Source organism: Callionymus lyra, chromosome 5, assembly GCF_982586985.1.
Source record: "Callionymus lyra chromosome 5, fCalLyr1.hap1.1, whole genome shotgun sequence".
In the NCBI taxonomy this organism is placed as follows: domain Eukaryota; kingdom Metazoa; phylum Chordata; class Actinopteri; order Syngnathiformes; family Callionymidae; genus Callionymus; species Callionymus lyra.
Window position 1 is genome coordinate 21,622,484 of NC_141822.1, and position 249,123 is coordinate 21,871,606.

The 249,123-nt window shown below is 38.1% G+C and overlaps 12 protein-coding genes across 22 annotated transcripts; 7 read left to right on the forward strand and 5 right to left on the reverse strand.

Annotated features, from left to right (window-relative positions):
• Positions 1 to 400: 400 nt before the first annotated feature.
• igfbp2a (insulin-like growth factor binding protein 2a) lies at positions 401 to 8,012 on the reverse strand. Its single transcript, XM_087792540.1, has 4 exons — positions 7,599 to 8,012; positions 1,854 to 2,038; positions 1,249 to 1,389; positions 401 to 1,094 (listed from the first exon to the last, which is right to left on the reverse strand). The coding sequence occupies exons 1-4, from the start codon at positions 7,960 to 7,962 to the stop codon at positions 942 to 944; spliced, it is 843 nt and encodes a 280-aa protein (XP_087648666.1). The 5' UTR covers positions 7,963 to 8,012; the 3' UTR covers positions 401 to 941.
• A 4,677-nt stretch (positions 8,013 to 12,689) lies between these two features.
• stk11ip (serine/threonine kinase 11 interacting protein) lies at positions 12,690 to 37,274 on the forward strand. The gene is made up of 25 exons (XM_087791400.1): positions 12,690 to 13,050; positions 13,183 to 13,385; positions 13,544 to 13,618; positions 13,692 to 13,787; positions 13,864 to 13,971; positions 14,052 to 14,123; positions 14,279 to 14,408; positions 15,204 to 15,307; positions 15,386 to 15,475; positions 15,823 to 15,864; positions 16,382 to 16,546; positions 16,620 to 16,701; positions 16,766 to 17,230; positions 17,943 to 18,154; positions 18,351 to 18,461; positions 19,780 to 20,008; positions 22,079 to 22,221; positions 22,296 to 22,536; positions 25,058 to 25,170; positions 26,911 to 27,008; positions 27,503 to 27,684; positions 32,276 to 32,360; positions 33,517 to 33,599; positions 36,232 to 36,461; positions 36,668 to 37,274. Exons 1-25 carry the CDS (start codon positions 12,984 to 12,986, stop codon positions 36,806 to 36,808), a joined length of 3,567 nt encoding a protein of 1,188 aa, XP_087647526.1. The 5' UTR covers positions 12,690 to 12,983; the 3' UTR covers positions 36,809 to 37,274.
• Positions 37,275 to 40,477: 3,203 nt separating this feature from the next.
• LOC148079733 (gap junction gamma-1 protein-like) lies at positions 40,478 to 49,063 on the forward strand. Its single transcript, XM_087791401.1, has 5 exons — positions 40,478 to 41,266; positions 46,048 to 46,319; positions 46,385 to 46,601; positions 46,676 to 47,356; positions 47,989 to 49,063. Exons 2-5 carry the CDS (start codon positions 46,080 to 46,082, stop codon positions 48,000 to 48,002), a joined length of 1,152 nt encoding a protein of 383 aa, XP_087647527.1. The 5' UTR covers positions 40,478 to 41,266; positions 46,048 to 46,079; the 3' UTR covers positions 48,003 to 49,063.
• A 3,499-nt stretch (positions 49,064 to 52,562) lies between these two features.
• Positions 52,563 to 69,348, forward strand: LOC148079734 (striated muscle preferentially expressed protein kinase-like). Its single transcript, XM_087791977.1, has 3 exons — positions 52,563 to 52,929; positions 65,368 to 65,457; positions 68,388 to 69,348. Exons 1-3 carry the CDS (start codon positions 52,563 to 52,565, stop codon positions 68,732 to 68,734), a joined length of 804 nt encoding a protein of 267 aa, XP_087648103.1. The 3' UTR covers positions 68,735 to 69,348.
• Positions 69,082 to 94,129, forward strand: LOC148079735 (striated muscle preferentially expressed protein kinase-like). Its single transcript, XM_087792000.1, has 40 exons — positions 69,082 to 69,119; positions 69,272 to 70,078; positions 70,151 to 70,374; positions 70,689 to 70,835; positions 71,931 to 72,113; positions 73,761 to 73,906; positions 75,315 to 75,403; positions 75,505 to 75,680; positions 75,745 to 75,928; positions 76,717 to 76,790; positions 76,868 to 77,026; positions 77,100 to 77,192; positions 78,057 to 78,153; positions 78,312 to 78,541; positions 78,604 to 78,723; positions 78,789 to 78,893; positions 79,518 to 79,724; positions 79,798 to 79,921; positions 80,087 to 80,259; positions 81,238 to 81,350; positions 81,425 to 81,593; positions 81,699 to 81,798; positions 83,430 to 83,630; positions 83,822 to 83,879; positions 83,938 to 84,015; positions 84,092 to 84,264; positions 84,340 to 84,366; positions 84,436 to 84,588; positions 84,671 to 84,713; positions 85,693 to 85,758; positions 85,885 to 88,354; positions 88,435 to 88,602; positions 89,209 to 89,331; positions 89,570 to 89,734; positions 90,056 to 90,569; positions 90,674 to 90,913; positions 91,135 to 91,358; positions 91,433 to 91,508; positions 91,580 to 91,729; positions 93,190 to 94,129. The coding sequence occupies exons 1-40, from the start codon at positions 69,082 to 69,084 to the stop codon at positions 93,416 to 93,418; spliced, it is 8,916 nt and encodes a 2,971-aa protein (XP_087648126.1). The 3' UTR covers positions 93,419 to 94,129.
• Positions 94,130 to 95,538: 1,409 nt separating this feature from the next.
• arl13b (ARF like GTPase 13B) lies at positions 95,539 to 104,016 on the reverse strand. 4 transcript variants are annotated; one of them, XR_015711335.1, is made up of 11 exons: positions 103,589 to 104,016; positions 101,136 to 101,206; positions 100,791 to 101,040; positions 99,975 to 100,080; positions 99,086 to 99,288; positions 98,877 to 98,991; positions 98,677 to 98,809; positions 97,782 to 97,901; positions 97,443 to 97,610; positions 96,938 to 97,106; positions 95,539 to 96,220 (listed from the first exon to the last, which is right to left on the reverse strand). XR_015711335.1 is itself a non-coding variant. In XM_087791402.1 (10 exons), exons 1-10 carry the CDS (start codon positions 103,645 to 103,647, stop codon positions 96,144 to 96,146), a joined length of 1,203 nt encoding a protein of 400 aa, XP_087647528.1. In that variant the 5' UTR covers positions 103,648 to 104,016; the 3' UTR covers positions 95,539 to 96,143. The 4 variants fall into 4 exon arrangements, 1 of the variants encoding a protein (XP_087647528.1); XR_015711336.1 differs by having other exon boundaries at positions 96,938 to 97,115; XM_087791402.1 differs by lacking the exon at positions 96,938 to 97,106 and having other exon boundaries at positions 97,542 to 97,610.
• Positions 104,017 to 111,176: 7,160 nt separating this feature from the next.
• Positions 111,177 to 112,952, forward strand: LOC148079737 (gamma-glutamylaminecyclotransferase B-like). The gene is made up of 2 exons (XM_087791416.1): positions 111,177 to 111,351; positions 112,242 to 112,952. The coding sequence occupies exon 2, from the start codon at positions 112,252 to 112,254 to the stop codon at positions 112,708 to 112,710; it is 459 nt and encodes a 152-aa protein (XP_087647542.1). The 5' UTR covers positions 111,177 to 111,351; positions 112,242 to 112,251; the 3' UTR covers positions 112,711 to 112,952.
• Positions 112,953 to 113,730: 778 nt separating this feature from the next.
• On the reverse strand, positions 113,731 to 147,922 carry LOC148079738 (FERM, ARHGEF and pleckstrin domain-containing protein 1-like). 2 transcript variants are annotated; one of them, XM_087791403.1, is made up of 28 exons: positions 147,719 to 147,922; positions 142,694 to 142,895; positions 135,099 to 135,203; positions 134,858 to 134,900; positions 134,678 to 134,756; positions 133,487 to 133,584; positions 131,895 to 132,009; positions 129,926 to 130,073; positions 129,575 to 129,670; positions 128,951 to 129,117; positions 128,749 to 128,817; positions 127,934 to 128,000; positions 127,645 to 127,807; positions 121,373 to 121,566; positions 121,174 to 121,263; positions 119,780 to 119,913; positions 119,518 to 119,599; positions 119,302 to 119,363; positions 119,062 to 119,237; positions 118,328 to 118,458; positions 117,883 to 117,951; positions 117,702 to 117,791; positions 117,546 to 117,628; positions 116,202 to 116,314; positions 115,732 to 115,892; positions 114,652 to 114,759; positions 114,439 to 114,590; positions 113,731 to 114,284 (listed from the first exon to the last, which is right to left on the reverse strand). In XM_087791403.1, exons 2-28 carry the CDS (start codon positions 142,865 to 142,867, stop codon positions 114,209 to 114,211), a joined length of 3,045 nt encoding a protein of 1,014 aa, XP_087647529.1. In that variant the 5' UTR covers positions 142,868 to 142,895; positions 147,719 to 147,922; the 3' UTR covers positions 113,731 to 114,208. The 2 variants fall into 2 exon arrangements, with proteins under 2 accessions (XP_087647529.1, XP_087647530.1); XM_087791404.1 differs by having other exon boundaries at positions 128,951 to 129,114; positions 147,719 to 147,921.
• Positions 147,923 to 149,554: 1,632 nt separating this feature from the next.
• On the forward strand, positions 149,555 to 158,457 carry LOC148079739 (N-chimaerin-like). Of its 3 annotated transcripts, none has more exons than XM_087791413.1 (15): positions 149,555 to 149,586; positions 149,828 to 149,917; positions 150,737 to 150,775; positions 150,868 to 150,923; positions 151,247 to 151,278; positions 151,943 to 152,056; positions 152,480 to 152,606; positions 152,894 to 153,055; positions 155,068 to 155,145; positions 155,214 to 155,298; positions 155,584 to 155,757; positions 155,945 to 156,025; positions 156,129 to 156,266; positions 156,910 to 157,015; positions 157,097 to 158,457. In XM_087791413.1, exons 2-15 carry the CDS (start codon positions 149,899 to 149,901, stop codon positions 157,266 to 157,268), a joined length of 1,383 nt encoding a protein of 460 aa, XP_087647539.1. In that variant the 5' UTR covers positions 149,555 to 149,586; positions 149,828 to 149,898; the 3' UTR covers positions 157,269 to 158,457. The 3 variants fall into 3 exon arrangements, with proteins under 3 accessions (XP_087647539.1, XP_087647540.1, XP_087647541.1); XM_087791414.1 differs by having other exon boundaries at positions 149,568 to 149,586; positions 149,831 to 149,917; XM_087791415.1 differs by lacking the exon at positions 149,555 to 149,586 and having other exon boundaries at positions 149,644 to 149,917; positions 155,948 to 156,025.
• A 2,045-nt stretch (positions 158,458 to 160,502) lies between these two features.
• On the reverse strand, positions 160,503 to 173,639 carry runx1 (RUNX family transcription factor 1). 4 transcript variants are annotated; one of them, XM_087792542.1, is made up of 8 exons: positions 173,552 to 173,639; positions 168,479 to 168,615; positions 168,268 to 168,378; positions 167,357 to 167,513; positions 166,455 to 166,559; positions 163,644 to 163,850; positions 161,147 to 161,293; positions 160,503 to 161,062 (listed from the first exon to the last, which is right to left on the reverse strand). In XM_087792542.1, exons 1-8 carry the CDS (start codon positions 173,634 to 173,636, stop codon positions 160,503 to 160,505), a joined length of 1,509 nt encoding a protein of 502 aa, XP_087648668.1. In that variant the 5' UTR covers positions 173,637 to 173,639. The 4 variants fall into 4 exon arrangements, with proteins under 4 accessions (XP_087648668.1, XP_087648667.1, XP_087648670.1 ...); XM_087792541.1 differs by having other exon boundaries at positions 168,473 to 168,615; XM_087792544.1 differs by lacking the exon at positions 173,552 to 173,639 and adding an exon at positions 169,623 to 169,684.
• Positions 173,640 to 225,117: 51,478 nt separating this feature from the next.
• On the forward strand, positions 225,118 to 229,056 carry hsf2bp (heat shock transcription factor 2 binding protein). Of its 2 annotated transcripts, XM_087792545.1 has the most exons (10): positions 225,118 to 225,248; positions 225,388 to 225,447; positions 225,658 to 225,793; positions 225,869 to 225,972; positions 226,054 to 226,203; positions 226,285 to 226,423; positions 226,539 to 226,656; positions 226,740 to 226,843; positions 227,828 to 228,027; positions 228,936 to 229,056. In XM_087792545.1, exons 2-10 carry the CDS (start codon positions 225,397 to 225,399, stop codon positions 228,963 to 228,965), a joined length of 1,032 nt encoding a protein of 343 aa, XP_087648671.1. In that variant the 5' UTR covers positions 225,118 to 225,248; positions 225,388 to 225,396; the 3' UTR covers positions 228,966 to 229,056. The 2 variants fall into 2 exon arrangements, with proteins under 2 accessions (XP_087648671.1, XP_087648672.1); XM_087792546.1 differs by lacking the exon at positions 225,388 to 225,447.
• Positions 229,057 to 229,772: 716 nt separating this feature from the next.
• Positions 229,773 to 232,736, reverse strand: cryaa (crystallin, alpha A). The gene is made up of 3 exons (XM_087792548.1): positions 232,542 to 232,736; positions 232,296 to 232,418; positions 229,773 to 229,982 (listed from the first exon to the last, which is right to left on the reverse strand). Exons 1-3 carry the CDS (start codon positions 232,734 to 232,736, stop codon positions 229,773 to 229,775), a joined length of 528 nt encoding a protein of 175 aa, XP_087648674.1.
• Positions 232,737 to 249,123: the final 16,387 nt, after the last annotated feature.

Consider the following 249,123-nt stretch of genomic DNA (forward strand, 5'->3'; position numbering starts at 1 on the left):
GACCATTAACAGCTCTGAAAGTAAGAAACAGAATTTTAAAGTTGATCCAGAACGAAACTGGCAGCCAGTGAAGAGTTTTAAGGATCGGAGAAATGTGAGTTCTTCTACTAGAGCAAGTCTCAGGAGCAATTGAGACAACTGTTTCAATAGTCCAGACAAGAAGACACAAACGCATAGATTACAAGCTCCAGATCATGCTGTGACAACATTTTCCTAAATTTAGAGATTTTTCTCAGTTGAGGGAAAGAGTCTCTGGTCAGTTTTCTGCAGTGTTGAACTAGTACTTCCGGATACTGTGACTGCCCACACCCCAATTTTGAGTACCCTCATGTCGGACTACTCACACCTACTCACCAGTTGAAGTAAAAACATCATGGAAATTATAACTTGATGACCAAAGGAAATTCAGCTTCTCACAATTTGTGGGACGTAATTGACACAAAATATTAAATACGCATTAATATGCGGTTAATAGTAAATAAGAGACATTAAGAATACAAGAATCATGTTTATTGCTGTAATGTGAAACACAACGGATATTGTGAATGATGGTTACTTGATCCACTCCACTAATAGAGAATAGATAACCTTAAGAAATGGTGAAATATTAAAAAATGCTAAAAGGTACATGTGAAATTAAATTTTCTAAAACGTGTTAAGATTGTTAATCATTTTAATGGTTAACTTTATCTTAAATTATGCTAAAAAAAAAACATGTGTTTCTCAACTGGCAATATCCATACACATGGTTCAACTAATGGTCTTAAAGTCACCAAAGTCGTCTGTAAGACAAATAAAACATCTCTAACATAAGCATGTATGAAAGACTAACAGCAACGAACCCTATCAATTATTTTCTTCTTAGTTCTAAAGTCATACAAACACAGACAAATCATGTTTAGCTTAACCCAGTTGTTCATACGCTTCTGCTATTGGATACTCTAAATCTGGGCCATATCGGGGAGCTCCAGCTCACTGAGGTACTGGCTACAGTTGGGGTCACCCCTCACAGTAGGGGATGAAGGGATCTGTCGTCCAGTGTGGGGGTTAACGCACCAACATTCACCCCTTTGACCGTAAAGGGACATCTTGCACTGGAACACAAGAAAAATAAGTATTACAAGATTTTGAAAACATACACTCTACTGGTTTTCAGTTACATCTTAAAATATGAATACATAAATATATCTATAGATCTATCCATACATCCATCTATCTAAAAACAACGTGTTTTATAGTCCATCTCACCTGTTTAAGGTTATACTGCCCCCTCTTGTCACAATTTGGAATGTGCAAAGCGTACAGATCTTCCAGTGGATCTCGATTATCTCTGAAGGGCATCTTAGATATACGCTCCAGGACCTGGTCCAGTTCTTGCTGACACTGAGTCTGTAAACAAACGCACACAAAGAAATGCAGATATATTAACATAACGTATGTTAGCATTATTTTAAATTAAAACCTCAATGACCTCATTTTTCAGTTTCTGTAGAAGCCATTACCTTTTAGTGACCCACACATAATTTGGGTAATACCATGGGGGAAATGAAAGAGTGTTTGTTGAACCCTGCCTTAACCTTTTGTAATTAAAAAGTACAGTTTATATTATGGAAAAAAGGAACATACACGTCATTGGTACGGCATAGAGGGGGTTTTTTTCTGCTCAGTTGGATGAACCCAGAATATCTTAGAGACTCTCTAGGTTTAAAAAGCAAGCACTGTCTGAGGTATTACCAACTGCAGAGCAAACATTGTACTATTAGATTGCATTGAATGTTTCAATTATAAATAAAATACAGATGATACTGAGTGGTCAGAATGTAGCGACTGATCTTTAATCGAAAGTCACTCACTTGTTTGAGTCGCGTTGGTTTCACCTCCTCCACTTTGTTTGTCTTCATTTTCGTCTTCATCTCCTGGCGGTGCTGACGGACAGCACTCTCTTTTGGGCCCAGCCTGGTCAGGTCATCACTTGACTTGTGGATGTTTGGGATGTCGCTGACGCCTTGATCTGGCTGCTGCTGCAGAACTGCCTCGTCTGTCCACAAAGAACCATCGCAGGTGAAGATATTAATAATATTAATTATTATTATTATATTTATATAGCAGGTTTCAGACCAATAATGCCATATGATAATTATATAAAAACAAAAAACAGTCATTTAAAAGTGTCATAATAACAATAGTGACACAATATATATATAGAAAAAATCCAGTTAAAATAAATATATCACTTAAATGAATATTAAGATATAAAATTGAAACAGTAAATGATGGAAAGAAAGTAAAAACCCATTGATGAATCCAGTGAAGAGTTCTAATGGCGACATCACATAAAAGCTGTAAAAATGCGTTTTCAAATTGAAAAGATGCACAGACTCAGCCATTTTCATATCCTTATTTAGTCAGAAATTCAATATGTTTACAAACATCTAACATAAAACATTATTTGATTAGTTTTTTCAATGTTCTCTACGTGGAGCTAGAAATAGTCCACTTTCTACTAAATCTGAGCGCTCTCTGCTGGTGGGTATATGGAGTTGCATACATATTAGTTTCTACATTTCACAAGCTGTGATACATTTTGTGTATCTCACAGACATAAAGCCAAAGACCTTCTTCATTTGTTTTGGGACATGGACCAGGTTTGGCTTGAGGCCCAGGGGTACCACCCAGGATCAAAAAGTAACACCACAGGTGTCTAAACACCAACTCAGCACCAAGGTAAGCTAGTAAGGAAGTAAATTATATTTGTAGAGCGCTTTTATAGACCAGGGTCACAAAGTGCTTTAACAATCAAAAACAATACTCAATAAAATAACAACACAGGAGTCTAGGGAAAAGAAAATCAAGGAAAAGCCTGCACAAATAAAAGTGTCTTCAGTGTTGTCCACCTCAAAGGTCATGACATCGGACGTCAGGGATTTTGACATCATTGTCCTTACTTCTGAAAACTCGGTAAAAACCAATGGATGTTTTTAAGTGTTTCTTTTTAAACAAAGATGAAGATGAAGACTACTAACCATCATTCGTTTCACTAAAATGAAAATGCATTTTCGCCTATAACTATAAAAAGGATGGGATAACTCTGAAAATAATCCCAATCCTTAGTCGACAAGAGGGTGAGTAGAAAATGTGTGTAGTTTGAATTTTTTTGTGAACTATCACTTTAAAGGACAACTAATGTGTTGGTTTAAGTGTGTGATAAATTAATCTTGAACCTTTATTGTACTCAGGAGTATGTGTCTGTTTGTACAAAACAAGACTTTTCATTGAAATATTTACATTACAAAATGTTCTTAAGCCCCGCCCACAGGAGATAAAATCTTGTTTACCATAACCACGCCCACTCTGCTGTGATTGGCTAAGCATTGAGGTTTGTCACCACGTGTCAAAAATTCAAATCCAAAGTGGGCGTGATTACAGCTGGCTGGAGGAGTGAAGACCATTATCGTGTCATAATAGAATCCACTTCCGTAACCTCTTGTTCGCCAAGACAGGCCGAACCAAGATTTTTTATTCAGCAGCAGTCAGACTGATCATCCCTGGTTACCTCAGACTGTATACCATAATTATCCCTCAGGTCAAACACCACAAGAAATTCCCTAAATCCAAAACCCACTTCACATTGATGAACTTCTAGTCACTTTAAAGTGTGTTCATCACTGGGGACTGAAAGGGTTATCAAAGCAAATAACTCTCCTTGGTCCCTCACTCCTTCACATCTAGGTAGTGTATTTGTCTCTTTCTGTTTAAACACACACACATTAATTGAAATTGGAACTGTTTTATTTTTCAAGAGCGTCTCCTGTCCACCACCTTGACATTTACTATAGGATCCAAAATTCTGGAAATATTTTTCATGTAATTTTATCAGAATTGGCCACAATTTGATTTTCAGGGGGTGTCTTCTGCCCCTCTTGTTCCCGCTTTCCTTTGACCTGATCGAGTTGCTCTGTCCCTTAAAACCTTCTCTGAGAGGTCACATGTTATGGCAACATACCCAGATATTGATTTTAAACAAGCAAGAACCACTAATGTGATGTCGTTCTTTAAAAAATCAGCATAAAGTGAATCATACACGTATAGTATAGATAATATTCTAAGGTTATTATTATATTTTCCAACTCTCTCTCTGTCTCTTTAGGGGTGATCTGGGAGCTGGCAGTTCAACAGGCGACACACTTGGCTGCAACCTCCGCAGAGAAAGCAAAAGACCTTTGGCTCCTCGTTGCACAACATGTGTGGTAAACTCTGCTCTGTTCAATGAACTCCACCCTGCTGTTGGTGCGCACTTTTCATCTCTTCATCTCATCAATACATGTGTGTGAACTCTGCTCTTCCTCCAGGTTTCCTGCATTCTGGATCCGAACCACCAGCTCTGGTGTAGAAGAGCTGTTTAATAATCTTTTTTTTTTGGAAATGTGACTTTTTGTTTCGACTCATAGTGAGTGTCAGGGTCGGCTTAAGTTGTTTCTATGACCTAATGAGACAAAGGGAAATGAGGTCAAACATGCGACCGTGATGGGAAAACAAATGTAAAGCTGGGCCTTCATTGAATACACAAACATCAGGAGTAAAATCTGAGTATAGAGAGTCAATATTTCTATACTTGTTTCAATTCATCTCCACTGGCCACTGGCCATGACCACTCAGGCCGCCTGTTGAATCATTCTGCTGTGGAGTCCACGTGATGTCGGTGCCCTGAGGTGAGATGGCACCAAAGCCTGTGTTTTTGGAGGGGCATGGCCCAGGATTATCTCTGAGCTATAACGGTTCTCAGGGCCCAGTCTGGACACCAGGTACAGAGGAATGCCCGGGACTAAATCACAATGTTGTGTCAGACGGCACTAGGCTCTCCCTCCACTGCTTCTTCCCGAGCTATTCAGCCACCATCAGGAGTGTTCATGTAGAAGACTTCAAAAGTTTTCATATGAATCCAAATTCACCCGGAAAGTATTGAAGTTGGAGAAAGAATCAACGGCTCAGCGAATGATTATGGGAACAGACAAGAGATTCATCAAATAAACTAAAAAGAGAGGTAGTTTAAAAACCGAAGGTGAAGTAAGGTAGTTAAAAATAATCCCATTTATTTTGGATGTTTACCAAACAAATCATTTTAAGAAATGGGCAATTGCAAGGTTTTTTTTCAAGATAGAGATTAAATGGCGCAAATATATTTGGTAAAAGTTTTCATTTTGCACACTAAAACATTATTCATAATCTCCCTTTCGAAGTATTTTTTTCTTCAAACAGATTATTGACTTTGTTTTATTCTCTTGAGTTAAAAGATCCCAGGACTAAGGGTTTATACGCACAAAAAACGTGCTGAGCCACCTTTTACATCAAAGTCCATATGTGTCAATACTGAAAAAAGCGGTAAAAAGTTTGTAATTCCCGCAAGTTCTTTGTGTGTGTGCGTGTGTGTGTGTGTGGGTGTGTGTGTGTGTGTGTGTGTGTGTGGGTAGCTGCTCTCATTCTGCAGCTTCACTTTGATCAAATGTTGTTTCACAAAAATCTTCATGACTTTGGTTGACTTGAAGTATCAGAAGCAAATCATTTTCTTTTTTATATTATAAAAACAAGCTCATAATTCCTTTAAATTTTTTATCTGAATAGCATAAAAAGAGCGATGTTGTATAAATAAATACAGATCATCAATTTGGTGAATGAGAATATATTAATAAGTTTGTGACAAATTGAAAATCTACTCGTGTTACTACAACTACGTGTGTTAATTTATGATCAATATTGATCGTAAATGTAACTCTGATGTGAACATCTCAACGTGACTAGTGAGGCCTACAGACCTTACAAAGGAATTACAAACTTTTTACTGCTCTTTTCATTATTTATACAAATGAACTGTAACGTTAAAGGTGGCTCAGCACATTTTTTGTGCGTATAACCCCTTTAGTAGACGAGGCCTCTGGATTTATTTTAAATGATAAAATGATGTACTTCATTTGGCGATTCCTAGTTTTAAAAGAGAAGAACAAGTTTCATGATACATTCATGTAACTTCCAGGGATCAGTAGGTCATATTTAAACAAAGATGTGAAGTTTAATTTATAGAGCAAATAGTGCCATCTAGGGGCTTTTGAAATTGAGGACCTAAAACCTTATAAACCCATCAATGTGAAATTTGATTTTTTATTTAATTTAACAATAGTATTTAAATGACTTAAACACTTTTTCTTGTATAAAAGTCGGTCAACCTTCAACCACAATCCTTTCACAATCGTCCTTGTATAACTTACACAAAGGATTACAGGATTTATAATAAAAACATCTATAAAAGCTTATATGGTGCATTCGTATTTAATCCCGAAAGATAAAGAAGTTTGTTTAAGGCTGTCATGGAGAGAACGTGTTTTTGTTTTTTCAAAAATAAGCACTAGGAACGCTTTTTTAACTTGACCAGTAAAAGCATCCATGTTTAAACTAACTCTACCTATGCAGGGAAATTCACATAGTTTGGAAAAGGGAAGATGGAACAAACTGTTATTATCTTTCATTGCACCAAAATAAACATAATTATGAGTGGTTGAAAAAAACTTCTACATAAGGTTTAGAGATTAAATCAAGGGTTTAGGTCAAAACTTCTTGTAGTGTTTAGGAAAGTCTTTGAGACAGACATACATGTAACTTTAACTAAAAATAGTTTGATAAATCCTATTATTTAAAATGTTATTTTATTTATTATTTAAATATATAATTATTTAAAAGCGACTGTATGTGTGTGTGTGACATTCAACAAAAGAACAAATGACACCATGTTTGCAAGAAACACAGCTTTTTCCTTCAGTGTGTGAACGTGTCCTGGTGGTCAAGTGTGCGGACAGAGAAGAGCATCTCTCTAAATGTCATCTCCGTTAGTTTTGCTACGTTCCTAGAGCCGGGGGTGCCAAAATAAACATGTCAGTCTGGAGGTAAACTCTGACAAAGGCAAGGATTTGGACACAAGTAGAAATCACAACACGGCTTATACACGACCGACACTCGCTGGCCATTTATAGTCACGTAACCATCTGGTAATGGCTCTCCTTGGTCCCAGTGACCCGTCAGCCTCCTGGTCTGGATGAGCTCTGACCCATTGTCATCCTCCATGTAGTGAATCCAACTTAATGTTTTTTAGGATTCGTCTTTATTCTCAATCAATGCAGCATTCCTCCTGCACCTCTTCTATCTACTCCTGCGTGGAATGGTCAGCATCAATACTGTGATGTTTGTGTGAGTCCCTGCTGGTTTCTGGGGAATTTTGCAGACTTTGTTCTTTGTTGAGGCAGTTGTTTTTTTTTTTTTTTGGGAAGCTACTGTTAACAACATGGACAGCACTTTGTTTCCATTCACGGCATGTACACTGGGAGGATCCAAAGAACATGCTTTTTTTCAGACCTTCTTTCCCAAACACACACACACACCCATAAAAATGTTTGAGTATTTATATAGTTTATTTCCTAAATGACAGGGGGTATAAAACTAACTTTATGTTGTTATAATAATGTTAAAAACCTATTTTCAATCCAATTTTTTTCAATCTATTTTTCTGACTGCAGTCTAGACACTTGTTAAAAATTAATGGCAGAGGGACTGACCGCTGTTTGGCTCCACGTTGCTGCTGGTGGTGGTTGCGGATTCCGGGTCCACTTTGCGCCGACACTGGCCCTGACCCTGCACCAGCTGCTCCAGAGGGAGCTCGGAGTCGGGCGTCGGGTAACACCTCAGCCCGGTGGCGCACCTCGGGGTGTACACGCCGCACGTCTCGCCGTCCTGGCGGGCGCACACGGGGCAGCAGCCGCAACCCGGTTCCCTGACGATCTCGGCGCAGGGCTCGCCGGGCTCCGGGCACAACCCCTGGCGCTCCACGGTGCAGACCGGGCACCGGAACACCATCTCGGCCAGGGAGGCGCCGGCGGCGGCGGCGAGGATGAGCAGGCTGCAGGCTTGGGAGCAACGCATTGCTGAAGGGATTTTTTGCTTCTGATCACTGGGGTCCGATGGAAGACATCCCCAAAGTTAAAAAAAAAAAAAAGCAAGAGAAATGTGGAACAGGTGAAGTGGGGGCCGAGAGCGCTCCTGGGTCCTACAAATTCCCAGATTTGATCTGTACAGTGGAGACACTCATGGGGCTCATCAATTAAACGCCACATCTGATGTTAATAAGTGTTTTTTTTAAAACTTCTTCTGGTTGTGAGGCAATGTGAGTTACACAGTTTGGTAAACATTAGCTACATTAATTATAAGTTTGATTAGAAAAATATATACAACTTTTAAAATACATTTGGGAGAAATTCAAAATAAAGAAAAAAAAACATTTTTTCCCTGTTTATATGTCGAAATTTGAAGCATTGACGTTCATAAACGTACCCTAACATTCATTAATGACCCAATTCGAGTGAAATGGAACCTTATGTTGTCGGAACATGATCTGGAGCTTGTAATCCATGTGTTTGTGTCTTCTCGTCTGGACTATTGCAACAGTTTATTTTCATGTCTAAACAAGAAGGAGCTCTCTCGCCTGCAGTTGATTCAGAACTCTGCAGCGAGAATTCTAACCCGCTCATGTAGAAGAACTCACATTTCTCCTTAAAACTCTTCACTGGCTTCCAGTTTTTTTCAGGATCAACTTTAAAATTCTGGTTGTTACTTTCAGCTCTATTCATGGTCAGACTCCTCCTTACATCAGTGATCTGATCCAGCCTTACACCCCAGCTCGGGCTCTGAGGTCTGTGGATCAGAATCTACTGATGGTTCCTGAACATGCTTCCGGACCAGAGGAGAGAAATCCTTCCAGGCTGTTGCTCCTAAGCTTTGGAACGATCTTCCTCTCTCTCTGTGTTTGATGGATCTACTGACTCCTTCAAGAAACATCTTAAGACGCTTTTATTTGTTCAGGCTTTTCCTTGATTTTCTGGAACTCCTGCTGAGTTATCAGTTTTATCTTGATCTTTAAAGTATATACTTTATTGAGTATTGTTTTGATTGATTAAGCGCTTTGTGACCCTGGTCTGGAAAAGGGCTATACAAATAAAAATTACTTACTAACTTACTTACTTACTTTGAATTCAAGTCAAGGGTTAGATGTGAGTCCATGAACCTGTTTTTGACTCCAGACACATGGGTTTGATTTGTCATGCCTCATGATGTTCAGAGGAGCAATGTGACCTCGTTCATCTAATGTTTGAATAAAAATGGTATAAACTATATCAAAGCATGTCTGGGTGAGTGTTATATTAAGTAATGGCTTCTACAGAGTGCACAAATAAATAGACTTAAATGCCCATGAGATGGAAAGAAGTCCCTGCTCTATATGTCAGTGACACTCACGTACAGTAATGTGGTGTTCGTGTGCAGCTCAATTCCCAGTTGATCAGTTATGTCAAGCTAACTCATCCAGGGTGTCTACTTACTCAACATGGAATCATCAGGAATAGATGTGTGACAGAACTCTAAACAAACTCTCTTAAAAAACACTTTCAATAAAGCTCTCGTTTGTAATGCGTTACAAATGCATTAATAAGTGATTCTTATGCATTAATAGCACTTCATAGATGACGTTATGACAGATTATAATCGTGTTTGTAAACTTAAGTTTCATAAAGCAGAACAGTATACATGGTGGATGTTAAGACCTTGAAGTTAAGTGCCTTGTAGTTACTATGTAATTACAAATAACATTGTATTAGGTCGATTTAAATATATTTTATTGCAGTATTTCTAACTATTTTGTGAATATAAGAGTGTTCTCAATTTACTTAAAGCACTTGTAATACTTAATACATTCTAGAGTAACATGACATGGCAGTTTAAAGCCATCATAACTTATTCTATAAAGCTTTACAAACGATTTATAATATCTCAGGAATTTTCTCGTAGTGTTTTATAAAAGAGACCTTCGTAGAAAGTGTTGCCTGGATTTAATGATCAGCCATTGTCTGAATAAATCACTTTCACTAGGTTTACTTTACGAAGGGTATTTAGAAAAGGAAGCGAGATAGAAATGCCACCAAAACAGAATAATAAAAATGAAAATAAAATAATCCAAAAAGAGAATTATAGAATTCATCGTTATTTAAAAGTAATTAGATATTGTTTTAATTTTTTTTTAAATGTAATAATTTGAATTTTCATGGGGGTCTTGTGCCCCTTATCCTGAAATTGCAGGAAATTTTGTTAAGAAGTTTAGAAGTCTATAGGACAGTGAGGTCTGCCAGTTGCAGACAAACAGACAGGAAGACTTTTTTTACCGACTGTATATATAGATTATTTTCCAGTGTCCACACATTTGATAGTATTTTAAGCTATTCATATGGCAGCTGATCCTGAGGGGGCAGCGGGAGAATGGCACATTTAAAGCTGTCTAGCATCCCTTGGAGAGAAGGTTAGGATGATGGCCAGAGGTCCTGTTTGCACGCTGAACCATGTCCACCGATATGTCATTTTTTAAACACTGTGGATGGAAAGCAACAGGAGGGAAAGAAGCTGGATTTTATAAATACAACTTGAAGGTTGAAACGGGAGGTTGCTTAGGGTCTAACACGCCATCCAGGCCACAAAGGTGCCCATGTGTGCAGAGTAATCCCAAACAAGGTCACTCACTTAAATTCCTCCCGGTGGAATTGTTGGGTAAACACAAACTGGGGATAAACTTCACATTGATAGAAGAATCCATCGGAACACTGGGGTACTGAGGATACACATTTTATATATGTCTCACATAGATAGAGACACTTTTATGTGCGTCTCTAAATGGACGCATTGATGAATTGTATATTCATAAATAAAATAAATGTTTAAATGTTTTGATGACAAGCTTATATAGCAATGCAACGTTTGCATCTGCTCAATACGTTCCTACATTTTAACAGAGTTTCACATCTACAAGTACCAACTACAAAGTATATATTTTAGATTTGTCATATTGCTTCTTTTTTTTAATTCAAAAAACAATCTACGCAGTCTAGGTTCTAATTTTCTTGTTGGGTTTTCTTGTCAACATCCAGGTATGCAGGTCTGTTTTAATTGGTCGTTTGCTTATATAACCAAGAAATGTCTAATTGACTTTTATTATTTCACATTTTAAAAATCATGAATCAATCATCAATGATGGTCTCTCACTATGTATCTCTCAACAGTTTAGCCTCAATGGCATTTTTAAATTTGTATTTCTCTCTCACATGAAGAAAGAACTCATTTTGATAATGAAATCCAAACAGATTGTTTTATATCATTTGATATTAATATTTTTTTTAATCAAAGACAACAACACAATCTTTAAGTATCAGAATCCATAAGCAGAACACAACAGGGAAAATGATTGTTTTAATTGTTTGTTATAACCACAATATGACACACTTTAGTTACAATAAATGGTTTATGTCCATGGAAAGAAACAAGGAAACTTTCCATTTTTTTAAAGTCCATGTATCAAAATGTTACAAACTATTTCAGTGTACTGCAACCATTTCCATTATGGCTGTTAGGAAAATGATGGTTTATTTAGGTTGTCAACAGCATTCATGTTTTATGGAAAGTTATGTTTTCTTTTAAGATAAATTAAGGCAAAAATAAGTGTAATTGTAACAACAATATGTACATTGAGGACATTTTTTTGCAATTTACTTGATGGGTATCTTTATGGTGATTCGCTAATGGTTTAAACATAAATTACAATATACTTTCACATATATATTATATAACTTTACTTCTTTTCACAGTGTTCGTTAATTTTAATAATAAATGTGCTGAATGTAATTGTTTTCTCACATAAGGAATTAGATCACATGTTTTAGGTGGCCTCATCCTGTATTTTTAATGTTTACTTATAAATGTTTTTGTATGTATGTGGATTCTTTTGTCCTTGTAACTGAAAGTTGAATTAAAACTACACCTACAGGAGCACGTCATATGACTTAAGAGTGTCAAATTAATATCTAAATGTCTTACTTAACTACATGGATCCTGAAATCAGGAGGATATCCTTCTTCTTTTTTCTTCTTCTTTGTCTTTGGACATTTCCTGTCAGGGGTTGCAACACCAAGTCAGCCTTCTCCTCCTAAAACTCTTTTATATTGGTCCTCGTCTCAAACATTCTTCGTCCAACTTCCCTGTGTCTTTATCTGATGTATGCAGAACTCTGATGTAACCTTCTCATTGTTTACAATACTAAGGGAATGGTATATAAAATAATAATTCATTCATTTTAAAGTGAACAGTGTTCTGTAAATGTTTGTGATTGAATAGTTGATTTTGTTTTAAAAAATTGCTCTTCAGATCATTGTTATTGTTAATCTGCAACTATGTTATACATTGGATTTTGTTGAATACAAGTAAATAGGAAATCAGGAACAGATGCTATCAAAATTTTAGTTCTGATCCTAAAGAAAAGACAACTTAATAACTATTAATTTATAATTATTTGCTGGAGCTGAGCTGAGGTCAAACATCTTTCATCTCTGCTGGACAGGGATCGAAAAAATACAAACAAACGATAATCTTTCGTTTGGGATCTTGGACAAAACCAGAACATAAGTGTGTAAAAAAAAAAAGTCCAGGTCGCTTGTATGTTATTACTGTGGTATTTAATGTAACGGAGGTGTCACCGCCCAACGTATTTATCGTTGTGCCTTTTTATTTTTTACCCAGTAGAGCTCCCGTAGTGACTCTGACAGAGTTCGGGTCATGTGATTGGAAAACCATCAACAACAATGTGAGCCGTCTAATGTAAACCCGCTTTAGCCAAATATTTTTGCGTTTTACGATTATTTACGTTATATTAAGGACTCAGCAAGGTCGATATTAATGTTTGCCTCATTTTTTCTTACTACTATATTGTGAAAGAACGCTGTCGTTTGAGCATAGCAACCAGGAAGTGCCGCTGAAGTACATTTCGAATAACGTAGTTGTTAATAGCAACTATAAATTCGATCACACATGTGTACAAATACACGCATATATTGGACACAGTTCTATCTTCTGCCATGGCTGATTCAAACTGTGGTCAGTCCACACTTGTAAACAGTTTGGCGACACTTCTGCGAAATCATGGTAAGTTTGAACTATATAGTTTATTAAATAAACAATATTACTATTTACTTTATTCCATTAAATAATAATAATTTAAGTATTTACTATTAGTCTCTTTTTTACTAAATGTGAGGTTTGTCTCTGCCTGTGTAGGGGATTTGGTGTTGGATGGCAGGAGCACACTGACTCTACCAGCGAGCAGCTTGCAGCAGCTCGTCCGGCTGTTCGAGCAGTTCCTGCAGTATAGGAACCAGTTGCATGGTTTCCTGGCTCTGCCATCTCATCCCGCAGACACTTCCTATCTTCTACAACTTCAGTTTCTGTTCGACATTTTACAGAGGACGGTGTCGCTTAAGGTATGCTTCTCTTTATTTACTTAAGACCCATGTAGGGTCCTTAGTATGGTCTTAGTAAGAACATATTATACATTTTTAACTTGTGGCGATAAGTGCTAAACCTGTTTATCTTGTTTATGATCTTGTATTTTTATTTAAATGTTTTTCTTCACTTGTAGCTCATCAACCCTCCGGGGGTGAAGCTTCAGTCGGTGGTCAAAATATTTCCCTTTAAATCACTGAAATACTTAGAGGTAGGTTTACATTATACTCGTTTGTTTTTTTGAAAGCAATCTTGAACCTTATCTGTGGTGTTTCCATCCTCAGCTCAAACATATCCCCCCTCATTGTCTCGAGGGTCTTCGTGTCGTTTACACTCAGTTAGAGGTCTTTACTTGCTCAAAGAGCCTCAGCTCGCTGGAGGTATAACCATCAAATTTGACAATTTATAAGAGATCTGTTTTCAAGAACAAGGGGTTTTGTTATCGACCTTCTCCAGGAGCTGCTGTCACTGTGTGGAGGGGACCTCAGCTCTGCTCTGCCTTGGTTGGAACTACATACGCTCAACTTCAGCTACAACTACATTGTCTGCCTTGACCAGTCACTTGTGAGCCCACAACAAAGAATTTCTCTTTTTTAACTTATATAAGGATGATACCATTTTATACCCCTTTGTCTCATTTGTAGAGCTTACTTAATGTCTTGAAACATTTGGACTTGAGCCACAACAAGATTCGAAAATGTGCTGAGTTTCTAAAGGTAATTCAAATAATGTTGAATGTTCAAACACTGTTTTGTTTTTTTTGCTGGGGAAGGATTCCAACTGTGCTTTGAACTGCTGACGTGCACTTGAAGCAGCTATAGTGTCTCACGTGTGCATCTAATTGTATCTGTTTCACTGTGTTCCCTTGCAGCCCCTGAGTGAACTTGAGCGCCTCAATCTTGGCTACAACTGCTTACAAAGGGTGCCAACACTGGGTGCTAGTGCGAGAGCCAAACTAGTCACGCTCATCCTTAGGAACAACGAGTTGGAGACCATTAATGGTAACGGGCAGGGGAGATTTATGTTGTGTTTGTATGTATATATATATATATATATATATATATTATAAGAGAGGGCTTCAGCATAGTGTTTGACTGCTGTTCTACATGAATACACATCATATACTTGGCTATTGTTTGTGTCTAATATATTTTGATGGCCTCAAATGAGAAGGCAAATGTAAATGTAGTCAATAATGTTAAGATCAATGGACCTCTTGTTGATAAAAAGGCCACAGAGTAGAGATCGCTGAATTTTTTTTATACTCTTCCTAACATGGCCCCAAAAGACAGATATCCAATTAGAAGATGATGAATTAATTATTCTTTAGTATTATTCTAGATCAAGTACTATTTTTCGACGATTTTGCACATTGTATAATACAATAATAGTAATTAGATTTATATTATATCTTTCAGACATACTTTAGTCACAATGTATTTGACATAAAAGCAGAAATGAAACAACAGCAACACAATACAGCAAAATAGTAACAAAAATACGATAAAGGACCGTGAGTGTATAAAATGGTGCATTAAAATGCAATTAAACTATTACAAATGAATCGTTACCGTTTAATGTTTTGCACTTGATTTTGGTTCATAATGTATTACAGAAACAGTTTAAAAACATTTCGTTACAGGTTTTCTAAACTGTATAACATGATCTCATCTATGAGACAATCATAAAAGTGAAGTGCTTAGTTGTGTTCCAGTCTTATCTCCACATTTGTGGTACAAGTTTGCAGCCAATCAGTTCATAAATTGTCCAGGTCTAATAACTTCTTTGTGGCACAGGTGTGGAACAATTATCTGCCCTTAAGCACTTGGACTTGGCCTACAATTTACTGGTGGAGCATTCACAGCTCGCCCCTCTGTCCCTACTGCACTGTTTGAACACAGTAAGAGCACATGCTTTTAAATTCATTACAGTTACATTACTGATGTACTGATGTTTGTATATCTTCTTCTGAATGAAGCTCATCCTGGAGGGGAACCCCCTCTTCTTCCAGGCGAGCCATCGCACTTGCACCGTCCAACATCTCTCTCCAAAGATTGTTCATCTCAGAGTGAGTAACTGTCTCCCTAGTAGCATAATGGATTGCTGTAGCACTAGTGATATGTGAAGCTTTATAAGCAGTGTTTTTTAGAGTCCTCTAGGTTTCACTCTTTGCTCTATAATCAAATGCTTTGAACAATAATTCAATGCAAACTTCACACCATTATTATTCTTAGGGCTCCGACTACAAATCTGATATTGCTTCATGAAGCTTAATAAAATAGGTGGGAGTGCATGAGTGAGTGGCTGTCTATCCGTGTGTGATGGACTCAACTGTCCGTGATGCTCCAAAGTAGCATCTATTGTAACAACGTGTTTCTGTTGTCTATTCATATTCTGTCGTCTGTGTCTTCTCAGCCTAAACTTGATGGCCTTCACTTGTCTTCATCTGAGTTGTCGGTAAGTTTTTCAAATTTCAAATTCTTGGAGTAAAATGAATTAATAAAAAAAAGTTTTGTGCATTTAACTATACAGCTAAGGGTTTCACAAGCTGTATAGTGGTTACACAAGCTGTGACTGTTTGTTGAAAGCAGCTCTATGACAGTGTAGAGTAGTATTCAAAGATAGTAAATTCTCCTTTAAGTCATTTTATGAATCCAGCCAGATGTTTTACTAAAAGTAGGTTAGTGTCAATTTCATGATCTATTAAGATATTTAAGTGATTAAGATGAGGAACAGAGATTATGTCGACATAAATACAGAGACTTCCAATGAGAGTAAAATTGTGGTCAAAGGAAATAAATCTGTTCAATAGATGGAGAATCAAGAAATAAGAAGGCTACATCATCAGATGCAATATAGTTTGGCCTGTGACTTACAGCTGACATCTAAGGACATATATGATTTTTATGATTATTGTTGTTTTCATGCCAATAAACAGGATGTTTTCCTAAAGTCTCAAATCTTCTCTTACTAGAGTTTGCCAAAACTTGGGAGCCATAGCTGGGGCCAGTTTTCTTCGTCGGTTGGTCCACCACCTGAGTGGAGTAACCATGACATGTCCAGTGGAGCCGGAGAGCTCAGTGACAGCGTGTCGGTAGGAGAAGTGGCAGTGGCACGCATCAGCAGGAAGAAATCCAAGGTGGTTGTTTTTTTTACTGACTTAAGATTCCCAAATGTTTTCCTTAATTAGCTGTTTTTCTGCTTTGTTGAAGGGGAAAGTGAAAGTCAGGAGAGCCAGCATCAGTGAGCCCATGGACACTGATACTGATCTGAGAGGCTTCTCCTCATCGATGGGTGAGTCAATGCGTTCATAAACCTGGTTCATGGCCAATTCTAACAAAATCTCTTTCTTCATTAGAAATCCTTCTTCCACATAAACAGGAAATTGAGCGCATGTCCAGCTTCAGAGACCAGCTGGGAGAGGACTGGTTGCGATACGAACACCACTTAGATGGAGGCACTCCCTCCATCCTGACGCCTGCCGTCTCCACCAAGCCGGATGGTTCTCCTGCTAAAACATGTGTCAGCGGTTTCCACGTCCCCCCGAGTTCATCAACAATCAGTGGAAAGCAACTGAGTACGTCCTCTGTGGGCATCACAGAAGTACTTCCATCTTTGCCCCCTGAAATTGCCAAGGAAACCCAGGATTTGGATGCAGAGTCGACGTTACAGTGGTCCTCTGGACACACCGAGACGACATTGGAAAACAGTTTGCTGAGCAGTCAAACTGAGACCCAAGTACAAGTCATGTCTCCCGCATCACATTCGCCTAAATCAGAGGGTGGACACAGCAAGGAGGAGGAAGAAGAGGATGATCTTGGTGGTAAGTCTTTTGAAACATGTTTTGCATGTGTGATGACCATTTACACAGCTGGAAAGTAACACAGTACAAACACTGTTACTAATTAATTACAGTGTTTTGGTCATCTGTCATTTTCTAAGTAAGTTTCAATCATAATTTCTCATTTAATTGTAGTTTGTCAGTTTACGGCTTAAACTACACTCAAAATAATGGTGGAAAGGAAAAGGTCCCAATGAATCACAATTAACAATCATTTGGTGACAGTTGAGTGAGGAAAACAATTCCTTTTAACAGGCAGAAACCTCAAGCAGAACTAGACTCGATGTGCAGTGCCTTCTGTGGTGGAACACAAAGGCTATGGGGGAGATTAAGAGTTAAAATTGGACAGATAGACAGAAGCAGCGGTTAATTTGCACCACAGACCGGTGTTATGTTGGCATTATATCCACAGACCGACCTTTTGGATAAAATAAATTGTATATAGAGTTTGTCGTTCAATCATTTGCACTAGTTTATATATTCATTTTTTTTAAAATAAACTTCACTTAAACATGCGTATTGATGTGTCAAGAGCCAAAAGCTATTTTTACTTATGTGACTATTAAATTCCTGCTGATTCTTAAAATTTGTTACATGAGATCTTCTTTAAAATAATAAAAAGTAAACTGTATATTTTGACTTTACTTGTGGTAAAACCATTGTAGAAATATGTTGATTTTTTTCGTCTTTGTAGTTGACCTCTGTCTCCCTCTGCTGGTGAGCGTTTTGCCGCACGTGGAGGACAGAAGCAAACAGGAGAAGGATGAACAAGGGAAAGAGTTGTTTCTGCGCGTGAAACAGCATCTGTTGCTGGAGGTGGACATGCAGCATGGTGAGGAGAGGTGTCGCCTGGAGCTCAACAGTCTTACCGGGATCAAAACCTCTGAGGCTCCCTGGATTCGTGGGGTGAGGATAGAACACTGCTATTAAAAATGAAAATAATTTCAGCTTGAGTTTGATAAATAATTTTATCATTTCAACCAATGAAATTATTCTAAATTCTTGTCACACCTACATTAGTAAATCACTCCTCAACAGATCAGCCAACAAAAATAATTGTATTATTTTTATATTGATTTTTTTATTTAATTTTTGTTTGAAGGACGATAAGGAGATGTTTCCAGTGGTGGAGCTGCAGTTCGACTACATCAGCAAAGACAGACGGAACAGGCGCTACATCCTGCTGGATGATGCCCCACAACAGGCTCTTCAGGTCAGTAAATCATCCGTCAATGTTGAATTGAAATGACATCCAGAACGATCAGAGTTGGTCGATTTTAATGAAGAAACTTTAGCTCAGTCTGTATATGTGTGCACAAGGTTTTATTTTCATTTTTGAATAATATTGCCAACTGACCTCTTTTAATCTGGTGTCTTTATTATGTTTACTTACTTTACTAACTTCTGCAAAGTTTCTGATACAAGCCCAATCCTCTTCTTTTTTTTCAAATAAAAACAAACAGGGACTCTCCAAAGCCTTTAGGTTCCTCCTCGGCCTGTTTGGATATGATTTTCATATCAATGTTGGAATAAATTTTCCCCAGGTCATAAAGAAAGCAAATATAAATTCTTCACATATTTCCTATCATAAAACATTTCAACATTAGATAATCAATATTGAGAGTAACAAAGATATTCTTAGAGCATGTGAACAGATCCTAAAGAAAGCAGATGTGTAGTTACAAGCAGCGTTTTCAGTTCTCAGGTTACCAGACCTGTTAGATAGTGTGTATTTAGTTAAACAATAGATAGATGGCACTTTGTTAATCCTTTGGATAGTTATGCAAGTAATCTTTTTTTATAAATTGTTTTTTTAAATATAAATTACTTCACACGTTTCTCCTTACAAGGTTTTTAAAAACAAGAATTTCATTAATGAGTGGAAAGAAGCTCAATCTCCACGTGCAATATATCAGTGCAGGACCGTGCATCGTTCTTAAAGTCAAAGTGGCCAATAACAAGCAACTTCTTAACTTAACTTGAACTGTTAAGCAGTTAAATTGATGTACTAGAGCTTCACATGCTGCTCAAATAATTGTATTATGTTTTGTTTTTTTGCTAGTTTAATTTAGAAGTTTGTTATAAAAATGATACAGTAATTAAAAACATAAATTCAATGTGATGTATGATGATTTAAAAAGTTTAATAAAAGTGCAGATATAATAACAACTGTTTTAAGAACTATGCCATAGATAATTTGTGTATGATTTAATGTGTACGAACTGTATGATGATTGATTTTTGTTTATTGCCATTCAAATTCATCCATAGTTGATATATCCATAATTCAAATTATACTCAAAATTTGTATATTCAAGTCATTCATTAGTTAAGTAAATAAATAGTGTTTCTTTCTGATAGCAAAATACACAAAATAATTTTGTTGTTTTTATCTTTTGTGACAGTCTTTGTCCTCATGAAAAGTTGAAAATGAATATGAAGAAAATGTAGCTCCAGCCTCGTCACACTAATTTACTCTGACGGGTATAAAGGTAAAAAGTAGAAGTGAAATAGATTTTGTTTGTTTATTAGGCCCTGCAAGAGATTTTAACACGGGTCATTGAGGAAAACCAGCACCGGGAGTCCGAGTTCCTTCCCGGCTGCGTCCGCCTGCAATGCCTCTGCTGCAGACGTGAATTCAGCCTTGATGAAGAACCCGCGGAGCCCGAGGGAAGAGGGATGTTCAAGAGAGAAGCTTCTTCGACCAGAGTGCTGGGACACAGCTCGGATGAGAGGCTGGAGTCTGATGACTTCTACAGAGGTAAGAGTAGTTTTCTCTGTTGATGTCTTCGGGTCCGGGGTGTCAAGCTCAGTCATTTGAGCGGCTGAAATGTTTTAGCAGTGCAAGTCACGGTCGAAACTAAATGTATGTTTACTTGAATGTAGTGAGAGTCTTTAATTTTTCTTTATTATATATGTTTTTATTCTTCTTTACTAAATTAATTCTATTTTCCTTGTATTGTTAAAAACTATCATATCGTATAAACGTGAACATTCATCCATTTGGATTTTTAACCAACCATCCGTCAGGCAACTTAAAATAAATTGTAGGGATTTGGCCCTCGGACATGTGTCTTCATTCTCTCCCATTCAGCTCTATCTTTTCTCACATGGCAAGTGAACAAGAAAAAGATTCTTTTGACACTCTAGTCTGGTCACACCTTGACATTTCCACGTAGATCTCCAATCATATCCATCATCATATTCAACCATGTGTCTCATATTAGATCATTTAAATTATTTTTAACCAACATCGAAGTGAAAAAAGCTTAAGAAAAATGCCATTATATTAAAAATGAAACGTGTAGTTATCACTTATTTAATTTATCACTTATCTCTACGCTTAAAGTTTTTGATTATTATTATTATATATAATCTTCCAAGGAAATTACGTTGTCATTTATTTGATTTATTGGGATCCGGTATTCCACTGAAAACCTTCTTTGCTGACTCATTTCATTCGCTGAGTCATATCTCTGTCAAGTCATGTTCTGTCCTCCGTTAAAACAGAAGCTCAAATCCCTCGACTTACACGCGAGCCCTCCAAGTTGACCTTTACTTGGTTATCAGTTCTCCGGTCAGAGGTCGGTTCTCAGGCCTTGAGTTCGGATTTAGACGAGCTCAGCAAAACATCCCACGAGTTATCTTCCTCAAGCAGTTTGCTCCGCAGATTTCCCACCTCCGTAATCCGTTGAAGACAAATAATCCACCTCCACACGCCGGACTCCTCCCCCTGTCTCCAAACACCTGAAATTAGGCCTGCGCCGACACGCACGGACAAGCTGCTGGTCATGTTCAACAGATGTCGGAGGAGTTGTTGCAACCCTTTTTGTTTTCATAGCAAGTCCTGCTGCTCAACAGGGCTGCGGGCAACTGTTATTTCTTCTTCTCACTAGAGCTCGTTTGTATGTGGCCTTCAGAAGACACTTCTTCTATGAATTATTGTATTCTCTAGCACGTGTTTTCTGTGGTTTACTTCCCTAAAAATGATTAATTATATACGAAACACTGGCTGTCTCTCCCCCTTCTGTGTGATGAATATAGTCTTAGATAATAAGAAATGTTTTACTTTTAGAAAATGACAGCATCAATATTAAATCTACTCTCAACTAGTTTCAGTATTTCAATAATCGAGTAGTCTTCTGAAAATATAATCCATTAATGAGACACATTTTAAATCACAAATACACAAAACAAAATATGACTTTTTAAAAGTCATAATTCATTTTTAAATGGCTCAATAGCTTGATTTCTTATGAAGAATAAACTAAGAAAAAACACATTTTATTTTTTTGTGTATCATAGCACGTGAATGCCAGGATTTTAAGTGGATTATTATTTTTTTTAAACTATTCCTACTAAGGTAACTATTATTAGCGGTAGAAAAGAATGATTGTTTTCTGGTTATAAAATCAAGTCAATCGTACTTTCAAGTATAAACACAGCCTTACTGACGATAAGTGTTTCGCTGCAAATTCGTCTGCAGCCACTGGGGGGAGCACATTCAGCTAAATTTATGTTTTTTTGTTTTGACAAAGTCTTTATCAGTCAACAAGTCAATTCAAATAAAAAATAGTCATATTAACTTGTTTATTCAGATTTGTAGCCTCTGGCTACTACTGTGAGGGTGAAAAGTGCAGCTGTTATTTGGTGTTTCAGGTCTGCTGTTCATTACGAAAAGTGTGTTTTGGTGAGATTTATTTAGTTGACTTTAATAAGTTTGTTATTGTAATGCCACACATTTAAAAATAGAATACAGATGGTCGTAAAAACAATGGGTTTTTTTTACCCTGGATGTTTGTTTTTATTCATTTTCCTTCTATTTAAATAGAAAAGGGCAGTAATTGTCCAGAGTGTGGCAGTGACCATGTCATCCAGGTCGTCACCCATTCAAGCCCTGACAGGAGCAAACCGAACCCACCCTCATCAGAACCAGACGTCGGCCTGGAAGTGAACCAAAGAAATCTTAACAAGGTTTCATTCATATATATTTTGATAACTCTTGCAAAGTCTGTACAATTTTAATATTGTCGTTGATGTCTCGGCAGTTAAACCACACCGGCACAGACATTAGCAGTTCCTATGGGGAAGATGCTAGTGCTGCTGAGACCTCCACGTTTTATAGCGCTCAGGAAAGCTCCTTCTATATCGGCGAGGATCCAGACCCCCCCAGTAATTTCAGCTACAACACAGACTGTCAAAGCAGGGAGGACTTGGCGGGGAGTTACCACTACTCTTACATCAACTCTACCCCACAAGTCTACTACGGGGGACCATCGCCGGCTGAAGGTGTGTTGAAGTACTTTGTCTCTATTACAGTCTAGCAGAGAAGTTAAAGACCTTGTGGGCAACTACAGAATGAGATTTTGTATTCTATATTATAGTATATAAAGTACTTATAAATCTATTTGTACATACCGTACATTAAATCGTAAAATGTAAAAGCTTCCTTTATTATTTAACATTTGATTCTAGGTAAGGAAAAGCTAAAATACCTGTTTGAGTCAGGTAGTAGGTTTGCTTTAGTATGGATCTGACGAAAAGTAAATGAACAAAACATATAAACGATAATAAATTTTAATTATGTATCGAAGAAAATGCCATACCAAACAACCCTATAAAACCTATATTCAGGTGAATAGGCATTACACTTGCCTTTAGAGTCTCCACTATGTATTGAATTGGGTATATATTTGGTTCAAATTAGTGAACTAGTCGTCTACGAATTAGATTTTGATTTTAAGGATTGTAAAACAATGTTTATCTCCAACGAACACTCCCTCTATCAAGCCAAATCTACTGAGTTTTGATTCTTAGGTGGAAACTTGTCTGAAACGCTCCTAAACCCAACTTAATCCCCTCATAGTCGGAACACGTTTGACTTTTTCTCAAAAGGCGTATCACCACACAGACCTGCCAGTCCTAAGTAACAGTAGTTTAAGTTCCCTAGAAGAACAATAGAGGTGCAAGGAAGCAGTTTGTAGTTTTTCCATCAAATGGCCACTAAAGCGCAGGTCCTCTGAACAAGGGTTTGGTGCTTTGGCATTTGAGTCCTGTCTCCCAACGGAAGGTTGAAAAAAGCCAGAACCCAATCCATCAATTACATTTAACCTTGAAGCTCTGAAACCATAATCACTTTTCAACGCATTACATGGAGTGTAAACATACAACATACTATAAAAGTAAGTGAGGAGGTGTCAGTGCCTTGGTAGTGCTTCGATAGATCATCTTTATGTGTTAAAATGATGGTTTACCTCTTTATAAATAGAGTCACGGAAAGATCCTCAGGATTTATTATGATTTCATGACTGTAAAATTGTAATAACATGTGCCTGAAGTGAGTGTTATGAAGTTATAATTTCAATATATAACAATATTTAAATAGAATAAATAAAATAAATGCATTTTTGATACAGAGCTTTTAGGAGTTACGATACAATGTGATCATCAAATTATGTCAATAGCAACAAGATAAGTAGCTTAAAAAATGTATAGACGTAAAGATTTCTCGGTGACTTCAGAGCTCAGAAGAAATATTTCAACTGCAGTTTTTCAACTGCCTAACAATTTGAAAAGTATTTAGAATGTGTTCACTGGTGATGGACGTCAACCCTGTACATGAATGAACTATATTCACAAACATGGTTTTTACTGTAGATATGATTTGTCTTAAAAGTACAAAATTATTAATTTCAATCAAAAAGTGTTAATATTGCCTCCATACCGACGAATCATATGCATGGGCTGGGGGCCCAATCCGGCCTGGCAGGTCATTTTATGTGGCCCACCAGTTAGTTGACTCAAAATTCTACTTAAATGATTATGTTGATAATAAAAATGCATTGCAAGGGTCTCAACGATTATTTAGAGAGTAAAACCGATGTAAATATAAAAGACAATATACATTTTAAGATATGTACTTTCTGTTACATGTTGTCTCTTGTGATTGACACCCCTGCTGTATATGGTATCACTGAAGAGGAGTCTGAATCCCAGTTGTGCTACTATGTTACCCATATCTTCTCCTCTGCAGCTTAGTGAGCGTCTGGTTCTGTCATGTGGTCGAGACTCTTTGCATCCGCCGTGTTACTCCTCTTTCAGGACGGATTGAAGAGCTAATGGGAAGCGAATCCTACATTCAAAGTGTTTGGATCTTGAGCAATCTTTCAAAGTGTTGTATATCTCAGCGACTGTTTGATTTCAGCCCTCAACATCTGTCTGCCATTTTTACTTTCTGCATTTGTGCAACAAGACAGATTGGAATCATTACTGAAAGTGATGGTGGAGGCACACTTGAGAGAGCGCAGTCAGAGACGTAATAACAGCCTTCTTTTATACACATATTGCACTTCTGCCAGACTCCAGTTGTCCTCCAAACCCTGCCGACACCAAATAAAGTCATCCTGGTGATACGCCGTCCCTTTTGTTGGGAGGCAGCACGCAACTTCTCCCGGCGTCGGCTGAGCCTTTTGTGTGAAACCCATTTCTGTTTTTGCACCCTTGAAAATGAGAGATGTCTGGACTGTTTTAGCGTCAGCAGGTCACTCCTCTGTCATTTTTCATGAGCCATAACCCGTCATTATTGTTATCCTAAGCTCCGTGTGCGTACGCTGCAAGATTTATTGCTATTAAATGTCGTGTCGCACGAGGCCTGCTGCAGAAGATGGCAGTAAAATCTAAACATACCATTTCATAAAAGGCCAATAAAAAGCTCTCCATGCTGCTACCAGAAAACTTGGAAGTTATCATTAAAGGAAATCAAATGGAATCCAAAGTAATGCCTGGAAGCTAACTGCTGGTGTGTCTGCAGATGAACTGGATTTTATTTCTGACGTCTACAAAGCAGTGGACCATCGGCTGAAGCTTTTTCTGGACATGGAAGTCTTTGAAGAGGAAGAGGAGGAGCTCATTTCTTTCATTAAGGTAGGTTGTGTGAACATGTAAAATATGCTTTTCTTTGTCTTCTTAAGTCACTTTTAATAAAAACAAAGCTTGTGGGGAAAAACAACTCTTACCTTTTTGTTATAATTATTCTGTATACCGGTAGTAGATTAAAAGGGTAAACAAGAAAAGTTTCGGAAGTTAAAATCGACATAAAATGGAATTACAATAAACATGAATCAGTTTAACATGACCCACTATGTTAAAACAACATAATATACAAATAGTATAATAAAAAAGATAGTGGTTGAAAAGTTCAGATATAGTTCTCTTACTCGGACAGTTATTATTTTCATTAGTTTCTTTCTCAGAAAATGAAGTATTTACTGTGTTCCTACTTGCTAGTAGATTAGTTGTTTAATGATGATAATAAAAAAAATGTACAGGAAAAATAAATGTTTTGTTGTTTTGTTGATGCAGTTGTTTTTCCTTTCTGTTCAAAACTTGCCAGGGATTTAAGACTATTCTATAATAACAAACATTGATATGTAAGTGTTAATTCCAGAAAAGAAATCCCACAATTTAACCCAAATTGATATGGATGCTATTTAATAGCAAATATCTTTATTTGCTATGAAATGTAAGTTAGTAATTAAGAAATCATTATTTTCAAAGAGCCTTTCACAGACCAGAGTCACAAAGTGCTAAAACAACAAAACAATAAACGGTTAGAAATACATCCTAATCTAAAATCTTTAAAACAAGACAACAAAGTGACAAACAGCCCCAAGAAAGTTAAGAAAAAGCCTGCACAAATAAAAGTGTCTTAACCATGTGCGCGGAACCATCAGCAGATCCTGATCCACAGACCTCAGACTGGGGTGTAAGGCTGGATCAGATCACTGATGTAAGGAGGAGTCTGACCATAAACTGCTCTGAAAGTAAGAAACAGAATTAAAAAAAAAAAGATCCTGAAAGGAACTGGCCAGTGAAGAGTTTTAAGGATGAAAGGGAAATGAAGGGGAAATGTGAGTTCTTCTACTAGAGCAGTATTTTTTATAAATTGCAAACGAGACAGCTCCATCTTGTTTAAACACAATAATAATGTCTTCACGTTTGGACTATTGTGACAAACGCTTGGATTATAAGCTCCAAGTTATGTTTTTTGGTCAGTTTTTTTGTATTGTTGCAAGTTTATTTTCTTAAACTTAGTGCTACTTTTGTCCACAACTGAAGGGGATAGATGTACTCCAGAAGTACTCTTGACTATATTTTAAGATCTAAGGTTAATAAGTAAACTTGGGGACGAATTGTGTGACTTTTGAAAACTGCCAATATTCATCTTGCTTCAAAAAAGAAGAATTCCTTGAATCTGGTAAAAAGTTACGTTTGTACTTCGCAGTTACCACAGTCAAGTATTCCAAGATAACATTCATTTAACAGTGGCATTTGTGAGTACCTGTTTTCTCACTTATCAGAGACATTCAACTCTCTTCTGGTGGAACAGTAGCAGTTTTTCCCTTTGTCACTTGTGCTTTTATCAGGAACAGCAGGATAATGTTTAGTTTTTTGACACCTGGACACGAGGGTCATCACCAAACCTACAGCTGGAAGTGTATTTACTCCTCCATTTATCACTGTCGTGTTTATCAATGCTGCTGGGACTGCTCACTGTGTTACTTTGTGCTTCTGCTGTTGTGTGAGTGAACCAAGGTCAAGCTGTATCACTCCTGAAACTTGTGGAATCAAATCTGTTTTTTGAATCCGTTTTTTTCTCCTTAGATATCTGCTGTCAAATTCGGGGTCCAGGACGAAATTCCATCTGTTTTAGTGGTGTCCAACAAGCGTGTTTATATCTTGGAGATCACCTCAAATGACCAGTAAGTTGAAAAAAACTAGACGTTTTCTCTCCTTGTTTCCTAAAAGTTTAATACACACTTAACCACTGAAGATTAATCCTTTTTAGCAGCTATAACCTATATGACTTGTTGCTCTTGACAAAAGCTACAATTCAATTTAAGAATTAAACGGTAATTTAGTAAAAGGCAGCTGCAAATGTTCGGTCATTCTGCATCAAGTCAATAACAACATATTTTGTCACTAGGCTACCATTAAATTAGTTTATTCTAGTGATTAAATTGATAAAAAATGTTTTATTGTAACAACTTTAATCGTGCATTAATGGTAGTCACGATATAAATGAAAAATAATCATGATTGTAATTAATATTGTAATGTCTTGAACTGGGCTTTGTTATTATAATGATTTTAATGATCAGTTTTTATTGATATGTTTGTCTTTGGTAAATATTTACCTACATTTGAATCAGCTAGAGACGGACATTTCTCTCTGATCCCGGTCTTATTATTTCCAGCAAGGGTCAGCTCTCCGACTGGCTCCAGAAGACCGACAGCATCCCGGTCATTACAATGAGCTACCTGGAGGTTGGCCTCGGCTCTCAGAGCATTCATATGGAGTTCAGAGACGGGGAAGTGGCGTACACGCTGCTCGTGAGAGACAGTTCACGCTGCACGCGCCTCTTTGGCTGCCTGACAGGTAAGAGTTAAACAGTCGGACTAATGATTTTCGGAGAATACTTAAAAAAAATCTGTCTGACTTTGTCAGTGAAGTCAGAAGGAGAAACTCCCTGACCCTGTTTTCAATAGCTTTTTCTTTGCTCCGGGCGTAGGGAGGATGCTACATGATTAATTTAGATTCTTCAGAGAGCATTTAAATCCTCGAGGCAGGTATTGGAACCGTATGTTTCCCCTCATTGGTTGGATGAAGCCGTTCCGCTACTAATGCTCCTCCATATGTGAAGAACGTGACGTAAATACATTAAATACTTCCTCCACTGCATCGCACGACCGACCTGACGCAGATGAAAGCCCTTTATTAGACTTTCTGCGCAGCTCTGGAATGTCTGGAAAAATATGGAAAATAGATGTGACTTCAGCCCGCCAACAGTATTGTGTGGTGCAGTCGCGGTGACTCGATGTTTCCGGTGAATTTATTGTTGTGGTCTCATATTTTTTTTTTCCACCTCAGGTATCAACCTTAAATACGGGTTCGAGTAGCAGTGTCAACGGGTTCACCAATCTGTCTCCTCGCATGTTTATTTGTTCAATCTCTATGAGACACACATGGTTTTAATATTCGATTTCGCTGCCACTGCTGTTACTTCTATTTTACCATAATCAAAAAAAAAGACAACATCAAGGACGTCATGCTCCAAATGTATTATTGTGATCAAATTGTCCTTAAAGCAATTTAATGATTCATAAATATAGTTTGTTTATGTGGCTTTTTGGATCTCTCGCTTCTGTCTCCAATTAAAGCAAAATAAAGAAGTTGAATATAAAAAAAATATTTTCCTTATGATCTTATACGTAATTTGACATTCAATCTTGTTTCTTTCTGTGACTGAGCTCTAACCCCAGAGATCATTCAAGATCGCACTCAGCGACTATTTGATTTTGTAATTCCAGGTGCATCCGAAGACAAAAAGCACCAAAGCACCTTATCAACTTAAAAAAAAACAACAAGGAAATGGTAGTCTCTTTGGCACGTTCAATTTATAACCTCCATGTTAACCTAAAACAGCTGTTTTAATATCTTAAAGAAAAAAAGAAAATCGAGTTCCGAACATGTGGACTCAGATCAAAGTTGCAGTATTAAAAAATGTGCTGGCTGCAAGAAAAGAGGATGTTGTGAGCTGTTTTCTGGCTCTCACAGCAACTTGCATCAACAAAGTGATGCAACTTTATCAAAACAATAGTAATAATTCCGAGATGCAATACGTCTATTCAAATTGATGTTTAATGTTTATAAATTGTTCTTTTAGGGAACAGTTTTGACACATATTATAAGTTATGAAACCGAACATGATTCGTTTTTATTGATTACATTTAGTGCATATACATGTGCAAATCATTGCCTTATCCTATTAATCCATCAAGTCTGATAATGCATTACATGGTTTGTATTTCAGGTTTTTATTTTTGGGGAACAATAATTGAGTTTTTGACGTTTCTAATTATGATCAACTAAAGCCCATTCATTCCCGGGTAATGAAGCATTGACACTGCTTTGTTTTACGGCTGTCTGTTCACACATAAAACGTCTCCAGCTGAGCAAACATGTGGATAACAGAAAGCCAAAAACATGAATACACATGACAGTCATTTCTCTGTGAAATCATGGCAGCTGTGGCTATCATTATTTCTGCTTAGTTTGCGCTTGCACAGCCTGAAAAACTAATAATGTGGATTAACGTTGTTCCTTTCTGTTCTCCCAGCGATACTTCATTTTGTTGTCTAGTGCTTTTCCTGTCTAAGTAATCTTAATTACAATGATGTCCGACCCTATAAAAAGGGGTGTTGAATTAAATCAAACAAAGGGCAGTCGTTTAGCCGTCCAAATCACGGGATCAAGAAAATGTAATGGGACGAGTCTAATTCATCCTTTGCCCTCTGCCATTGTCTTAGCTTATCTTAAACACGGGTGTCTTCACTATAATAGAATGAACATTAATCTTCTTAATTTTGAGCCAACGATAAAGTGGGCTGCGTAAAAGGATTTGGCAGGCCAGAGTTTGACACGCATGCTCTTGATGATTATTTATGATTATTGATTAATGCTGACTTTATCAATATCCTTTGATCATGAATGTGTGTCATGAGAACATTATGTTTGTAATTTAAATATATGTTTGTCACGTGAACATTTTATATGCCATTGGTATATATTATGCTAATTGTACTTATTTTCAGCTAATTTTATTTCCCTTTTGATCAATCCCTGAATGCATATTGTCACTTATGTATGATTCCAAATTCATGATCTTTTAAGTCATTTATAATTTCCTGGAGTGCTCACAGTTTGTGAGTCAAAAACATAATACTGGTTAGGTTTTCTGTGTGGAGTTTTTGGGTTCTACTTCAGGAAATCTGATTTCCTCCCACAGTCTCAAATCTTATAGAGGTGGAATAGTAGTCTGAAGAGTGTGTGTGAATGGTCGTTGGTCTCTGTTTTACCCTGTGACAAAATGGTGACCAGTTTGGGGTGTCTTGTCCTAAGCATCCATCTTCCTCTCCCTCTGTGTTTGATGGATCTACTGACTCCTTCAAGAAACATCTGAAGCCATTCTTAAGGCTTTTCCTTGATTTTCTCGGACTCCTGTGTTTGTCTTGTGTGTCTTGGCCTTTTATAGTGTATATTTTAGCTGTGTATTGTTTTTGATTATTAAAGTGCTTTGTGACTCTGGTCTAGAAAGGAACTTGACAAATAATTTACTTACTTACTTGCTTACTTACTTACTAACTTACAACTTACTTATTTACAAATACTGATTACTGACAAATCCAATCTGAAAAACATGGATATGTTAAATAACAGTTTAGACTGTTCGGTTCCAGCTCTTAAGCAAAGGTACAATTCAGGAAATTTGCTTTTCCTCTATGAGCTTTCCCTCTCGGCAGTCTTTCCTACATTTCAAGGCAAAATCTCATCTTCTCTGCACAAACACGTGGCCATAGCAGCCACCTACTGATACAGCTTCTCATGGTCGAACACACTCTTAACTGATTTCACACTACAGTTCCACTCATGCGGACCCATTTCTTTCAACCCCCCACTCGCCACTTTATAGTTCTTCTGTCTCCTCTCTGGGCATTGTGAGCAGAATTGTTGAATGTTAGAGTGAGAATACGCACTGAAGTGATATAGTATTAAAGGTTGTGATTTAAACTTTTATTTTTGTCAACAAACAGTTCAGACAGAGCTGATTCTAAATGGAAGGCAGAAAAAAAACAGTCCAACAATACTAAGGAAGATTTATTTAAATAAATGGTAACAAAATGTTGATTAATCAATGACAAGCTTACATATTAAATCAAGTTAATGAGTCTATTATACATAATGTTATTATATTATATATCAAAGCTATAACTTAAGACCCGAATGTCAGTAAATTATGAAAGACTTTAAAAGTGTAGTTTTGCTGATCGGTTTAATTTCGTATCTTTCTTATCTTTAAAACATCTGTTTTACGGTTTGCTTTTTCACTGTTGTTAGTATGGTGTCCTTGTGTGTCTGGAAAAGGCACTTTATAAATAAAATGTATTATTATTATTATTATTATAATTATAATGATGGTACTTTGCGACAATTTGCGTCAACAACAAATACTGCTTTTGTTATGGTATGTCGAGGAGCTCTGGATTAGATAATACAACATGGGCGTTTCAAGGCGACGTGAAGCTGACATGGAAACAAGATTTCACAACAAATGGACTGAAAAATATCAACAGAAGGAGAACGCTGGAGGCTTTCCCATGTGACTTCTGTGTCACGTTTCTGTCGATAACGTTGTTCATTTCCTTTTTATCCGTTTGCCTAAAATTCAACAGGAAATAGTATTGTAGAGGTTGACTGGCCCGTAGGCTGGACTCCCTTTACAAAGATTTGGCCCCTCTCTGCTCTATTCCGGGCACAACTTTTCTTCTCCGTACGGGCCCTTTAAATCCTTCTTTTCAGACCTGACCTTGAATATTCTCCGTGTCTTGTATTGTTACTGGGCTCAATGACGCCTTTTTCTTTCTCTGAATACAACCATGTGGCTCATTGTGTCTCTCTCGGGATTCTCTCACGCCCGCTCTCGAAGGCTGAAATTTACACCTGTAACTATAGAACTTTTTGGCTTTCTACGAGCAGATACAGTAACTAGACCAGAGTTTGGATGAGATGGCTTTTGTGTATGTAGACCTCCTTTTGCAGATGTTGATCATTTATCAAACTGTTAGCCAAAACAGTTGTTGTTGTGATTATACCTACATTCAAGTCTTAGATTTACAAACATGGTTTGTGAAATAATAATATGTGCCATTATCTGATCTACCGCGAAGAAAGGAATGTGGGAAATGTGTTTCTATGCCACATTAATAGGAGAAGAAGAAGATAAGTATAATGTTATAATGGATGAATCAAATAGAAAAAAATTAAACTGGTTCCATGTGTTAGTTGCCGGCGGACGATCAATGTCATCAGCTTCTGGCTTAATTCTTGTATATCTGGATTCTGATGACCATAATTCTTGGCAGACCAAAGACATGTAATAAAGATGTTGACGTCCTTTCTCTCTTTTCAGGAATCGTTCGGGAAATGGCGCACAGATCCGACAGCCTGCTGAAGTCCATTTCCACGACCAGACTCAACCCGCAGCATCACCTCTGGTAGCGTCTTTATCTTGCCTTCCGTTACGATCCAAACCTTCGGATGAACAGGAAAAGTGACAAATGTTTGCGAGCAGCGTGTGGTCAGAGAGAGGCTTGTTTATCTGACACAAGTCAATTACAATCAGCTTTTTTTAGACCTCATTTGGTTACAAGTGCCCGACTAAATTAGCTGGTGAACCACATCTTAATGTGTTACATGTGTCACGTTAGGAATCCTGAGGCTTGTAAGACCTGTGGTGTAGTCTCTCTGCCACCATATTTGTTCTTCTACCTCTTTATTTGCATGTGTTTTCTTCCCTCTGAGATACTCATAAATGCATATTGCAATAATTTACAAGTTGATTTTTTTGTAAATACGTTTTACTGAACTCTTAATTGACTAATAAAAGAAACCTTAAAAAAATAAGACACAATAATTTTTGCGTCTTTGGCTGAGTATTGTCCAGCCTATGAATTGGAGATAAAAACAAATCATGTGTGAGCAAGCTGTCGCCCCCCCGCCCATCCCACGGCATCTGCTGTTATTAAGTCATTTCACCTCTGCTTCAAAGCTACTTTGAAATTTACATTGTGATGCTTAAGTGTTTCCAGGTGAACTTATTCTACCTTCAGTCTGTTATAAAAGCTTCAAGAGACGTGTAGCGGGAAAAAGTCTCGTCTTATTGGGGGTTTTTTTAGCCTCTATATCTTATAGACCAGGCTCCAGAAACTTGTTAGATATAAGGAGGCTTATAGGAACACGCTTCCTGTCAAATTAAAAGTCCCCAGAGCCGCAGAATTCCTTTGACTGATGAACTGAAGCTAACATAGTTAAAAGTCCCATAAAATCTGTTGTACAAAATTAGAAAGAAACATTAAAGAGAAAAAGAAACATCTTTAAGCCGTTTGAGTCTTCAAATGTGTTGCCCTGGGGAAAGTTTTATTCTTAAATCTCCAAAAACAAACTAAAATAAAATGAATTTAAGAATTAAAAATGTCAGGATTGAGTGGAGGAACTGACTTGTACTCAATCAACTACCCATACAGAAAGTAAAATCAATAAATATAATTGATATTATTTGCTCACTTTATTATTTTGTATCTCCAAATTCGTCAACTGCTGGAGCCACATCAAGGGTGTTAAGAGAGACTTACGCGCCTGTCTGTCTTTCAGGCCTTTGGTTTGTGGAGACGATCAGGCTGATGCTGAGGAAGGCCAGCTCCAGTTTTTCTACATCCTGGCTTATGTCCTGCAAGGTAAAACATCCGTCTGTCTGTCTGTAAAATTAATACATGTGCTGCTCGTGGTTTTCTGGGGATAAACTCTCTTACTGTGTTAACTGTTATGGTTTGGCTTGTTCTGAAAGTGACCCTAAAAACATTGAAATTAAATATAATCTGAGAATATCTGAGAAAGTGTGGGCGTAGATGCAGAATTACGTCACCTCATTTGAATTCAGCATGAAGTCGTAAAACACATGCATGCAAATGAAGAGGGTAGTGACTGTGTTTAAGAGATATGTATTAAGAGTATGAGGGAAAACATGAAAGAAAATGAAAAAAAAAAGTATGATCTGAACTATAAAACTATAAATGAACTTTCTTGCACGGCACAGTTCAATAAGTTGTGGTTAAAACAAATGGTTTGAGGGTTTAAATCTCCCTCTGTTTTTCAAATATTTATTAGTAATTTCAGATCTTAAGTATTTTAGACTTGGAATAGAATCCTAGACCATTTCAACCACTTGTTTTTAGTCAAATGGTAACATAAGTATTAGACAGAGTAGACAGATGGATGGAGAAAAGAGTGAGGGACGATAGAGTGAGAGAAAAGAGCAGAGTATAGAGTAGAAGAGTTCATGGAGGTGCTGGAGAGAAATCTGGATCTGTTGACATGGTTTTCAAGAAGATCCTGGATCCAGCAGCAGCTCTGGAGGTGAAGCCCTGGAGCTCCGGGAGAGAAGAAAAGTTTGCGTTTAAACTGCACAGGTGATGAATTTAATGCAGAAAAAGAAGGATATACAGAGAGAGAGCTCGGTGTCTAAAACTCCTCCAACAATCTAAGCCTATAGCAGCTGAGAAAAAACAAAAAGGGCTGTTTAAGAGCTTGAGTCGTTCTTTACTATTGGCTTTATCAGAAAGTAAAGTTTTAAGATTGTTTTTAAACATAGAGAGGGTCTGCCCTCCGGACTGAAGCCGGTAGTTGGTTCCACAGCAGAGGGGCTTGAAAACTGATCTGATTAGACAACTCCTCTCAAAAACACGGGATGTTTTATTTTATTTTCTTTGAAAGTGAGGGTGTAGTTCAGCTAAAATGACACTGATATGACTCTAGAAGATTTGTTTATTCAATCCTTCATTTTTGCACTTGTTGACGTGCAAAGTCGGTCATTATCGAGCCAACCTCACTGAAGATTCGGAACAGATTTGCATCTTGATTTAATAAAAAAAATAAAAGAAAATCGAGTCTCGGCAACTACTTATTCAGTGTCGATGTTTCATCTTTCTTGACCAAACATGGGCACATGATGGACACCTTATGTAGAGACGAGATGTCGAACCCCATCCAGCATAGAGACAATATTTTAAAATAAAACAACAGTCAAGAGCAGATGAGTTTAGTAAAGTAACAATCCAAAGTATGTTCAAGTCATTTATTTATATGGATGGATGGATGGATGGAGAGCTAGGTGAGTTGACAGGTGGATCGAGACAGAAAGTACTTTATTAATCCCTAGCGTAAATCTAGAATTCAATAGCTCTAAAGATTTTGTGGACCACATAAAACTTGAAGGGCCAGACCTGGCCCCCGGGGTCCTGAGTCCGACAGCTGTGGTGTAGAGACTAGACTAGTTCCAGACCCTGGTTTGATACCAGCTCCACTTTTAGTGACTCACAAATCCAAGGTTGATGATCAGATATTTTCATTTACTCCATTAATGAGCAGATGTGATTGTATTGTCGATGGTAAAAGTGGTTGTTGTCGTTCACGATGCCAGATATGGTGATTTTAATCGGTTCAAATCCACGTCAGTGCATTGACGTGCAGGATGCTTCTCCAGCTCGGCTCGATCCCTGATATTACGCGTATCTTCCTCCGGGCTACACAAGTGTTCACATCAGTCGAATTCCAACGGTTGTAATTCAGAGCATGTCCAGATCTGCCTTTTGTCTCGCTATGTTGGCTTCTCTGCTGTGTGTTGTCATGAAACTTAACACGCTATACTCTTGTTTGATATGAACATGCTTTGTTCGGAACTGACCTGTGACTCTCCTTCATCTCCATTTATCTCATCAGAGCTGCTTTACTTTCTAAAACGTCTTTGTTTGTGTAAGAGACGAGTCAGCTGGGAATTTAAAGGAGGTTTTCTTTGATAATGAGTTATAGTTTTGACTTTAGTCTCGGGATTATATGTCTGATTATTTGTTTTATTCTAAGTTGATTTACCAAGATGTTTGCTTGTTTTTACACTTTCCATAAGAGTTCACAAAAAGGACACTTTAAATAATCATCGTAAATTGAGGTAGATTTTTTTTAAGATAAGTTTGCCTCACAACTGTTTCTTTCCTTTGCCTAAGAGGACAAACGATTTTTCCGTGTCTGATCTGTCTGTCGGTAACATAACATTCTACACAAGGATTTACCAACCTTTTTTTTTCCACTGGATGATACATCAAGGACTACCAAGATCTGTTTGATAGAAAGGTCCAATATTATTTCATTCTAGCGTCCATGACCCCAGTTCTAAGAAGTTGGCCATTTCTGGGTATTGGCACTTTTGTCCCTCTGGGAAGAGGCTGTGGAGCGTTCAACCATGTGAAGGAACAACTTCTTTTCCAACAAGGCCTCTACGATGTGTTCTTGCTCACGCTTGATCATTTTCCACAGGTCAGTTCTGGGAGTCCCTGACGTTGTTGGCGACCACAGAAACGTTGTACCTTCTGAAAGAGGACCACCACATGAGGAGGAGTCCAAAACATCAGACGGCAGACGACGACGACAAGAAACCCAGCAGTGGAAGTTTCTCTATGAGGGAATCACTGCCCATCAGCTGCGTCAGCTCCATCAACCTCCTGACCTCTGACCCCTGCAGGATGGACATCCTGCTTTACGACGAGGTGAGCATCTGTTCTTGAAGACACTATTATTGAGTTTAGTCCAAGAAGCCTCAGGGTAGTCGCTTTTAGCATTATTACCTCTTAGTAATATCGTGACAAGCAGCTGCAAACTGAGGTTTCTGAGGAACTTGCCGTACTTTGACTCTTGTTTTTCTCTCTTGTTATAACCGAGTTTCCTTCTCTTCACTCCTGGTCCCGTCGGACAGACGGAGAAGCAGGAGAAGAACTGGTGCGTCCGATCCGAGAGCAGCGAGCTCCTCCAGGGACTCCTGGTGTGGATCCGAACTCAGTGGGAGGCCATGTTTGGCGTGAAGCTGGACACGAGCACGCGAGGCAAAGGGAAGTGATGTGGGAAGGCGATAAAAGAAGCCGAGGCACGTGGCGCGTCGTTTTCCCCTGTGTTTAAAAAAGAAAAATCGCTGTTTCATTGAGTTTGGTTTTCATTAGCCGAACTTGGAAATGTTTCATTCTTGTGGCACAGGATTCTGTGAACACACCGCCTGCTTTCCGGGAATTCCTGCTGTTTTGGTCGGAACATTGGTCCTGGTCAAATGGAGTGTGCTTTGTTTTCTTCTGTTGTTGTCCACATGGAAAAGCACCTTAAGTGTTTGATGGCTGCAGGAAAAAAAAAGCAGAATTCTTTCCTCTCGCTGTCATCGTGATTCACTTTCTATTGATGGAGCGTCAGTGGAAATATATTGATTTTGTTTACGTTCAGATATCTTACTTGTTTGAACTGGTGATTCTTCACAGAAACAAATATGTGTTAATTTATTTTTAAAATTGTGTTTTTGCATAAAGTTCTTATTTTTATATGGATGTTTAACTGTGTGTGCGTATATTTATATATATGTGTGTGTGTGTGTGTGTGTGTCAGTGCTATCAATTCTACCAGAACAGCAGCTTAAAATACAATAAATATTCACCAAAACGTAAGGGTTAGAAATGACATTAATCTCTGTTTTTTGACAAAACTTTTCAACAAATCTTAAGGAAAAAGTGGGTCAAAGAAAATGTTCTGCATGATTAGTCATTTAAGTGGATGAACAAACAAAGCTGACATGTCGGGATTCATTAGAACATTTACATTCCACATCGTCTGCTCTATAGAAAGGCTGACGCCGTCTTCCTCCATTAGGAAAAACAAAAATGTCTTCGCTCACCTATAGCTGGGAGACAATCTTTAGGACTATTTCAGGACTTCCAGAGAGAATATTGAGTAGTTTCATGAAGTCATAAATCAAACTTTAGGCTCCAGCTCTCCGCATCTAAATCTCGAGCAAGAGATTGTTTATTTTTCTAAAAAAAAACAAAGGAAATATGATATAACATTGAAAAAAAATGGCCTCTAAGTGACTTGAGTGAAAAGGTGAATTAATTCCTGAGTGTAAACATTTCTGCAGCCACTCGTGTAAGACATGTGCGAGACACATGTCTTGCCGCGACCGGACCGGATCACCTTCTATCAAACCCACATGGCCTCAAAAGCCGTGACCGGACGCTGGTCTCCACCGGCAACCTGTGGCTCCTGCCACCTACTGGTGGCGCTCTCTCTCTCCGTCAGGGTCCCGCAGTAATGGAAAAGGTAGACTGTATTTTCTTCAAAAAAGTAAGAAGTCACGAGATAATTCATGCTTTAACCGACAGCTGGAGTTAATATATTTTTCGTAATTAAGTCGTATTCTCGCCCCTTTTTCTCTCTGCAGCCTTCCCTCCGTGAATAAACTCCTCGTGAGGAAATTCTGAATCCTTTTGTTTTTTGGATGAAAACATGGCAAAATTAACGAGCCCAGAAACCAAGCCTGTGAGTATATGAGTCATAACCACTGCACGCCTTACATTTATGTCACCACGGTTTTATGTTGGGGAGGAAATAAGCAATCTGCCCGGGTATGTTAAAATAGCCACAGCATGCTACTTGCCCAGGAGGTGGTCGCCCCAGCAGGTGAGCGGAATCAAAAGTTCACCTCCAAACTTAATTCCTTGACTAACCAAAGGAGGTTTGGAAGGAATGTTGATCCCTATGCCAACCCTTTCCCGATTTCTGTCTTCAACAGCAAAACTCCTTTTCTTTTTTTTTTTTTCCACCCCAGTAATCCAGCACCTGAGCTCCGGCTTTGATCGCACAAACCTCGACTCTGTAGGTTTTTATGAGTGATAAAAATTTGCAGGTGATTAAGTTCACAGAGAAATGATGTGATGAGAGAAGACTGGGATGCTGCCATGGTTCTGGCCCATGCAGACATCTGGCCCGGTTCGACTTCCCACAGTCTCCTCCAAACATTTTGCATCCTCCAGTAAATCCAAAACGCTACAGCTGTTCTGCGCACGACAGCGAGAAATCTGTTGTTTTGGTTAGTGTTGAAAGCAACTAAATTCTTAGATGATAGGCCTTTTCTTCGCTTCTTTTTCTGCTGCCATACTTCAGTTACTCAGCAATTACTCTAGACTTCCTCGTGGCCGAATGGAAAAAAAAACAAAACTCTCTTGTGAGTTTAGTTGTAGATTTCTCTTGACTAATCCGCCTATGGTTGAACTTGGGCACGGTTCCACCGAGCTGTGCGGTTTGGTTAAGGATCAGGAAATCATGACTCGACTCTTGCCGTCTGCCAACACGATCATCTTGCGATAAGGAAGGGTTTGTTTTTCCACGTTACAATTTCTAGGAGACGAGTTAAAAAAACAAAAAAAAGTACATCCTGGTAGCGCCTTCCTTTGTCATGTTTACTGGAAATGCCAAACACCCACGATGGAGACCTGACCTTGGATTCTGAGACTGTGGTAACTTCACCAACGCGTTGTCTCCTAAAAAAAACAACCGTTTGGGATTCTTTAGCGGTCGGTCAAAATGGCAGCTCCGAAAAGCCAACTTTTCCAATAACATGAGATTTATTATAGCACTTGTTGTCAAAAACAATGTCTATTTTTTTCCCCATAAACTTGATCAACTTGGCCGCCCAGCCAATTATATCTTCGAATGAAAATGGGGGTTTTATACAATTTCACCAGAATCCCAAATATTTGGGAGACGCATCAATGGAAACTGAGGAGGAGGATCATTTCAACAATGACTTAAATCAGAATTAGAATTTGTACACAGAACATTTTAGCTCAAAATAGTGCCCTTTGGGACATTTTACTGCGTATAATTGAAGGAACTAAACTACAAACAATTTCATTCATTCCTTCATTTTCTACCGCTTTATCCCTTATCGGGGTCGTGGGAAGACTGGAGCCTGTCCCAGTATCATTGGGCGAGAGGCAGGGGACACCCTGGAAAGGACGCCAGTGTGTCACAAAGAAAGACAACCGTTCACACACACACACACACTCATACCTACGGACAATTTCCCCAAGTTCTCAATCCACCTCTGTATGTTTTTGGACTGTGGGAGGAAACCAGAGTACCCGGAGTAAACCCACGCAACACAGGGAGAACATAAGAACTCCACACAGAAAGGTCACAAGTTGGCTCGGGCCTGGAAGCGAACCTTCAACCTTCTTGCGTCACTTATTTACAAACGTAACTATGAAGGATAGATGACACAATTGTAAATGTATAAATGATCCTAAAAACACTAAAATCATACAGAGGTTGAGTGAGGCATACAGAGGTATGTCTTGGTGTGTCTTTCAACAGACCGGAGTCCTGTCCAGGGTGTCCCCCCACGAGCCCCACAAGGGATTGAGCGTTACAGAAAATGTATGCATGAATAACCAAATGTATAAATAAACGTGTGATTAAATCTAAAAATGTCCAAATAAATCAAATGTTTTATTTTTGGTTCTACCTTTTTAAGCAAAGCATAAGCTCTAGCACTTTTTGACCAAATGAAAATTATGGATTTTTAATTTATTCAACTGTTTATGGAGCTAGTTTTTTTTATATAAATTTCCTTTCTTTTAAAAATATATCTTTTATTTTAGTTAATTAGACCCCTCCACTTCTTCACCTCTGTGTCAATATAAACAAGTGTATAATTAAAGGGGGGGGGGGGGGGTGACAAGAAGTTAACACCTGCTTGACGTTTTTTCCTGCTTCCCTCCACTTTCCCACTCCTCTGTAGAAGATTCTTTCTTTTCTTTTTTTTTTCATTTTCTACCGGTTAATCCATTGTCATGGTCGCGGGGGTCTGGAGCCCCTTTTCCAGCGGTTTAAGGAAGAGAGGCGGGGGCGAAAAACGACCAAATAAAACAATTTTATATAATTTATTTTCTGGTTTTATTATTAATGAATGATAATGCCAACGCCTGGGATTATTTTTAGATAAATTATGATATATATTGTTAGTGTTTTAAAAATGCTCCTATGCTCCCTCAGGGGCCCTGGACTGGGGCCACCATTGTACCTTCTCACGGTGGTCCGAGTCGCTGTGGAGCTCAGGTTTCATGTTCTAACTGAGGGGTTGTTGAGGAGGGGAAGTAGGAGGGTCGCAGGAGTCGCAGACCCTACTTCTTCTTCTTCTCCTTCTCCTTCTTCTTCCTCCTCCTGTGGACCCCTTGATGGGGTCAGAAAAGAATCCGTCGGGCACGCGGAAGTGGCGAGCGCGCGCACAAATTAGGAAAACCTGGTGCAGCAATTAAGCGGCGCAGAAGTCCATGAAGAAGAAGAAGAAGCAGCGAGAGGCGAGAAGAGAAGGTCTGGAGGAGGAACACAAAAACAAAAGTCTCCAACAAGAGTCTTGTTGACTTTTTTTTCCTGCGTGGTGAACGAATTCAACTTTTTTTTTTTTTGCTTTTTCTGCGTCGGAAAAGTTTAGTTTTTTTTTTGGTTGTGGAGCTTCAGACGCGGATCCTGGTGGACGGTGAGCTGGCAACACTTCATTCTCCTTTAAACTCAACGCGGTTTTCATCGAAAAACTACTTTATATTGTTTTAAACTTGTTTGAAGGAACCACCAGAGAGTTACTGAACACTTGTTTTGTCTTTTTGGAAACTGTTGAAATGCGCTTTTTCTTTTTTTTCTTCTTTTTTTTACCCTTGAGAGTGTTTGTTTCTATTTCTTTTATTCGTCTACTTGAAGTTGACATTAGAACCGAGTCAGCAGTTGACGCGAGGAGTTAAAGCTCACGTTGACATTCTTCACTTTTGACTGACAACACTCGCTCGTGTCTGCTCCCTGAACCTTAAAATCCAGCGTTCTGCTTTTGGTTAAGGCAGGAATGTTGACTCGCTTCTTTAGCTTCGTCCTCCTGATCCTTTGCCCAAAATGCTCTCCAAAAACCTTCCTCCTCCTTCTCCTCCTGCATCTCCTCCGGTGACTGAAGTGAAGAAGCCATTAAATCCGTGGAGCTGGACCTGAGCCCGCGAGAGAAAACGCTACTGTTTCCACTGTTTTGCTCTGGTGTCTATAGTCCTGGTTACAGTCACGTTGTTCTCCTCTCAAATCTTTGCTTCTATGACTTTGATAGAAGTGACAGAAGTGCTGAACAACCTTATGCAGCTCCTCCAAATGTTGCCCTCAATTCCCAAAAAACAACACTTTTTTATTTATTTTTTTATCCTCCAAGTTCACTCACTGACCAGGAGCTTCACAAAGTTTTATCCTCACCTCATATGTTGTACGATTCTCAACATATAATTTAACAATAATGAATTTGTCTTAAAACATTTATTAAACTTTTACCAACTCTCATGGTCCCCCAGGGCATCATGGTGTGTGTGGGCAACATGTTGGATTAAAAATAGCGTCATGTTTTCTATTCACAATTAATTACAGGGTCTGAATGTTAAAATCAAGTGTTCAAATGTACAAAATATTAATTAATTTGTTTTACCAAAATTAATCTTGAATCATTTTACCAAAGGTATTTGGCTTTTGAGATTATAAACAAGAGTTTTATTTAAGTTCCATTTAAAATGTTATATGCATATTATTAATACATGTTGTATTTGCATCTATTGTATAATGGTGTTTATGTAACAGTTGTATTATAATGTATACAATTATTTGTGAAACTAAAAGGTGTTGCGAGTGAGACATTTTAAAAATGATTATTTTTACTATTGATGAATATAAGTGTGTTGATAAGTAAATTCTACTTATTGCAGCTTTTTCTTAATCCTTATCAATGTCATTTTCCTTTTCAAGTTAACTTGGTCATACATTTGTTCTAATACTTTTTTTGTGTGTGTCCGTGTTCACCCATGAAATGAGTTGGTTATGGCTTTACAAGTACTGATCAAGCTGGTTTACCCATGTAGAAATGTAGTCATTTAAGAAACTCATTTAACTTGTTTCATAAACTACTTCAATAATTATCTTTGCTCAAGTATCCACCATTTTCCAACACTTGGTTTAAATTTAGCTTACTTGCATTTGATATCGATGCCGGCATAACTACGCACTACAGGAGTGATCTAGTTAAGGTTACTTTCCTGAATAAAACTAGTTTGTAAATTATCTGGAAATGCAAAATATAGACCGGAAAATTAGTTTACACCTGTGAGTTAATGTATGAAGGATTGTAATTTTCCCGGCTACTGTATCCCATAATAAAACCATAATTTTATTCACACAGAAAAAAAAAAGATTATTTAGAGTTGGAAATAAATGATTACAATCCTGTATTTTCGTCAAATACTGGGATAATTAACTAAATATTGCCATCGTCTTCTAAAATACAGCCTGCTGGTCAAATGCTGGTAAATAATTGGAGAAAAAAAATGATGCAATAGTTTATCTGTTCCAAAAGTAATCTTCTAAAATCACAAAGTCATTTTCATGCCTTATCTTTAAAGAACAGTGGTTTAGTTGATTCAGCGTTTCATGAATAGACATAACCATCACATGCATGGACTTGTAGTGGATTTAGTGTTGTGTGCTTCATCTTTTAAATGTCTTGGTCTTCTTTTTATTCTTCTGGTTGAAAATGGAATGTAATTGGAAAATGCCATTAGAAGTTTTAAAAGGTTCATGTCAGGGTTAAGTTCATCAGAGTATAATGTTGTGTATTTGGACTTCTGAAAAGTTTTGTCAAAGATTTAGGCATGTCAGTTGTGTAGGTGTGAGGGCTGTATACGATCCACCAGCAGATTGACCTCCTTACAGAAACCCCTTCACCCCAGTGTGTGTCAGATTCTTTGTAGACTTGTTGTGAGTGCTGCCAGAGTCTAAAGTTTCCTTGTGTTGGCTCCTTCGCTCAGACAGAGCATGTCTGCCAGGCATATGACTGGACTCTCTGTTCAGTAAAGAAAACTGTGACATGTTGTGTTTTTAACCTCTGACTTACCTGCATCTTGCTCTTGTTGTAATCACCTGACCTTTCAACGACGACTTAAATCCCACCACAAAAAAATTGTGAAACAGGAAAAAGGACTTTGTTTACTTGGACTTCAGATTTTGGAAGAAGCTCAAAATATTTTTTGGAAACTATTTGAATATACGCTTTGAGAGGGAAGCTACACACTGTCATGAATGTAGTTCATAAGCAAACATGGAGTAACTCATGGTTTTTGTCTTTGCTTAAAGATCAAATGTCCATTTACTTATGAAGGTTGCCGTAGATATAATTTTGTCACCTCCTCCAAGAAGGCAAATTGATTTATTTTCAATCCAGTTGTCATCACCAGGCCTGAATAACACATCTGTGGAATGACAAACAGTAACTGGTCTGAGATGTCAGTAAAAGCCTGTTTAAATCTTGATGATGAATGAAGGCATGTTTGGATAAACCGTTCGTTCCGCGTTCCAGTGGTTCAGGGTTTGGAGAAAGGATGCGTAACCTGGAGCCTGTAAGTTCTTGCACTGTGTGGATGTGAGTCATGAAATCATGTCTGGGGCTCCACCCTGTTTGCCAGTGTTTGTTCTTTTTCTTTTGCCATTTAGCATTTTATTGAGCAATTGAATTTTAGATTATGTTGTACGAGCTTTCCGTGGAGTGGGAACAAAGAAGTAAGGCTTGCTGAAATTGATTGAATCCAGATTTTCTTTTTAAAAACCCACAGTTTTGCTGTAAAACACACCTCCGATGCTTGTTGAAGTGGCGTCCATTGTTTGCATGTTAACCTATCTCATTGTGGGCAGAGAAGAATTTATTGGGAGCATTTCTGGCAGCATGGCAGCAAATAAACTGTGTTTAGGCTCTTGGTAGTGCAGTTGTTGCCGTCCAATGGCACACCAGGCCTCCACAGCCAGAACTTTGATGTTTAAGGAGCTTACAACAGCAGCCAACTGTTTTTTTTTTTTTTCTCAAAGCTGCTACTTGCACAACTGTGTCACATCCTGGAAGACCGAGGCCAGTAACGCGTATCCGAGAGATCTGCGGCCCGACTTTGTAAACAAGAGTGGCTGTATACACGTCTTCACCATGCTCTGGAGATTTAGCTTCATCCCTCTGCCACTGGTCCATCATTAAGAAATGTAAACCTGGCACCCACTGCTCCCTGCACCTCTGCTCCTGCTGCCAGTTGCACTTTTAAGCATTCTTCTCGCTGCCAACCTGATGGAAAACTTTAGCATGTTTTATGTGAACTTCCACTCTGGTCACGGGTTTTATTCGTGTTCAGTTTATTCCAACTGAACACGAATGCGTCTCTATAACCAACACTTCAAGTACTCATCGTGCGAATGATTCAGTCTGACTCTTCTATGATGTGTGGAAAAAAACATGTTTAAAAACTCTAGAAACAACAGTTGTTAAACCATTAAACATTTCCGAGTCTGATCCTTGCCTTGACAACTAGATGAGAAGGCACTATATTCAGAAACTGAGATAATGCTAACTACTAGTTCAGGTGGTTTTTGTAGGTTCGTGATGAGTTGATGAAGCTTCATGATGCATTGTCCTTATTTTCAGAGTCCACTACATGTCACTCTCCCTATGATCAATTTACTTTGATCAGCCGTTCTCCTAAAACCTCACGTTATTAAACCGAGGGCACCACCTACTGACCTCTAAAATATAATAACACTACTTTATGAAGCTTCATCACCACTGCAGGTTATAAATGAACGTGTTATTTCTGGTGCTAGAGTGGATGTTTAAATGCTGCGTCACAAATCTAAACTAGTTTATTCGATCATAAATACCAAGCTTCAGAGTGAATATGTATCGAAGCACTCTGCCAGACACAAACACCGCGTGCCATTTTAACCAGCGTGACTTGGATCGGCATCTATTTTCCACTCCATACATGCACACAAGCCAGCAGCGGACGCATCACAAATTGTTTTGAGTCATCTTTGGATCAAATAGTGCAATGTAAACGGACTCTCTCTTGTATAAGGTCAGATCTGTTCTTAATGCCGCAACAGTTCAACAAAGGTCTTTATTGAAAAGGTGGAACGGCCGGTTGTTTGAGAATATATAATTCTGTCAGCGATTTCTTGGTCGATATAGTTCCAACCAAGGAATTTATTGCTTTAATTGACTATAAAAACATTGTTTGGAAGTGGACATAAAACCAGCAAAACACTTTCCCACAAACTATGTCTTAAAAATGTCTGGTCGTGTCTAACCACCAGACCAAAATAATAAAAAATGTATTAAAAAGTCTTTCTCTGAGGGACTGGAACATGTAAGCTGGTATGAAAAATGTTCATTCTATCCCCGCTGGCTAACTCCGACTCTTCTCTTCGCCCCAGAGCCCAGTTAACTTCCTGGTGACCACGGCAAGATGAGTTGGAGCTTTCTCACCCGTCTGCTGGATGAGATCTCAAACCATTCCACTTTCGTGGGGAAGATCTGGCTGACCGCGCTCATCATCTTCCGCATCGTGTTGACGGCCGTAGGCGGCGAGACCATCTACTACGATGAGCAGAGCAAGTTTGTCTGTAACACCAACCAGCCTGGATGTGAGAACGTCTGCTATGATCAGTTTGCACCGCTCTCGCACGTCCGATTCTGGATCTTCCAGGTCAGTTTAGCACCATTTCCCCGAAAAAAGGTTCCACAACTTATCATCTCATCATTTCTCCACAGGTGATCCTAATAACCACACCCACCATCATGTACTTGGGTTTCGCCATGCACAAGATCGCGCGCATGGATGACTCGGACTACCGGCCGGTGAGGCCTCAGAAAAAGAGGATGCCGATCGTCAACCGAGGGGCGGTGCGAGACTACGAGGAGGCGGAGGACAACGGCGAGGAGGACCCCATGATCGCCGAAGAGATTGAACCTGAGAAACCAGAGAAAGGTACAACTTTGGTACAAGTCGCAGTTGGATGTTGGTTCAAATTGCTCATGCTTTGTATTCTCCTCCCTCACAAGGCACCGAAAGAAAACACGATGGTCGTCGGCGTATCATACGTGACGGTCTAATGACGGTGTATGTGTGCCAGCTTCTGTGGCGGGCCGCTTTTGAAGTGGCCTTCCTCTTCGGTCAGTACGTTCTCTACGGCTTTAACGTGATGGCCTTCTACGTCTGCATACGCTCTCCTTGTCCACACACGGTGGACTGCTTTGTGTCCCGCCCCACAGAGAAGACCATCTTTCTCCTCGTGATGTACGTGGTGTCGTTCCTCTGCCTGCTCCTCACCCTCTTCGAGATCCTCCACTTGGGCATCGGTGGGATTCGAGACAGTTTTCGTAGGCGACCCAATGTGAGGTCACGCACTCCCGTCCCCCTTGCCACTCGTACCATTCCTAACGCGCCACCGGGGTATCACGCCACCATGAAGAAGGAGCACCACAAAAGGGATCTGAGGGACTTGCCCATGAGCGACTCCGGACGGGAGAGTTTAGGGGACGAAGGGAGCTCGTCCCGAGAGCTGGAGCGCTTGAGGAGGCACCTGAAGCTTGCACAGCAGCATCTGGACCTCGCATACCAAACTGAGGAAGGAACCCCGTCCCGAAGCAGCAGCCCGGAGGTCAACACGGCAGCACAGATGGCTTCTGAACAGAACCGGCTAAATTTTGCCCAAGAAAAACAGGGCGAGACCAGTGAGAAAGGTACATTGTTCGTTCCCCCCCCCCCAGTCTTGTCAAAACGGCAAAATATAAGATTTAAAGATCCCATTTCTGTGTTTATGGACAGCTTTATGGTTCCTACGTTGCACCGTTGACACATATCCACATGTACATTTGTTTTGTAAACAAGATGAAGGCAAATGATCCGTCAGTTTCATGTTTCATCTTCCTTGTAACTTCAATAGGTTCTCTTAGTACATATGACAACACCATCTCTGACCCAGTGCTGTCAAACAGTTTGGTCATGTCAACACTCACAGACCCTCCAGGCATTGAAAGAATAGCTAGAGAATTCCACAGAATCATGATTGGTTCAAAATGTGTGTGTGTGTGTATGTATGTGTGTACGTATGTATATATAGATATTAGAGAAAATATTAAAAAAAAAGTCCTAATGTTAGGACGTCGATTGTCATTCCTTTCATTTTTTTCATCTTATTTATATAGTTTTTATTCATTGTTTTCTTTTGTATACTGAAATTGGTTCATTACACTAGTCACGACTGTGTATGAGTAATCAAATGAACTGCACTTTCATGTAGAGATTCTGGAAAAATGGCAAAATTCTCATTAACATGTGTTTTTCTTCCATTTTGTCCTCTGTTCTCTCATAGGACTACATGCCTGAGCCTGCGTCCTGCCTCACTCACCAGTCTTCTCATTCCTACTGGCCTTAAACACATGGGGAAGCACATATGGGAATGCAGTCAGACCACTGAGGGAGAGGTGTGTGTGTGATTGGTTTGTATGTGTGTGTGAGTGCGCATGCGGGTGGGTGTACGTACATATGTATGTATGTGTGTGTGTGTGTGTGTTCAGTATTACAGGTTGTTGAAAAGTGAAATTGCTGAGAGAGCCGTTTTTGATTGACGGTTGGTCTCGTTGACTCGAAACTTGAAATGCCTGCAGTCACATCCCACGTTTTTTCCCACTATTTCCATCAATAGTTCAGAGATCATGGTCCATGTGTGGCATGTCGGTCATATTGAATGCACTCTGTCCAAACTTCGAAACAAGCTTGATCCAAGAACTCGTGCGGCAATCGTCTCGTCAGATATCCATTTCTACAGTGAACTGCTGGTCTCTTCACTCCATCACGCAGAAATGTTTACCTGGAAAAACTCTTGAATTCTTCCTGGATGGGAAGTATTTCAAGGGATTTCCGAGACTTTTGCCCGTAATCCTTTATGAACTCATTTTTACCGATTATTTTTATGTTAAGCAAAGCTCTTCATTTTAAGACATCTTTTCGTACTCAATTTGACACTTGACAAAGGGAGAAAGAAATCACAAGTTTGTGCACCGGCTGGACACTGACAATCATCCGCCCTCATCTATTTAAATTCTTAAATCATGAGTTTTGTTTTTTCCAGCCTTTGGCTGTCCGCCTTTCCTTCCCCTCTCTTTTTCCTTCTTGACAACTGACGGTACGAAAACAAGCCTGTCGCTGACTTTTCTGAAACGCTTGCATCATAGCAACATACATTCATGGTTTGATTTTTGTTTTGTTTTTTCATTGGTTTGTCTTTCACACTCTGTCGTTTGACTATGCTGTATTCATATTCATCTCACTTCCTTGTTTTGTACTAATTGTAAGATGCATTCCATTTTTTTTCAATTGCATTTTTGTAGTTTATGTAACTGTAGAAATTATTTTGATCTCAGAGAAATAAATAAAATATATTTGAACAAAAAGTCCGAGGCTTCGATTACTAACTTCCTTTCAGAAATCTCTACTGAAGAACTGATCTGCACTGCCCTCTACAGGTACGAACGAGAACTTAATTTTTCAACCCTATTGGAATTTAATGAAAATGCTTTTTTGTGTTTTTTATGAAGCCAGGCTTTTAAGTTTCTTATTTTATTCATGAGAAAATATTCGGCTCTTCGTTTGTATCAAGTTTTCCAGATATGAAGTGACGGACGTTGAACCTGCAACCCAAGCCTCCCAGGTCAGCCAGTTCTGACTTTGTTTAAAATAAGTCGCCCAGTCACTTGAGCTCAACTCTGGAGTCTGGATCTGCTGCTGAAGAAGGTGAAAGTAAACGAGAGGTGAGAAATAACCACAGTGTGTTCACCTGCATAGAAACAAGATGGGGGGACACAAGAAATGCTCAAGTTCTGGGAACTTTTACAACATGGCCGACAGGATAATTCAAGTTACACAAGGATGGCTGGTGTGGGATTATTGGCAGGAACATGTTGATTTCTGTCTGGGTTCTAACATGCTTTACGAAGCTCCCGGGGGCCATTTCATAAAATGCTTGATCTACTCTCAAAGGGCTTAATCTACACTGTCTTTTCTTTTTTAAACCGGTTCATGGTTTCTTCAATCAACCCTCAATAAAATATGGTTCACACAGTATCTTACTCCACTTCTGTCGTGTGTGTTTGAACGTTCTCATGAGGGATTTGTCAGGAACCAACAATGAAATGTCGTCCTGGAAATAAGGAATTCAATAAAAAGGTCAATATGTAAGTTTATCTTATAGTACGAGTCAAAAGCTGGAAGACGACGGACCAACAAACTGTTTCATCTTGATGAATGGTGTCTAAACTGGTACTCGCCATTACAAAAATGTATTTTAAGAACTTCTGTTTGAAGACGGGTTTAATTCAATGTTTGTTGCCATGGTAACTGACTCTGCATTACACTGACATTTTTTGTTGATTTTTTTTTTTTAAACCAAACAAAACTCTGTCGACTTTTACATTCTGCCGGAACAAAGTGTCATGTTTGATTTAAAACAAAATGAATTATTGAAACATTATCATGTGTCAAAATGTAAGGGTCACCAAGGTCGGGGGTTAAATCGCACACAAGCAGTTTTCTCTGGGCGTCGTTCTGAATTGAGGAAAGACGCCTGAGCTGATGCCGTCCAAAAGGAACTCTTGCTGCACGTTGTTACGAAAACGGATGAAGTTTTTATGACTCTTAAAAAGAAAACGACTAAAGTTAATGACATTAAAAGAATAAAAAAGAAATGACTTTGAAGACGCTATTCAACATATTCAGACTATTATGAAATCTGTGTTTATGTAGAGGATTCTCTGGTTAATGAGCCTTGTGTCTTCAAGTTAGGACCTCAGACACAAAAGACCTTCACTAGATTATCATCTCCACCTCGGCCCTGCTGTGTAGTTCTGTCATAGATTTACACTTTCATGTTTATTTTCTTCTCTCTTCTCTGTTTATTGCATTTAAACCTCAACCTAAGATGACATACCCATAATACAAAACTCATAGATAACGGCATTTTCAAGTACAAAACACAACCATACAAATGCAAATTTAAGAACAAGCTTATACCATTAGACCATTACGTTTTTTTGTGCTGAAATCTTATTTATTTTGCACACACAAAGTATGCTGTGCTGATTCTACCCTTGTGTATGTTAACTATGAGTAGTTGTATAGGATATCATTAATTCTAGAATCTGTTTCTCCACCTTTACCATTTGCTTTTTCTTTTCGTTTTTTTAACAAAATGTAGTCATTTTTTTAGGTTTGGTACACATGATCATTTTTGTATCGGCAGTAGAAAATAAAGGGATAAAATATAACGCATAAAATAAGCAATAAAAAAAAGAACCAAGCATTGTGTAACTAAAATAAAAATAACATAGTTTGCTGTTATTTGAATATAGTTTGTCATTTGTTTTTTGCAAGAGAAACTTAAATATAGTTCAATATCACGTTAAAATGTTTGTGATTATGATACTTTATTAGCTGACAAAGCTTGTACATTATTTTGTGGGCGTGCACGTGTGTTCTGTGCGTGTGTTTGTGCATGTGTGTGGGGGTGTGTGTGTGCGTGTGTGTGTGTGTGTAGGTCATACATGGTCAGCCTGGAAATTCTATCTGTGGTGACGCAGCTGTCGTTCTTGACCAGACTGAAGCTCTGAGCATCAGACGAGACTTGGACAACAGAGAACACGCATATGAAATAAAAATAAATAAAAATATAAGTTATTCTTCTACATGACGGAGAGAAGTCTCGGAGAAAGTGTTTGCTAAGAGCAGCCAGTGCTAGTTCTAATGCTACTGGATCCTCCAGAGGACTGACCGAGTCTGAACCCACGGAAGGACGAAACTATAGGAGATGAAAGATTTGATCCATGGATCTTGTTACTGTGACTTGGAATTTACAGGGACGAGTGTCAGGATCCATGAGACATGAGGTGAGAAGTTTGACTTTTCCTTCTCAACTTAGCGTTAGACGCACTGCAGACTTATGTTATTTATTTTTATTTACCTCTCGACTTATTTCTAAATGCATGAGAAAGTTGCAATAAAAATCGCTATTTATAAACAAAGAAGTTGGATTTTTATTAGTGGAAAAAAAGAAAATTACGTTTTCAATTGTAAAATTAACTTCTGCACGTGTTTGTACAATTTCTACATACAATTAGTTAAATAAAAAGTGACTGAAGCCTGAAGTAGATTATAAAACACATGTCAAGTTGCCTAGGGGCCATTTTATTGAAGTCATTATATGTGGCCCTGATAGTTGGCGCAAATAAAATAAGGTTAATGTTAGTGTTGATATCTTGACCTATAAAGATCTCTTTGTTTTTGGAACCTCTATTCTTTTCATATGTACAGTATTTATGTCGATTTTTATTATAATTGTATTTGTTTTCCTTTTGTGTTACACAAGAAACATCAAACGCATGTATGATGTCCATCGTCTTGTCAATAGAATGTACATATTTAAATCTATATATATTCAGCCTTGAAGACATAAAAATGTCAAAAATTTGATTCAAATGAATATTTGCAAAAATATTTACTAATCGATTCCAGTTGTTTTACACACACTTAATTGAATATAATTAACCAAAAAGATGTGTATATATAACAAAATGTATATTACAAAATATATGTGTGTGTGTATATATATATATATATATATATATATATATAGTTTTAAATGATTTATCAATATATTGAATCTTGACATACGCCCCTACTCTTAACATTCCCCTGCAGGTGCTTATGATACTTAACACTCCTGTAACTGTTGTTCTAATATGACATTGAATCTCACTTCTCTGCTACTGTTTGGTTCCCAGGACAGTCGTTGTGTTACTTCTGAGCCCAGAGTGAGGAGAACAGAGGAGTTTCCTCACACACTAGCAATGATGTCTCCACGTCGTCCGATCTAATCCTAACCAGACATCGAAGATGGCCGAAGGATCTCGTCGTAAGCCTCTCAACTCTCTCGCAAAGACCCGAGATCAGGGGGTGGAGGACACCCCATCACAAGAACGCACCCCCCACCCTCCGTTATTCACAAGAAAACTGCACAAGGCCGCCGTGGGGACCGGGTGTGACATTCGCCTCAGGGTCTCGGTGACGGGATTTCCCAAACCCTCGCTGACATGGTACCACAACGACCGGCCTCTCCCTCCGTCAGAGGCCCAGGACCCCGGCGGACTGTGGATACGAGACTGTCGTCTGAGTGATGCCGGCTTGTACACCTGCGTGGCCACCAATCCTCTAGGAGAGGTGACGTGTTGTGCTGTTCTGGCCGTCATGGATCTCGGAGAAGGTGAGCGGGAAGTTTGTTTTCCTTCTAGAATATGAGTCTTCATCTTGTTTTTGGGGTCTTGAATCCACCAACAACTGTCTGTTTCAAAAGTGCTTTAGCACCACGGACTTGTATCACTCTTGGTCGTAGGCTGAACAAATTTTACATTTACAAAACTTTCTTCAACAGGGAGAATTAAATCCCCATTAACCTCAGTTTAATTGTTATTAAAAGTATCTGTGTAATCGTTGACATCTGTAATCCATGTTCTTTATCGTGTCTTAAACACTCATCTTTATAGGTCACCGTATCAACATTTATCTAGTTTGATATTGAGAAATCCATCTTGTGGGCCAAACACATGAGACTAGAAGGCCAGATTTGGCCCTCGGGCCACAAGCCAAATCTCTAATGAGTCTTGAAATGTCCAGATATACAAGGGAGTTCATACATATTGAGTTTCTCAGTTTTTAAATTGCCATTAGTGATTTCACAGATGATGGATGGACCTGACTGTGATCTTTGAATTTTTAATGTTCCTTCTGTCTGGAGAAGAATAAAATGCTACTCTGTTATTTACTTGCTACTCGGGGGATTAGTAAATTGATCCTGAAAGTGTAATCTAATCCATATAAATGCAGATTAAAATATGTGTAACTTGGCAAGAAATAAGGATGAAGAAACATTGTTTAATTTATGTATAATTCTTACATTATTCATTTTATATTTGTAGTTCAGTCAATGCATACTAATCCAACAATTTCTTATCTCACTATTCAGGTCATTTTTTATTAATTGCATCTATTTATTATAAGGATTTTCATGCAATCTTTTCAGTCTTTTGATAGTTTTTTATATGACAGATTACTAACTAATTTACTAACTTACTTTCCTCTAAACATAATTGCTTTCCCAAAGTTGTTTCTGTATTCTTGCTCTTGCTTTTGAGGTTCTCATTAACTTCTGAGCCCCCCTGACCTCTCACTCCTTCCCCACCGTCCTCCCCTCCTCTCCCGGGGTGTATGAATAGCCCGGTATGTTGCGTGCCAGCCAACGGACTCCAATGACGCTGCCGTCTCCTGTTGCACCAGCAGACATCACAGATCGCCGGTAAAAATAGCCCCAGCGTGGTCAAGATGTGGCAGCGTCACCCTCCATCACTGACAGAGTGATGAGAGACGGAGGGAAGGGGCGGGTGTGTTTGTGTGTTGATGATGTCTATTTTTTACACTATTGTGTAGCTTTATTTTTTGTGCTTTCTATAATGCCCTGGCTGTCATCAGTCTCAGTAGCTTTACAAAGACCAGCAAAAAAAAAAACTGTTATCGTTTTAATTATTATTGCTAACAAGAAACATTATTTAAATTAATTAAATAACACCAAAAACAAGCAAACAGCATTTACTTGTTTAGAAAACATCATAACATTATGCATAACATGGGCAGTTACATATAATACCATTATATACATAACAAATACAAATACAAATTATGTATATATATATATATGCTAGAAACTGTTCTTCTCTCTGATACTTTTCAATCTACAAAACTTCTTTGACCAATTCAAAATAAACAGATGTATACACCTTTATTATCAATCATGCATAAAATACTTTAATATAAAGTGAAGCCGAAATCAATGTATTTAATGTTTTCACATTGTTTTTACATTTTTTAATTGTTGAAAACGGTATTCACCAGAAGGTGGTGCTCATTGTTTTATTTTTATATTTTGGTGAACCACAGAACTATGTCAGTTTGTCTTCTGTAATGTATCTCGACACGTTGGTTTCTTCGGCTAAAGAAGTTGTGTCTGATATGAGTAAATGGTAAATTAATGTTAAATGGTCTCATTCTGTTAACAATTTGCTTATAATTGGACAGGATCATAGTCACCGGCCCAAGACATCATGGGGCCCTGAGCAAAATTTAATTTCGGGGCCCCCTCCAATGCAGCAGCACAGCTGCAGATGTGTCATCATTCCAAAGGCATCACTGTGTTTGTGGTAAAACAAAAAAAAAAGTGTTATACACACGACACAATAAGTTGACCAATGCACCCCAAATAAACTAAATACTTAAATAATAACACAAAAATAACATGGAAACTGACAACAAAAAACTTGTGAACAACACCAAAACAGTATATAAAGTAAAGGAAATATGAGCATCATATTTTCACGCTCATTGCTTTTCTGGAAGTTATTCATTCTTAACATCATAACAACAAATGTCATGTGCAACTTCCTGTTTGACAAATATTGGTTTAATTCACTTGTGTAATTCACAAGTGCCATGGGCCGGCTCTCGTAAGAGTTTCAAACCACTTTTTAGTGACTCTGGCGTATGCGCAACCTTGATACTTTAGACTGAAATTGTGCTCTCGTAACCTCTCATTTGCTGAGACTTCGAAATTTGAAACATGTGAGTGAGTCAGAGTTGGGTTTTCACATGAATTGGTCTTTGATTAAAACTTACAGTCATACCAAACTGTAATATGATTTTGTGTCTCCAATAAATACTAATTCAATTAAATTATACAGTTTTAGTTAAAATAACTCAAAACCTCTGCATCATTTTGTCACTATTCCAAAAGAAATATATGTACTTTTGTTCAGGATGCGACACACACAATTCCAAAACTCATTTGTGACCACAAAGTTTTCAACTATACTGTCTTTCACTTTACAGCAATGAACTGCAGTTTTCTATTTCAGTTTTTGACTATTTGTGTTTTAATGATGATGTTCTGGACAACAAAAGACTTGGTTTCTTCAATGTTGTATACTTTAGAAAACGTTTACGATGTGACTGTATTATATGCACCATTGGATTCCCGAGTGTTCTTGGAAGCAGTCGCTTCACAAATGGTGATATAAAGTCGTTTTACTAGCAGCTATTGTAGCGAAGCATTTACAACATACTTAACATGACAGTCGTTTGTCCAACCGTTGTTTTATTTGATCTCAGATGATCTTTATACAACATATTCTGGGGCTGTCTGAACTATAAGATGTTTTATGGAGCTACCTATACCAGTTTTCTAACAGGTGTTTTCCATGTCTACCATTTGAAGGGAGTCTAAACATACTCGTTTGATTTGACTAATCCGGGAATGGTTTACAGGGACATGTGTGTTCCCCCTCATGACTGAGGGGAGGCAGGCCGATCGGGGGGAAGAAGGTGCGAAAGGACAGTACAGTGCGGCGTTAAGCAGGAGGGGTTGAGCTAAACAAGATGAAAATAGATAAGTGAAGTTGACGGTCCTGAGGGGGACCAGAGGCGGCTTGAGGGTCCGGAAGGGGAGCTGAAGAAGTAAAAAAAAGATGTCTCGGGGTTGTTCGTGGAAACGGTCGGAAGGAGAATGTCCGTGGAGAAACGCCGAAGAAGACCTCCGTATAGAGAAGTGTGAGGGAATGTTGTGACCAGAACCATGTTTCTGAATGATCTGGTGGATGATCGCAAAGCTCTGCGGAGGGTGAGGGAAGGCGTGAGTGGGCCAAAAAGTAAGAAGCAGAGAGGTGAGTGGGAGCTGTCAAAAAATGATTCAGCGAGGTTTGTCTTGTGATCGTGGAGGAGGAGAGGCTGTCAATTTTTTTGAAAGATTGCTTCAAAAACATGGTAACAAAAGCTGAGCTAAGCAACAAACATTCAACTTCTAACAAATATTTGATTATAAATACGTGAATCTATTTCATCAGTTTCATAGAGTTCCTTGAGAAAAACTCTATTTCACGTGCGTGTTCGTGCTAACAAACTGAAGTTCCATCGTCGACTACATTCTCCGTTTGATACAATTGGATTAAAGTTTCAGTGAATTTAATTGGCTCTCGGTGTACGGCATCCGTGGTTGGGTCCGGCTATGTCGGCGTTTGTGATCCATTCTTATGTATGCACTCGTTCACGGGGACTCTGGGGGATCAAGCCCGGATTAGGTGGTACGATCGGGTTTCATCGCGACTGTCAACATTGTCCACTTCCACGCCAAAGTCCACACCGGCTCTGAAGTGTCTTTAAAACACTTGTGTCAGTCCGTCTCTTCATCTGATGGCCAGTTGTGCTGTCGAACACTTGGTAATTACTTCATAGAAACTTTAATTATTAAAGTTTGAATTCAAGCTATTCTCCTTATTAATCTCTTTGAATTCTTATGATTATAGTCGGTGATCTGCACCTTCATTCAGGCTGCCCTAGAGTCAAGATTTTTATAAACTCTTCCTGTTAAAGAGTCCTTTTTTCTCATTCCAGAATAGCCAGACATCACGGCTGCAAAATATAATCGATAAGTAGTGACTGTGCCTCATACACTGATCCCACTGAAGGACAAAAAAACCTAATTTTGAAAGTTTGAAAAAAGTATGTATGTAAAAATATGTCTAGTGTCTTTTCTTCAAGCTGTGGATTGATTTCTTTAACTTCTTTATGAAGCCATTTGACCAAAACTTTCACTCATTTTCTTCTCACCCTCATGTCGAGTTGGGATTATTTTTAAACTTAAAAACATTCAAATACCTCCATGCGGCTCGTCTGTAACGTCCATCTAGTATTGATGCCTCGACATTTTACATGTTTAAGTTTGTTTTGAGTGGAGGCTTCTAGGCCTTCAGCCTAAACCTTGACACGCGACACTTGCAATGTGTTTGAATGAGGAAAGACTTAAGGCCACAGTTGAGAAACTTTAATCTTCTGCTACAAATTAACTTAATATATAAAGTTATTTAAGTTTTTTCAGAAAAATTCCTCATGTTGAGGCTTCAATGAAAGAGCAGTGTTTGGATGATTTTAAGTTCGTCATTTTGGACGAAGATGAAGACAACTGAGCTCTAGTTGCTTTTTGCATTAAAATGAACAAACATTTTGCCTGTAACTCTAGACAAGGAACAGATTAAAAATAATCTCAATCCTTACTCGACATGAGGGTGAGTAGAAAATCAGTGAATTATGGACAACTATTTATTTAAAAACTGTTTAATCGTAACTTGTTGAGTTCTATGTTTATTGTTTATTATTATTATTATTATAATTATTTATTATTAGAGGGTTTTCATCAGGGCCCACGTATACTAAGTATTGACACATATTTAGATATATCTGTTTGTACGCATACATCCAAAGACATTTCCTTTTTAAATCATAATCGTAAAAGAAGCAAACATATAGGTTTATGTTCAAGTTTCCTTCCTTTTACACACCTTCATCTAAATATATGATTCATATTTAATAGACCTGTGACTTGAGATTCTACTCCGCGTGATCATAAAGGAAGAAAAAAAGGAATTTGTTTACAAAATTGACAATCAGGGTCTTGTTCTGAAGCAGGAAACGATGAAAACATTGAACCTATGTTGATGTTTGTGACTTTAATGTTCACCAGACTATTGTACATGTAATAGTTTAGTGAATAACTGGCTGATATTTGGGTATTTTTTGTCCACATTAGTATCATGGCTCAGTTCAGGGATCGATCGGCAAACTCCCGATTGTCGGGTCAGCTCCCTCTGGAATACCCCAGTTGCTAGGAAACCCTTCACCCTTTGGTTAAAATGAATTGTTAACTAGCTTAAGTACTCAATGTTTTCCCCGGTACTTCTTATGATTTGTAAGAAACAGAAACATAATATATTTTGAATTAAAAAATGCAAAGGCCATATCCTTTTTAAAATGTTATCGTCCCTTTTATATGCTTACATGGACGTAAAGGATCCTTAAAGTGTCTTTTTCAGCCGATTCTGAAGATTAATGTGGAAGCTGCTAAGGGCTAAACGAAGGCCACCATCTGTGAAAATGTGTGACTTTTAAAGGCTGTAATTTGCTTAATATTTGAGCTTAAAACCTTCTTGGTCTAAAACCTTTATTGGAATTAGACAAAGAAAATAACCCTCCTGCCACCCCGTAAATATTTTTCTAGATTTTCCCCTGGCTCATAATATGCTGTGCAGTACGTAGATAGTACATGCACATTTAGAATGTTGCACTGTGCTACATATATTTAAAAGATCCACAAAAACAACCTAAAAAACCCACCAAAACTGGATGAAACTTACTTTATCTCACCGTCCCAGTGGAATATTGCAGAAATGGGGTTGAGGGACAGAGTTGTGACAGAAGCAAAGTCTCTCTCATTCTCATGCCGCTGCAGGACAGCCTGTGTAAGCAGGTTTGGAGCCACTTAGTTTCCTGAAAGGTGCCGTACATGGACTCCAAAAACAATGAGGGGAAAAATGCAAAGATCTTTATGATACTCAAAGTTGAGTCATAGATGGTAGTTCCATTGAAGCCAGGCTGGGTAAAGAAGGTGCAATCTGAATGATGACATTTCTTTACTGTTATTATCTTTATACTATTATTATTATTATTATTAATACTTATTATCATTATTTTCATATTGTGACACGTCTGAATCAAGTCCGACTCATGCAAAAGAAGATGGATTTCTCAATGATATTCTTCTTTTAAGAATTATATTTTATTGTATTCATATCAAGACTCGAGAGACTGAATGGAAAAAATGCGAGCACTGATGGCCGGTTCTCTTTTGACCGGTAGACATCTGAGCAGGAGGGATCAGCTTTTTATGAGGACGTTTTCCGAGCTCGAATATCACCAGGGACGGGATGCGGTATAGCTTACTCCGCGCTGGAAGCGGCTAAAATGGTGTGATTACATTTTGATGTCAAAGCAGCAGAATGTGTTTTTCCATTGCTGGCAGTGAGATTACACGAGTCTTGCTGCTGATAAGGCTGAATGCCTGGAGGCCATCCATCACCGCCTCTCATGCGAAATCAATGGACTTCAATGAATCTCTTGGTTTTGGGTTAATTTTGCAACATTCTAATCTTTATTCTTTACCAAGGGTTTCATTTTTTTTTAAATGGTCATGTCTGTTTGATACAGATTTCCTTGCCTTTTATATATACATTTGTATGTATTGAAGTATATGTATATATATAAAATATACATAGAATATACAGAATAATCTTTCATTTTGTGACCAAACATGATGCAGAAAGACGGATAGAAAGTGGCAACATTGATCGTGTGTTGACGTCACCAAAGATACACACTGAAATATATAACATATTTGAATGATGCTGAAGAACTGAAGAGATCAGGCGGTAATTATTTTTAGATTCATAGGTATACAGAGCAAAGATTATTCCTGGTGTGTGAGTCAGCAACGTACTATTTTAGATTAAAGGTATATTGCAAGGATCGTTGTCTGGGGTTTTATTAATACAATATTTCTTTGTGCATCATAGTTCAAAAGACGAAAATGACCGTGAAAGAGTCCGTTGATCACCACGACTCTAGATCATTATTTAAGATTACGTGTTAACTGCAGGGTACGTTTGAAGGGGGAACTAAATACACCTTCCTTGCTGAGCTGTCAAGTCACTACAGAAAAGTAATTACAGATATTAACCTCGTTCATGCTATTAATTCGCAGGATAAATGGTCATTATGCTGATACGATCGCTGCAAACTTCCGTCTGACTGATTCACACATTTAGGCATCAGGAGATGATTCTCAAACAAAGATAAAATATCATATCCTGCACATTAATGGAGCTCTTTTTCGAGAAATTCGACACTTGCTATTAAGAATGAAGGTTTAAGTTGAGTTCAAACTTTAACTATTTTTTTTTAATTGAGCAAAAATGTTGTTTTTTTTATGCTATGTTGAAGCTGCAGATTCTGCATTTTAATAAGAAATTCCTGTTTTATTTATTTAAAAGTGACTGCAACCTATGGCTTGGGATCCACATATGGTTATTTTATAAGTAAGTAATATTTATTTATATAGCGCTTTTCTAGACCAGGGTCACAAAGCGCTTAAACAATCAAAACAATACTCAAAAAAGTATATACTTTAAAGATCAAGATAATACTTAGAACAACACAGGAATTCCAGAAAATCAAGGAAAAGCCTGAACAAATAGAAACGTCTTAAGATGTTTCTTAAAGGAGTCAGTATAGGAACCATAAGTAGATTCTGATCCACAGACCTCAGAGCCCGAGCTGGGATGTAAGGCTGGATCAGATCAGTGATGTAAGGAGGAGCCTGACAATGAATAGCTCTGAAAGTAAGAACCAGAATTTTAAAGTTGATCCTCAAAGAAACTGGAAGCCAGTGAAGAGTTTTAAGGATCGGAGAAATGTGAGTTCTTCTACTAGAGCGGGTTTGAATTCTTGCTGCAGAGTTCTGAATCAACTGCAGGCGAGACAGCTCCTTCCTCTTATCCACTGATATTGGCTCCTGTAGAATAGGGATGTTCAATTTGAAGAAAAGAAAATATTTAGAGAGTAATTTAGCTTTTTCTTTGTGATATAAGCGGCTTCACATAAAAATCTGCTTCTGTTTGCTGATCCAAAAGAATTAAGAAAAGATGGAACGCTAATAAGAATGCATAAGATGTGACTTTTAAAATGTACACAGTGGTTTTAATTTGATTACATTTTTGGTTGAAGACTCAAATAGACCTGTTTTTTATATTTTAACTCAAATTAATTTAATTCTCTGAGTATTATAGTATAAAAAAAAAAGAAATTCTTCTTGATATTATGTTTCATGAAATCGACATTATTGCGTGAAATATTAATGACTGATTATAGTATCATTAGCTAAGCAGTTAAACAGTTATTTTTTAATGTCTATAAACCTAAATGAATGGCTCTTTACACGGCTAAGGTTGGCGACCCCCTGTTCTAGACAATGCTCGACCTTTAACAGGAAGTGGGTGATAAAATCATTCACTCGCACCCTAATTCAATTTTCTTTGGAATTTGACTTTTCTCTTGTTGTTTATTCCACTCCAGGAAATCTCTAATGTGCTTTCACCACCAAACGACCACCGGCAGCGTCACACTTCACCGATCATATTCACAACACCACTCTTATAGGTAACAATGAAAGTGTCAGCGGTTTCTAGATCTGAGAGCTCTGGGGACAACCACATAAAATCCCATGTGAACAACATCAATATCCCCCCCCCCCTCTGTGACAGCCTATTTTGTTGCTCCATTTCCACCTCTTCAATACCTCCAGCCTTTCTCTGTGTCGAAAATGTTGCTGTATTTTCACCAGGATTAAAGCATCAAGCTGTTCTGCGTTGAGTGGTTTTCCTCCCCCTGCTCTTCCTTCACCGTCATGACGGCAATTTAGAAAAACACACCCCCTTTTTTTTTATCTCCCCCCCCCCACACACCTCCTTTTATTCTGCTTTCGAGCAAGGCATGTCTGTGAGCGGAGTGGATCGGGCTTAGCCATTGGAGAATTTTTCTCCTTTGATGGTACCGCCCACGTCAGAGGATGATGCTGTCCTCACCATCGAATGCGCGCTCAGACACAAAGACCCTCTGCTGCTTCTTCTGCTTTGTGTCCTCCTCGTTCCTCTCGTTCCTGCTCCTCACTGCTGGAGTGTCAACAGAACCCACGCTAGGAAGGAGAAGCTGCAGAAAATCCGTGTTTGTGGGATTCTTAATGCCACACCCTCTGATTTTTATTTTTTTGTAAGCTTCTTTCGTGTCGGCTCATGCCACAGGTCATTCCGATAACTGGACTTTGTGTCTGAAATATGAAGAAAATTTGGTCAAAGAAAAGATTTCAGGTAAGTTGACTCTTAATTTCACACACCGTGGTTGGTTTTTTGCCTCTTAATAATAGGCCACACCCATAATAATTAAGAGCTAATGTGGTTTATAGTGATGACCAATTATAAGTGAATTGAATTAACATTTCTGAATGGGTTTCTAGTTAGTGTTTCACTTTTGTTTCTCGTCTCTGCGACCGCTTTATTTATCTTAACTCGGCCATATATAGACATGCTCTGTAGCTGTTCATATTTCAGAAGAATTCAGCCCCGTTAAAAAGTGTGTCAGTGGGCCACACTCATGGACACCAGTGAGTCGGCCGGTTGATAAAAAGTGAGTCAGTAGACAACGTTAATGTATGCAGTTACAATATCTGCCCCTTTAAGAACTACCTTTGCTTCCAAATACATGTTCAACTAAAACCAGTCACTGGCGGGTTTTGTGTTTATCAGCTGGACACAACTGGATGTTGTAAAGAGAGATTATCATTTCTCCTTTTATTGATCTTTTTTTTTCCTTTTATCTTTACCGTCTGCATGAGTCATTCAAATATGATCCACTGTCTCCAGATTGACAGATTTGTCACAAAAGCACTTTTTGAAAACCGCTCCATCAGCAGGTCCACTTATCTTTGCTGTATTTTTGTGCGAATATTCAGATGAATTTTATTTCATTTTTTGTTAATCAAATGTTGTTTCTTAAAGACAACAACCTGCTTTCCTGTCAACCACAGACTATTATCAACAAAGAAAACTGAATATTTTCATTCAATCGTCAAGTTTAAAATGCATAAGTGATGTTTATATCTTATAGTGATAAAAGCATATTTATTTAACACGATACTCTTTGATATAATTGCAAGAACCATCGGTATTTCGTGTAAGACCAGTATGTCTAGAGAAAAATAATGTTTTAAGTAAATTAAAAGAAGATTTGACCCATTTTAAATGACTGAAGATTCTACTCCTTTGCAAAAGTTTGCATTTGATCTCGACAGCTTGGATCAGTTGTTCTTATTAAACCACTCAAAAGTGTTGTGACTCTTAAAACACCCTCTTCACTGTTAAATAATGCTTCACGTTCTGTATTTCCTTTCAGAGAACTGGGCATCCCACACGGACATTTGGCAGATTTACCCATGGTGTGTTGTCAGTATGAGCTTTAAACCTCTTCTATCTTTTCGCCGAATGATCTACTCTGTTATTCTCCAGCCTGCATTAGAGCAACAAGCCACATCCATGTAAACATGCAATATTTGTGCAACATAAAGATCATGTTCCAGCAACACTCTTCGTATATTGTCTAATAAATGTTCCTTCTAGAAGATGTGACTCATTAAGACGTGGTTTTGTTGTTGTATTTTGAGGGATCGTTAAAAAAAAAAAAACAAGCTGCCACTTGAGACCAAACATTTCTCTGGTTCATTTCAAGCTCTCTAACCAGTAAACATATCCGTCAGCCACCCGGCAGTTTGGCTGCTGATTTTTGACTCAAATGGGTACCAAGAAGATTGGTCGTGTGGGTGAGAGAGATGCTGGTTTCCATAGTAACGGTGCTCTCCCGTCTGCCCTCTCTTGCTGCCACTACGGAAGCGAAGTTTTCCGCTCCTGCCGAAAGCAAAGCTATGGTAAATCCTGCCTTAATCTATATTCCTCTCGTATCCTGTTTTCACCCTCATGATGCATCGATCGCTTCATATATTCCTGTTGTGATGTTCTTTCAAGGATTTGCTTTTTCATGGTTTCCTAAAATCATTTATGGCATCCAATGATCATTTATTTTTGGGGGGATGTTATGTCCCCGTAAGTGAGATACCTTGTCGACGTTGGAACAATTCAATCTCAGATGTTGAAACTTGGCTTGAACAGACTTGTGGGAAATCGTATGTTTTTGTTTTTATGAGAAGCTTCTTATCTGTTGACAGAAAAGGCTCTCTCAAAATGTGTTAATTTATTTGTCTCAATCTCATCTCTGTTTCCACCAATTTAAGTTTATCTATAGGTTATTAATACAATTGCACATTTAAAATCATGAACATTTTTCTTCTTCTTTATATGTCAAACTCATAAAATCTGAGACTTTTCAACAACAAAACGAACATTTTTAACTGCAGCCAAACCTTTTCCAGCTTATTCCAACAAGTTAGACCAGATATCAAATAATTTTAAAATGTATTCAAACAATCAACTACTTGGATGGAACAAAGTTCACCTGTATGCAAACAATTTAAAACCTAAATCAACCAATTTTGAGAAACAAGATGTTATTTTAGATTGAAAAGGATCAGAGAGAGAACAGTTCCTAGTATTTCCAGCCATTTAAATTATTTTCTATTTTACTGGACATCATTTTTACTTCGTACTTTGGTTATGTTTTAATGTTTATTTGTTATTATTTGTCCTTGTCCCATCATTTAATGTTTGTCATGTGATCATTATTGTAGCATATGAACATTATTCAAATCTTGTGTTTATGTGAGCATGTGATTCGTAAAGTGTCCATTATTTAAAGTGTTTTTTATTGTGCTAATATTAAATGTAGGACGTGCGCGACCATTAAATCAATCATCATCAATCATTTTCGTATCCTCCGGCTTTTGCTCCTTCATGTTTGTATTTCATGAACCGCAGCTGGCGTCTTGTCACGCTCCCTTTGCAGCCCATTTCTGCCCCTCCTGGGGGGCCAGTGCAGCTCCACTCAGGGCGCCATCACACTTTACCCCGCTAAGCATCTTTGAAATGTCATTCTCACACATATTGTGTTTTCCTCGCCTACGTTTCCCTTCTCTCGCTCTCTTGCGGGAGAGAAGAAGCAATCTCCTCCTCAATATAGCCTCTGATTTGCTCTTCATGTGCTTGCTTGGCAGACTCTGAAAACACAGAAGATGAAACCACAGAACCTCAAATGGAAACCAAGCAAGGGAACCAGGAGAAGGATGGATGGAGACGACCTCCAGGTATCGCAGCCCTGAACACATTTTTATGCAATAAATTAAAAACACCTAAAAAACGTCCAAGCATAACCCGAAGACATAAAAGAAACGAGATGAATTCTTAAATCGATGAGGACGTAAATGATCCGGCTGTCGTTCAGCCAGTAATCTGAACGTCTCATGAAACTCTAGATTTATTGGGGGGCACTTAAAATCGTGGCAGCGTGAGTTGAGTCTGATACGATATGGCAGAAAGAAAAAAAAAAAAACCTGCTACTGTAATGCGATACTGTGACACACTGCCCCAGTTTTCAGCAGGAATCAGTTTGCAGGAGACTTCTGGAAGAAATATGATGCTTTAATTGAGATGATCAGCCTGGATATGAAATAATACTTCGATTTCCAGTAGTATATTATGCTAAAGATTTTTTCATTTAACATGTGTATGTATAATGAATGAGTTTATTCTGCTTTTTATATGAACAACTTATTTTAAATGTTGGGAAAATGATTGTTAAGCAAGAATTACACATACATTACACAGACATAAGAAAATGAAATCTGTCACTCAAACTAAAATATATTGTTTTTAATGGATGATTTATGAACCTTCACATGGATGGATGAGGCCAAAGACAAACTAATATTGGAAGAATATACACGCATGAATAAATGTCTAAAGCAGAAATAATAGCTGTTGTTTACAACATTAGATAAATGTGGCATGTTTGTTTATCTCAGGGTCAAGGTGACCCAAAGGCCCGAGAACAAAAGTGTTTGAGGAATCCCTTGTGTTGTCTCTGGGTAAAGGTGAACAATTTCTGGAAGCCGGGAAAGTTGTTGACCTTGACCCGAAGGCAACACAAGGGTTACCTTTAACACGTTTGTTTTTTCAGGCTTAGCCTCTGTTATTCTGCCATTGGTCATCTGACCCTTATTTTGGTTTATTTAGTTTGTTCTAATCCAAAGTAAATCAATATAGTGCCTCACGTTAATAAATAGTTTTGAAATAACCACTTCTCAAAGTATAATTTAAAGTTCTTCTGGAGGGAGTATCAAACTTGTATTAGCCCTCCGGATCTAAATATTAACTGTTTTTTTTTTACATCCTGGCATCTATGTCCGCCATATTTGATCAGACCAGCTGCTTTTGATTATTGTTTAGCACACAGAGGAGTAACAGTCTCAATATCTGTTTTCATTTTATTAGATTAACTGTCCAGTCTTGGGTGGACACCATGTCACGATATTTCTTTTGTCATTTTTTTTTTTTCCTCGTTGTTGTTGCCGTTTAAAAGTTACATGATGATGCACTTTCGATCCACCATTATTTCTTCACCCATCTTTGCGCCTGTGGTTGCAGGGTGAGTCAGGCCTAATGCTGCCTGCAGTCTGCCCTTTTATACACTTGACTCCCGATTCCCGTCATTAACTGGAGATGCTGACCATCTCCTCTTTTCGCTGACGAAGCACTCCTGTCTCTGTTGCTCATCACTAAAATGTCAATCACAAACTGATTTGCAACTGGCAAGCGCTTTTGCTAAGTAGAGTAGTCCCGTAATCTAATATGCTTTTTCGTTGTTCTTCAATATTGTGGACACAAGATTTAATTTAAAAAACGGCAAATTAAGATGTTTTTTTCAATCTTGATGAATGAATGTACGATGCAGCGACACCACTTCCTGGAGAGTAGCACTATTTGTCGACTAAGCATTTGCAACAAATGTTCTCATTGATGTTGCCTAGTTTTTTACGTCTTTCTTTTCTCAAACAGCTAGCTGCTAACTTGAACACCCACAGTGTATTTAGCGGCAATTCATGCATGATGTGATAAATTGACTGATTGCCAAAAGAATCCATATAATCCAATAATAATGATGACGATGATAACCTTATTTCCAAATCCTCATGACGCCTTTTCCAGAATTAATTATACATATATAAGTTTGATATAAGGGTCACTCATTTATTTGACAATGGTATGTTTAGAGGGAAAATTGTATGTCATCCTGATACAAAAACTTTATTTTGAAGGTTGAAATATAAACAGTATGGTGTGGATTTGGAATAGAAAATATTCAGTGCAAACTCTTAAACATTATTCTTGTTATCACCAGCCTTCAGTTCGATTCTGAGGTCATCACATTTCAACGACTGCATTTCAGAACGATTTTCCTTAAAGACTTAAAGTCCACAGTATCCTCCCCAATGACGAGGCTTAAAGCAGATTTTCTCTACTTTCCCAAAAACATGACAAGAAAATGTAAAGCTCCTTAATCCCAACCCCAAAAAACAGAGTAGATGTTTTTTTACAACACTTCTGCAACGGATAAAGAATCAGAATGCAACAAAAAATGTGTTCATATAGTTTAAGATTTTGGACTGAATTAAACCTTGTATATTATAAACGTTAATCACTGTATCTTAAAGTACCCTGTGTAGTCTACCCCACACATTCGTTTCTTCTGTTTTTCATTACCTTTGCTTTCCTGTTATTTTATATATTTCATATGATATTTTCTTTACTTGTTTGCACTACCGTACTCCACATGGTTTTATAATGACGCATCAAAGAACACATTCAGTGAGAATCCATTGGAGGGAAAAGGCATGTAGACGTGGCGGAGAAGGTGTTTGTGAATTGTCAATCAAAATGTGTTTTTAGCGATTGTATTTTTTAACTTTAATTCCAGTACAAATTATAAAGGGGCTCTTATACTTTGGCAAGAGCAGATTTTTCTGGGTTAATTTTTACTTTTTTAGACCGGTAAGAGTTTACAAGTTGCAACTTTTACTTTTACAAGTCGCACTATATACTGTATACATCACAGTGGAGTGGGTGATGTATCATGCTGTCCCAAAAGAGAGTATTAAAGTGACATCCACTTAAGGGTCCAGAACTTACATCTAAAAACTTTAAACTGTTTTAAAACCGTTTTATTTCTCTTCTGCAGATGATGGGGGTCGGATGATGGACTACAGCCTTGACCCATCGGACCGCCGGGCTACACTACCGGGCTCCTACGATCCGGTTGTCGAGCGGGAGCTCCGTGCGTTGGGCTCACGCCCACCTGGGTCCCACTTGGACCCCACAAATCCACCCAGGCAAGCTTTAAGTGGGGGTCCTTCAGACGGGGGACCCCCCGTCCGTCACCTTGGGGTGGAACCACTGATCCGCGCATCCCACGCTAACCTGGCCCGGCCTGTTCAGGGGTCAGAGGAAAGTGTCTCTGTTGGCAGTGACTACTATGGAAGCATGTTCAGCCTTTACAGAGGGAGAACATTGTCTATGCCATTGTAGAAGACTCTCGGAGGTTTATGGAAGACTCCTGGTTACGAAAACTTTTAAGACTTATGAACCCAGAACAGATTATTCATTTTTTTAACTTTCATTTCTCAAATATCTTGCCATTTCTATTTTGGAGTTGCACATTCCTTTGACTTTCCTTCTGCTGTGCGTTTGATTTCTAACACGTTTGCCCATCACGGAGCGTTTCTTGTGACAGATTTGGTGCACTCCTGAAATATCACTGCTCACCTTTTGCCTGCTTTTATTACAACTGTCTATTTTTTTTTTTTCTGGGACTAGCACCATATACTTTTGGGTTTGCTACAGCATGAGGATGATCTGAGATAATATTAGCATGCATGGCTTTACACACGACTCCTGAGATTTTTGGGACATGGTTTGTATTTGGCAGAGCGAGCCAATAATTTACAAACTACATTTGAAGGAAAAAGACACTTGACAAGGAGAAAACGCCATAGACACACAAACCTACAGTAATGTTTTGATACCAGATTAAAAAGACTCTCACAGGCTTTTTTTTTTTTAAAGCTCCCAAACTCTCCAGCAACTCGATAACAGATCTGACTTCAATCCTAATTCCTCCAGGACTGATGATGACTCACTCTCCAGAACTCCCTTCTCTACACTTCCCAATACAAACATCCTCAGTAGCTCAGATCAGGATCGAACAAGAACTCCTGGCGTCCATCCTCACGCCGACCCATCGTCAAGAGTCTCGAGTGATGTCACGGCCTCGAACCTGAGCCGAACTAGACCCAAAATCTTCGACAGGATCCAATCCTTTGAAGAACGAAAAGCAGGCGTGGATGCGCGAGGCCAGGGGTCGACCTCCAGCGGTAGTAAAACGTCAGGAGGTCTTAAAACGCAGGACGCTCCTCAGAAGCGGTCGGCGTTCAAAAAACGAGCGTCTTCCTTCGAAGACAAGACGAGTTACTCTCAGACCGTCCAGAGCTACCAGAGCAAGTTCGCGGAAGAACTCCAGAGGATCAAGAAACTCGTCGGGAAGCCGAGTTTGAAGAAAGCCTTTTCCACTGAACAGCTCTCGCAGAAAGAAAAGGTAGGAACCGGCAAGCTGGAGCCGATTCCTCTGGAGGTGGTTGAGAAGTTGGAACGGGCCCAGGAAGGATGGAGCGTTGGAAGGAAAGTGGGAAACGTATGGAACCGATCTTCTGAGAAAGATACACTTACAGGGTCATCGGAGTCCAAGGAACGAGCGGCAGCGGATGGCTCATCACAAAAAGGCCCACAGAAAATCTCTGTTACCATGGAGACTCCACAATTTCACCAGTTACCAGGGCAACCATTGCCAACAGTCCCAACGAAACAGCACATCAGGTACTTTTTTCTTAAATGTGATTTCTGCCTCAAAATAACTGCTCACCCATGATGATGTCTCTGATCACACAGTTCACCGGGGACAGATGGGGAGCCTGTGTATCCCCCCAAACCCCCTCGTCTAGCACCATCACCTGGCCCATGTGTCAGCCCCTTGTTGAAGAGCACAAATACAGCCCTAAAGGTGGTGATTCCTACCATCCTGGTGGAGGATGAACCCATGGAGACAGAATGTGCTGCAGACAATGTGGGGAAGCAGAGGATGAAGAGGAGGAGGGAGGGGACTGCAGAAGAAGGTAGGCATGATCAGAATCTGTAATATTTATATAAATATTACTTATTTAGCATGTACTGTAGTCCTGAATATAAAGTCATATTTTACCACTGAATTTATACATTAAAATATTTTATAAATAATGCAGGTTCTGCAGATAGGAATTAAAAAATAAGTCAAGTTATTGGTTATGTATTCATAAACCTGGAGCTAAATTATTAAATATAAATATCAAAGCTACTGTCTATTAACAGGCCTTTGAAAAAAAACGACAACATTTGTATGGTCCAAGAGTTGCTAAACCTTACACACAATAACACGTCTGTGTGTTTCCAGAGGGGCCGTGCGACGACTCCTGCGTGTCTGCTGGTGACAAATCAGCCGAGGCGCCATGGTTCGAGAGGCCCCTGGAGGACCAGACCGCACTCACTGGACATGAAGTCACTCTGACCTGTGTCGTCAGTGGCAGCCCAACACCCAAAGGTAACACATTTCCTGCACTTGTGTTCGTATTTCATGCGAGTCAGTGTATGAGAGGCACCTGATCATGTCTGTTATCATGAAGAATAGAACCTTCTTTGAACATAAGACATATGTAGCTGAAGCTCCAGAGCCACTTCTGTAGATAAGGGAACATTTTGAGAAATTATTTGGAGAAAATAATAATAATAATCTGAAAAAATGTGACCCATATTTTTTTTATTGATTTTGTTTTTTTGGAATAAGTAGTTTATTGCTAATTATTATACTTTAAAAGGGGATAGTAAGATCTTTAAATCAAGTTATATCAAGTTAAGTGGTAAAACTTAAACACATTGTGATTTATATCTTTATTAAATTTAATTCATCATGATGACATGAATACTGAATGTGAGGAAGAAACCTGTAGAGAACCAGACTTGTATCAGGTTGAAGGGTTGAAGAGCACACGTAACAAGAAACAAAGAAAAATCAATCTTCAAAGTTTTAAGATTGGTTATATATATATATTCTATTAAAATAGTAGGAAAACAGCTTTTGTTTTATTTTTAGAGACTTCTGCAGGAGTTGACATATTTTCCTGAATTAGAGTGGAGCTTCGTTTTCATCTTTATTTAGTGTCGAACTATACATTTTAACGAAACAAGTGAAAATGATTAAATCATTTAAAACCACAAAGTAGTGTGGTGTCATGAGGTTCACATTTTGGTCCTGGATCCTTCCTTTCCTCTCCTTTTTTGTCATTGTTTCTGGCCTTGACTATTCTCTTATTATGCAGTGCTCTGCATCATACCTGCTGTTCTGTTTTCCCCTCCTTTATTGATCTTTCATGCCAGTTTGTGTAAGCGGAACCACATTATCTGAATAAAGTAAGTCATTCCAAGGTCCCCCTCATAAATATTCCCTCTAATTACTGAACATTTATTTAGTATACTTGAATAAATAAATCAAATTGTGTTACTTTTAAACATTGAAATACCTGGCCTTATGCACCACGACACATCAAACATGTTGTATGTCAGAGTTCTTCTATAAATATGGAGGTTCTGTGGGATGTTTTTTGGTTTGGTGACGAGTGTTCTTCGGTTGCCTGCGCAGTGACGTGGAGGAAGAACGGCGAGGAGATCTGGAATGATGAGCTCCATGTGCTGAAATGTGAGGGTCGGAGACACACGTTGGTGATAAAGCAAACCACGTGCGACCGAGCCGGCTCCTACTGCGTCACAGCTGTCAACACAGCAGGCCGAGGATCATGCAGCGCCGTTCTCTCCGTCCAATCCGGTGAGAGGAAGTTCTTGCGTATAAACGCACATTTTGACTCATATTCTATATTGTTAAATGCCATAGTATGCTGTAATTATTATATTGTATTATTTTTACAATTCAAATAATTGTTATTTTTATTTATCTGGACTATATGTTTAATATTTTCCTTAAGTGTTCCTTAAGAGAACTTTCATCCACTATGTAACAAATGAAGGAATATCTTGTGTCGCCATGGCAACCTACGTATCCTTAAAGGCCCCTAATGTTCACTGATTGGTGCGGATTTAAATGAAAAGCTGTCCACTCAAGTGAAAAGTCAATCTGTGACGGAAATAATGAACCTTCAATGTTTTTGCTCACAGATTCGACAACTTTTAAATTCACTAGCTAATGCTAAAAAATATACTAGTAGGTTTCTATAATTTTTTTTTTTTTTCTGTCCAAGCACGCCAAGGATTCATGATGACTTCTCTTTTATTTATGCAAAAATATCTAAACAAGTGTTTAATTAATTATTTACCACCAAACCCATCAAGACACAGATGTATTAGCATTGCACTTACAATGTAAAGTCAGATTTCTGAGGTCATAAATAAAAGTTATTACTGTGCATTTGACCCAAAATTGAAATTATATTAGTTTTCTGAAAACATTATATAATATAACTTGCTTTATGTTTGTATAAAACTAACCAGACCACGCGGTCTCGTCACCTTTACAACTCAAACCAGGTGCATGTATAAAACTGAATGATATATATTGTTGAATATGTTTTCTTAGCTTCACAAAAGCATCTTCAGTGTCAGTCGTCGGAGACAAAACGCTCTGTTCTTTCTCATCAGCAGCACCTCAGTTTCCATATAAGGCCAGTAGACTCTTAACTTGCTTCGGGTATTTTTAGCCCCTCTTTGTTCTCCTGGGTAATTTCACGTCCACCAGAGTGAGATTGCTGCAGCAGTCGGGAAGGTTTAATCGCTGAAGACTTTTAAGACTTTTGAGATACAACTTTCATCACGATGTACGAGTTTATCCGAGACGGTTCGATAAAGAACGGTGTCGCCAGCATCATATGAATCACCAGCTGTAGCAGACGGTCGTGAAAGTGCAGAGGCTGTGTAAATATTGGTATCTGTGGTGCTCAGACTTTGTGCAGACACTTCAGGTCGGCCATTGAAACAACAAAACAACTTTCTTATGAACACATCTAAAGTGTCAGTTATTATAAACTCCAGGGTTGATGTTGTGATAAAAACCTCTTTTACGTTTCACCAGTTAAACTTAATTACGTGTCACTTCTGATGAAGCTCTTCCCTTGGATCTTTGAATGGACAGAATCAGACTCTGAGAAGAACGATCAGTGATTTCTATTCCTCTATTTCACTGTGACTACATTCCAACTTCAGTACAGTGTCTCAGCTTGGTGGACGAGTCAGGGATTTATGGATTCCTGGTTCATCTGTCCAGTTATGGTCACTTCAGAGAGGTCCTGTCCACGGCCCACTCGTCTCTCTGCCTCGTGTCCAACTGTGACTCTTGGCGGAGACGGTCGGCTGGAGAAAACCAAAGTCGGAAAACATTGGAGCGCCATGATGTTAAATAATTGACAGTGTTTCTTCAAGTACTTGAGCCTGTGAACGCACTGAATGTTTTTTCTTGTTGCAGGTTCCACTCCGGGGCCACGTGGGAAAAAAGCTACATGTAAGGAAGAGGGTACAATATTAGAAGAGGAGGACCTGGAGGAGGAGGAGATGGACCACTTTTCTGATCCGTCTCACGCCGACCAGTTAGAGGAGCCTCCATCTTTTCAGGTAAAGTTTCATTTTTATGTCTTTTGACCTTCTGCCGTTGATGATGGTGACAATTGTGAGGGCGAAATAGCTCTTTCAAAATACTCAACCTAGGATATATATTCTTAACTTACTTGTTTGATCAATAACTTCCAATATGAAGGACATATGAGTTAAATACACAGTGATCCCCCGCCATATTGAGGTCCACCCTCTGTGGTATCACTGTTTACACTGAATTGTTTTTACACACAGTGCCGCGTATTTAATCAAAACTAAGTGGAATACACTTATAACCACTTTACTTACGGTTCCAACTAAACAGTGAACTCCCATGATGCCTGTCCACAAAATACTCTATCTAGTGACATCTGATTGGTGTATTTAAATGATACTTCTATGTCACTATGTCAAAAGTGATGGACAGCTGTGATTAGTCGGCTGGGCGGCAAAGCATTATGGCAGCTGTTTACATCACTGATAGAGGGAACCTTATATGTGGAGATTGCCTGATCAAATAAAAAAACCTTGTCCACTGACAATTTACTCATAATTATCATATTATTATCATTAATATCAATTATTTCATGTCATTCAAATGTTGTAGGTTTTTGAGAGTGAATAACTGTTAGGATGTGAAAAAATGTAGTTTGGGACATAATGGGTTTGAAAGATGGCTTATAAGGCCTAGAAATGTACTTGGATGGTGAGCGATGAAATTGTCTTTAAATAGAATATGTTTGTTATAATAATATGATATTTATTCAACATGGATTAAGACTTCGCCCAACTTTAAAAAAGTTTTTGTCACCTTCCTTACCTTGACCTCTTAATAGGTCACCATTTCAACATCATTGTACGTGATTTTGAGCCAACAATTCAGCCAGCCGGACTTGAGTTTGAAGCATGTGTTTAATGCTTTTCATGCTTGATATAAGGCGTCATATCTTGCTAAGAAAGAGGAAATATTTTCTGTTGTCAAGATCAGTGCACCGGCAGCTCTGTAACAAGCTCTTATTACAAAGGTATCTACTGAAATGTATGGAAACTTTTTTTTGAGCTGCCAAAGCATTTAATCAAAAAGGACAGACACAGATAATATAAAGATACACATACCTCCTGTAACAGTTTGTTTAATAAACATTATGTTTGTCCGGCGACCTCCACAAGTCAACTATTTTGACCCCTTGTGTGATTGAGTTTAACACCCCTGGCTTACAGGGTTACGAGGGGATTGAGTCGGACTTTCTTTTCATGGAAGAGAATTAAGGAGTCGCGTAAATAACAGGACACATTTAGTTTATATTGAACATTCGAATTATGTAATATTGCTTATCCTCCTGATCTTAAAAGAACCTGGTGTTTTGCTGTGTGTCACTTCCTGCCTTACATTTGTGATTCACATTTATAAATGAAATTTCCTCCGAAGATTCCACCGTGTGATCAGAGGGCGAACGAGGGCGAAGATGTCGTGATCACAGCTAGAGTCAGAGGGCTGCCTAAACCCAGCGTCCACTGGTAAGACAGTAAAAACAAAACTGTGGCCTCTTCTTGTGCCATAAATGTGATCTTTAAAACAGTTGCACGCTAGACTTAACGGCTACTTTGTGCCGACCAAGGTCAAGGGAGAAAGTGGCCGTGAAGACGACAGGACGCCTCTCGGTGCAGCAGAGGCCCGACGGCACCAGTCAACTCACCATTCGCTCCGCCGAGAGATCCGACTCCGGCCGCTACACCTGCAGGATCGTCAACGAGTTCGGGAGCCAGCAGGAGGAATGTCGAGTGGTCGTGAGACGTGCGTGAAGGACGGAATAACTCGTGATATTTTCAGACCGTTGATTTTTGCGTTTTGCCACCAGCTGTGACTCAAACCGTGCTGAAAATCCTGAGAGGCGTGGAGGGGACGGCGGCGAGGGCGGGGGAGTCGGCCGTGTTCGAGTGCCACATCGCCGGACCTCCGGACGTGGACGTGGACTGGCTGTCCAACGGGAAATTGATCCAGCCGGCACTGCTCAACTGCAAGATGCACTTTGATGGAAAAAGGTTTGATGAAACACGTGCATCAAATGTGTTTCCTCATCGCTGATGTGTTCTCTTATAAACGTATAGATCTGCAAATGCATGCACATTTTCTTTGGCTGGAATTCCCAATTATTTATTTTTTAATGAGACATAATGTGCTTGTTAAAAAAACATATATTTAAAATAGTTTAAATGTCCTGATCGTTGGTTGAACTAAATTTTAATATACAAGTAATTACTATAATTATTATTATTAATATTGTTTCTGATTGTGACATAATTTTTGTCCATTCTTTGAGGATCAATTAATCTGTATTTCTATTTGTTCTCCAAAAATCAGAATCAAAAAGTGTTGTAAACAAAATAAGCAATAGAAAATGAGAACCAAGCATCAAGAAGCACCAATATTAGTAATACTCTAGACGTCTCTGTATAATTGTTGACATCTTTATAGGTCAGGATATCAACTTAAACATTAATTTTCTTTGATTTTAAGCCAAATCAGATTAGTTTGACACATGTAAGATATAAGAATATTTGTTAAAAACAAAGGAAAACCCTGCAGAGACCGCCATCTAGTGGGCTCTAAAAATAATGACACTGCTTCATGAAGCTTCATCGAAGCTATGTGTTTTTTTTATTAGTATCGCTCTCTGTCAAACTATCGTTATATAATCGTTTGGGTTTATAACTGTTTTAACCCTTGTGTTAACTCAGGGTCAAGGTGACCCGAAGTCCCAAAAACCTTCATTTTTGTGAATTGTGTTTAACATATTTTGGCTTGATATTTTCCCAAAACATCAACTCAGGTGTCGCCTCCTGCTGAGCTCGGTGCATGAGGACGACAGCGGGACGTACACCTGCAAACTGAGCGGTGCCAAAGGTAAACCACAGACGGAGCTGCTAACAATATTGATAATTCTGTTATAATTACCATTGATTCTGTTGTTTCACCTGCAGAGGAGCTGACGTCCAGTGCCGACCTGAGGGTCACCTCCTCCAGAGAGCCCCTGTTCACCCGCAAGCTGGACATCCTGGAGGTGATCGAGGGCCGAACGGCTCGCTTTGACTGTAAGGTCAGCGGGTCTCCGGCTCCCGGTGTCACCTGGATGCACTTTGGTAGGTAACGCACCCACACTCTTTTGAACGACTCATCCTCGCATGTATTCATGTATCTCTGTTGTGCTCTTAGAGAAACCTGTGACGGAGAACAATAACTTGCACATTATGAAGGAAGGAGGTCGTCATTCCCTGATCATCACTCATGTCAGTAGTGAGACTGAAGGTACGGACGTATATCAGCGACATCAGATGATTGAAGCTTCAATGCTACATTTCAAATGTTGAAACTTTGATTTTTTAAAATTAAAACTTTGTTGTCATTTTTTTAAACAATTGATTTCAATGATTTCGAAATTCAAAGGATGAATTTGGTTTTATTGAATAATTTAATTTTAATCATTTGTAAATTAAAGTTAAATTTGTAGTTTTTTTTAAATCATTTTTAATAATTGAATAAAGCAATTCATGTTTGTTAGTTTTCCAGTAGAATATTCTAATTAATTAATACATTATTAATTAATTCTGTTAACTCTAAAATAATTTTCAGTGTTTTTTTCATTTATTTGCCTTTAAAATTGACTATAAATTTATATAATATAAATGTTTGTTTAATAGTGCCACCGGAAAATATTGACTTGGAAAGGCTACAGATAAGTAAAATATCACATGTTGAAAATGTATTGTGGAATTATTGGAATTTGAATAGCAAACTCTTATGTGTTAAAGATTATTAGTTAAGAAATATAATATATTTTACTATTTCAATTTTAAAAATTAAATAAATTCAACCTTTCAATATATAAGTTATTTAATTCAATTATTCCAAAAATAATTCAACCTTTTCAATATACAAATTATTGGATTTAATATAGTCAACAAAAAAATTCCCTTCAATAAACATAATTATTATTTTTACTTATTCAATAATAAAAAAAACGCATTAAATATTGTTAAAATAAATTTTATAATAATTAAATGCTTGAATACCATTAAATACATTTAAATAGAATAATTCAGTGTTTCAACATTTTCAACAAAAATTCAATAATTCAATATTCTGATGGCACTGATCTCCTCCCATATAAAGGCTTCTACACGGCCATTGCTCAGAACATCTATGGAAAGTCGGAGTGCACCGCGGAGTTGTACATGCAGGAGCACAGACCCGCCATCTCTTCACACATGTAAGAATCATGCAGTTTTGCAATATCAACAATCTTTTTAAGTAATGTTCAAGGTTGTCTTGCCATATTTTATTTATTTTTGTTGGTGTAATCGGATGATGCAGACTTGTTTTTGATCAGCCCACTATGTATTTATCCTATATTAATGTGACCACAAGGGCCAAACTGGAGAAGATGCCGTCAATCCCAGAAGAGCCAGAGGTGCTGGAAGGAGAGTTGGAGAGGAGGACCATGCCGGATTTCGTCAAACCGCTCGGAGACGTGGAGGTCGTTGAAGGCAAAGAGGTCATGTTGAAATGTAAAGTCTCGGGTCTGCCGTACCCGACCATAGCCTGGTACCACGATGGCAAACGCATCGAAAGCAGCGAGGAGCGCAAGATGACCCATAGTAAGCAAAGTTCTTTGAAGAGGTGGCAACAGTGGAGAGAAACGGTTGTGTTTGTCACTCAGAGAAGGATGTTCACCAGCTGCTCATACGAAGTGCTTGTCGTGCTCACGGCGGCGTCTATAAAGCCGTCATCTCCAACAAGGTTGGCAAAGCGGCCTGCTACGCTCACTTATACGTCACAGGTAAAAAATGTAGTAATCATGTTTGCTTGTTTCTATTATCTCTAATACATTTGTCTTTGATTCAGACATAGTCCCTGACCCTCCTGATGGACCCCCCATTATAGAGGCTATAACTGGGAAGACAATTACCCTTAGCTGGAAAAGACCCAAGAGGCTGGACTCCTCTTTTGGTACCTTTATTCCCCTATATTTTAACATTGATGGAAGAGTGGATAAATGGAGGAATGGATGCATGACCTAAAAGATGGATGGAGGCAAGGATGGGATGAATGTAAAGGTGGAAAGGTGGATGGAAGAATAGATAGAGGAAGGGATGGGTAGATGGAGGAATGGGTGGATAAATGAAGGGATGTATAGATTAATGGCTGACAGATGGGTTGATGGAGTAAAAGATTGACAAAAGGATGGAAAAATAGATGAATGAGATCATGGAGAGTCGGGCCCACGGATGGGCGGATGAATGGATGGATCGATTAATGAACGCGCAGGTGGATTGAAGAGTAGATGGATGGATTAATGGATCGACAATTAGTTAGATGAAAGAATAGAAGAAAGAATTGGTTGAAAGGATGGGTGGAGGAATGCATTGATGGATTAATGGATGGGGGAATGAATGAATGGAATAATGGATGAAACAAAGAATAGATGGATTGATGGAAGAATGGATGGGTTAATGGAAAGACAGATAGATGGAAGAATAGATGGTTTGATGAATGGAACGATGGATGGATACATGGCTCAGTTTGAAGCAAGTCACACTAACTTGCTCTCTAATGTCATCTGTTCTTCCCCAGATTCTTCTCCTCTGATGTACGTGGTCCAGCAGCAGCCTCTGGGATCCATCCAGTGGTCCATCGTGGCCTCCAGCCTGAGGGACACCAACTACACTGTATCTGGCCTGTCTAAAGGAGTCCGCTATGCTTTCCGTGTGCTGACGTCTACTGGCAAGATCTTAAGCAAACCTTCTCCGTCCACTGACCTGGTCCAGCTGCTAGACAGAGGTATCAAATCTACTCACAAGTCCACGACTCAAAAACCTCTTGAAATGATTTTACGTTTCTTTTGAAAAAAAAGGTCCATATTTGAGGAAACCTCCTGTCATCCTGGACAAACCTGAGGTCCTGTACGTGGCAGAGAATCAGCCTGCAACTGTCACCATCACTCTCAACCATGTGCATGCAGTCGTCACGTGGAAAAGGTTTGTTTGAAAAGAGAATTAGTCGTAATTGCCTCGTATTTCTACCCGGAAGCAAAGTCTCCCCCTCGTTATCCTGACATGTGGGACGCATCCATCTTAAGTTTCCAATGTGCTTGTATCGGACGGATACGCACTATAAAACAAACTGCTGAATCTTGTTTCCAGGAGGGGCGTCGTGCTGGCCAGCCGGCCGGGGATGTACGAGATGAGCATGCCAGATGATGATCAGCACTCTCTGAAGATTCAACGCTTCAGGAGCACAGAAGTCGGCCAGTTGCTCGTCACTGCCAGCAACCAATTTGGCAGCGACCTCTGCATGTTGCAGCTGATGATGGCAGGTGAGCAGGGATTTATCGATGATAACTTGAACTTTTAATAACATTGATGAGAAGGTCCTCGAACTGCATTTTGTCTCCTGATGTTAAAGCAACATGCTTTACATTTTCTTGCATTGATTAAAACTGTCTGAAAGGTGTTTAGTTTTGAGAAAAGAGCACATTATATCAGATGTAGCATTAGCATTTGACTCCTTACATGTCAAGATGCTTCTATTGATTAAGATAACTCCAGCCATACACCTGTAAACTAGTGAAAAATATATTTCCTTAAACTTTGGGAATGAAGGAAGAATGGTTTGATGGAAGAATGGATGGATAGAAGAACAGTTGGATGGAAGACTGGATGGATGGAAGAATAGTTGAATTGAGGAATGGATGGATAGAAGAAAGGATGGATGTATCAATAGTTGGATGGATCAATGGATGGCTGGAAGAATGGTTGAATGGATGGACAGAAGAACGGTTGGATGGATGGAAGAATAGTTGAATTGACAGATCAATGGATGGATGGCAGAATGGATGGATGTATCAATCGCTGAATGGAAGAATCGATGGACGGATCAATGATTGGATTTGGCAATGGCTAGATGATCAGTGGATGGATGTATCAAAAGTTGGATGGAAGAATGGATGGATGGCTGGATGGATGGAAGAATGTTTGAATGGATGGATAGATCAATGGATGGTTGCTCATTGGTCGGAGAAAGGAATGGATGGATGGATCAATGGATTGAGAAATGGGTGGATGGGAGAATGGATGGATGGATCAATGGTTGGATGGAAGAATGGTTGCCGAAATCATTCTTAGGAGCCCTGATTAATAGAATAGTGTTAACTGTGTTAAAGCAGATACATCATCAAAGCTCAGATTTGCTATAGAATTAAAAACTGCTGATAATGTTACTGGAACAAGTTTGTTCTTTTAATTATATATAATAAAAGATTCAAGTAAGTTCTAATTCAAACTTCCTATCACAGTACCTCCAAAGTTTGAAAGCATCATGGAGGACGTGGACGTCCAAGCAGGGCAGACGTCACGTCTGGTGGTCGTGGTTGAAGGGAAGCCGGACCCAGACATCCTCTGGTACAAGGTAGATCCTGCACTTGTTGAACAGTCAAGGATGAAGAGATGTTGGTCCATCAAACGATTCTTCTCTCCTTTAAGGATGACGGTCTTCTGTCAGAGAGCAGCTTCTTCACGTTCGTGTACGATGACCCGGAGTATTCCCTCGTGGTCCTCAACGCACGACCCGAACACTCGGGTGTCTACACCTGCACGGCCAAGAACCTGGTCGGCTCTAACTCCTGCAAGGCTGAACTCACAGTCCTTACAGGTACTAGATCCATTCAACCCTGTGTTAGAACCTTCAACTTTTACTTTTAGATCAAGAAGATGAAGTTGTTTTCTGATGTGCTGCTGTCTGTTGAAATCATGCCAGAGACAAAAGAGGTGCCTGAGCCGATGGAAGACGAGGGGACGATTCTACGTAAGATGAGACGCTTGACACATTACTATGACGTCCACAAGGAGATCGGGAGGTGCGTGCCATCTTTTCTTCCAACACAGAAGTATATCAGTAACCATGTTGTCAGTCACATCCTCTCCTGCCAAAGAAGGTCATTTTTTGATTCTATGCTGCGTTTAGCTCTTTGGGGGGGGTTGCAAATTCTGTTAACTGAAGACCTCATTGGTCTTGGACCTTGATGGGTCAGGGGTCATCCAGAATTCAGTTGCAAAAACAGGTGTGGAAGGCCAGAGGTATGGGGTGATGGAGATAATAAATGAACGCAGAGACAGAAATTAATCTCATTTACAGCTGGTGTTATGAATTCTAATGGAGAGCCAGAGTCAATGAGCTCCTCTTAAGCACACCTGACCTGGTCGACTGACCTGGCCAGGTGTGTTTAATTGACTCTCTGAAAGTGCCTCTATATTATGACCAAGTACTTTTGGGTGAACATTTTTAAATCTCTCTCAATTTCAGCTGAATTTGTATCGTTCATGCAGCGTCCACTCTATTCATGACACGTATTTAACCAGGTCAAAACAAACACTTTATTTCTTTTAATCCACTTATTGTGCTTTAAAAAATAACCATCTTCCTGATTTTCACTGTCATTAAAAAAACATTTTGTTTAGTTCATCGGAACAATCCATAACAGTTGCATAAGCTTTTTTTTTTTTTCAAATCAACACTACATTTTCTGCTTGAAAGAATACATTATTTGTGTACATCCCAGTCATTTAGGTCGTGATCCTCATGGAGTCACTTCAAATTCAAAGATAATTATTTTTGTTTTGTTTTAGATTCATGTGTTGTATAAACAATATGTACAGTATTGTTATTCATAACCAGTCAAATAAAACAATTTATTATTGTAGCATTTAAATATATTTTTTATTCGTATTAATAAGTAGTGATTTGCTGATGAAGCTTTATGAAACAGTGTCATGTTGTTTAGAGGTCAGTAGGTGTCGCCATCAGTTTAGAAATGATGTGACGTTTCATTAGAACAGTTCTAAAACAAAGGAAAACGGTGCAAGGACCGCCATCTAGTGGACTCTGACAATAATGACACTGCTTCATGAAGCTTCACCAAACCATCACTATTAATAAGCCCAAGCATATTTTCGATAGTATCCATAGTATATCAATGTGTTGACGAAGCTTCATGAAGCAGTGTTATGTTTCTAAATTCCACTGAACGGTATGGCAATGAAACATCTAATCTTGTTATACCCCACGTTTTTTAAACTGAGGCCGCCACCTACTGACTATAAAGAATAGGTCAAGTTTCATCAACCCTTTAACACAAACTATACATGTAGCTCAGCGGTCTTCCTGAGAACAACTGATGCATGATGTCAACCCCGTAATCCTTTGCTTCAGTTTGATGAACTGGTAACATCAATGGATGTTCGATGTTTCTTTAAGATAAAGTTATATTTGAGTATTTTTACAATGTTTCTGCCAACACTGTATGCGTAATTGAGGACATGTGGCTGCAGTTATTGAAGGAAAAATAGGAGATATTGTTGAAGACTTTTTTTTTTAAGCAACAGAAAACTTTACTGATAAAATATATTTCTCCAAGTAGCAAACAGTACTAGTGAGACACTGTCTGAGTAATGTCTAGAAGGATTTACGTTTCTACATTTTACGATGCAGGGGGGCCTACTCGTATGTAAAGAGAGTGACTCAGAAGACGGACAAAGCCAACTTTGCAGCCAAGTTCATTTCCGCCCGAGGGAAGAGGAAAGCTGTGGCACTGAGGGAACTGGACCTGCTGTCGAAGCTCGACGATCCACACATCCTGTATTTCCATGACGCCTTTGAGAAGAAGAACGTCGTCGTTCTCATCACGGAGTTGTATCCTTTTCACACTCTCCTCTGCGCTGCTGCTCATCCTCGATTGTTAAAAAATCCGACAAATCCCGTCCCACTGTTGCTGTGACTCACTGCTCAGAATGAGCAAGAGGATGAGTGGGAGTTCTGCTCATTTATAATTCACCGTTCGTGCTCGTAGCCCTTTTTTCTTTTTCCTCAACTATTGTTTGAAGGTGTCACGAAGAGTTGCTGGAGAGAATCGTTAAAAAGCCAGCCGTGACAGAACTGGAGGTTTGTGTACTGCAACTGTGCAACACACTCTGGAGATTCATCCAAGTTTCCTCTTTAGATCCGTTCCAGCATTCAACAAATCCTGCAGGCTCTGTCTTACCTCCATCAAAAAAACATCGTCCACCTGGACGTCAAGGTGCAGAGAGACTGTTGCTACGTGTGAGCTCCCTTCAGTCCTGACGATGTTTTTGTGTTGCCCTCCTCCCACACAGCCGGAAAACATTTTGATGTGGAAGCTGGAGAGTGATCAGATCCGCATATGTGACTTCGGGAACGCGGTCATGTTGGAGGCGTCTGACCAACATTACAGCAAATATGGCACACCTGAATATGTGGCTCCAGAGATTGTTAACCAAACTCCTGTTTCCACGGCAACGGACATTTGGTACGACATAAAAAAGATAGAAATGTAACTTCAGCTTTTATAACATGCTGTCTCTCTTCTCCTGGTTTCCCAAAGGCCTGTTGGTGTCATTTCTTATCTCTGGTAGGACATTTCTGCCTCTAACGTTGCTAATATTAGTTCGATAATTAATGATTATTTTTCCTGTTATAGCCTGACGGGCGTGTCTCCCTTCGCCGGAGAGAATGACCGAGCGACAACGTTAAACATCCGCAACTACAACGTGGCGTTTGAAGAAAACATGTTTGCTGGACTCAGTAAAGAAGCGAAGGGATTTATCGTGAAGCTGTTGGTGTTGGACAGACTGTAAGGACGTTTGTATTATCATGTTATTAGAAATCAGTGATGAGGAGTTGTGGACAAATATTCCTTTTTCCTTCCCTTTCAGGCGACCGAGTGCAGTCGAGTGTCTTCGTCATCCTTGGTTCAAGGTACTTTTTTAAAAACACCTTAAACTTTTGTTTTCTTTCTCTATTTGTCTTATTTGACTACATTTACCTGAAAAGTCCAGAAAATTGTTTAAGAAGAATTTAAGACACAAAATTAAGCCCAATTTGCTTGTTTGTACCTTAAAAATTCTTCCAACTCTGTCAACTGCTGCACAACTGTTGCCTGTAATGGCTTCTGTTCTTTTGAGAAAAAAATGTCGTTTTACTAAAAAGAAATGTATCGGCAACTGTTGCGTTTCTCTTTCTGTAGTATTATCTGTATGGAGAGTGTTTTGCGTCTGTGGAACAATTTAATGTAAAATACACATTGCCCTGATTAAAAGTTTAAAAATTAGAAAAAAATTAGATAATATAGGGAAATTCCTTTTGTCCCACAGTGTAAAAATCTGAGTTGTCATCAACATGTTTACTATAGAAACACAGATTAAACATTTATAAATACTATAAACACACAGTGCACAGAATCAAATCATAATAATAATAATATAATTTATATATACTATGTCAATATAAAGTAGTAGTGCAAAAACATACAACAATAAACAGTATAAACCCTTGTGTTATCTCTGGGTGAAGGTGACCTGAAGGCCTGAAAACAAATGTGTTTGTGGCATCCCTTGTGTTGTCTCTGGGTCAAGATGAAGCAACAACATTACTGCATATGTACAGTATTTATGGAAACCAGGGAGGTCATTCATCTTGACCCAGAGCCAACGCAAGGGTGTAAGTGAACAGAACATAAGTACAGAATTAAAGGGGAATTTTAAAAAAAATGAGCTAAAATGATGTCTATATTTTCATGAAATAACCTTACCACAGTAGGATAGAATGAGTGGCGGAATCTCTCCTACTTGCAGCGTGGAATAATTAAGAGAAGTTAAAAGTCTGTTTTGTCGCAAAAATGTGTGTGATTTCTGAATTCCTCAATATCATTATTATATTGAAACGTTATCTCCTACAGTCATCAGCAAACACGATGATCAACACTGCGAGGATAAAGCAAGTATTGTCCAGGAGAAAGTGGCAGGTAGGCGGATCATTAATGTCTCAATGGAACTCAACATTGACTATTAAATCTCATATAATGTTTTAAATCATACATGCAAGACATGACAGCATTTGTTGAATCATCTCATTCATCTGATTGTCTTAGCGATCCCTCATCAACTACAAGTCCAAGATGGTGATGCGAACCATCCCAGAGCTCCTCAATGACTCGTCCAACCACGTCTCCATCGCTGTGGCTCGCCACCTGAAAGGAGAATCCCAACCAATATCCTCGTCATCGGACTCCGAGGCTGATGTAGATGAGCTTCCCTTCATCCCGATGCCACTGTCCATGGTCTTTTCCGGGTCCAGGATCTCCCTCAAAGAGATCCCAGCTGATGAAGATGGTTCTGGAGAGCCCGGTGCTGCTGCTGATGGAACAGATGATTCAGGAGTCGAGACAAAAATCACAGATGGTTCAACTCCTGAGAAAGAAAAACAAAGTCTTCTTAAAAACAAATCAAGTGTGGAGGAGCCACAGAAGAAATCAAGAAGAGCTACGATGAGAAGAGGCAGTTCTGCTGATTCTGCCCTGACCCTCCACATTGACCCGGATGGTGCTAAATCTGCAGAGGCAGCAGAATCGGGTAAGAAAAGCTTGAAAAGTGCTATTTCTATGGAGCTGCCCAATCGTAGCCCGAGCCCGGGTGTGGCGAAGATGAGCCAGGAGGACTATGCCTTGAAGCTGGAACTGATGAGACAGAGGCTGCTCAGAGGAGGAACCATGGACAAGAACATGAGTGGACTGCGAGGCCCGCTGTTTGAAACACTTGGAATGGACAATGAGGACCGAAGCGGGTCTCTTAACAAGACTTTGAGGAAGTCTAGAGCGGGAGCATCGACACTCACGAGAGCAGCGTCTTCAGAGAATCCCGCAGAGGATACACCTAAGACTAAAGTCTTTAAGAAAAGCGCCTCCTTCTCGCAAGGCGACTCTGAGCCGATGCCTCTCCATCGCAGGTTTGGAGCTCCACTGGAGATCCCCAGTTCTGGCAACAAGAGCATTGATGGATCTGATCTTCAAGAAGCCACGTCGATGTCTGCCCTCGCCGAGCCAACAGTGCTGGATTCTTCATTAGCTCTGAAAAATGAGGGCTCAACATCCACCCAGATGAGACCATCAGGTTTGGACCAAACGCAGCAAAAGGACGAGGAATTAGGAATGGCCGAAAAAAACAAAAGTGTTCAGGCCAAGACAAGGACCAACCGTAAGTCAGATAAGTCGTCATCTCCAACGATACCTCCTGTTATCGCTCAGAAGGTGGACGAGGAAAAGGCGGATAAGAATGAAGACCCAACAAGTCCTGCAGAGTCGAGTGAACCCAACCACACCGATGTATTACCAGAACATCCAGCAGTGTTTGCCAAAGTAGCAACTGGTGAACAACCCGAGAGTTTGGTCTCGTCTAAAACTGGCGTTTCACACAAGCCCGTGCTCCGATCTGATATCAAAGACATCGACTCTGAGGAAGTCTTCGAAGCCCGGTTCAAGAAACGAGAGTCTTCATTGACACGTGGCCTTCGGAAGCTGACCAGGAACAAATCAGAGGAGAGATCCCCGTCACTTAATCAGAAGGTCAAGGAGGGAGAGGAGGTTTACAGGCCCGGAATGAGAGGGGCCCCTCTGGAGATGGTCCCCAAAAGCCTACAGGAGAAATCCAAGTCAGTCCAAGACTTGAGGGAACAAGATAAAGAGCCTGGCCTTGGTCTGATCGGGAGGTTGTCATTGCGGGCCAAGAGATCGTCTTCTGTCGATAAGAAGGGAGAGGAAAAGCGTCCGGTGGTGAAGGAAACTGCAGGAAGCAAAAGGGTTTCTTGGGCGATGGGTTGGAGCAAGTCTTTGGATGAAAGGGAGATGAATGGTGCCGGCACTCGGAAGCTGTCACACACAAGAGACCAGGGCAAAGCTGAGGAGTCGTCGGTTTCCGCAATGAGACGTAGGTTCGAGTCAAAGGTGGCTGGAATGTCGGCCAAAATAAAAACGAGGTCTGATGAGAAGTTGGATAAGGAAGCCCAGGGAAATCAGAAGATCCAACTACAGAAGGATTTGAAAAGGGTGATGGACTCTCCTGTCGTAGAAATGCGGCAGAGGTTCGAGACCAAAGGTTCAGCGATCTCTTCCAAAACCCGCAGTCAGTCGGAGGAGAGAACAGTGGAAGCGGAAGAAAAGAGGATTTCTCGCCATCGTCATTCCCAGTCAGAGGGACGTGGACTGAAGGGGATGGGCATCCCGGAGAATCAGCTCGGTAAACAGGTCGGCACCAGCACTTCCAAGGACTCAGTTGAGTCCACCTCCAGCATGCACTCTGAAAAGGAGAGTGACCGCCGCTCTCGGTGGGATAGGTGGGGCTTGACAAGGTCCAGGAAAGAGAAGATTCCACCTCAAAGAGGTGCCTCTTTAACTTCAGCCAAAGATGACACCACCGCTAAATCTGATAAATACACCCGCTCTGCCTCTGATTTTGCACCAGTATTCCATATCAAGCTCAAAGACCAAGTCCTGCTAGAGGGCGAGCCTGTAACCCTCACCTGCCTCCCAGCTGGAAGTCCACATCCTAACATCTCCTGGATCAAAGGTTCCTGGCTTCATCCATCAGTTTTTCCTTTACCTTCCGCAGTAACACTTGTCATCTAACCCTATTATTCTGTTTCACAGATCGAAAACCTCTGGAGGTCAACGACAGAATCACCTTGACCTCCCATCCAGACGGTCGACAGATTCTGAGGATCCTCAGAACGATCCAGAAAGATGCAGGAGTTTATGAATGTAACGCTTCCAACCTCATCGCTACAATCACCACCTCCTGCACGCTGTCAGTCGCCAGTGAGTATTCTATGGGTCCTCATACCACAAAAATATGCTCAAAGTGATTGACACACCAGAAACATAAGTCTAAACAATAAGGAGCTGTCTCGCCTGCAGTTGATAGAACTTACATTTCCCCGATCATTAAAACTCACATCGGCTGCCAGTTTCTTTCAGGATCAATTTTAAAATTCTGGTTCTTACTTTCTAAAAATTCATGGTCAAGCTCCTCCTTACGTCAGTGATCTGATCCAGCCTTACACCCGAGCTCGGGCTCTGAGGTCTGTGGATCAGAATCTACTGATGGTTCCGCACACAAGCTTCCGGACCATTTAGTTTTATTTAAAAAATTTAATCATGAATATGTACCTAATTTTGGAGCGAAAATAAATCTAAAATAAGAATCAACACATTTGTTGTTGGATATACACGGTAGTCTAACAAATATTTCATGGTTGAATGAAGAAACAACGACTTTTAATGACTATTAAGTCTTGCACATGAAGTTAATTTGTTGGAAAAATATTAGAATTACATAAGTCACACCTACCGAACTTTTTGGCCCACATATTTTACAAGGATTAATCATAATATCTGACGCTATATTGTTTTGATGGTCTCCAGATATTCCAAAAAGACCTGGGACCCCCGAAGTACCGCAGACATACAATGACACAGCCCTGGTGTTGTGGAAGCCAGCGGACACAAAGTCACCGTGCAGCTACACCCTGGAGAGAAAGACTGAAGGTGAGACTCGAGCAGTCTTTTAATCCGGGTTTTGTCATGTGTCAGCATTCATTTGATAGAACCCCATCAATTAACATGTGTCAAATATGAATAAGATACATGATAAATAAGAATAACTATGATTTCATCTCATTTTAGCAATTGTAAAGATGATAATTCAAATGACTTTACTCTCCTCAGTGTGTCTTTTGGGTTCATTGTTTGTGGGTTTAACAATATTTTCTCATTTGTTCTCCAGGAGGATCTAGTTGGATAACTGTGGCCACAGACGTGCTGGACTGCTACTATAACGTGACGGACCTGCCAACAGAAGGAGTGTTGAGGTTCCGTGTCTGCTGTGTCAACAAGGCGGGTCAGGGCCCGTTTAGTAGCAGCTCTGCTCCGGTCGACCTGGACTTGTCAGGTATTTGACACTCAGATGATTATTACTTAAGATTGAGTCAAACATGAGTCAGGAGTCTTTCAACACAAAGTAATAGTGACTGATGACTAATGATTGATTAATGAAGCTTCATAAACCTTGTTTCTAATAGGTCAGTAGGTGGCGCCCTCAGTTAGGAAATGATGTGTCAATGAAAAGGCATTAGATTGTAGAGCAGAGAGGGACATTTAGTGGGTTCTTAAAACAGTGTTTCATGAAGCTTCATCAACACATAACTTCAGATGAAGAGGCTTCACTTACTTGGACTCATTCTTATCTGCTGAGATGTTATTTCTGTCACAGTGAGAGGAGCTTCAGCCGGTGTCGCGGTGGTCAAAACCTCACCAAACCCTCCTCCTGTCGCCGCCTCTGTCAGCGTCCCTTCGCCGAAACCCGAAATATCCCCTCCCGCCTCCACCGCCGCTGCACAAACCACAGCTGCAGCCTCGACACCTGCGTCCGTTGTCATCGAGGCGCCTCCCAAAACCACCTCTAGATTCTCAACACCCAAAGGGGCGCCACCTTTCGTGTCTCCAAAGGCCCAGAGTCCGGTGAACGTGGTCACGCCAATGACGCAGACAAGTGTATTGACTCCGCCGACCACCCCCACCAAACCTGCAGTGTCCTCGGTTCCTACTTACGCCGCTCTCACTGCTGCCCGGGCGCCCGCGACTCTCACCACCTTCGCCCCTCAAGTCCTCCAGACTTCCAGCCTGAGTCCCATCGGTGATGGAGTAACGTCGCCCACCACTGGAACAACTAGTTTACGTCAAGGAGTACCACAGAAGCCATACACCTTCTTGGATGAGAAGTCCAGGTGAGAACATGTTTTTTTTTGAAGCCAAGACAAGTGACCTGAAAAAAACAGACGAAAATAGATGCAGCGGGTATGATAAAAGTGTTGTCGATGACCTTTTCCAGGGGTCGGTTTGGGGTCGTCCGAGAGTGCCGAGAGAACGCGACGGGAAAGATCTACATGGCGAAGATAGTTCCGTACGGCAAGGAGAACAAAGCCAGCGTCCTGAAGGAGTACGAGATCCTGAAATTGCTCCGCAATGAAAAAGTGTTGGCGCTTCACGAAGCTTACGTGACGCCACGCTACCTAGTGCTGGTGGAGGAGTACTGCACTGGCAAGGAGCTGCTGTACAGCCTTATCGACAGGTAACCTGAGACGTTATCAAATGGATCAACTTTACCACAGAGAAAAAACACATGTTGAAGCTCAGTGTTGAATCAAATTAAATGAAATTAAACTAAGACAACTGTGTTGACAACTGTTGTAAAAAACCTTTTCTTAACTTGATGTCTTCCTTAAATGATGTGCATCAGCTTCCACGATGTCATGACTTCTTCATCTAATCGTCCATGTCTCTGCATCTCAGGTTCCGATACTCTGAGGACGACGTGGTGGGTTACTTGGTCCAGATCGTCCAGGGAGTGGAATATCTCCACAACCGGCGTGTTCTCCACTTAGACCTCAAACCCGACAACATCCTCGTGACCAACCTGAACAGCATCAAGATCGTGGACTTCGGAAGCGCTCAGATCTTCAACCCACTCAGCCTCAAGCAGCAGGAGTCGTGTGCGGGGACGCTGGACTACATGGGTGAGGGTCCGCATGTTCAAACTGTCTATACTGTACCTGCGGTTATTTATTATATTTTCAAAATGTCTTTAAAGCTCCTGAGATGTTGAAAGGGGAAGTAGTTGGACCCCCCGCTGACATCTGGACTGTCGGAGTGGTGACCCACATCATGTATGTCCAACATGGAGTATTAAGAAGTCAAAATAAAATATAATCCATCTGTTTTCATCTATATCTGACAGGCTGAGTGGACGACTGCCGTTTGAGGACAAAGACCGCAAACTCATCGAGTCCAAGATCCTGATGGCGAAGTTTGACCAGACCAAACTTTATTCAAACGTCTCCCAGAGTGCAGCTGTGTTCCTGAAGAAGATGCTGAGTGGATATCCATGGTGAGAGCCGCCTTCTCTTCTCAACCAGATCCTTCAAGATAAGGACCTAACCTGATCACTTGATCAATATATAATAAGAAGATTTGTTGTGTTAGAAAATGACTCCCAGACTGATCAACAAAATGTCTTGAAAAGTAGCCCCTAATGTTTTAGGAAAGAGGCCAATTTGAAAAAATGTTAGTAAAAAAAACATTATTTATCATATATATACTAAGTGAGCGAGGGCTCTTTTGTTAATTGCAAGGGGGCGCAAAAGAGCCAGAAGACCCCAATGGACTCCACTTTGTGGAAGAAGAAAACAGAAGTTCTGGGTCATTCGAGGGGGGGGGATTTATCAGAATCCAGATTGCTTGCTTGTTCAGTAAGTCTCGTCCAGTTTTGATCCCAAATAAAGCGTTGAAGTTAATGAAGAAGATTTTTCATCAAGTCATTAGTCACCTATACGTAGGTCATTGTTTTCAAACTCTCTTCTCCCTGATCTAGGCCTTTATCTGTTTATCCTCATTTTCACTTCTATTTTGGTGGTTTCTTCTCATTATTTTGGAATTCCCACCTTCATTTCTTTGGTTTGGTCCTGCATCAATAGTGGAAGGCAGAGATGTTTCTCTGTGGAACTTTGAGCAGTAATGGTATGATGAAGCTTCATGAAGCAGTGTCATGTTGTTTAGGGGTCAGTAGGTGGCGCCATCAGTTTAATAATGTGTTGTGTGTGAGGTTTCAATAGAACAGTTTTTCAGAACAGACCAATATAGTGCAGAGACCGCCATCTAGTGGGCTCTGAAAATAATGACACCGCTTCACAAAGCTTCATCAGACCTAACTTTGAGGCATTTTCTGCTTTTTTTACAACCTCTCCTTTTTTCTTAATGCTCAAAAATCTGGCGATACGATGGGACATATTTCAGTTGGAATAAGGAAACATTTGTATGAAGCCAAAGTACTTTACAGACCACATGACTGAGGACACTTTCATTAAAACAAAAATATGCCAAATATCAAGTTTAAAAGCTGCTGGAGTCCATTGTATCCTCTCGTCCTCAGTCATCACCGGGATCTCACAGGATTTGATTGTCCTCTGGTTGTGGGGGACATAATGGTCGCTTGCAACAAGATAAATGAATAAACACTGATAAATAATTCTATACAAACTTCAATGAAATAACTGTGATTAAAATATAATATGATTTGAAAACAAAACAATTATAATAATTCAAAAATATATGTATTTATACATTGCTCGTTTTTTTTTTTCTTTTACAGTCCCGTCTTCTCATCTAGTTTGAAGCTTTTTTAATCAGATTTTTAACAAGAAAAAGTTTCTCTGCTGCGTTATGAGTAGGATTGCTGTCGCGTCCTTTGCTCGGCTTGGACATTCATCACTTCCTCTGTCGATCTGACTGTTAGTAGAAAGAGTTCAAAGCCATGTTTACTAACATTTTATTTTTCCGTCCTCCTCTCAGGGCGCGCCCGACCACCCGCGACTGCTTCACGCACACGTGGCTGCAGGACTCGTACCTGATGAAGCTGAGGAGACAGACTCTCACCTTCACCACCGCTCGCCTCAAGGAGTTCCTGGTGGAGCAACAGTACCATCGGACGGAGAGCGCCACCAAGCACAAGGTTCTGCTGCGTAGCTATCCGAGCTCAGAGCAGCCCGGGCCCACCGACCCAAAGTTGAGTGGTCCTTAGAGACGCTGTATCTGCTGCGAGAGGCGAACGAAGAGCGAGACAGGTTCCTACAAGGACACAAGTGTTTTTTTCTGGTTTACACTGGTTTTAACTGATTCATTTTTTTTTCACTGTGAAGTCGTACATCGATCTGTTTGGAATCTGGTCTCTGCAGCGACTGATTTGTCTGAACGGCTCAATAGACGAAACAAATGAAAGGATGGACGCACGTCGGCCATCTTTTATCTCTTGACCAGGAAGTGAAAAAACATCTCTTCGCTCCAGATATCTTGCTCACCAGGAAGCTTCTTGTGTCACATCGTGACCTTATTTTGTTCTTAAAACCAAAAAAATATAATTTATTTTTCAAATATATACTTTTTTATTTTAATTTATTTGCATGTGTGTGTGTGAGCAGGTGAGAGGAGACGATGGATGTGTGATGCTACGGTTAAACTAAACACAAACACACACACATACACAGGTGGTTTACTGAGGTTCAATGATTTGCATATCTTGGACATATCCAATCATGATGTTCCCATGACAACAGAACATGTTCATACTTGAGTGGCTGACACTCAACATGTGACCATAGAATGTGTACTTTTTCTTCTACATTTTGTATCAATTCTGACGGTTGCAGATTTGTAAATGTTGCCAATTTGCTGTGTTTATATGTGACAATGTTTTTATGGGGTGGTCTAGAATAAACTGTTGGTATGATTCTAACGCCATCCTTTTTCTCGCCCTCTTTTCGGTCGACTTCCAACAGAAAATATCGCTGACACTTTTGCAATTATCAGCCGTTAATCTTATATAGCCTCTAGTGGTGGATGTTGGTAGTATTGATGTGTTTATAAGGCTTCATGAAATAGTGTCATTACTATCAGAGACCACTAGATGGAAGTCTTTTTTTACTTTGTTTTGAACAACTGCAACTAATGAAAAATCACTTTGTTTTTAAACTGATGACGCCACCTACTGACCTCTAGACAACATGACTCTGCTTCAGCTCATCACTGTAGATCACTGTTTCATGAAGCTTCATCAGCCCATCACTACTCTGTAGGTCTAAATATGGCCCTCCAGTATCAAAATATCCAGGGGCCTCATGTAAAGTGTGTACGCATAAAAGTGTTTATCAGACACACATTAACGATAAATATTGATCAAAAATTAACAGACACACACGTGTTTATAGTGAGATGAGTGGATATGTTTTAGTTTTTATTTAGACAACATCGATTGTTTTATACTGGATATTTGAATCTGCTAAAAAAAATGTAAAGGAATTATAAGCTTGTTTTATAATATAACGTGATAACGGAGCTTGAAAATCACACTGATATAAATACACCGTCACATGATTGTAAACAAAACACATTTATTCTATAAATGTAATTAGAATTCAGGCATGTGTTGCGCAGCTGTGCCACAAATTCCATTGCAGCTCAGAAGATCGGACCAACTTTATCATCACTACTCAGCGCTTTAAGTTACTGATTTACAGTTTAATTCTTGTTCAATTCAATTTTGATTGTTTCAAATCAGCCCGATCGTCTGCACTGATTTAAATTAAAGAGTGTGTGATCCATGTCAGAAAGAACAAATATAAACTGTTAATCCAGTTAAAATTCATGTTTTAATTTATTTTTCTGATCACGGAGGCGAAAAAAATTGACTCTGGTTCATTTAAATATGATTTACATATGTAAATGCAAATATGTAAATGCAAATGCAAACTTACATGTAAGTAAGTAAGTAACAGCACAATGCCCCCTCAAGATTTGTGGCTGCCCCCTCATACATGCCTGTCTAGACCCGGCCCTGATGAGGTCCCTGGTGTTTCACACTCAGATTGTGATGTCTATGAAAATGTACCTTAACTATCACATCAACAATGGGTTCAATTCATGGTTGACTTTATTACAAAAACTTGAGTCCTTCTACTGACCTTGAATTACTGATGGACAAAGCATTGTCCTGTATTTAGAGGTCAGTAGGTGGCGCCCTAAGTTTAAACATAACATGACGTTTCACAGTATAAATTCAGAGGAGAGAGTGCCATCTAGTGGTCTCCATAAATAGACAGTTTCACCAAAACCATCTTTAGCCAAAACAACAAGACACAGACGCAGTTTCCATTTAAAACATCTTTTATTGTAGTTTTTATAAAATCCAGACCAAGTAGAAAAAATAGCCGAACATCTAAAGCACATGAAAAGACAGTCGAGCAACATTTGACTAAATGCTTTACAGGAAATGTTTATGACATTATATAGTATATGACATTTTTAGTTAGAAAAGACAAACGGATGTAAATATCATATTTGTCTCCATTTTTATTCTCCATCTTTTTTTGTTCAGTAAAAGCTTAAAGTTGATTGTTGACATTAAAAAAACAAACAAACAAACCAACATTAAAAAAAACACTCTTCAACATAACACAGAGAAATGTGACGTTACATTTAAAAGTTTTTGCTACTAAGTACAAATATAATAAATCTGTAGGAGATACAAACCGTTAGTGTCTCTTTTACATTCGTTGATGGTTTGATGGTTAAATGCAGACGAACACTGAGGTAAAAATAAAGAAGCTGTCAGTTCAGCAGTGGATCTGCTTTTATCAGGCAAATATGAAATCAGTCCCAGATTTGACACTGAACTCATCTCTGTTGGTCCCGCGCGTGTGAACTGGCCTGAGTTTCCGGACACGATGGTTGAAGATCTCAGTCGTGTCACGTTAGGAAATTATGTCATGAGAGTCGCCGTTAGGGCGGGGCTTGTTCGCCAAGGGGGGGAGGGGCTTCTTGACAAACTCTGTAAGGGGGGAGGACTGAGTTAGAAAATGAGATCCGACATGAGAAAATAATAATTGCAGAAGACGAGATGGAGAGACGATGAGGTTATGCATGAGAAAAGGCAGAAAGGTTAATGGATGTTGATAGTAAAGCAGGCACAAGCTCTGGAACATCAACCATTGTCTGATCGTCACACGTGGGGCGTTTAATCTAAATTAAAAACATAAACTTGAGAGGTTTAACAATATATAAAAAGATTCATCTCAATTACTAGATGCTACCTTAGTTATTAAGTCAAATTTAATATATATTTAACCCTATGTATGCCCAAATGAAACATGAGCTTTTATTTTAAAAAATAATCCACAATATATAATACAATAGATTTTTATTTTAAATAATAACAATTGAATTCAATATTTTGTATAGTGAAAGGATTCGTTATATTTTTTAAATAATTACAATAATGTATATTATTATACCTTCTCTTTTTTCTTTTACACAGAGTTTGATATTCTTATTTAAATAATTCAAAAACAGACTTTTCAACTTGTTATTTTTTTCATTCTTGGCCTTTTCAATTCACTAACATATTTGGGTAAAGTAGTGCCACTAGACAATACCAAATGAGTACAGAGCTACCTGATCAAACTCTCTGTGATGCTTTCAATATACAGAAAATGAATTAAATTATTCAATAAAAACAATTGAATTAAATTCAAAAAAGAACAACAACCTTCCAGCATCTATCATCTCTCTGTCCTCTTCTACTGCATCCATTCTCTCAGCAGGTATTTCCTTCTCTGACATTTGTCATCCGCCATGTTCACTCTTCCTGCTCTCTTCTTCAACTCCCTCCATCCTCGTCACTTCCTTTACTCTCTCCTGCCTCTCCTTTCGTTCACCTTGAATCACTATATCATCAGCAAACATCAACGTCTACTCTCACCTGGAATCTCCCTGTCACGCCTACAGCATGTGATGTGTCGATGAAGCTTCAGGGTCCACTAGATGTCACTCAAATAATTATTCTACCAATAACCTAAACTCGTTTTTGAATTGAGGGCGCCATCTACTGACCTCTTAAATAAGACTTCATGAAGCTTCATCAGACCATCTCTACCTACAGATGATGCTAAAGACATTTTAGCAGAATTTAAAGAAACTAAATCATTGAGAAGATCAGATAATATTGACATATTTACAAAAACAGCAAATAGAACCTGGCTCATGTCCATTACCTTGCAACAAGGAGTGCAGAGTGTGGCGTTAGAGTTAGTGAGAAGGTTTGGTGAGTGAGAAGATGAGATGACGGACCGTCACAAATCAAACCAGGTTACCAGAGTGCCGGGTGTCCCCGAGAGGCTCTAGTTTAGGCAGCCGTGAAGCTTTAGGCGTGGCCCAGCCCACTGAAAACACAGGCAGACACTGTTTTAAGGAACAATCGACGCTCACGTTCTTAAACTGTATTTGCAGCATCAAAGGGAAGAGACGTCAAGCAGAAGTCGTTCACAACAATCGCAAGTAAACGTCATAAGGTTACTTCAAATATTGTATGAATGATCCAAACACTGTCTCACCTGGAGGTGGAGGGGGGGTCGGACTCTCTGCTGCCTCCTCCTCGGGTGACAGAGGGTCGACTCTGTGCTTCCTCTTCAAGAGCAGCTTTCTGCTCTTCTTCTTGCCTTGCCCGAGGGCACCTATCAGCAGAGAGTAGGAATGGTCATGCTTCGGTGAGAATGGAAAAAAAAAAAACAAGTATTGATCTTTAACAAGATCGTTTTGTGTAAATCAATGCGTTAATATGTCATGATGTGATGCTCAGCAGTCGTCAGAACACTGGCAGACATGGATCATTATGAACATGCTGGGGAAAGAAAACACTAGTAACCTTGTTTGAGAATATATCGTGTTTAGACGCTTGTGTAAAGACAGCATAACATTGGCGGATTCTAAATTTAAGTTTGTAAGTGTAACATAGCAATGTTTATTAAAAACAAATATTAATAATTTTAAGTCAAAAGTATTTGATCTGTCGATTTAAAAGACCTCTACAATGAAGAATGTCCGTCAGGTTGTTGATTTACATGTTTCACAGTAAAGGCAGGTGGTGAGACAGCATTTAAGGGACCGTCCTCAAATTTTTCAGGCGTGAAAAGAGAGTAGAAATAATTTCTTAAATAAACACAACTACAAAACTAATTCTCGTTGAATGAATCAATGATTTTTTTTTTCCAATCATCCTCAGTAATTTGTTAATAATTTTTAAAACGGCTTTGACAAAACAATGATAGACACCAAATCACTTATAATGAACATCTGAACATTGTAGTTGATGTCCCTAAAAGAAGTAAGTTTTTTTAATTTACTGTTACTGATTTCACGATAGTTAAAAACACACTATTGTGTATTATTCTGTTTTTTTTTGCCCTCAACCCTGTCCACTGTATACTGTACACTAGTTGTAATCCCAACCTGAGCTGCCATTTTCACTTGTTTGTCTGTCGTTGTGATCTTCTTCATTCTCCTCCTCCTCCTCGGTCGTCTTCAAACTGCCGGCCTCCTGCAGCTCTACGTCTTTCCTCTTCTCCGCCTCTCCTTGTTTACCCTGGAGGAAAAACACAATTAAGTGAAGTTAATGAAGTGAAGGAAACGGGACTTAAGTAAACCGATACCTCTGAAAGGACATTTCTGATTGGCTGGAACGGGTTGGAAATGATCTGGTTTTCAGATTCTTCCGACTGGATGGTTCTGCCCTCGCGTTCTGCCTCCTCCCGCTCCAGTCGTTCTCTGTGGACACATGAAGTCAGTCACAGCCTCAGACCTCAATGTTGTCGTTGTAGAGATAATACAACATTATGAACGGCAGCATGTACGTCCTCACCTTTCCTCTCGTATTTGTCGCACTCGTTCTGCTCGCTCCTTCTTGTCTTGCTCCTCCTGGGCGCGCTGCTCTGCCGTGTCTTTCTGCACGCGCTCAGTTATCGCCTCGTAGTCTTTGGCTATATTGTTGAGCAGCCAGCTCAGTCCCTTTTTAATGGATTTGTCCAGTTTCTTTCCGTAACCCAGGACAGCAGAACACGGCTCCTGAAAGAAGAGATCAGTTCAGTGGTCACGTTTTTTCTCACACACAATTTAGTGTCCAGAACATCAAGTTAGAAATGTGCAATCCAAATATTGAATTGGTGAATTTAACATTTCAAATGTTCAAACTTTTTTTTAAATTGTAATGTTCTTTAGGCATTAAATTATTTTTTGAATAATTTACTAATTTCTATAACGAACTTTCAGCCAATCATGTGATGCGCAGAAGATCCAGTGACTAAGTAGCTCTGAATTATTGGAATTACAAAATAAAATATTAAAATAAATTACATTTGAAAGTATTCTACTATTTATTCGATTATTTAAATAAAAAAACTGAATTCAATCTTTAAATAAAATCATAAAAAATCAAAATAAGTAAATATAATAATATAAGTAATAATAATAATATAATAATAAGAAAAAAGCTTTAAACTTTTTAACAAGTTTTGAAATATTAAATTCAATATTCTGATGACACTGATATACGTCCATACTAGTGTAAAAGCACATAGAAAATTAATTTATAATGTGAATTTGTGTAAAAATGCAGTAAATGTCAGTATTTCGTTTCTCTAGTTTCTGAGCATTGACATTATTTTGTCATCTGACCAAAAATAAACAAAGCAGAACCACTTTGAAAAGTCTTTCTGACCTCCTTATTGTCAGCATCATATGTGGACACTTACGATCTGACACAAACACTTGTTCTCGTTGACCAGCTTCTCCAACGACAGGTTCTCGATGAGGTCGGCTTCCGCTAGCGCCCCCTCCTGGTCTTGTTTGTTGGCGAGCCTGTGGTTAAGGGAAGGGAAACGTTTTAACAAAACACACAGTTAAGAGAAAACAAGAGAATAATGACCCTGATTGATGACTTCAAGTAAGGTTGGATGAATTAAAACACGCTAACTCACGTCTCAAATGTGGCCAAGGGGACGAATTGGGAGTGATTTTTTTGGGGAAAGCGAATTATGTGTATTGTGTTATAAGAATTAAAAGAGAAGGAATATGATTTGTGTACGGTAAAAAAAAATTACGACTTATACAATAACATTTTAATACACATTATAGCTGAAAATAGCCACTAATATATACTGAAATTGAGATTGAAATTAACTGTTAACATTTATATAGAGTTGGTTCCTTGCATGTTATAGTTCAAGGGCCACATTATATAGTCAAAAGAGCGGAGGAAAGGGTTAAGATATGATGGGGAAAAAAGGGTACAAAAATAAGAGAATAAAAAATATTAATAATATAAACCTAACTATAGTAATAAATTAATTAAACAACTTTTAAATACAATATATATATTTATTATTTGTTTCTAAATATGATATCAATATTCATTCAAATTATTTAAGGGGCAAGACATATTTATTAAAAGGAGAAAGAAAAAAAGTCCTTAACACAAACTGTATTTATAGTTAATAAAATAAAAAATAAAGACTTGGATCAAACTAGCTATGAACAGTAGGTTTAGTTAAGACAGCAACATCACTTACACCAGCACAGGCTTGCCAGCGATACGAGGGTGCTGAAGAACCTCCGTCATCGTCTCCCTGGTCTCCTGGATTCTTTGAACATCGCTGGAGTCCACCACGAACACCACGCCGTGGGACTCGGAATAGTAGTTTTTCCAGATGCCACGGATTCGTTTACCGCCGCCTAAATCGAAGATGGTCACCTCGAACTTCCCTTGCTTCAGGTCAACCTTGGAGAAACCCACAGTTGGAGCCACATCCTGCGGATCATCTAGCAACAACAACACATGTGAGAACAAGAAGACAAAGACGTCTGAGGGAGGAGTTGACAGGTAGAATATAAAAATGCTCAGTCAGCACTCTCACCTCCTTGGATTCCTCGCACTGTGGCAGTTTTCCCAGCATTGTCCAGTCCCACCATCACCAGAGTCACTTTTCTGTAAACCAGGAACACAGAGCCATGAATATAAAACCTGGGTTATGTTTTGTGTTGAGCGACATTCCAGGAAAATCATCTTGTTTGGGTCAAATCATTAACCTGTAAAGTAGAGACTGCTGATTCAGCGTTATAGTGAAATGTATTTTTACGCAGTTAACATTGGTTTTTCGTCTTTATCTGAAGGGAAGGTCGTCCTTGAAAACAATTCTCACATTAAACCAATCAATGCAGTGCAACAAATGTTATTATTAACTGTGACCAAATTGGGAACTTTATTGTCACTTTGTGGTTGTTGTAGGTAGAGTTTTATCTTCAATATTATCATTTAATTGAATTGTTAATTGAGTCATATTTCTCACTTAAGTCAGAACACTAGCATCACATGCTCAAGCCTGATTGTTGCAAGCCTGGTTTCTTGCTTTTGTTGAAACGAGAACACTTATATATTATAAATGATGCCATACATAAACAAACATAAATCATCATTCATTTAGATGCATTCATGTGCACCTGTCATCCAGTTGAACTTATAAACTGACTTAAAATATATAATAACATTAAGAGATTACTTTTGCAAGCAGATGCAAAAGCACAACCTGCAACCTCACGCAACAAATGATCTTTAGCTTTGTTGTGCCTTTCTCTTGCACGCCAGTTGGTTTAACCACAATTAGTTGATGTATACAAGGAATCCAGCTGGTGTCTCGACATGAAGAGTCACAGTACAGCTACTCTTCAAAAAACAATATTATTTACTTTGTTTAAAATGTAATGTAAATTGGAAAACGATATTGCAATATTAATACAAATAAACATTTATTGTTCATTTATATATTGGTCACAAAGTTCTCTAGTCTAAATAATAATATTGAAAGATTAGAAAAGAAACCAACAAAAAAAGGTAAATACTACAAAAACAAAAGCCGAGTAATAATAGAATCATCTTATCTTAATGAAATGATACAAAGCAGTATCTAATGCACAGACACTGTAAATACTGAAGCTCTTAGTCAAGTCAACAAGCAGCTCACTCTACTTAACTTTTAAACTTCCTCCGAAAAGACATCAAACGTACTATCCATCGAATCGTCTTCTAGAGCCAACAACAGGCTTTTGCAGTTCTCCTGTGACGGTCCCGATCAGGGGGACACACAGAGTACCCCCTGTTCAAGACCACACGACCCTCCGTTATGACAGTCACAGGACAGACAGATGAGAGCTCTGAGCAGCACTTGCTGTAGGATTAGTGAAGGATTTCTGGCTAATTCCACAACATAAGATGCCCAGAAGGACCACGTGCTCCCTCTCAGGCGTCTTATCATATTAGGTTAGTGACACCCGACCATTCTTTACTGAAACATTGACATGCTATTTATCGATATATTCAGTTTATTATTGAATAATAATCATTTTATTTAGTGTATTGCCAGTAATTTAAACAGAATACAAGATTTGTTTGTGGTGTTGAGGGTATAGAATATAATAAATACAATTAGGTCAATAAAACACAATACATAACATGAGACTCATACATTAATGTGGGCAAATAAAGTTTAAAATAAATAAATAAATACAATTAAATTGATCAAATAAAGTGGTTGAAACCATATGGCTCCACATCATCTAAATGATCTCAAGAACTGCATGATCTTGCTTAACAATAGCTAAATACAGTTGACAATATTTAGAATATAAAGATTAACGAAGTAACTAAACAACTTTAAATCAAAGCAACCATTACTCAAATTTGCAAATAACTTCAGTATACAAGCAACATTATTAAATCCATTTTAACCTTGTGAAATTGAAAAAAAGAAGATGTCACCCTTTATTATATTTAGACTTAATTGAGTGTTTTTTAGGTTAACATTTTTGGTCTTTTTTGAGTCACCTTGTTAGTTAGTTAATGTTTAAGCCATGAAGTATATTAAGTGCACAAACAAATTAAATATAAAAATCTAAATAGGAGTAGTGTTAAAATGAATTCCATGATAAGAATGGATAAACACACATTATTACATGGACTGACTAGTTACATATAGTTTTTATTTCAACTCAATCTGATTTCTACTTAATTTACAGGCTGGTATTTAAAATAATGGTAGAGAGGGAGAGAGAGAGAGAGAGAGAGAGAACAACCCAAACAACATTCGAAGTGTATATTTCTTTCTGATCATTTTCAATCCTGTACATGACATTTAAATTACTCTGATAATTCAGTGTCAGATTTAACTACTTTACTATATTTTTCTCCATCTATACAGTCATTAATCCATTATTACTGTACAGATCTGTGAGTGAGGTCCATGTCTGTGCTCCACACTTAACCATCAAAGATGGCAGAAATAATAGAAAAGGTGATCCCAGAACGATGTCATACCTCGCAGGCTCTCGCCAGCGCTTCAGCCAGTTGCAACAGTTCGCCATCAGGCTGAACATCTCAGTCCGGGAGTATCGTTCAGCGGACACGAAGATTCCAGCTTCTCTCCGCTACATCCCGTCGAGAAAACGCCAAAAGCGACATGAAAAATAGTCTGCTGTTGATGACGTCAGATACATTTAATTCCTCCAGAAATATCTACACTTATAACACATCCTCCTGCTAACGGTGACCGTGGCCCTTTTGGGCGAGCATGTTGTCGCTTTAAGAAAGTGTTCATCCGCGTTAAATAACTGCGAGCTAACTTAAAAACACGAAAACATGTCGTGGTTTTCTCCAAAGCTTACGAGCAAACTACTTAGCGTTAGCTGATTTGCGCTCGGGTTTGTTTACGCGGTGTTTTCTGCTGCTAGGCTGCAAATGTGATGACGACATTCTCCTGCGACCCGTGTGCGGATCGAGCGCACGATCGGTGGCTGCTTGATGACGTCGTCGGTGCGCGATCCTGAAACGCATGCGCATTACCTGTTCCGTGATTTTACAGTAACAGCATAGAACGGTGGTTCATTTTGGAAGCTCAGTTTAAATTGTCATGTTTTAAATAAAGTAAATGAACATAATTTGAAAACGTCGTTTTCCCATTTAAAAAAAAAAAAAAAAAAAAAAAACCAAAGTAGTCAAAGACGAGTCAGTAAAAGGTTTAAAAGATTTTTATTTTAAGAAGAGAAACTTTAAACAAGGATCAAGAGTTGCTCTAGATGTTCCTGGCAGGAGAAACTTTCAATCCATGAACTGTAAAGGCCTTAGGTTCTGGTCCCATGACGGTCATCTGCTGGCTTTGCCTGTTAGAGCATGAGAGTTATTAGCAGATAAATGTAACATTCAAAATACAAGTTTAAACATGTCATGTAAATACTTTCAGAATATAATTTAACATGTTTCACTCTTCCAAAAACCTTGTACAAGTAAACTTTTGAATAACCATGTTAAACCACTGTGGATCAAGTATTAAAAAAAGAAAATAAAGTCAGCCTTTGTCGATTTATAAATGTTAAACCATTGATATACGAGTGTATAAATAATCAAACCCCTTGTGCATAGAAATGCTTGTATTTTGACAGTTGACATTCAAACATTTGTAGATGAAGTGTCAACACCTGAAATGTTTATGAAACATTGCAAACCTTTTCTGAAAGACAAAAAAAAACCCAATTCCAAACAAAAGATTTGTAACATTGTATTTAAAAACATGTCAAACCATTTCAACCTTTGGTGAAAAAAACCCCAACCTTTTTGTAGAACATTTGAACCTGTCGATTTATAAAAGTCAAACCAAGTATAAATACAACACCTTGTACATACAAATTTAACTTTGAAATAAAAAAAAAACTTCCAAACCCTTTTGTAAAAATAAACATTTAACCCCTCATTTATAAATTTCAAACCATTGATACATGAATGTATAAATGTTTACAAACACCTTGTGCATTGAAATGCTTGTTTTTGACATTAAAACATTTGTCAACACCTGAAATGACTATGAAACATTGCAAATCTTTTCTGAAAGACAAAAACCCAATTCCAAACAGACATTTGAACCTGTCGATTTATGAAAGTCGAACCATTATAAAGTATAAAGATAACACCTTTAACATACAAATTAAACTTTGAAAGAAAAAAAAAAAATCAAACTGTTGTAGATAAAGTGTGAACAAACATTTATGAAACATTGTAAACCTTTGCTGAAAGAAAACATTTCAAACCATTTTGGATGTAGATTTGTACCTTTGTATTTAAAAGAATTCCTTTGTGTATAAAACATGTCAAACCATTAATAAATCTCCAAATAAAAAAAACAAAAACATTTCAGACCATTGCGTGAAGAAACCCTTTTGTGGATGTAAAAAGTAAAGATTTCTTTACCTTTGCATTTTAAAAGAGAACCTTTGTGTAAAAACATTTAAACCTTTGAGGGGAAAAAATAAAAATAAAGTTTGTACTTAAAAAGAAAACCTTCATGTACATAAAAAAAACAACCTTGTGTTGAGGTTCAAACATTGGTTGATCATGCCAACTTTCTTATCCACACAAGTTTATCAACCATCGAAACACCCATAATGTTAATATTCACCCTCATTGTGAGGTACTCCTGGTCACATGACCTACAGCACCGTCAGTCATATGTCAAAGTTACCTACTCACCATCACTCGCTGGAAAAGACATGTTAGCATCAGGATATGCAACCATAACCCACATGTTGGTAATGAGAAAGAACTTGAGCATTAGCGTGTAAATTGGATTTCTCACCTTAATATAGCATTTGTCTGCCAGAGAGAGGGTCAAAGTTAGCATCAGCACCTGCTTAAATAAAAAAGTACATTTTGGCCAATATATACACAAAATTCCTTATTAGCATTACAAGTCAAAGAAATTAGCATAGATCTGCACTAGAGCAGGTCAAATTTAGCATTAGCACCTACTGTAAAAGTACATTACATATATACACAAAGTTACAAGCATTAGCCTTTTAAAGGAAGCCACTGACTTTAGCATAGTAAGTAAGAAATATTTATTTATATAGCGCTTTTCGAGACCAGGGTCACAAAGCGCTTAAACAATCAAAACAATATTCAATAAAGTACATACTTTAAAGATCAAGATAATACTGAGAACACAGGAGTTCGAGAAATTCAAGGAAAAGCCTGAACAAATAGAAACGTCTTAAGACGTTTCTTAAAGGAGTCAGTAGACTCCATCAAGCGCAAAGAGAGAGGAAGATAGTATGTGTCAATCACCAGTAAAGGGTTAGCATTATAACCTACAGAGAGTGTTATAGTACATTATAAACAAAGATAAGTACTGTCAAATTAGCAGGTTAATCATGCAAACACAATCTTGTACAACATTAGCCTTAGCATGTCAATGTATATAGAATCAAGGCATTCAGTACAATATACATTTAAATGCTAAGGATGACATGATGGATTTAATGTCAATGTATATACTGTAGATAAAGTTTATACAAGCAAGTCTAACAATTAGCATTAGCATGTCAACATTACTCATTTTGGCATGGTGGTCACCATCACCTGCTGAGGAAATCAATGTTAGCATTAGTACCCACTGGGAAAAAAAACAAGGTCAAGTTAATATGATCTTTGAGTGTTGGCAGGTAGTAAAACCTTAGCTGCTTCTCTTTAGCACAGCAGTGACCTCACCTGCAGAGAAAGTCTTAGCATTAGCATCAGGTTTGCAGCTCAAACATTTGTGAGCATGTACAACAATAGCCTTAGCGTGTCAGTATATAGACATTTCATTATCAATTAACATTAGCATGTCAACATTAGCTACTCATCCTTGACACAGCAGTCACCATCACCTGCTGAGGAAATCAATGTTAGCATTAGTACCCGCTGGAAAAAAGTATTTAGCATCATGATCTTTGAGTTAATGTTAGAGGGCTCCTTCTTGGAACATTGGTCACCTAACCTGCAGAGAAAGTCTTAGCATCTAATGAATAAAAGTAACGTTAGCATCAGGTCTGCAGCACAAGCATGCCAACATTTGTGATCATGTACAATAGCCTGAACATTGCTGCTCATCTTTAGCACAGCAGTCACCTCACCTGCGGAGAAAGTATTCGCATCTTCTGAATAAAAATTAAGTTAGAATCAGATATGCAGGGCAATTATGCCAACATTAGCCTTAGCATAGGAACATTAGCTACTCATCCTTGGCACAGCAGTCACTTCACACAATAAATCCATGTTAACCCTAGCATCTGCTAGGAGAAAGTCAAATTACCATCACCTGCATAGGAAATCAATGTTAGCATTAGCACCTGCTGAAAGAAAAAAAGAAAAAGTGAGGTTAGCATCATGTTCCAAGTTAATGTTGGCAGGTAGTAAAACTTTAGCTGCTTCTATTTAGCATAGCAGTGACCTCCACTGCAGAGAAAGTCTTAGCATTAGCATCAGGTCTGCAGCTCAAGCATTTGTGAGCATGTACAACAATAGCCTTAGCATGTCAGTATATAGACAATCCATTATCAATTAGCTTTAGCATGTCAGCATTAGCTACTCATCCTTGACACAGCAGTCACCATCACCTGAGGAAATCAATGTTAGCGTTAGCACCCGCTGGAAAAAGAAAAAGTGAGGTTAGCATCATGATCTTTGAGTTAATGTTGGCAGGTAGTAAAACTTTAGCTGCTCCTCCGTAGCACAGCAGTAACCTCACCTGCAGAGAACGTCTTAGCATCTTCTGAATAAAAGTAATGTTAGCATCAGGTCTGCAGCTCAAGCATTTGTGAGCATGTACAACAATAGCCTTAGCATGTCAGTATATAGACAATTCATTAACAATTAGCTTTAGCATGTCAACATTAGCTACTCATTCTTTGCACAGCAGTCATCATCACCTGAGGAAATCAATGTTAGCATTAGCACCCGCTGGAAAAAGAAAAAGTGAGGTTAGCATCATGATCTTTGAGTTAATGTTAGAGGGCTCCTCCTTGGAACATCAGTCACCTCACCTGCAGAGAAAGTCTTCGCATCTAATGAATAAAAGTAACGTTAGCATCAGGTCTGCAGCACAAGCATGCTAACATTTGTGATCATGTACAATAGCCTAAACATTGCTGCTCAGCCTTAGCACAGCAGTCACCTCACCTGCAGAGAAAGTATTAGCATCTTCTGAATAAAAATTAAGTTAGCATCAGATCTGCAGGGCAATTATGCCAACATTAGCCTTAGCATATGAACATTAGCTACTCATCCTTGGCACAGCAGTCACTTCACACAATAAATCCATGTTAACATTAGCATCTGCTTGGAGAAAGTCAAATTACCATCACCTGCATAGGAAATCAATGTTAGCATTAGCACCTGCTGAAAGAAAAAAATAAAATAAAGTGAGGTTAGCATCATGATCTTTGAGTTAATGTTGGCAGGTAGTAAAACTTTAGCTGCTCCTCCTTAGCACAGCAGTAACCTCACCTGCAGAGAAAGTATTAGCATCTTCTGAATAAAAGTAATGTCAGCGTCAGGTCTGCAGCTCAAGCATTTGTGAGCATGTACAACAGCCTTAGCATGTCAGTATATAGACAATTTATTATCAATTAGCTTTAGCTACTCATCCTTGACACAGCAGTCACCGCCACCTGCTGATAAAAATCAATGTTAGCATTAGAACCCGCTGGAAAAAAGTGGTTAACATCATGATCTTTGAGTTAATGTTGGCAGGTAGTAAAACTTTAGCTGCTCCTCCTTGGAACATCAGTCACCTCACCTGCAGAGAAAGTATTAGCATCTTCTGAATAAAAGTAACATTAGTGTCAGATCTGCAGGTCAATTATGCTAACATTAGCCTTAGCATGTGAACATAAGCTACTCATCCTTAGCACAGCAGTCACCATCACCTGCTGAGGAAATTAATGTTAGCATTAGCACCCGCTGGAAAAAGAAAAAGTGAGGTTAGCATCATGATCTTTGAGTTAATATAACTTTAGCTGCTCATCCTTGGTACAGCAGTCACATCACCTGCAGAGAAAGTCTTAGCATTAGCATCTTCTGAAAAAGGAAACATTAGATCTGCAGCTCAAGCGTGCCAACATTTGTGATCATGTACAACATTAGCCTTAGCATGTCTATATATTCATACATAATCCATCTTTAATTAGCTTTAGCTTGTCAACATTAGCTACTCATACATTACATTTCTTACAGAGTTTTACATCATACAGCACCAGTACAGACATTAGTGGTTACAAGGTTTACATTCATGTCATACAACACTTAAACTTCAACGTTGCATCTTCGTCGGAGTCTTCTTAGAACCTGATCCATCTTCAAGAAGTCCAGCAGCTGCAGCTTTAACGTCTTCACCCGAGGAAAAGAACAACGTTGTAAGAGTCTTGGAACTTGATGCAAATTTAAAAATGCACATCTTTGACAAGAATAATGTTTTAGCTGAATTCAAATAGTTTAACTTGCAAAACTGTTAAACACTTAAGTAATATTAATAGAGTGCTTTTCCAGACCAGGGTCACAAAGATCTTAATCAAAATAAAACTGAAAATATTACTTAAAAAGGTCAAGATGACTGATAAAAACACAGGAGTTCCAGAAAAATCAAGGAAAAGTCTGCACAAAAGAGTGTCTTAAGTGTGTTTAATGTGGAGAAGAAAGTCTCACCTGGTGGTCGTAGATCAGGTGGGCCTTCAGATCTTCCTCTTCAAATTGGAAAATAAAACGAGTCCAAAATTACGTAAATATTTAATTTTTTTTTTAGCCCGTTTAATAACTTTTAGTGTATGTGGTGCATGTGCCTGTCACTGCCCTGCACCGCGATAGAAAAAGAAAATGTACTCACGGTTAGACGCTTCAGAGATTGACGACAGGATCAGATACTACTCAGTAGTATTTTACTCACCCACTGCAAACACCTCGAGCTCTTCAGGTCAACGACCTCATCTGAGAAACACAGGAGAGACAAACAAAAATTCAGCTTCAAGAGTTTAATCATTTGCACTGAAAACTACATTTAGAAATCTTAGCATTATGCCTTAAAAATTACCTCAGTTAAACATAATACACTATATATATACACATATATATATATATATATATTTTTCTTCAATGTTGTTTACATTTAACTAAGACAAAGTTTAAACCTCAGAGATGGACTCACCTGTTAGCACGACTGTTCACGAGCTCCTGAACTCACCTGCAGCTTTATACCCACAGGACAGGTGTTACTAATCAAGCGCATCAGACATTTGCGAACAATTAAGGGGAAGTAAACTGGTCCAGAAAAGGGCCGAGACGGTGCAGGTTTTTGTTCCAACCAGTCAAGCACACATGAGTTAACGAATCAGGTGTCGGCTTAAACAAGCAACACCTGACTGACAATCGATTGATTACTGTTAGAAGACACCTGATTGGTTCAACTATATGGTTGGATCTAAAACCTGTACTGGCTCGGCCCTTTTCTGGACCAGTTTGACACCTGTGTGCCAGGAGGAGTCACGTGACTGACGTTTTTAATTCCTGAAGGGTCCGGTCATATTCTTTTGGCAAATTTAACCTCAGATATTTGATAGATACTTCTAGAAATTATACGTCTAGAATGAAGCAAAAGAGTTTAGTTTTTTTTTGTAATTTCAGAACTGTTCCAAGAACAGAAATTAAAAACTTTAATAATAAATAAATACATTTTATTTGATAAACATTATTAAATGACACATATGTATATTTGTGTGTTTCTTTGCTTTCCTAATATTCTTCGCTATATAATAATTTGATTTAAATAGTACATTTACTTCGGTTTGTGAGTCGAAAACGTGTGTAAATAAATAAATAAACAAGTAAAAGTAACAGTAACAAAGTTGAAGTACTGTTTTGTAAAGTGATATTTTTTTATTTATTCGGTTCTCCTAGTGCAATAATAACACAACATTACTCAGATCAAGTAGGCTTAGAAAGAAAAGTCGTAAATGCACATCATTCTCAGTTTCAAGTCATTTCTAGACCAGACTCAGTCCAGTAGGCGGCGGTAGAGCACCGGTACGGTGGTGTGCACGCGAGTAAGAAAAGGCCGGGGAAGGGAAATGCGATCAGATCTGCTGATCACAAGATATTAATTTATTGATGTTCCTGAAGAAATTTATTGATCAAAGTCCACCGTTAAAATACGACCTACGCCTGAGGGAGAACTGATCACACATGATCGACGAACTTTCATTCATCAAGTCTTTTTAACGGTAGGTTAATTCAATACTTCCGGGAATAAACTGTAATTGTGACAGATTTACAACTATGAAAAAAATGCATTCTCGATTAAAACTGTTTATTTGTGTTAACTTAGTTGCACGTATATTATTGTATTTGTTAACACAAGTGACATATTTGAAAGTAAAATCGGACAGTTATTAAAGCTGCACTTTAAAATGAGTTTTTTTTTCTATGTAGATCAGAACTGCGGCCCTTTGACTGTATTTATGCGGCCCTCCTAATGTCAAAGTATGATCATGTAGAAATGGTTCTAATGCATTAGAAAATGTATTTTGTATTAATACTATTTTACATTTTAACATAACACTCATTTACTTTTTCACTCCTTTTTGTGTGTAATTTTTCGAGTTTATATTTATCCCTCAAAACATTTTTTTAAGTTAGTTGTAAGTGTTTTTTTTTCAAAACATTTCTTCAAGAATAAAATTGCAGCTTATTTAGCTTAATAAATGTCACGGCCTATTGACGAATGTCCTTCTTTTTTTTTCTTCTTTCTTTTTGCTTGACGGCCCCTAACAACATTCACAGAATTTAATGTGGCCCTTGAAGAATTATAATTGCCCACCCCTGATGTAGATGGTAGTCATCCCTGATCTGCTTAAGTAATCACTTGTCATCCATTTTTTTTATTGTCATACTATTTCTGATAGTCAAATTAAAATGTAGTTGTGTAACAAGCTATATAGTTCAATAAGGTATGGTTATTTATTATCCCCTACCTTTACACAAGGTTGCATTGATAAAAGATTAACAAGTATTATCTGCTGACTGAGTAACTTATGTTAATGATATACTTGTTAAAACAATGCATCATGTTCTTGGTTAAGAAATAAGCATCAATGCTCGTCTGTGCTTCCAGAAGAAGAATCATGGCTCACATATTTGTGTACGGAACACTGAAGAGAGGGCAACCAAACTACTACCGCATGTTTGAACGCACCAATGGGAAAGCGGAGTTCGTGGCGACGGCACAGACCGTCCAGCAGTACCCTCTGGTGATCGCCACCGTAAACAACATCCCCTTCCTCCTCAACATCCCCGGCCAGGGACGGAGTATCCACGGAGAGATCTACAAAGTGGACGAGCAGATGCTGAGGTACCTGGATGACTTCGAGGGCGTTCCCCACATGTACCAACGGACTCCTATCCAACTGGAGGTGACGGAGTCGGCCGGAAACAAGGAAAAGTCTGCGGAAAGTCTTCCGGAAGTGTTTGTGTACAGCACCACCACGTACCAGCCAGAGTGGAAGCAGTTTCCCACCTATGATGACTACGATACAAACGGTTCTCATGGACTCCCATATGTGTACAGAGAAGCCAGAGACTGATGACCACCTGGGTCAGAACACCTTCTTAATGTGCAGACCGATCTTCTGATTTTAATATTGGGTTTCATAAATTATCTTAAGAAAACATCTCCAAGTGGTTTGAGGTTGGACTTTTTACTCTGGGTCTGCTTTTAGTCGTTCATATCTTTTGTTGTTATATAATCAAAGCAATCTCTGGGAAAATCTTCTGTTAACCTTAACATTGATACGACTGTGGTTGTTAAATAAATCCTTTGAAACTATTTGTTCAAATATATTTGTATATAGATGTTTATGCCTGTTCTTTCTCAGGTTTAGTCAAACAGTTAAATCATAAAGAAGCTCAAGTCCTGTTGACCCATCCAACCCTCAACTTCAAAAGTTGGCATTCATCCATCTATTTTTACACAAAGTCCTTATTTAATTTAAATATTTATAATATAATGTATAACATAATTTAATAATAATTAATTTTAATTTAAATATTTAACTAAATAAAATACATTTGATTGTAATACTTTAATTGGGACAATTTGTCAGGACATTTTCCATTATGTCAAAACAGTGAGAAATCTTTTGTTTTTGTTTGTAGTAACACAAACCTTAGATTGTATTTTTCTTTTAATTATTAATATATATATTTTTGAGTATTCGAGTATGAAACAGTGACATGAATCTGTTATGTGAATGTAAATGTTCTTTTTACGATGATTACAGAGTTTACAAAATGGTGAAAATAGTTGAATTTGTTAGTGTCCATATGATATTGTTCAGTTCAGGAAAAAAAGCTCTTGAAATTAAGGATATACATTTTAAATATTATACATTTAATTAAAAATGTGATCAAAAGCAACATTCAATAAACTGTATTTTTCAGTAATTCATTTCTCTCTTCACATTCATTAATTTCCTTTCATTAAATTAAAACATTTTTTTTAGGTTCACAAAAATGCACTGGATATTGTCTGAATTAAAATAAACAGGGTAGTTAAAATTATAACAATTACAAAAATACACACGACTCATTAAAGAAAATATTGTTTAATTTTTTTTATTTAAAATAGTGAATCCAAACATACCTAGATATTCATAAAACATTTCGACTGAAAGGGTGAAGGAGGAAATAAAGTGTGTTTTCACAGTGTATCAAGGTACAAAAACACCACAAAAAAAAGGAAAATAGATGTTTTTGTAAACGTGGCGTCACACATGGATGAATAGGGACTCTCTTCCGAAAATGGGGAGTAAAATCGTTTGTACATCAACTTTTCAAGTAGTTATTTGGATGATCAAACACAAATATTGCATAGAGTCTGGGCAGTGTGTGAAAATCTGTGAAATCAGTGGCGAGTTATAAACAAAAGGGTGGAAAATACTGAAGTCAAAATAAGAATCGTTTTGGTCGGAGCAGAACTGAGAAAGAAATGTATGTGTTTGTTTTTCTGTGTGAATGCATTAGTGTGACAATTGTCTTGTGCTCATTTCCCGTCCGTCAGCGCTCCACGTGATCGTTGCTTCTTCAGTACACGTCTTTCCGAGTGTCCTGCAGGAGGCGACTCGTGGAGCAGGTGGCGCTGCGGATCACCTCCATCCACCTGCAGACAAAGAAACGTTTATCCATCATAGCTTTTAAAAAGATCTATAATATTCATCATGAGCAAAATATGAAGGAAGGATGCTAGAAAGACCACATATATTCATTTCATTATGTGAGCCTTCCCATGATGCACCAGCTCATCATCCTGTTACCTCTCGAAGTTGTACTCGCTCTCCGATCTGAAGTAGTAGACGTGCGACTTGAAGTGGAGTTTGAAGACGTAGTCCTTGTGGATGTTCTCCGACTCCGACGGAACAGTGACCGAGTATCCCAGTAGAGGGAGGCTGGCCAGTGGGTAGTCGTCCTGAAACCAGCCATGAGGTCAACCACCAGATGTCAATCATCCAGGATCGTTCGTCACTGACCTGGTGTGTCTTGTAGAAGAAGAGGCTGAAGTTGGTGAAGACCACCCAGAGCTTCTGCCAGCCGTTGCTGTTCTTAAATTTCCGCAGCAGATTCCCGGACAATTGATTCTGTTAAGAGAAGAAACAGAAACATTAAGACTCTTCTGTCCTTTACACACCAAATCACATTTGAAATGTCATCCATGAAACACACATTTCGTTTGAATATCTCACCAGCAAAAGGCTAAACAGGCTAAACAGGATGTGTCCAGGATTTGAACCATCAAAAATCACTCCTATTGTAGAACTAAAACAAGTTTATTACAATTTGTTATTTATGTTTGAAACCCTGTAGATATCTTAACTACATTTTTGAAGGTTTTTGCATCATCTATCTTTACATTTTGGTCAATATTTCTCATTAATTGTCTCTCAATATGAAAAAAATGTAATAAAGTTATATTTGTTTTAATTAATAATATCACATTTTAACTTTTTACCTCTCATGTATATTAAGAATCTCCAGACAAATGATATATACATTGAAATCATAGATAACAAAATCTAATTTGATCTTATATTACTAATACAATGGCATGTCAACAATGAAATACATACAGTAACATTGCCGCCGTCATAATAGGGCTTCCTTTGTACTTGTGCATACCTTCGATATTATTTATTTAATCTTTGGCTCAGTGGCCCTTCATATAAATAGGATTAAAGCTTCTCACAGGATTTAATTTCTCATTTAGCTTCGGAGGATGTAATGATTGCTACCACCCAGCAGCATTATATTTTATACACACTTATTCAGACATTTAAACTTATAATAACTATGATAAACATGTAAAATGATTTGAGAACAAAGACTTTTTCTGTTTAATGGATAAAGCTGTTGAATATTGTTGTGGTATTGTGAAAAAATATCACTATATTTAAGTGTATGGGTAAATACACTGATGGGAAATATTCAAAAAGATTTTTCTCTCAGCAGTGAAAATGATCATTAGCTCATATACAGTATTATTGTTGCCGATACTAATCACAAAACCCTTAAACCTATATCAATAACCTGCATCTGTAAAAGCGTCAACACACCTCCACAGCCACACTGAAGTCCACCATGGACACGCTGGTGTTGCGGTGCCAGCAGACGTGGACTGTGGTGTTACCACGGTGACCCTGGCGCTCCAAGGAGGTCCGTGATCCCCGGAGCTCTTCTTCAGACTCTTGCTCAGGTCCGGCATCATCAGCTAGTTCTGCAGCAGAAAAGAATGATCAAATACATTTAAAATACATTTCTCTCACTAAATCACTCGACATCTTTTTAAGTTTTACTCTGCTCGAGTCATTTGATATTTTGGGATTTTTTCAGCAGCTGCTGCTCCTCTTGTGTCCGAGAGTTGACTGATACAAGGAACATAAAAGTGAGCGTAAGCTGATGCTGCAGGACTTTGATGCGACTGGAGTCGCAGAACAAAAGAGACGTCAAACCAGAGGTCAGTTGGAGGTCGTGTGAACCATAACTGAGGAGAGAAGACGATCAAAGGACTTTGTTGAAGACTTACTGTTGTCGGCGGGCGCAGGGGAGAGCAGGTCAGCGGGGGGGTCACTGCTCTGTTCTGATAGGTCGATGGCCATCCTGATGTCCTCCAGCCACCTCTCCATCTCTGCAGCACAGCTACACAAACAACACGGTACTTGTTAAAAGCAGGATCATTTTTTCTTCAATTTACGTTGTGGATCAACATCCGTTAAGTAACTCTTCTAGTGAAAACTCTCAAATTGGATTTAATTGGAATCACATTTCGCTGACAAGTCTAAGATGATTTCAAGATGTGAGACAGAAATGAAACAATAATGGCTTGTAAAAAGCAAATAAAATAAATTAAGAATAATTAGGTAAGGAGTAAAACACGCTGGTTTAGTTGCTTTAGTAGCTTGTATTATTTTAGTAGTTTTAAGAAACTTGGAAAGTATTTTTTTTTTTTTTTAACTTTGGCAAAATTAACTTTCGTTAATATTTTAAGTGAATCTTTAAGTCAAATAATTCAACAAAAACTTAAAACATATGCTTGTGTTTTTGCATCGAATTAAACACACAATGTACCAACATGATGGACATTTTCTGTTATTGTTGTACTCTTGGTGCAAATATACTAGAGAAAAATGTCGAATAAAAGTTGTAAAACAGTGCAGAAAACTAGAAAAAGCCACTTGAGCTTTTACTAACATGTCACTCTGACACAGTGGCGTCTTTTATGTCTTCAAGTCTTCCATAGTTCTCTATAAGAATGACAAACATCTTAAGACGTTTTTATTTGTTCAGGCTTTTCCTTGATTTTCTGGAACTCCTGTTGTGTTATCAGTTCTATCTTGACCTTTAAAATATATACTTTATTGAATATTGTTTTTAATTGTTTAAGCACTTTGTGACCCTGGTCTGGAAAATCGCTATACAAATAAAAATTACTTACTTACTTACTTACAAAAAGTCATTTTTCCTCTAATATAATGTACTCGAAATTTAAAATACTTCAAGAACGGAGAAAAACAAAAAGAAGGCACGGGCTAAGTCTGATCCTCCTTAACTGACGCTTAAACCCTACATGATATACTTAACATAACAACCTTAAACGATGCAATTTTGGCCTCTTGTGTGATTGAGCTTGAAATGTGCTCTATAGGAACATCTTGCATGTGCACTTGATCTAAATTCCATATTGCTTTGGTAAGTTTGGGGATGGATGGTAAAGGAAGTTTCCAGACCCAGGATAAGAGTACCTCTCAGTAAAACTACATTCTTCTTTTTAACTGTTCTTAAACTAAATTGTGTTTTAATAAACAGTCGGTGAGATGGTGAAAAAATGAGGACTGTGGAGAAGAAGTCAAATTTTAACACAGTGCTGTACCTGGCTGCCACCACCACCGACTGCCGCTGACCGTGTAGCGTAAAGGAATGAGGGACGCCCCACTCCTCCTCACTCTCTGTGATCTGAAGCAGAAACACATCATGGTTACAAACATTAAAAAAAGGTGGGCTTGAGAAGAGTGTGAGGAGTGTTTACCGTCATGCCGTACAGAGACAGCTGACCATGGACCTTGAATTGGTTGGACGCCGTCATACCCCGGCTGGTGTACACCAAGGAATCACTGAACTGTGAAAACAACAAACACAAATTCGTTTTGTTCTGCTTCTAATGTCAAACTTCACTTTCCAATATTAAAAAAAATAAATGTTTTAATTACCAGAAAGAACATTCTCTGCTGAAGGCCGTTCCTCGAGAGCTTGCTGAGACACCCGAGCCGGATGAACTCCTGAGAGGAAGAGAAACATTAGCGACAGAACAGGAAGATGTTTACACTGCAAACACTGAAATCACAGCAAGTATTGTTTCAGGTAAAAACCCTCTGATTAGATTAAATTTCCACCTGCTGGGAAAACATCTTATTTCCATATATTACTAGACAAAAAGTAAACATGGATTGCTTGTAGTTAGGTATAATAAGAAGTTTATAGAAAATTATTTTCTTTTACTATAAGTGGAAGATTAATGTGTCATTTCTGTCGTCACATCTTAAAGTAAAATCAATTTCTGGACAAATAAGAAGGATTTTTACTTAGAATAAGTCAAACGTTTGCTTTGACTTCAGTCTTTGCAGTTGTTAGAAAAAGCCTAAAGACTTCATTCACCCTTCCAGGGATGATGAGGTTTTCGATGCCCGTGAGATCTTTCCGGAGCTCCAAAAGCTTCTGAAAGTTTTCCATCTTCATCATGGTTCCCTGCAGCTGCAGCACCATCTCAGAGACCTCAGCCAGCGCCGCTGCAGACGGAGACAGAGAAGGTGATTCCAAAGAGATAAAGATCTCTGTTGCTTGTCTGTTTCAACAGTTGCTTCATCTTTGAGCTACAAAATGATTTTGTGTCTTCTCTTTTTTTAAAACCTCTTCTTCTCACCATGTTTTGCTCAAAGAATTATAGATAAAATTGATTCTAGCAAGGTTTCTAATGATCTTATTATTGCAATTTATATCAGAGACAACTTACTTTAGGATAACTTCATGCACCTTAAGAGAAATTGCTTATGGTAGTAATTTTTTGATGAAGCTTCATGAAACCGTGTCAGATGTTTAAAGGTTAGTAGGTGGTTTATAAAAATAATGTGTGGTTTCAAAATAATAGTTACTCGAAAGCCATCAATTATACAGCAGAGAGTGACCTTTAGTGGACTCTGAAAATAAGGTTTCATGAAGCTTCATGAACACATAACCAACTTATTGTCCGAAGAAGCTTCAAAAGTTACGACTCTTCATTTTATAGGAACATTCTCAACTTCACCGAAAAACAAATAAACATGTGCTTGAGCTCAGACCAAGGTTGGCTCTGGATCAGGGCTGACTCTGGATCAGGTCTGACTCTGGATTACCTCTGCAGTCTCTGAAGTCTTCATGAGTGGGCGGGTAGTGTTTACAGAGCCTCTCCAGCAGCAGCTTGTAGTGCAGCAGGCGGTGCAGCGGCCGTAGAAGGAACACGTTGAAGGGCAGGTAACACACTTTCTGCAGCTCCAGCTCTCGACACACGGCCTCCGCTTTCCGACTAGACCTGAAAGACGAGAAAACGGGTTTCAAGTCGCTGACATTAAACAACTTTTATCAACTTTATTTACCGAGAGGCTCGTTCCAGCTCCACCAGACACTCGGAATGTTTCTGCAGGTGAACCGTTAACTGCTGCAGATGCAAGTGAGAACATTTTTGTCAGTAAAATTTTCCTTTTTTGAGACATATTTAGGTTCAAGTTGGCATCTGTGATAAATATTATTATTTATTTGTATTCAAATGAATTTATATTACACTTTCAGATTAATGTTTAACCTTCAGTTACCTTTAAGCCCTCGATGTTTTTCCGTAGAATGTCGCCAATCCGCTGAAAGTCTCCTTTAATGTGAGCATTTGATCGTCCCTCCCTGGAACAGACACGAGTGCAGACATGCGTTTGTGGTTGCAGGGACCAATTACAGCCAGCAGGTGTCAGGCGAGATCCATACGTTTTAAAAACGCTGGAAACTATGAGTTAACAAGTCTTCCTTGTGATGCGTTCAGGAGTGGGTCCACATATACAAGCAGGTCTTAGGAGTGATACTGACCACTGCGCCAGTCTCTGCTCCACCTCCTTCACCAGTCCTTGGTGGAACTTAAAGACCGGGTCATAGTTGGCCGAGATGATGTTCCGGACCGACTCTGGGAAAGTTTCTTCTTTCGCGGCAGCGCTTTGGAAGGACTGGAAGGCACATAAAAATAATACCTTGAAACTCACTTGAGGCTTGATGTTCTAGTTAAAATAAACAGGAAGAATGAACCACTATGGTTACACAAACACCCAGTAATCTTATATAACCCACCGTGTAAACTTAAAATATGGAGAAATTACAGAGCCGGCTACCTGCTACACCATAACATTGTTTCCAAACCATTTTAAGATGAATAAGGTATAACTTGATTGAAATTGTTTTTGTTCCAATAGCCACAGAAAATACAGCAATTTTTCATAAAAAAAGAATAAATAAAAATAAAATAAAAACAAGAACATAAAGAGAAAATACATTTCTTCTAATCTTTTATTCATATCACCAAGTTCAGGATCTTCTTAACCCTAAGAAAAAACCCTAAAGCATTTAAAAAAAATAAACATTCTACCCGTTTTAATCTAATATAAAACATGAAATACATTATTTCCTCATCTGACTGTCATTAATCCTGACAGATGGTTCTTGATAACATCAGGATGGTGACTAATCAAAATGTTTCGGCTCTATCAAGATCTTCAATCAATCTTGACATCAAAAACATACATGCACAACAAAAACATATATACAAACAGCATAGTTTGGAGAGTCAAATGGTTTGGAGCAAATTGACCAATCTCGGTTTGGTTTTATGTGGACGGGTCAAAACAATAGAAGCCAAAACCGCCTTTCTGAAGTCTGACCAACACCACCTCAGTGGAGTGGTTAGAGGGGGGGGTTTAAATGGCAGAGAACGAAAGCATTGTTGCGGCGAACTTGTTGGCACCGCTGTCTTTTTCGATACAAAAAGTGGGGTAAGATGGACAACTCCAAGATTAGGAGTAAAAAAAAAAAATTAAAATGATCAGCAATATTCATTTTTATGTTCAAGAGTCATTGGTGTTTGTTTTGCCGGTTATGGCTCAGCTGTGGAGCTCACCATTTTCCATTTGATTCACACAATCCATAATACAAATCCCAGAAGGCTTTGCTATTCAATTATTTTCCAAACTAAATATTGAATCAACATTAACAGACTCTTCATAGATAAAGACTATTTTAGCCTTTTATAGCACGTGTTGCCCTATAAAGACAACATTGTTGACAAGTATAAGAAACTTTGCGGGGGGCTCTGAGGGGGACCAAACCCCACACACAGTGTACTGGCCTCAAACGAATGATGGATGGTTGTTTACGCAGCAGGTTAAAAATGTCCATTTTTTTTTTAAAGAAAGACAGGACTCTCGCCTCCTCACCTCGGTAATGACTTGCAGGTCCTTCAGGTAGGTCCGCTCTGTCGTCAACAGCTCCTTGGCGATGAAGTAGGCTTTGTCTGCGGGGAATTTCTGGAAGCAAACAAGGAGTTCTACATGAGCCGACAAGACACTTAAAGATGCATATTTAATGCAAATCAACCACAGCGTTTTTTCAGAAGACAATGACATCATGGCCAACCTTCCTCCTGGCCTCCTCTTCATCATCGTGCCTCGTGTATGCATCAGCGAGCAGGGGGCTAGTGAGGGGGGAGAGCTGCTGTCCCTCAGGAACTGAACCCAGGACACCCATGTCATCCTGCTCATTCACACAGTGGGTCCCATTAACGGCCACATGGGGACTATCCAGGGAGGAGCCCTGTGACCCAGGACTTCCTGAGAGGGGAGAAGGAGAGAAAAAAAAACATGGATGGGGGGTAGGGATGGAACAAAGAGTGTGATATGCTTAGGGAAGGTGATGGATTTGTTTTGTGGAAAAGATATCTGGTGCCTGAAATGTACTTCCAATTAAAGAAAAATGTTTTTTTTGTATTTAAATATATTTGAATTACTAGCAGTACATTCCAGCACAAGGGTTATATAAGAGGTCAGCCGAGTGAATTGTAAGGCCTGATCGCTGCTTATATATGCCGTTTCTGTGTTGGAACAAAGAAAATCTAAAACAAAACCCTAACCATTATAAAATATAAACACTACATTTAAATTAACGAGGGTGCAATGTTTATTTACTAGAAATAATAGTCATCTATAATTAGTTATATATTTAACCTAGGAAATACAAAAATAAATATGATTTAAAAATAATATTATAATTTGCTTAATGTCTCCCTCACTATTTCCTATAGCATTGTGTTTAATTAGAATTGTATACACTTTGATGTTATGTTATCTCAATATAAAAAACCTAATAATAATTAAAATTTAAAACAAGGGCATCTGAAGTTGAATGAGTTCATCAATGGAGTCTGTCCAATCAAATCTTGTTTATATATATATACAATTATATAGAATATCATTTTTTTAGAGCAGATTATTAAATGTAACTTAATTGTCTTGACTTTTTTAAATATGAAATCATCACATTTTCTTTATAATTAATTAATTTGCTTAAAAACAGTTAAAATTATTTTTAAATGGGGAAAAAACTAGTAGCAACTGGCAACTACTCTTTGGTAAGCAAGTCAAGTTGTTGAAACAAATATGGCTGAACATGTACATCATCAACTGCGATGGTGCAGCTACTTTTTAATCTACCGTCTTAACCGCTTTAAGAAAATATACATAGTATGTCCGTTATTCTCTACCTTTTAAAATATACAGTGATCCCTCTTGACATTACGGTTCAACTTTGACGTTATCAATTTTTTTTTAAATACATTAATACACCTTACGAACAAAACAGTGAACTGCATTGAAATTCTACGTCAAAAGTGATTGACAGCTGAGATTGGTTGGCTGGGCGGCAAAGCATTATAGGAGCTGTTCAGGTTACTTTTACGGAGATGCTTGTTGAGCGAGATGGCACGAGATATGCAATGATGAGGCGTAGATCTCTTGCAATTCACTTTAGGCATGACCTTTCATGTCTATGATGGCTTCACATCAGTCGCCCCCTTCGCCCCCCCAGGTCCACTAGAAGATCCAAACTACTGACTACTAACAGCTACATCTACTACAGAGGAGGAACTTGATACTTGCCGTGTGCAAAGCCTCCACTGGATCATGGGTAAAAACCCTGAATGCAGACCTGTGACGAGTGAACCGTCCACCACCACAACAGCTACACAAACAATCTAAACAACACTGGACGAACAAGACCACCAGTCTAACTATCACAGCACATCTACGGGAGGAGCAGGAGATTAGTGTGTGTGTGTGTGTGTGGGGGGGGGACACAAGTGTCTGAGGAGGGGGAGGGGGGGTACTACAGTTTACACTACAGTAAATTCTGGAGTCCGTTTTGTCTTTTGGACATGCAACGTTACATTTTATTAACACTAGTGCAGATAATTACAGTATTTAGAAGATAAAGACGAGCAAGAACCCACAGAAATACATAAAACACACCATTGAAACACAGAGAGGTGCAGAGAGAATACAAACAGAGGTGAGTCAGTGCAGAATTAGTGAGAAAAAGAACTTGGATCTTTAACAAAGTGTGTAAAGAAACAGAGAAGCAGCAACAAAACAAAATAAATTAGAATGCTTGAATGTTTCGTCTCTAATCGTCACCTGAATATAGACATAAATCTCACGAGTGTAACAGTCGGATTAATGTGTTCCACGGGAGTATTGGGGGACAGGCAGTGGAGGACAAAGCAAACTGGACTCAAGTCTGTTTTTTTTTTTCCATCTTTTGACGATTCTCTTACTTTCATACTGACTTTAGAATATAGCTTTTAATTTGGGATATTATCATCCATTTCTCGCAATGTTTAACTTGACTTGTGCCGGTCTATCGACGCCGTCTCTCTCAAACTGAGCACAAGAATTGAGTCCAACTCATTTTGTCCAGCAGTGAAACACATGAAGCACAAATAGTCTTGAGAAATACATTCAAAACAAACAGTCGCACGAGCATCAATCATGTTAAACAGTTCTTCTCTCAACAAAGAGAGTTTTCCACCTCAGAAACACAGGCTGGGTGATCGAAACAGAGCAGATGAGTTACAGGGAGTGCCTTGTTTACATGCATTCAGAAAAAAAGAAAAACAAGCAGTGAAATTTTCTGGAGCACAGACATGCTGGAAGAACAGATGATAGAAAGCCAAACACCAGTGCCATTAAAAAAAAGATGTTTCCATGAAGAACTGTTACATATTTAAGGTTTAGATCGAAGAGGATTCAGTAAAATGCCAGCAAATGACAGTGATGGATACAAAAGCCAAGAGAAATAAAAGCAGCAAATAAAAAGTCATATTCGTAATAATGTACTGATGCTACAGGTGGGAAAAGCTGGTAACTTAATCTAAAGTTTAGATAAATGAGAAAAGGAGGGCTTTATGGAGTTATACAAATATATAAATGATAGTTTTATAGGTAGTTTCTTTAGAGTTAAACAATCTTAACTGGTTTCATCTGCATTATCTATTGAGCAGATTTGGAAGTGTTGAAGTCACTTTTGTTCAGATCTTGTTTTTACTACAGTATTCATGTTCATATATCATGAACATAGAATAGTATGACAGGTATGTAGAAAGTGCAACAACAAAATAAATCGAGAAAGATTTTTTCTATAAGAAGCTAAATCGTACTAGTACTATATAAAGTGTGGTCACGCTGAGTTTGGCTGTGCTCTTCATTCCCAAAATGTGTATTTGATTTTTGTGCTTTTAAAGAGGGAGCACATGTGTTTTATTCGGGACACAGAGTTCTTTAGCACATTCAGGCATTGGTACTCGACCAAGAATTTTGCATCAAGGCTGCCGGTTATTTCTCGATAAAGAATTGTAGTGCGACTGGTTTAAAAATAGTGAATGCGGAACATGTGTGTACACAAGAATAAAAACACTTTTCACAACATAACTTCTCGAAATAAAAGAGTCACGCTTCTGACAAAAAAGGAGAGACAATTTAACTTATTACTTTTTCAGCAGAGGCATCCATTTCAGGCTCAGAACAGTAGTAGAAAAAGTGCCAATCGATCCATATACACGCAGATAATCATCAGACTAAAATAAACTAGACAAGCACTGAGTCGGCGTGAACCTCTGACAACAAACTAATTTCACAAGGAACCAGGATGGGCTTGTCCAGAACCAGTGAGAAACCTTCAACAATTTCCTAAATCCAGTCGGAACTACAGAACACAACTACAGTCTAATCCAGTCTAAGTTGAATAACCAGTCTTTAACTATAACCAATCCTGCTGCCACTCCTTGGCAGAGGTAATCAAGCCCAGGTGCCAAGATTGCCATTAAACAAACAGCAGGTTTTTGTAGTGCACTCCCGAGTCAGGCAGGTCGGTCCTGAAACATTATTGACTCTTACAAGTGCATGAAAAGAAGCCTCTTAGACAGACACTTTCCTAAATTATCAAAAATACAGAATTCATCACGGCTAATAGAAAACGACGGACTACTAAAGTACAAAAAGTTTCTCCCGTATAAGAATCAGAAGGCAGACCGGTCGGCAGTGACACCTCAGTAGCTATTCGACTACTTTTCTACTCAGTTTTGTAACTTCATCTAAAACCCGACACAACAGTCACCAAAAGTTGGCTTTCAAAAACTTGCAAAAATGTACAATTTCTTACAATCACATTTAACTGAAACTAATCTAGTTTGTGAACCATCAGGTCGAGGATCTATCGAAGTAAAGAGATCTCTCTCTTCCCTCGAAGCAACTCTAGCTTTTCCAGCATAAACTAGGTCATAACTGCTTCCTGTCCTGGGTGTGGTCCGGGGGCCTCTTCCCAATTGGACATGCATCACCTGAGCCACTAATAACTCAAAGAGGGAGTCTAACCACCCAGAGACAGGCATGTTTTTCAGTCCCTCGTTTCTTGATGAAAAGTGATTCAAAGGCTTCTCCTGATCCACAAAGGTGAACTGGATGAGCAAAACACCCACTAACATTCTAAGAGACTGATAAGGTGGAAGTGTTGGGACAGAACCTGAACCCCACCTAAAAAAAAAACCTAAGCAGAGGAGAGTCTCACTCCCAAATCTACCTGGTAAAATAACTTCTCAAGGGGAGAACCCCAAATGTCAAAGTAGAAAAGGGGATGTGAATCCTAGTTAGTCTTTCAGGTCCTGCCTCGGAATGAAATGCCCCTTCAGGACACTCACATCTAGGATTTCAAGTCTACTTCAATACAAGAAAATACAACAGTCATTGCATAGGTGATGCTATGAAAAAATAAGAGTTCTACTGTATGTCAAAAGGTTCTAATATTTACATGATGACACTGAATCAGAAAATACAGCGAGGAGTCTTGGCACATGTGAAGGTGTGAGCGGCTGTTAAACAGCATTTGTTCCGTGTAAACAATTGAACTGTGTTTGAAAAATATGTACAATCATTGCATCCTTCGTTAATATTATTAGCAAAGAAGTAACATTTGATTAACTGTTGAGGCGGTTGATCTAATAAGCAACTTTCATGCTTGAGACTGTGTCTAAGATGCTATAGAAAAGTACGTCAAAGCGGGTTTGGACTGAGCCTTTCTTAAGAGTTAAGTGACTCGGACTTCAATAAAAAACTAACCCCCTGAATAGTTGGATTGTATTTAGCTGCTGATAGCACAACCGCTCATGTCTTCCTCATTGAAGAAACGGTAGCAACCCTCCTCCCGCTCCAACTCTCCGTCCTGCCCGTCCTCCAGGTCAAGATTCCCGAACGAGAACTTGTGAGCGACGGGGGACAAGTTGGCTCCGTTGGAGCTGACCGAGTTGAAGGAGCTGACGGCGGCCGGGTTCCCGTACATGAGCGGGTGGCTGTACGCGCTGCTGCCGGTGTCCGACTCCGTGTCACTGGTGTCAGTGCCACTGCTGGTGGAGCCGTCAATCATCTGCACCGACTGGGCCAGGTTGTTGTTCAGAGAGTGACGGTTCCCCGCCTTCGGGTGCTGACCGAAGAGCCTCTGGACGGTGTTGGAGCGAGGCTGACCCGGCACCAGAAGGTGACCGGCCTGATTGCCGTTGGTTATGATCACCCTGCGCTCCGTGGGGGCGGAACTGGGCGTCTTGGCGTGCAGAACCGAGCGGTTGCCGTTGTGGTGAAGGGGCGTGGAGGTGAGCTGGCTCAGGATAAAGGGGTCGGTGTCCGAGCGGTTACGGATGTTGTTGTACTGTTTGGCTAGGTGTTGCGGCGTGCGACCCGACATGATGGGGGAATAGCTGCGGTTGGTGGCGCGCGAGATACGCGGCGTGCCGGGAGATTCTGCCGGCAGAGGACTGGGATGTATATTGAAATATTGTCGGCCGTCGTCGCAGTGCAAGTAAGGCTGCCCGTTCCCCGCCCTGGCCTGACTGAGGGAGTTGGTGCGCTGGTGGAAGCCGCCTATCACCGGACTGGAGCACTGGCTCCGAGTCCCGTTCCCCAACGGACGTCCGGTCGGGACGCCGCGCTTCCCCTGGAATATCTCGTCCAAGATGGTGCTGTGCAAAGGCAAGCGGTTGTTGTAAGAGCTGGTGTTGAACAGCATCTCATCTGTCGCGTTGTAACTACGGCGGGTCATGGAGGGATCCACATTTTGGTTTCCCATCAGACCTTGCTGCGGTTTACTCTCCTGGTGATTAGTGTGGTAGAAACCATTCACAGACCCAAACAGCCTCACAGGTTGCCCCTCATTATGAGCGACCTTCTTATAAACCTCTTCGTCATTGCTGTCATTTGCGTGGCCGTTCGCCCTCCCTGACCTGCCGCCCTTCTCACATTCGCTGTCTATGTCGCTGCAGTCTATGTACGGAATTGACAAGTTGCTGCCTTTATTTGCCCTGCTGGATGGACCTGGGTTGAGGAGCTGCTGGTCCGACACCGGGGCGCCGAGTCTCAGTTCTGAGGCTTGCGGGTCGTGGAAACCGTTCGAGGTTGCCGTCTCCAGGAAACCGTCGGTTTGAGCAGCGAGTCTGGCGGAGTCCAGTTGGTCGCTCGCTTGAACACATCCGGCACTCTGCAGGAAAACATAGGTTTAGATCATCAGTCAAATGATAAACTATTGGAATTATAAAAAAGTAGTTGTTTTTAGAACAATATAAAAACGCATTTTAACATTCAACCACTTATTTTTAATTCTTACATCTGTAGGCACTTTGGATGAGGTGTGAGGTGACATGCCACAACTGGACAGAATCTTACTGTGCTTCCTGAAACAAACAGAGTTAAAAAGTGTTTATTAATGACAATATTTGAGGGAAAAAAATCAAGAGTTAAGTTTAATTAATCAATGAATTTACATCAGAAATTAAGTTTACATTTTGGAATAAATATCAAGGCCACTCACACAGAAGACACATTACTTTTTTAGAAAAGTTGAACACAATAATATATGGAGCCACATTACAAGAGCAACTAAAGGAAATAAGGAATCAACAAATGATTAGTTGAAATACAGAAGATAGAAGATAGAAGGTAAAATATTAAAGAAGAAAAATGTAAATTTATGCTTGAACCTGGAAATGTAACTTTAAATTGAACAACTGCCTTCAAATAAAAAAAAAAAAATCAGAACTAGGAAACTCAAATTCATAATTTTATCTTTAAAAAAAAAAAACACTATTGTTTTTTTTTCGAACATGCAGCTGCAGGCTCACCATATCACATAATTATTTTGTTGTTTTTTCAAAAGGGGAAAACAGCATTTTGTCAAAGACATACATGAGCAATGGAATTAATCAATTCATTAATTAGCATTAATTAATTCATGGCCAGATCGGAAACGAAAAGAAATGATCTGCATTGATTTAATAAGCCAGTGAATACAACAGAACATCCAATGAGGTGTCAATTAAGGACTTAACAATAACAGGTGTTATTAAATAAAGAGGCTCTTACATCAGTAACACAGCAAGAAAGGAGCCAATAAAACATTCAGAAAGAGACAAACAAACATACCGTTCAAATGGCAGCTTCTTCACCTCTGAATCTTTGACATAATCGATAATCTGTTTCTGCGTTCGTCCACTGCAGAGGGACACAGAAGAATGGTGAGCCACAGACTTCCATAATATCCAACAATTCTCTCCCACAACAATCTCGCTGTGAAGACAAGTCACCCCCCCACTGTGCTGCTCTTTCAATAACCGTCTGATTTTACCTAAAACGGAAGGATGACCCTCGTGTGAACAGGATGGGCTTGGGTTTGGGTTTGGGCTCCTCAAAGAGCCTGAAGAAGGCATGATACTCCACGCAGATCTTCCAGAACACCTTACAGCAGTTTCTGCTGGCCATGGAGAACTCCAGCGTATCGTGGTGTGTGTTCTGCTGTGCAGAGACAACAGTCAGCCGCAGAAACAGAAATATAATATATATCAATGGAAGACGAGTTTTAAAGTGGCCTTGAAATTTGCTTCCTAAACATGTCTCATCATGATTGAACTATCTTTGTGTATAAAGATGACCTCAGAGACATGGTTGGGTTTCCAACCACCAGGACAAGCTGTTATTATGAGTCACACTTGACAACAAATCGACCAAATTATACTATTTTTATGTTGTTAAATTATAGTTATTTAAATGTTTTCCATTGTGTGTTCAATCTTATACGTATGTCTCAAATTTGCCCAATGTGGGACGAATAAATGAATCTTTAATATGAACTTATTTACACTTTTAATGATAACAAACCTTCACTTTATAAGTAAAATAGAATATATTTCACTTGGTCTCTCGTCGTTTTTCAATTTCCAATTGATATGAAGAGAAGGTACGTCTGACTCACTGTGGGATCTTCTCTCAGTTTGATCAGAAATCTTCTGCGTTTGAAGCTGAGCTTGCGGATCTTGGACCAGTTGAAGGCATTGATTTTTGTGTAGCCCTGGAAAACAGAAGACTCAACCTGTTAAATATGCATGACAGCAGCAGTGAGGTACATTCCTCCGCTGAGCTGGATGCTCACCACATCAAAGCAGTCCAAACCCAGACTTCAGTCTAAGCTGTTTTAAGTTATTACCCAGTTTTATGAGTAGGAAATTTATGTTTTCCCCAAACACCTTAAATTTATATGTTCATATTAGGTTTGTTTTTATTGGAACAGTAAGATATCATTTCAAATTAAGGCTTGATTTTTCACCTGGAAGACCAGCACCCCCGTGTGTGCTACAGCCAGACTGAGCTTGGTCCCCTCGCGGTCCTTAGCCGGGTGGAGTCGAACACCATACATCTCCAAACGCCGGGCGATTTCCAGCAGTTGGAAGTCTGACTCTGCAGGAGTTTGTCTTCTGTGGAAGAACATGAGAAAATAAAACTTAATTCCAACATCATTTTTACCATAATCAATGAGTTCAGACACCACCACGGCTGCAATCTCCCCCAAAACCACAAAAAACCATCTGTCATGACAGCACAGGCTGCATTGACAGACGTCTTGTTTCCCAACAAATTTGAAAATGACTTCCTGTTTCCGTTATGAGGTCTTTAATGAGCCGTTTCCTTCCTGTGTGGCGGACTCGGGAGAACCAGCCCAGAAATAACAATCTAGAAGTTCTCAAGTTTACTTTTTTTTTTGTGGATTACTGTTTACCCGAGAGCAACACGTGAGTAGCAGGTTACAGGAAAGAATGCATTTGGTTAATTCAATATGTTTTGTGTGTACGCAGGCTTGTGTTGCTCGTCTCTAAATATTGAATTTGTTTGTATTTCTTGGCACACTTGTGTCTGTATATCTGAGTGTCTCATGTTTCTGTGTGGCTGCCTGTTTCTGATGTGTGTGGGTTTGTCAGGATCCTTTCATGTTTGAGCCTCCATCTTTTGTTCTGTTGGTTTACCATGTCTACTTGTACTTTGTGTGCATCTGCGGTTTCTCTCTATAAATGCACTTGTTTGTGGGTATGTATGTTGTCAATCTTAATGTTTTGTACGAACACGCGTGAACTCTCTCAGGAATAAAGGGAGTGCCAAGCGGAATGTTAGCAGACAGCTTTCTCCATAGAATACTAATTAAATGTCGGGAAGGCGTGTGCATGTGTGTGTGGCTCAAGAGATAAACATCTCTGCAGGAGACGGTCTCTGCGAGCGTGTCCGCATGTGTTGACAGGTTGACCGTTAACCACAAAAATCTCATGACCTAATGTCTTTAAAATCTTAAGTCAGTCTGAAACTGAGGCTTGTTTATAGGTACTGAGAATAACTACACCCCATCATAAACAGTAACATGGAAAGAACTAAAAAAAACAACACAATGGCTGAAATACAAACCTTAAAGACTCAAAAAATTCTGATAATAGATTGAGATATATAGAGAGAGATAGTACTATATTAGATGTGGGAGGGAAAAGACAGTAGGTTCAAGATGGATTATGTGCCTTACATATTTAATATTGATAATGTTTACTCCTGCAATTGTATTTAATACTGTATAAATGTGATTGTAATTGGAAAAGTTTGAATTTCAATTAATCTTTTTCCTCCATTCATGCTCTCTTACAATTGGAAAGAAGAAAATTCTGGAAATCTCCCTTTCTTAGTATCAGAATTAAGTTAAGAATCATGTTCATTGTCAGTAGTATAAAACAAAACAGGAGTTTCTTGTGATGTGTGGTGGGAAAAGTGAGCCAATCTCAAGGTAGCCATCTAAAGTTCATCAACATTTGATGTATTTGAATTTTCATTGCCATGGTATTCTGCCGTTTTTGCATTGACCTGATCAAGTTCCCCCTCCCCCTAAAATATTCACTGAAGGGTCATAGAGATTTTTTGACCTTCCTGATGTTATAAGTGACTAAAAGAGCACATTCATATGATCAAATAACATACAGTAACATGCTAAAGCATGTGGGTCCTTTTTTGTCTTTTAGAAGTAGAAAAGCATTGAAACTCTACAGCCATGGGATTATCAGCATATGAAAGCTATCACACATTCTTATACGTTTGTGATCATGACAGATGTTATGAAGAAGACATTTCCTTTATTGCATACTTGTGAACCATCTAAAATGATGCAGTCGGTAATGCTTGTCAACAAGATGAAAACCCCAAAATCTGGCTTACTTTAGTCATAAGAAACAGTTTAAAACATCACATCATTGCCATGTTAAACTTACACGTGCTTGCGATGACAGTCGATGATCTTGTCTCTGATGGCGTCCTGGTCGGGAAGGTACTTATTGTGGAGGAGGTGCTGCCAACTCTGGGTCTCTTCAAAGTCTCCTATCTCCGCTGTTAATGGACACAGGATTAAACTGACTACCAAAGTACTTGAAAACCTTTTACAGAGTTATAATACACTTTGCATGACCACTTCAGGCAAGAGGCTACGAAACTCACAAAGGAAAAATGAAGAATGCGCCATCTCAAGAGAATTTGACCAAGAAAACACTTCGCCTTCAATCATATTTTAACCTTTTTTGTGTTTCTGGTGAGCCTTTTTGACTGAGAATTCTCTCAAACAATCAGAGAAGTAACTTCTGCAAAGGCAAGGAGACAACCCATGTCCCTCGAGACTCCTATGGCATACTTTGACCTGGGACAGTGCCCACTCTGCTCAAACATCTGAGATGAGAACACAAATAAACCAGGCTTCAGCAAGACAGTTTGCTTGAGGCAACCAAGGGCTAGACACACCGGAAATGACGCAGCCAGAGTGACTCAACATTACAAAGGATTGTTTGTGGAGTGCAGTTGACTTTTCTGGTATTTGAGCAGACACTGAAAGACGAAGTAACCAATAATCCTCTGTGGCAGTACCAACAAAGTCTAGCTTCAAGTTGCTTGAAACAAGAAGTAGTTCACTGTTGCAAAGGCACATGAACAGCTTCAGGATCTGCAGATAAGAGAGTGTCCGGGGTAGGGATAGTAGTGAGGACTGGGAGGAAATGGAGGGTGGCTAGTGGAGGCAGGCGAAGTAGAACAAAGTCAGCTGGTTCCTCAACCGTGACCCTTGAACACATCCCGAGCAGCTGCTCTAAAGCATTAAATTAAAGGCATTGATTAAGGCACAGCTGGGTCCTGAAATCTATTGCAGCTGAAATCGGTCAAAGAAGGGTGAGTAAGTAAGATAACGGGAGGTCAATAACGTCAAGCTGCATCAATCCATCATCCACTTTGTCAAGAAAGCACAGAGGCCACAGCGAACATCAAAGAGTTGCTTTGGGTTTTCTCTCCACAGCCCAGGACTTGGGTGATGACAGTCGACCTGGAGCTGCAGCTGAAAATGCAACCACTCGGCTCACGGACCTAAACCCAAAATATTTTGGGTTATGGAGGCCACAAATGGTGGGACTTGTTGAAACTGTTGGCCTTGAACAGGCTCCCAAACAAGAAGAGAGAGAAGTGTCAAGCACCTGTGAAGGTTCCCCTGGAATACCCTGTACATGAGATCTCCCCTGATAGTAGCCAGAGCTTTATTCCACTATCTGGTATCTGTCAGCTGCCTCGGAATTCCTTTCCCTGAAGGCGCAATTTCCTGCTCTTTTCATGGGCTTTTCAAAAGAAAATGGAACCCAGTAGAAAAACTAATTTAGAATGTCCCCCAAAAAAAGCAGGATCATCTCACAGACGATCAGAAATCAGACCAACTCTTTCCTATAAATCTCAATATTGCAGTTAGAATGAGCAGTACCAGTGAAAAGTATACATTTCATTGAAATTACACATTTGTGGAGGGAATATTTAACCTCCCTTATGCTTAACTTACACTGTATGATGTGGGAGACCATCAGAGCGGCACTGGTGTCGTTGCAAATGAGTCGTCCACAGGCCAGGTCCTGCTTAATCTGCAGGGCAAACAAATACCTGGACGAAATAAAAAAGGGGTGGGGGTCGGGGTTGTGACAAAGATGGAGATAATTAGTTTCCATTGATCCAGTAAGCATCGACCTTCAGATGCAATTATTTATATGAGATCATTTATCAGCACCTCTGAATGTGGTGTCTCGGACAAATCTTCTTTTCATCTATCATTAATGAGTTATATTCTGTTATTATTTATGTTGTTTGATTATGTTTTTGCTTCAGCCATGCACCAGAGACCCCCAGGTCTGAACATTAGACATTCCTGCTGCTCCAGGACTTTCATCTACATCTGAGATACGAGTTGATAACTGCTTCAAGGACAACTCAGAAGTGCATCCAAAAAGAGGTCCTGTTGTGTCTGCAGGAAACATGTGCGTTCATGTGATAGTTCGGAATTGAACTCCAAGTTGCATACTATGGATTTTGCTTTAAGAAGAAAGATGTGTCTAGAACGAAAAACCAAAGTAGACAGAAAGATGATGCTGTCATGTTATATAAATAATTGTGTAAAATCGTAACATATACTGCCAACGTGTAAGGAAGCTTATCAAGAAGTCAATGGCAGGAAAGTTTTTAAATAAATTCTGTTGGGGTAGTGTATCGACTAAATCTTAAATAGGGGACATCCCTGTTTTATGCAGCAAGATCACAGTGAGTAAACAATGCGAAACTGCAATGACCATCTATGAAACGTCGGCGTGTGAATCTTGGTGATCGCTGGCAAACTCAATTTAGTGGAAAGCACAAATGTCAGACTGAAAAAGGAGAATGGTAGCCATAACTGTATCTATACATAAGTAGAATATAAGTAAGAAGAACAGTAAAATATTGTCCCTGATTTCTTACAACTCCTGCTCTTTTATTGTAAAAGGATGGTGTCAACAGATACATCATGTTAGTGTAAACGCACCTTTAAACAGAGTTTAACTTGACATTAAACTGGCTTCCATTCTTTTAAAAACATCCAAAGACCCTAGAGCCAAAGTTACACTTGAAGCCCAGCACACAATATCCCCCCAAGAAAAACAATGTGACTTTTGAATACGAAAGTTTATCCCCGCTGGGATGTGGTCTGTGTGTGGAGAAGACCTACTGAGTCAGCTCCTCCAGAAGCTGTGTGTGGTCAGGAGGGAAGAACTTTACAACAAAACGAAGGATTGTGTTCTTGGGCCCTGGAGGGAGAAGGTAGAACAGAAGAAGATCATTATACAGAATTTGTCAAGAGCGAATACTTGAGCATTTTGATGATCGACAGAACACATGGGTCACTTACGTCTAATCTGTTTTAGTGCCGGCTTCAGCAGGTCTAACCATACCTGAAAGTCCGAAAACACAGGGTAAAATCATGAGTGCAGTTTAGGACACATTTGAGAAGCACAGGGTTTTGATGACAAAATAAACATTTCGGGTTAAACCTTGTTTAGGACAAGCAATGAACATAGAATGGAACAATTGATATCAATAGGAATGTTTGGAAAATAATGTTTATTCAAATGAAAACTAAAATTTCTTACCGTCATCTTGCGATTGTCCTGATACTCTAGTCCAAAATAATCTCCTTCCACAAGGTTAAGGTGAACACAGATCAGGTCGAACAGCACTTTGCCCGAAGATCTTTGCTAAAGGAGAACAAACAGGGAGGTCAGTGTCAAAGACAAGTGCTTTGTTATGCTCACTGGCTACAAGTCTAACCAGCAAAGGTGAGATGACAGAAAAAAAATCTACTTTAAAACTTTGTTTTGGTCTTTCAAGATGGTTTACAGCTTGGATTACCATCGGCCAGATGTGACTATGTTCAGAAATATCCTCAAAAAACAGTAGGGAGATGTCTGTGGCTGATTCCGGGACTGACCTACGTATTTAAGTGACAACTACAATTTTAAAAACTCTGGATTCCATTGACCTTGGCAAGGCAGCAAGTGTGCATCTACTGCAGACTTCTAACCTTAAATTAGCCCTGGATCATTTTTCCTTGCCACCAAGTCAGCCCTTTTATTTTTTGATGTGGAATGACACAATTATTATACTTTCAGCACAAGTGAGGACTATCAGGCTCACAATAACAAAATTGTCTTAGACAGGCACACACAAGTGCAGACAACACAGGGATAAAGAGAGATGTGGCTTCGATAATAACCGTGCATTTGCAAGTGCTTTCAACTTATCTTGTTAGACTGATTTCAAGAGAAAAAAGCACCTCTTGGCACAGAGCACGCTTGAGTCACATGGTAAACTGCCTTCAGTAAATCTTGAGTTACGAAAGAAAAGAAATGTGACGATAGCGATTTTATAGTGCAATTAAAGGCCAAGCTGTTTTATTCGTTTCTACTCTTACCAAGATGTGTTTTTTTCATATATATAATCTGTGTGTGTTTGTGTGCGTTTGCTTGTGTGTGTGTCTGATCTAAATGTCTTAGAGACTCCAAAACTACTTGAAATTAGAGGGAAGAAGACTTCAAATATGTCAATTTTAACGAAATGTGAAACATTTTTAATACATGTTAAATAAGGGTTATATCAATCATTTCAGCTCTATTCTGCTGTTATAAAGCCCTCTCCCTAGAGTGGTTTTAGGGTGATTTTCATATACAATTTTATACATCATTTATATACATTTTTAATTTCCTGTAGGTAGTTTCTATTTTTTACCTTTAGACCCTTAATAAAGCACAACTCCGAATATGACTTACGTAGGTATTTCAGTTAGTGATACAAGACTGTGTCAGAAGAAGTTAAACATTATAAGAACATCTAAATCAAAATCTGCTTAAAAAAGGGTTTTAAAATAAAAAATAATAACCACATAAAGTACAAGAATGTATTATGTAAATCAGTGATTGAATAAATATTGACAGTTTGGTGATACTTTGAAATTAAGCTTTTCATCTTAGAACAATAAATTCAATACTAGTGTTTTCAATCAGCCGCTTTTTACATATAACAATTTTAAGCAACCACAGGACTTTGGAATCTTAAAAATGTTAAATATAAGAATTATATAAAGCTGACAGTGTGTCTGTTAAACATGTAGATATCAGATAAAAACGCTGTCTTCATACATTGTGTTTGGGTATATGGTGTGAAGTGGATTGAAGTACTGATTACGGTTACTGTGTATGAGGCAGATAGGATTCAGATCAGTGAAGGTGTAAGCCAAATCTGTCTCCATCTGGCCGCCATGTGTCCAGCTCCTCCCCATGTGGTCAATTAGTCTGGCAGCAAATATATCGACATTTACCGACAAGTCGCACGGTACTGACTGACCAATACTGGATTCTGCTTACAAACACTGGATTAAGCTCATTTAAAAAAAACGTGCTTCCTTTTAGTATTTGAAAGAGTTTGAAAAAGAAAATAATCAAAGATGGAAGCAGGATTAGCTGACAGGGGACCATAAATGTCGGTTGGTTTGACTGGAATTGTCATAGTGGATGGATGGGAAAGATGGATGCCATGTGGAGCGACTGACTGACAGATGTCAGCGTAGTGAAAACCAACCAGGATTTGAGCCAGATCAGGATTTTGTATAATCTTGGCTCGGGGGAGATTGAGAGGATGCAAGATGAGGAAAACATTAGAGTGTGAGACTTTAAATGGACAGGAAAAGAAGATAACACTGGCCTCTCCTTGACTCATAAGTCACGACAGCCTTTATACTACATTTTCAAGCTCATCTATATTCTCTATTCTTGTGCAAGATGATATACAAGATTATTGCTTTGCATGTTTTGCAGTTGTAGACCTTTTTGCATAGAGGAAGAAGAATTCTCCTCCATGTTAACCTCACAGTCGGGTCACCTGGATGCGTTTCCCTCTTCTATCCACTCCACTCGGAAGTTTGCAATAATGAAAGTAAACCAGCCATTTAGTTCAGATCCTAGTTTAATTTGCTAGAACTTTGTCTGGAACAACAGTGATAGGACCCAGATGGGGATGGCTGACGATAGCAGCTGCAACCTGCTCAGATTCGGCCTTTATTGTTCAACTCTTACTCCCAGTGGAATTATTTTTCTGCACTACCAAATGGAACAGGAACCTGTTCTGTAATATTATATAGGTTATTTTTTTGTGAAAGGACAGGGTCACAGTATTCATTATTTGAAATGTCAATAACATCTGTAAAAAAAAAGTTGGATTATTTTCCAACTTTGTATATACAACAAGCCCCTTAAAATGAATGAATGAATATAAAAACTATAACTTAAATCACTTTGAAAAGTAGATAATTCTCATAGGAAATAGTATAAGGACTACAAAAACATTGACCCATTTAATTTTTGACATTTCCGTTTATGTCTTTCTTGCTACAGTTGTTCCAAGCTGAAGCATATAAATGGTGAATCTCTCGGAGACAAGTCTGTTACTTTAGCCGTAGTAATGATGGTTAGTCATCATGGTAATTATTGTCACTATGGCAACATCTTCTTGATATATAACACTCCAAAATGTTATGAAAGGGTTTGGGGAAAATGACCAAGTCAAGACAGAGCTGCAAACATCTTGTGCAGCCGTGAGACTCCGGGACTCACTTTTGTTTAGTCTCGTTCAACCGATACGGCTCTGCATTGGCAAGCACCTGGAACGTGTCCCCGTCAACAATATTCTCACAACACATACCATACACCAACATTTTATTTGCCTGTGTGAACCAAGGTTAGCCCTGAGGCTGTGTATCCAGTTCTGAAGAGGTTATATTCTACACTCGCAGGTTGATGGCGTTGACGGTGAACCCTAATAATTACTTATTTTTATAACGTGCAAAAACGTTCTGCTCAAATAAAGTAAACAAGCGTCAACATCAGACCCTTCAAATGAGTTATAATGTTTACTAGCCTGGGTCAACTGGCTTCAACTTTAAACTTTTATAATATAAAAGCTACATAGATGATCCAAATTCATACATTGCCAAATACTTAATAATGGAAATTTGGTGTAAATAGGCAGCACCAGAGGCATGTGAACTGAAAAATGACAAGATTTGAGATTAAACAGCAAAGCAGCTGGGCCGGGCCTCCTCCCACTACAACCATCCACCAATCAGAATCCCTGCCCTAGATTGGGTTAAACGGCTTAATCCACTAGCAAGATGTCAAAGTCATTTCCTCTAGTTACCAGCGGGTGGAAGGACTTAACGTTCAAAGATGCCGACTTCATTTAAGAGAAGCGCGGCGGGATCTAGTAAATCATGTGTATAAATGTGATCAATAAGAAATTGGTCCCAAATCATTATGATTGACCAACTAGTTTATAGATAAAAGGTCTTAGTTCACAGCACAAAAAGAAGAAAAATAAATAAAATATAAATAATGAATAGCCTTTAGGAATTCATGAGCATGGAATATAAATGAGGAAAGAGGGAAAACGTGGCCTTAAACTCAACTTTGCTTGATGTTTGCGTAAAAGCATTTAAATACTACCTTTAATAATGAGCAAACTTTGACAACCCTGATTAAACATTTAGTTCGCTCGAGACAGAAAAAAAATATTCCATTGCGTTTTTGTTCACAAGTATTCTATTATAGTGAGTATTTGTTTCCCTTTTAGTAGCTAAACGGGTGTGTCGCTAAACTGTGAAAAGAAGGTTGAAGTAGCGGTTGTGTCATAATACTAAGCTTGTAAAGCAATATCTGGTACTGAACACATTAGTATTCTTAGCTAGCGTACAGAATGTGAATTCATTGGTTTTTGCCTCAGGCAAGGAGAAGCATAGAAATGAATGAACTGAAACCATTTTACTGCAAAGATCAACCACAGGATGATTAGATTCCTTTTCTTTAAAATCCTATCTCTGTCCCTCTTTATGGCTTCATCAAGTGTCCCCCCAATCTCTTCTCAATTTCATCATCATGGACTCTTTTTTAAGACTTTCACTTGTACTCACTCGCACAAGAATCTATAACCAGTCTCTTAAATGAACGCCTAAAATTATATTCCGCTCGCAGGACTTTCCAACCTTACCGTTGTTTAGACTAACTCTCTGCTCGGTTCAACAACAGCGTACACTCCAGAACGGAGTAGCAAGTCCTTGACCACAGAAACGAGACAACCAATGCCAGCCATTACATAACAGCTCTGCTTTTGTGAGACTAATGACCAGCATGCTGCTTCCTCATGCGTCCTGGATCACCCTCTGAATGAGGGGGTTGTTTAGAAAAGAAAACAGTCGTTTAAAACTTTGCTGTGAAACTCAAACAGTAAGTATCCTAATTTAGAAACACAGACGATGTTGGAAAATGTAAGCATGTATAATTTTTAATGGCATGGAATTATCGCCACTGCTGGAAAGGTTAACTAATCCGTGACATAGACATAGAAGGTCAAAATCTGGTGAAGGCTGTTAATATTTAGATTTCGTTGTTTTAAACTAAAAGCTTGTGAAAGTAGAAGTCAGAATGATTTTTTGAGCGCAAATGTATTCCACTCTATAACCTTGCCTATCCCACATTAGAAAATGGCTACTATTAGTGCAGAAAAACCCGTTTAGCTACATTTATGTACTAGTAAAAAAGAGAAGACATTTAAAAACTGCCTTGACCTTTTAAGTATATATTTTATTGAGTATCGTTTTGATTGTTTAAGCGCTTTGTGACCCTGGTCTGGAAAAGTGCTCTATAAATATAAATTACATACTTATTTTCCAAATCAGGTTGAATTAAGTGTCAATCAAAATATTTCAATAAAACCTAAAAAGTCAATAATCATTCAAAACATTTGATCCAACCATTTCCAAGAACTGACTTTGCCAACTGCCCAAAACCCTTGTGTAATCACTGGGTCAAGGTGACCCGGAGGCTCGAAAAACAAATGTAGGTAGATGACCTACCTGGCTACCATAAATACATATGGTTGTTTACCTTGACCCAGAGACAACACAAGGGATACCACATACGCATTAGTTTCTCGCTCCTCCGGGTCACCTTGACCCAGAGATAATGTAAGGGTTAAGCAGTGCATGGATGGGAGAATCAAAAGAAATCAGCCAGATTTCAGGTGAGATAAAGATGATGGTAGAGATAAAGCAGGAAACAAACTGTGAGGAGGAATGAACCAAACAATTATTGGGAGAAGGTTGTGGAAATATTTCCCGAGTCAAATATTAACTGATTTTAATTAAATGCAATAAAGTAAAGCATGTATGCTACATGTTATATTGAATGCAAAAAAAAGGTTTTAAAAAAAATATTTTACACCTATGCCCTCAATATAATATAAGGAAATACTGGATTTCTTTCACAACTGAGCAAAAAGAAGCAGAAATAAAAATGAATAACACAATAATTGAACATGTCCCGAGTATTTCTTGAACTCCAGTGACCACTAATTCAATATAGGAATCCAAGAGTAGTTCCACTATAAACAAAAGTATTCCAGGAGTTAATGTATTCCATGAAACAGGAAAGGAGAGAGAAGCATATTTTTGAAACTGAAGACTGAAACCCTGTGGAGTACGTCCAAAGACCTGCATGGTTGCCATGATCACGGAGAGGCTGTGTTCCATTTTTTAAGTAAAGGCAGATGTGATGCCAGTCTGATAAAAGTCTGGCCTGACACGCATGTGTGCACTCACGACACACGCCTTTTTAATTGACAGATAATGGATAATAGATCGACAATAATGCATAAAGGGATGAGCAGAAGCAAATAAATTAATAAAAAGTTGGATGAGTTTTTAAGTATAAACATAAGATGTACATGTTCAAAGGTTGAATATCACAATTTAATGAAGTGGTTTACATGAATTACTGCTTCAATGTGGCATGAAATGTAGGTCATTTGCCTGTGGCAGTGCTGTGGTGTTTGGTGTCTCAAATCTTCACCGTGGATTCTCAGCCGAGAAAGAGGATTTTGAACCATCAACAGTCCAGTTCATGTCATCACTTTGGCTTTGTGGGTCCAATATTTTTTTATTAGCTACAAAGCCCGTGTCTGTGAGGAGGTTCAGAGTATCGTATCCTTCATTTTGCCGTCAGTGCCAAAAGGTACCAATTACATTGGTTAACCCTGGTAATTCCTGTAATTGATTTGTTGGCAAAATGACACTCAGGAACACACACTTGCACACCCATTATAAGATTTTTTCGTTTAGGTCAAAAATGTAGCAGCAGATTAAATAAATTCCAATAAAGAAAAAAATAATACCACAATGAAAAAGATTCCACCATCAGCTTAAAGAATACATGCCCTTAAACGTCATCTATGGATTATTCTATTTCAAGATAATATCAGTGAGAACACGGGCTGACAACCTCAAACTGTTCTGAGATCACCAACAGCCAGCGTTGTTGTCGTCATGTCTACTTGCACAGAAACGACCTGCCTACTCAGACAGACGTATCCTCGGGCTCTGGCCACAACACACATTCTTGACATTTACAAAATTAGAGCTTTTGAGAAAACTGCATCTCGTCCAATTGAAATATCTTCACATCAGGGAATACAGGCTGGATGTGTAGGCAGTTGAATGTCAAGAGAATTATGGACTGTACAGACCCGGGACAAAGTGGTGTTTTATTTTGAGTAGAGAGTGACCTCACTTCCTGTGCTGATGGGGCCAGAGGTCAAGTGAGATTATCCTGCATCGGATATTGAGAACAAGCGGAATAAAATGAGGAAGAGATTAAAGGAGCAGGATTGTTTTTGAAGATATAAAGGCTCGTCAAACACTTGAATATTGTTACCATCATTTGGCAAAAAAATTAATAATAAAAATTAAGATATATTTTTGGTAAACTAAGTTGAAAAAAATATTATTTTTTGTTGTCTTTTGATTTATTTAAACTCAAGTTTAAAGTTAATACAGATGATTCAGATGACTCATACAGATGATTTTGAAGCAGATATTTTTAAATTGGACTTCCTGAAATAACAGATTTCTTTAGAAGTGAGAACTGGTGATTCACTTTGAATCATGTCTAAAGTTTGGGCAGAGGACATTTTAAAGTAGAAGTAAAAGAAAGAAAGAGTCAAAATTCCAAACTGAACATCAAACCCCTCTAAAAGGATTTTTACTGCTAGAAGGTATTAAAATGATGTCATGGATTTACTGTATCCTCGGGCTGAAAGCTAGGAAAAGTTAAAAATAAAAAACACAAAAAAGAGAAAAACTTACTGAAATCTGGAAGACTTCCTGTGTATCATCCAACATCTGAACCCTGATCGCGACCATTTTCCCTGGAGCCTGGGCAGGAGGACGCAGGCCCGGTTCCAGAGTGGAGACGCCATAGCTTTCCGGGGCGCTCAACCTCTGTCCAGCTGTAGTCGACCGGTCGGCCGGTTCCACCATGGTGACAGAAACCACAGTCTGTCCTTGCCTACAACACACAAATATTTAGGTAAGCATGGATGTTAAATTACATTTATAAGTATGTTCTTATCTTCTTAATCTCCACGGCACCGGTGGAGCAAACATGATTCAATATAAATTTAAAAAGGTATTTCAGTTTATGCATTATTGTGATTTCTAGATATGTTTCAACTTCAGGTGGGATACAGGGATTGCAGGTAAATCTACTCCAACACAACTTCCATTTTAACATTTCCGATCCGTCATCACGATTATAAGAATCATGAGTCATTGCACAGAAAACACAGCAGTGAAACTGGCAACAGAATTTCGTTACTTGGCAACCGTTGAAAAAACACAGCAGAGAGATGTATATATAAAAAGTATAAATATAAATATTAATAAGTTATAAAAAATATATATTTTGTTATGTGTTGGCAGTACAGAATAAAAGAAATAAATTGGAAAAAATAGTCAATAAAATAACACACGCATAAGGGAGCCATTCTGCAGCCCCTATTATAATTCAAACACATTTTGGTAGAAAAGTTATTATTATATAAACAGGTATAGCCGACGTCATCATAAATTGAACAATATCTAGTCACTGAATCTGCATTCAGGAAAAAGCAGTTGATAAATCTTATTTCATTTGTTGAAACCCCCCGAAAAGAGATTTTACATCATTAAGAGTTTATTTTTAAGTATAAATTTGTCTTTTTCAAGAGATTTGGCATATTTGACAAAAACCCGAGAGCGAGTTCCTGCCTTGAACTCAAGCGTCACCAGAGTCCGGGGAAACTTCCCTTTTGTGCGACACAGCCACGAGATAACGCAGCTTTTCCAGTAGCTTTTGTTTCCGTCACAAACACAGAACCCATGTGTCATCTTTCTACATGCGACTCATAATCATCAAGTCATGAACAAATACTCTGTCAAACAGAGGATTACATAAATGAAGGAAGATCAATATAGATGTTTGCACACCTAGAGTACAAACTAAACATTAGAATTCAGTGTTTTTTGTTTTACTTCCTATGCCTTCCATCGCATCAAAACATGTTTACTTTGAAATACATTGATGGCTGTTATCAAATCTTTGAGAAGTGAATTCCTTTCTAAAGCACTGCATATGACCTTTGACCTTCATATGACAAGTTAAAAAAGAAAAAAAGCTTGTCAAACAATTAGGACAATGTGCCGTTTCCTCTGAAAGATAATACATTGCGACTACAGAACAGTCCATTGACAAAGGTTGAAACTGAAAACCCAAGACAACACAGCAACACTATAGAATTAGAGGTTTTGGCACCTGAAGCCAACATAATTAGCTTAACCTAAGCTTAGAGGTGGATTTTCACAGGGGCGTGAGCAAACAGCATTCTCAGTGCAAAAGTCCTCTTTGTCAAAAGAAAGGCTGTGGAAAAATATCGCATTTCGGTAACAATATTAACCCTTGTGTTATCTCAGGGCGAAGGTGACCAGAAGGCCTGAAAACAAATGGGTTTGTGGTATCCCCTGTGGTGCCTCTGGGTCAAGGTGAACGACCTCCCTGGCTTCCATAAATACATGTGCAGTGGTGGAGGTCGTTCACCTTGATCGAGCAGCAGTTTTCAGGCCTTTGGGTTACCTTGACCCTGAGATAACACAAGGGATAAACGTCTAAATGTGTCCACATAATTAAACACATTGACTTATTTTTCCATGTTTTGACAGGGGCAGCCAAACGTGGAACCTCACACAATAGGACACATTTAAAATAGCCCAATTAGTTAAGATGTTCTTAAAATGCCAAAGCATTAGTCCAGGGATTATTATTTAAACCTTTAAATTCTCTCCATTTATTCACCATTATAAAAGAGAGTGAATTGACCACATTTTAGTTTTTGAAAATTAAATTCAAAACAACCGATACTACTTGGCCACTTATAATGATGACGGCAGATTCTGCATTGATGTTTTACTCAAAATAGATTTTGGAACTTCCAAAATAACATCTCAAACACTGGATTGTATAATCCCAACGTATTGAACTAATACATTAGACTGAAGGAAGTTAACACAAATAGGATTTAGACAGATTCTTTTGGGATTAAAAACACCGGGATTAGTCGATTTCATGATGTTGTTATGGGTTCGAAAGATTAGAATTCGTAAGGCTAGAAGAAAAATATTTGAGTGGCTATCCAACATACTTATGCGAGGAAGGATAACATATAAGCCAATTAAAAAAAAGTCCATTAATAAAGGAAGAGATTCACTTGTCATTTCTTTTAGAGGTTTAGTGCCGAACACTAGAGCGGCGTGAGACTGGGAATACAGAGTGAGCTTCCCACACTGATACAAAGGAAGCTACTGTGGGAGACTCCGGTGGCGAGCTTCAGCTCAGAGGGACCTCTTTTCAACTTTTGTTAGTGAAATAACTTCCCAAGAGTTTATAAGAGGAAATGCTTGCGCAATGAGAGCATACCCCTGCCGTTTGTATTTGTATAATCTGCTCTTTATTTGCTCGTGTGACATATAAACCGTTTCAAACATTCCAGCCACCAGAACGTGGCGATCGATAAATGGTTTAAGTATGCTGCTCAATCTATACTGTAGAAAAATACCTGAATTGAAAGACTATCATCAATGCATTATGTACATAATATGTGGTGCTTGAATCGAGTTTATAAAGTACAGATATGTTTATAAATATAAGATCATGTGATTCATGCCCAATAAATTACCAACAAATAACAGAACAAAAACGTATAAATGGATAAAGGATATATTATATATGCAAACAATATATTCATTAATGCATCATGTCCGAAATACACAGTTTACATTAATAATTGATTAAATTCATGTTTTTTTAATTCAAAACATTTGAAATGTTCCCCTTTTCTCCTTGAGGTGTGCAAGTAGTTTTTACCATAGCTTCAAAATAAAAATCGCCATAACGTGAATATTTCAATTCCTGCCATTATATGATCATAACCTGGGGATTTAAAAAACCCATAGAATTAGCAATGAATGCCGTAAAATGTAAACAACTTTAGTCAGTATGTTGGTAGCGCTGCATATGTGATGCTTTAAGACTATACTTCCGTGCATAGACGCAGAAATACACTCCTGCGCTCTACCTGCTAGCTAAGCTCACATTAGGGATTGAGTTCTTTTCAATTTAAGTCAAGCTTACATGTGCGGGCGTATACATTTCTGAGATAACCAGGATTGAATGCACTAGATAACACGCCGAGGAAGAGACTTGCTCGGTAGAGCAGAAGAAGGTAACGTAAACAAAGAGGGAGGGCAGTATCTCAATGAGTAACGACCCACATACCAGTGTGGTATTTGAAATGGGTTTTAACATCCATGGACAAAAGTTTGTTTCATAGTCTCAAAACTATCGGTTTCTATCATGACTTAAGAAAAGTAGACATCCCAGACACACACATAAGAGTCTTAAAATATAAATCTTTTAAAGAAATGGGTTCAAGGATTAAAGATCGTAACTTGTGAGCAATCTGTATCATTATGCCATCCCTTTTTTTTCCAATTGTTCGAAGTCCCCTGAAAAGATGCGTTACTTAAGTACTGACCGCTTGAGAGGTTGAATGTGGGGGTGCAACAAATAAAAGGGTGTCGTCTTCATTCAGAAAATGAATTAAAGCAGTAGGAAAATGGCAACAAATGACAATGAAAAAAGTGTTGGTACAGTTATAGCTGGTGCGTGGAACTCAAGGACGAGGGACCGTCATATCTTTTTATTTGGCTGGCCAGATGGTTGGGTCAAAATCAAAGTATATTCTCATGTTAATGTTGTGACCAATGAAGATGACTCTTTTGAACCCAAGGAACAGAGATAACCGATGACAACAACGATACAGAGAGTAAAACTGATCTTTTGGTGACGGTAAACAAAACCACTCAAGATAGATTGAACCTCCCAGAATGAAGAAGATAACATCAGACTTTTTGTTATATATATAAATACAGATTTTGTTAAGCCCACGACCTTGACCATTTTAAGATTCTGGTCCCTTGATGGAGTTTGACACCCCCCGGAATACTTATCTATTTTAAAGTATGGAGAATACAAAAGTATTATTAAACCACAAGTAATATTAGTAACACAACTGCTTTAACATTATACCAGATTATCAATAGGGAAGAACTGGAAGAACTGGAACAGCTAAGACGTTCAACAGGAAAGTGTTTTTCTAAAGAAACATTTAAGTCAAGAAGTGGTGTATAAAGTGATATGACGTGTTGAAACATGACCCGCTTCATGCCTCTGGGCTGTTTTTGCTTTATGGACTCGAAGATTACTTTTGCCTCTCTTGAGCTGTAGGAAGCGAGACACACCTCCTTATAGTCTAGTCCATTTTGATATGGATCAAAGATTAAAGCTGTTAAACCCAGTTTATTCATTAACTAGTAAGTGTAATAGAAAATCAATTTCGGGAAGAAAAAAAGCCATATTGTGCCAGTTTATAGTTGGTGTCGATGAGTGATCTATGTACATATATATGAGTGACGTGCAGTCAAGTGTACATGTCAGCCTGGAGATGTAGGTTAACAGAGTAATCCTTCAGTAAAGATGTCAGTAGGCCAAAGATTCACAGCTCACACGTTACTAGTCTGTGTCACAATATCAAGCTTGACTGGCTCAATTGACAGCCTATTGTTCCTGGAATAAAATAAAATATCTGGTTTTAAATGAGAGTGACACATGGTTTCCCAATTCTTAAGTCACGTTTAACAGATCATAAAAATCTCGGGACACATGGACCATCGTGTGCAGCGTTTTATAAGAAAGGCGGCGTTTACTGTAGCGTCTTCTTCTTCTTCTTCGTCTCTTACCTTTGCTGCTCCTGGATCCACACAGAGTTTGACACGGATTTCTTGCTTTTTAAAAACGCGTTTTAAATCCACAGTGGGTCGTTTTTCTTTCCTTCTTCGTGGAAGAAAGCTTCTCCCCTCTCAGCTGGGACAAGCTTCCAGCTTAGCAGCCATTGAGACAAATGTGGCGAAACCGTGCAGCGAGCTTCCTACTGGAACAATAAAGAGTAACACTGCCTCGGGCACCGACTCCATGAAGGGGGAGCTCCCGGCTCCACAGCGACACCCCGCGGTCATATGGAGGAGGTGACGGCCTTCAGACTGTGACCAACCGGAAACTGTTATACTTAAAACTATCACACGTGTCAGGGGTGGATGTAAAAGCGAGATTACATTCACGGAGAAAATAATCACGTTTTTATTTTTATTTTAAAAAAATCTACTTCGGGATCAGGAAGGAAACTGGCGAACTCTGATCTCGCGCTTACGTGTCATTTCAAAATAAAGGCATTTCAAGTTTTGTGATTTATTTTTTATTTTAAAGTGGCTTGGCATCTATAAAGTTATAACAATATAAGATTAAGGTGAACTTGAAATGATGTTGAAATTGTTTGTGTGTGTGGAAATCCGGAATTAATCTGAACAAAAATAATTTCATACGTTCAAAATGCACAAGTATTCTTCTTTAAATAAAACTAATATTAAATATAATATAACATTAAAGAGAGCCTATCCTGCTTATTCCTGGAGATTATTTTTGATAATGTTGGATTGCAGTAGCCCACTGTGGCAAGTTTCTTCAGATAAAACGCTTTACATATTAAAAATCATCATTATCATTATTATCAACCACACTTGCCTGTCGACGTTGAGATTATTTTTTTATTTTTTAAGAACGTAGACATTTCTGTAACTGATATGTTTCAATTATGATATACATGTAATCTTCCCACATTGGAGAAAATGATTTAACTGTAATGCTATGCCACTCTTAATTATTAAATGATGTATTTAATATAATATTATATTTTAAATGTGTCTTTTAATGGTCTAGCCTATTCTTTTTTATGCTTGTAATGTTAAATTATTTCTGTACTTTAAGGGATTGTACTGCTATTTTCGTTGTACTGGTACAATGACAATAAAGACAATTCAATTCAGTCATTATTTAAAACCTGATCGCAGAGAGAAAAACCCAAAGTTATATTTATGACTAGGATATAACCATAATGTTTTCTTTATACGAACGTTCATTTTATATGCAGCTTGTGTTGAGTGTGTTGAGTGCCCAAAATATAGTTGAACATGAACTGTTTGATATTTATATGTATCATATGTTGCAAATAGGTAATTAGGTATTGGTTTTGATTGTTAAAGAGCGTTGTGACCCTGGTCTATAAACTGTACTTATTGTACATTTAGGTCAGAGTTACAGTAGTTCCAAACTCATTTTTTTCTAATTTAAAACATCTATTCTACAAGACCAATCTTTAAAATTATAGTTATACTACTATAAAACTGAATTACATTTATCAACATCTGGTTGTACCAGTGTCTTGCTGTGACAATATAATCATTGGCCCATTTAAAGGGTCAGTTCAGTTTGGGATGTTCCTATTTTTAACCATGAACTCTCAACACCCAAATAAAGTCTAACACTGTCTGACTGCAGTATTGATTGGTGGTATCGATATAAAAGCCAGTTAAATTAACCCCTGTGTCCAGTGATCGAACCAGATTATCTTCTATTTGATGAATTAACCCTGTTTCTCTTTTCAAACTGTCATCACTCACAAGTCACACCAGCAAGTCGTTACCATAGCTACGACGTAGTGAGGGAGGCGGGATCACGTGACTCGGCAAGATGGCGACCTCAGAGCGGCATTGACGTAAATGTGACTTCTTCCTTTTCATGGCTATAGCTCCCACACGCAGCTGTCTGCCGCTCTCCAGGAGACACCGCTGTCGTTTATCTTGCATTGTCACTTCTTTTCTTCCCGCCAACGCTCGGTTAGAATCGTCGTGAACACGTGAAACTTGTGTGAAGCTAACGTTAGCTGCTCGTGTATTGTCTCACGTCAGTGTGTCTGCTCGAGCACTGCTGTCGTGTTTACTCTCTCGTCGTTGCAGAAGTCAAGGCAGCGTGGAGACGATTTCAGGAGAAAACTGGACGTTATTTGTAGACGTCGATTATCATCACAATGGCCTTGAATGTGTTTGGTAAGTACATGCTATATTTGCACGTCACTGTTGCTTCAGAAGGCGTGTTCGACTTTAATAACAGTGTATTTTGTGTGTGTGTTTATCTGCAACATTACACTTATTAATGTTGCAAAACTATCCATATTAGCTTGAACACACACTTTCACGGTTTCACGGTGCTGATCCAGGGATTCAAAACTTTAGGCTAATGTGTCCGAGTTTAATTTGGATTTAAGGTAGAAAGCTCTTCTGTTTTGTTATTGTTGTTGTTGTAATGTTAAATTAAATGTTACATTTGTGTGAGTCTGTTGTTGTTACGTCTGGGAATACATTTTACACGTATTACCAGAGAGGATAAACAGTGTATCAAACTTATTGAAAAATGTTGTTATCAAGTGAGGATTTAACCCTTGTGTTGTCTCTAGGTCAAGGACCTCCACCACTGCATATGTATTTATGGCAGGTGGAGGTCCTTGATCTAGAGACAACACTAGGGATACCTCAAACACATTTGTTTTCAGGCAACTGGGTCACATTGAACCAGAGACAAGGAAAGGGTACAGATGTAACCAAAACAAAAGAAATATTCCTTTTTTTAAATTTAATTAAAAAAAAGACTATTCTTTTATCTTTATATTATCCTTGCCATTAAGCCTTTGTATTTCAATGATCTACTTTAACATTTTAATTGTTTTAAAGAAAATATTGAGTGGAAAAATGACACCCTTATTCAACGTGTAACGTGTGTTTAAAACTATGATAAAAGAAAAACAGCGTTTTTACTCTTTTTTGCTTTCAATATGATACAATCCTTCACTTCGCTCTCCCTCTCTGTAGATCATGATGAGTTCAGGCCACCGGTCTGGAAGTCGTACTGTAAGTTCTTATATTTATTATGAATTTTCTTATTAGGTCGTTGAGATGAGTCTTCTTTGTGATATTTCCATTAATGGCTCTTTTTGCAATAGTATACCAGCTGCAACAGGAGGCGCCACACCCCCGCAGACTCACCTGCACTTGTGAGGTAAGAGTAGCATTAGTTGTTCTGTTGTGTAGTGAGTCATTAAGTACTGTATATTACCCAATAACAACAGACACAATGAAAGTTGCAAAAAAGACGAATAAACACATTGGTGATGTTTTAATTAGAGAGAATTTTGTGTAAAAATATTGATCAAATGTATAAAAAATACAATTCAAAACCATATGTATGATGCATCTAGAAATCATTTTAAATATTGTGTTATTCATCTTTTAAGGAACACAATACAAGTTAATGTTCTGGCTTTTTCTTGTTGCTTTTTCAAATACATTTTCTTGACTTATGACTGTTTTTGTTTTGTGCAGGTGAACAACAGACCAAAGTACTATGGAAGAGAGTAAGTGTCTTATTGTTGCATACTCAAGACATGCTAAAAAATAAGACTTTTTTTTTTCTTAATGGTTGAATTCAAGAGGATTTGTTTGATTTAGTTCACGGTCATAGAATAATGAAACGGTTCTTCATCCTCAGCAGGATCTAATGTTTGTGAAACTTTACTCACCTGTTGAAAAATATGTTTAGGAACTAGGGTGAGTGCATTTAATCCTGTTCTTTGGGGTATATTTGGATAAGTACTCTTGAATTATGCAGTGTTAAAACAAAAGTATGATCATGGACTATTATGTCCCAGTATGACTGGTGTTAGTCTTACAGTACAGTGGATGCTGTGACTCTGCCTGTATTGGTATAAGAGTTGGAAAATGAAGATGGCACTCCATTAAATTTGTATTTTTGTAACACGAAGCTGTGTTTCTGCACTAAAGGTCACAATTTGGACAACTTAATCCTTTATCATAGTTTACTGGAAAGTTATTGTATAGTATTATATACAAATCAAACTTAATTTTTACTTGTGTAATACATGTTTCTTTTCTATAACCATGTCAATTCATGCTTCGCGATCTAGTCTTTTTCTACATTTTCTCAATTTTTGTATACTGTAACAAGGTATCCTTAAAAAAAAAATCATTAAAAGAGAGCTCTTCCTGTCTCTTGTCCAGGTATCACGGGATGATCTCACGAGAAGAGGCGGACCACCTGCTCATACAGGCCGAGGGCAGCTACCTCATCCGAGAGAGTCAGAGACAGCCGGGGACGTACACACTCGCACTACGGTACTTACTCGATGTCACAACACTGCTAGTGTTAAACTACAAACATTTAAAAAATACATTAATTAACAGTTAATTTTATACATTGTAAAATAACCTTGTTTTTTTCAGAGAAGGGAAGGAAATGTGTGATCTTTTTATCAAGTTGTTTAACATTATGAACTTCCTTATGACAATTTTGTTGTTAGGTTAGGTAGAACTTTATTGATCCCTCAGGAGGTTTCCTTCGGGAAATTGTTTTTTTTTCCAATTAGACACAGCAATACAGACAATTATTCATAAAAATAAGAACAAGAACAAAGAGAAATAAAGAGAAAGAACAAGATGAGTCTAAAGATAAAGAACATAGATCAAAGAAAAAGAACAAACAACAAAAGATACAAAGATTAAACCTCTTTGTAACTTGGTTTGGAATTTCATTTACAGGTTTGGGAACCAGACGAGAAACTTCCGTCTCTACCATGATGGGAAACACTTTGTTGGAGAAAAGAGATTTGAGTCCATCCATGACCTGGTCACAGACGGACTAATCACCCTCTACATCGAAACCAAGGTCATTTTCCCACCTTTTTCTATGTCCTAAAAAGGGAAACGGGGTCGAGATAGAAAAACTTCATTGGAGTGCAAGATGTCAATTATCTTGAATAATAGTTATAAGATTGTTATTATGTTTTTAAAACTAGTTAGAGATACGTTGTTAGAAGTGAACATGACTTGTGAGTTTGAGTTTTTCCTCCCATATTCCTATGTTATACATGATAACATTATCTTCACACACACATTTGATGTTGCATTAGAAACTCACTTGGGTTAATAAAATCTACTTCCCTCCTGTTTTAGGCAGCCGAGTACATCGCCAAAATGACCATCAACCCGATATACGAACATGTGGGCTACACCACTCTGAACCAGGAGCCCACGATGAGGAAACATCTGTCGCCCAGTGAAGATACTCTTGATGGACCTGTGGCAATCGACGAAATCCAGGTGGCAGAAGAGAGGGTGAGTTGTAGCTGTTTGAATATATTGTGTATATATATATATATATATATATATATATATATTATTGATATAACGCATTAAACCATCCAGATTCATCAGTTACCATAGGTTTTATGATTACAGTAAGTAAAATAAAACTAAATGTTTTCAAAAACAGATTATTTTCACTACATGGACGAAAAATATAGAATATTTCATTAATGGAATCGACAGGTTTTTATTCAACATGACCATTGACTTGAGTACATTTGTTTAGTGCAAAGCAGATAATTAATGAAGTCTTCCATCGGTTTATATTTATCACATATAAATGAGTAGACAGGGCTCTTAAAATCGACTAAAAGTTTATTCAATATTATGGGCGTAGTTTGGATTCTAGGTCAAAGGCTTGAAGGCACATTCAGTCATTTCCCCTCATTCACAGAGACTCCATCGAGACTGATTAGTGATGTGAAACAATCTCCTCAACTCTCATGTGCAGCAGGAAAGACCGATGTAGGTCCTACTTCTGGCTCAGCCTGTCAGACAAGCACTGATTAATAGTGCTGGGGACACACAGGTTAACACAAGGTTATAACACTTGTTTCCTCACCTGCTATATTATTGCATTTTTTTTTCAAACCTATACAAAAGACTGGGGTTGAAGTCAGAGTTTGTCCTTTCCACTGTCAACAAATATCATTGTGATTCACACACGCACTACAAGCCTTTCACAACTATTAAAACTCCAGCTGACCCCAGCATCCTTTGTGTCATGTTAGAACGTTTTTTTTATTTTTTTTTCAAAAGCTGGAGAGCTGGTTAAAAGAAAGAAAAGTTACTTTTTCCAATTGGTAAAAATAACAAAAACCACTGCCTCAATACATAATATATCACACTTAAACTTGAATTACAATTATGTCAATTGTATTTTACTAAGAGTGCTACGATTTTGAAATTGATTTAATAGTAAAAAGAAAATATATATGTTTAATAATGTATGTTGTATAATAAATATTTTCAACTTGTATCTTTTTATTATTTCAAAGCACTTTCCTAGTGACCATACTTCGATTATCGATTAACGGACCACGTTCTGTTTTTGATAAAATATATTTTATCAGCATTTAAAGGTAGCTTGTTTCAACTGCACTATTTTCTTTAAATATTTATATATATTTTTGTAACTTCGGCAGTATGTGATATGGCTTTATGTAACAATAGTAATGATTCCATCTGATTGGCATGTTAGAAACTTGATGCATGTGAAAAAAAACCATTTCATTTCCATACTTTTATCGGGAAATAATTATTAATAAAATAGTTTTAAATCTGAAACTGATTTTTAAAATTGAATTAAATATTGAAATGTAAAGTATCCCCACTTTTTACACTTGGATGAAAATCTAAAAATCCGTCATTGCCTGCAATAACATCATCAATCCAGCAGGTGTCGGTATTGAGTAACAGTGATACCACCGGCACAGTTTAAATACGGTTTGTTAAATGTAGCACAACGTTTCACAAGACCTCATCAACCCATTTCTGGAGCTCAGTTGATCACTAAACTGCTTTAAACATTGTTTCACTGGCGGATTAGATATTAAAATGTCGTAAATATGTTAAAATACCTTGTAAACATAACCTTCCAGTTATGGTAGGTAGGTAAAACTTTATCTCCTTCGGGAAATTGTTTTTTTCCAATTAGCCACAGCAATACAGAAATTATTCATAAAAAAAAATAAAAAAAAAAATAAATAAGAACAAGAACAAAGAGAAATAAAGAGAAAGAACAAGATTATACAATCTAAGTCTAAAGATAAAGAACATAGATCAAAGACAAAGGATACAAAGATTAACTTAGAATAGAACATCATGATACTTCTACTCCACTCCTGCCCCCCAAACTCCTGTTATACGTACAGCTACCATAGGAACTACTACAGCATTATACTTGCTAGCATCGAAGTAACACCTTTTGGAAACTAATCAAATCCTACATGTATAAATACACTCGCTTTGCTCTTTCACAGCTCACATCATTGGTACGGAGGTCCACACTGAAGGAGAGTGACTTCTTACCAAAGTATGAGAAGATCCACAACTTCAAGGTGAGTCAATAGTGCTAGTACTTGATTATCAGTCAAGAGACGGAGTGTCACGTCACCTCTCTTTCTAGGTTCACACATTTCGGGGTCCTCACTGGTGTGAATACTGTGCCAACTTCATGTGGGGTCTTATCGCTCAAGGAGTCAAGTGTGCAGGTAACTGCTTTTTAAAGCTGAAATGTGTCATTAAATCATTTATCTTTGAACGTTCTGCCTCTGATCAATCAATAAAATGCCCATGAAATTATCATAGCATGGCACTTGTAATGTACTGGATTTAAACTGCAGAAATCATTAAAAAACGTTCAATAGATTTCAACTGTTCCATCTAATAACATTTGGTCAATCATATGCTTCCTGTTCATGAGTCGTCTCCTCTCATTTATTAGCACATCATGTCTCTGAACACGTCAGTGAAGCATCATTCTCTCTCTCTCTCAGACTGCGGTCTAAACGTCCATAAGCAGTGCTCGAAGGTCGTCCCCGACGACTGCCAGCCTGACCTGCGGCACGTCAAGAAGGTGTACAGCTGCGACCTGACCACACTGGTCAAGGCCCACAATGCCAAGAGGCCAATGGTGGTGGACATGTGCATCCAGGAGATCGAGGCAAGAGGTGAGAGAACAGCCATTTTGAATGTTCCTCTGTGTACGGCATACATCAAACTAGGACGTGGGATCTGATTAGTGACGCCACAAATCTATGCCTAAGTAAATAAATACATATATTAATGCACTTCCTGTTTCTTGTATGCATTACAATTAACTTTAAATGTAAACACTGACCGGAGATTTTTTATTAGCAGGTCTTCAGTCGGAAGGTTTGTACAGAATATCGGGCTTCAGCGAGCTGGTAGAAGACGTCAAACTAGCTTTCGACAGAGGTGAGTCGTGCCATTTGAAGCTCCTCATCCTACCGCTCGTCACCCACCGTTCTCAAGGTGTCCACGCACTGGTGAGCGTGCTGACTCGGCGTTCTGTCCACAGACGGAGAAAAGGCCGACATCTCTGCGACCGTCTACGAAGACATCAACATCATCACCGGAGCTCTCAAACTCTATTTCAGAGAGCTGCCCATCCCCCTCATCACGTATGACGCCTACCCACGCTTCATGGAAGCTGCAAGTACGACCACGTTTTGATCATTTATTTACTTTTCCGGTTTCTCACAACAATCACACCTGTCATTAACTTAACCTTAAATTATAAACCGTCCGATATTCCTTTATAAAACTTATTGTGTCTATGTTTAACATGTGTAGGTCAATGATGTAAGCACTGATAAGCACATATAATCAATTTTAAAAGAGATTTAACAATGAAATGTGGAAGAAAAATTAACTTTTCAAATGTATTTGCTTGTGCTTGACTGAGGCATATAGTATTTGAATCAACATCGACAGACATAGTATTGATCAATTGTGGAATTATCAATGCATCTTTACAACAAAAACATTGGTTGGGTGTTTAGAAACTCTAGGTCAATCACACAAGGGGCTGACATTTTTAGAGCCAATCTAAATGAGTATTTATGTAACAGGAAGTACGAGTTTTAATTTTAATGTTGTCTTTTCATTCCATCCTTCTTCACCAAACGCATGTATTATCCGTCTCATCTCTTATATTATACACTGGTGACTTTCAAGGTCAACACGTTTTTTGATTTTGAACCACCGTTTATGATTTCTTTAGAGAAAAAGGATATCGTAATGTAGTCAAATTTTGTTGATGGATTCATCGAGTCTGTGGACATGTTTGTTCCCTTCAGAAGTAACGGATGCAGAGAAACGTCTGGAGTCTCTTCACGAGGCCTTGAAGCTGCTGCCGCCCGCACACCGCGAGTCCCTGCGGTACCTCATGGCTCACCTCAAGAGGTACCTTCAGAACCCTCGTTACAGAGTACATCATACCCATGTCACTCCTCCCTTCACACCTCCTACTCTCTGCCCTCTCAGAGTGACCCAGTGCGAGAAGGAGAACCTGATGACCAGCCAGAACCTGGGCATCGTCTTCGGCCCGACTCTGATGAGAGCGGCCGACCTGGACGCCATGACGGCGCTCAACGACATCCGATACCAGCGCCTGGTGGTGGAGACGCTCATCACCAACGAAGACGTGTTGTTCTGAGCCGCGCCCCCCTCTCATCCCCCGAGCTCGTGTACATATTGAAGTCAAGAGGTAGCAGAAACTGATTCCTGACAACTCGAAGAAGTCAAAGAAGCTGGAATTGAACCGATGCCGGAGCATCGTGACGCCTCTTCATACACACACGGGTTTGTGGCGTTCATTTGAAGTCGACTTAATATTCCATTGATTCTGTGACCTCCTCGATCAATCCATACCACTTGTGCTATGTTCACGTTACCTTAGTGAATCACCGGACCGATCTCTTTGTACTGTACTGTGGATATCTCTTTTTGATTTTCAATTCTATGAACGTAATCACCAACAGATGGAGTCAATGACTGAGATCATGTCTTCAGCATCTGCTGGATAATATGCTGCTTCTTCAGAACTTGATTTTTCTCTGAAATTTACAGATCAAATCTAGTCCTGAAATGAATCCTTGAAGCAGGGAAGTCACTGTTCTACGCTGCAGACTGTTCAGCAATATTCCAACAAACTCTTTTCTTTTGTTCGTGGTTCATATTTTTGCACATTGTCTCCTAAAAGCCGACTATGATTATGGTGATCTTAAATGTGATTGAAGGTCATTATTATTTAATATGGTGATGTGTGAATCTGCATATTCTGTTCCGATTGTGTCTTGATGTTCGACATAGTTCAATACTTTTACCAATGTCATTTAAGAACCAAATATTCTCGTTCACAAATATTCCAGATTAATTTTTAGGTCTGCGACTTGTTAAGAGGGATCTGCCTTTATTTACAACCAACATTTTCACGTCACATTTGAACCTCAATTGTTGCTGTGTTAACGTTGAACTGCAGTCATAGGAGAAGATGGCGTGATTATTGTTCTCTCCAAAAGGTTTTTAGTGTGTAGAACCGAAATCTCCATTCATTCCAAAAGTGTTATGTGAATCTTTTTCGACATGAACATGTGTGAGATGTTTATATTTAAATAGTGACGTTTTGACCAGCACCCCCACTTCTGTCGGGGGAACAACGATGAAGGATGACTTTGTTTTTGTGTTTGGTATTCCTGTTTTTTTTGTTTTTTTTGTATGGACATGAAATCTTCTGATGCCTTCACTGAGCAGTGACCCCTCGATGATGTGTTGACGTCGTTATTGTTGTTGAGTAATTTACAACTTGTGCATGTCGGCATTAAATGATGAAACATGGATGGAAATGCCTGTGTTTGTGATGTCATCTTTTTATTTATTTTTTTTAGAATCCCTTATTAGTCCCGCAGGGGAAATTCGGTAGTGCTTTTGACAGCCATTCACACATACTGATGGGAGTAGGCTGCACACCTGCGCCAAGTCTACCATCAGGAGCAATCGGGGTAAAGTGTCTTGCTCAGATCTTCAACTGCTTTTTCTCATGTGTTAGACCTTCTTCAGTATTTTATATTTCCCAACAGGCTAACTTATCATGGAACCCCTAAATATTATTCAGTCAGAATAATGTTTTAGCCTTTACAACTTAAAATATGTGTGAAGGTTATTATTATTTTTATAATTTAGTAGTTTTTTTATTTTTTTTAAAAGAACAAGATTAGTCATTCTTTATTCCTTATCAAAGGTCAAACCAATCTATTTATACTATTGAATTACAAACCGCTTTACGAAAAGCTCGAGATTGATTCGGCGTTAAATCCTCTGACGTTTCTGACGCCATCTCCTGGAGGGCGTGGGTAAGTGTTGGAAATGTTACTAAATAAACAATTCAAGGTGTAAGTTGTTTATGTTTTAAGGTAGATTAAGGTATTACTGTAATTTAAAAACTAACAAAACATGACTCTCCTTTTTAAGATAGTTACAAAAGAGTTTAAGGGGTTAAGGTAGTACGTTACGAGAATACATGATACATTAAAAGTAATAAAATACATGGGGAAATAAAAAGTATTCAAAAAATAATAACTCAAAGGTCAATATTAAGTGGTAGTGTCATGAAACGACATTACAAAAAAGAAGTAATGCATCACAAGAAAAACAAATGGTATTTAAAATGATAACAATAAATAATCCAAGGGGTTAAGATTAGGTGGTAGAGTGAGAAAATACATTAAATAAATTAAAAGTAATGGTACATGAAAAATAAGAGTATTTAAAATGATTCAAATATAAATAATTCAATAGTTCAATATTATGTATTAGGGCGAGACAATGTATAAAATATAACAATTGTTTGTAATTGTAAGTATTAAACTCAGCAACTCTTAGAAGTTAACAGGAAGTTAAAACAATTCCATAGTCAGGATGAACAATTATATATGTTATAAATAATTATGTCAGAATGTCACTCAAGTCAGCTCTGGTCTTCTCTCGCATCTGGATATCTGCGAATAAAGAAACACGCTTGATGGACAGAAAGGTCAGAAACATATGGTTATTAAAGGAAGGAACTTGCAAAAATGAATTTTCTTGATCAAATGTATTTACAGCAACTTTCATATCAACTCTGATATCATACAAAGCAGGTGAACAGGACGCAGTGTCGCGTGCATGCATCGAGGCTCGTGTAAGAAAATCCTTGTTCGCCTCCATCTTAAATTTACACACAACAAATCCTCACCACCATTTTTTTTTAACAAATATGTGAAAACTATTTTAAGTCTCACCTTTTATAATGTTTACTGTCCAACAGTTCGTCTTCGGTATTTGGTTTTGGTAAAATAATTTTAAAATAATGGGATGTTTCAATAGAGAAACGCTTCAAAGCAATTACTTTTAGAGCAAAGGGTGACATCTAGTGGACTCTCAAAATATTGATACTTTATTAAGCAGTTCAATGTAGTTCATGGAAAACTTACTCTTTTTAAATTAAATGAACCGTTTGTATCAGTAAGTATCAGTTTGTATTTAATTAATAATTTCCTTTTACTTATTTGGCCTTATTTACATTTTATTTAACAAATGTGTGAAAACAAGTTAATGTTAAATAAATAAATAAATGAACCCAAAACTCACAAGTGTTTTCACAACACAAATTGTAGTTTTAAGTTGTGTTTTTGTTTTGGATCGTCCTTTAAATTCATGGACTTTCTTGTGTTTATCTTTTTTAAGTGGCGGATTTTTTTTCCTTCTCTATCTACACTGTACTGTATGGAGACTATGAATATATATAAACGTCCTCCGGCCTCCATCTTCAGTGTGCAGAACGACGTGGATCTGGTCCGACATGCATGTGCTACTCTACACCGACGCTTTCAAAACAAGAGTCCTCCTTCAGTCAGTACGGCCTCCAGACCGCCTCGGCCGCCACGATGTTCGTCGGGGAGCTGCTGTGGCTGGACTCCACCTCCACCCCCAGAACCTCGCTCTGATTCGGGAGCGAAGGATGGAGGAGGGCGGAGCCGGTGGAGGCGTTGGTGCAAGGCGGGAGGATTCGCGGTGGGGAGCGTGCCTCCCCCCCGCTCCCTCCCCCCGCCATCATGGACAGCTGGTACGACCCGGCCGTGGTGGAGTAGTAGAGGTGGTACGGCGACGACGCCGACTGGAACGGCCCGTTCTGCCCCTGGTGGTGGTGGTGGTGGTGGTGGGTGTTGGCCGGGTAAGGGGGCGGGAGGTAGGAGTGGTACCTCCCGGCCGGGGTGGTCGCCATGGCCGTCGCCATGGTGATGCCGATGGCGCCGTTGGAGACGGGGTTGTGGGAGGGCGCGTAGGTGAACGCCGCCGCGGGGGGATAGTGCACGCGGGGGTCGGGGAAGCGGGAGTCGGACAGCGAGGGGAGGGAGGTGAAGGGTCGCTCCAGGGTCATCCTGTGGTCGCTGAACGCTGTGAGGTCGGGACCTGCAGGCAGAGGTCAGAGGTCAACACTGATGCTGACATTGGAGCATGTTTTTTTTTTTTTTTTTTATAGTTTTCAAGCGTTACCTGTGAGCCTGGAGGAGAGCTCGCTGAGCGAGGAGCGACTCGGAGACAGAGGATTGGACGAGTGGACGCCGGAGGAGGTGATCTGGCCGAGGTAAGGGTACGGTTGCTCGTACGACCAGGAAGGAGACGATTGTATTTGTCTGGAATCTGATAGAAACACAAGTAGGATTTTTCAACGGTTACTGTTGTAGCAAATAAGTTCAGTTTCACGTCCATCATAGGAATCTATCATAAACAACATACTTGTATAGAAATTGAACAATTAAACCTTGATTGTAAAAATGATGAGAGGTTTCATATGAATAGATGTTCAAAGCTATTGAGCAGAGAGTGCCATCTGGTGGACACTGAAAATAATTACACCGTTACGTGAAGGTTCGTCGACTCATTAGAATCAGAAACTTTAATTGCCAGTGTTTTAAACACAACATAGGAATCACTACCGTATTATTTAGATAAGATAGCTTTTCATATGTTTTTGATATCTATGGGCGCATCCTTACGATTATATACAACTTTGTTTTTGCCAGTTAAAGAACATTTCAGCTACATAGTGATGCACACGCTACATACACAAACTGTTTTTAAAACATTTTAATGAGGAAACAAAAATTAAAATTGATGGCGCTTTTATAGACCAAATAAAAGTGTCTGACATGAGACAATGCCTCTGATCTGCTCAATTGTTTACATTCCAGTTTTTTAAAAATTGGAGTTATTAATACATTTCAACATTTTGACAATTTCAACAGCTATTTATTTGGTTTCCCTGATATTCTCTTGAAGGTTTGTATTGCATTGTACAGTTACAGATTAGCATATTTTCAGTTTCAGCCAATCAGCAACTTCGTCACATCGCCCGAATGTCGGTTGAAATTCAGACCAGAAAGTGAGAGAAGCCTGGTCGATAATCGACTGAAGAAGATAATCTTTTTTTTAACATAAACGTTTTTTTTGTGTTACAAAGTTTCCTTTCATTTATTCAGTTGAAGTTCAGTCCACTCATTAAAAAAGGTCACAAATGTTACCTCAGCTGGAAAAGCCTTCAATTATTGGCCTCCATACATGTTATTTCGAAGCACAGGTGAGCTGATATGATCCAGCCTTTGCTCCAATGACTCAGATCAGTCGAGTGAAGTTTCCTTTTTGAGTTTGTTCTTGAGCACTTATCGTCTCTGGGATTTCATTTCCAAGAAAGAAGGTTCAGACTATTTCCCAGAAAGAGCCATTGAACTGGTTCCTGGTCCATTGAGACTTTTGAGAAGTTTATTTACTTCTTGTATCGTGTGGTCTTCATGAAGTTGGGAGACTGGAGACATATTTTGAAATTTAACTACTTGAACAGGTTCATCACGTCTGAAATGTTTGAGTCACTATTGATCAAGTGTTTCCAGGAGTTTGTGACTAGAATGGACTTCATTGGTCCTGACAGAACCCGACTTGGTCTCGATCTTCTCCTGTCGTAGCAAGTTCACCGTGTAACTCTGCAGGACTACAGCTTCTCCAGTGAACCTCTGACTAACGCTGGAGCCCTAATCGAGCCTCTGGCGCTGGTTACCAGCACGAGAGCAGCTATTTCTGCCGCTCTCCATCAGTCCCTTTGATACAGACACACATTATCTGCGCGTGAATGGCTGAAACCAGGCTTTCACCAGTCGACCACTCAAACATCATTAGACCTCATTACAATCAGTGCTTTTCATCCTCCCATATTTAGATAAACAAGACAAATATCATCATGGATGCAGACCAAGAAGAGACAAGAAAACTTTCACTGCATCACATTGAAAAACCCAGGACTGTGGTGTATTGAATAACTAACAAATTCTGATGGTGTATTGAAAACCAGAAGATAGATGGAATTAATAGTAAAACATGTACAGAATAAAGTTTCAATAAAAGGTAGATTAATAATAGAAAACAGCGAAGATTATTTATAAAACTATGAGAAATGTCAAGACATAATGTGCTTCATCGAATATTGTTTTAAATCGGTTAAAATGAAATTGCATTCGTTTTTATTTTTGGAATGAAACCAGACTAAAACTGAAAGAAATCCATAGATAATCCTGTTAAAATAAGACTGTATTGCTCAGATATTTGGTTGAATGAATCTGGAACGGGCTATGGATGTGACAAAAAAAATAAAATAATTAAAAGTCTTGTTAATACTTTGTACGGACAACCAACCCAGAGAGTCTGTGAGTGTCATGTGACCACCAAAGTGCTTTCAACAGTGATTCAGAGTCAGCGTTTTCAGATAAAGAACTGACTTTTAGAGGTTAACAGTAGAATAAAACAAGAAAATTAGTCTTTTTCTTGTTTTGTGGAAAAAATAATTTACATTCAGAACTTAAAAATGGTGCTTTAGGTTCCACGACATTGCAGTTACACTATTATGACACCGGGGGGAGACAGAGGCAAACCTGTCCAGTCTTACATATTGTGGCTTTAAAACAATATGAGAAAAATGTAAATATCAGTAAGTAAATTGTACCTTCAGTAATTTGAGTGTGCGACGGGCTGGAGAATGTGCTGGAGTGCAGTGCTGCTGCTGAGTGGCGAGAGTTTGTTGAATGCTGATGGTGAAGATGATGAGGAGGCGTCACTCTCATTGTGCTGCGCCTCAACTGCTCCAGCTCTGTTAGCCGCTCGGAGAACGCCAGCGTCCCCGGCTTGACCTCGTCCATCTTTTGCCGATGACCTAACAGACAGAGGCATGGATGTTTACTTGATCTTATTTCTGTAGTTTAAATGGTGTTGTGAGGTAAATGTGAGTGTAAATAATGTGAATTGATAAAATGTTGATGTTGACTCTTACTTTACAAGAGAAACTGGTGATCAGGTTCACGATTATAACTAACAAAGTCTAAACTCCGGCTACAAATGAATCTGGTGGAATTTAGTCTGAGGAATTATAACTAGATGGTGTTTAATGTCTTTGAGCAACAGAGAAAAAGCGCTCAAGGAGAATGGCCAGAGGGAGAGTCGGTTTTGCTACCGCTTTGGAAATTGGTAAGAGTCTCTTGTTTAAAATATTTGATGCATTAAGAATGTGCCCTTTTTAAAATGTCAGAACATGTTGGGAAATCCTGGAATGGTCTCAGCATCAGGTATTAAACAGAAAGTTAGACAAATAAAAAAAAAGTTAAATTGAGGTAATTGTATTAGTGATCAAACACAAACAAAAAAACTTTCTCATTATTTAGCATTAATTTTGGTGTAGGAGTAGCAAGAAAAAAAAACTTTCATAAAGTGAGGTACTGTATAATCTGATTTAAAGTATATAAATTCAGATTGACAAACAAACTCCTAAGGTAAAATAAAATGTATAATTAAATGGAATTGAAATAGATATGTGCTACTTTATAATCATATTTATTTATATTTCCATGCACAGAATTAAATAGTAAGTAAGTAAGTAAGTAAGTAATGGTTACTTGTAAAGCGCCTTTCTAGACCAGGGTCACAAAGCGCTTTAACAATCAAAAACAATACACAGTTAAAAATACATACACATTTAAAAACTCTAAAAGGCCAAGACACATAAGAGAAACATAGGAGTCCCTGAAAATCAGGGAAAAGCCTGCACAAATAAAAATGTCTTAAAATGTTTCTTGAAGGAGTCAGTAGATTCTGATCCACAGACCTCAGAGCCCGAGCTGGGGTGTAAGGCTGGATCAGATCACTGATGTAAGGAGGAGCCTGACCATGAATAGATCTGAAAGTAAGAACCAGAATTTTAAAATTGATCCTGAAAGAAACTGGTAGCCAGTGAAGAGTTTTAAGGATCTGGGAAATGTGAGTTCTTCTACTAGAGCGGGTCAGAATTCTCGCTGCAGATTTTTGTATTAACTGCAGACAAGACAGCTCTTTCTTGTAACATAAACGTACCTAGAACTCAAACAAGCCAAGAACCAATATCAGGTTGTAAAAAAAACAAACTCTGATTTGAATTAATACTGCTGGAGAGTAGCAAGTACTTATTAGACACATTATTAATTTATGCCTTTAACCTGAAAATACCTGTTCAATCTTGTCACATCAGTACAATAATTTATGCTCAACCAAAGAGCCATATCAAATGAATTGTCCTGAGTATTTGTATCAACAGTAGTTGGGCTCAATAGGGGTCTTTCGACGGCGTTGGGGAGAAGTTCTGGCGAACATAGATCTGGAGGCCCAGGGCCCAACGGTACAGGTTATTTCACCAAGTCTCAACATAGGAGGTCTAGAAAGACACCCACCCTGTCAACCAAGTGTGTTCCCAGGCCTTGGCAGTGATCTTGTCAGTCTTGACCATGGCAGAGAAAAAACTGCTGCAAAGATGCCGAAGTAAATCAACTGCATGTCCGAGCACTTTTGACCAAAGACTCACCACAGATAACAAAGCTCTCACAGACCCACTCGGACGGACCACAAACAACAAACAAACAAACCACACAGCGTTTAACCATCATCCTGTCTATGTCATTGAGGTCTTCATGTCCCAACACAGCCCTGAAGAGTTGAAGTTCACAACAGTACCAGAGACAATGGACGTCCACTCCTGGTGTTGACACACCATTAAAAACAACGTCATTGTCTCACGGCTGGTTGGCCCGGTAGCAAGAATGTCAACACCTTGTCTTCTGGGAAATGTGTATATCAGGATGGCAGACTATGACTTAGAGATGATCATTCTGGAGGCACAGGAGAATCCTGGACCCAGATTTTGACCACTGTACCCTGGATTTTAGTTTGTCAGTGTCGAGAGGTTGTGCAAAACCTTCTTTTTTTAACTGGTTATTTTTTTTATGTAGGTTCTTCTTACATAAATGGTAGGAAGCAAAGCAATGCGTATTTACTGTAAATGCTGTGTTTAAGTCTCTATTTACTTACCCCAAATTAAAATACTTTGGATTTGGAAAACCACAAATATTTATTATTATTAAGCATTTAGAAACATCGTCATATCAGAAAATAACTCGAAGCATCCACTCTCTGCACCTTAAATAACCTGACACTCTTTTACACACAACTTGAAACCCAAAATAACATTGACAGTAATAGATACCGCAGGTGGAAAAATGTGACGATAGAAACCCTTTAAAAACAGAGTTTCCATTTTTCTTAAATTCTCTGCAAAAACAGTTTTGTAAAAAGTTTTTTTTGGTACAATTTTAGGCATCGTCAAAATTTTAAAATAAATAATGAAATGTATCTTTTGTCTTTTTGATTGTGATTATGCAGCTGTGCTAATTTAATGGCCTTTTTTATGTTCTATTCATGTCTAATTGAGTGTAGAGAAAGTGTGTGTGTCACTCACGACGAGGCTCTCTGGGGCCGTCCACTGTGATCTTGATGGCTCTCTGGTACGTGGCCACCTGAGGAGGGCTGGTCAGCACCGTGATGGTCAGAGTGAAGCTCTTGCCTACGAGACAGCAGGGGAGGAGGCTGGTGAAAACAAGTGAACTATACACACATGAATCATTTGAGTTGTGTATAAAAGTGTTTGAATTTAACTTAAAATCAACATTTTATTAAATTGCATGAATTCTAAGTTAATGTAAAACGACTTCTATTCATATCTTTTTATATTTGAATGTTAAAATAATTATTTAAAGCATGATTTGAAAGACTAAATAAGAGCTGATAAGGAAGCAGGTTTTTGCTGAGTTCACTTTTACATCAGTATTAAAAAGGAAAAATAATAACATATTTTCATAATTATTGATATAATAAAAAATATAAAAGATATTCCAACTTAATTGAGGCTATTTAAAAAAACATAGACTTGTGTTTGTTGTGTGTCTGTCAGCAAGCGCTCGCATCAAATCAACCATTCAACCAGCTGAGAGTTTGCTTTTGCCGTCGTCCACCTTAGATGGTACTTTAAAAAATACATGTTAAAAACTATGAATCCACATGAGGTGAAAATAATTAGAATTGAAAACATGTTGCAATGTCCCACAAAAGTAGTGCCATTTGAAAAAATAAAACAGAATCTGTGATACAAAGGTGTTCTATCTTGTCTATTATCATGTAATTTATACATTATATCTACAAAGAAATCAACGTTAAAAATATCCAGCCTTAACTCCCTCTTTATATTCCTGATCCCATTAATAAATTGACCTGTGTTTGTCAACGGCCTGAGAGTTTAAATCAGTATGTGTGTGTGTGTGGGTTTTGTGTTTGTGTGTGTTTCGTAGATCTGTGTTTGTGTACCTCTTCCACTTCGGCCCACAAACCGCAGGTCGTTGAATCGGGCCATTTGGTTTTTGATGGCGGCCGTGGCGTTGCGAAGTTCTGCGGAATAGTTTTCATCGTTTCCCGCCATGACAGTCACCAGAGTGCCGTCAGGGATGTCTCCGAGGACGACGACCTGTCAATATACCGAGAGACGTTAACCATTGAGACTGCTTGTCAGGTTATTCTGTTGAGGAATAATTTAAAACTATACTTAATGAGTATTTCCTGCTTCTTTATGAAAGTGAAAGTGAAGGAAAGACATCAGAATCCACTCTTTACTTTTATTATCTTGGCTTTATACCCCCTCACTATTCACATCTTAATACATATTTACTTAATTTCCTCTTCATGTGTCTTCAGTTTTGAAGTGCACCATTATAAAGTGTAGTTTTCCTGATGATTTCCTATGATGAAAAATACATACGCTATATTCAATAACAACATGACAATGGACGCTCTATGGATATATATTGTGTTTTCTACTACACAACATTAACAATATCATAATATGAACTTTCACATCTTAGTCAAACTGAGAGACAAGAAAAATTGTAAACATTTAACAGTGAAAAAAAAATTGTTTGCAGTATTATGTACTGGTAAATAGTTGGATGGTTTAAAAATCATGAAAACTCCATTTTCCCTTGTACACATGCACAAAAATGTACATTTAAAAAATGTAAGAATGCAGAAAATGTTTAAAAAGTTATAAAAAGCAGTTAGAGTTTTGCCAAACAGATCCTATTATTGTCCTTTTATTTAATCTACTACATTTCTATTAATGGAATATAACATATCATTTATAAAGTAAAAGAGACAGTCATGTGCTGGAACTTGCTCCTACCAACAAAATGTAATCAATCAAAATAAAAAAAGTTTTAACTCACTTTAAATGCAATTGGCAAGGTTTTGTTGCACCTCCAGTGCGAGGGAAGCACAGAACAGAGGAAGTTGGGACTGTCCGTCTTCACCAGTTCTGCAGGATGGTCGGAGATGACCTGCCATCAGCATCACACGACATTTCAGTTCAAAACAATAGAGGAAAGTTTTACAATTGAAATGTGTGTGTTTTAAAAAAGAGGAGCTTTTTACATCCACCATTCCACGGTGCAACTTTCCTACCATGGCCGCCCCACCTCCCGCCTCCTGGGCTCCGAGGGGCAAGGCCTCGGCCATCTTTCCCCCGGAGGCTAGCGTGGTTGACGGGGGAGAGTAGCGTCGGCCAGGGGCTGGGTCTGGAAGAGAGCAAATGAACCAGTAATTAATGGTCAATTTAGCTGTAATATAAATAAAAATGTATTTTAATTTGATTGATTGATGAGGACATTTATTTTAAAGTACAAAACTTTGATACACAGCGGCACAAAAGAAGACTACAGAGATGCGTACTACAGATGGAGAAACATAAACTGTTTTTCTTCAGTGCACGTCTAGATGACTTTAATTCAATTTAGTTTTTACCTCCAGTTATGAAGTGTTGCTTGAATCCTCTAGATTATCGGAATCAATTTGCAATGAACAATTTAGAGAAATAGCTTAAAGGAAGTATTGGGATATAAATGATATAAAATATATAAATTACAAAATATAAAATCTTTAAGTGGTTTAATTATAATCTTTTTCATTTTTAAGAATGAATGTATGATGATGTTAGTTATTATTATTATTATTAGTGTTATTATTATTATTATTACATGATAAAAACACTACAACGGCAGTATAAACATTCGCAAAAGAGCAAAATATAAATATAGCAACAATAAACAATTAAACAACTTATAGGAAGTAAATATACAAGATTCAATTTTAGTTATAAAAAAACCTAAATTGAAGACTCACGTATTTTGAGGTTTTTTTTAGAAGACAGTGAGGTAAAAAACTTATGTTGCTCCAAGAAAACTTAAGTTGTTAATTTGTAAACTATGTTCTCTTAACATAATATCATGGTACATAATATTAAATTCATATACACACATATATGAACCACAAACACACTCTCACACACAGTCACACACACTATGTCCGCAATATCTCCACATGGAGAGCAAAACTACTTTTTTTGTTGTTTTAGGAATTAGAAGAACAAAAACAAAAAACTTTTTAGAAATTTCAGATTTTTTTTAAATCCAATTTTAGAAAACAATATTTAGGGAAAAAAATTAATAATTAAATACAGCAAAAAGGGTTTTTTAAATTTGCTCGGTTTTTTCTTTGTTACACATAATAAATAAAATTAATTTACCGTATTTCGCATCCCACAGAAACACCATCTGGGCTTCTCAACGAACACTTCCAAAGTCTCCTTCTTGTGATGGATCTTAAAAGTGTTGCCTCTTCATGCAACTACAATAAAAAAAAAAACCTCTCGCAAATATTTCTTGTATTACATCCAGAAAAGTGTCCTTATCCAACCAAAGTGTGTGTCGCAAGAGAGACTCATCCTCTTGAACTCGTGACTTTCAAGTCCCTTCTCGCATTTCCAAGCGTGTCTCTGAAAAGAGTGATGGTCAAAAGTGTTGAGCAGAGAAGCATCGCTCAGTGTTGACCAGCGACGCTGTTTCTTGGTGTATTTGAGTTGCAGAAGAAGCGCCTCATTAGCATGTCGCCGCTCAGCAGCCAATGGGAGGACGCGACGATGACGCGTCACCGAGCTGGAGTCAGCGTCCGGTCCGGGGTGAGGAGGGTGAGGAGGGTGAGGAGGGGGATCGGATGGGAGGATGAGGGAGTGAAGTGTTTGGTCCTCATGTGAAGCATGAACGCTTCTTTTTTTTTCTGCGCTGGAGCGACAGATAAAAGCACGCAATAATATGCAATAATAATAATAATAATAATAAAGTACAACAAACTACTACCTTCTTTTAAACGTCTTGAACGGAAAGAAAATCAAATCCGGATCACGAAATATAGTTTTTAATGACTAAATGTAGAGTAGATGTAAGAGTTAATTTAAAATGAATATAAAACAAATGTCACAAGAAATCCCTGCCACATGTGACCAAAAGTAAAGCTGGATGGACAGATTTGGATGTTTGACCATGTTTAATTATTCAAAGGCATTTTTGGCAAAGTTTTTATTTTATTTATTTATTTTTCATTTTGAGTTCGTAACTCGTCTTTTTCCCAGATTGATTTGAGTGGAATGATTTTGCCTCTAAGCTGCTGTCAGAGGCAGTTGGAATAAACGCCAGTCTGCCTCTGGTTACGTTGCTAAAGGGAAGAGTAATGAAAAATGTACACACTCCTAATCTCTCTATACTCTCCCCAAGTTGGACGTCTGCTGATGTCGTTTTGACATTTATACATGATTTATGCATGTTGTCTGTCTGATTTGGAAGAAATGGTTTGTAAACATTTCAACATATAAAGGCTTGTGTTTCAATAGAGAACGTGAAGCTGATTTTTTTTTTTTTTTTTTGCTCATAGACTCAAATAAAGACTATTCATTCGTCTTGCCCTAAAATACATGACAAAATGTTTAAATACATATTAAATCAGAGACAAACAAAACTAACAATTAAATGATATATCTCATATTTTCTTCACATGTCTCTCAATCTCCTTACAATGAGGATGATGTTATATTATGATTGCTTATCAAATAAATGGATTATAGATCAGAGAGTGACATCTAGTGGCTTCTTCACCAGAGCTAGTCTGGAGTTGGTAATGCCAGAAGACCCTTTACAAACGTAGTGAGTATTCTAACACTTAAAACCTATTCAAACACAGATATACACATTGACTCATTTAAGTGTTTATCAAATCAGTATTAATATTGTTGTCTAGACTTTTCATAAGTTTAATAAATGTGTATTTATTTTTTAGGTAAAGCCTGCTCAATAACCAAACAACATAAGCAATTGAATATGCCTACAAGTTAATAAACATATTATACAATACTTTAAGGATTCAGATCAAACAGAAAAAACACCAAAAATTCTGCATCAATTTTTTAAATTGGCCTGAGAAATACCAAAGGTAGGCTTGGATGTAATGTATTTTTCTAAACTGACTCTTGTTATTATATTATTCATAATTTTGAAGGGTGTTGAAGGAAGGAAGTAGCGTCACTCTTCCTCATTGTTGATGGTGACGATCCCTATACTCTGTTTTGTATCAATAAAGATTTATGCGCTGCATTGAAAAGTCCCTGCTGTTGTCATAATGATCACCAAGCATATTAATAAACACTGTGATGCGTGGGTTTACTCCGGGTACTCCGGTTTCTTCCCACAGTCCAAAAACATAATCAACAAATTCATGTTGGAAGAAAAGGCCCTCCAGAACTTCTGACTGACCTTCACCTATTCATTGTCCACCAGAAGTGTGTGTGAAAGTATGATTGTAACCACTATAGACAAGAGAAATAACAATGATCATTTCTCGCTGAGAACAAGGAGTCATTGTTCATACACAGAAGGAAATACTGTGTCAGACTCATAGACACTTCTCACCAACAGCCAGATTTGGACCTCAACAAGGAGACTCCAGCCATGGGCTTCTAAAGCGAGACCTGGAGCTCCTCATGTGGTGGTCATCCCTTGTACAGGCCAAGCAGGAAATCAATTTTAGGGTGTTCCCTATCTCATCTTTGACTCCGGGGTGCACCACTCTCCATGTCCAGATCTTCAAAGATGCTTCACTAGGTTTCCAGGTGGGTCTGCATATTAACCTGTTGACACTACAGTTAAGAATAAAGTCCTAAATCACTTCTCCTCCCAGTAAAGACAACACCATGTCCCGGTCCGGTCAGACGGCTCTAGCACTGCAGCATGTGTCAACAGACGAGGTGCGGTGAAACCTCCAGCCGGTGGTAATTTAATGTCCCTCAAGACTCGCCTCACCCCGGGCATCCTGAATATTGGAGTCAACAGGCCGTACAGGGGCGCCACACCGGTCGACTGGGGGTTGTCTCTGATGATAACATCACAGATCTGGACGGGGTTTAGACAAGGTTTCACCAATCTATTCGTCAGCGGAGCAAACAACCATGCGCTGGGAGTGGATGCCAATGGGCCTCTTCTATACCTTTTCCTTTACCTTTAAATATTCTAAATAATCTTCTAACAGTGAGACCTCTCCATTACAAACACTCATTATAAATAAAATGTTAACTTTTATTGAACATTGTTAGTGAGTATTTTTAGTCACCGTAGATCAAATGTATCCACTTCAATGCATATAAACCGAACACACACAAACACATGCATACATACAACTATGCGGACCAAGAAAAAAAAATGTACATGTTTTATCTTATCTGATAATGATAATTTAAATACCCAGCAATTAGAAAAAAACTATATTTTCAAATGCATTTAATCATGGTTTAAAATCAATCAAATCAATAAACTGATGACCAATATTGATAAATGAATAATACATTTCTGACAGTAATTATCACCCTATATTATTAATATATATATACAAGTCAATTAGCCGTTTGTAATAATGCTTGTACTTCTTTTACACACTTGCCTCATTTTATTTGTTTCTTCTTTATTTTACAAATGAATAAAATGATTATAATTATCATCAATATTTTATTTAAGTGAGGGAGACGGGTTTATGGATTTTATAATTCTATGAAAGCGAAGTAATCAATATAATTAACATTAATAATTATTTCCAAACTCGCTGAAAATCTTTTTTTTTCTCTTATAACTGTTTTCTCAATCTGTTACTCTTTTATCTGTTAAGTGACCTTGTGAAACCTGACAAGTACTCTTGAATAATGTTAAACATTATTATTAATATTATTGTTGTAAATTGAAATACAAGGAATGACTACATGATAAAAACATGAATAATAATAATAATTATATAATTACAATAAAAATAATACACATAATAATAATCATAATAATGTATACACGTGTATAGAATTACCAAAGATAAGAATTGCATATTATTTTCACCTGTGAAAACAGTACATTTCAGCATGAATATATATTTGAAAATGTTTTTTTTTTTTAAATGTATTTCTTAAAAAAAGTGAAGTTAAAAATATTTCAGTAAGAGTGGACTTTACAATAATTAGGAGGCAAAACTGAGAAATCCACTTCCAGTTCCAATAAAACTGTAATTAAACATAAACTACATCAGCAACATACAAAAACAAAGAACCCTGTAACGCTGAAGAAATGTACACGTGTTAGAAGAAGACTTTACCAAAGAGTCCAGTGCCTGTCCGACCTTTCCTCATCAGGTACATGGCCCAGGACAATCCTGAGCCGGAGAACGTTCCGGTGTTCATGCCTCACTCTGGAGCGTCAAAGGTCCCACACCTGCAGGGCATCGGCCGAGGTCAACCGGCAAAGACGGCTCAAAAGGAAAAAGAAAAAAAAGCGATGATATGGATATTTATAACGTGAAATGCAGCTGTTAGATAAGTATGATCTTCTAGGATCAGGGTGAGTAGAAAAATCAATTACGGCCCGAGAAAGAAAAAGAGAAAAACAGCCTGTCATCAACTCCACCACTTGCTTTTATACCCCTCACTCAATCACCCCCCCCCCTTCAACACACTCTGAAATTTAGCAGAAAAAAAGTGAAGAAGTAAGAAGTGAGCAAGCATGTATAAAATCTAGTCAAGCTTAATTCATCCCTCCCTCTCTAAAGCGTAGCCACAGGGGACACAGCTCCACTTTGCCCCCAGGCTTTTTTAAGCTGCTAATTCTATTTAGCTACTCAAATGATTTTTCATTCCCTCTCCCCCCCTTCAATGTTGCGAAGTTGAGAATCAAGTTCACACTCTTGACAGTGTTTGAGTGAGCTGTCCGTCAGGTCCCGTTTTATTCTGACCAAATTGATCAGTGAAAATCGGCTCAGGCAAAAAATAAAAATAATAATAATTAAAAAAAAGCTTTGTATCCAAAGATGATTGTCTCTCATCACGATCTAGAACAGCTAAATATCTTACGTAATATAAGTATTTATTATGATTTTTTTTATTTATCAATTTGTTTCTAAATTTAAAAATGTTTATATCCAGTAATAACAAACTAAACTGTATTTTTTTGTGTGGTTGTTATAGAAATACATTACAAAACATGTGGTCAAAATTAAATAAAATAAAATAAAATTATACAAATAAGTAACTGGTAAATTAAGGTATGCTAAAGTTGAAGGTGAAGTTGCTAGTTTGACATTGAACATGAATTGAAATGACAATAAAATATGATGAATTAAATAAAACAACTGTACTGTAAAGTGAGCATTAACAATTATTATAAACAATAACCTCTGGATGATTTAGGCTGTTCATTAAAGTCTGTTTACATTTACTATTTGATTCATTTCACATTTAATTGTTTTCTTCATTAAATCTTCAAGTCATTTTCATTATCAATTTTTGTGGATATATTTTGTAATACTTTGGATATACTTACTGTATAATTATAATTGTTTAAAAAAAACAAAAAAACTCTGCTTTTCAATACTTTATATTTAATTAACCATAAACAACAGTTTTGTTGCATTACTGGGTCCAGCCCGCCAATAAATTATTAAAGTACAATATGCAGTATTATGGAACGTTAGTGTTCAATAGAAGTGATAACAAGTGTTTCAGGATCATTATACAAAAATATATTTCCTTCATTGATTAGTAAAAATCCAACAAATAAATAGCATTTACATTGATTTGAATGGTTATCTAGATGTTATCTGTCGTCTTTTCTTTTCTCTCTTCCTGCAGCTGTCGCATCCCTCAAGCTAAACCTACCCCGAGGCCAGTCACAGTGGCGTGGCCAGGGATCAATACCACAAACCGTTCAGACGCACACACGTACACACACATACACACACACGTGCGTGTACGCGCACACACACTCAGACACACAGTTTATTTTGATCAAGACTACGTTAACTACATTTTCTTCAGAAGGTTCTCGGTCACATTGTAAAACAAGTTCATTTAGGAAGTAAGAAATAAGAATGCATTTGGAAACATGTTATTTAATTTCTCAAAGAGGAGGACATAATGGTTTAATCATGTATGTACTGTATGTTATTTGCAACACCAACCTTTTTTTGCACTAGGGACCAATATGTGTGCAATATCTTCACGGACCGATCTTTATATTAGAACTTAGAAGTAATGGGATGTTTTCTCTGCAAGAATAGCGCAGATTTATCTTTTATTCCATTTAGATTTTCTTTCTCGTTTTTATTTCTGGGTGTTTTTATTTCTCTTGCTGCTGTTAAACCGAATTTCCCCTCGCGGGACTAATAAAGGTTTTCTGATTCTGATTCTGATTCTGATTCTGATTCAATGAAAGCTTAGTTTATATATTTTTTACATAAGCACAAATTTGCTTTTATTGGTCAATAAATATAATTTACTTACTTGTTTTTTTAACTTATCTTTACATGTTCAATGTTTTTTACATGACCTAAACAAGTATCTTGAAATCAACGAATGTTACTTTGAAGAAATAAAACACCTACAGTTTCATACAGTAATTATCAACCCAACAGAAATTAAATCATAATTATTTTCATTTCTGTGCTGCTCAGTAACAAATGCCTTATGGACCAGTACTGGAACCAGCCCAGTGGTTTAAAACCACTTAGGTATAGCAGCAGCAAAAGACATGTCCTTATATGTTTTTTTTCTGTGAAAAAGGAAAGTTACTCCAGTGCAAATAACGCTTTATGATTCCGGAGATGCCAAATATCCTCATTCTAAAGCCCTTATAAGTGATATTTGATTGATAAAAAATATTATTTTAATGCCTGTAATTGGTCTGACATCTGAGGCACCACTATGATTAACAGATAAAATCTACTGGAAAAGATGTTTGTTCAAACTGGTGTTTTCTATTACCAAACTTACCAAACAAGGCATTTTTTGCAAATTTGTTGTACAAGTGCAAGTGTGGGCTCTAAACCTGGCCTCACTGTGAACACTTCATCGTTCATAACTTTGATGAGTCAGCATCTCTGTTTGACATTGATTAATGGAATTTGCTCCTGTTAAGAGCAAATTCAGGGACATACAAGTACATAAGTAAACGTAGAAACTGTCTAAGGCGTCCAATTAGTATGAGTGGAATGAAAATGGTTTCTCAGGCCCAGCAGAGAACGCAATGTAAAATAGACTTCAGTAAATGCAAGGATCTACAGTAAAATGCCCTAAGATTGTCACACCCACTAGTGTAGAGGCAGCCTTTCTATGATCCTTCAAGGTTGATTAATTATGGTCTTACCTGAAAGTGTTTGCTGCGATTCAAGTCCTAAGACTGTCAGTGCTGTGGGAGTAACATCTCAGGGAAACTTGGGCGGCAAGTAGGGATGGATTTCTGAAGGAAATGTGGCATTCATCTCAAACACCGACCTGGTCAAACCAATGGTAACTACCCAACATGCTCTGCACAATGTAGACTCAAGAGACCACCAGGGTCCACTAGTTTGTGTATCATGAATTCTAATGCAACACATCCTGGCACATTATTAATTATATTTAAGTTCTAAAGTAACTACATTTTCATTCAATTGCTTGTTCACACATGTTTAGCCGGTGAGAAAAGCTAACACTGGCACATTACCGACTCGTTTGAACTGTGTCTACAATGTGAAAAACTTTGACATTGTACATAACACATGTAAAACTCATGGCTGTGGTTCATAATTGGTCCACCGAGTCATTTTATGTGGTCCAACAGAACTCGAAACGGAATGTGTTGAAAATAAATTGATGTTTCTACTTTATGAGGAAAAACAAAGTGTCTGAAAAATTAAAATCTTTCTTAGTAATTGTCGATTTTTGAATTTGATTAGAAGCTTCTTTAACCTCCTACTATAGGAAATAAGACTGACACATTGTGTTTCAACAAAAAAAGTTGAATAACTTCCACATCTCTATTAGGATGATACATTTATTATGATTTTACTAGATTATTGAACGTTATATTATCGTTTTAGACAGACAGACAGACAGACAGACAGACAGACAGACAGTCAGTGACACTCTGTGCCACTTCAGTAGATTTGTAGTGAAGCGCTCATCAATTGATCAGTCTCTAGTTAACAGATCAGCCAATTCTCGCCCTCTCTCTGCCATACACAGATAGTGTACATGCAAACACCTCCTCTATAATTCATGAGGTGTATTGTGTGGATGCAGTTAACGGCCACTTAAAAGTAATTAATTGATTTTGTGACATGCTAGGAAGCCGGGGAATCAAATGACTCTCGGCCGAACACAGGCTCACACACAGACAGAGGAATCACCTCCACAGAATAACTTTAAAGACAGTGAATGTTGACGCTCTGTGTGTGTCTCCCATGACACGCCCGATTAAAACGAATATGGAATATATTAAAGACTAAATCAAGGTTTAAAGTGGAACAAGAGAAGAAAAAAGATGTGTAGAGTAATTACAGATCAACCCATTTTGGCTAATCTGTAGAGGATCTTTTAATCTGTGAGATTATGACAGAGAATGTGCCATACATGTTTTAATTTAAGCATTTTTATGTAATGTTTTAACAATCTATGATGTGTACATTTCAGTTTATTTAACTTTTAATTTATTTATTATGGTATTACTTATAATAATGGTTGGTGTCACTCAAGGGACCAAACAAGATGCAACAGCCGGTTTCAAATAGTGAAACCAACATTAGTGTGAACAGCTTCAGTTTATCTAGTGTCCGCTGTAGTTACCTGTAGTGCTTTGTATTTTGTCTGAGTCTCATCTTGAATACAACTTTAAATTACTTATTGACAAGGACAGAAACCCTGGTAAAGAGCCCCTGTATTGAAACAATTATAATATAAACACATTGTACTTATACACCAGGAAATGTCAATAAAGCAGTATAAAGTCATCGTCCTGGGATCTGGATGAAGATGAATCATTGCTGTAATGAACATGAGTTACTTAATTCAATTGATAAATAAATGACTGAAAATATTATTTATATTATAAGGATTTCTTTATAGAATTAATTTACTTTTTAATTGTTAAATAACATATTTACTGTGAAGCGACTTTGAGTCTCTTGAAATACACTTTTAAATAAAATGTATTATTATTATTATTATATTTAACACCACAAGCGAATATTTTAATCTACTTTTATTTATTTTATGGCATTTAGTCAAATTTTCCTAAATAGATCAAATCAATCAAATAACTATATATCATTGTGTGTTTCCATCATATTAAGGCTCTTCTTCCCCTTTTATAGGAACAATTATTGTATAGGAAATTACTAATATCAAACTCTTTCTTTCTTCTCAATGGTGCTCTCCCTTGTTCTGTTTAGAATAATTGAGAATAAGAAATATTCTTTAAGCTTCTTCTTTTGTTCAAACAAAATATACACTAAAAATTGTGTTACTGAGGAGAAGAGTGTTCTGGTAATGGTGATGTTCCGGGGCAGATGGGTAATGACGTTTGTGTGACCTAGACTCTGGTAATATTTTCTGCACCTTGATTTTACATCTCCATCCACAGTTAAAAATGTTGTTCTAATATTAAAAATCGAATCAAAAGTAAGGGTAATAACATATCAAGTAAATATTTCGGCGCATCCCAATGTACCCTCGAAGCTTCCCAACACTCCCACTCTCTCCCAGTGAGTGTGTCTTGGATTATTGAATTATTCAGGCGGCCTCTGTGATGAGAGAAAACCAGCTTATTCTTGCTAAACTAAAAATTGATTTTCTGACACAAGAAATGAAGGACATGGAGAGAAAGGCAGAGAAAAGAGGCGCACCTATTCAGTCATGCACAGTCATAGTCGGTTAAATGTTCAGCCCTTTTAGTGGAGAAATTAAAATAAAAAGGATCGGGACAGGCAGAAGAACAGTCAAAACGTTTGTGTTTGATGGACAGAAAGACATAATTACGAGGAAAGAAGAGAGGAGTAGAAACATAAAGATGGATGGAATCGCCTCAGGCTCTGTTTAGTGCAGTTTGAATGGCTGAGAAGGTGCATTAGAGCAGAAACTAACTCTCGCACACAAAGATTGTCAACCAGTGGAGATGCTGTCCACTGTAAATGAAATGTTCCTCATGATCCGGCACATAGCCTAAGAACATCAAAAAGCACCCACACGCGATCCAGACCGCCTCCTGACCACTGCAGTCAGACCTTTGACGGACAACAAGAGGCAGGTTTGGGGTCTAAGACGCACCATCATTTGTTTCCTGCTGCATTAAATAAAAAGGCCCCGAACGAGCTTCTTACCGAAGATGGATGGATGATGGAACGATGCAATGGGTGGGAGTGGCTGATACAGGGGTCTATATCTATATAAATATATACATGCAATAATGGGAATTGATTATAAATGATTAAGTTAAAGGAAATAAATCATGAAATAGATACTTGATTTAAAAAATGGATCGAACTGACTTGTAAGGATAAAATAAATGATGAGATGTTAAATAGAAGGTTTGTAAAAACTAGAATGGCTAAATTTCAAGATTTCAGTATGATAATTTTATATATATATATATATATATATATATATATATATATATATTCTGGACAAATGGATAGCAGGCTGGACTGCTGGATGATGGAAGATGGATGATTGCAAAATGAGGAATGGAATTACTTTAGAAAGAAATCTGCAACATATTTACTTGAAAAAAATATAGAAATAAGTAAGTAAGTAAGTAATTACTATATATAAAGCACCTTAAGGGATTTAATGAACAGGATGATTAATCTAACATCTAGCATTAAACAGATATGTAAGCGACAGTCAGTTGAGAGATTTTATGCCAAAGTGGATTTATTGTTATTAACTTTTTTCTATCAACCTATAGATGAATGATTTTGACTGATCTTTGATATGATTTCAGCGTTGGATTATAAACTAATTCAGCCTCACATATTCTGTTTAAACTTTTATTGACTGTTTTAGACATTTCAATATGTTTACATTTTTTCCAAGACTTGGTCAGTTGCTTGATTGAGTTCGACACCAGCTCAGGATCTTTGGTTCTCGGACAGAGATATGATGTTCCAAAGTCGAGACTGAAATCAAAAGAGCGACAGAACATCCTCACTATCTTTCAGGATCAACTTTAAAATTCTGGTTCTTACTTTCAGATCTATTCATGGTCAGGCTCCTCCTTACATCACTGATCTGATCCAGCCTTACACCCCAGCTCGGGCTCTGAGGTCTGTGGATCAGAATCTACTTATTGTTCCACGCACACAGTTCAGGACCAGAGGAGAGAAATCTTTTCAGGCTCCTAAGCTTTGGAACGATCTTCCTCTCCCTCTGTGTTTGATGGATCTACTGACTCCTTTAAGAAACATCTTAAGACATTTTTATTTGTTCAGGCTTTTCCTTGATTTTCTAGAACTCCTGTTGTGTTATCAGTTTTATCTTGTCCTTTAAAGTATATATTTTATTGAATATTGTTTTGATTGTTTTAGCGCTTTGTGACCCTGGTCCGGAAAAGCGCTATACAAATAAAAATTACTTACTTACTTACTTACTATTCTTCGTCCAAAATGACCCACTTGAAACATCCAAATACCTCCATACAGGATTTCTGTCTCGGGGTAAACCTCATTCTGTCAGAGTGAAGGGTTGACGTGTAACTGCTAAAAAAATTGTTATTTAGAGATTACTCACCCATTATTGTTTAAAAGAAATGTTGGACGACGTTGTGTTTGTTTCTTCTACTCTGGACTAATGCAACAGTTTGTTTTTGTGTCTTAACAAGAAGGATCTGTCTCGCTTGCAGTTAATACAAAACTGTGCAGTGAGAATTTTGACCTGCTCTAGTAGAAGAACTCGCATTTCTCTGATCCTTAAAACTCTTCACTGGCTGCCAAATGTTCACTAATGAAGGACAGAAATATTAAAGATGTAATGTAAGAAATTTAAGAAAGTACATTTATTTTTATACTGTATTCAAAGGATTTATTGGTATCTACACCTACACTGTAGAGGTTGATCAAAACTCAACTGCAAAATATAAATAAAGTCATACACAAAATGATACAAATTATTGAATATTTTTACTTTGCTACATTTCCTTTCTAAAATCCTCCTTAAGATCCCACCACTTGTTGGGATCTGGTCCATCCTGTTTTGTAAATGTTTTAAACACACACTGAAGGTATGATCCAGATTAAAACCAGGACTGGGTTCCATAATCCAATACAAATTCCAGAATTGATTTGGTCCAATCCTTTAAAAATCGTAGTTTTAATTGTAATATTTTAACTGTGATTTGTCACATGTTGAACTGAATCATGAATGTTTTTAATGCTGTTTATTGTAAAGCACTTTGTGACTCCTGCTAGTCTAATAGTTAATTCATAAATAAAGATGATCATTATTATTACCATTACTTATATAAATGAACAGGATGAGAATAAAACAAACAAAATCTATTAGCAATTACCATATGTTGTAGCGTACATATTTACAACACCTGCTCTAAAATGTTAATAATAAATCATCTGCGTGTTTATAATCTGCATCCTGGCTACGAGCGATGAATTAAAATCAATGATTCTCTCATACAGCTGCGATGATTCCTGAGACAAACACATTCAGACAAAGACACAAAGACTAATAATTAGGCATTCTCACCCTCGGGCTTCAGATACTTCAGGCCTAGTCAGCGTCACGTGTGCACGTCAGTGTGTGTGTGTGTGTGTGTCAGTGAGTGCGTTTGCATGCTAAGTATCCAAGAAAAACCCGAAAAGAAACAAACCGTCAAAGTGGAAGGACGTAAAAGAAGCAGCCAATCGGAGACGGCAGAGTCGACCACACGGGGACACACGGGTCCAAACGAGCCGATGAATAAATCAAAAGCCATGTCGTTTGACGCATTTATAATACAGAGAAGGTAATGGCCGAGGCCACACATGCATACACACTTTGCATTCATTTGTTAACCACAATGTGGGGACAAATGGGGATGGAACGGGTGAGGAGGAGTGAGGAAAGGGTGAGGCGACGCTTTCCTGACGTCTTCGTAAACCACAGGACTAAAGGGACCTTGCTTCGCTTCGGGTAGAGCCTGGCCACCCACCAGACTCTCAAGACACGAACCTACCATGTTGCCCATTAAAGAGCAGGGAAAAACCATTGCGGTCAGGATGAAGACGGTCGGGATGATCCGACGCCGCATCGATCGCGAGATGGCTGTTCGTTGTTGGCGGTTTCCCTCCTTGGCGCTGTTTAACTTCAACGGTGAAAGTGTGGAGAAACAAATGGTGTGAGTGACTGAGGCTGGAGAGCTGCCACGGCGAGAAGCAGGAAGTCATCAACGTGGACATGCACAGCGTTAAGATGGCGTGGCAGTTACAAAATAGAAGGGTTACCATTTACCAAAGTGGTTCTGGCGGTGTTCCATCCATGATTTTGGGGACAACCGAAAATCCAATTTAAAACCTAAATCATCTTGTGTGGTGCATACTTGTCTATTGAGAAGTCTATACTTTCATACTGATCTTTGTGCGATGAGAAATAAAAAGTAATGAATCACCAAGTGTCATCAGACCAATAAGTATCTAAAATGACAGAAAATAATCAGGTTTTCAAACACTGTTTTTTCTTAATAATAATACATGTGTTTTCTCTAGCGCTTTTCATACAGTACTACGCAAATGCGTCAAGTGTCATATACAAAAACTTGAGTAAAAAGTGCTGTTGAATCTTTTATATAAAGTATGAATTAAACATTAAAAGGGTATTAAACATACTGCAGAAATCTGAACCGAAACTGTTTCCTTCAAAGTAGAAAAATCTTTAAAATTAGTAAAATGGTTTCACAACACGATCCGGATCTTATAATCCATGTGTTTGTGTCTTCTCCTCTGGACTATTGCAACAGTAGTTTTTCGTGTCTAAACAAGAAGGATCTGTCTCGCCTGCAGTTGATTCAGAACTCTGCTCTAAGAATTCTGACGAGCTCTAGTAGAAGAACTCACATTTCTGCAATATTGGAACGATCTTCCTCTCCCTTTGCTCTTGATGGAGTCTACTGACTCCTTTAGAAAACATCTTAATACATTTTTATTCGTGCAGGCTTTTCCTTGATCCTCTGAGACTCCTGTGTTTGTCTCTGTGTTATCTTGACCTTTTAGCATATATTTTATTGAGTATTGTTTTGATTGTTTAAGCGCTTTGTGACCCTGGTCTGGAAAAGTGCTCTACAAAAGTAAATGACTTACTTACTTACTTAAATATCCAATATTAAGTGCAAGGTTTTGACCATTATTTATTTAATACCATAAAGTCCATTTCCCTAAATTACTTAAATGTCACAAATTACTGTATATAGCATTAAGTGAAACCATCTTAAAAGGCTATTTTTCTTCTTCTTTCATGCATGAATGACTTTCAAGACAACTTTGACTAAGTCACAAATTACGTATGCGTTGCAAGCTTGCAACAATCAAAAAGTATGGTTTTAGGAAATCACCCAACGTGAGAAAACTTTAATAAACTTCACCAATTTAGGTTCAACAGGACCAACCATAATCATAAGTTATAAATAAGTGAATGAATAGTCTAGTTCTGTTATACTTGTTTGGGCCTCGCTTACAGAACATAGGTAGATGTTAATTTTCAAGTCCAAGTCAAACGTCTAATGTTACGTCTCAAGTCCAATGTCTAATGAAACTTTATTTACACTAACCATGTCTACTTTGTCTCTTAGGGGGTGACATTTGTATGCTTAGATTGACTTTATTAAAGATTTATCTCACTTTTCTAATAAACTTTCATGATTTATTATCCATTATCGTATTACAGGGTCAAACACATTTTGTTACAAGGTCACAAATGTCTTTGTGGTATCCCTGGAGTTATCTCTGAGTCACGGTGAACGACCTCCATCCCTGCATATGTATTTATGGAAGCCAGGGAGGTTTTTCATCTTGACCCAGAGACATTTGTTCCCGGGCCTCAGGGCCACCTTGACAGCCTTCAAACCTTCTGTACAGACGGATGTAAACCTTAGGACTTCTTCCATCTTGCTCCTTTACTCTGCTCACAGTTTGTATTTTTTGATGTGCTGTTGAATCACTGTCATTACTCATTGCTCAAAGCTTATTTCACTCTATTCATATTGAATGGAATGAGAATAAAAATCCTTGAATTGCATTTTAAATTCTCAGTGGAGCGTTTAGGATGAATTTGATCAGCCAGAATGAAGAAGAAAATATAAATAGAAAGTAGTGTACCATGTCCAGGTCAGACATGTCCTTCTTTCCTTGAGTGTGAGAGCACAGACTCAACAGACACAACAGACACAACATGACATTTGACTGCAACATCTGGGTTCACAGAAGACTCGAAAGGAAGGGTCAAGAACAGAATACATTAGTTGATGATTTCATAGTTTTTGATTTTATTGAATCTTAAATTATTGTTCTAACCCGTGTTATTCTGACTTGATAAGAATATTCTTTGATAAAACAAGACCGATAATAAAGAGTTGTCATTTAAAATCTGCAGCCTCTAAGCTGCTATTTATACCTTTTATTTTGCGAAACTACCGCCAGGATCTGCTACTCATAATATTCCTGAGCACCCCACTGAGATCCCACGACATCCAGCTCTGTCATGTCTGGACCCTGCTGGACCTTCATGAGGGAGTTTTGGAGCAGCTGCGTCAATACACAACAGTCAACATGATGCAAAGGACTATTTAAGACACCTTCTTCAGCCCAACTCTACAGATGGTCTGTGCTCTACTTCCTCCCCAAGTAGCACTGAATTTATGTATGAAACTTCAATAATCTCTTCTTGAAGAAGCCGTGTTAGCAGCAGTTATTTAGACCTTGTAGGTTGGTTTGGCCTCCTTTACTTATTCTTCAATTATTATTGATAAAGATGTAATAAATGAGAAGAAGATGCGACTATCATTTAGTCATTATCTTACGCTTATTCCCTTAACTGGCGACGCTGAGGATGAAGTTTATTCAACCATTTTTTCAGAGAATTTCTCAAGCTTTGATTCAAAACACTATATTTTTGTTTTGTTCATTAAGAAAAATATAAGGACAAATTACTTTTTCCGGAATAAACTCACACACACACATACACGTTTCAAATCAAGCAAGGGAACACAATGAAAAATGACACATGTACACACACACACAATTAAATTCGATGTCTGACTTGGCTAATGAGGTGATGACTTCTCTGCCTTATACTGAATCTCTCTTCGTCAGTGAGATTTGACGACTAGGCAAATAACATAATTGGTCCCATGTGGTTTACTAGAGTTTATTTATCCCTGTGTGATGGATTTTTGTTTGTTTGTTTGAGGGAAGTTTAATTTGTGTGTGTGTTTTTTGTTTCGACACAATGTCCAAAGTGAAAACAAGGCGAGTTCAACATAATTAACTTTATATCAGAATAGACCTTTATCTTTTTTTTTTTTTTGTCTTAAACACAAGTGGAGTCAAACCCTTGTTTTAAATATTTCCTTAGCAGGGTTTCAGGGAAAACCGACCATTTACTAACATATACGGACAATTTAAAGTATGTTTTGTGGGAGAAAACCCACAAAAACAAGAGGAAAACATTAAGTATTTTCAGTCATGCAATAATTAAGTAACATATTATCGATGTAACTTTGAGACCTTTGTATAAAAATGGAGGCCTTGGTCCACTTGGACTCACTAATTATCATCCATACCTATACAGTGACTCATTGTTGATGTTATTTGTGGTTTGTTCTAAGTGGTACCACCACACTGAAGTTCAGAGTCAACCAGTAGATTTTTTGTTCAGCTTGTTCTTTGAAAGTAATCATAGGTTCAATAATACTGTTGGTGTTTGTCAGAACTGCTAGAATAATTTAATCATTAGCTATCAAGTTCACCTTTTAAAACGCCCCTACCATCAGGAAAGAGATGATATCAAATGTGGTATTCAATTTTAATACTTCAAAAGTTATTTTTTTGATTGGTGAACCAAAATATGTTTTATCAAACTTAATTTATCTGCAAAATTCTAAAAAGAAAACAGACATTATAGCGAAGGAATTGAAGAAACCTGGTGTTTGCAATGAATGAAAGTACAAACTTAGTTAGTCAATTAAATAACACAAAATAATAGAATAAGAAATCCAAAAGAGTCCAAAAACCAAAGTGCTACAGGTCAATAACATAGGGGGGAGAATAACAGGAAGTGATAGGACAATTAAAATCAAAATAAAAGCAGAACACAAGAGTTATATTCTACACATGTGTTTGTTTAAGCTTAGTTAAATCCTCAATGGGACGCATTTATATTTATGATTAAGTTTCCACGGTTGACATTGTGGAGTTTATCTGTCTGCTGTGTACCATCTTCACTGTAGATCTGAAGTGGCAAAGGAACATAGGTCTCATTTTGAATCATTGTACTTCCTGCGTCAGTTGATGAAATTCCACCTCACACAGTTGTCGCTGGTGCAGTTTTTCACTGTCATTGTGTAGTCCATCATCACCTCCTCCATCACCGTGTGGTATTCTGCAGCAACAGTTACAGATCAGAACTGTAGCGGATTAATTCTCTGCTGAGAAGGTGATTGTTCTTTTCAATCTTTGCAGAAACTGTACGTCACCAGGACATTGAGGCCACTTTATTTTAATATATTATTTAATATCTATTATTTAGTCTTTTTATTTTATTCATATTATTTAATTTTATTCGTTAATTTCACATTTTCTGAGTCTGGACATCATGGACATCTACTCCTGATGCAGATGCAGAACTGAAGCAATTTTGATAAAGTCTATTTATCTCCTCCTCTGGATCATCCCGAGTAGAACCACTAGCCTGAGAACAGTTCTTTCCTTCAAATGATGAAAAGCTTCTTTGTAAATATTTATTAATTTAAATAATGTATGTTATACACTTACTTCACTCAAACATTGTTGGTATTGTACTTTTTTTGTACCTGTTTTGCTCTGATTCAAGCAAAATAATTGACAATAAAAAAAGAATCTTACCCGTAATACATTTTAAAGACCTTAAAAACTATATGTTTATCAACCTTAAAGATTTCAAGAGAATTAAAGATATTTTTAAAACCCTTAAATTCAACAGAAATAAATACACTAACAAGAGAAAATGAACGTAAAACTTTTTCTATTTAAGAATAACCATGATTGTTTCGTGCTCAAGTGTTGTTTTATTCAGTCGTTTATTATCTGCTTTACAATTTGTTCGTTTTTCTTGATAGAAATTATATTAAACCACACTAATAAAAATGATGGTAAACCTACCGTTCTCTAAACATCAGCCCTTTCGCTGCCTCCCATCCTAATATAAGAATATTTATTCATAATTGATGCTACTGAAGAAAAATATAAAATCAATGGGACAGTCAAAAAGTTATAAAATCAGCGTTCTGGAGCTTTTTTTCCATATCTGCCGCCACTCAGTCATTAAAAACACATCCATCGATGCCAATGCCTCAATGTGGCCTTTAATTAGTTTGTGCAAACATATCGAGCGGCATGACATTTACATTTACATTCACGCACACACACACACACACTCGAAGTGTTGGATGTATGCAGGCTAATGCTGAAACGGCAAGTCTTGTAAAAGTTTTGGGTCAAACAGGAAGTGAGAGTTTCATAACGTCCGACAGGTTTTTGGTCTTAATTGTACAAGAAGTGGTTGAAGGATGAAACATGAATCAACCATTTCTTTGACCTCCACAAGATCATCTCACTAGTCTTGTTATCAATTGTAAATAAAGAATATGGTCCCTGTTAAATTGAGGATAGAGCTGCTCTTGTACTTCTTACATGTGACACTTTTTCTCACCTTTTTATACGATAGTTGCTTTAATTAATACACATTTTGGAGATGATGATTACTGGTATTGTGGTATTTTCAAGAAAAAAAATAGATATTACTCAATATTAATCCAGATAATTTCAGTTTTCTGAGGTAAATATAACATGTCATCATTCTCTCAATTTGTTTTGTGCCAATGAAGTAAATAGATCTCTGGATTATTGCCTTTTTTTATTTAATTAGTTTATAAGTTATTTTTGTAACTTAAACTGGAACAGCTGTAAGTGTGGAAGTGCTGACCTTGAGCCTAGAGATCTTTATATTAGGGGAAACCAAAATGAGACGATTTCCTGTTTAATGGCTTTTGAGTGTAAAAGCCTGAACCACTTACCAGTGACGTACATGTGATGTGTGAATTTCCTTCCCTTGTGTGTGTGTGTGTGTGTGTGTGTGTGTGTGTGTGTGTGTGTGTGTGTGTGTGTGTGTGTGTGTGTGTGTGTGTGTGCGTGTGTCTAAGTGTCTTTAAAGCCTTTTGATGGTGATGGAAAATATTTCTCATGTATCAAAATGGCCATATTGCCTCTCAGTGTTTGTGCGTTTCACACACACACAAACACACACACATCCTTTGCATCTAAGAGTTCCCACAAAGCCACAATGCATCTTGGGAACCATTAAGGAAACAGGAGACCACCGCAGTGGGCAAAGGACACAAATATGCAGGGAGAGGAGGAGGAGGGCAGGAGAGATTGGAAAATATGATAGAGAGCAGACAGGAGAGCTGCGACAGATGGGAGACTCAAACCGTAGATCACACGGATTCTATTGATCATACTGGATGAAAAGTATTCTAGGTGAACCATTTATTTTGTTATCAAATGTCAAATAGTTTCAGAGAAAAAAAATAGTGTTAGTATTTAAAAAGAATTACAATTCTGGACGTCTTGCTTAAAAAAATAGCCGATATGTCTATTCTCTCCATCTTTCATTTTCTATTTCTACATCCTGTTTAGATCAAATTTTCCCCTCAGTTGAACCAATCACAGCTGCTTCTATAGTGTCTGAAGATCAGAGCATAAAGACATAAAATCAACATGATTCCTGTACATTTGTGACGGAAGTCTTTTGACTCATAAGCACTTTTTTTCTTCTGTATGAATTAAGTTGCCAACTTTTTTTTTAGTAAGTCGCTATTGGCTGAGGTCGCTAGAAGTACTAAATGATGTCATTTCCTACATGCATGCTGTCAGGATTCAGGGCAGGAAACCCAAATGCAGAGGCAGGAAACTGGATGAACAAACTCATTTATTAATAAAAAGGCTAAGAAAAAGAACAGACAAAATACAAAACGTTGGCCAACTGAACTGAACATATACTATTCTAGAGCAAACCACGAACCGCAGAAGTTCAAATGTCAGACAAAGGAGGGTTTTAAACACACAACAATCAAGGGAAACAGGAATCAGGTGAGATGAAGATGCAGGTGACACGAATCAGGGCCATCAGATCAGGAGCACGAGAAGAAGTAAACAAGAATCAGGACTTCACAATAAAACCAGGAAGTGAGACGGGGTCTACCTAGCGCTAGAAGAAGTGGCTGGATAGATGGAAGTCTGCGGATTTTTCAAATTGCAATAAAAACATTTTTAGGGATCTATAAATTATTTATCCTTTACGTTCACCTCTTTTGTATTTTAGTTACAGTATATCAACATAACTTCATTTAGTTTCACATTAGGTGGACAGTTTTTCTGGGTTGGTTGATGTTTACACCTTTGAAAAAGTGACAGCAGATGAAGAAAATCCCATAAACAAAAAGCCATGTTGTCTTTGTATTATAGGCGGGGTTTGTAATATTCGTGACACAACATGTCTCTCAGTTACCATCCATCTTATTTATCTCTATGAAGAGTTGCTATACATTATTCCCCTTTTATTTTGAAGTTGTTCACATGCCCCAATGATGGCTCTTACCCTGAGCCTTCACAGACATTGAGCATGTCTTTGGTCCTCGGTCCTCGCCCGGCGCTCATATACATTGTTCTGGATCGAGCTCAGGGTCTGAGTACAGGCAGGAGGAACCCTCTGTCTCATCACAGTATGCAAGGAGGAGACAGTAATGAATTCAGTTACAGTAGGAGGAAAATAAATATTGATCATGATACGTATAAAATTGTATATGCTCTGACCATGGGATAATATTTTGCTCAGCGTTAATGCATCACATATTATCTTCACAATCATCAGCAGTGGTTGACTTGTGTACTGTTGGATCGTTAAAAGCAACAATTTAGACTCACCTGTACATGAATGCTATGGAATGCTCTAATTGGTGGATTATCATCTCAAAGCTCTATTAATTCGAACTCTAATTTTGGTAGAATTATTTGAGATGCTTGTGATCTGTGTCCCAGGCACACGACAGTGCCTCGTTCTCCCCCATCTGAAATCCTGGCCAACAAGAGGTTACGAGAGCGGATTCCATTATGATGTAATAATGAGCTTCACTCCTCCTCCAGCCATCCTTCATCACCCCGCTTTGTTTATACAATGAGTCACTTGGAGGTGGAGCCTTCCGGGATTGATGACGTGCATTGACAACCCTTGTTGCTTGACCAATCACAGCAGAGTGGGTGTGGTTATGGTAAACAAGATTTCATCTCCAGAAAAAAGGTGTTTTTAGAGGGCGGGGCTTAAGCACATTTTTCTAATGTAAATATTTCAATGAAAAGAGAGTTTTGTACAAACAGAAACAAATAGAGGTCCAACATCTATTTAGATACACTTAAATCAACACATTAGGTGACCTTTGAACTCTAACTCCCCCGAATCAAATAAAATGTTGATCAAAGAGGTTTTCTGTTGCATGGTTGTTTGTGATCACTTCATTGAGACTCTCTTTGCTTGACTTTCATTCTTTTTGACATTTTCAGAACATGTAAAAAAGTATCTAAATTCTAGCTTCTCTAGTACATTTGTGTGTCTTCTGCTTGTGCGCTTGTGCTGAAATGCCTTTTTCTTTCTTTATGTATTCATCTCAGGCTTTCTAATTGCTCTGCCTCTTCTCATATTTCCTCGTAATTTGTCCTTCTTTCCCTCTGTCATCTCTGCTCTCGCATCATTCCCTCTTCCCTCTATCGCTGCATCTCTGTTTCTCACCTCCTCCCCCTCAGAACAGTTTTCCCCCTTGCTCCAGTGCCACCGGATCTCCACGGATCATGTGTCATTTTCTCTGCTGTATTTAAAGTCCAGTTTACTGTAGTTGATTTTTGATTGGCGCACATTCCTTCTACACTCTGCTGCTTTCCTCCCTCGCCTGCGTCATCATGGTTCGTTTTTACAGATGCCGAGGGTTCTTCAGAGGGTTCTATGACTCCAATATAGACAGTATCACACCAGTGTTTATCAACTGAACAATCAAAAATAGTTCTTTGTACAAGAAGAAGGTTCTCCTTTGAGAGTATAACCAATGCCTTGCATAGACCATCCAACCTCCACAGTCTCTGAGAAGATGTCCTGAAGATTGATTTGCTCTGAGGCAATAGATACTACTCGCTTCATGATGATAACTCTAGTATTGCGCAAGCAGAGATTCACAATATCATCAGCCTGCTCCGAAGTAAACACTCAAAGGTTTACTTATGGGGTTGCAGGGGACTTTAATCATGTTAACTTAACTGATGTTCCTCCCATGTTCTTCCAGCATGTACCCACAGCTGAAAGAATATCTCGGACTATGTAAATACTAAGAGAATAGACCTTTAAAGTATATACTTTATTGAATAATGTTTTGATTGTTTAAGCGCTTTGTGACCCTGGTCTGGAAAAGCGCTATATACATACAAATTACTTACTTACTTACATAACTAGAATAAAAACTAAAAAATGTTCCCGCTCTATATAGACTTCTCATCTGCTTTCAAATCCAGTATCCCAAACACTCAAACATTCGGCTTTAATGACTCCCACAGTGACTTGGTGCTGAACTTTCTGAAGTCTTCCACTACACAGTTCAAGCCTTACTTGACTCGACTTGACTCGCCTCAGTTTGACACTACTCTGTTGTGTTGTGTTTCCACCTGCCCTGCTACCTACTCCCTTTAGGTGGAACCGTCATAACATAGCCCTGTGAAACTTGGCGGTAATTGTTTTTAATGCCAAGGTTTGGGAGTTGCACTTATAACTCCACAGTCATATCACTCTCTTCTGACCAATAAGTGGCAGGTCGACGCCAACTTTTTAGTACCGGCTCGGCTCGCTCAGAGCAGAGCAGGCGCTTCAAATCTGCATTGGCGTACCGTGGTATGATTTAGTCAAGTCAAGTACAGTAGGGCTTAGTTGAGCGGGTGGAAAAGAGCCATAATGGACCACAAACTGTCAGGATCCACAACATCTCCCCCTCTTCCATCACGCACGTGTCCTGATCCCCCTCTGGTTTACATGTGTGACATACAACTGCTTTACCAGGAATTGAAGTTGGAGCGAAAAACAAGGGAGATGAAGGGAGTTGTTGTCCTCTTCTTCCTCTGCACATTAGAGGAGCAGCTGTGGAGGTCGACTCCAGCCATTAATACGTGGGGCCTTCACCTCAGCGATGACCTTACGTGAAGCGCCAACTGTCTGGCCTGGTCAAGAAGGCTCATCAGTGGCTGTTCTTATTCAGGGGATGGAGAAGTGACAGCCCTTTAAGATCAACACTGTCAGCCTTCTGCAGATGTTAGGTGTCTTCAGCTCCTGCCTGACTATGTAGTAGATGAGCAGAGAAGAAGATTCTCCACATGGTGGTGAGACTCTAAAAAGGGTTGTTGAAGATGCAGAAGGAGCGTTAGCATAATTATAAAAGACTCCACCCATCCATGCTCTCCTTTCTCCTCTTCTTCCTGGAGCATCCAGAGTAGGACCAACAGACTCCTTTTGACCATCTCACTGTTGTGTCTTTAAATATGCAAATGAAGAAAGGGAAAAAAAAGAACTGCCCAGAGGTTTATTTAGTGGCAAAGGCTCCATGGGGAAGAGAGTAAAGGGCTGCTTTGTGTTCATATCAGTTTCTCCTGGATCGTAACACAAGAGGAAATCTTTAAGAGACAGAGAGGATCCTCATAGATCTCCAGGGCCACATCTTCAACCATGCTCCAGATGCATGACGCACAGCAAAAAAGTTTATTCAGCGGAATCCAAAAGATACTAATGATCTTCCACAGCAAGGCTTAATATCCTGACTATATTCTGAAATGTTCATCCCAGCTTTTTTTTGTGTGTGTGTCTGTCCATCTGAAACAAGTGTGAAATAATTACCAGCCCTGAACTAAAGGATCTTGTCGAGACAACGAGGCCGCCCTATTATTGTAACCTTTTTTTTTTCTTTTTTTTTTAAGTTGATATTTGTTTGTGCCTGTCTGTTGTCTGTTCCGCTGGGCCGCCTTTCCTCCAACGTGTCACTACAAACATCTAAGTGGGAGCTAATAGGAAGCCTTATTGGGACTCCGAGGAGTATGTGATCGGGCATAACTTGAGCCAGTGTTAAATTTTTTCTGGGCTGCGTTTGGCGATTGTGTCGGTGAGCGTGCTCCCCTGGGCCGGAGCTAATGCAGAAGAGTAACGCAGCGTGGCAGGTAAATAAACACACACAAACAAAAGGGCCTGTCGACGAACTAGCCGGGTGAAACAAAACCAGTGAGCCTAAATCAGAAGGACTGTTTTTTTTTTCCCCATCCTTAAAGTAACATGAACATGGATGAAGGGATATGCTATGTTAAAAAAAATGCACAGAACTCACTTTGAATAGTCCATGCAAAACAATTCTAAAGTGTTTATCTATTTACACAGCTACGAAAAAACTTTTATATCCCATTTAATTTTTTATATGTCGTCACCAATCTCTGGAATAACAAAAGGTAGTGTCATGTTTCATGTATTCTCAGATGTGGTTCCACTGGTAGACCACAGAGGTCAGATGACCTGAATGTACAGCAAGTCACTGCCGAGTGAATATCTTGACATTAAAGTGATGAGAACGGTTCGACCAGGTTCTTCTTCTTGCATGTTGGCGAACTACAGAAATCGAAAGGGAGACAAATCAATGAATCAATGAACAGAACAATTATTAATTACTGGCACTTGACTCCGCACTCGAGCGCTCCTGTTGAAGAAATCTGCTGTAATCTGAGTGTCTTGCTCGCGATCACAACCCCCAATCCTGCCTTAGAGGAAATGGAGAGAACAAATTGATGGGAATCCCTTGAAAATACTGAGAGCGAGTAACTATCGTCTCTCAGTTAAAAATCTGCCAATGTGGCAACATTTGATCCTCAGAGAGAAGAAACTCTTTCATGTACAGTATTTGGAGGACGGTCTTCGAAGACTTAACTGAGCAAGTTCTAATTACTGTTTGGGTCTTTAAAAGTAAGTGATGTTTAATTAACATAAATTTGTTTTGTATGTACTTTAAAAAAAAAGGTTCTAGATTGACCGTGTTTGACCTTGACTATTTTGTATTTTGTGAAATTCCTGTGAATTAATTTTTATTTCCTAGACCACTTAATGGACTTAACCTGAAAGTAGTTTTTCAGGTGAAAAAAAAACTCAATATATATTTTTTTTCCTCATACAGTCTTAGGTTATTTAGTCTTACAAAGTTCCATTTTTTAATATTAATACACAAAAGTATTGATGGGCTGATGAAGCTTCATGGATGAGTTTTCCTGATTTTCCGAACCCACTAAATCTCTATAATAAATTGCATTGTACAACATAATCTACTGCTGTTTAAACCTCGAATATTTTTTAAGGTTAAAGGATTTTTATCGTCCATCCATTCAATATGAATAATTAGTTTAAACTGAGGGTATCATCTACGTATAAAAAACAAACACTGCTTCAGGAAGCTTCATCATCACAAGCTGTTTTCATACCAAGCTGGACATTAGTGTATTTGTAGAACCATTTCTACCCTCCTTTCTCAAGATTATTAGAAGTTACCATTGTCGAGGTTTTTTACTTTGTATTTTTAAATGTATGTGTACGGTGACCTTGAGCGTCTAAAAAGGCGGCCTTATATAAAATGTATTATTATAATTATTAATAATTCTTATAATATAAAATATTATAATTACAATTATTAATATTATTAATAATGATAATAATTACCATTTTGAGCCCGATTGTTCATCTCAAAGCTATCTTGCTTCTGACCTGAGCTACAATAAATCACAGCAATACAGTCGTATTTTAACCCCTGGTCTGTTAAAGATAACAGGTTTGTAAACCCTTGTGTTATCTGAGGGTCAAGGTGACCCGAAGGCCCAAAAAGATAACACAAGGGTTGAACACAAGACAAGCTGTGTAGTTTGTTTATAAAACTGGGTCAGAGCAAGAAATAATAGCTTTTTTTTTTTACATCTAATATATGAATGTGTTGTATATGGCAGGTGATGTAAAAATGGATCCAATAATCATAGATAAACTGTATCAAGAAGGCAAGGATACACAATGAATGGAAGGCTTTTTAATACATGACAGAAGAGGAAGCAAGTTAAATAAACGATATAAAAATAATCAGAACAACTAAACACTGATTAAACAAAGTCTTTCTCTAGAGTAGATACTGTTTTTAATATCATGGATGTTTTCATTAGATATACTTTAAAGTATGCATTAAAGTAGGAATTCTTTCAATATTACAGATGACAACTTGAATCAGTTCAAACGTGTATAAAAGTTTTGAATCCTAACAAAGTCCAACGTCTCATAGCATTAGCAAATTAGCTTCTCCATGATGGAGACATGATGACAAGTACAACTTTTGTGGATTTATTTCAGTCGTGTGTGTGTGTTCGTGTGTGTGTGTCCATCTCTACCAGTGACAGAGATTTCCTGTCAGTCTGTTGTGAACAAAACAGGATGAATCCTTGTTACTGATGGCGACAGGACACAATAAAGACGGCAGTCTGATGGAGTGACGGGCAGACGACCTAGAGAAAAGAGAACAAGGTCATATTAGTCATGGACAAAATTTCAATGTGTATTTAATCACATTCCTGGTCTCAGGCGGATTAAATATTTCACAGAATACAAGCTCACATTTCTTACAAAGTATATTTAAAACTTGTGATAACTTACAAAATACAAAATAATTTTAACACAGCACAAAAAAGACACAGCATTTCATTCTTGTGCAAATGCATGAAAAAAGAAAATATAATTTATTGTGAATCAACTGCAGTTCATTGATGCTGATTAAAGGCTTCTATCTTTTTTCTCTTGATAAAAGTTATCGTATCAAGTTCATATATTTGTTGATTGGCGTCATAGACTAGAACCAACAATTATAGATCAAGATAGATAGTCAATTTTTTTTCTTTGCATTGCAACTCTTCAAACAATGTTTGAATTTAGTTTTCTTTAATATCAGTCGATCTGTGTAGCCAATCACTCCAAATGCCAGATCAACGTTTGAGGAAACCCATTTGTATCTACTTTGTTTCGGTCTTCTTTTATGTGTGTACTTAATTATGTTGGTGTGATATTGGTTGGAAACTTTCTTAACTTCATTAACAACAAGAGACATCCTTAAAGCAAACACAGCTGTTAGAAAGTCAAAGACTTGTGACAAATCTACTGATTCCTTCCTGTGATGTAATCGTTTTACATGTAAACGTATCAACACTCAAAAGAATTTCAAAGACACAAACTTAATGTAACATTTTCTGCACAAATGTTTGGTAATTGTTGAAAAAAAGTCATTAACTGCAAGAGAAACTTTACTAATTTTCAGTTATTTCAGTTAATAATTTAACAAACACTAGGTTAAAATGGTTCTAACAGATGAAGAGACTCACCTCCAGTGCCTCCCGAGGAATGAGTGTCCACAGACAGAGCCGGTCCTGTAACTCCATCTGATTTAACCTCTGGACTTGATACCAGCCAGTGGACTTCGAAGAAAAGCATCTAATCTTTATGGCCCAGAACACTTGAGCGATATGAGGAGTCAAAGGAAAACCATTTTACTGCAGCTTATCATACACACAGTTGGAGGTTGAAACTTACATGTTGACTGACTTCCAGGGAAAAAATAAATTCCTCTATAAATCCAAGTGGCGCTTTAGTATTTATCATAAACACATGTTTTTTTACTTTTTAACACAATAACACACTTAAAATATCAATTAAGAGTACAGTTAAATATTTTTTAGATGAGTCACCAGCATGCCAATCAATGTTACTGTATTATACAAAAACATAACACAAAATCATTAGAAACTAAACTTCTGTTTCAGAGTCCTCATTGCTTATAGATAGATTGATACAACTTTATTGATCCCTCTAGAGGTCTCCTTCGGGAAATTGTTTAATTTTAATTGTTTTAATTCATGAATAGTACTTAAACAAAAACCAGCTCACAAATTGGCACAAAGTCTCTAAAAGCTTGAAGACACTAACATACAGAACACTCTCGTCAACACACAATTCAATATACATAGATGCAAATACACAAAAATGTCGTTGTAACCAGTCCAGAGCTATTGCTGATTCAAAGTTACGGTGATATGTTTTTTTTTGCACTAAATTGAAGTTTTTAGCAGTTCATGCTATTGTTTTTTCACTTTTTTCTACCTGAATGTCGGTCCATGAATATAATCCCAACAGTTACCCAGTCTAAGGTACAAAAAAGGTAAGGGATTTTGGACATGAAAGAAAATGAAATTATTCCTTTTAGGCCCATTTTACACGATAGCAAAATACAGTCTTTTAAATAATTGATAAAAAGAGGTTTTCCTTTTTTGACAGCCATAAATCAACAGGTGTTCCTCATCTTGGTCACTAATATGTTTTTTTTATAATAATAATTGTGCATTTGACAACAGAGACTTGTTGATGTTTCCTCACAAATCCAGGGAAAGAAAAAAAACAGTTCATTGGTGTAGAGAGCTTGAATGGGTTGTGTGCGTTTTGATACATCTAAATTGGTCGGAGTAGACCGTCTGTTGTTTGTGTTTGCCTGGCTTGTGGTTTTGGGCGGTCATGGATGAATATAGTTTTAGCTTCATTAATTAGCCTCCATGCACATTGTCATGTCACCATGGAGCCTGCAGCGAGCTAGTACGCTAAGACACACACACGGCTAACACACCGTTGAAGAACGACACCATGGTAAAGTAATTAACAGAATAAACCGCATAAGTTTATATAGTCTTTCCTCACTATTAATTATTAAATATGTTGGAGCACATGTGTGTGAATTTGTTTTGTGCGTCTGTTTATTCATTTGATTTCATCAAAAGAGCATCACAGATCGAGGCTGTTGATAGAATTTTGTCTACAACAGAGTCGTGCTTTGTAGTGAGAGTTTCATGAACCATGTCCATGAAGAGGGACTAACATCATTAGAAGCGAGGGAGAAGAAATGTGTAAAAGTGAGAGAGAGTCATAATGGAAGTCGAGGTAGTAATTGAGAGAGGTGGAAAGAAAAAAAAAAAAGAAGCCTGAGTGAAACAGAATCCTGACCAGACAGACTTGGGGGTATTTTAGGGCAGGTCTTTAGGTCAGGGTGACCTTTTTGAAAATGAAGGTCATCGGTGAAAGTGACCCTTGAACCTGAATTTAAGATCCCTTTTTGAACGGATATACTTCTGTCTACACCATGGCATGAAGATGGATCCACTGTGACCTTCCACACAGATCTACTAGGAACATTTGTAAAACATTGTAAACATTAGCATAGCTAACAAACATGAGGGGAAACAAAGATGTCGTTGTGATCCTCCAATGAAGTTACTGTACTATAAATATACTATACAATATAAATACTGTGTCCATGGGACAGTGGTACTGATGTTTTGGTAACATATAGAGCAAATCTGACAAAACATTTTTTCTAATGATATTAGTTTAGAAATTGCTTTTTATTTCTTGACATAGATGGATATAAACAAGTATTCCTTATCTAGGTCACTGTTGTCTCTTTTTAAAATAAATATTTGTTTGATCGCATAATCTGTGCGAGTAATCTGTACAAATGTAATTTTAAATATAAATCTGAATATTAACAGTAACTTGTTTTTGTCTCAACTGTTAATTGTATGTCGTAAACCTCAACTGCCATGCAGTGCGTGCGTGTGCGTGTGCGTGCGTTATGTCGACTAATCTTAGTGAACTAGGAGCTTAAGATTGTGCATTCAATATTTACAAAAAGCTCAAAATAAGTTCCAAAATGACTCTGAAGCGATGACTTTATAAGTCACTAAGAGTTAACATTTACATCTGGATCTATTGTCCACATTGAGATGCTGATGCAAAGTTTTCAAAAGTATCCACTGGGACCCTGATTGAAAAGGGTGCAGCCACAGCCCATTATGTTTTGTACATGATGGACCATCTTGGAGTGGAAAAGTTTGTTAAGACATGAGACAAGCTATACTACGCTCTAGGTTAAGTGTTTAAGTTTTCTTTAAATGTCTACTTTTATAACAATTTCTGATTAAACATGAAAATAGATTTTTGTGTCCAACAACCCCCGCGATTACATTCAGTCACTTCCGTAGTGATGTGACTTGGGGGACGAACCAAACGGAGAGACTACAGTGATACATTCATTGTATCTACATGGCAGAAACAAAAAAAACATCCTTTTTCGTGAACCGTTACCAAACGTTAAACCACAGAATTTATCGCCATGACACCGGATTGGGATGCCGGTTTGACAGCCCAGCTTCCTGTGTCTTGCCTTGGGAATAATACACGTGTATCGTGGTAGATGATGGTGGCTCTCCAGTGGCATGAATGTTGTGGATACAACTGTGGTTGGAGTTTGACTCGCCGTCCTGGATTCCAATCCAAGTGTAAACGTTAAACCACAGAGAGGTCAGGTAGCTGCACTGATGCGCGTCACCATCTCTGAGAAGAAAATAAAAATAAAAAAATCACCTCTGATATATTGAAACTTGTTGATGCGATCAAAGTATTCTGTTCATCAATCATCATCAACTTTTTTTAATCATCATACTTTTGCTAATCTATTAATCTGTTTCTCTTTACACAGATTGATGTGTCTGGGTTGATTTTGATCTGAGCTATAAAATACTAACTATAAAAAAACTATTGATAAAATGAGGTTGTAAGTAAGTAAGTAGGTAAGTAATGGTTATTTGGCCCCTTATTATTGTGGTATTCATATGAATCCAATTATTACACAGTAATAAACATAAATAGTAAACTAAAATGGATTCCAAGTGTCCATATATTAATAATTAATACAGATTATGTAGTTTTTAGTCGGTTTATTTGGTTATTTAAGTGATTCCTCTCCTTGATGTAATGCCTGTTTCAAAGATGAATCAGAACTTGGGGTACATGTTGATCTTCTAATTGTTGTTGTCCAGGATCATCCTGAAGCTCCTCCGGCTTCCTTCCCCTTTTTTGGGGAGACGTCAAAAGATGAGTAGCCTTCGCTCAGTTTCCATGTGTATCTTTGCTTATTTATTTTGACGTCTGCTGCGCTGAACGTACGTCCAGTCAAACGGTCATCATGATGTCTCCCCCGTTCTTCTGAAAGATTGTTATTGATTTATCAGTTCAATCACAGAAATCTAATCCGACACGCAGGTCAAATTGCACATTCTCCAAAGCAGCACTTTGCAGTTTTCATTTACAGTCAATTTCAAACAAGGCAATTAATACAACAGACTGGACACTCTGAGATCTGCTGCTACTTCAGATGGGAGAGGGGTGGTCACCATCCATCCTGCTCAATCACCATCTTTCTCAATTACTTCTCCTCTCCTGCCATCTCTTCTCTCTCTTTTTAGCATCCCCCATTTGATTCCTCTCCCTCTCTGCACCCTTCTGCCCTTGCCAATTTATAATAACTTGGAGGACACACCCCCTCCCTCATACCCCATCAGTGAGAAATCCAATTGGATTGGAAGCCAATCAATCATGTTGAGTATTGAGCTGTGATTGGATTTGGCTGTGGCGGACGTGTTGTGTGGCTTGGGGTGGGGTGGGGGGTGGGGTTGGTTTCGGGGGGGGGTTGACGTAGTTTTGCTCCGAGTGAGGGAGGGTTGATGCAGTGTGTGATTGTGGTTGACATATGTCATAGTTTGAGGTTTTGAAACAGATCCAGCAGTGGCTGAGGTCCGCAGAAGTGCATTTGTCATGCAGAAATACAGTAGCATTATGTGAACACGTGCAACACATAATGCCATCAGGACAGATCTTGAAATGGTCCGCAGTTCGTCCTGTGGTAACACAAGAGAAGACATTTGCAGTGGGGTCTTCTAAAAGGTCTCGCAGTGGTGTGGTATTAACCACTTTAAAAACAAGACGTTCAATGAGAATCATATCCTTCACCAACAATTCCCTTCTGTCTTTCTCTTAACAAAAGAGCTCCATCTGGCAAGCAAAGATACTAAAAAACATTACATTTTAACTTCCCTGACCTATGTGTGTGTATAACAGTATGTTTAGAAAACCTTTGTTCAACTACACCCAATTGAGTTTGTTTCGTCAAAACATCTGCATGCATTTCAACCAGCCATGCAGCTCAAAGCCATCGCTCCATCCTGCTTTCCAGGCTGTGGAGAAAGTATTTAAAGATTTTGTTTAATAATGATATTGATTTTAACTTAGACTCAAATTTAAACTAAGTGTGTTTACGATTAGGATTTTAAATACACTTAAAACAAGTCACATTTACCTTCCCTATAAACTGAATCTTTATTTTAACATAAGATTCTTGATAGAAATTTAGAAGACGTTGATCAAAACATAAAAGTTTGTTAGTTCATTCCTAAACATTAATTTGATCAAGACACGTGATGTTATTTCTGACGGACTGAGAAGTTCTAATCTCTCAGAGGAACTAGACTCTGCTTACCTGTATGCTCTTAAAAAACCCTGCTAGAAAGACCTTTCTTGTTTGTGTATGCAGGTATCTGACCACATTTTCTGCTTAAAAAGTATTTAACTACAATAAGTGCTTCACAGAGGTCCAAAAATAATTCCTAAAGTCCATATAATAAGTGGAAACAGTTCCCTGGATAGACTTTTATCATCAGGGATACTATACCTGGAATACATCTCATCAAACTGGCTTAAGTCAGTTGTTATTCAGTGTTTATATTTCAAGAAAAGTTGGGTCTTTAAAACAAACATAATATTTGCTTGAATAGTATTTTTTGGACCACATTGGCCCCTTTTTGAGACAGCTTTTCAACAACAGTGATGCAAGGACGATAGTCCACGGAGTTCAGTAACAACTTTGTTGTGTGAAATCATTTAAAGTAAGAAAAGTTGTATTCTTCCGTATCCATGTACAAGATAAATATTTTGATCGACTACACACCTGAAAATATAAAGAAGAATTGTACAAGAGGGTTTTTGAACCATTTGCCACTGCTTTCTTTGGTAACTTAGCAGGGTTGTAACAGGTAACATGATGGTCATGATGTCCAAGCTGCTGAGAGAACCAGCACAGAATTGGCAAAAAGATACTGTGCGTCCAGTCAAAGTAATCCAAACAAACACCGACTTTTGACAAAAGGAGAAGAGAATCATGGGGTACTTTCTAGAAATACATTTTAAAAGGCACAGTGCAGAGACTAGGGGAGGCAAAACCAAGAGCTTGGCCTGTTCGAGGGCAGAGCATGTAAGACATAAAAAAAACAGTGTGTTGACTAAATAGGGGACAGTAAAGCAAAGAGAAAGTGAATACTATTTTCTCTTTGCTTTACTTTTCAGACTAAAACATTGATTCGACCATTTTTAATCACACCATGACTTGTTTTCAAGGTCTGTCAAGTGAAATGGTGATTTTCAGCAGATGTATTTGCTATCACGTATATAATTAAAAAGTGTGTTGTTGCATTTGTGTGTTATAGTTCCACACAAGGTAAGGTTATCTGAACCTCCTGATCTACTGGCATCAAGCATTTTGGCAGAATTCACATCTTTTGTTATGTTTAGGATTGACCAAGTTTCATTGAATTTTCTTACACTAATCCTTGTTTTACCTGAGTTGATGATGATTTTCAAGTCAATCTCAGACAATCACAACAACTTGATAAAAGATACATTTGTTTTCTTATATAATTGCAGCAATATCATATGAGAATTTGATAACAAGTTCAGTTTAATGACATAATTCTACGTCGGTTTGCTTATTTTGTGTTAAAATAAGAACTAAATTACTAAAATAAAATAATTAAAAGCTTTATTTACAACAAAACGATTTACCTAACTTAAGCATTAAACCAGAAGTACATTCATCATATTTACAGTAAATAATAATGATTGTAATAATCTTATCATCTATCATAGATCATCATTATACAATATTACATACAGGAATGCGTGTCACGATCTCAACTCGGCAGAACCAAAGTGCAGCTAAGAGTAACCAGCAGACAACCCTTTCAATAACAAATAACACATTTAATAAAAAACAAGTCCAAAACAATACAAAGAAAACCATGCTGTGTCTCAAATCGCATACTACTCTTAGTATGCTAGAAGTTAGTATGCATCAGTTTAGTGTACGTACTAACTAGTACGCAAATTCTCCACAGATAGTATGTCTCAAATCAAACTCTGCTGCTTCACACTAACCGGAGATCACATGACAGCTTCTTCTATTTAACGATGTTTCAACCAGCTGTTTGAACGCTATCGCCGACACCTGCTGGCAGCACGTATTGCAACTTTGGAAAAATAAATAAAGAAAAAATATGAGAATCTAAATAATCGCAAGATATTTAAGCTGGTATCAGCAGCGAAGACGTGTTTATCCTCCTACTGCTGCGGAAAATGCACGTGTAAGTATATGCATATATATGCATTTATATATGACATAACTTCCGTTTAAAACGTCATTAAGATGGCGGCCGTTTAGTGTGGTTAGTGTCCATCGAACCATGCTCAGTTTTGTGGGCGTGTTAGTACGCCAATTTAGTGTGCATGGCGCACTAAATTTCGCATACTAAGAATTGAGACGCACTAACGCACAAAAAATACTAACTTTTAGTACGCTAGTATGAGATTTGAGACACAGCACCAGAGTCCAAAATCTCAAAATGTCCAAAAGTCCACCCAGCCGGGGAATAAAACAGGAAACACAAGGGAACCTGGAAACAGAAAATAAAAAAAGTAGGTAAAAAAACTCACTTATAAAGAACACAGGGGGAAATAGGCAACAATGCAAAAGGTCTAACATGAAAAGTCCACAGGAGGGAATGAGAAAACCAAATACAAACCAGTGCAGGAACATCTTAGATCTGACACACATGTCTGGTCAGGTGGTTGAGAGTAGGGGGTCTTGATTACTCATGGGGTCCAGCTGTGGGCCATTACTTGACTGGGGAAGAAAACAGGAAGTGAGGGAAGAAAATAAACCCAAAATAAAAGTGAAAACATAACAATACAATTTTAAACTGATTGTTAATAAGGATAAATGATAACATTCCAAGTTTAAAAAAAAACATTTTAATAATGTATATTTTACTTATAAGTCATAAAACAAGCAAAACCTAAATGTTTGTTCTCCCTGCATCACCAGTCTCTGCAGAGCTACTTCTACTGCTACCATTAATGTGATTGAAATATGGTGAGATTATGATATCAATATAAATAATTCGATTTTTTAAAAAGCCTGCTTAGTAGCGGCAAGATTTACTAAGAGGCGAAATTGAGCAAAAATGTTCCACGTTTAACTACATTCTGGGTTTCAAAAAGTGTCTGCTCCATTGTGTGCAGACCGCTGCATGAAAAGCTGCACGAAGAAATGATTATAAAGTAAAAAGGAAATAGAAGCGTCAGGCTAATATGTGCTGCGAGAGACACACTAGTGGCTCGAGCGAAAGAGTTAGTGAATTAGTATTGACCAAGTCTTTACTGCATTAACTGCGCTTACAGCTCGCTGTTGGTGTCATAATAGCAAAAGTGTGTGCTTTTGTGTGTTTGTTGGTCTTTTTGTGTAACCCATTTAGTGCTCCTCATACATATTTCTTAGCCGTAATATGAGACACAGCTATAATGCGGATCAATAGAAATGTGGCGTTGTTAATGAAGATGTGTGTGTCCTGCCGGTTGTGTGTGGAAGAGGGTGTGGTGTTCAGGGGGCACTTAAGCTCACCGCAGTGGTCAGTAAATTGACAATTGAAACAACCCAGAAAATTTACCACGAACACTCAAGCCCACACATAAATGTGTGTTGCAATTCCGAGTCAACGGCGCCGTGATGAAATATTCCACCGTGTTGTCATTAACACTGGTCAGTATCTGACATAAATACACGTTTACTGTTTTTTATCTTAAATAAAAGTACACACACAACTTATACATATTCTTAAGTCAAGAAAACAACATCAAAACTAAGTCAAGGACTTTAGAGTTTGCACTGTTTCAACACATTTAGTTTGAGAATCACATCATATTTGTTCCGGATTCAACGGATGTGGAAGAGACTTGTTCCTCATCTCTAATGTCTGGATCGTTTCAAGTGGAAACTAAAGACGTTAGAACTTGATCAGGGAGAAGATTCGCACTGTGTGCGTGTGCATTTAATTGTGCTTGTGTGTTAAAGCAAATCGGTGGCCGTCCGAACTACTATTAGAAGTTAATGCATCCTTCATGAAAACCAATGAGTCTGCATAAATTGTGTGGTCAATATTTCATCAGCCGGGATGATGATTGTGCGGCACATTCAACGGTTATCTGGTGTTTATGCTCTTATGAGAAGGTGATGCAGGAACGTGAGTTAATGATTGAATAGTGATTAGATGTGGATCAGTGACGTTGATAATGCGGGTTGGAGTTCAGTTTCAAGTCCGAAGTCGAAAGTGCCTCCATCGGTGGTTCGTAAGAAACGTAAGAGTGTGTTTGTGTGCGTGATTTTAATGTCTTATAGACTCCCAAACTGCTGGACGAATTTGCTTGAATCATCGTTTAGACTATTGACCTCAGTGATGGTTTTCAGAGGGCAGGGCACCTCCATTAAGTCAAAGGAGAAGGGGCACAATAGGGGGGGGGAAGACCCCCTAGAAAATTCAATTTGGATGAAATATAAACCATGTGTTATATACATTCAGTAATCGACATTTCAGAATTAATTTCAGCTGTTTTCTTAATCGTAAGGGACCACAAAAGGAGGAAGAATTAAAACAGGTCTATTTTTGATCAAATGTATACCATATATAAAACATGTTACATAAAGATGATTACCATAATTCATTCCTTATTAATTCTTTGGCGTTTTTTTTTTTTCAATTTTTATTATGTAAGACAGAGAAGAACCTTACACCCAATGGAAGCCAAAACACAACATGACAAAAAATAAATTCACCAAAAATATTTCAATTTATTAATTTAAATGAAAAGCAGTCATGTGGGACAATTCAGACCTGTGTGGTTAGAGTTGTGTCATTTATAAAATATCTCAGCTCTTTACCTTCATCATAAGCCTCTCTTTCTCGCGTTTGTGCAAAAAACTGACCAGAAACTGTTTCCTTCAACTGAGAAAAATCTCTAAATTTAGGAAAATGGTGTCACAACACGCTCTGGAGCTTGTAATCTATGCTTTTTTGTATTCTCGTTTATACTAATGTAACAGTTTATTTTTGTGTCTGAACAAGAAGGAGCTGTCTCGCCTGCAGTTAATACAAAACTCTGCAGTGACAATTCTGACCTGCTCTAGTAGAAGAACTCACATTTCCCTGATCCTTAAAACTCTTCACTGGCTCCCAGTTTCTTTCAGGATCAACTTTAAAATTCTGGTTCTTACTTTCAGATCTATTCATGGTCAGGCTCCTCCTTTCATCACTGATCTGATCCAGCCTTACACCCCAGCTCGGGCTCTGAGGTCTGTAGTTTGACAGATTCGTGGGCTGCATCAGTGTCGACAACAAAGTTATAAAAAAGAATCAGTGCATGGATTCAACTGCGAGTGTGTGGAAAACTAGCTACTACTCATCACCATTAAGAACAAGGAGTTTGCGGTTGACCACCAGTTTCTATAAGAGGGAAGGAGATTGAAATAGTTTAGTTCTACACAGAACCTCTGATGAGAAATGATGGGCTGATGAATCCCTATGAAGCATTGTCTTATTATTTAGAGGTCAGTAGGTGGCGCCCTTGGTTAAAAAATGACGAGGTTTCAATAGAAAAGCTTTTCAAACCACTAGATTATAGCAGGGGTGGGCAATTCAATTATTCAAGGGCCACATTAAATTCTGTGAATGTTGTTAGGGACCGTCAAGCAAAAAGAAAGACGAAAAAAAAAAATCCCTAAAAAAAAGGACACGCGTCATTAGGCCATGATATTTATTAAGCTAAATAAGACGGGCCACACTTTGCCAGGTCTGGATTATAGAGTGGAGAGTGGTGGACTTTGATCACATTCCCTTCTGACTCAAGGGTCAACTGAACAGTCAAGACTCATTTCCACCATCTTAATAATTGGATGCTTAGTTCACTGAATCTTGTTAAACAAATGAATATACAACAAGAATAAAGAACAAACAACAGATCCCCCAGGAGATGATGCTACAGGTCTGTCTGTTTAAACTGTGCGGAACATGGTAAGGAAAAGAAGAGAGAAATAACAGGAATGCAATAGTGAAGAATGGTCAATCCAGGAAGTCTGCGCCGCTAATGGTTCTTCATCCTCATCATGCTGGTCTCTCATATGCCAAAACACAAGTGGATATACCAGAGTCACTCTGAAATAAAGTGCTCCGGACAGATTATATCAATTAATTCTTATATTAATATTAATATTTGCAAGAACATCATTAAATATATTTATTAAAAACTGAAGTACAGTAAGATTTTAACTGCATCTAAAGTATTCAGTCCAAATTATATATAGATTCATCTGACAGACAGAAAGTAATGTGTTAATAGATTCAAATGATGTGAACATATAATAAAGATCATTGTGATACACAAGTTAACTTCCTAATCACAGCTAAGATAAGGCACGCATGTGGATTTATAGCCCTCAAAAGTGCAAAACAAGCATGTTTTATGATTCATTACTTCATATGATGGACTATCACTGAAGCATTTTTCTGCTGTCACACTTTGGAGATGAAGGAAAATGAATAGTGAAATGATTACATTTTTTTTTTTTGAGAGCATCACGATCAAAGATATTAAATATGCATGACCTCTGCATGGATTAAAGGGAGATCAGGTTGTTATATAAGTGTTTTAAATTGTTTAAAGGTATACCAAAATATTGTTAGTGATTCATTATGTCATTATATAAAATATTGTTTGCTTCTTGATTAAAAAAAAGTGTTTGTCATCTTAATTATTTCAGTTATTAGAGCTGTAGTTTATTTGTCTAAATCCACATTTTATTGCACAAAGTCTGGCCACGACACAAGTCCACCTCTGGTCTCAGCAACACTTCCCAACAGATCATCAAGTGCAATCCCTCGCCATCACACTCTCTGGTTTCTTTCTTATTTTACCATCTGTCTTGTCCTGGAACGACCATTAACTCATGAATCCAATACAGACCACCTCAACACTATCTGTCTTCTGCCGATGCAAAGCAGGACGAGCTTCAGGGAGAAGAGTCGAGGATCGATGGCCCCCCTGACTGTCAGTCTGATCACTTGGTTTCACATCTATCTTTTCATCCCCTCCGTCCTCCTTCCCCTCCTTTCATCCTCTTTGTTCTACGTCGCCTTGTTTTGGGCCGTACCAATTTTTAATCCTGTATTTTCTCTTATTCAGGAGCATCATTTAAAGTGGTTGTTCAGCGCATTAAATTGAAGGAAACAGTGGTGAAATAAGTCATTATGTCATCATTGAAAGACTTAATGTTAAATATATTTATTTAATAGTGTTTTTCAGTTGTTTATTTTTACATATACTGATGGGCAAAAATGTGTTTTCTCCCCTGGGTGTCTGGAATCTACCTCAGAGATAAAGTGAGGGATCTTAATTATTCAGAGACTCAAAGTATAACCGCAGTTGAAGTGGCGCCGTCGCCTTTTTAGGACCCGGACGGTGTTCCGAACGCTCTGGCACTTCTCCAACAGGGAACAAGTTTCAGAGGCTGGAGCTGGAAGGAAGGGTTCTTCTGGGGTGAGAGGACGTCTGGGCCTGGTTGCTCCAGATGCTACCACCACAACCTGACCTTGGATGAGCCGCAGAAGACGGATCAATGGACGGGACAGCCAAAGGTCAAGACAGGAAGTGGACGATCAAAATAAAAGCGAATCATTTCATAAAAGAAAAGATTTTAACAGGTTAACTTGTTCGGGGTCATTTGTTTTGTTTGCGTCTTTCCTGTATAACTGGACGAGTGTTATGCTGAGTCATCACAAACAGTTCTCCGGACCTAAGAGTAGGTTTCGTGAATCTAATTGTGATTAAAATCAGCCGTGAACCTCACCGCAGGTCACTGAAACACTTTGGCTCGCACACACTGTGTGGTGAGTGTGTGGTGCGCCACAGCCACCAACGGGTGTCGAGTGACAAGATCTTCATCCACTGCGTATATTCACACAAACAATATGATGAAAAAAAAAGATTTGTAAATAACTGGAGAGAAGAATGTGTGAATGAATCTCATAACACCACATCTAAACGGACTGTTAATGGGATTTTAAAACATTTCATTTTGTCTATATAATACATTTTTTCAAGAACAAGGTAAATAATAATAACAAATGAAGCGAAAATTAGTAAAGCACTGTGATAGGAGTTTACTTATAAAAAGGAAATTAATAATAAAACTTCACAATTTAAGTATTGTATTGATTTATTCCAAAAAAGAAGTAGCCAAACAGTAAACCCAGACAGACCAAAGTCACAAGAAAGTTTTTATTTCTTCATGATATGACTGTATGCTGTGTTTTTAATGTCATTTTGCATTTTATTTTCACAGATCCAAGCAGGAGATCAACAGTTAAACAGGTCAAAACAATCTTCAAAACTCTTGTCTCCAGATGGATCTCTAGGACGCCATCATAAGTCGTCATGTATTTTATCCACTATCAATATTTCCCCTTAAATATGTATATTTAAATGCACTATAACCTTAAATCAGCAGCACTTCAACAAGCACAAAAAACACACCCTGATGTCAAATCTAACACGGCAACATTGACCCACACTTCTATTGGCATCTATTGTGTCTCATTCTGTCAATCAAACACACACATGCACGAAGTCAGACACACATGCAGGTCATGCCCTTCTCGTGTTTCCTTGACACATGGTAATAGATTCCGCTGTAGCTCCACACCGCAGCTAAGTGGCCTCACCTTTCACTGAAAACAAATAACTCCCTCTACCTCATTCACCCACTATCACACACACACACACACACACGTGCCCGCACGCACGCACACACACACAGAATCACACACACAATCATTTTCTACCACTCTTTGGATACACATTATCTCTAAAATATTCATCTCTGACCTTCCTCCTTTCCCTGCCCTCGTCCCTGTCCCGTGGGTAATCTCCTTTTCCTCTCCGTCACTCAGGCCTTGATCCCTTTACGTCACTTCAAGCTTTTTTTTTTTTTTTGTTGCTGTCTCTTTGTCTTTTCTCCAAGTTTGATGGCAGACCATGAGAAGCATTGGCACATGATGTGTTTGTGCCAGTTGTGCGATCACAACTGTGGTTGTTAAACTGTTTTGTGTCACGAGAGTTTGGTTCTCCATTTATTTTCACTGTTTTTTTGATGCTTAATTGCTGAATGTTCATGAGTTAATAAAGTTCTTATGTTGAAGAAAAAAAGGAGAGACAAAGGCGACACTTACACGTATCAATATGAAGCTCAATGATTTCATTTAGTATATTGAGCTTCCTCAGAGTCTCCCAGGATGAACCATTAGCAAAGACAAATATGAAGGATTTCACACTACAGTTCTTAGAACCTGGGTAACAACAGGTAACCATGAGTTGAGTAACTTTGCAAAAGAAAACACAGATTTTACTCTTCGAGATTGTTTACATTTATGAAACGTGAATTGTAAGTTCATGACTGGTTTGATTTTGTTAAGATGATACCGAACACATACTGATGTTTAATATCAAACATAAGAAATTAATACCACATCGATTATATCGCAGGTTCTACTATGCTGTCGTTATAATTAAAATGCATGTTTTTAGTTTCGAGTTGTTTTTCGTCCCCGTTTTTCAGCGAGATGAAGGGCGAACAGTTGTGCCAGCAGACCACAAGCCACAGCTCTTGGCACGGAGCCACAGAACCGACCAGACGTGAGGGATCAAGTGCAAAGAAAAAAACCCTGGCATGTCGACTTGGTTCAAAATATGACTTAAACGCAAACAAACACAAACAAGCACACAGACACGCACTCAACATATTTGTTTTTATATTTACAATTGTGTTAATATTAATAGTTTTGTTTATTTTGATATTTGTGTTTATATTTATATTTTAGTTTATATGAATAGTTTTGTTTATTTTGATATTTGCGTTTATATTTGTGTTTATATTTACATTTGTGTTTATTTTAACACTTTTTTAATATATATATTTAAGTGTATATTTATATTTTTGTCAATATTTATAGTTCTGTTATTATTAATATTTGTGTTTTCATGTATATCCGTCCTTATATTAGTATTTGTGTTTATAGCTGTGTTTATATCTATTGTATATATATTTATATAAATGGGCAAGAATGGAGAGAAATAACTTACACATGTAGGTGATGACAGTAAAGTAACAGCAGTAGAACAAGTGTTAAATATAAATGTGTATAACAAATAAATAGTAATATGTTAAAATAACTATAACTATAACTATAACATGGTGTGCAGAATGATCGTATTAAAAGCGCAGCACATGTAGCAGTCGCTTCAGTCTCATACGTGTGTTGTTCATGATGTTCTGACTGTAACTGTTATTTTAATCTTCGGCCACAGGTCTTCTCTCATTGAGGCTTGTCATTAAAAAAAAAAAAAAAAAGCAATCATGGTGCATGACTGAGAGAGAAACATGTTGATGCCACGAGCATTATTTAAAAACTGTAGTTAAATTGACGCAGTAAAGATGCTCTCGGCCCTCTTGACGCCTGCAGTCATTTTTGGTTTCAAATTAAAGATTTTATATTAGCTGTTCTAGAAAGAGACCTTAATGCAGGTTAACTGGTTGTTCCTATCTAAAGTTACATTTGTCACATGTGTAGTTACTCATAATTACAAAATCACAACTATGTTAATGTTACTAGAACTAGTTAAAAAATTAAAATGGAATCATGCGTTTTGTGTTGATTGACATGATTTCAGTCCAGAGGTCTGAAGCGGCAACAACAGACGAGGACGTCCCAGCACTCCTCAGAAGCTTGTCAGTTAACCTTCACTCATCTGAGGAGGAAACTAACCCACAAGATAACCTTAGATAGCAGTGACAGCTCCAGGAACAGTCTAGTGACCCATGACCACACTGATGCGGAAGACTTTTTAATCATTACAATAAATAATAGTAATCAGATCTGAAACTAAAACATTAGGTTAAATGAATTCAAATTAAATTCAATCATGTTTAAAATAATTCAACAATACAACTAAATGAATATATAAAAATAGTAATTCAAGTTTGCAAATTGTGAATAGAAATAAATGTAGCCTTTAACCATTTGCTTGTTAAATCATCTTCTTGTGGTTCAAATATATATTATCTTAGTCAGCACTGGAAAACGATATAATAATATTTTCTAGATATAACATTTCAAAAGGAATACACTTTTTCATAATAAAAAATAAATAGATAAATGCATCCACTATATATACAGACGTTTATAACTTTAGGACATTATAACTTTAGGATAAATTAACATAACTATTTATTCATACCGACCATTTACAGCCACTGACTCTGCTGCAGTCATTAAATAAAGTTAATTTATAAAATTTAAAAAACAAGGACCAGATCAGCGTTCTTTTCTTCATTTTGTTCTGACAGAACAACAGCGCTCCCTACTGGATATATGTTTGAATTACATTTATTGCCCGCTGATGAGCTCAGTTCGTTATATGTATTAAGTAAATATCATTTAGATTAATTTTGTTAATTCCCTTTAATATATATATATATATATAATAATTTTGGTCTCTGAATTAATTGTCTTTTTTTTTGTTGCCCAAAAAAATACGTGTTTGTCTCAGAGTCATTAAATCATCTAGAGACAGCAGTTTCCATGAGTCAGATTTTAAAAAGGCCTGAAACATTTGCATATATGCACAAAGGACCAGAGGAAAGTCGTCATGAAGCTGAAGGGGAATCAAATAAAATCAAATAAAAAACCTGCCAAAGTTGCAGAACAGAATGATTCACTTCTTCACTGACGGTACACAGAGAAGAATTGAACTCCTTTCGGATATTGAGTTCTTCAGGGAGGAAAGTCATCACACAGGATGTTGAATGTTAGAACCTATTTTTATTTCTGGCTCAATGGCCAACAGGGTTTGAAAATCTTTATTTTTTTATTGACTGTGAATATTTTAATTCTCCAAATATTGAATGAGTTTCTACTTTTCAACCATTGAATAGTTTTGTTGAATTTTGACCTCATTCTTTTGAGACTTACCTTCTGATAACGTGGGTATTCTCGACATGGTTCCTAGAGTGAGGCTCCAGGGCTCCAACCTAGACTTCCGCCTGAGCTGATCTCATCATCCTTGTGGCAGGTTTCTGGGCTCAGGCCGCCTTAAGGGCTTGCAGTGCTTCTGTACCATGAGTATTACAATCCTGTGGTTCTGTTGCCATGGAAAAGGCCAGTGGGGATGTGGTGGCCATTAGTCAGTTTCAAGGTGTTCCAGACCGTTGTGCTGTCCTGGGTAGAAACAAGAACTGGAGGTCTTGAAATTCCTCGAAGAACCATGGGGAATAAATTGGAGGTGAACAACAGCACCTCCTGAGGTACTGACACAAGTGTTGGCCTGGTTGAAAAACATCACTCACATGTCTTTCCTGTCCTTCTCTGTGTTTGACATTTTTCAACAGTTTACTTTTGCAAATTTGAGGCATCTGGGGATCTTCTGACCCTTGACTTCTGCACTTAGTTGTCACTCTAATAGTTTTTCAATACGAGTGTAAAGAAAATCTTTCTTTCAGAATTGGTGGATGGTTGAAAAGGTTTTTTATTAACCATTATCCCACAAGTCTTGCCTTAGACATGATGATCTTTTCCAATGCCAGTTTCATCGGCTTCTAGAAGCTGAGAACATGTTCTTATATACCTTGAGTAGAGCATGGTTTGGCTGATGCTTGTCGCATTTTACTGTCTGAACCTTCACCATGTTGTTGCTCTCATGTCCAACTGATTTTTTCGGGGAAGGACTTTTTAAAGTTCTTCTCTGTTTCCCTCAGTACTTTAAAGGGGGACAGATGTGTTGATTTAAGTGTCTCTTGAAAAGATCTTGGACCTCTATTGTATTCATCAGTGTGTGTCTTTTCATTGAAATATTAACATTGGAAAATGATCTTAAGCCCCGCCCACTTGAAAACACTGTTTTTCCGGAGGTGAAATCTCGTTTACCATAACTACACCCACTCTGCTGTGATTGGTCAAACATAGAGGTTTGTCACCACGCATCATCAATCCTTATCATTATTACGTCATAATGGACTCTGCTCTCGTAACCTTTCGTTCGTCCAGATTTCAGACGGGGGAGAACTTTATAAAGTAATAAGTTCAAAACATGGTCATGATGAAGGACTTACTGCATCTTGCGGAGGAAGATTCAACATTTGAAACGTGGGAGTGAGTCAGGAGAGTTGGGTTTTCACATGAGTTGGCCTTTTAAAAGAAAAAAGAGGTTATTGGCAAACCTGATCTCTGTAGATCCTCATTTTCATTTCATTTCAGAGCTGGCTTACCACTATACTGCTGCTGTTGGAACTTTTAGGTGTTGCTGGCATTTACACATCAACCCATGTCCCGGAATAGAGGCACAACCCACAAGCTATCTGTCGCCTGTTTGGAAAGAGGTTCTGACCACATCGGCAACCAGGGCGTTTCAGAGGGAGCGCACTGACTGTTCAAATTAAGACAGTCATTTCAAACTTCTAGTTTGTCCTAATTTAATAAACTGGTGAAACTTCATGAAGCAGTGTCTTACTTCTTCAAGGTCAGCAGGTTGCGCCCCCTAGTGTACACATGATGGGAGATTCGTCCGTGTAGGTTCTCATTCATCCAGGTCCTGGTTATCTAAGGGGCTCAAAAGTGAAGAAACAGGATTGAGTAAAGTTTTGGGATTTAATATTTCTCATCCAAGATACCACTTCAGTCCATGAACTGGTCTCCGTCACCCGGGATCATGTGATGGTCATACCTTCTCTAGGAGGTAGGAATCTTTACTAGGCAACCGGGGTCGGTTTTCTTGACCGACACGTTGACTCCTCAAACCACTCAGTGGAACTGAAGAAGCCTCCTGGTTAAGAGGTGAAACTTTTCCCAAAACTCTACTCAATCCACCGCCTTGGATGACATGATGTTCACAAGAATAGTTAGTCAAAGCAACAGATAATAAAGCAGGGAGTGACATTAAGCTTGAAATCAACCTTAATGTTGGAGAACTTCTGCTTAACCTGTGTGTTTGTTTATATCCCCAACCCCATAAAATTGACAAAAACTCTATTGTTCTCTTTCACTGGCTGCTCATCCAGTGGACAATGTGTTAAATGAGACACTTTTGCAAGCCTCCGCTCCAGTGGGCATCGTTTTTCCTTTTTCTCCTGATCACACAGATGGAATCTCAGGTGTAGGCTCATTTGAATATGATTTTCATATTTTAATGGGGGCGTGAAAACAGATGCATCATGTAAACACCTACTTGGAATTCTACAGCGATTGTGTTCTAGAAATGTGCTCAGTAGTGATGGGCTGGTGAAACTTCATGAATCAGTGTTTTATACATATATATTTTTAAATGTCAGTATGTTTCAAAAGAAAAGCTTTTCAAAGTCATTCATTATAGAGCAGAGAGGGACATCTAGTGTTCTGTGAAAATATGGAAAATGCTTCATGATCCCTTCATTAATCTGATTATATCAGGACAGATTATATATATGCCCTTGATTTTTTTTGATAATCTCAATCACTTCAATATAACTTATCCATCACTTCAGATCTATTCATGGTCAGGCTCCTCCTTACATCAGTTATCTGATCCAGCCTTACACGCCAGCTCAGGCTCTGAGGTCTGTGGATCAGAATCTACTGATGGTTCCTGTCAGTAGAACCATTAGTACACTGAGTCCTTCAAAAAACATCTTAAGACCTTTTTATTTGTGCAGGCTTTTCCCTGACTTTCTGGGACTCCTGTGTTTGTCTAATGTGTCTTGGCCTTTTATTGTATATATTTTAACTGTGTATTGTTTTAGATTGTTAAAGCACTTTGTGAAAGGGATGCGTTTTAGTAATAACCATTTCTGACTAACTAACTTGTATCCAGACTTTTTTCGCTTCTTCATAGATATCCTTGTTGGTCTTCATCATTGCTGTCCCATGGTTCTGCACAATCTGTCAACGGGTCCTTTTGGAGCCCGGCTCGATTTTGTTTAAAGTGTCTTATCATTACAAAGTTATATCATGACACACTTATATAAATATATATATAGATATATAAAGAGTTTTCGGCAGTTTCCGCCATCCTGATCATTTTGCTTGAATTATGTTATGAAAAAATTGAAGTCTGCATTGAAGCCAAAACTAGCTCAAATGCATTCTGTGAGCACGAGCTAGAGTTGTTGTGGATTAAATAAACATGTGAATAAATTGTGTCACTTTTACTTGGCCAGCGATGCAGCAAAGCTTTTATTATATGGTCAAAAAATATTGTTGTATTACCAAAGAAAAACTGAACACATTTATTCACAAAAAAAGAGGATGGTAAAATTCTGTACTAAAGTAATGCTGAGGCCGAATTATATTACCAGATTGAGAAACTTGGCCTCTTTTTAAAAGGTTTAGTTCTGAAATACATCCACGAAAAACTGACTTTTCCTCATAAAATTTTTCCTTCACTGATTACATTTTTGGTCCAAATTAAGATGAACTTTTCGTTCAACACCAACACAAAATATGACTAAGTATAGATATAGAGTAAAAGAGACATTTGCACTGAGTGACTTCAGGCGTCTATGAATAGTCCTGGCGAGGAAGATCCAGGATTCAATGCGGCGTCTTCCTTGTTTGCCGCAGCCATCAATCAGAAGCATAAAGATCTCTTCCATCACACTCGACTACTTCAGTTACACGTTCACACACACTGTCAGCTTGAAAGCCCTGCGGTCCGAGAATAGCAAATAATAAGTGAATGTTAACAAGCTGAATTCTCCTCACCCAGCAACAGACACACACAACATATACTGAATTCAATTATTTTTTTACTAAAAAGCTATTTGATTGTAGGAAATTAAAAGTTCACAAACTGTTTTTACAGTTTTTGTTTCCCATTGTGTGTATGTGTGCGTGTCTGTCTGTCTCCGTGTGTGTGTCTCCAGGCGCTCGTGCGTCAGAGGGCCTTTCTCTTTCTGTGGCCCCTGAGCAAACATATTTAGAAGTACCTTATCACTTCTTACACGTCCAAGGACACACACACACACACACATCCAAGACCGGGAGAGAGAATACAGGACTTAAGACACACAACGTTCACAAGAAAAAAGATCGCTTTGACTCAAAACAAATAAAGAGCACCACCGAACTTCACAAATGTCACCAATTTGTCAACAGGACAAGGCGGAGCCATCGGTTGACGCCAATCAGTCGGGGTCAGCCATCCTGGTGCGCTTTATAAGGAGGGCATTAGATCTTTTTGAAGGAACAGTATGCATCACAGACAAGCCCTCGTCTAGAGGCGCACCCGTGGACCATGAGCAGGACTAAGAGACGGACTTCATAACTGGAGAGAATTTATTTTTTGATTCTTTAGATTCTATCAGCAGCTGGTTTTCGTAGAAGACTTTTGAACGTTGAAGATCTCAGTTTTAATTTTATGAGAGACTCAGATGATTGAGAGAGGAACTGTCTTTTTTTTTTTTGTTCCAGTGTAAATCCAACGTTTTCTTAGAGGCTATGAGGTTTAACAGATCGCTGCTCGTGATGAAGGTGGTCATCGCCATGATGATGATCCCAAGAGTCCAGGGAGCACCTGCAGACAGAGGTAATATATAGTCAAGTATTGGAACAAACTCGAGCAATCTCTCAAGTTCAAGAAATAGTTTATAATTTAAACAATTATATGCTGTTTTTTGGTCCTTTTCTATTTAATCCCAACCTGTCTATTTGTGTCACAGACTTTGTGAGGCAACTCAGCCCAGCGACATCGTCTCACCTGTCAGCTCTACCTAGGAAACCATCCGGACACCACCAGAAGCATCTATTAGAGACTGCATCGGAAGAGAGGATGAGTAAAATGGGCTTGCATGGCATCCATGGAAAAGCGGGAAAGGAGCAGAGGGCCCAGATGCAGAAGGTGGTGACGGTGCTGGCGGAGATGCAGAAGATATTTAACAGCACAATAAGTTCACAAATGACCTTCTTTCCAAAAGGTATTAAGATTTATTCAATCAATCATGATGTTTATTGAATGAAAACAAGATTTAAGAGTTGTTTTTTTACTTTATTTTAGTAGGTGGAAGAGGTTTTGGACGCAAAAGTAAACTGGTGAGTCATCTTTACCTGAATGAATTAAATGTTTAAATATACATTGACAACGTTTATATAAAAGCACCTAAATTCAATCACCTAAATTAAAGGCATTTTCAGTGGGTGAGATTTTGTTCACATGCCAAAAAACAACAATGAGCAATTCAATAATCTCTTTTACCTCTCCACTCGGCTGCAGTACCTTGTCTTGCCACTAGTTTGACCAAGAAACATCTTGTGTTACTTTCAAATGACACACTAATTAAGAATTTAGTAGTGAAGTTGTCTTACACTCCAGCTCATTTTCGAGGTTAATTAGATTATATGATAACCTGTAATGACACTCATGAAAGTTTAATGAATAATCTAATTATTATTTCAGCATTCTCCTCCCGACATCGGGCCGACACTGACCACTGCATCTTCAGCAGCAGACGGCAGCACAGCATCCAAGGCAAGTGTGGATGCATTCGCTCCCAATCTTTCTGGTCAAAACTTGAAAAAGTCTCTCCTTTTACAGCCCAAGAGAACCAATAAGAGAGGTGAGACCTGGCCTGATGTGTTTCTTAAACCAGTCGAGATACAGTTAACGTGTTTTTTTTCTTCTTTTTCACAGTGTGTTTTTGGAAATACTGCTCCCAGAATTAAACCTCTTCCATCAAGATCTTTTATCTCCCACCCGCCGTGCACACCTATCCGTTCAGTCGACTCACCTTTGCTACCTTTTGGATTGCCAAAAAGTGTGCGTTTGTAGTTTTGTAGTGACACAAGCTGGTCTGCTTTTGAACATTCTGAAGAATCCAGCTTAAGACTTAAGTAAGAAAAAAAAAGGTTTGAGCCAAAAACGATGTAATAAATCTACAAAATAACCAATTAATTATGTAAGATTAGATAGTGAGGCACAGCCAAGAATGACAGTGACTGTGAAAGACGTGTCAGTCACAGACTTAAAATGACATTAATACAATATCAGAACTGCTGCTGGCTTATCTACCACTACACCAATATCCAGAATAATAATTAAAAAGTAAATGTCCATATCAGTAAATTCTGCCAAATATTTTAACATCACCTTTCGGTAAAACTGTATGTTTATTAAAAATGTATGATGCATTCATGCATTTAATCTGTCATGACAGAAAGGATGTGACAATAAAGGATGATGAAATGTTTCATTTGTCGACAATTCTTTCTGAAAAAGAAAAAAAACATGTTCTGATGCGATGAGAATGTGAGTTTGATGTCCTGCTCACGATTTAAATGAGATCTCTGTAATTGAAGTGTTTGAAGAGCTCTCCGTGCTCAGGCCCGACCAGCAAATTCTTCCACAGTTTCTATGGAAATTGAAATGTGTGTGTTTGTCGTCTGGATGTGTAAACTTTAGGTCCAATCAGAGGGTCAACTGTCACCGTTGTCATGGAGAGTTGTCCGTGCGTCTACAAATGCTTTGTCACTTTTACTTGTGTTTTTTTTTTATTTTTCGTTTTTTTTTTTATTTCATTGAGGGATGTTGAAATGTAAATATCATACTGAGGATGAGAGTCTGGCTCAGCATAAGTTGGAGTTTTACTTTTGTTGTCAGGGTCCGTCTCCTATATTGTATTGTTTTGAGTCAAATACCCAAAAATATTTAATGTAGAAATGGAGACAAATTTTAATCATCCGACACAGCAATACACATATTTATGTGTATAAAGAGCAGATAATTGCGTGTGTTTGTGTCTGTATGTTTTAGTGTGTGATGCATTTATAATTCATAAGTAAAAGGATTTGTAAATATGGTTGAAACTGGTTTGGATTTTTATTTTCTTTACAAGATAATAAAGGGGTTGTGTGAAATAATGTAACGCACCACAATAACAGACTAAAATTGCAATCCTGAGATATGAACTGAGAGCTTCAAGATATTTTCTATTAGAGTTGAATGAATCTCATCATGTGTTTTTTTTAAATCATACCAAAGCAATATTTATATTTACATTTCCCCATCAGGCGTCGCCACTGCGAGTCCACCTCATTCACCTCGAGCTATATCCGTTGATACACCCACGTGGCTAGACAGAGAAATGGAAAGTAAGAAAAAATCAAAAGAACACTTATTAGTTTGGAGAAATAAAGATAAACATGTGCACTGACGAGTCCAACACACACATTGTGACTCAAAGAAAGCTGCACCACATGACTGGTTCACCAACATGTTTCTCTCAGATCACTCTCTGCTCAGAGGCTCCGTGTTCTTCTGACACATTTCAACTCTCCAGGTGTTCTAAGATGAAGAAGAAGAAGAAGAACAAGAACAAGAACAAGAAGAACAAGAACAAGAAGAAGAAGAAGAAGAAGAAGGACTCTCTGAAACTCAAAGAGAAAAGAGCATCCAAAAGAAAACATCCTGATCAAAACCTAGGCCTTCTTCTAAAAGGATCAAATGTATCAAGTATCTTTTCTTTAATCCCGACTGTTTGTTTTTTGAACTGAAGAAAGATTCCATGTATATTGTCAAATACGTGCCCTGTTTCTGATTCTGGAACCACTCAGACACTTGGTCCTTAGACTTTTAATCAACTTCCTCAAAAAATGTTTGAAACCGTCTGAACTCCCACAAGACATCACAGACATTTTTTGTCATTCTTGGGATTCTAGAACACACAATTAGTGTGTACACTTTGTTTATAACAACTCAGTCCTGAATACTTACTTTACAAAAAAATGTGTGATGGAAACATTTAGAATTTGCTGTTAATTTCACCAAAACATTAGAGCTAACGGCTAAAGATTGTACTTGCATGTATAGACACAACCTGCTTGTGCCTATTGCAAGAAACCGCAAACAAAAATGACACAATCTAATGTCACGTTTGTTCAAAACACCTGCAGATTTCTCCTTTTTGTTATGGCCCCAGCATAACTAATATTTAAAAAATGCAAATTAAAACTGAATCAAGTTAAATTCTAACATGTATACGCTCTGAACAGTTTTTATATATGTTGCTTCAATCCAGCGTCGATGAAGACTTTGTTTCCTCAAGATATCTGTGACTCATGCTGTAATAAATGCACCATAACCCTCTTGGAGAACGACCTCTAGCAGGATTTCCGAAGGGATCTCCTATGGCAACTGTAAATAAGTGTTGGACAATAACCTTTTACAATAAACACATGAACACGTTTGTCGTATTCATTTAAATGAGGCATCCATTATGATTTCTCTCTTCTTTGTTTGCCAGTAATTCAGAACACCATGTGTTCAATTGGGATTACCTGCTGCATGAAGCACCTGTTGGCATTTTCAGACTGAACCTTTTGAAAGAATGACGAGTTCCGATAATTAATGTGCACAACAACACGTTGGTCTCCAGCCACTCTGCCATTATCAAGCCTACCACACGCTTCCTGTTTGGGGGATTTGGGGATCCTGTATATATGCTGGAGCGTCCCCTGGAGCCGTACTCAATATTAATTCATGGCTTGTACAGCAAACATGGCATTATTAACACATTTACTCTTACTCCTCATCCTGGATACATTCCATTAACGCAACACCACCATTTGGGAATTATAGGAAATAATTACAATCAATAATTTAAATGCATGATGACTCATCATGTATTTAACCAGTAGATTTCAATTACAGTATTTTAAAATCAAAGGTTAAGGATGTAAGTAAGTAAGTAAGTAATTTTTATTTGTATAGCACTTTCCCAGACCAGGGTCACAAAGCGCTTAAACAATCAAAACAATATTTAATAAAGTATATACTTTAAAGATCAAGATAAAACTGATAACACAACAGGAGTTCCAGAAAATGATATGTGAAATGTTCTGAAGCTGCAGATCTACTCTCTATATATTTTACTAAGGACTTTAAGTATCTTAAATCACACTGGAAATGTTGACCTCATTAAACTGAGAACCAATGCATTGTGAAAAAAGTTTCCATAAATAAAGAAAGTGTCAGGGATTTTCTCCCGGACAATCGGAATGAGACGGAGACAAGTGTTAACAATAATAAATAACAGGTGAGTCGACTGAACTGATAGGTGTGCACGGTGGGTGAGAGAATAACAAACGGAGTCAGAATCCAGATTTACCACCAGCAAGGAGTGGAGGCGCTTCTCACGGCTCGTCCCGAACCACTGATGTTCTTCTCTCCTTGCTGGATTTTTATACCAAAGGTCAGAGAATGACACACTTGAATACAAACAGTTTGTTCATTTGTTGCTGGAAATGCAGCCAGCAAAGACCAGGTTTTCTGTATGAGTTAGTGAGCGCGGCATAAGAGCCTGCACAGGGACACCTACCAGAATAGATTTCCAATGTGTGAGCAGAGAACATCAAGTAAAGTCAAGTGTCTCGGTTCATCTCCAGAGTAGTTTGCAAACACTCCCTGACTTTGCTTGTGGTTTGCAGAGTTGCTTCACACCAAGAGATTCTAAAACAAAATGTTAAACCTGACAACATAAAATAATTGGAGATATGATTCATTATTAGCAGATATAGTCAGTGATACATTATTAAATGTAAACACACCTTATTGACAACTTATTGGTTTGTAATTATTTATTTCATATGTCCACAGTATGGAAGAATGTTGACAATCTTCTTGGGCACTTTAACTCAACTAAACATTATTTATAAAGCGCTTTAAAAACAACAACAGTCGTTAAAAAGTGCTGTACAGTGACATAAAAGAAAGCATAGTTAAAACACACAAAAGTAAAAAAAAATATCAAATAAAACTAGTAAAAAGCACTAAAAACAGCTCAGAGTCTCACGCTGTGTTAAAAGCCAGGGAATAAAAGTGTGTTTTAAGACGAGATTTAAGAATAAAAGCTTAAAGTCGGAGCCCACCCCCTGAATAGATCTTTGGCCCTCAATAAAAACCTACAAGATAAATGGAAAAATGGTTAAAAACCTGCTGTGTACGGCAATTGTGCTTTTCTCGTGATCTATAAAATCGACTGTTTTCTTCTGCGGTGGTTGAAAGGGGACCAATCAACTCTATTCCCAGACCACTTCGTGTCTCCTTCACTTCAATAGGGATGAAGTGCTGGAACGAGAAAGAGGACAATCATCAACCGTTGGAAGAAGATGTTACAGACACATCTTAATGTATTTTATTTGTTGTCGTTTGATAGCGCTATCTTGAAAAAAGTCTCTGATCCGTCAACATCTTGCTGAACAATTCTCCGGTAGTAATGTGGCCATGTTCGAGATAAAGATGTTCAGAAGGAGACGACGAAGACAATCAACAATGAAAATGAATAAGGAGACAACAATTACCTCGGTGAGCCCAAGGTTGTCATGACAGACAAGACGTCAGACGTCTGGTCCTGGGTGAATAATAACAGTGTGCCTTCCAAACAATTGCTCAGTATTTAGACAAAAATAAGCATCATTAGTACAAGGGCTTTAAGCTGGGGGGCAATTAGTTGGTATTAAATGTATTTAAGTTGAGCAAATAGAGCAGTTAAATCGTTCACATACAATGAAAAGATAATCTGAAATACTGCTATGCATGATTTAATCATATACAGTACATATTAAAATACATAATTTGAATTTCTTTTGGAGATCAACACAATATCTATCTTTCTGTCTTTCTGACATCTATTGTCACTCAGATAAATATGATTAAGTGTATTCCTTTATTCCAGTGTTGTTGTTTGCAACGTGATAAGGTTGATCTAACCATAATTCTTTTCCTAACAAATTGTAATTTACAAAACATATTGCAGTTAGACAAACCCACCACTTGGGGTCCATCTTCTGTCTCACAAATATAAAGTTTATTTATTATAAATAATGGTGACACGTGCGTATTACTAATCCAGGTCAAAAAGTGATGCAAACATTTGTAAATGGATTCTCAAATTGAACAGGAAAATGCCGAACTTTTTCATAAATGCGGTCCATACATTTTTTTGTTTGTGTTTGATATGTGAGGAATCCAAATATATAAATATATATAATACATGTGAATATTTCTGCTATTTAAGACAATCGAAGAGTGGAAATCACGTCTACAGATTACAAAATGTCTCTGTCAGTAAACATATCTTCTGTGTTGAATAATACGATAAATTAAAAAATTACCTGCAAATATCAGCCAATCACGATTTAGTCAGACCAGGAAGTAGAACAGACAAAATCTTATTTATATAATATTAATTATATTAAAACCAATATATTTTAAATGTTTTGTTTTTTATTTTATGATATAAAGTGTCATTCGATAAATAATTTGCACATTAAAGTTTTATTTTAATACAATCCAAACTTCGGGTGTGACGTCATCAGTGGGCGGCAGCTACACTGTATCATTGCTAGATCTTCATCAACGAAACTACTGTTAGCATCTACTTTCATTGTAACTATAATAATTAAAACTTGTTTGCCCTCGTATTGCCATAAATTTGCGTTGGAACTGTAGCCAAAGTTAACATTTTTTCCTCAGTTTTCAAAATAGAATTCTAAGGTTAGTGAACTTTTTCCAGAAAAATAATTTCACACGTTAAGTTGTTCTCTTTCTCTTGTGGAAGTTTGTTGATGAATTGTTCGTATTTATAACAAGAATAATTGATGTTTGACTTTTTAAGGTTTTTATTTCGCTTCAGAATTACAACATGGCCCCACTTCATGACGGGAACTTAATGTTTCTGAAAAAAATAAAAAAGGTAAAAAATAAATCAGATATTAGCATCAACACTGACCACTGCTCAATGAAGTTAGTAAAGCTAATAATATAACATTAAATAATTATATATACTAAATCAATTGTGTCATATTGAAATCATATTATTTAATTTAAAAAATAAACATCACTTATCTTATCATCTAAGCTTCATAGTATTCATTTTGTTTACTAACGTTTCATCTTTTCATAGGATGGTTATGTACTCGTCAGAAAAAGTGATTTAGATAAACTAACAACCGAAGTGATGCAGCTGAGGGAGTTCCTGCCTAAAGTATTGAACAGAGCCATGCTTGAACTTCTCCGTGATACTCAAGCTACGAAATCAAGTAAGGAAAGCCAAATTACGGTAATAATGACAATAAAAATATTAAATATCCAAATGGCATCATTTGTGCTTGAAGAAAAAGAGCGTGTGACAAAGGAAAAAGAGGGCTTGCAAGCGGAATGTCTCCACCTTCGATCCAGACTGGAAGCCGTGCAAACTGAATGCCAAAAAGAGAGAGAGGTATATCAGATAAATAAGTCTCTTTGTAGCTTTCTTTAAAAAAAAGAAAACTCTATATCCTTTAATGTTTGTGTGTTTTAGGAGAAGCTGCTGTTGCGTCATCAGCTGTGGCAGAGTGCATCAGAGCTGCAGCAGCACGCCGACTTCTGTTCTTATCTAGGATCTTCTGCCTTTGGTCTTCTCTGGAGCAGCTCCACCAAGAGCGACGCAGTGACACTGTGGCTGGTCGATGTGAGGCATCACTCCAGCTGGTGGCTCCTAATTGTGCTGCGACACGTTCAGATGATATTGTGCTGTTTAATGATCACGCAGGGAAAGCTGCCGTCCTTGCTGGCCATCGCCGATCAGACTCTTCAGAGCTTCATCGGGTCCTCGGATGAAGATATAAAAAGTCAAACCGAGGAGTCTCAGGGCCACCAGTTTGTCCTGGCCCTTACCGGAACCATTTCTAGTAAGCGTGCTTTGAATTTAGCTTCACTTAAAATTATTATCTCATAATTAAACATATTACAATGCAAAAAAAAGTTCATGTTTCACTCTTCTCTTCTTCTCAACCTGTCACTCAGACATAGCAGCAGTCTCATGTGGTCGGGAATTCCTCTCCATCTCGGCTGAATTCATTCTGGACACAATAATGAAGCTGCTGGGAAAGATGAAGCCAGGAGTCTTTCCAAAAGTCAAAGTGTACGAGCCTGTTGACTGTGATTATGATGTTTCTTCTTCACAAACATTTGAAATATCTCTGATGTCATGTGTTTGTGCTGCAGGTTGATGCTCAGTACGCTGTACAACGTCAGCATCGGTGTTAAGGGGCTGAAATACATCAGTCAAAATCCAGCACTGCTTCCTGCCATCTCTACTCAGCTGGATGGTAGAAAATAACATGACATTATTATTATTATTATTATTAGTTTTAGCTTTTTTCATGTTTGCTAAGTGGTTAGTGTTGGAGCAGTTCAGCTTGAAGTAATCCTGCGTTCCAGGTTTTCGATGTAGCCATAATTATCTCAAATTAAACACAATTATGTCACACATACAGTATAACAATTACATATTTTTTTGTCATTTTAGAGATTATGATGTGAGTCTGGCAGTAGAGAAAATAATATACCGTAGCACATTATGAGTACATTTCTTCAAATGCAGGTTGAAGACCACAGCTTCTGTTTTTTTTTAAACACACTCTGATCAACCTCCATTATTATCAAATTTGAGTCATCTGGCCAAAATATTCTCCCAATGATGATGACAAAAATATATACATTTATAAAATAATTTGAGGTGTCTATTGACAAGAATCTGCCAATACGTAAGTTTTATGTTTTCTCAGACCTCGTGGCTCTTGACAACTGATTTAATTTGTTGTTAAAGAAAAATATGTCCAAACATCTTCTTTAAAAGCTGCTGGAGTTGACTGTATCCTCTCGTCCTCAGTCTTTGCTGGGATCTTGTCGGATTACAATTTTCCTTTAGTTTAGAGCACATAATGACATAATCTGGTGGCCGTAATTGCAACACAAAAATGAACACTGTTTGTATTTGCATGTTAATGGTAGATACAAATCTAGAGTATTTTGTTTTACACAGAATCTTTCTTTAACTCTCTAATATACACTTTTTTTCACAATATAAACCATGAAATAATTATAATTAAAATAAATACGAGAGCCAACATAAACAAGTTATTTTTTCGTAATAACAGTATCATAAAAAAAAACTAATTTCAATATTTAAGTGTATCGATATTTAACAAGTACCCCTGAAACATATCAGTTAAGATAAGTGTCGTTTAACTACTGTGCACACTTCCATAAGGTATGACTTAACAATCTTTTCGAACCTGTGTGTTTGGAAGACAAAGAGTGGACAGTGTGCCTGCAGTCACTGCGTCTGCTGCAGTCGGTGATGTTGGAGGTGGAACAGCTCATCTCCCAGGACTCGGTGTTGCTTGATCCCGGGCTTCAGCTCCGTCTCCACCGCCTCTGTTCAAGTCCGAAGCCCGGTTTGAGAGAAGCTGCCGTGCAGGCGTTGAAGGACCTTCAAGTGCTCCAGCAGGTAACTTAGTAACTCCACCCTTGTGTCTCACAACATCAAAGTGCTGAAGTATGATTCATCGAATACATAGAAACAAACACATTCACAAATAAACCAATACAAATGAAAGCTTCTATTCGCGTTGACCACTGAAAACTATTTTTAACACAAGATTGTAATTTTTAAAATAACATTTTTTTATTTCATAGTATATTATTTAAAAAAGCTGTAACTTAGACAAACGTACCTGACCAGTGATGTTTTGATGAACCTTCATGAAATAGTTTTCAGAGCCCACTAGATGTCACTCTCTGGTTGAACAGCTCCTCTATTGCAAACTCACTTACCTGCTAGGGGTGTGTACTGGCAAGAATCCGACAATACGACACGAATCATGATACAGGTCAACTACTACTGTAGGAACAAGGATATATCTGTAGTATTTCCCGAGTACATGACTCAATAATGACTTCAATATAGGCAAACATTAGATTTAATAGAAGCTATCAGCTGGATTCTACTGTATCCTCTCGTCCTCAGTCATCGCAGGGATGTCTTTTATTGTTACTTTAATGGTATGGATGTAATGACTGCTGCCATCTAGTGGTTGGAGGTTTAATTGCAACACAAAAATTAACAAACCTTTTGAAAATCACGATTTTAATTTTACATAAAAAAAAATGTATATATACTGTATATTTGATTCTATACAAATTTGATTAAAATATAAATCAGGAAGCATGATAAAAATTAATTATATGATGATCCTTTTTTTTGCTTTTTAATATAAAAACAATGCTGTTGAATATCGATAAGGTTTTGTGAAAAAAACATTTTGGCGTATAAGTGTATCGATATTTTCTAACATCTCTTGTACTTGCTGACCTCTATCAGGAATATATCTTGTGGTGATTGTTTGTGTTTTGCAGGGTTGCAGAAGTGAACAGATTGGCGTCTGAGTTTGTTTTTTTCACGGTTCTCATGTGCTTGTTCCATTTTTTAAGCATTTGACTGTTTGACATGTTGTTTAATAAATAGATTTTTGTCACATTTAGAGTTTGATCATTTCACTTGTTTTCACCAAATCAGCTATGAGAGCTTTATTGTGACTTTTATTGCCATATTGATTGTGATTCCATTACGTTACTGATGCCCAGTGGGGAAAAAAATATTTCACACAATTCACTGTCCATTAAGTCAGGAGGTGTGGCTTCAAAACTAAAACTTGCTATCAAATTTAAAAAGATTTTAATTTATCTTTTTTTTGCGTGTAATTATTGTTATATACAGATAAAGGCATGTCATCTGCAAAATATACCAACTGAAGTGAGTAAGCGTTTATGAGAAATGCTGTTAACAAACCAAAAAGGGTTCATTAAAAAGGACACAGAAAGTTAATTGAACAGCTTTATTAATGTTGGACTTCTCAGAGTTAAGGAGCTTTTCCAGAGAACACATTTCCAACTACAAGACAAGAGTATTTTAAACACAGGAGAGGGAGGAACTTAGATTTGGCACAAAACGGAAGGCCGCTTCACTGATGGTTTCTTTGATGGCATTCACCTTCAGTCTACTTCTCTTTGATTTCAAGGTTTCTTTCAGATTTCAAAAACATAACGACAGTGATGCTAGCATATTCAATGGAGCGCTACAAAGAGTCTAGAGAGAAGAGAGTGAAGCATGGAGGACAGATTTCCTCAGAGCGTGGTGGGCTCGATTAACCCAGCCTGGAGAGCAACAGCCGACATCTACCGCCCGCCCAGCCTTTAAGAAGAGGCGGCGGAGTTGGGCTTGTCATCGCGAGTGACAGGAATGCTGCGCTCGTTGCGGCCGGAATCGGACCCGCCACTGGCCTTCGGCCCGGTCAGGGTCAGCAGACCGTCAGCTGACAGGGAGCAGGTAATTGATGATGGTTCCACACTGGAAGGGAGTCTGTAGCGACGGTGGAATTCACGGGAGACGTAGCCATGATCATCCTGTCGAGGAAAAACAGATTCACAAGGTCATCGGCGTCTTCTCAGTCGAGGTTTACACTTCAAGCTTTGAGCTAGAAATAAGATCATCTTAAATAATGATTCAAGTGCTTTGAGTAAACTGAGTATTTAACTCGGTATGATAACAGTGAGATTCCGTATGAGAAGGTCCACCCATTGATCAGCCGACTGTCAATTAAAACGGCTGCTTTGACATTTCCGGGACTGCCGGAGTAAATTAATGAATCAGGCCCCAAATGCCCTTTTCGTCTGATTACCAGGCCGGCCCTGGTGTCGTACAAAATTGGTGACTCTGGACATCCGCAATGAAACCTCTCTTCATCAACTGTGTCAGTGACCGGTGAAGCGAGACTCTCTTCTGTGGAGGGACGCGTTGGATCTGATTAAACGACTGCAGAAAGTTTGGGTAAATGGCCTGGATACACTTTCATCAACTTATCGATCAGTCCTCTCCAGCTGCAATAGAACACGATCTGGAAAAATGTAACTGATGAATTCTCTTTGACAACATAAAACAAATATTAAACTTTGATAAACTGAGAATAACATTGAGAAATGGGAATAGATCAAGTTGCCTTTGATTGATGAAAAATGAATCGATGCAAGAAGAAAAGAAGCAAAGAAATTAGTTGAAATATTTCTTTAAAATTGATCTGCTGGAGTACTAAGTTAACAGAAGGGAATTGTATTCATCGCTGCATTCTTCAGAATTCTACGATGAGTACATTGTCGGCCAAGAACACCCTTCTTGCACACTTACTTACTTATCTACATTTTATATTGATGGGTTTTGTAGCAAAAATATAAGACCATGTGTTCAAGGTCTGTGAATAAATGCACCTGCTCTCACTGCCGCGGTCGTGTACGATGTTCACAAGATCAGAATATATCAAAGTGAAAGCTTGTAAAAAAAAAATGATAGACAAGGTTTGGGAGGTCAAACTCGGATGAAATAGACACATGGAGAATAGAGAAAGAGGACACCTTGAAGGAAGAATTGAGCTACAGGATAAAACTTAAAACAGAGTTGGTAAAGAAGTTGAAATTCAAGTCAAACCAACATTGAATCCTTTCAATAATTGTATTTATTTGAATGTGGAAATTATTTGAAACGGTTTTAAGTCAAGATTAAGAAGAAAAAAATGTTGGCGATGGTATGCAAAACCAAAAAAATAACTACATTTGTTGTCCTTGTGTTTCCAACTGTCAATTAAAAAGCTACAGATTCTTATTTCAATCATCAGAAGCTCAGTCTCCACCAGAGGACCACAGAGGCGGCCAGCACTCAGGCTGGGGCAGAGCTTGTTAAACCAATGACAAGTGAGTTTTTCTTTGCGACATATAAACATTCTCAATAATCCTGCTGACACAGCTGGGTCAGCATCCGTGAGACTGTCAGCAAGTACGGAGATGCTCGGTGCCGGGAGGCGGGACGAAGCTGCAGATTAGCCAATGGTTGTCTAGTCTCACTGTAGAATATGGGGCTGAATTAGTCCAAAAACTGTTTGTCTTAACTCGATATCAAGATCACTTTTATCTCTCTAGACTCTTTGTAGCGCTTCATTTATTAGGCTAGCATCACTGTTTTACGTTTGTTGAACTCGACTCAAGATCAAAGGTGTTTAGATTAATCATACAAGGATCCAAAATCTTTTAGGAATCTAGGCGCATTTTCATTCTTCGAAAGGGAGCAGAGAATCCCTTTTAGTCTTCTACAGACATTACAATATTACTTGGTACTGATGAAGCATCGTGAAACAGTGTCCTATTGTTTAGAGGTCAGTAGGGGGCAGTCTTAGTTTAAAATAATATACCGTAATAATGGAATCTAAAGGCACACCAAAGAGAAAAAAACAAATCGATTAACGTTTTAATATCTTTCTATATCTGGGTGGAAATAAAATCTTGGTGGAAATGTATTAAAAATATTTCCTCCTGCCCTATTTTTGTATATATTGTTTATTTTTATCTAGAATCCTCTTCTAATTTGGGTTACAACCAATTTCAAAGACGTTGACAGCCACAGAAAATTCCATGTATATATACATAATATAATTTCATTATTACAGAAAACTGTTTTAACCAGAGTTTTAGTTAAATTGGTATTCTAGAGACAGGCCCAACCTAGGAAGAATGTATGTACTTATTTAGCATTTAATAATTACAATCTACTACAGTAGATAAATTAAACAAGTATTCAAGTAGGCTGTGGCTACTCACAGCAGTGAATACTGCGATGAACAGTGTATTTGACTTTGTGTTTATTATTCTGATTGAAAAGTTGTTTGAACCCACCTGTCTCTCTCCGTGCTTGCCTTTGATTTCCACATAGTCATCTGAGATTTTCACGCTGAGCTCATCAGGAGAGAAGTGTTTCACATCCAGGTGGACTGTAAACTTCTCCCGGTCAGATCTCACCTGTGAGAAAACAAAAGATACATTGAAGTGAAAACGTTCATGCAAAACATGCTTTTTAAGGCAATATTTCATTGGAATAAAATTGAAAATAAAGTAAATAATATTAACAGATGTTCTTCTTACCTCAGACAAGCCAGAGTTGGAGTCCATGAAGCCGCGGAACATGGAGTGTCGGTAGAAGGGGCTGACGGTTGATGCGGCGTAGGGGAAGAAGTCGTAGTCAAACATGCCCTCTCCGAAAAATTGATCAAAGAGTCGGGCAGGGTAGACGGAGCCGAAGGCGCGTCTGAACCAAGGGTGCTGAATGGCGATATCCATAGTGGCGAAGAGAAGTCGGATCAGGCTCAGCTCTAGCTTGGTTCTGTTCAAGTGTTGCGAAAATACCTGCTCTGGTCTAGTCGACTACTGGGACGAAGGCAGGACAGAGAGACCAGAGAGATGCTCAAATACAGAGAGTGAGTAGAGGTCTAGGGTGTTTGTGATCTGCCCCACTGTCACATCCTCTTTATATATCTGTGGGCCAGAAAGAGAGGCTTTACCCGCTATCCCCGTGGAATGACATTATCTCATGCTGCGTTGGGCCCAGTCAGCAGATTTGGGGTTCAGGGATAAAACAGGGGACTGTATTTTGTGGCTAGACAGGGTCTGGTCTTTGGTCAGAGTCAGTGCCACCCACAAACCAGACACCCGGGGCTGCCAAAACAAACAGCCCTGGTCGGGATGAGTAGAGGAGAAGACAATGCTGCCAGATACCGATGGTTATACATCAAATACAAGGAACTCTATTCAACCTGTTCTCCATTTATATAATATTCAATTATTCTTTTGCTATTGCTATTAAGAATTATTGTCAACTATACCAAAATTGTGGACATTTTTTCACTTTCTATGCAGGTTTTTTTATGGTCAATAAGGGTAGAAGTGGTTCAGGAAAGGTCTTAGATAATGGTAAAAGTGTAGAAAGCCCAGCTAGAGAATCTCAAGGATCTGGATGTTGTGGGTCTGCCATGACTGATATGCTTGTGCAACAGTTGTGAGGATGTGGATAGGGTCCTAATGGACTGGAAGACTGGAGTGGTGGTGGTCACCACAACGTCTTTCTAGGAGTTCTGCAGATGTAGATCTGTTCGATTGTCAAATTTCTAGAGGAACGGTGTGGTTTTTTTGGCTGATCTTGGGATAATGGACCAGCTCCAAGCAGGATCTTCCAAGGTTCATCCCAGTCTGTTCAACCGGTTAACATATGTTTTGTGAACTTGGAGACTGCATTTGTCTGTATTCCTCTTGTTAAACTTAAGAGCAGATTTTCCAAACTCAATCACACAAGGAGCTGAAATCTTTTTAAAGTTGAAGGTTGGACCAAATATATCTAACATGAAGTAGGCTCAATTTAGTTGAATCATCTTTGTATTTGTTCGCCTTTCACCAAGAGAAATAACATTTTTACTCTTACTGTTGACATCTATAAATGTAATCCCTTATCTCAAACAGCCTTGATAGGTCACCATATCAACATCACCATTGATCCACATTGATTTTGAGACAACAATCTAGTGGGCCACATGAAATGCCATGGCTGATGCCAGCCAGACTGGACCCCCATGGCATGAGTTTGCCACATGTACTGTAGAGGGTACTCTGTGATCTTAACTCAATATTGCCCTATTATATTTTTCTTTGCGATTTCTTTTAATGACTTCACATCGACGTAAAGAAAATCTATACCTTCTTCTAATTTATAAATGACAGTCATGTGACAGATGTCATGAAAACACAGACTGGACAATAACTTAACCAATATGTTCTTCTTTTTAATAAAGACATTCAGATGATTTTGATTTCCTATACATAAAGCAGATCTAATGCTCACTGTTCTCGTACCATCCTTACTTCCTTCTACATACACAGATGGTATTCAGACAGGCCTTACATTTGCAGAGTTAAAAAGTAAGTAATGACAGCGTGGAGGGCACTTCTCATATCTGCTGTTGGCAAATGAATTTAATCCGGCAGGGCTTTGGCCAGTCAGAGCAGGGGCTTAGCTGTTTCATGCACCCACGGGCCAAGAGCAACTGTCCGCCGCTGCCAGACTGAGGCCGCCTTAGGGCCAATGGCTGCGGGTTGTTGAGGTTCGGCTCTCCTAGCGTAGTGGATATAGATGTGGTCAGACTAGTCGGCATTCAGTCAAGTCAGCACTTTGTTTTTTTGGAGTTTCTCGAACAATGGCTGACGCATGCGCATCTCTGTTACCCGTGTTCTGAAAGGCGGTTTGGCCCTAACCCACCTCGGATATCGAGGGTACATACCTGGTGTTTTATTAAATATGCCTTAACTTATAGAGTTCAAAAGAGAACCATAGTTCTAGTAAAGTCAATGTACTAGCACAGGACTATAACAACTATTGACTTAGAGTGTGTAGAGTTATGTTCTTGATTTTTTGTCACCCAAAAATGTAAAAAGAATTGCATATTATAATTCTAGATTTCAAACAAGTTACTTTGGTCCCAAATGTTACTGGTAATAATTAGAAAAACATATGTTTTATCATCTAAACCCCTACGAATGGGTTTATAAGAAACTTTTCTTGTTCAGAATGAATTGAAAGTTATGACTATAATGACCATCACCATCTTTTACTAGAAAAATCCTTCGTTCTGCAAATATTTGAGTGTGATACAACACAAGCACAAAAGTAGTCAGTAGTCTTGACAGTCGTCTTCATGCTGGTTCTGGTCTTAAATACCATCGTCATCTCTTGAAAACTATTTCCACCTCAAGACCGTAGAAATATGGTGCTTCATTAAAGGTGTCTTCTGTAGGTGCTGTCAGTAGGTGGCGCCCTCGAATTAATGGTGATGTTAGGTTTCAATTGAATTGCTGTTCAAAACAATAGAGAGCAGAGAGTGACCTCTAGTGGTCTCTGAAAAGAATACACTTCTTAATGAAGCCTCATCAACTCATCACAGTGTTCTAAAGAAAAATGATCTGAAGACTGAAGTGGGTCACACTCATCCACTTAAGCAGAACTTCATCTTGAGTTTACATAACGCTGGAAGAACACTTGACAATACTCAGGTAGCTGTACAGGTTTGTTGAAGTGGAGAAGGCTGACCCGCTGTAGCAAACGTTAATTTAAATTTCCATCAACACAGGAAAAAAAAAAAGTTAAACGATTCAAATTTTTGAATCTTACACCGTGAAAAGTGAATGTTATATATGTTTAAAATACTTGAGCATGTTTTATATTTAGACAAAAGGGATAATGCGTGAAACTAACTCATTTTAAACATCATATAACAAATATTTTGAAAATAATTCATTTCTTTACTTTATACCAAAGCCAACACTCCACTTACTGGCAACTGGACCAGCTCTGCTACAGAAGTGAATCCACAGCAGAAGAGGGGGGGGGGGGGGGGTGGGGGGGGGGGGCACAAGGTTCCGATTCACATTTCAAAGGGTTCTTGTTTCTGCATTAGATATTCTCACTGTATTTGAGTGAGAATAACTTACCCCAAGGCACAGAAGTTGAAAGTACCCTATAGGTTTGTACAGGAGAGGTTTTTTATTTATAACTTTGTAATATAACTTTTACAATCAAACAATGAAATATATTGATCATTTGATCTCTCTTTTTTGTGTCAAAAAAATAATCCCCAGTTAAATATTTTTACCATTTATTTAAGTCAATTTGACACTCTATTTATTGACAAGCAAAAGAAAGACGTGCTATTTGATTAGTAGAACATGAGTTTTATGATTACAACCCTCTTGTCTCCGTATTCTTACCCGGATATCAATGGAGCTGAAGGACGATACGTCAATGGAAGAGGATTTGATGATGTTTATAATAATGATGATGATGATGACAAGGATGATGATGAAGATAATGATGACAAGGATGATGATGATTATTAAGATGAATATGATGATGACAATGACGACGATGATAACAACGACAGCGACGAGGATGATGAAGATGAATGAGTCGATGATAACAATGACAATGAAGATGATCAACATTTGTAAACAACATTTTTATGGTGATGAGGATGACAAAGATGATGATGTTTATAATAATGATGTTGATGATGATGAGGACCAAAAATATGATGATGATGATGATGATGAAGTTTATAATAATGATGATAATGACAAGGATGATGATGAAGTTTATAATAATGATAGTAATGATGATGATGATGATAGTGATGACGACGACAATTACAGAGATGAGGATGATGAAGCTAAATGAGTCGATGATAACAACGACAATGATGATGATGATCAACATATTGTAAACAACATTGGGTTTATTTATGTTGATGATGATGATAAAGATGATGATGATGACGAGGATGATGATGATGAAGGTGGCTACGTTTCAGATCTGGACATAGGCAACATGGCTTCCCTAACCAGGTGTTAAAATCTAGATTACTTCTCAACTGCTGTGCCTTGGGTTAAGTTGTTCTCACACATTTGCAGTGAGAATAATGAATACACATGTGAGAATCATTCAAATAATGGGCTGGTGAAGCTTCAGGAAGAAATGTCCACAACATGGCACTCTGCTCTTCAATCAAAAAAAAGACAGTGCTTCATGAAACTTCATCAGAACCATAATGATTTTAAAAAACAATCTTCATAATTTCTCGTAGATCATCATCAATATCATGGTCCATGAAGATTCCTCCCTATCCTCCTCAGCTAGTCCGTCCATCACCATGGCAGCAAGAAGCGCTGACGTATTCCTCCTCACCACAGTCTCACTGTCCTCACTTACTTCTCTGATGCTCCTGACCTCCTCGCACAGAACCACACTTGCTCTCCAGAGAAACACCTAAATGTCTTCCTATTCACTGACTTTGTCAAGAGTGGACAGGTCTTCAAGTGGTCTTCTAGTGGCAGCTCGTGTGCCCACACACACACCCACACACAAGAACACATGTACACAGTCAAACAATGAGACAGTATCCTAAGTTTGCCAGCTTTCAATGTTGAAAGTAAAGCTGAACATTTATAAAATACACTTCAGGTTTTTGACATGATAGATCATTTTAATTTAGATACATTCACCAAACACAGCCACAGCAACACTGCCGCACCACAAACTAATTGCCAAACTAGTTTCAGTTGTGTCAGCAGTTACTATGGCAACCAAGCCAAATCATTTTGGGAGCTAACCAGAGAGTTCTAAGATGTCAAAGATGAGTAGATCCTGCCAAATTAAAAGTCCTTGGATAGAGAAACATATTTCCATACAAGAGAAACTGAAGTATTATTGGTCACTTGAAGTTCAACCTCGAGGTGTAACGTTATGAAATATCTATAAAACTATCGTGTGATCAATGTCTGATGTGGATCTCCACAAGTAACGCTGAGATCCTGGTAATAACAGGCAACATCCGGCTCATCTGACAACAATTCTTAAACAACTACCTGCACTTTATTAGACGACACAATTTATCCCACAACACATTGCGAAAAATAAAAAGAAAACCTGAAGAGTTTAGCAAGTCTGGCCCGATGTACACTGTGTTGAAATTTTAAAACTGTAACCAGAACTTTGTGAGGCCTCAGCAAATAAAATAGGAAAGATGAAAATCTATTTTCAAAGTAAATAAACATGTAAAAGAGTTAAAGAAAGAGCTAAAAAAAATTATGGATTATTATATAAGCAGTTAAATAAACCTTCACATCTGCATGGAAACGCAATTTATCAATGTATTAACATGTATCAAACATACTTAAAAAGTGATGACAAATTAAAAAGTAATATAGTTAAAAAAGCGAAATAGTGACCACTATGTCAATCCATTACTGTCCGTTAATGATTTGTATTAATGTAAGAATGTGTGTGTAAGTGAGTGACAGGAGAACTAGGTTTCAAATATGCCTGAAAAGAAAAAAAACATTTATGAGCGGATCTAATCTGATTGATCAAATGTGACTAATTGGTGTTCGGTTGTACAAAACAGGTGTTGTGATCATTTAATAGTCAGTAAATAAAGACAGATGTCGCACCTTTGGTGTTGAACTAATGAGGACCCGGAAACGTTTAGCTCAGTAAACCCCCGTTTTATTCTCATCTGGAACGACACCACACTGCCGCATCACAAACTAATTGCCAAACCCGTTTCAAAAGCTGTGGGTTGACAAAGGATTTGTGCAACCTGTGATGTCCAAATTTATATATTCACACACAAAAGCAGAAGCAGAAATCATGGTGTGGGTGTACGTGGGCTGCAAACAGTCAAGATCTCCCTCCTGGCTAATCATGCAGAATTCTTATCGTCCACTGTGTTTGAAAAGAGATAAAACGGCCAAAAAAGTATATGGTCTGTAAGTTGCACTGGCAGTGATCTTCAAGTAAAGTCCCGAAGGGTCCAGTTACAATGCTGCAAACCTTAAGAAAGGGTGTTGGTTTGCTGGGAGGACCTTAAATTCTTCAAATAAAAGTGTTGAAGTCTTGAAAACTAACTTCAAGGTTATTCAAAATAGAACAACGATCCACAAATGAAAAGGAATCACTCTGACAAAAGAATTAATTTAAAATATATATTTTATTACCTAAATATGCTAATTGTATAAAAACATTTTTTATTGTTAAACATATAGTATGAGAAAATGGAATCATTTTTCCTTTTAGTGTGGTTTTACTTAGGTTTAACACTTCCTGTTTTCTCCTTCTGTCTCCCAATGAACTTGACTGATGGCTCACGGCTGGAACTGATCAATCAATCACCTACTTATACGTATCTTTACCAGTGTTCCTGACCAATGACCAATTTGTTAAGGGTCTTCCTCTTGTATCATGCCCAACCCCAACTTGTCATACATGACAACTTAATTCTGAACCAGAAAAAGAACAAATACATGAGTATAGGTTTCAGTTGCATGTGAAAAGAAATAATAGTAAATACATTTTTCATTATTTTACGACTAATAAATAGATATCAATTGAGAAGAACAGTTCTTGTTTTTAATTTATGGTTGATCCTTTTGGTCTAAATTTTCTGGTACCATTGGTTTACGTCGACAGGATTAACCCTTCATCTTCTCTAACATCTGGAAGACGAGGGGAGGAACGTCAAATCTTCTTTGCTCCGGCTGCTGCTCCCACAACAAGAAAAGTGTGTGTGTGGGGATGACTGCTATTGTCTCGTACATTATATACGGGGCTGTACGTTCCTCCCATTGTCGTCTGAAACACACAGTCGCCCTCAGCTGTTTCAGGTCATCATAATAGAAGTATTTCTGTCGGAAGGAAGATTAGACGGAAAATGTGTTAGTTAAACACAAGAGTCAATAAAACAAAATAAAGGATAGATTTTGGCGGAACGTCAAAACATGTTAACAAGGATTTCCTTTAGTTTTTTTTTTGCATGTTTGTGCATGTGTGTGTTCTTGTGTGTGTGTGTGTGTGTTGGCGGCTGATTTGCAATGCTGAGAGGACTAAGTGGGTGGACGAGGAGGAGGGATGAGTGAGAGACTGGCAGAAGAGGGAGAGAAAGATGGAAAGAGAAAACTGACTCGAGAGAGAGAGAGAGAGAGAGAGAGAGAGAGAGAAATGAATTGCAGTCCAAACCAGTTGAGAGTCGCACAGAGTTTCCAGTATTTATACACACACACACACACACACACACACACACACACATGCTCACACACACACTTGCATGCAAACATTGTAGTGGTCTGCCCACGTAGGGCTAGAGGTGAAAATAATTCCTCCCACTGTAATTACCTCTCCCCTTTCTGTTTCTCTCAATCCTTCTCTCGCCGACAAAAACATGGAAGCCCACCTACACCACACAAAACCCTTTTTTTTTGTCTTTTCAAAAGGCAGTTTATACTTGTGAAGGTGTGAAGTGAAATTCTTTTAAAGTCAGCGGCTCAGGACATTTTCGACATTAGAAGAAGACGGGTCAACATAGTGTAGCGAAGGAAGTTTGTCTAGCCTGACTCAGAGTGTAACCGATGTTTTACTTCGGCACTTATTGATGAAACTATTTTATTATCTTTTTGGAATATAAACTCTAAAAACAACATTGCCCGTGGCTGGACCGGAGACAAGGGTGTGAAGGTTAACGCCTGCCTGGTTTCCACGATAGTCCGAAAGAACAACACGGATCTGCTCTCTCATGGACCAATCATCTGTGAGAGGAATTAGAAAGGTTACGTGATCTGGGGCTTGGACACCAGTCAAGGGGTGGAAGCCTTGGCAGGCGAATCCCTGGATTTGTAAAGACCTCTTGGAAAACTGAATGTCATTTTTCTGGCCAGGAATCGGCTCAACTGTCGTGTTGATAAAAGCTATAGGTCGGGCTCTAGAACCGAACCAACTTCAGAGGGTTTGGACGGTATTTCTCTTAGAACCTGTGGGACAGAGAACTGGGAAATGCTCCTTCTTGTCAATCAATCATTTTGGGACGATGGACGGAGGAAAGTCCAGGATGGAATGAACCACCAGGACACCAATTGATGCAATTAAAAGATTTGGTAATTGAGATAATTAATCTGATCTTTGCACCATCATTGTTGTGTTCAACACTATTAAAAATATATATATATATTTATGTTGAAGATTTTTTTAATTTTTTCCATGTTTAGTGTTGCACAACTGTATCTAAACAAATTCCAAATTGGTGGAACCCTTCACTGATAGTGTCAATAAAAATAATTCTAATTCTTACTTGTAACATCAATTAAACTGAAACACTAAAGAAAACATTCAACAGCATTTTTATGCACTCTTTAACGTGTTTTTTGAAGTGTAAATACCTCCATTTATGTATCTATAAGATTGAATAGCCACATCATATTCATCATTTCACCACGGGGGAACAAGATACACCTAGCTGTGCAGTGTGAACTTTCCCGATCTCCTTTGATTCTCCCATTGACAAGTGAAGGCAGAATCCTCGTGAATTATTAAGGGATGAGTTCCCGGCTAATTTGGGTGTCTTTGATCAACCTTGTGACACACTGCCAACTTCTCTCACATTTCTAAAGCTGTACCGTACGTTCACTCCTGTTCGCCGAGTACATTTCGAATGGCTGTGTGTCACGTCTGCTTTGGCCTCAAACAAACTCCAACTTATTTTAGTCTTTCACTGGAAGCTGATCATAGGGGGAAAATCTGAAAAGTGCAGAGGTTTTGAATTGTTCATTGTTAATGAATTTTGCAGGGTTTCAAGCCTCATTTGTATCTGCAGTGACCGATGTATGAATTATGGATGTTGGAAACTTATCACTGCTATTTCAGACAGAAACAAACAAGAACTTGTGTAATAAAGTACAAGCTATGTAATCTGCAACGCTGAATAAATGTTAACTGAAATCACAACCTTCAAAAATCTTTTCTTCTCAATTGCCCATCTTTATAAGAAACACAATGCAGTCCTTTGTCTCTGTACCATGCAAATCTGCATTAGAGGATTGAGTGTTGAAGCAACTCGTTTTACATATTAGTCTGTTCAGAAGTTGTAAATCTTGTGTCGAACTGAAGGAGGTTTAGACCAATTCTAATTTGAAAAACTGACACCAAAGGACTGATACCACTATTAAAAGTGATAGTTCACTCAAAATTCAAACTCTCATTTTTTAATCAGGGTTGGGATTAATAACAGATGAGTCAGTTCCTTTTTTAGAGTTATAGCAAAATGTATGTTCATTTTTAAGTAGCTACTGGAGCTCTGGTGTTTCCGGATAATTACTCTTGTCGAGGCTTCATTATAAGATGGCTGTTACAGCACCTTGGAGGTTTTTTTTTTCTTTTAAGTTTGTCATTTCTGGATTGAGATGAATCTGAGTTCAAGTCGCTTCATTAAAATGAACATACATTTTTGCCTTTAAGTCTAAAAATAATCCCAACCATAAATCGAAACGAGGGTGAGTAGAAAATGAGTGAAGTTTGAATTTTGTGTGAATTATCACTTTGGCCTTCGTTGTTTTTACTTTTCTCAAATGTGGCCCTCACCCCTTGCAATGGTGGATAAACCAAGCCTACCTGTGCCCGAACTGCTCTCATTCTAAAGAGTGAATCAGCATCTAAATAAACATGGTTTCATCAGGTTATTTAAGGGTGGTTTCATAACCTACTATGTCTGGTGCCCCTCTTTGTGTCATTGGGGAAGCTCTGGTCTCAGCTCCAGAAAGATGATGGAGAGTGTGTTCAACCATTAGCAGTTCACATGCTTCACAGGAATCAAAATCAAAATAGCTTACATCATCAGCCTTGCTTCATGGTGGAGTTCAGCATGGATTCAGAACCCTCGTTATGAAAGTGGGATTTAAGAATCTCTTCATGCTGTTTGACACCAGTGCTAAAGGGAGCATGTAAAGATCCAGGAGGCACAATTCTGGACTCGCTTCTGACAACCATCACTGAGCGAGGACGAGCACCACCTCGACCCAGGCATCTGATAAGCTTTAGGGAGGCGACGTATTTATCAAATTGGGCCTTCGGGACGCTTATGATCTGGTCGGAATAAGCGAAAGAGTGAGAGACTGGCTGGACTGTTTGGAGCGGTTCCGTCTCAGCGGACCTCTATAGATGGTAAGTCGCATCCCTGTGAATTCCTTGTGCCTGCAGAAAGTAATTATGATGTGGCTGATCATAGACAGATAGCAGTTCACCTAGCACGAGCAGAATGGAGAAGTGGCTAGTAAACAAAATGAAGATATGTCTGATTTACTTCTCACTTTGAGATTTGTTGACCAAATATAAAGAGCAAAACAAATACATTTGATTATTATTATTTCTTATTGAGGACTTCTGTTTACCTTCACTGACCAGATTAGCCTTCTCTTCTGTCCACTGGCTACTAACTTCAAACCAAACAGAAACTCAAAGAAAGATTTTCTGTCAAACATTGAACAACCCTTTCCTTGTCCAACCAATTCCCTAATGATATGTTGCCTTTTTAGCGTCACCTGGGATATTTAACTAATATATTGTAATTGTATTGTATATTTTCAAAGTCCAGCCTGTTGGCCGATCAATCCCCCTACTACCATATCCTGTTTAGCACTAACTTAATATAAATAGCTAAATGTTGCCTCGTGTTGTTCTCCAAATAGTTCTTGACAAATATATTTTTCTGTCCATTCATTGTTAAATCTCCTTTTATGTGTCAACTATACGCTCATGATGCTTTACCTAAACTGGAGCTCCTACACTTAATGTAAACAAGGATCCTTGGCAGAAAGTAATGCAAAATGTTGCATATTACAAGTCGAAATGAATTAAGTTAAAAATCCCAGGTCTACACAGTAATCAGCCACCATTGTTTTCTTTCCTGCAGGAAGGGATCAATGTAGTTAGCCTTAGTCCTGTTAACGCCTCCTTCCCTTAAACAAACCCTCTCCTACTTTGTCTTCCAACCAGGCAATTGATGACCATCTTGCTCACACCATCCGCAGAATCCTGCGATGAGAAAGATTTGTCAGGGATAATAATGCTTGCTTGACTGGGAGGGTTAGTGCCCTTAGGAGAGGTCCTAGACCCTGCACTTCTGCTTGGTTTTCTTAGTATACTGAGATGAATGGTGCGTCTTCAGGAAAGAGAAGTCTCAATTTCTACCTCTGACGCCATCACCAATCCCACATCATCGTTACCAGACGTGTTTTCAGTTTCCTATGTGTTCAGCATGACGGTCTATTCAACCCATCACCAAGTCGAAACCTGAAATGATGACCTTGCCGCCACCTTGTCTGTTGAAAGCCAATTGTTTTCTTGGTTCTTCTTGTACCTCCTGCAAAGAAGCAACAGTATACAAAACAACCAAAACAAAACACAGTAAAATAAATACATAAAGAAATAGTGGAAGAGTTACAAAAACATAAAGTGACTGAAAAACAACTGATGTGCAGCAACAACACATCTGTATGAATGAGACTCTGCTGCAGGCACAACCTTGTTGTAAAGATGAATGGCATGAGGTAGAAAGGATTTCATATGAATTATTCTTTTCCTCAGATGATCTAAAGCTACCACTCCTTTTGTGCGTTGATGATCTTGAAATAGCAAACCCACTCGGAAAACCACAGAAAATCCACAAACTGTGTTAGGTCTACTGGGTATTTGCTGATCTGCCTTGTAAATGTAGATGATCATTGTGTTTGCTTCAGTCAGCAGCATTACATGGGGTGTCTGACGTTCAAAGCTACGACTATGAAAGGCTTTTGTTTTGCACTGTTCCGACACATCCAAACTATTGACAGACTTGGTGTACCGAGCTCTTGTCAAAGAAGAAGCATCAGGAGGGAGTAAGTGTTTTAGAGCCGAACATAGATTCTTACCACAGGATTCACCAACATGTTGCTCACAAAGGAACCAAAAGAGTTGCCTCCAGGCGTGTTCTTGAAATAAATCGTTTGGTTTTAATCATCTTGTGATGTCGGATTTGATTTTTCTTATCTAGTAAGATCATTTAAAATTGTTGTAAAGAACCCATGAGGCTGAAGTGAATGTCATTTAGCATTTATTATACGGAGGGAGCATTTAAATAGACGTTAAACATAGCACAACGACGATGTTGACAGAGCTCATAGCTTTCCAAAAAATCTTCATGGTTAAGAGCATGAGTGGTGAAGATTTACAATGTAAATGTAATTTTGCCTTTTTGTTAGTTCAGTGTATCTTCTAATTAAAAGCAACATAAATATAAAATAAATGTTAAATTGAAAATGGAAATTTTATTTCCAGTTTATTCAGTAACTTGTCGGCATGGCGTAAAATACTTGCCACGTAACGTATGCTTTACAAATGTCTCTTGTAAGAGCTTTAATAAAATAAAAATAAAATTGATGGTTGGATGTAGATAACTAAAAGAACCAGTAGATTCATGTCATTAGAAAAAAGAAGAGGAAATTCATTACAACAATCGCTTCATTAAATTTTATTTTCGGTCAAACCTCATATTGCAAGACGAAGGAAAAAAAAGACCTTCTATTTTGTAGATGCTAAAATAATGCCATGAAGAAGCATCAAGGGTTAAAAAAAATTGATTTTAACATTTTTAACAGGCTATGCAGTGAAAGCTCTCTTCAACAGGCGGGTGTGCAAAACAAATATGGTGGAGCCATCTATTGCAGATGTCACAGTGAAGCTAGAAAAAAATATAAAAAAGCCTTTGAATGATTGTGTTGGTGTTTTTTGTTGTACTCTAATAGATTATCGACAAACAAAATAAAATAAGCAGAAAGAAAACGTTCACCATGTAAGAAGTGGTTGCACATGACAGGGGCGGAGGAATAAAGAAAGAATATCACATCTTAAATAATTAAATAATAGTATTACCAGAATATAAACGTATATATATCAATATATATTAAAAAAAATGTTTCCGACAATTACCAATAATTTAATGGGTTGTCATATCTTGTACCAATTTCATAATTCCATAGGTATGTTGAACCTGTAGAGCATGATTTAATTGTTTTTTATAATTATGTCTGCAAACAAAAATCCAAGTTGAAAAAAAAAAAGCATTATATTATATAAGTATTACAAAGACCTTTAAAACAAGGTGTTTCGGTCAAATTAATTGTGAAAATGTATTTAAAGGTTCAAAACGATATTAAGGTAAATCCTTTTTTGATGTTGCATAGGCTTGTAGACAGACCTTTGGTTGGAAAAAAAAATAGATAAATGTTGACGGTGAGCTTCCAAATTGCATAAGAATAAGATACAATTAACCCTCCCGTAAACCACGACATGTCAAACACCAATTGTCTGCAAGTCCTCCATCAGTTCAATCCGACAGTACAAATCCCAGGATCAACATAATTAAATCCAGAAATAGAGAGTCAGAAATAAGCTTGAAAAACAAACTTGTCGACATCCTGTTATCTGCACCACAACACGAACCAGCAGCTCCTGCACCTTCCGCGCAAAGTAGACAGAGGTTAAATCCATACGAGGGGAAACAAAACATCTGCTGTTTATTCGACTCCCACTCATTGCAAAAGAGGAGAATCTACCTCTGCACGAGGAAGCGATGTAGACCAGTGGTATTAACATACGCGCTGAGCCCTTGACAATGCAACGCAAACACGTTAAAACTAAAACATACCGTAGATTATGTAAGCAAGGCGAGCCAGAAAAACTCACTAGTCACCTAGTTTGCTACGAAATCTCTGCCATGTTGACAACTAAAAATTCATGTTACTAGTTCAGTAGTGAGGTTTAAAATGCTTACTGGTTAAGGCCAACATGCTCACTAGTTAACCAGATCAAGCCTTTCTTAAGTTATTAGTTGACAAGGAAAATTGAAGATAAAGTTAACAGTAGTAACGGTTACTAACATCTACTAGTTTACAAGGGAACTGTTCACACGTTTACTGTAAAACATCACAGCTCCATTTATTATTTTAATCTCTATTTGGTTTTAAACTAAGTTTTGTGTTTCAAATTAATTTTTTATGTTGTCACATTGATTAAACTTGCTTGATTAAGTTATTAATTGAAAAAATAATGTAATAAAAAAGGTAAAAGTGAAGCTCTGACAGCTCCAGCAAAACACTACCTTCTCCTTCACATCTGAGTTAAACACACTTTTTTCAGTTCAATTAATATTCTGAAATCTCCAAAATACACTAATAATTTAATTAGCCTCTTGGAGATCAAAGTTGTGTTCATAAATGAGTTTTATTTTAGGTCACCGTGACTGAGATTATCTTTGAGAGATAATGAACCTCACATGCAGGTTAGAAGCTCTAATAAATGACTGACTTTGTCTACTTGGGTGGACTGAAGGCAGTGAAACCACAATCCGCTTGTTGTCATGGTTACTCGAGCTCACCACATTACATCTGCGACTGGACAGCCCCGGAAAAGAGGACGTGTGGCCAAAGTAACGCTAAGATAAAATTATGACAAAAAATGTTTTAGTTTGTTCAAAGTGTCTCATACTGAATAGTAATGTTTGTGTGGAATTTTAAAGTAAAGTTGATATAGAGAGTTTTGTTCAATCAACTTTGTTTATTGTTATACATTAAAGGTTTACTAGTGAACTAGTTTGTGTGTTATATATGAAAGGTTTACAAGTGAACTAGTTTGCATGTTATACATTAAAGGTTTACTAGTGAACTAGTTTGCTTGTTATATATGAAACGTTTACAAGTGAACTAGTTTGTGTTGCTATATATGAAAGGTTTACTAGTGAACTAGTTTGCGTGTTATACATTTAAGGTTTACTAGTGAACTAGTTTGCGTGTTATATATGAAAGGTTTACTAGTGAACTAGTTTGCGTGTTATATATGAAAGGTTTACTAGTGAACAAGTTCGCGTGTTATACATTAAAGGTTTACTAGTGAACTAGTTTGCATGTTATATATGAAAGGTTTACTAGTGAACTAGTTAGCGTGTTATATATGAAAGGTTTACTAGTGAACTAGCTTGCGTGTTATACATTTAAGGTTTACTAGTGAACTAGTTTGTGTGTTTTATATTAAAGGTTTACTAGTGAACTAGTTTGCGTGTTATACATTAAAGGTTTACAAGTGAACTAGTTTGTGTATTATACATGAAAGGTTAACTAGTGAACTAGTTTATGTGTTATATGTGAAAGGTTTACAAGTGAACTAGTTTACGTGTTATACATTAAAGGTTTACTAGTGAACTAGTTTGCATGTTGTACATGAAAGGTTTAAAAGTGAACTAGTATGTGTGTTATGCATTAAAAAAGCACTAAAGAACTAGTACAGTCTAAGCTCAGGACAAGACAAAACTCTGGGTGCACTTGTCAATAGAAAGGTTTAAGGAATACGTCCAAAGCTTACCATGGAAAAGACTGAAAAGATTGTTGTTGATCTTCAGTGGCAGAAAAATAACTGTGGAAAAATAATAAGTGAATAAATAGAAAAAGAAAACCATTAAAATGACTAAACCCTCATTTGATTCAACCAGCCAGGAGGCAAAGTGGTTCAGATAAGAGTAATAATTTGTCATACTTCAAAAAAATTCATCAACACATGACTAACAGTTTTTCAGACGTGAGTTTCTGCTGCAAAACAAAGATAATATCAGCATTTGTACGGTAAAAAAAAGAACTTCACACATAAACATGCTTTGCAAATATATAGTCTATCTTTGATGTTCTTATTTTTTTCTGTATAAGCACTCTGAAAATTTGGAAATTTAAATATTAGTTTGGTTTCCAAAACCAAGAAAGATGTGGTTCTACAGTTCTTCAATCATTTTATTTTTTCTCTAAATAAAACATTTTCTTATTTTTCTTAAAGTTCCTGGATTCTTCAAAATTTAAACAATTAGATAGTTGTTCTATAAAGAACATACACAAAAACAAACCTTAACTAGGTTAAGTAATTATAAAGATACCTTCTTAACCATGGAAAACCCAGTAAAGACAACAAAAATCCTCCTAAAAACAAAAAGAACTTTGCTGCATAAATGATGTCGACCACTTCAGGCTCAATATCTCAATATTTATCTAAAAGCATAACAACATTTTCCTGCTCTTTCTAATCTAGGTCAACATTGATCTTCTTGCACCATTTTTGCAGGGTTTGACTCCATTATAACTGATGTGTTTTTTCCCTCTGTGTTTCTATGGTTACAACATACTGCGTGCTTCAAATGAAATACTTGCCTGTAGATTGTCAGCAGTAGTTGCTTGATGAAATGGAAAAAGATAATTGCATTCTGAAAGAAAAACGTCTATTCAAACCTATACA

Excerpts from the sequence above, each read along its gene's own strand:
- stk11ip (XM_087791400.1), top strand. The coding sequence starts at position 12,984 with ATGGCTGATTCAAACTGTGGTCAGTCCACACTTGTAAACAGTTTGGCG. Across the intron at positions 13,051-13,182 it reads GACACTTCTGCGAAATCATG|GGGATTTGGTGTTGGATGGC; the intron begins GTAAGTTTGAAC and ends CTGCCTGTGTAG. Across the intron at positions 16,547-16,619 it reads TCAGCAGGAAGAAATCCAAG|GGGAAAGTGAAAGTCAGGAG; the intron begins GTGGTTGTTTTT and ends GCTTTGTTGAAG.
- arl13b (XM_087791402.1), bottom strand. The coding sequence starts at position 103,647 with ATGTTCAGCCTGATGGCGAACTGTTGCAACTGGCTGAAGCGCTGGCGA. Across the intron at positions 100,081-100,790 it reads GCTGGCAAGCCTGTGCTGGT|GCTCGCCAACAAACAAGACC; the intron begins GTAAGTGATGTT and ends CCTTAACCACAG. Across the intron at positions 98,992-99,085 it reads CGACAAATACGAGAGGAAAG|AGAACGACTGGAGCGGGAGG; the intron begins GTGAGGACGTAC and ends ATGTGTCCACAG.
- LOC148079737 (XM_087791416.1), top strand. The coding sequence starts at position 112,252 with ATGGCTCACATATTTGTGTACGGAACACTGAAGAGAGGGCAACCAAAC.
- LOC148079734 (XM_087791977.1), top strand. The coding sequence starts at position 52,563 with ATGGCCGAAGGATCTCGTCGTAAGCCTCTCAACTCTCTCGCAAAGACC. Across the intron at positions 52,930-65,367 it reads CGTCATGGATCTCGGAGAAG|ACTCTGAAAACACAGAAGAT; the intron begins GTGAGCGGGAAG and ends CTTGCTTGGCAG. Across the intron at positions 65,458-68,387 it reads TGGATGGAGACGACCTCCAG|ATGATGGGGGTCGGATGATG; the intron begins GTATCGCAGCCC and ends TCTCTTCTGCAG.
- runx1 (XM_087792541.1), bottom strand. The coding sequence starts at position 173,636 with ATGAACACCGGAACGTTCTCCGGCTCAGGATTGTCCTGGGCCATGTAC. Across the intron at positions 167,514-168,267 it reads CCTTGCCAATTGCATTTAAA|GTCGTCGTCCTCGGAGACAT; the intron begins GTGAGTTAAAAC and ends GTATATTGACAG. Across the intron at positions 166,560-167,356 it reads TGTGGGCCGAAGTGGAAGAG|GCAAGAGCTTCACTCTGACC; the intron begins GTACACAAACAC and ends GCTGTCTCGTAG.
- hsf2bp (XM_087792545.1), top strand. The coding sequence starts at position 225,397 with ATGGCCCCACTTCATGACGGGAACTTAATGTTTCTGAAAAAAATAAAA. Across the intron at positions 225,794-225,868 it reads TACTCAAGCTACGAAATCAA|AAAAAGAGCGTGTGACAAAG; the intron begins GTAAGGAAAGCC and ends TTGTGCTTGAAG. Across the intron at positions 225,973-226,053 it reads AATGCCAAAAAGAGAGAGAG|GAGAAGCTGCTGTTGCGTCA; the intron begins GTATATCAGATA and ends TGTGTGTTTTAG.
- cryaa (XM_087792548.1), bottom strand. The coding sequence starts at position 232,736 with ATGGATATCGCCATTCAGCACCCTTGGTTCAGACGCGCCTTCGGCTCC. Across the intron at positions 232,419-232,541 it reads CCAACTCTGGCTTGTCTGAG|GTGAGATCTGACCGGGAGAA; the intron begins GTAAGAAGAACA and ends GTTTTCTCACAG. Across the intron at positions 229,983-232,295 it reads GCAAGCACGGAGAGAGACAG|GATGATCATGGCTACGTCTC; the intron begins GTGGGTTCAAAC and ends TTTCCTCGACAG.
- LOC148079739 (XM_087791413.1), top strand. Across the intron at positions 152,057-152,479 it reads ACGTACACACTCGCACTACG|GTTTGGGAACCAGACGAGAA; the intron begins GTACTTACTCGA and ends TTTCATTTACAG. Across the intron at positions 156,026-156,128 it reads CAAACTAGCTTTCGACAGAG|ACGGAGAAAAGGCCGACATC; the intron begins GTGAGTCGTGCC and ends TTCTGTCCACAG.
- LOC148079738 (XM_087791403.1), bottom strand. The coding sequence starts at position 142,867 with ATGGTGGAACCGGCCGACCGGTCGACTACAGCTGGACAGAGGTTGAGC. Across the intron at positions 130,074-131,894 it reads GACTGTCATCGCAAGCACGT|AAGACAAACTCCTGCAGAGT; the intron begins GTAAGTTTAACA and ends GTTCTTCCACAG. Across the intron at positions 127,808-127,933 it reads CATCCAAAGTGCCTACAGAT|AGTGCCGGATGTGTTCAAGC; the intron begins GTAAGAATTAAA and ends GTTTTCCTGCAG.
- LOC148079733 (XM_087791401.1), top strand. The coding sequence starts at position 46,080 with ATGAGTTGGAGCTTTCTCACCCGTCTGCTGGATGAGATCTCAAACCAT. Across the intron at positions 46,320-46,384 it reads TCCGATTCTGGATCTTCCAG|GTGATCCTAATAACCACACC; the intron begins GTCAGTTTAGCA and ends ATTTCTCCACAG. Across the intron at positions 46,602-46,675 it reads ACCTGAGAAACCAGAGAAAG|GCACCGAAAGAAAACACGAT; the intron begins GTACAACTTTGG and ends CTCCCTCACAAG.
- LOC148079735 (XM_087792000.1), top strand. The coding sequence starts at position 69,082 with ATGGCTTTACACACGACTCCTGAGATTTTTGGGACATG. Across the intron at positions 73,907-75,314 it reads AGGAGCCTCCATCTTTTCAG|ATTCCACCGTGTGATCAGAG; the intron begins GTAAAGTTTCAT and ends TTTCCTCCGAAG. Across the intron at positions 88,355-88,434 it reads TAACATCTCCTGGATCAAAG|ATCGAAAACCTCTGGAGGTC; the intron begins GTTCCTGGCTTC and ends TCTGTTTCACAG.
- igfbp2a (XM_087792540.1), bottom strand. The coding sequence starts at position 7,962 with ATGCGTTGCTCCCAAGCCTGCAGCCTGCTCATCCTCGCCGCCGCCGCC. Across the intron at positions 1,390-1,853 it reads AACCAACGCGACTCAAACAA|ACTCAGTGTCAGCAAGAACT; the intron begins GTGAGTGACTTT and ends GTTTGTTTACAG. Across the intron at positions 1,095-1,248 it reads GGCAGTATAACCTTAAACAG|TGCAAGATGTCCCTTTACGG; the intron begins GTGAGATGGACT and ends CTTGTGTTCCAG.